The following is a 272,353-nucleotide window of genomic DNA, read 5'->3' as shown; positions in this document are numbered from 1 at the left end:
CTTTTTGCTGGAGGAGGTTTTGGAGACAATTTTCACACCTGGGTTGGTGCCTTTTGCACTTCCAGAGCTGAAATTCCCTCCACCGGTGCTCAGGGCGCTGCTGCCACCCCCGGCATGGCTGTAGCTGCCAGCAGTGCCCAAACCACTCCCTCCTCCAAATCCACCTCCAAGACCACCTCCAGCCCCAAGTCCGAGTCCTCCTCCACTTCCAAAACTGTAGCTTCCTCCTCCTCCTCCTCCACCGCCAGCTCCAAGACCGAAACTGCTCCCGCCGCCTCCTCCAAGGCCAAAGCCATTTCCAACACCTCCTCCGAGACCAAAGCTGCTTCCACCACCTCCTCCAAGGCCAAAACCACTTCCGCCGCCTCCTCCACTCAGGCTCAGTCCACCAAATCCTCCTCCTAAGCCAGCTCCACCAGAAATGCCGGAGGTGGAGCTGATGACCGCTGCAAGGAAAGGCAATCAGAGGGTTGGACATCTGCTTGGCAGCCATGGAATCATGGGATGGGCTGGGCCAGAAGGGACCATAAAAGTCATCCCATCCCTGCCCCTGCCATGTGCAGGGACTCCTTCCATTATCCCAGGTTGCTCCCCCACGCCTGTCCAACCTGGCCTTGGACACTTCCAGGGAAGGGGCAGCTACAGCTTCTCTGGGAAGTCACCCAATTCCAGGAAGCACCACCATCAGGGCCTTGACCCACAGGACTTGAACCCAACTTTTGTCCCCTGCACAAACCCATAATGACAGGGGAGGGCTCCAAAGGTCTTATGTGGGGCAAAATTTCCCTTTCCCCACAGTTTCTCCCAGGCCTTGCTCCCAAAGCCAGACTTTGGGATCCAGAACTGTGGTACTTACAGTAGCTGATGGGGTTCAGTCCCTCCCCACTGAGCCTGTTGGGGGATTAGAGAAGATTAGAGCAAAATTATGGATAGAGGCAGAGGAACTGATCTCTGATGGGAAAAGTGACAGTCACTATTAATCCCCACAAAGATTTTGCTCCCACCTGCTCTCCTCGCCCTCCAGCAGCTTCCTGTAGGTCGCGATCTCAATGTCCAGGGCCAGCTTGACGTTCATGAGCTCCTGGTACTCCCGGAGCTGCCGGGCCATGTCAGCCTTGGCTTTCTGCAGGGCGTCTTCCAGGTCAATCATCTTTGCCTTGGCGTCCTTGAGGGCCATCTCCCCGCGCTCCTCTGAGTCTCCAATGGCCGTTTGCAGGGTGGCACACTGCAAGGGATGGGGGGCCTTGGAAAGCTGCTCTTGGCTTTGGGTGAGAGTCACCCAAGGAAGAAACCCATTCTGGCTGTGATGTTCTTGGAAAATGTTCCAGCTGAGCTAACACGGCTGGAGTTGAAATGCCAGGCTGGCAAGAACGACTCAATAGTTAAATTTTACAGAGTGAAGCCCTTTCCAGGCGGGAATTAACACCTTTAACGAGGCTGGAAAAGTCCCTGATCAGCAAACCTGAGTTGTGGTGTTGAGGGACAACAGAATGGGGCTCTGTTGGCTCCTTTTGCCATTCCTACCTGGTTCCTCGTGTTCTCTATCTCAGAGCGGATCCTCTGGATGAGCCGGTTGAGCTCTGAGATTTCACCCTTCGTGTTGCGCAGGTCATCACCGTGTTTCCCAGCCGTGGCCTGCAGCTCCTCAAACTGAGGTGGGAAGGAAGATGTAACCTGAACCATCTGAGGAGTCTGGCTGGAGGAGACAAGGCTCAAACAGCCCCTCTTAGGGGCAGCAGGGATTTCGTGTGGCAGTGATGGGTCAGCTCACCTTGGTTTGGTACCAAGCCTCGGCCTCGGCGCGGCTCCGGTTGGCGATGTCCTCGTACTGAGCTTTGACGTCGGCAATGATGCTGCTCAGGTCCAGGTCCCGGTTGTTGTCCATGGACAGGATGACAGCAGTGTCGGACACTTGGGCGCTGAGCTGGGCCAGCTCCTGTGGGAAGCACGTGGGAGCTGCACTTACCTCTCCCAACCCTCAGAGTGGTGGCATTCCCCAGCCAAGAACAACGGCAGGGCAGGAGTCGGGGATTTGTCTGTACCGCCTCGTAGAGGGCTCGAAGGAAGTTGAGTTCATCACTCAGGGCGTCCACCTTGGCCTCCAGCTCCACCTTGTTCATGTAAGCAGCATCCACGTCCTGGAAAAGAGCAGCTGTGGGGACACCTGTGGCACCTGGATCCTCTTCTCAGCCAGGAAGAATTTCCTAGCCACAGTCAAGAGACAGCCAAGCCTGGAGACCAGGCTGCCCTTTCCCTGCCGCCTGGTAGAGAAGCTGTGCTTGGCACATCCCACTGGAAGAGCACCAAGACGGCATCTCTTGCCCCAAAAAAGTGCTGTGTGTAATTTGGAAGTGGATAAGGAGGGAGGTCCTGGCTCTTTGGCCTTGGTACCTGGTATTCCCAGGCATGACTGACCCGCTTTGTCCCTACATGGTCTGTTTTGCACCTCTGTGTGTTGTGGGACCAGTGTGGGAGGAGATTTTGCTTCCTTCCTACAAGCCACTCCATTCCTTTCCCACAATACCATGAACAAATGGTGAATAAAAACCCTTCTAAAGGATGAGGATGCAGCTCCATGAGATGTCCCATCCCTCAGGATATTCCCAGTTTGTGCAACGGTTGGGGCTGTCTCAGCATCTGCAGCACCTCCTGTCTCACCCACCTTCTTGAGCACCACAAATTCGTTCTCTGCTGCTGTGCGCCGGTTGATTTCCTCTTCATATCTACAGAGATAAGGGGAAAGAAGTGCTGGATCAGACAGCAAGAAGCAGAACAGGTGTCCAGGTAGGACTGCAAAGTGATTTGGACTGGGGGTGGCATCTCCAAATCAGCCTCCTGGAAATTGTCCAGCTCCAATGTGTGAGATTCCCCTTTCTCAGAAGGCTGAAAGGATATTTTTGACCTAATGCAGATGTAACAAGGAAGGTAAAGCTGGTTTAGAGGATTTTCCTTTGCAAGAGCCATCCCAAGGTGCTGTGTCCTGGCTGAATCTCCATTTTTTGATGGGAAAAATGTCGATGGACCCTTTTTGGTGCTTTTGAGGAAAATGGGTCCTGCAGGGAGAGATAGGGGGTATTGGAGGTGATTAGAGATGTTTTATGTTATGGGTTGGAGCACAAACTGGAGACACTTTTTCCCCTTTCCTAGAGAAATTTCCATTAATATTTCAGTCTGGATGTTTGACTTTCAGAAATTGAAATTTTTGACATGAATCATAAAATCATGGAATTACAGAATCATAGAACCATAGAATCAGCTGAGTTGGAAGGGACCCATGAGGATCCTTGAGTCCAACTCCTGGCCCTGCACAGGACACCCCACCAACCCCACCCTGTGCCTGAGAGCATTGTCCAAACCCTTCTGGAGCTCTGGTAGCCATGGGACCGTGACCATTCCCTGGGGAGCCTGTTCAGTGCCTGACCACCCTCTGGGTGAAAACTCCTGCTGCTCAATGCTCAGCTGAACCATGTACAGCCCATTTCACACTCACTTGTTTTTGAAGTCCTCCACGAGGTCCTGCATGTTCTTCAGCTCCCCGTCCATGCGTCCCCGCTCATTGAGCAGGTTGGCCAGCTGCCGCCGCAGGTTGTTGATGTAGGCCTCGAACAGCGGGTCCAGGTTGCTCTTGCCAGAATTGTTTTTTTGGCCCTGCTCCTGCAGAAGGGTCCATTTGGTCTCCAGCACCTTGTTCTGCTGCTCCAGGAAGCGAACCTGAGCGTTGAGAGGCAGAAGAGGCTTAGGCAGAAGATACCTGTGAGCTGACAGCCAATATTCAACGCTGGCAGTGATGCATGGCAGGAGCCAAGGGATTCCCGAACTAAGAGTTTCCAGACTGAGAATATCCTCTAGATTATCCAGGGCTATGTTAGCCCAACCTGTAGCTGAGCAAATCCACCCTTAGTGGACAGTTCTCTTCAGAGGCAATTTGGTTTAGGAAGCCAACAAGCAATGGTAAGAAAATTTGGGTTCAGGTCTTTCTTCATCAGACTGTGAAGTTCTTCTTTCACACCCTCTGGGGTTTCTTTCTTTGTAAGATACATATCTTTCTTCATTAAAGACAAGGTCTGAGTACTAATGCTAAAATTGCTTAATTGCCCTTCCTTTTGCTCACACTTACAACATATTTATCCAATTAAAAGCTGAGGAAGGACTTGAGTGGTTGAGTCAATTGAGTCAATACAAAAAGGATTTTATCTTGCAGGCAATAAACAACAAAGAGTGAGACATCTGCTGTGATTGCCCAGAGAGTGAGTTGTGTTGAGCCACTAGACCTGGACCCGAAAGTGACTTATGCCATTTCAACTAATCTGTGTTTTTTCTCAGGCACAAAACCTGGATCTAATCCCATTACTACAATTTTCTTGTCTTATTTTCTGCCCTGTCAATGTTCAGAAGGACATTATTGTTTGAGAGACTTAACCAAGACATGCAGAGAGGAAATGTGTGAAAGACTGTAGATTTCTAAAGTCCTATTTTGGTGCCTACTAGATACTCACTCCCCCTCTATCACAGATCAACAGCACCACACAAAGTCTCACCTTGTCAATGAAAGAAGCAAATTTGTTGTTGAGGGTCTTGATCTGCTCCTTCTCATCTTTCCGCACCTGTTGGATGTTTGGATCTATCTCCAGGTTCAGCGGTGCCAGGAGGCTCTGGTTTACGGTCACTTCTTGGATTGTACCCACTCCAGGTGGGCCCCCAGAAAACCCCGGGGGGTTCCTGCCACCTCCCAGCCCTGCAGGGAACCCTCCCAGCCCCCCCAGCCCACCAAAGCCAAACCCTCCACCACCTCCATGACCACCACCATAGCCAAGCCCCCCAGCACCTCCACCAAAGCCAAGTCCACCACCTCCACCACCAAGCCCCAGCCCAAGGCCACTACCAGCCCCACCACCACCAAACCCACCTCCTCCACCACCAAGCCCCAGCCCAAACCCACCCCCACCTCCCAGGCCAGAGCCACCAGCAGCTCCACCTCCAAAAGCAGCTCGGAAGCTGCTTCCAACCCCGATGGAAATTCTCTTGCTACCACCAAGGTTGTAGAGGCTCCTGCTGCCAAAACCTCCACCACCGCCAAAACTGCTGCCACCACCTCCTCCAATGAGCTTCCCAAAGCCTCCTCCTCCTCCTCCTCCTCGTGCCACAGACACAGAGCTGAAGCCAGCCCTGTTGCTGCTTGGAATTATGGCCGAGGCAGCGCTGTAGGATCGGCCTCCCCCTCCTGCCCTCATGCTGAGCGCCCGGTTCATCGCGGCGGCAGAGAAGGGCCCCACACAGCCAGAGAGACTCTGCAGCTCTCTGAGGAAAGGCAATCAGGGTGCCCCTTTTATCCCCCGGGGATCTGGGCTTGGCTGCATGGAAGTCCAGTGATCAATTTAGTGCCTTCATGGTTTTGACGTGCCAGGAGGCAGCTGTCTCCCTGAGACTTGTTAAACCCTGATTGCACCCAAACGCGCCTCCTGGGGCTGGATCTGCTCAGCTGGAAGAGTTATCTAACACCCAGATTTCTATCTCCTCACAGAGATGGGTTATTGCATTTTGTATTATTTGCTTAAGGCTGGAGGTGTCCAAGGCCAGGTTGTGAGGGCTTGGAGCAATCTGGGTTAATGCAAGGTGTCCCTGCCTGTGGGGGGGATGGAATGAGATGGTCTTTGAGATTCCTTCCAACCCAAACCATTCTGGGATTCCATGATTCTATAATTTCCTTTCTGTGAAAAAAAAAAATTAGAATGTTATAAAGCCAGAAATAATGTCTTTGATTCACAATTCTGCTTAAAGGATGCAGCACATCAACACAGAGGTCAGTGGAGAGTCCTCTGGACTAACTCAAGTGAAAGACAGTGAGAACAAAATGGTTAAATCTAAACAAAAATAATTTCTGGGGTTTCTTCACCTGAAGGCAGAAGGTGGCTTGATGTTCATGAAACCTGACACCCCTTTTGGGGCTCTAATTTATCCAGTTTGCTGTTCCTACTCCCTGGGCAGGGACCATCTCTTTGGGATGACTTGACAAAGAGGTCCTGATCAAGTTTTCCTCTTTCTCCTTTCCAGATGTAAATACCACCTCAAATTTGGCCCAATTATATTCATTATTTAGCCTATGGCAGGCTTTCTAGGCTATTTCTCTGGATATTTGCATTTCCAGAGGACAACTCCATTCCATGCAGAGGCTGTGTTGTGATTTCTCCAGTTAGCTGATGATGTGATTGATGCGTTTTCATCTTGGCTAAAAACCTTTTCAAAAAAAGAGGCAGATTTTCTGAAAAACTCTCTGCCCATCTCTGTGGAATGATGTCACTTTCCCACTTTAGGATGTAGTTAGTCCTGAGTTTCTGGCTCTCTCTAGCTCTGATTTCTTTTAAAGACCTTTGAACATTCCATCCAAAATGCTGCCAGAAGCAGATTTAACCAGCATGAAAAATACTCCCACAAATCCTCCTTATTTTACTTCCCGGAGTCCTTGGGAAAAAAGATACATTCAACAGGGTGTGGTGACATTTTCTGGTATCTCAGACTCTGTGGAACTGCAGTGTTGAGAGTATTTTATCCCTTGCATGTCAGAGCTCAGCTGTTCTTTGGCATGAGGCTGCCCTGGTGGCTTTACCTGAATTCTGCAGGACTGGAGCTGAAATATATTTACAGGACAGGACTCTACTTGCCTTTCAAAACACATCCCTGTGCCCCAGAGCTACAAAACCATTAAGGTGCTAAAATCCCACTGGCATCTCTGGAAGAACACTTAAACAGGTGCTACTGAATACAGAAGACCAAATATCTGATTATTCCTGGAGAAATGTTGTTGGGCAGGCTCAAATGGAGAGCTGGGGCACTGAATGAGAATTTCCCTTTGCAGTGAGAAATTATTTCAAGATGGTGCAGGTCAGCTTGTTTCTTTTTGGAAAATGTGGGTCTGAACCTGGAATGTCACTTGAAATTCATGAGCATCCATTGCCTCCGTGATTTGCATAAAATTCAAAGCCAGGGTGCGATGGGAAAATGAGATTTTGTCTTCATGGTTCCTTGACCCCAGTAAAGGCAGCTTGTCCTGAAGCTGAAGAACGGGTTCAGATCAGATGTTGGAGCTGAATGAATGTAATGGGATTAAAGGTGGGGCTGCCAAGAAGAAAGAAGGAATTGTCACTTCAGGCTCCCACACTCTTCTCCCCTCGGCTCGTTATCCACAGGGTATGTGAGAGACACAAAGGCCACCTGAAAAATGCTCCTTTCCCTCCTGGGCTGCTTGGTGGTGTGCAGGAGCCAAGGGCTGGGGCTCCAAACCCAGAGGCAGATGTGGCATTTTCATGTCTGTTTGCACCAACTCTGGCAGGCGCTGGGCTCAAGCCGAGAGAGGGAAAGTCAAAGCTAAATATAGGGAAGAAATTCCTCCCTGTAAGGGCGGGGAGACCCTGCAGTGGATTTCCCAGAGAAGCTCTGGTTGCCCCATCCCTCAAAGGGTCCAAGGCCAGGCTGGCTGAATGGGGCTTGGAGCAACCTGGGATAGTGGAAGTTGTCCCTGGCCGTGGCAGGAGGTGGAAGAAGATGCTTTATAAGATCCTTCTAACCCAACCATTCCATTAATCTATAGTTTTGGACTCTATCAATTTACAAAAGGGTCCGTCCAGATTTACACTGTGCAGGATTTGACCTCCACCCACCCCAAACCCACATTCCTGGCTTTTTTCTCTCCAAAATACCCTGATCTACGTGAGCATCTTCAAGAAGGCAGCAGCAAACATGGCTTTTGCAATAGCTGGGAGTTGAGCACAGGGATGATTAAAGGTTTTTTCCCAGAAACGCAAGAGCTGCCAGACTGCTTTTGCCCCCTGGGGAGCTGGCTGGTGTTTGGTGTTCAGGTATTGCTTTGCAGGGAGATGATCAACATAAATTATGAGCTGCTGGGGCACTGGAAGCTTCTTGTTTTGGGTGTTTCGGCTTGGTATTTACATAGAAATGAGATGGAGCCTGAGTTGTGTTCATGGAGCAGAAAAGCTGAAGACAACATTTCCAAAAACATCTTTAGCAGGGTAAGTTTTGCTTTCTCACCAAGGGCTGACCCACTTGGCTTTCACCACCCCCCAGCCAACTGTGGCATTTATTAAAACAGAATTAGTGCGCTGCTCCCTGTTGATCACATCCAATATACCACAAGGGGAGCCAGAATGCCCCATGGTGGGAGAGCAGCAGAGGCCAGAGCTCATCCCACACTGGGTTCATCCGCATCCCACCCACGAGGACAGAGTCTGGCATTGGGGCTGAGCTCATCCTCCAGCCCTGCAGAAGTCAAGGGGAAGAAGCTGTGAGTCAGCAGGGAGGTCTTGGAAGCAGGGTGGGACATGGGGGGATAAATTCCAGCCCCTGTTTCTTGGTGAGCCTTTCATGGGCACGTGAACCTGCCCGCACCCTGTGCTGCCCCAGGCTGGACACAGGGACTTCTCCAAGGGTGATGCAGAGCTGGCTCAGGGGCTGTTGGCTCTGCCATGGGGAGCTGTGGGAAGGGACGAGCTGCAGGGCTGGTTTGTTTTCCTGTGATTCCAGCTGTCCATCCAGCTGGGCTGAGTTACCACCATGGCAAGGCCCTCCCAGCCAAGTTATAGAGACCCATCAGGGGAACTGGGAGCCCTGCAGAAGTCCAGGAGCATTGGGACAACACTCAAGCATCTGGTGGGACTTTTGGGGTGTCCTGTGCAGGGCCAGGACTGGGATTTGATGATCCTTGTGGGTCCCTTCCCAGCCAGGATATTCCATGATTCTATGAACCTCATGGAGAAAAATGAGAGGATGATGTGATTTCTCCTAAATCCCAGTTTCCTAAAATTGTGAGAGTGGGTTTTCCCTCCCTGGAAGGGATGATGGAGGAGCATGTCTAGCCACATCTCCAGACCCTGCTCTTTGTGTGAATTCACATATTTTAAGGAAGGTGGCAGTTGAGGAAGAAGCCCCTGGTGCTGCATTTTGGGGAACTGCACTTTGCTCTTACCTTCTTCTAAAATCAACCCACTCTTGTGAGAGGGTTTCACAGGTGTGGTATGGGATTGCTTTCCTGTTCCTCCCTGAGCTGGTTCTCAGTCATTTCCTTAAAGAGGGACCTGGCTGCCTTTTTGTTCCATCTCCAGAGATCCCAGACATTGTGAGAGATCCCAAGCAAACTGCATACCCACAGATGGTAAACAGCCTCCTTTCCAGACATCCTTGTGGCCACACTAATCAGTGGATGGAATAAAGGTATGCAAAGGTGCTTCAGGAAAGAGAGCAGACAAAATCTTCTTGAAGCTCCAAACTCCACCCGTTTGGAGACTCAGGTTTGAGGAAATTTCTATGATTTGCAATACGAGGGAGGGAAACAAAGCCCAGGCAGTGCAGCATGAATTATGCATGGAGTTTATTGAAGGTACAGCTGAAAGTCTGGAGTAAGCGAAGGGTAATAACTCTGTTCACTTACACATGAAAAGCTTTAACTCCGTCTATTGCACACAGGAAAAACAACACATGCATTTAACTACAGAAATATAAGGTGCTCGTTGGGGTGTAATTAAAATCTGCTCTACCAAACGAAGTGTAGCAACCTGGACCAATTTGCATAAGCATTCCCAACCCTCTTGTAAACAGGAAAAATTGGATTTTCTGCTGTCATTAAAGAAGTAAATTACAGCTGCAGCTTTGTCTTGGACAATTAAATTGTGGCTTCTCTCTCTGAAGTTGGGATGACCAGATTTTTCATCCTTTCGCAATAGCTGCATTAAAAGTCTCTGCTGGAAAGGGGTCAAGCAAGGCAGGGTGACCGAAAAGCCAAGATGATGAGTGGAGACAGGGATGGTCTCTGAAATTAAAATCTCACCTGGCTGGGGAGACAGGGGGCGCAGGGGGGAGTTTCCCCCAAGAAAGACATCAGGGAGAGGGTGGGTTTTATCAGGCTAAGGGTTCAGGCAGAGCGATGTCCTAGCGCATGGTTGTGTGATCCCTGTGGCTGTCAGAGGGAGGGGGAATACTGTTTTATTGCAGAAATGCTGGTTATTATAAAATCTGCCGTCTCGGGCCCGCCGCTCTCTACCGGCTCGTCCTGACGACGCGCACGGCTGTGCTGAACCTGTTCCCGCAGACCCCCGGCGCCCCGGGGATCAGCACGGCGCCGGGCCCGCACTGCTCCACGCCCGCGCACACCACGCTGCCCAGGTTGCCCAGGTTGCCCAGGTTGCCCATGCCGGCGGCGCACTGCACCCCGTCCACGCCGGTGAGCACCTCCCTCCCCACGCAGCTGACGGCGCTGCGGGCCCCGAATCCCGCCCCGACCTTGGGCACGCAATCCACGCTGCGGGTGCTGAACCCGGCGCTGCCGAAGGACGAGACCATGCCCAGCCCCGCGCCGGCCCCTCCGCTCTTCACGGTGCATTTGCCTCCGATTCCAGACAGGGACCGGCACTCCCCGACCGTGCCCCCGCCGCTGACCACGGCTGCGGGAGAGAAACACGCTCGGTCACGCCCGGAGCAGCCAAAACCCGGCTCAAAAGGAGCGTTGCGAACTTAAAAAGCTTGTAAGGAAATCGAGACGGGGTTCATTAACTCACCTACGCTCACAGGGTTGCCGGTGCATATCCTGTCAAGGAAAGAAACGTGTCAGACATGTATTTAGGGACATATTCCTTAAATTCACAAGCAAACAGAGCCCAGCCACTGCCTCCTTAGAAACCTGACATATCCTCTCTGCTGAGAGATGCTTGCCCACCAAAGCACTGCAGGGTTGAGTCCCTAATTCCATGGTCATACTAATATCCTATCCTCTTTTTGGATGTGTGATCCCCTCTGCACCCGGTGGGAGGGAAATTGAGCCCTGCTCCCCTCTGCAGCCCTGGGTGCAGCATTTCTTTCTCCTCCCGTTGTCTTTTGCTGATCATCCTTACAAGGTGCATCCAGGGCTGCTCCTACCTGCTCTCTTCTCCCTCCAGCAGCGTCCTGTAGGTGGCAATCTCAATGTCCAGGGCCAGCTTGACATTGAGCAGCTCCTGGTAGTCCCTGAGCAGACAGGCCATCTTGTCCTTGGCCTGCTGCAGGGCTGTCTGCAGGTCAACCAGCTTCTGCCGGGCATCCTTGAGGGCGCAGTCTCCTCGTTGCTCAGCATCACAGATGGCTGTCTGCAGGGCTGAGATCTGGGGACAGCCACAGGAGGACATTCCCACAAAGCTTCAGCCAAGTAAGATAAAGCCCATCCAGTCCCACCTCCTGCCATGGGCAGGGACATCCTCCACTAGCCTGGGCTGCTCCAAACCACATCCAGCCTGGCCCTGGGCACTTCCAGGCACAATTCCTCTGGGCAAGAGGGCAGCCAAGGATGATATTAAGGGGTATCTCCACAGTGTTGCTCATATCTTCCTCAGCCAGGAAATGCCAGAGAGACAAGATTTAGGCTGGATTTGTGATGGCGAAGCTATTTGGGATGAAGGGAATGGGATCTGTTGGCTATAGCCTGGTGGGAGCTCACAGCAAACACTTATTCTGGTACTGCCAAACCCATGAACTTCTTATTTGCAAAGTGAGAAGTAAATCTGCTTTTTTGTGTTCATGAGCAGCAGATGAGAAATTAAAATAGACCTAACCTGGGGCAGGGGGTTCTTTGCAGCCCCACAGGGTGGGAGCCAGTAGGACAATGCCCTTTGATGGAGGAGCTGCACTCCCAGGTGGATCCATCCCTTGGTCCTACCTGTTTCTTCACATTGTCCGACTCACACTGCAGCTTCTGGATCATCCTGTTGAGCTCAGCAATCTCACTCTGGTTGTTCTTCAGGTCATCACAGAACTTGCCCCGGCTGCTGTGGAGTTCCTCCAGCTGTTGCACGGGAAGGGGATTATGTCAATGCACCCAAATGCCCCTTCCCAGGCCCCCCACCTTCCCGGGAAGTTGGAAATCTCTGAAGCTGCACCAGGGTCAATGTTCCCTGGACACCACCCAGACATGGCCTCAGCCCGGATCAGGTGAGAGTCTCAGGGGAGTCCTGGACTTGCTGATCTTGGAGGTCTTTTCCAGCCTTAGGGTTCTATGGTTTGCCCTTTGGGAAGTAATGATGCTCCTCAAAGTGCATGAAGGGGACATCTCTAAACACTCTGATCGCTCTGTGTGTACCAAAATGTCTTAAACCACACTTTTAAGGTTGGTTTGTGTTTGGGGTGTTTTTTGATACAACTTTCTTAAGCAAACTGAAGCCAATACAGCGTGAGGTGGGTTAAAGTTGCATCATGGAGGATGGGAATGGTCTCAGGAATGGTCTGTCACAGAAATTTGTGGAATACTCACCCTGGTTTGGTAGAAAGCCTCCACCTCGGCCTTGCTCTTCTGGGCAATCTCCTCATAGCAGCACTCCACGCTTTTGATGATGCCCTCCATGTCCAGGTCCCGGCTGTTGTCCATTTGCACGATGACAGAGGTGTCACACAGCTGACAGTCCAGCTGAGCCCTCTCCTGCAGGACCAGAGCGTCAGTTCCATTCCCTCACCCAGCCACAGCCAGGCCAGCAGCAACCCCAGCAAGGGGGTCTGCTTGGAGGAGGTTCTCCTCTGAACTCCCAGCATGGTGTTTTCCAGTTTTGCAACTTGTGTCCAGCAACACCTGGCAGCTGGGACCTGTTTTGGTGGCACAACAAGGGATGGCTGCATGCAGTTCCCTAAGGGAGGGTGGGGAGTTCTGGTGAAACAAGCCACTTCTGCATTCCTGGCTGTGCCAGTGCTTTCCTGGATTGGGAATCCTCACATTCTTTGAGCCCCACTGACCCCTGCTGAGGGGGTTTAGCTCAAAAAGGTGTCCATGCAAAGAGTCCCCTGTGTGTTTTGTTAAAAATTGTGGAATTATAAACAGAAGTGTTATTTTCATAAAAATATTTTGACTACTGTAAAAAACAAAAAAAAGGGCTAGAAACATTTGGCCAGCCCAGGGATGTTTTGGATTAGAATTTGAGAAGATTTCAGGCAAAAGATCGCTCCCCTTGTGAGCAGCAATGTAGCAACCAAGACTAAATAATGCCTTCCCAAAGTAGGTGTGACAGCGTTGTTGTCAAATATATCTAAAAGACAACAAGTTTTGGGCTGCAATTCTAGGATTTTCAGAAAAGATACTTTTCCCTGCACTCTTGGTGTAAGACTCTGGTGGGGAGGGCAGGAGATGATGCCTCAGCCCAGGGAGCAGATTGGGCCAGGAGCTCTCACCTCGGCATAGATGCACTTCAGGAACTCCAGCTGCTGTCTCAGGAGGCCCACCCTCACCTCCAGCTCCTCCTTGGTCAGGTAGAGACAATCCACATCCTGGAGAGATACAAGGAATTTGGTGAAAAGAGGTGAAGGAATGACTGTGGCAAATCCCATGTTTTCTTTACATTAGGAGAAAACTCCACTATTTCCAGCCCTTAGCACTATGTGGGTTTGGGCTTCACGTGCTGAATAACTCAGGGAGGCCCTCCAGATTCCTTGGGTTGCCTCAATTTTGGGGCATCACGCTGTGCCATGGTGCCAGGACTCCCCACTTCTCCCTCTCACCCCAACCCAGGGTTTGCCCACCCTTATCTGGCCCTGGCTCACCTTCTTGAGCACCACGAACTCGTTCTCTGCTGCCGTGCGCTTGTTGATCTCATCTTCATACCTGCAGGAAAGCAGAGCAGGGGGGTGCTGAGCCCTGGGGGTCCCATCTCCATCACCCAACCATCCACTGCAGACTGTGGGAAATGAGATTTGCACCTCAGTTTTTATCTTTTCTTTTTTTTTTTTTTTTTTGGCTTCATTGCTGTTTTTTACCCCATCACTGGGTTTTACTCAGCAGTTTTAGCCATGCCAGTGCTTTGGGGGCTGGAGTCAGAGGACAGAAAATCCAGCCAAACCACCAGAAATGCAAAGCTGGAGGCTTGGGTTGCTGCTTCCAGCCCTTCTGCTTTGTGAGATGTTTTTCCAGAGCATCCAGGACTGTGCTCAGAGTGTTTATGGAGAGACTGGCCAAAATGCTCCAGGGGAAGTTCAGGAGCTTGAGCAAACTGTGAAACTCCAGGGTGCAGTGGGGAGCACAGTCAGGGCATAATGAATCAGTAATTGGGACCTGCAAGAACTTCCACAAGATGCTGATTCTGTGAGTCGGACCTGCTCAGTAGTGGCTCAGCAAGAAAAAACACCTCAGATGGTGAACTCTGGGGAAAGTTGATCCAGTGACCTCATTTGTGGCTTAGCAGAGCACATGGGGAGATATTAAGGAGCATCTATAGCTTAGATTAAAAAAAAAAAAAAATTCCCACATTCCCTCTGGGAAGAGAGAATGAATCCCAGCATGATGCGGGTAAAAGAGTGGGGTGGAGAAAATTGGCTGAGGGTTTTGTTTGTTTTGTGGGAATGGATGGCACTGGGGAAAACACAGGAACAGGTGGTGGGTGAGATTTGATATGGCAAACCACAGGAAGCAGAGAAAGAGTGGTTTCCAATCCTGCTCCCTAAGGAAACTGGGCTTCAAAACGACTCCCAGTCCATCTCCAGTGCAGGAAATTCACCCACTACTGCAGTGCCTTGCCCTGTGCCCCAGTTTGTTGATCCATCCAGTGCAATTTCCTTAGATTCACACTCAGGGACACCACCCAGGCCAGCAACATCCTCCTCTGCAGCTTCCCTGTGTGTGACTTACTTGCACTTGAACTCCTGCACCAGGTCCCGCAGGCACCGCTCCTCATTCTCCAGCCGCTCTCGCTCCCCCATCACACACTCCAGCTGCTTCCTCAGGTTGCAGATGAAGTTTTCAAACACAGGCTCCAAGTTTCTCCGGGATGCTGGGAGCACATACTGCTGCAGCAGCTCCCACTTGGTGGTCAGCACCTTGTTCTGCTGCTCCAGCAGCCGCACCTGGGCAGGGAAGAGATGGGAGGGTCAGGCTCTCCTGTCCCAGGGTTTCTGTACTTCCCAAGGGGAAAAGTGAAAATCAAATCAGAATTGCAAATGGTCAGGTGCTGCTGTCTCAGGGGGTTGAGTGGCACCAGCATCTTCTCTGAGCTAAACTGGTCCCACCCAGGACTCGAATCTCAGGCTGAGCAACATCAGTGCCTTCATTCTGTGTGGAGGCCAAGCCTGGGTTCAGCCAACGCTTGCTCAGCCAGTCACCTCCACTCCTGCCCCAGAACTGGATCCTCGGCCCAGGGCAGTAACAAGCCTTTCTCAGCACTAAAAACTCCATCCAGGACCTCATTTGGATGTATCTGATTTAAACTCCAATCGTGGATACTTATCATGCCTTTACACTTCTAGATTAAAGGGCTCTCTAGGAGTTTGATGGGTCATGAATAAGTCATTTTACAAATGGGAAGAAGCAGGAGTTGCTGCTCCTGGGTGGGTTCAGTTTTTCCGGTTGCAGAACAACTCTCCAGGAAAATCAAGATCAGATCAGACAGAGCAGATTTTCTTTGCTATTTGAAAAATTCTTTCCCATAACAGCTCTCTAAACAGCCATGAAAACTCTTACATGTAGTCAAGAAAACAATGATAAATTACATCTTTTTAGGAAATCACCTAATAATTTTGTTCATAGAGTGAAGGGACAAAGAAATTAAAATAGTTCCTTCCATTTTAACTAAATTCATCCTTCCACATCACCTTCATGAAACACAAACTATTTTAAGAATGCAGAAGTCCTTTGCAGTTTATAGATTTGTGAGAGCAACATCAGATTATACACTTGAAATAAAATTTCCTATCCTTCAGAGTTTCATCTCATCACTCACAGGTTTGGATTTACTATATCCCTGGAGCTGGTCCTGACCCCTTTAGCAGGTTAGTGACCATCCAAAGGTACAACACTAGTAGTGCTGTCTTGGTGAAAGGCTAAAATCCAGAGGGTGCCCAGGCCAGGACCACCATGGCTCATAAGAAACGTTAAATACCAGGGCACCAGGAGAAATAGCTCCCCATGTTGTCCCTGGGGACACACACGGGGTGGGGAAAGCGGGGTCTCACCTTGTCAATGAAACAGGCAAACTGGTTGTTGAGGTTCTTGATCTGCTCCTTCTCGTGGGTCCGCACTTGGCACTCCTCGGGGTCCACGCCCACGCACAGGGGCTTGAGGAGCTCCGGGTGGATGCTGACGCCGCGAATGCCCTCGGACCTCCCTCCGCCGAGGCCGATGCCGATGCCGCCGCCGTAGCTCCCCATGGCCACGCCATCCCCCAGGCCTCTGTAGCTGCCCAGGCCCCCGAAGCTCGCACAGTTCCCAAAGCCCACGACGGTGCCGAAGCGGCCTCCGCCGTACGCGACGCCGCAGCGCCCGACGCCAGCCCCGCCGTAGACGCCGCTGCGGCAGCTGCCACCGAAGGAAATCCTCTGGCCTCGGCCCAGGTCACAGACGCTGCGGCTGCTGAAGCCACCGATCCCACACCTCCGTCCCACGGGCTGGCAGACGGAGGCCGAGCTGCTGTTGGCCCTGCCCAGGCCGCAGACGGCGGAGGCCGAGGAAAAGCCTCGTCTTCCCAGGATGGAGCCGGAGGTGTAGCACTGTCGGCTCATGGTGGCTGGGGTGGGTGGGCAGTGACGGCGACGCGGAGGAGCAAGAGAGGAGCAGGGCCTGGAAGAAGGAGATCTCCTTTAGCTCCTCTGAGGCAGAGCCCTTCTCCTTATATACATTTCAGGAGGTGCCTCAGATGCAAAAATTTAATTTATCCACTGGGTTTGGTCTGCCTGGCAGCAAGGAATGGCTTCCAACATTTTAAACCCACAGCAAACACTTCTATCTCATATGAAATAATGTGGAAATTAAAATAAACTGCTTTGCTTGCAAGCTTCTGTTTCAGGACTTATATTTTACTTAATTAATCTGCTTCCTTATTGTGTAATTATAGTTTAGCAAAATAATTCAAGGGGTTTTTATTCATGGCTTGTTTACGGTTTGGTTTCACCACAGCGTTTAATTACATTTCAGGACCTCCTGCAGAATGTCGTGGGGATGCCGCCCCTTTCAGGGTCCACGGCCAGCTCCGGGCGGGCTCTTGAGCAATGACCGCTGCTGACAGGGACAGGGAAGGCGGATCCAGCCCGGCTCAGCACTGACGTTGTTGGGAGCGCTCTCGTAAGCATTTATTCCTTCCTCTTGTGGGGATGGCTGTGGCTCTGGGAGGGAATTCGGGTGCTAGCCGTCAGGATGGGGCTGGTGGCTTCCATACGGATGGAGCAGGAGCCGCGTGAGGTGGTGCCGAGGATGAGTTTGGTCATGGGGAGGATGCTCTGGGAGAATGGGGGTTCACAGAATCGTGGAATTATGGACTGATTTGGCTCGGGAGGGACCTTAAACCTCATCTCATTCCACCCTCTGCCCTGAGCAGGGACACCTTCCACTGCCCCAGCTTGTTCCGAGCCTCATCCAACTTGGCCTTGGTCGCTTCCAGGGAAGGGGCAGCCACAGCTTCTCTGGACAACCTTTGCCGCAGCCCAATGGGGCTTCCACTGCCCCTTAGCATACCTGAAATTGAAGATAAGGCATTTCTGGGAAATGAGAGTGATTTGTTACTGAGTTATGTGCCCAGGGAAAGTGCTGAATTTCAAACATGGGACCGGGGCACACGGCAGATTCACTGGAACAGGAGAAGTAACAAAGAAGGGAAGTGTTACAAGCGGGTTGAGAAATGTCAGGTGGAGTGAAGGTTTTGCCTGGTCATCCCTTGACACACCTTTTTGACTTTAAATCCATTCAGTAGTATCTGGTAATGAGAAGGCATCGTCCCATCTTAATTAAAATTCTGAAAAAGATTTTTGAATTTGCTTGGAAACAAAGTTCCTTTTTTGTCTTAAAAAGGGGGTCTAATAACAGAAACAAAAGGAATTGCAGAGCTTGCCCTGAGAAATCTTTACATATTTGCTGGGGCAAAATTAACTGGTCCTGAGAGGATTCGGTGCTATTGTCAATGTGAAATGCACAGGAAGTCAGGAAGAAGAATCAGGATATTTAGAATATTTTTGGAGTATTTCCTGGAAAGCTCTTCTCTTTTTTTTTTTTTTTTTAACAGATCTCATAATGGGTTGAAATGAGAAATTACTATATTTAATTATAATCATGTAGTGGTTCTGTTATAGCTATGTTGGTCTGAGTATACACAGATGCACATCTTGCAATGAGATGTACTTTCATAGAGTCGTGGAATCATGGAATGGTTTGGGTTGGAAGGGACCATAAAACTCATCTCATTCCAACTCCCTGTTGTGGCCAGAAACACCCTTCACTATCCCAGACTACTCTCATTCACAAAGAGCTGGAGAAATCAAATGAGCTTTTGGGCACCACATCCTTCATGTCCCTTCAAGGTAACCCAGGCACTGGGACCTCTTGCATGCAAGTGGAAAGAAAAGAAATATTTTGGAGATGAGTTTTATTTTGAGCCAAAGCATTGGTGCAATACCTGGAGAAGACTCTGGGTGTGTGAAGCCAAACATGGAGCACTGCCTGGGGACAGGGCGTTCACGGGTAGGACAAAGCATCACTGAGCCCTTAGGGAGTCCAGACATGACCTTCATGAACTTTTTTAGGCTGCCACAACCACGGGCAAGCTGAAAAGAGGGAGAAGCCAGGCTCCAGTCCTGCTTTCCATGTGGCTCAGCCCTGCACAGCTGCAGGATCTGGAGCAGCTGCTGCTCCGAGCTCTGCTGCCCAGCAGAACCACAGAGAGACTGCATCTCCTCTTCATGGCCAGAAAGACGTGGCCCTTTTCCCTTGAGGACAACAACTTTCCAGTTTTTCCAGCTGTGAGAAATCTGCATCTGGCTGGGGTCAGGTCCCAGTTATCCCCCATGTCTCTGCTCAGCCAACGTGGAGTGCCTTGTTCCACATGAGTGACACACATTTCAGGACTCTAGACCCTCCAAACCCCTGGTTTTGTTGGAAAACAGGGAAAATGCTGCTCATGGGACAATCATCCTCCACCAGCTGCAAGCCCTGAGATCCCTTCTTGTGTATGAAGAGTTGTTGGGCTGTTCCTCCACAAAAAACCTGATCTTCAACCTCTGGCTCCTGCTCCTGTCCCTAAGAAGTGGCTTTTCCAGGTGCCCAGCCTTGCACATCAGAGGAAGTCAGTCCAGGGCAGCACCTGTGGTTTGCAGCTGCTGAGCTTTCACAAAGCCGGTTCAGAGTCACATGGTGGAGGTTCCACCAACTTCAAAGCAGCAAGGACTCCGATGGGATTTGGGCTTCCCAAGAGAAGGTTTGCAATGGTTTTCATGCACAGGTCATCTTCCTTGAGACCTTTTAATGTGTCCTCACTTTGTCCTGGCTGTTGTGAGATGGTGTTGGACCCAACCTTCCAAGGAGGACATGAAACCGCTTCTCTCAGAGGTTCATCTTGGATTTAAACCTACAGTTTCCACCCAGGTTTACAGGGGAAACCCCTGAGCTGCTTGGCCCTAAACATTCCTTGAGCTGTGGTGGCTTTCATGAGACTTTAGAACCTTTGAGATTTACATGTGCCCAGATAAATTCATTCTGCTTAAGCACCTACTAAACTGGGACCTGCTGAGCCACCCGTGCAGACAGGGAGAGCCTGGGGACATTTCCAACCTGTTGTTGGAATTCTGGATGAAAAAAACATCCAACAGCCTCCTGAGTCTGCTTTGTCCCAGTGAGAAAAGCTCTTTTAAAGACCCTCTCCTTGAAAAACAGGGCTGTCAGGGCTGGTGCTGGTGGTGTGCTCCTTCCCGCCCTGCAGGCTCAGCAGTTTTTGTGGCTCCCTGCAGAAGGGACACAAAGTCACCATTAAAAGGGTTAATGAGGCTCCCAGGACACCTCCCACTGGTTTTGCTGGTCCTGCTCTCCAAAGGTGGCTGTTCCATCTCTTAAGTGCAGCTTGATTCGGTTCCCACATCAAAGCAGACAGGGATTAGTGGGGACAGGGGTAGAGATGATGGTCTGAAACTGGGAACCAGTAACCTTGCTCCACAGCCGCTCCTCGCCCTCAGCCTGGGTCATCCCCGTCCCTTTATGCTGCTTTGGGCAAAGAGATGGAAAAGAATTCCTGAGGTTCCTTCCAGGCTGTTCCATGACTCCTGCCCATATGTACCGCTTGCATTTGAGGTGTTTCCAGGCACAACCTTCCCAGAACTTCACCCTTCCCTCTGCTGGACTGTGGGTGACCCCTGTGGTGCCATCACCAGTGTTGGGGTGTTGTGACAGTCTGCTCAGAGAGCAAGCTGAGGGAATAGGATGCACCTGCCCTCCTGGCAGCCAGGAGGGACACCACCTCCTGGTGGCACCAGGCCCAGCCTAGCCTGGCCAGGCAGGAGGATTGTCCTGCTGTGCTCTGGGCTGAGGCAGCCTCACCTCCATTTGGGGGGCAGATTTGGGTGCCACAATATAAGGAAGAACTGAAGATGTTGGAGAGGGTCCAAAGGAGGGACGTGGGGATGGGGAAGGGTCTGGAGGGGCCACATGAAGTCAGCCTGGAGGAGGCTGAGGGAAGACTCGTCAGGGGCTGCATCTTCATCTCAAGGGGCAACTCTAATCTCTGCTCTCTGTGAGCAGGGACAGGACCCAGGGAACAGCTGGAGCTGTGTCAGGAGGGTCAGGCTGGATACTGGGAAAAGGTTCTACCTGCAGAGGGTGGTCAGGCACTGAACAAGTTCCCTAGGGAATGGTCATGGGCACAAGTCTGCCAGAGCTCCAGGAGCCTTTGGACAGTGCTCTCAGGCACACAATTTTTGGGATTTTTGGCATGTCTTGTACAGGGTCAGGGCTGGACTGATGATTTGGGTGTGTCCTTTCCAACTCAGGATATTCCATGGTTCTATCAAGTGTCCCCACCAAGGTGGTGTCTCGCAGGAGGAACACATGGAGCCTCTTTTGGAAGAGACAAAGAGGTGTCATAGCAGCCACCTTTCTTTGTAACATTCCTCCTTTGCACAGGAATTTATGAGGCATTTTGACATCATTCAGACAATTTGTGCCAGTGCTCAGGGCTGAGGGACCACAAGGGCTCTAAGTAATGGGGTGGGACCAGAGTGGTGGTGTCAGGATGAAAAAAAAACAGCCAGAAAGGAGCCCTGGAGAGAAGGAGCCCCCCAAAGGCAGAAGGTGCCCACTGGAAGAGTTTTTGGGGAAAGGTTGGCAAAAAATCTCCTATGGGGAGTGCGTCAGATGTGGAAGTGGGAAATAGGGCTGTGCTGTTTCACCGGATAGCTGCCTTGTCTCTTCTATGGCACAGGTGGTTTTAATCAGAAAAGCTGTTCCTTCATGCACAGAGCCAGCTGGGGATTCTGGAGGTGCCTTTCAGCAGCTGAGTGAAAGGGAGTGTGGGAGGAGGGAAATTCAACCTCAGAATTTCAACTAGTTCCCATCGATATGTGTGGAAATCTGTCTGTGTGTCACACCAGTATCTGCAGCACCACAGGGAGGAGCTGCTCAGTGCTTGAGGTAACAGAGTTAATATTGCAAACTTTTGTTTTAGAGTTTTCTTTAAAGCAAAAGTGAAGTGGAGACAATGCACAAACATTTCATGCTGTTTGCTGGCAGCAGAGCAGAGAAGGCTGAGAATTTATCAGCAAAATGATCTCTGCTGAATTTAAAAGTGAAGAAGGACAAGGAGAGGTATTGGTTAGAGAACAAAGCCTCTCACAGGCAATACAAAAACAACTCCACAGGTGAGATCACCAATAAATAAAAACAATTCCAGCGTGGGAATCCTTTACCTAAATTCAGATGACTAAAAAACAGGCACCAAGTTGAAGAGAGACACTGTGAATAGCCAATGAGAGAGCTTGGGATCATCAAGGAAAAGATTGTTTTCTAAAGCCACCATTGCAGGAGAACCTGGTGACAGGAGTCAGCAGGGCCCATGGAGGGTGATCCCAGAGCAGAAATTCTTATCTTCCACAGCTGCCTCAGCAAAATAAAGGAACAAATTCGAAGCAGGAGAACTAACAATGGTGTGGTGAGCACCTATTCATTAAACTTCCCAGATGGACACTCAGATTAAGGAGATGACAGAAAGCTGAGCTTCTGGAGGATGTACCTATTACCTTAATGAATGGTTGGAGTCACTTTTGTGATTCATTTTGTCACCAACATGCAGAAAACCTCAGTGTGTCACCCCAGCTCAGTGTGTGTGCTGTGTGTGATGGTTTCTCCACTGAAATAAGCGGAGATAAAGGCAGGATTTGTCCTGGAGGAGTTGGCAACCACCTCCATCACAGCCCTAATACTCAGGAACACCTCCTCCAACGTTCCCTAAAGCCCCAGTGCCCTGGAGCAGCCAGATGGAGCTTTGGGCTCTGCACTCTTTATTTCCCTGGCTCAGCAAAGCCTGCAGGGTTCGAACCTTCATTCCCAGAGATTAACACCCTGAATTGCCACAAAACCACACGTTCCTGGAGATGCAGCAAAGCAGCAGTCCCGGCAGCTCTGGAGTGATGATGGAGTGATGATCCCTCCCCTCACTGAGCAAGGTCGTGGAATCACAGAACCACGGGATGGTTTGGCTGGAGGAGCCCTCAAAGCTCATCTCGTTCTGCCCCCTGCCATAGGCAGGGACACCTTCCACCATCCCAGGTTCCTCCAAGCCTCACCCAGCCTGGCCTTGGACACCTCCAGGGAAGGGACAGCCGCAGCTTCCTTTGGAGGTGCCAAGGCACACTTTGATTTCATTGATTCTGATGGAGATTCCTTCACTGCTTGACCCAGTTTCCTATTTTGGGAAACTCTTCCTTTCATGCCCCATGCTAGCTTTGAAATCCAGCTGGGCCCCATCTATTGGCACCAGGCTTGGGAACCTGGGCTGCAGGAAAACCCAGTACCGAGTGACTGGAAAAGAAAGCCAAGAAACAGCACAGAGAAATGGGAATGGAAAATCCTCCTGTGAATCCTGCCCTGGGCTGAGACCCCATCGTGGGCAGCAGGCAAGGGGGGGCGGTTCTGCCACTGTGCCCTGCTCAGGTGAGACCCCACCTGCAGAGCCCCACGGGCAGGACATGGAGCTGCTGGAGAGAGGCCGCGGAGATGATTAAAGGGATGGAGCAGCTGCTGTGAGGAAAGGCTGAGCGAATTGGGATTGTTCAGCCTGGAGAAGAGAAGGCTCTGGGGTGACCTAATTGTGGCCTTCCAGTGCCTGAAGGAGTCAACAATGAACATACAGAGAGACTATGTGGAGTGCCAGGACAAGGGGGAATGGCTTCCCACTGAAAGAAAGTGGAGATTAGGTATCAGGAAAAAAGTCTTCCCTGTGAGGGTGGGCAGGCCTTGGCACAGGGTGCCCAGAGCAGCTGTGGCTGCCCCTGCATCCCTGGCAGTGCCCAAGGCCAGGCTGGACAGGGCTGGGAGCAGCCTGGGACAGTGGGAGGCGTCCCTGCCATGGCAGGGGTGGCACTGGATGCATGTGTGGGTCAGACTGGAGAAGAAAAGGATCCAGGGAGACCTTGGAGCTCCTTGCAGTACCTAAATGGGCTCCAAGAGAGCAGGAGATGGACTTTGGACAAGGGCCTGGAATGCCAGGACAGGGGAGAATGCCTTCCCACTGGCAGAGGGCAAGGTTTGGGAAGAAATTTCTCCTTGTGAGGGTCCAAGGCCAGGCTGGACAGAGTATGGAGCAGCCTGGCAGAGTGGAAGGCGCCCCTGCCTATGGCAGGGGTAGCATTAGATGATCTTTCAGGTTCCTTCCAAGCCAAACCATTCCATGAATCTCTATTTCCTGCCAACAAGACTCTCTGGCCATGCTCTGTTGGAGGATCAAAGAAAGCACTTTAGGTAAACCTACACTTTTGTGGGCAAACTGTGCTGAGTGGGATCTTAGAAATTCACATTTTCATTTCCAGCTCAGCACCTGGGTGATCCCAAGCTCCCTCTTCCCCCTCGGCTTGGCAGGATAGACACACTGGGGGCATTCACTGGGGGAACTCCAGGGCAATTTCTCAGAGCAGCAAACACACATCAGTGTTTGGCCTTGTTATTCCCTTTGTTCTTGTTATTATGTGGTTGATTTTTCTCCCTTAATATCCCATGGGGAAATCCACCTGCTGGGCACTGCGTGTGATCCCAGGGAGGGTGAAGCACCTGCGTCTCTTGTTCCCCATGCAGAGTGGTTTGCATGTGGAAATCCCAATGATCCAATGCCAGCTTGGTGTTCAAGGCATCCCAATAATTGCACCCCTGGTATTCCAAGCTCCTCCTTGGCTTCACCTGGAAATCATTCCATGTTTTTTTTCCTCCCGGGAGTTTTTGCAATGCTGTCACTGCTCAGCTCGGCCTCCCTGATCCTGTCTGCAGCCAGGCTGCTCCCGAAGCACAGACAGGAGGCTTTACTTTCCCTTTAATTACTGAGCACGACAGCTGTGGCTTCCCCAGCCTCATTTCATTAAGGGCTGACAAACACCTTGGGCTGTCCCCAAAACATCACTGCCACTTTGAGCAGCTCCTTTCAAGTCACTCCAAGAGCTCATGATAAAGGGGACTCGTTACTTCTGAGGTTGCTACTGGGTTTGGCATAAGTGCCTGTCCCCCTGCGGTGTTTAGCACCTCCTTCCCACCCAAACCCTTGTCACTGCCACACACAGAGCTCTTCAGGGCAGCCTGTTGGCCACCACTCTGAGTCCAGAGGTCTTGGATGCACAGTTCACTCCTTTACCCTGAATCCTCATTCTTTGACCCCAAAACTGAACAAGAACCTTGAAATCTGAAAGGTTTTTATCCTTTCCCTTCTTTCCCCTTACTTTATTCACATAGCAATTGCCAATTTAATTTTTTTTCATACAAAACAACCCATTCAAGGCAGCTGGCAGAGGTCTGTTAATTCTTTATCCCAGATCAACATCTGGGCTCCTCCAGAACTGGAAGTGCTCTTGTGCAATAATATTCAGTAGCTGATTCCTCCTTCCTTTATGGTTCCAAGTCTCAAAGCCTGCTCTGGGCTGTGCCCTGTGATTTCTGACAGGGCCTGTATCCCAGAAATTGTCCATTTTCACTGCAATGGAGGCCTCGCAAACCTTGTGCCTAAAGGTTGTAGAAAAGCGGCTGTCCGGAGTGAATCCCCCTCATTTGCATCACTTTTGGGGAAATGCAGAACTGATTATCTAATGGGAGTCTCCCTCCTGCAGCTACAGCCCAGATTGGGGTGATTCAGTGCAGAAGCAACCACCAAAGCCTCCTTTAATCCCAGAAATTAATAAATCTCCCTACTGTGCTGGGCCATGGCCAGTGAGCACTGGGTGGAGACAGAGGATTCCCCACCTGAACCCTGAAGAACATTGGTGGTATTTTTGCTCCCATACAGAGCCAGCCCATAAACTTTGGTGGGGTAACACAGCCCAGCTCTGTCACCACCAAACCAAGCTGTGCTGAACACAAGGATGTTTCAAGAAAAAAAAAAAAAAAAAAGCAAATCCAACCTGGATTTCCCTATGGACAGAAAGGGAGGGATTTCTGCTCCTCAAACCCATCTCAGCAAGCCCAGCTCCTGCCTGCCCCAGGGCTGCCTCCAGCTCCCAGAGCCAGGGCAGGACCGGTGACACTGGTTCATGCTGGGCTGCTTTGCATGGCTGGCTGGGGCATGGGTTCCTCTCCTTTCTTGTGAGCAGATTTGTGGAGGGTGTTGGCTGTGGTCAGGAGCTTCCTCGAGCCACCTCAGTGACACAGACCTGGAAAAAGCAGAGAGGAGGAATCACAGAATATTCTCAGCTGGAAGGGACTCAAAAGGATCGCCAAGTCCAGCTTTTACAGAGATAAATCTGCTTCTCTGTGCTCTGGGAAGAGCAGATTTCCTGAGAAGGTTTCACAGTTGTAGAAAAAAAAACCTGAATCCCTTAAAATTAGGTCAGAATTTACCCAGATGTTTTGTTTGCCCACCGAAGAAATAAGCCCCCCATGTTCCCCATGTTCCAGGGCTGAAGAATCAAAAAAAATTTGGGATTTCCACTGAAACCACCTTAAAGGGAAGCCATGTGAAGCAGAGGAGAAAAAAACCCTGCATGATCCCACTTTGCTTTATCCAAGGAGGTGGAGAATCCTCCCCACGTGCTAAGCCCGAACCACGGGCCTGGAATATCTTTGTCCTGCCCTGATCCACACCTTCACAACTCAGATCTCTGACCAAACCTTCCCCCTCCCTCCCTCCCTCCCGTTAGTAACACTGACCACATCACAGGGAACAACTTGCTTTGGAATAAAGCATGGATTGTGGAGCCACCTGACTGCAAGGGATGAATGTTGGCAGGAGGAACTAATTAGGGACTAATTTCTTACCTATCTATCCAGTCTGCTGTGTTTCAGGTTCTCTGGGTCTTGTTTGTTCCCACCTCCCTGGGGCTGCAGGGCTGAAGATCCAACCTTGGATTTGCCATCAGTGCAGCTATGAGTCCCCCATTTGGCTCTAGCAAAAATAGTGACGGGTGTAGTAAATGGTGTGTTTGGAAATTAATAAAAAACAATGTCTCAGGAGAATAGACATCTCATTTGGGGTCAGAAAGGGGAAACAAAACCACTGGACTTCCCAGGAGCTGGAAACGGACTGAAAATTGGGTAGGGAAAACAAAGAAGCCCAGATTATTCCTGATCATCATTTCCTGGGTAAAAGATGCCATAAATCTGCATCCACTCCACAGAATCCAGAATCACTGAGGCTGGAAAAGCCTTCCAGGATCACCGAGTCCAACCTGTGATTAATCCCACCTTGTCATCCACACCAGAGTTATGAACACCATGTCCAGTCATTCCTTCTACACCTCCAGGAATGGGAACTCACCAGTCACCTTCTGTCCTCCAGGAACAGCTTCTGAGACATTTAAACCTTTTTGTTAACACCTAAAATCAAAAGCTGAAATGGCACAAGTTGATTTGGTTTAAAGTGAGATTATTGCAAACCAAATCACTGTGGTGTGACTGGGAACTTCCCAGTCTTTGTAAGGAATCCACCATCAAGTGGAGTAAAGCAAAAATCCCACTCCTACATTGTCATGAAAGGAGGCAGATTTGCTCCTGAGATTTCTGTATCTCTCTCACAGTCCCAGCTGATTCACCCCAGGATCTTTGCTTTTGCTCCAACTATTTAAGTTTTTTTGCAGAGTGGGAGCAGCTGGGATCACTGTGATCAGGATTCATCCTCCAACTTCTCTGCTGCCAGAACACCAAATCTCTGCACTCCCCAGATTCTGAGATTGTTAAAGCCAAGCCAAAGGCACAAACATCCTCTCCTTGTGTTCCTCTTGCCACCGCCTGATGTGCTCCATCACCACCATCTCCACAGAGGCCAAAGAGGGTTCTTGTTCCTGTAAATCTGATCTAATTTTTGCTGTTGCTGTTGATTCATGAGTTTGGTTTTCCCATTTCTGCTGCTCCTGAGCTAAAAAGCTTGAAAAACTCCTCCTCATCAATGCTAAAGTGCAGAGGTTCAGCATCTTTATCTTATTCCAGGTGAGGAGAGAAGGAGGGGACAGAGAGGCCAGGGAAAGAGCGTGTATAGTGACAGATTTAAGAAAATGTTCTTTATCTTGGATTCCTTATCCAGGCTGGATGGAAGAAATGTCTCTTGAGCCTGCCTGGTTTTGTTTGGCTTGTGATGGTTGGTGTCAGCTTTTGACGTAAAAAAAACATTTTGGTAACTCTTACACACGGGGAATAATGAGCAAGTGGAAAAGCTTAAATGACAGCCTTGGCTCGGAGAATATTTCCTTGTTCCATTCATTCTGCTGGGGTTAATTACCAGCTCAGGTATTTACTGGGATGGGTGTTCTTCCTGCTGTGGCTGTAGTTGTACTCCTGTTCCTGCCTTGTGCTGTAGGGACACGCTGTGGCCAGGACTTCTGAGAGATGATTTTCTGGGAGATGATTTTCTGGGAGATGGTTTTCTGGGAGGTTACTTTCTCTCTGTTCCTGTCAGAGTCCCACCTCTTCCTTCTCTTTCTGCATTCCAGTCTTGGTGCAATCAGTGCAGAGAGATGATGTGGGAGAAGAAGAATCCCACTGAAGGATCTTAAAGCCCATCCCACTGCAGGTTGTTCCAAGCCTTGTCCAACCTGGTCTTGGAACTTCCAGGGATGGGGCAGCCACAGCTTCTCTCAGCAATCTGTGCCAGGCCCAACCCTCACCTTTCTAGTCTATAAATGAAGCTCAGGTTGGGTGGGTTGGTGTCATGAATCTCTCTTGTTTTAAAAATGAATTTATGGCAGAATTTTCCCACCCTGCTCAGGATGGTTGAACTGGAGGATGCTTGTTAGGAAGGGTGGGGAGGGGTCTGATGCAGGAGGAGAGTCTCCCTTCTCCTCATACTGGTCTTCTGGCAGCACACGTTTGTTTTTTGGAGGGGAAATCCTCTGACTTGTCCAAGTGTACCCTGGATGATGGAAGAGACCTGGACCGTGCACTCAGCCTGGATAGATTTGCTTCTCCCCTTTCTCTTCTTCATCTCCTCAACCTTGGTAGGCTTTGGTTCGATGTCCTGGGTTTGGTTGGGATGACATTAATTTTATTAAATTAGTCAACCAAACCCAAGACATTTAATAGAATAAAATTCCTGGAATGGTATTTCTAAGTATTTTTTTCTTGCTAGAAGAACTTCATGAAGACATTGCTCCGGTATCAACATGTTTTCTTTGATTATTTTTAATTGAAATTCCAGTTCCCCAAGTTATAACGAGTGTTTGAACTTGTTGCTATTGAAAAGGAAGGGAAAAATAGGCAAAACATTCCTTAAGACTAAAAAGGAAATAAAAATAATAAAGTTAAAACAATCCCCAAGATTAAAACACAAAATAAATATTGGGAAGACAGGTAGCAATGCCTTGCCAGGAGAGAATTTTGAGCTTGTTTTACAGCTTTAATTAATGGTTTGAAAATCATTTGAGATGAACCCTTTCCCTTTGCTCCCGATATAAATTTTTTAAGAGCTGTAGCCAGAGAGAGAAAAATAAATGCAGCCTTCATTTCCCTCTTTGGTTTGCTAATATACCTCAGAATATTTGGGTGTTGGCTCCAGGAGGAGGAGGAGGAAAGGAGCTGCCCTTGTTTTGGATGAGGCAGGATCACCTCCCTTTCTTCTCTCTGTTATTCAGGCTAGTAAAAGTTAATTATCCTTCTGAAATTAGGCAGTCACCTACTGCTTCCTCAGTCAGGAATGGGAAGAGTCACCCTTGGTAATGCTCCGAATATTTCAGGCTTCTGTCTGAGCTCAGCCCCAGGCCCCACAGGGACAGCCCAGGCTCGAGTCCTCTCTCACCTGGGGCTGCCTCTGTGTCTGACTTTAATGGTCAGGGGGGAAGCTCTGGAAATGCTGGGGCGTGCCAGGCCCCCGCCCCTCTGAGCTGGGAATGCCTTGCAAAGCCAGTTCCTGTTTGTCCAGGCCATAAAGGCAGAAAAGGCAGGGGAAGAGCAATGGGTCAGGTCAGCCAGGAGAGGACCAAAGCCCAGGTCCAGGTAGGGGAAGAGCAATGGGTCAGGTCAGCCAGGAGAGGACCAAAGCCTGGCTCCAGGTAGGGGAAGAGCAATGGGTCAGGTCAACCAGGAGAGGACCAAAGCCCAGCTCCAAAGCAGGGCTTCCTTCCCCTCCTCTTCCTTGAGAAGCCATCTTTTTAGCAAAACCAACAGAAAGGGGCCTTGGCACAAAGCCAAGATGAATCATGCTGGGTATGGATTGAGGAGGGATGGCCAGGCCTCCTCACAGACACAAGACCCAGCTTTGGAGCTTCAGAGTTTCCTGAACACCTGGCCAAGGCTGAGTGACATCTGGACACCACATCATGAATCCATGATGTTCGCACAACTAATGGAAGCTGCCTGGTGGGAGGGACTCCTATTTCTAAATTCCATTTGCAAGTGGTGAATTAAGCAAGCTCAAGTGCAGAATTCGCCACTGAGGTGAGCTCCATCCCATCTACTTGGAGCCAATTAAAACTGAAACTGCTGAACTGGGATTCCTCGTTGGAGAGAGGGCACAGGTGGAGGACAAGCATCCACCTCACCCTACCAGGGTCTGACACGCAGCTGGTCAGAGCCGGATGAAGCATTTTCCACTCTCAGCACAGAAATGACATCCCCTGCCATTCGCCAAAGGTGCTGATCTTATTCCCCACCTCACCCTTTAATTGTCCCCTTTTTTCAGGTTGCAATTAGAATGTTGCCCTGTGAGAGTGGAGAGATTACTGGGGCTGCGTGGCCTGTAATTCTTCCTGGGCTGGAGACAGGAAGAAATTCCCTGTGATAATAACGTCTGCAAGTCCGGCGGGAGAGGCAGGGAGGATTCCTGGGAATTTGCAGGCGCCTGGCATGGGACACCCATGTTTGGGCTAATCCCCCTGCCCGGGGCTGCCTCCCGAGCCAGGACGGATCCCATTGGTGCAGACAGCCTCAAGCTCCATGCATTTCATGCTAAATTATGCACCTGTGTTTGGCTGGATGAATCACCCCGCGGAAATGTCGTTTTTTTCCAAGAAATGAATCCCCAGCAACCCTGCTGAGCTCAACATGGGAGACTCCAAAACCAGGACAAAGTCAATCCCACCTCACCATGGCCAAGACACCTCAGTGATTTTTATGTCACGCAGTTCAAATAACACTTTGTCATCACCAAAGCCACTAAAGCCAAGTTTTTGTGTCTGAAACACGTCTCTGGTCTCACAGCCTTGATCATCAGACCTATGAGCCCAGAAGGGCACTGCTGAATTCATCTTCATTCAACTGCTCTGACTTGAAAGGATCAAACAAATACATTGTTTGGAGGTTGCAATAGGTTGGAAAACACTACCCTGTGGTGCTCAGGATTATTTTGGAGGTTTCTAAAAATCTTTGACATCAATTGTTAACTGATCTATAAAATATCTTACGTGATATGCCATGAGGAGATAAATAAACCACAGTTACCCCAGTGAAACATGAGCCCCACGATGTCCCAAACTGCCCACAGAGAATCCAAAGTTATCTTTGGTTCTTATTCTCCCCAGAGTATTTTTTCATCTATTTTGTAGTTTCTTTAAATACCATCTATGGAAAAATTGAGAGACAAAAGATGTCCTTTCAAAGCAGTTTATTGAGGACTCAGTGAGAAGCTGGGAAGTTTGAGCAGTCAGTGGGAACAGCTCCATTTGTCAACATGTCAACATGGACAATTTATGCACCATTAACTTCCCTTGGCATTCTGGGGGGATGGAAAAGGAAAGGGGGTGATCTGTTCTAAAAATTAGCACTCCTTGACCCAGCCACCCCAACATGCAGAAGCATATATGTTCATCCATGAGCAAATTTCACACACACAAAAAAAAAGCTGATGGCTGCGAAGAGTCAGCAGGTGCTTTGAAAATTGCTTTGTTTTGGATTTAAGCATAAATTTGCAGTGCAGGGTTTTCTTGGACCAAAAAAAGACAAGATAAAAATAGAGGGAGTCTGCTCTTTGCAGCATCTCCTGGGAAGGTTTAAGCAGTTAAATCCTTGCTCTCTTTTCTGAAATGCTTTGGGAGGAGCTGGAAGAAAAAAGAGGGCTCTTGGAGGGGGGAATATTGTTAATTAATCTGCTTGTTATGGGAAAAGACAGAGGGGGAAGCAGTGCAACAAACAAACCCTTAAAGCTGTGATAACCTAAAGTAAGGACTCAGAAATCACACTGTGCTGAGCACCTGCAGGAGAAGTTTCTAGAGGGATCTTTAGGCTTGGAGATTCTGAAAACACAGCTCGGGGGGGGATAAATCTGGGGCTAATAAATGTGGGAGTGGGTTTGGTGACAAATGTTGCTGCTAAGGGGCAGAGGAATCACCCTGCATCGTGCTGGCATGGGGCTGGCGCATCTGAGCGCCGCTGTCCTATGGGACCACACAGGGGTCTCTGACGACCCCAAAATTCCCCACCACGCCGTTGTTGCACCCCATGACCTCAGTGCTGCTGGACACAACGACGGGGGGCCCCGCCAGCTGCCGGATGACGCAGCCCTGGTTCCCAAAGCTGAGCACTTGTCCAGCCTGGCAGGGCCCCATCCTGGCATTCATGCCCGCGCTGCCAGCGCTGACCACGGTGCGGGCTGGGTACCCTCCGCTGCGGGAGCTGAACCCGCCGGCTTTGCAGCTGACCCCTCCAGCCTGGCAGAACACCTCTGGCATGCACTGCTTGGCCACGGAGCTGAGGACTCTCTTGGGGTGGATGCCGGCGCTGCGGGAGCTGAACCCACCGGTCTGGGAGCTGTGGCGCCCGGCCCGCCTGCCCAGGGAGCCGTAGCCACACACGGCCCCGTTGGCCATCATCCCGCAGTCATCAGGGATGTTGTAGCCACTGCTGACCACAGCTGCAACAGAGCCCATGCGAGTCAGTTAGGGAGGAAAATTGGACGACTTCCACAAGGCACGTTGTTTCTTGAGTGACAGAACCAACCAAACCTGATTTCCTCCGGATTTGTCCGATGTGTTTGAGCCCCTGCTCCGTCCTACTCCTCCCCCGTGTCCCAACACATCCCCTCATGCATCCTCCCCCTTCCCATGTTGCTGGTGCTTCCCAGGTTCAGTACAAAACCCATGGTCCCCAGGACATCTCCCTGTTGCCTCCAAGGGTAGAAAAGGGTCTTGAGTTTGACCTCCTCCCCTCACTCCAAAAGCTGGGTTTTTTAAAATTTAAAGGTATTTGAGATCTCTGGGGCTAAACTTTCCAAAACTGGAAAAGGAAGGCAGAGGGACCTGGGGCAGACAGATAATGTTGCTCCCAAAGGTATCTGTCCTAAAACAAGAAACCTTCATGGCTGAAAATGCACAGTTACTTACACACGCTCACAGGGTTCCCCACACATATCCTGTGGGGAGAAAAGAGAAACACACATTACTCACAACTTCCAGCCACAATCCAGACCACTTAGTCCCTTGTTGCAACACGCCTCACTATCCCTGGGACAGGAACTGTTTTTGCTGGCACCCATGTGGCCTTCATGGCCTCCAGGCACCTCTCCAGGTCCACTTTCTGTGAGCCTGGGGAGACCTTGGAGGCAGAATTCACTTGGGAGCTGCCATAGCCCCAGATACACAGGAGGGAAAAGTGCCACCAACCTGCTCTCTTCACCCTCCAGCAGAGTCTTGTAGGTGGCAATCTCGATGTCCAGGGCCAGCTTGACATTGAGCAGCTCCTGATAGTCCCGCAGCATGCAGGCCAGCTCGTCCTTGGCCTTCTGTAGAGCATTCTGCAGCTCAACGTGCTTTTCTCGAGCATCTTTGAGGGCACAATCCCCACGCTGCTCAACATCACAAATGGAAGTTTGCAGGCAGGAGACCTGTCAGGAGAGGACAGCAGTGTTGGTGTCTGCAAAACTTCTTATCCTGCTTTTTGGACACTCTGGTTTTGGATAAATCTGCTCTTCCAATTGCAAACAGGGAAAACCCACCAGCATCCCATCCCTCTCAACCCACTTTGCACTTTCCAGACAGGGCCTAGAGCAGATGTCAAGTCTTCTAAAGATCAATGCATCACCCTGCCCTGTGTCTGAGCTGTCCTACTTCTCTGGAAACATCTCCTACCTGCTTCTTGACGCTCTCCAGCTCACACTGCAGCTTCTGGATCATCCGTGTCAGCTCTGAAATCTCACACTTGTTGCTCTGCAGGTCATGGCAGAATTTCCCTCTCTTATCCTGCAGCTCCTGAAACTGGAACCAAGAAACAGGACAGTTGCCTTTTGGCCTGTGACATTGCCAGGCGCAGACCCAGCTGGCCCCTTACTCACTCTGTTCTGGTAGAAAGCATCAACTTCTTCTTTGCTCTTCTGGGCAATCTCCTGGTACCAGCACTCGACGTTCTTGATGATGCTTTCCATGTCCAGGTCTCGGTTGTTGTCCATCTTGACGATGACCGAGGTGTCGCAGAGCTGGCGATCGACCTGGGCCCTTTCCTGCGGGGTAGGAAGGGCTTTGTCAGCTCTTCTCACCTCTCAAGCTTTGCAGGGAGGGAAGGGCTGGCACATGGAGTGGCTGAGGGATAGAACAAGTCAAGAAATGTCCCTCGGGATGGCTCAGCAGAAAATCCTGCGGCAGGATGAGTTGCCATCTGTGACTGCTGACCTACGTGCTGACCTGCAGCAATTCTGTCCACATCAAGGGCGAGAAATAGGAGTGACTTAACCCTTGGTATCCTCTCATCTCCTTCTGCCTGAGTGATTTAATGACAGGACTGAGCTGGGAGTTGCTTCAGCTCTAATCAGGCAGCTGCAATCCGGAGGAACGAGACGGACTCATCTTTTCTCCAGGGTAGAGTTAGGACACAGCCAATTCCTACCTGGAGCTGCATGAAGGAAGGGGGAACCACCCTATCTCCAGCATAATCATGTTAATTTTTTATCAACCTTGTACTTCCATGCTTTTAGTTATTCAGGGCTTTGCATGAGACACATCCCAGAGGAGTTTCAAGCAGTAGAAATTTGGAGCATCCGAAGGATAAGACAGGACACCGAAGTCCCAGGATGTACCAGAGGAACTCACCTCCTCAAACACACATTTCAGCAGCTCCAGCTGCCTCCTTAACAGATCCACCTTCACCTCCAGCTCTTCCTTGTTTAAGAAGATGCAATCTGCATCCTGCAAGAAGAGAGACACACACATTCCAGCCCAAACCTAGCTGTAAATGTTGGAGAAACACACAGAGGCATCACCAACAAGACAGAAATGTGCCTCAACAAGATTTCAAGAGAAAAAAGGTGTGAGAGGGTGAGTCAGGATAACCTGGTGCCTCCTGAAGGAAAACGAAACCATTCCAACATGACTTACAGGAATTAGTTGATTTATCACTTAGGACGCAGCTACAAACCCACAACTGTCTAATGAGTATTTAAACACAATTTTTAATATTCTTCAAATGATTCCTGCTTTTCTGATGTCCAAGAATAAAGGATGTGGAGAGACAGACAGAAATAACCTGGTGTTCTGGTGTGACCTGTCCTTCTCTGTCCCCCTCCCACACTTCAGGAAGGTTTTTGAGGCAACAAAACTGGTGCTGTAGTGCTGTTAATGTAAACTTTGGGGAGACATTATTTTTACTTTCTACTTGCCTCTTTTCCCAACCCTGTACCTCTTTCTAAGTCTCCCTCCAACTCATCATAATACTTTTGTGATTTTTTTGTTAATAATTAACTATTTCAGCCAATTTTGCCCCCAAAAAACCTACTACAGGTAAAACTATTCGTGTCGTTTGAGCTTCTCACCTTTTTGAGTGCCACAAATTCATTCTCCACAGTTGTGCGCCTGTTGATTTCCTCTTCATACCTGTTGGAAAAGGAGGAAAAAAGGGCTGAGGAACAAAATTGCTCAGACACTCAGACATCAACCATCAGGTATAAATTATAATGACTTCAGGTACAAATGACAATAACCACCAGGTAAAAAAATGACAACTCTTTCTTGCTGGGACCGCCACCAGGCACTGCCAGATCAGTGTCTGGAGACCAACATTAAACCATCTCAAGATCAGAAGCTTCTTCATGAGCAACAACAACATTACCAATGCAAAGAGCTTGCCAGTGAGACAGAAGAATGTGGCACTCCCAGAGGGGACATGCCACAAGTCTAGGAGAAGTTGCCCAAGATGAACCAGAAAAGCAAAACGCCATCAGCTAGAGGAGCTCAGAAGGTCCTTACTTGCACTTGAACTCCTCCACCAGCTGGCTTGTGGCACATTCTTCACTGCCCAATTTCTGCTTTTCACACAGCAAACAGTCCAGGCGCTTTCGCAGGTCACAGATGTAATTCTCGAAGTACAGTTCCAGGTTTTTCCCTTTTTTTGGCAGCACGTATTGCTGCAGGAGGCCCCACTTGGTCTCCAGCACTTTGTTCTGCTGTTCCAGGAATCGAACCTGAAGGCAAAAGATAGCAATTCTTCAAGGAAAGAGGTGAAGGCAGGGACTCAACACCTGTTTAACTCTCTGCTCTTAACCACCAGTGCAGGAATGGGATTTTGAGGAAGTGAGAAATGATACGACACCATGATCTGAAAGTTATCTGCCCTTATTAAGAGATCTTTATGCCACAAGTCTAAATTATTTCAAAATCTGGAATTCAGACATGTAAATTATTTAGAAATCTAAATGTCATGTCTACATTATTCAGAAATCAAAGACTCCCATGTCTGCGTTATTTAGAAATCCAGGAGCCTGGTGTCTAAATCTGCATTTCTTAACAAGTATTAGGAACAAAACTCCAGGTGGTGCCTCTGATGTATTTTAGGATAAAATCAAGTCCCCAGATAGTGAAACTGCTTTGTCTCTGTTTTTTATACAAAGGGATCCTTGGGTGACAGATCAGATTTCATCTCTAACCTTCACATGTCTGGATCAAGATTAACCACCTTTGCCTTTGGGAAAGTTTTTGGAACTGTCACTATATTTAAAGTCAAAGAGAGGAGGGAATTATTTGAATTATTTAACACAGGACAGAAGGATGAACTAATCAAGGCTGTAACTTCCACCTAAGCTGCAGCAAGAAATCAAATTTGAACAAGAGGAAACACCTGCAAGAAAGTCTACTGCAACCATGGCCATGATTCAAAGGCCATGGAATGCCAGAGCAGGGACAGGGCTGAAATGAACTCCATTAAAAAGACCTCAATCTGGATCAACATGCTCTTAAAATTATTATTAGTTATTAAAAATTGTTAGAATTTTCCTAAAACTTTCTGTGGAAAGCTGGACCCCTACGTGGATCCAGCTCGGGGATTCATGGCAGAGCTGGACTGGGGCTTTGGAGGAGGTTGATGGACTCGTGGCACACGATGGGTTTGGGAGGGGTTCGGTCAGGTTTTGTTTTCCTCGAGGGACAGCAATTCTGGAGCAGGACTGCACTCACCTTGTCGATGAAACAGGCAAACTGCGTGTTGAGGGTCTTGATCTGCTCCTTCTCCTGGCAGCGTATCTCGTGTTCCAGCGGGTCCACCCCGACGCAGAGGGGCTTCAGCAGCCGCTCGTCGATGCAGATGCCCTGGATGCCGTCGGCCTTGCGCTCGGGGTACCCCCGCACGATGCTGTATCCGCGGGGGCCGCACAGGCCAACCCTGCCTCCTGCAGCGTTCCCGTAGCCCATGCCGCCGAAGCCCATCTCCCCAAAGCAGGCGGTGCCGCAGCCCCCGTTGACATAGGAGATCCTCCTGCTGCCGCCCAGGTTGCAGACGCTCCTGCTGCTGTAGGCGCCGCAGCGCACCGGCTGGCTGGCCGACGCCGCGTAGCTGCGGCCGCAGATCTCCGAGGCTGAGCTGAAGCCTCTTCGTCCCAGGACAGATCTCACCGTTGGTGCCTGCCTGCTCATTGTGGCTTATTTGAAGGTAGAATAGCAAAGTTACGGGGCTGCTCTGGTGCAGGATAGGAACAGGGATCCCACTGGAGAGATGCAGGGATGCTGTCCCTTATATATATTTTGGGAAGCTGGCCTTGATAGGATCAGGACGGTAATTTAAGTACTTAAGGGTTTGGTTTGCCTGGCAGCAATAAATGCTCCTCAAAATGCAAACCAGCCCAGCAAATAGTAACTACTGAGGAAATAAAAAGGAATCTAAAAGTGCTCTGTTTGCAAGTTGCCTTCGAATACATTATGGTTTGAAGTGCTCCCCTAACTTAGAGCTAATTATAGTTTAGGAACATTTTTTAAGAACTCTTTGTGATTTGTTTGCAGTGTGTCGTTTGGGGTTTTGTGTCTCATAGGGCTGTGTGTGATGGGATGTTTTGCGGACTTGCACTTTGTGGAGGTAATTTCACAATTTTGGGTGCGGAAAAGTAACTCAAAGGAAAAATAAAAGAAGAAAGTCAACTGTAGGAGAACAAACACTGTGGAAGTTGTGTCATAATGGATCATTTCTGTATCTGAAACACCAGTAAATTCACTAAGCTTAAGGTTTGGATTTGTATGCAAGGACTCAAAATATCTCCCAGTTACATAAACAGAATCACAGAATTCTGGGATTTCTGAGAATGTGCAGAAGCCTGGGAATGTGCAACTTTTCACAATGACCTTCCCTGAAACACCAGTGAAGCAGATCAGGTTTTGCCCACGATCTGTGACATATTTCTGTTTGCTCACAGATGTATGTTTCTGTGCCATCAGTGACCATTTTTTCTAGAATTATGCTGGAAGTTCTTATTTGTGACAGTTAATTCTTTGGCTTTCACTATTCTGAAGTTTCTTCCAAGGCTGGGTGTCAGAGCCCTTTTAGACTTGCCTCCTGGAAGTCTCTACGGGGAACAAAAAGGGAACAATAGTCAGTTCCAGCTTGGCAAGATCCGCCCCACTCACCAAGTGACGGCTGAATTTGGGTGACTTTGCCAGACATGTCCTTGAGACTTGGGGAGACAGCTCCAAGGCACGGAGTCCCTGGGGCCGTGCTCGGGGGAATGGGGGCAATTTGCTCTCCGCAGGGGCTGGGCTTTCTGCACCAACAGAGGAAGTCTTAATGAGTAGATTAGGCTGGACAACAAGGAAGGCTCTGACTCACACTGGGGAGATGAATCCCTCTCTCTCCTAATCACCAGCCCAAGGAGGTGAGGCAGGAAACCTCTCCAGGCCTTCTCCAAACTGGCAGTTGGAAAGTCAAAACAAAAGGGCCCTTTCAGCTCATTGCAGAAGAAGTGTTTGGGAGAAAAAAAGGACACTATAGTTCAAACAACTGAACACCCTCAGTCCTTCCTCTCAAAGGGAGCAATGCTTGGAGGAATCTCCATATTATATAATGGGGTGGCAGCTGGAGACCCAGGTCCTATGTTCCCTCATCCTCATTAACCTCCTCCAAAAACATTTTCCGAGAGTCAGGATGACAAAAATTATGCCAAACCTCCTCCAAACACGCAACTTTCTAGTATCAAGTGTTTGAGAAGAAGATGCACATGGAAACTGTGGGATGTGACAGCAGCTCCAGGATCCCCAAAGCCATTAATTGAACCTGTAATTGCAACTTCTGTGAGTTTGAGGGGCTGGTGGTATAAATTAGTTGTGTAAACTGCTACTTTTGCTGTATCCAAAAGGGATAATTCCAGATATTTACAACATTCAGATGACACCTTTGTTTACAGTAGTTCAGGCTTACAGTGTTAACTTGGCTGCCAGCACAGTTGGAAATATCAGATTAAGCAAATATGAGAGGCTTCAAATGCTGCAGTTTGAAACTTCCACAGTCCTTGAAGTTCTAAACAGATTATCAGAAGCAAAATGCAGATTTGACTCCAAAGAAGAGCAGATGTTCAGAACCCTGTGGAGAAACCAGCCTCATCATCAGACTGAAGATGTGCCCCATTCCCACTCTGCACTCCATTATCCCAGTCGGATGTGTGGGAGACACTTGGAATGCAGCATAGGCTGCAATTAAACATCTGTGAAACAGCTGTGCTGCAGCAGCCCCAGTTCCCAAACTCATGAGAGCCACTGGGTTCCTGAGAGGGAAGAGATTTTGGGTAAAGTTGCTCAACATTGGGAGAATGTGTGTGTTGGCCAAATTTCTGTTGTTTCTTCTGGATCCCAGTGGGAAGGCAGCTTCATTTAATGTCTTTTAGGTCTTTCCAAGGAGTAGTAAGTGGTGCATAAGACCTCAAGAATAAGCAATTTGTTTTTCTGAATATGGATGTGGGAAAGGGGAGAGCACTCCGAAGAAAAACCTGCAGCTTTTTGGCTCAAAAGAAAAAAAGACAAAAAAAAAAAAAAAAAAAAAATCAACAGAGGGAAATAAGTGAGGAAATCAAAAAGGAAAATATTTTGATGAGGGATTGGATGAGTCATTTTGACAACTTGCAATCGCTTCCTTTGTCAGCATTTCACTCCCTTGAATGCGCCGCCGAAAAGGGAATTCATTAGAGGAACAGTGGCGTTCACTAATTTGTTTGTTGCCTCTGGAAATGAATCCGGATGAGCTCTCAGAAGGTGTTTTATGCGATAGTCTCAAAGGGCTCTGTTATTATTCTTAGCCATTGAGGGCTCCTCACAGTCAGGTTGGACAATGGCAGGAATCTGCCTGTGCCACAGCCATTTGATCCATGTACGACTGGGTCGGAGCATGGACTTTCACAGTTTCTTGGACTGGGCAGATTCTTGTCCAAGTTATTAATGACATGTTGGAGGATTGATTTGATTAGTGCAGTGTCTTGTATCCTAAAGCCAAAGTTATCCAAGGCAACTCAGTCTGGTCATATGTTTTTGCCTCTCATTAACAATCCACATGTGGAGTCAAAGCTGGGATTTGTCCAGGGATATTCCTCATAAAACTCATCAAACACTGGGCCTGGGTGCACTTTCCTCCTTCCTTCAGCCATCAGCCTGGCCACGGATTCTAATTTCCTCTTTGAGACTCCATCTCTGGCTCATGGAAAGAGACCTGGCATCTCCAGACAGTGATTCATCACCTCCCAAAATAGGCAGTGGAAGCAGGTGGGAGGAATCCACCTCTGCAGCTCCTTCCCTCTGTTCTTCCTGGAGACCAGAGGCCGTCTAGACAACCAGACACCGGCCCCGGCGCCTGCTTGGGGAGGTTGAGGGAGGTGAAATGAGTCCCACCCTTTGGGCATTAAATTTCTTCAGCACCTTTGAAGTCCTAATGAGAGCCCCAACATCCCACGCTCCTGGATCCACTCGTCTCACAGTGCCACGTCGCCCGATCCTGCGATTGGAGGCATCAGAGCTCAGGCTCCCAACAAAGCAAAGGCTTGGTTTGATCTTCCTCCTATTGTGATCTTCCTGCTGTTGTTTTCTTCCTCCTGCAGTGGAAATGAATGTGGGATGTATGGGCATCCTGGGTCAGGATGGTGTCCCACTGCCTGGCACAGCAAAAGTGTTAGAAAAGGTGAGAAAAATACCTCAGTTGTTAAAAGGTTACAGAAATGTCCCTGTAAATCCACAAGATTGCTGATCCCTTCCAGCTGAAGTGGTTTTCCAGTTGAAGAGATTCCCTGAGCCATCCTAGGAGGGAACTGCTTGTGGAAAGTGGGAAGCGTATTCAGCCAGGAGAAAAGCTCTTCCTATGCCAAAAGTCCAGTGCCCAAATAAAGGATTGGATTGGATTGGATTGGATTGGATTGGATTGGATTGGATTGGATTGGATTGGATTGGATTGGACTGGATTGGATTGGTGCAGCTTTGGGAGGTGCTGCAGAATGTCTGATGTTCAGAGAGGCGAGGTTTAAGTTCAGCAGTTGCCAAGTTAGCTTATCACATCTTGAAATTGTGATAGGGGAGTTTGGAGGCAAAGAAATAACCCTAATTCCATGTCATTGCACTGATTTATTCTCCTCTTGTATAAAAAGCGAGAAGATGGTCTGTTTCTAGTGGGAAACCTTTGGCAATCAGAGCCCTCCCAATGAATATTTATACCTGTTTGATTGCTCTTTTCTTGTCAAATCTTTCTTGTGGTTTCCTTCATTAATGATTGAGCCTGAGGTATCTTGTGCTTCTCATATTTGATTGGGAAATAACTTCTTATCACATAAGAATGTGGGGGGAGAGGAAGCTCTTGCAGTTCTGAATCCTGATAATTTTGGTGAGGAAAGACCTTTATTCTCAATTTTGCCTTCGGTAAAATGTATCTGCCCAACCTGAGGTTCATTTCTTTGTTGTGCTCTTTCATCAGTCTAATCACAAAACACTTTAATACTTTTTTTGTCATTGATTTTATGATGATTTATGTTACTCATTTCTGGTTTCTTTTTTAATCTGCTCAACTGTACAATGAAACAAAAAGATCCCCATTTGATCTTTTTGAAAACCTGAATCATGTTCATAGGATCTTAAAAACAATGTTGAAAAACCAACCAAGCACATTACAAGGTTTTTCCCCCCGTAACCTCTTCCAGCAGATTTTGAAGAGCTATTAAAAAGTGTGTTTTGTCATCACATGTCTGCGACAGACACGACATAAAAACACAAAGGCTGACATGATTTCATTCTGAATTTTAGAACACCTATCCAGGTAGGAGTCAAATTTGGTGCAAATCATCTTAAAAGACCTTAAATTTACACCAACCAAGGACTGGATCTACATTATTGGGTCCCCATTGCCGCAGCCATGGAAGTCTCCAAGGCCAGGCTGGAAGGGGCTTGGAGCCATCCGGTCCAGTGGAGTTGTCCCTTCCCATGGCAGGGTGTGGAACTGGATGGGCTTTAAGGTTCCTTCCATCCCAAACCATTCCCTGATTCCATGACTCTCTCCACACTGCTCTGCCTCCTCTGTTTAATTAAGACTTCTAATCATTAGATATGTCTTGTGCAATTAAGGAATGGCCATTTCTGTACTTTTGGTAAGCACCTAAAAGCAAACGGTAACATGTTGGCTCTCCATTAATTTTACTGAAAAAAGGAGCAAAAGGTTTAAAGCCACCCAGGAGAAGTGAGGGTGGTGTAATTTGTGTGTGTCCAAGGAGCACCAGTGGAGTAATTAATCTTTGTTGACTTCAGCAGGTGGAATTCTGAATTAAGATTTTCTTTATGGCTTCTCTGCTTGCACATGCATGACCAATCATTCTCAGGACATCACTAAAATCCTTCCTTCCTCTCTGTGACTCTGTGTGTCCCACCACAAAACTCCACTAAGTCTCCTAAAGCTACATTGGAGAGACTTTATGAGCTCCTTTTTCAGAAACACTTCCCAGAACACTTTAAGGAAAAGATTCTGGACTAAATCACACTGTTTGGCACAGAGATAGCAAAGGTTTAATGAGGAAAAATAAAAGGGAAACAGGAATTGAGTGATAAGTGCCCCTATCACTCAAAATCACACAACCAACAACTCTTTAAAGAAAGAATGGAAATCAAAAGGATTTGGGGGATTTCAATGTTCCAAGTGTTCCTTTTTGATGTGATCCCAGGGGAGGAGCTTTTCTGATGTGGTTTCCTGATGCTCCACTGTTCCCACACCCAGTCTGCCTCTCCCTCAAGTTGAGATGGAGTTGAGGTTACTTTTAGCACTAAAAGTGGAGCAGGACTTTCATTTTTTTGCTTTAGCCCCTAAATCCTGCTTGTCACCACCCTCCCAGCTGAAGTGCAGATCTGGCTGTTCCTGGGACAAGGAGGTCCAGCTGAAATCCTCACCCCTGGTCCACACATCCCTCATGGCTGAGCAGAGCTACCCAAGCTCTTGGCAGCCCGGCAGCTCTTCCCACACCTCCCAAGTGCCCCAGTGTCTGGAAAGGCTGAGCCCCCAGCTCTAGCCCTAAATTCCTCTCTCCTGGGGATGCAGCCAGGAGCACCAGGCATAAATTTCCTCACTTTGGGGCCGGCCACACTTCTGGAGGTAAATCCTCCATGAGGGGCACAAATGTCGTGGGGTGGGGATGCAGCACTGCAGGAGGACTTGAATCCTCTGAGCTGCCCAGGCCCACATCCCAGGTCAGTCCCAGAGCTGATGGAAATCACTGTTGTGGGAAAACATAATGGGAGTCACTCATGGGGAGGACATAGACTTCGTTCTCCTCCTCCTCCTTCTTCTCCTCCCCCTCCAAGCCACAGTGAGATGATTCAATTTTGTAAGGAAATTTGAAAACCTTTATCTTACTTGCGTACTCCTGCTTGGTTCCCAAGGCAGATCCCTGAGGAGAAGAAGGTCACAAGGTTATCCGTAATGCAATGGGCATTTCTAGCACTTTTCACCCTCCTGGGGCTCTGGGGGGACGAGACATCCTGCCTTTTTGTGTCTTCTTTCTCATCATTCCCACCTTTAAAAGAAAAAATCCAGCTTATTTTTTGAGTCTCAAACTGAGGGGGCATCGGGGCTTTTTTTTTTTTAGAAAAGCGAAACATTTCCAAAATCAATAATCAAGTATAAAATACTCCAGGAAGTCTGAACATGTCCCTGCACTGCCAGACTGGTTTGAGTTTTGTTTGGAGGATACCAATACTCTGCCCTAACTGGAACTAATAATTAAGGTTTCCCATTGCTTCCCGTTATAAACTATATAATGAATTAGATGGTCTGGAAATTATACCAGTTTCTACAGGTGCTGAATTACTGGTGAGTCATAATTCTACCCATACGTTGAATGCTTTGAATCCATGTCAGAAGCCAGAATTCCTGCTGAAGCAATTTCAGCAATTTTCTGAGAGCTGTAGCTAATCCCATGATCTAATTTGGTGCAATTAGCTCTTTGCAATAATCAAAAGGATCCGGCAGAAAATAGGCTGGGAGATAATCCTTCTTCCCTGCTTAGCTCTGGGAAGAACTTCCTTAGACCAATGGAGCCAGTGTGAGGCAACTCACTTTGATAAAGATGAAAGAACTTGTGGGATCATGGAATTGTTTGGGTGGGAAAGGGCAGTAAAGCTCATCCAGTCCCACCCCTGCCATGGGCAGGGACACCTCCCACTATCCCAGGGTGCTCCAAGTCCCATCCTACCTGGCCTTGGACACTTCCAGGGGTGGGGCAGCCACAGCTGCTCTGGCATATCCATTCCAAGACCTCATCACCCTCACGGGAAAGAATTTCTTCCTCAAGTCTAATCTAAATCCACCCCTCTCCAGTTTAAAACTATCGCCCCTTGTCCTATTGCCACAGGCCCTGCTAAGAAATTTGTCCCCATTTTTTTATAGATGCCACAAAGGTGTAGAAAACACATCTTGCGATGTGACACATAGGATCCAGACATTAAATCCCATCCTTCCCACATGATCCTTCATGTTTTCCAGGTCACACTGCCTCCTCTAGATCACACAGATCAGCCCTTTCATCTCTTGCTGGTGGGACTTCAGTTTCTTGAAGTGCCTCCACTTCTCCTCCTCAAGCTCTTGGAACTGTTAGTAAGGAAGGAGAGAGCTGGGAGTTGATACTTGTGGTTTACATAGGAGCCTTGAGTCTCTTTCCAGAGTGAATTAAACTCAGTTTAGAGAAGAAGATTTGTGGATCCTGAGAGTGCCAGCAGAAAATGGTTGATTCTCCTATAACTCCCCATTCACACATGCCATCACCTCTGTTCCAGGGGTGTTCTCCCAGCTTCGAGACTCACAGAGTTTATCAGAAGGGGAAATTAGATCCAGAAATCACTTATTGAAGAGAGGAACCAAATCCCACCACTTTTGCACTGTTATTTCTGACAGTGAGAGGCTTAAGAAGCTGTCACCAGACCTACCCTGGTTCAGTACAATGCTTCCAACTGGGATTTGCTTTTCCAAGCTGTACCCTCACACCAGTGCTCCATGCCCCTGAGGATGCCCCCCTGTCCAGGGCTCAGCTGTTGCCCATTTTCACAGTGACAGAGGTATCACAGGCACTTCTCTCCAGCTCACTTTTCCTAGAAGCTGTGCTAGGCAGCCCTAAGTCACCTGAGCATCCCTGTCCCAGGATTTCTCATCTCACACCTCAGTGGAAGTAACGCCACCATGTAGAATCTGACCTGAGCCACAGCCCAGGAGCTGAAACTGGGTTTGGTTTATTTTTTTAAAAACTCAAAATCTTCCTGACTGGGACTCCCAAAAAGAGCTTGATTGGTTAATCTGGCCTAAATTCATATAGACAATGAGTGGATGGGAGGAAGAGCTGCCATGAGGAACAGTTGGGAAAGGAGCGTCCCGACCTGAGCAGAAATACATTTCAGGAACTCCATCTCCTGTTTTAGGGTTTCCATCTTTGCTTCCAGCTCTGCCTTGGTCAGATGGACACACTCCACATTCTGAAAGAGTTTCCAGACATTTAGGAGTAAAAATTATGCCTACACAAGGATCTACAGCAATTCCATTATATTTTTGGAGTAAGAAATTTTGTTTGAGAAACTCAGTTATCTTCTGACCAGCAACAGCTAAGAGGTTCCCAAGAATATATCCAGCATTGAAGAGTTCTTGCTGAAAACCATCATCATTCAAGCATGAGGAGCAAAAAACCACCACTTTAGAATGAAGTATTCTCTCGGTGGCATGTTTTTCCACATCCCACACCTGTCCAAGGACTTCTAAGATTCTCTAGACCTGCCCTTTGCCTTGCAAGGAGTGGATCAGAGGAAACTCCTTGGATCTCTGCACCCAAACCTTCCATTGATCCCAATTCCTTACCTTCTTCAGCAACACCCAGTTGCTCTCAGCAGTAGTGCATCTGTGCACTTCCTGCTCATATCTGGTGGGGAAGAGAGAAGACCAGTGAAGGGGTCATTCCAAGAATGGAGACCTTGTTTGAGTGGATATTGAGGGGACAGAGTGCTTTGGATCTCATCCTTTTGGATCTCAACCTTTTGATCTCAACCTTTTGGATCTCAGGCTCTTGGATCTCAATGTTTCAGGTGTCAGATTTTTGGATCTCAGGTTTTTGGGTGTCATCTTTTGGATCCCAGATTTTTGCACGTCACCCTTTTGGATTTCAGCTGTTTGAGTCGTAGCCCTTTGAATCACAGACTTTGTTATCTCAGTTTTTTGGAAGTCTATTGGTACAGCCCAAGTCAAGAGTCCCCTTAGTGCAGCTGTTGGGTCTCCTGCCCCAAGGGTAGTTTCTCCTCACTCACTGGCACCTGAACTCCTGCACAAACTCCTCAGAGTGGCTCAGCTTGGGCTCCACCTGCTCCTACTGCAGTGAGTCCAGCCACTGCCACCAGCAGCAGGTAATGCTGCCCAAGACATCCTTGATGTCCCTCTGGGCTGGCAGCACCTGCTTTCACAGGACATCCCATCAGGCAGCCAACGCCCTGTTCTGCTGCTCTGGAAGTTTCCCCTGCACTCAGAGAGCAAAGTTCAGGTGGGCCTGTTGGGATCCTACTGGGACCACAGGAGTGGGGGGATACAGGGAATCTGCTCTTCTGGGTCAGAGTCCCCAGGCTCATTGAGCAGGATGAGAGGAAAAAGGGGGTCAATGTGAGCTTCCTAAGCCGACAATCAAGTGGGAGATGTCCCTGCCATGGAAAGGGATTGGAACTAAATGATCCTTGGGGTCCATCTCAACGCAAGTCAAGCCATATATAGTGGGATTGTTGGGGTGTGCTGCATGGGGCCAGGAGCTGGACTCAATGATCCTCATGGGCTGAGCCTTCCAACTTAGCATATTCTGTAGTTCCATGATTCCATGAATCCTAGAGCAAGGGGAGCCTGCTCCTCATCCCCTCTCCAAGGAAGCCCTGGACAGCACAGCCTTTATGGCAGCTAACAAAACACCAAACTTTTAAATAAATCTGCATCAACGGGCTGAAAGTGGAAACCCTCATTCATGGATAGGAGACCATGGAAGAAAGAAGCAACAGTGCCAAAGCCCCTCTGGACACTTTGGATGAACAGCCCCCTCCCACTATTAATAATAAAACCAGATGCAGTTCATCAGAGTATTTAAAAGTATAAATTGGATTAAAAAAACATAACGTGCTCAACCTCTGGTCATGGCACCAGGGTCACACATACCAAAACCAGCTCAAGGCTCATGAACTGCAGTGGAGAGGAAAAGATACCAAAGTTTGGACTGCCAAACTCTTCTCTCAACTCTCACTTTGTCAATCAGAGGCAAATTGGCTGTGGAGGCCCTTCAGCAGCTCCCTCTTCCTGCTTTCAGATCCACTGGATTTCAGGGTTGGCCCTCACATCAAGGGGCTGCAGGAGGTCCCTGTTGACCTGCACAAAGGGAGCAGGTCACCTCCACATTTGCTGACCAACCCACCAGTGCCCCAGCACCCCTGACCTCCCCAGAGCCTAGAACAAACCCATTTCCATCCCTTTTTGTTTCGGAGTCTCTGGCCATGGCTCCAGGTTCCATAGCCTCTCCCAAACAATGCCAGGAGGCAGAAGTGCTGCTTCAGCCAAGGGTCAACCCACTAGAAGCAGAGGATGGTGAGAAGAATCTTGTCCCATGGGAAGCTCACCCAGCTGACAGCTGCTGGCTCATGCTGGAAGGATGTGCTCACCATGGAGGAGAGGACACAACCCAGAAGGATCCCTTTGCCCTGATATGTCTGTGCTCCTCCTTTACACACATTTCAGGAGTGGAGCTTGCTTGACGAAAAGGAATAATTTGGGCTTTTCCTGGAGTTTTCAGTACCTGGTAGAAATTAGGAAGTTTCAATATACAATACAAGTGAACATTTGTGAAATCCAGTGGATTTTCTCTAGGTGTTATGCAGTCAGCTCGGATTCTTTTACTGGGTTAGTTTGTTCTGCTTCCTTACATGAAGGAGAACAAGTGAACACAGGTTAGGAAATGGCCTGGTGTCATGGTTTGACACTGGCACAATGCCAGTGCCCCCATGAAAATACCCTCTCCCTGGTTTCTGCTGTGAGATGTGACCAGGAATAAGCAAAGCAGGCTCCCACTTAGAAATAAAGAAGAATTTATTAACTAAACTACAAGGGAAAGAAAAAAAGAAACACACAAGAAAAATGACAACCTTACAAATACATAACCTCCTCCTCCCACCAAATCTCCAATACAATACATTCTCCAAATCACCAACTCTCAGTCCAGCACCACCCTTTAGAATACTCAGTCTTCAGTTCATCAAGAGGAGGGGAGTCCTTCCTTGTACCATGGTGGCCTGTTCCTTCCATGCCCGGTGCTCTCACCACTGAACACGGACCAGGGCTGCTTCTAGGGTCATCTTTTAAGGATGCCTCGTCCCACTCCAAAAAGGCACAGTCTCTCCTTCGGGACACCTGTCCCCCCATATTTTTTCACCCCCTGGGGCCAAGGGGTACCCACACTGAACCCTCCTGGTTCTGAGGCACTGCCTCCCCCTGGAATGCAGTCTCCACATCACAAGGAAACATGGTTCTGTCCATGGCTACAAAAAGAGTCCAGCAAAAGAGCCATCCCACCATCTCTTCCACCCAAGGTTCTTTTCGCATCTCTCCCTTGCTCAGACCTTCAACACTCACTCAGTTCCCTCTTCATCCTTCACTCCATCTCCCCTCCAGGAAAGGTCAATGCTCTGCAAAGTTTTCATTGTCCACAAAGGGTTACAAGCTCCTACAAGTGGCTGGACTCCTCTTCCCACCACAGGCTGAGCTGTGCCAGCAGCACATGAAGCTCTGCTTTTAACCCCTGTGTGTTCTCAGAGGCATATCCAAATCCCAGTGGTCAAACCAGGTGCCAGTATTAAAATCTGAACACCTATTGGTGACCACAGCATATCCCAGAAAACCTGTTTCCTGTCAAACCACGTCACCTGGAGAGTGTTTCTTTCTTCCAAGGACAGTTTCCTCTGCCATGAGGACAAGGTGGGAGAGCTGAGGGTGTTAGCCTGGAGAACAGAAGGCCCCAGGGAGGCCCTGGAGCCCCTTCCAGTGCCTAAATGGGCTCCAGGAGAGCTGGAGAGGGACTGGAGACAGGGGATGGAGGGACAGGACACAGGGAATGGCATCTAACTGCCAGGGGGCAGGGATAGGTGGGATATTGGGAAGGAATTCCTCCCTGTGAGGGTGGGGAGGCCCTGGAATGGATTTCCCAGAGCAGCTGTGGCTGCCCCATTCCTGGAAGTGTCCCAGGCCAAATTGGATGGGGCTTGGAGCACCCTGGAAGTAAAAGGTGTCCCTGCCCATGGCAGAGGTGGAATTGAACAAGTTTTAAGTTCCCTTCCAATCCGATCCATGATTCTGTGATTCTTGTTAAGTCTTTGGCTTTCCTTGTGTAGAACACCTGGAGAACAAGACTGACATGGAGAAGACAATAAAAAACTTTGAAACTAGGAGGCTCTATCCCAAGTCTGTTAATTGGACGCTGGTTAATTATTTAATTGAGAGCAGTGTTAAGCTGGTTGTGGTGGGGAGAGCATAAAGCAACCTGTATCCTGCAAAATTCCTTATTAATCCATCTGCTACTCCTTGTCACTATCCTTTATATGGGAGCTTGTAATTAAAACCCTTGGGATAGCTCAAGGCAAATAAAAAGGGATTTATTGGAGTGTCTTGACAAGTGGAGAAGAAAAGGCTGAGAAGTTTCACAGAGTTGCTGAGAGCCCGAGAGGTGGAGCCAAGATTCCATCTCTCTGCTCATGGCTTCCTGCCAAAGTCTCTTTCAAAACAAAAAGTGGTGAAGGTTTCATTTCAGATCACCCAGAAGAAATCACTTTCCTCTGCTACTCCACAAGATCAATCCTGAACTTTTTCAATAGTCTCAAACCTTGGTCAATGTTTTTGTGGCCATTAAACATTTAACCATTTCAAATCACCAAGAAATGGGATCATATTTCCCCTGCTAATTTCCCTCCTTGTTTTTTCTGGAATTTTTAAATTTTTAAATTATTTTTTCAGTTCCTGGGCTTGTCAAAGAGGTTTTCACAAGAAAGCTGATGAAAAACCAATCTGGTCACCAGGAACCTTGCTGGAATTCTCTTTCCAAGAGCAGCTGATGCCGAAGGTTTCCTGCCCCTCATTATTTGCAAATGTTCTGTTCTGGAACACTTTGCCCTCAGCCCAGCAAGGGAGATAATTGATAGGATGAGGCAGCTGGAAAGACGAGCAGCTTAATTAGGGGTTCTTGACAGCGCTATCAATTACACCCACACAGGGCAGCAATTGAAGTCTGGAGGTTTCATTTAAACAGAGGCAGCGTCCATGGCATTCCCAGCTGGAAGAGCAGGATTGGAGCCCAGGGGAGGACTTTTGGCCTGGAGCTGCTCTGATTCAGCTTCATTTTTTGCCTTCAGCTTGTCTCTCCTTGGGCTCTGCTGAATCCCCCTCCTGGTACTCCTGAGGTACCTCAAGGGCCCTGAGCAGGGTTCTCACAGCACCTGCCTTGAAAATTTGGAGCTGTTCAAACAAAGAAAGAGTTCACATAGAGTCTTTATTTCCTTCCTGTGGCCAGAGCCAACAGGTTCATGGCTGGGTCCAGGCTGTCCTCCCAGAATAAATTGCAAAAGGTCGTGGATGGTTTAATTGAGTTTTCTTCTACTTTTCTAAGCCAAACTTTTGAATTTGGGTTTTCACAGCCCTGGATGTCACAAAAGATTTATCCATTGGATTCCCCTCTCGTCTGGCTCCCAGCCCACTTGACCCCTAATGACCCCGAGTCCCCAAAAGGTACCTGGGGCCACCTGATGCCACCATTGGGCTGTAGCTTACAGGGCCACAACATCAGCTCTGCCTCCCTCTCCCAGTTCTACCCCATCCCACACAAATTGCTGTAGGAGACAAAATATTTATGCCTCATTGGACAGCCGAAGGTCCCCAAATTTGAAGCACACCAGGCCTTATCCACTTCTCCCACCCAGCTGGTGGAACTCGGTGTGTCTGTGCCAGAGCAGTCACCTTTCTGCAGCTCCCTCCCAGGACATGGAGGGTTGGATGTGGCCTGTGTACCAGGGTAATCACAGCTCACCAGTGCTCTTCTAATCACCAGGAATTTTGGAAAGAGGCCCAGCAATGAGCCCCACAATTTTGATGGTGCTACAATACAGCCATGACTAATTTCATGGCTTTTTGCCAAAGTAAATCAGGAGGGAACGTCTTGTTCTGGTCACATCTGCACAGCAAAGATGTAAAAAACTCCACCAGTCAGACTGGGAGAACTGGGGCAAAGACCAGCTCCAGCCTAGCACAGCACAACCTTTTCCTCCCACTAGATGGTGACATCTCATGCATTTGGGCCCCTGCTTGGCTCCCTGAGGGCGCCAGGAGCATCCTGGAGAACCCTGGAGCACCCAAAGGAGTGCTGTGAGGATGGAGAAGGGTCTGGAGAGGCCACACAAGAGGCAGCTGAGGGTTGGTTTGTCTGGCTGGAAGAGTCTGGGAAGAGACTCCTTGAGTGCTGCAGCTTCATCCCGAGGGACAGCTCCAATCTCTGTTCTGGGGACCAGGGACAGGACTCAGGGAATGGCTGGAGCTGTGCCAGGGGAGCTTTAGGTTGGATATCAGGAAAAGGAAGAGCCCCAGGGAATGGTCGAACACTGCCCAAACTCCCCAGGGAATGGACATGGCCTGGAGGCTACCAGAGCTCCAGGAACATTTGGACAATGCTCTCAGGAGGTGGGATTTTGTAATTAGTGGGACTTTTGGGATGTCGGTGCAGGGCCAGGAGTTGGACTCAAAGGTCCTTGTGGATCCCTCCCAGCTCAGGATATTCCATAGTTCTGTGCTTCCATGGGATGAGCCAGTTCCCTGGAAACACTCAGGAACCTCCCAGGGCACCACAAGCAAGAGTGGGGGGATAATATTTAGGACAGCACTTGGACAACGAGGTCCTCAATCCATGGAAGCTGACGTTGCCCATGGACTCATGCTCCGAGGCTGACTCAGCCTGGGATGTTCTGTACAACACGTGTGAGCCTCTGGCATAAAACCAGCAACGAGACAGAGTCACCACCAGCTCCAAAGAGAACTGACCTTCCTCCAACTCCTCCCTTCTCCCTGTCCTCCCCCCATTCCTGAGATCCTGCTCATCCACCAGCACTCCCAGAGGCTCCTGTTCTGCCTGGGCACACGGTGTCAGCAAACTCCTTCTCTCGGCATTGACAGCTCCGTGGTGATGAAAAACACACACCAAGACATCAGCCGGGGCTCCCTCTTCTTCTCATGGCTTCAGCTCAGCCCCTGAATGCCAAAACTCGACATGTCTGCAGCCTTATGGGGTAAATCTCCTGATATTTTCATGGGTGATCTCAAATTGGCATTTGAAACAGAGGCTGGACTTGGATGATCCTTGTGGGTCCCACCCAGCTCAGGATATATTCTGTTGTTCTGTGAACTTTGGGATGAGCCAGTGAGGAGCCAACAGTTGAAAACATCAACATTGCATCTTTTTTTGATGCTTTCAACACATTTTTCAATATGCTTTGGCACTGGAAAGAAAATAATCTGCTTGATCACCGCTGCTCAAATCTGAATGGTCCAAAGAACTGAATCTCAGCCTTCGTCTTAAATTTCTGTGGTCCATAGACCTAAATGTTGGAGTTGGTCTTAAATTTGTGTGGTCTGAAAACGTGGAATTTGCACTTGGCCTTAGATCTCTGTGGTCCAAACCCCTGGGATTTAGCCTTGGTCTTAAATTTTTATGGTCCAAACACCTTAAATTTGACCTTGATCTCAAACTTGTGTGGTCCAAAGACCTGAATATTGGTGTTGGTCTTAAGCTTTTGTGGTCCCAAGACCTAAAACTTGAATTTAAACTTGTGTCTAAACCCCAGAAATTTGGTCTTATTCTTAAATTCATGTTGTCCAATGACCTAAAACTCGGTGTTAGTCTTAAATCCGTGTGGTCCAAAGTCCTAAAGTGGGTCAGACGCTCTCCTTGCAGAACCAGCAGGAGGCAGATCAAAAGATCACGGAGGAAAGGAACCACCATAAAAAATAAAAAATATGGTATTTTTAGGCGACTCAAATGCCAGATGAGATTTTGCCCTTCTACTCCAACAGGTATAATTGGATATGGAAGGAGGTGCTGGAACACGTCTCCAGAAACTAGGCAGCCCTTGATGGCTCCGCTGATGAGCAGAACAGGCTTGGATATTCCCTCCCAAGCCTCCCCTGCGGTACCTGGGACACTCCCAGTGTGTAAACAGCACTGAACCCCTCGGGGGTTCCCAGCTGCTGCTCTCAGCTCTCCTCGGAACCTCAAAAGTCTGGCGGCACCTGGAGCAGAGGCTGTGTCTGATCCCCAGCAGGTGACTCATCCCCTCCAAGGGAAAGGCATGAATGGGATGCTGCAATTCCTCCAGAGGTGCTCATTTTTTACCCATTTTGTTCCTTTTTGTCCTTTCACACTAAAAAAGGGATCAGTAAAAAACACTCAGGCCTGATCACGGCACTCGTATCTTTACTATCAATAAAATATTTTTACTATTAATCAGATATTTCTATCATAATTCCAATTTTTTTTACTAAGCAGATTTTTTTTGTTGGCAATCCAATATTCTAATTATTAATCTGATACATTTATTATTAGTCTAATGTTAATCAAATATTTAATCCATAATCTAATATTTACATTATTAATCAGATAATTATATTATTGATAGGATAATTATATTAGTCCAATCTTTTTGCATTCAATATTTTATTATATATTATATTCTATTCTATTCAATATTTTTACTATCATACATCTTTATTATCAATAATTTTTTTCAATACTCATTTTCATTGTCAATATAATATTGTGGCATTAATCAGAGTATTTTAAATTAATTACATACTTGTATCATCAATCCTTTTAATTAATAATCCAATATTTTTATTATTTATTAAATATTATTTCTTCTGATTAGAGATGAGAAACATCCTGGCTGCATAATTAATTTATCCATAAAACCAGAGCCCTGTGACCATCCAGACTGTGCAGAATTGCTCCACTTTTTATCCTAAAAGATGAAGATTTGCCTGAATTAAAGCCTAATCCCTTGGATTAAAAACAGAATTGTGATGATGCAGAGTGGCTTTCATTTAGATGCTGAGGTTTCACCTGGATCATGAAGGCTTTAGAGAGCTGTCATGGTTTGAGCTTGGCACAGAGCCAGTGCCCCCCATGAAAATGCCTCACCCTGGTGTCTGCTGTGAGATGTGACCAGGAATAAGCAAAACAGGCTCCAACTTAAACATAAAAAACACTTTATTACTTAAACTACAGGAAAATAGGGAAAGACTATAAGGAAAAGGAAAAAAAGAAATTGAAAACCTTACAAAAAAAAACCATTTTCCTCCTCCCCACCACCTGACTTTCCCAATCCGATACATTCTCCCAAATCAACTGCCCAGCCTTGGCCCCACACTTTAGTATACTCAAACTTCAGTTCATGAAGAGGAAAGGAGTCCTTCTCGTTCCATAGGCTCCTCCTGGAAACACACTGAAACCTCGTGTGCTTCTCTGTCACTTTGGCACCGCCCGGAAAAAAAGTCCTTTTGCCGCTTGTGACATCTTCCTTCCATGCCCAGTGCTCTCACCACTGAGACATGGCCAGAGCTGCTTTTAGGGTTGACTTTCAAGGATGCCTTGTCTCACTCCAAAAAGGCACAGTCTCTGCCTTTGGGACATCTGTCCCCCCCATATTTTTCCAACCCCCTGGGGCCGGGGGGTCCTCACGAAGAACCTTCCTGGTTTTGAGGCACTGCCTCCCCCTAAATGCAGTCTGTGTCACAGGAACAACTGAGTCCATGGCCACAAGAAAAGTCCAGCCAAAAGGCCACTCCAAATCATCTCTCCCCATCCAATCATCTCCACATTCTTCGGGCCAGGTCCTTGTCTCATCTCATCTCTCATCTCCCTTCTTATTCAGCTTCGAGGAGGATTAGCATTTTTGCAAGGCCCCAATCATGCAAGAAAGGGTTAAAAGTTTTCAGTCTCTGTCTGTCCTGGGACGAGATGATACTCCCACACGTGCTGCTGCTGCGGCTGGCCGGGCTGCACCCTTTTCCCCCCTTTCTCTTCCTGGGCGGCTGCTATCACCGCCGACTCTCCCTCCTGGGGGGGGGCTGGCTGCCCGATGTCTCTTGGGGCTCCTCCACCCTTCCATCCTTGAAAGCCCCTCACCCCCTTCTCTGTCCAGGCCCCGGGCCTACCGCATGGCGGCCCCTCCCCCGCCCAGCAGCAGCGGGCCGGGTGGGGGAAGAGATCTGACCTCCTCGCCGCGATGTCCCAAAGAGGGAGTGCCAAGGGCAGTGCCCTGCTTTTAACCCCTGTGTATTCTCGGAGGTGTGTCCAAACCCCACTGGCTACACTAGGTGCCAGTCTCAAACCTAAAACTTTCATTGGTTTGACCACAGCTTCCCAGAATTCCCACTCCTTCCTGGTCAAACCACCACAAGAGCCATGAAGGTGAGGCCAGGTGAGAGCCAGGTGAGAGCCAGTTTTGAACTACAACATCTGGGGCTCCCTCATGCAGATTCCAAAGTGCCTCCAGACTTTGCTGCGAGTTTGGTTTAGCCCTTTGTGGCTCCACATGGAAACATGGAATGCATTGGTGTTGGGGGTTGGGTTTTTTCTTGTTCTTTCTTTACTACCTGTGGAATTTCTTCCCACTAAGCTGCTAAGAAGCACTGATGGCTGGGCTCTTGAGACGGGGAGAAGGAACTCCTCTGGCTTTTGGGAGTTTGTCTGGGGGGAAGGGAGCAGAGATACCATGAGAATGGGGGCAGGTAAAAAGAGACGGGGCTGGGGCAGCCACTCTCTCGCTGCTGGGCTTTGTGGGAGCATGGTTGGATCTGCAGCTTGGGGAAGGGAGTTCACTGCCACCACCATAACCCAGCAGGGATCCTTTCTTCTGCTGCTGGGCCCCTGTGGCATTCACATTCTCTGAACACGATTCCTTCGCCCAGGGGTTTTTCTCCTGGGTAGCTGAAAAGCAGCGAGAGGCCTCAGAGAAAAGAAAGAAAACCAATTCTTATCTCATCTGCTTCTCCTGTGTTGTGCTCATGTGGAATGTGTTTGGAGATTGTTTACCCAAGGTGACTGCTTGATTAGATGCCAGTGTGAGTTGTATGGACTCATTGGCCAATCAGAGCCAAGCTGTGTTGAGACTCTGGAAAGAGTCATAAGTTTTCATTATTATCTTTTTAGCATGCAGTAATTATTTTTTCTGTACTCTTTAGTATAGTGTAGTATTCTTTAATATAATATAGTACAATAAAGTAATAAATTAGCCTTCTGATAACATGGAGTCCTCCTCATCATTCCTTCCTTTGTCGGTTGAAATAAACAGGGCAGAAGATAAATCAGCTCGGGTGGGGAGAACCAAGGGGTTGCACTCACGCCGCCGCTGCTCCCAGGAATGGCACTGAGGAGGAGGAAGAGTGCGGCTGTGTCCGCTGGTCTGCAGGCAGAGCTGGGGCTTCCGTCCTCACGAGAGCACCAGGAGATTCCCAGTTTTTCAATTTGACATTCGAGATCCTCTTTCTAGCCGACATCTTTTTAGGTTAGGGTGAAGGATAAAATCGTCTTAGCAGACACTGGATTCTGTTCTTCATGTCTAGACATCACTTCGATCTCTTAATTCCGTGGTGGCTTGTTGTTTTTAGGGGTTTTTCCTGCTAGATTTGGCGAGGGGTTTCCTCATTTGCATGCTAACCCCGATGTCACCTCCTCCTCACAGTCCCGGGTGCCATCTTCCAGGAAGCAGCACAGTGATACTCGACAAAGGGGGATTTCTAACCATCAAGAAGAGGTAACTAAAGGAAAACTATTAACAACAGGGGATTACAACATGACATTATTAACAACAAATAGTTAGAACTCCAACTTGGCAGCAATTGGTTTAACTTGTGAGCTCTGCAACCCTTAAAAAAATGGACAACTTTTCTAATCATAACATCAGTAGCCCTACATTTACAATAGGCCCTGCATGCCCCTGCCCTGCCAGGGTATCCCGCAGGCTCCAGCTATTATCGTGGAGTTTTGATACATTTCATCCACTGCCCTGGGATTTCTGCTTATCCCTGCCATTGCATCCTGCTGCTCCTGAGAGTCCTGTTGGGAGCAAAGCCTCACCTCCATCCTCCCCGTCTGGGCCCAGCCGCCATTGCCGTGTGCTCCCCGCGCCGCCCCACAGCGCCCCCTGCAGCCCCGCGGGGATCGCTGCACCTGCCCTGCCCGCCGGGACCCAGCAGCGCCCCTGCTGGCCGTGCTGGGAACTGCACCAAACGGAAAGTGCCTGTCCTGGTTTAGGGCAAATTGGGGAGAAAACCTTCAAAGGGGACCCTCCAGCAAGCAAACCCACACAGCCCCTCCCGCAACCGGTTCGGGAAAGATTCCCCGGAGAGAAGTGGAAAGAACCTGCTTATTTAACAAACACCCCCCAACACTCAAAATTAACAATATCAGATGACACCACTCTGTCACCGCTCTGAAAAATATGACAAATTCAGAAAGTCTCTCTTGAGGGTGGTTGCTCTGTTATCAGTCCCTCCTGTGCTGGGGTAGCTGCTGCAGCCGCAAGGTGCAAACTCTTGGTGTTTCCCAGGTCCCAGTCCAGAGCAGGTTTGAGTAGGTCCAAAAAAGGGAAAGGAAAAACAGTCCAGGGAAAAATTTGGACTGCTTAGATAAACTAATGAGCAGAAGCAAAGAGCAAGAGCAAAGCAGGAGCAAAGCAGAAGCAAGAGCAAAGCGAAAAGCAAAGCAAAAAGCAAAAGCAGCACCATGCACTGCCCTGTCTCTGTGTCCTGCCAGCCATGGGGGAGTGGCTGAGAGCAAAACCAAAACAAACCATTCGCTCTTCAGAGCCAGTCTTGAAGGCACAGAACATGATATCCAGCATAAACAGAACACAGGAGTGGGGATACAAGCATCATAAGGTCACCCTAGGACAGTGCCACAGTCCAAAGACTGGGACTGGGTTCGGGTTCTGTTTGGTGTTGGTGCCAGAGTGGTTGTTGTTTGTTTGCTTTATTATACACACCAGTAAAGAACTGTAGCATCCCATGAACTCTCTCCTTTTGGTCAATCCCCAAGCACTCAGCCCTGGAAACATTAACTACTTACCATAGTTAGCCCTCCCAAAGGGAAAAACAGACTCCCCCATGGAGCTGGTGTGGCAACTTCCTCTGGTTTCTCCCTCCTCTGTCACTGGCTTGGCATCCCTGGTGGCCACCCCCCTTCACCTGGAGGCCAGTCCCCTCTGCCCAGCCCTTAGCTCTGCCCCCTACCCCTTCCCCTTTATAAGCTGACTGCTCCACATGGTTCATCCTCTTTCCCTGGGTTTGTCCTTCAACGACTGTATTACCCTGCTGGAATAAAACCTTGCAAAAGAGCCTTTCTTGCCTCTATCACTGAGCCAGCTGCAGTGAGTGTTGAGTGGAGGTTTGACTGTGTTGCCTGAATGTTCACTCAGCTTGCTTTTTCAGAGGAAAGTCTTGCTGGGACAGGGGATAGGCAGCAGCACCTACCATTCTAACCCCGACATTTTTAAAGGATTTTTATTCCTCGCTCTTATCTTTGCCTGAGAGCCCTCTAATTTCAAAATTATAATAATTCAGAAGGAGGGGTGTGCTGGTTTGACCGGAAAATGGGAATTCTGGGATGCTGTAGTCAAACCAGTGGGTGCTCAGATTTTAATATTGGCACCTGATGAGGCCAGTGGGGTTCGGACACACCCCTGAGAACACACAGGGGTTAAAAACCAGAGCTGCACCCCTGGCAAGCTCTCTTGGGACTTCGAGGCAAAGAGGTCGGATCTCCCTCCCCCGTTCGGCTGCTGCTGCTGGACAGGGGAGGGGCAGCCATGTGGTAGGCCTGGGGCTGGACAGAGATGGGGGGTGAGGAGGCCCTTGAGGATGGAAGGGTGGAGGAGCACCAAGAGACATCGGGCAGCCACCTCCCTCCTCCCCAGGAGAGAGAGAGGGAGAGCCGGCTACAGAATGTGATAGCAGCCAGCTGAGGAGGAGAAGGGGGGAGTGCGGCGAGAAGGTGCCAGCAGGGCAGTGTGGGAGTGCCGGAGCTCTGGGACAGGCAGAGACTGAAATTTTTAACCCTTTTCTTGCATGATTGAGACCTTGCAAAAATGCTGATCCTCCTGGAGCTGAATAAGAAGAGAGATAAGAGATGAGATAACAAGGACTAGGCCCAAGGGAAGTGAAGAAGACTGGCTGAGTATGGGGAGAGATGACAGAGTGGCCTTTTGGCTGGACTTTTCTTGTGTGGCCATAGACTGAACCATTTTTTTCCTGTGACACAGAGACTGCATTTAGGGGGAGGCAGTGCCTCAGAACCAGGAGGGTTCAGTGTGGGTATCCCTCGGCCCCAGGGGGTGAGAAAAAATGGGGGGGACAGACAGAAGGAGAGACTGTGCCTTTTTGGAGTGAGACAAGGCACCCTTAAAAGACAACCCTAAAAGCAGCTCTGGTCCATGCACAGTGGTGAGAGCACTGGGCATGGAAGGAAGATGTCACGATGGCAAAGGACTTTCCGGGCGGTGCCAAGTGACATGGAAGCACACAAGGTTTCAGCGTGTTTCCAGAGGAAGCCTATGGTGCAAGAAGGACTCCTCTCATCTTCATGAACTGAAGACTGAGTATTTTAAAGGGTGGTGCTGGACTGAGAGTTGGTGATTTGGGGGAATGCATTGCATTGGGAAATTTGGTGGTGGGGGGAGGAGGAAAATGCTTTTGTAAGGTTTTCATTTTCCTTGTGTTTTTTTTCTTCTTTTCTTGTAGTTTAGTTAATAAAGTTTTCTTTATTTCTAAGCAGGAGCCCGCTTTGCTTATTGCTGGTCACATCTCACAGCAGACACCAGGGAGAGGGTATTCTCATGGGGGCACTGGCATTGTGCCAGGGTTAAACCATGACAAAAGGGTTTACATTCTCCATTCCAAGGGAGGCTTTCCTGTCTTCCCTAGCAGACACCTGTCTTGTAAATCAAGACAATTGGGATGGGAGGGACCTTAAAGCTCATCCTGTTACACTCCCTGCCATGGGCAAGGATATCTTCCACTATCCCAGACTGCTCCAAGCCCCATCCAACCTGGCTCTGGACATTTCCAAGGATGGGGGATCCTTTGGGAAATCCATTCCAGGGCGCCACCACCCTCACAGGGAAGAACTTCTTCCCAATGTCCTGCCTAACCTTCTCCTCTTCTGTTCTCTAACCCACTCCTTGTACCATCACTTCTTTCCAAGTTCCTCTCCAGCTCTCTTGGCACCCCCAATGAAGGAAAATGACCATTAAAGATCACTTCCTATCAAAATAGTTCCATAATTCCATTGTATGCTGTGGTTGTTTTTGTGGCTCTACAGCCCTTTGCAAAAAGGTCTCCACAGTGTATTTCCCAGAAATCTGGGTCTCTCCCCGTCACCCTCCTGCCCCTCCCAGGACTCTTCACAGTTGGAATTCTCTCCAAAAGAGAGAATCTTCCTTCCCTCCAGTTGGGGAAAGGACTTGAATGGGATTGGTATGCTCCAGTAGTCTTAGTGGAGTGTTGCTAAACAAGGGTGACATTATTAAATTGAACTTCTTGAACAAACTTTTGACATAAAATCAGCTGCTCTGTGCTTTGTTAGAACTTTTGATTGGACTTTAAGGAGGTTCTGGGAGAAATTTAGGGAATATCTTGCTTCCTGTTATAAAAACCACCACTGAAGAAGATCACATATCCAGAGTTGGAAGTGGTACACAACAATCATCAAGTCCAACTCAAGACCCTGCACAGGACAGCCCCAAAATCAGATACTGGCCAAGAAATGTTTCCTCAGGTACACCTCATCTCAACTTAACCTGGGACTCCAGAGGAAAACTGAACCAAAAGTGAGATGAGACTTTGTTATTCCCAGACTTTCTGCTCCTTTCTTCATCTGCAGCTGCAGTGACAAAAAAAAACCGCTATACAGAGGATCTGCCCCCAAGTTATTTAATGAGTGACTCCTGGAGAGAATGATGGATCTGAGGTGTAGCTATGAGTCCTGGCTGACTGGCCAGGCCAGACATAAAGGACTTGGCCCTAAACCCTATTTTTACAGCAGACAATCTGCATTTGTAATTCTTTTCCAGCCACTTTCTTCCACTTTTTAACTTTTTCCAGAAGCTTTTTTTCTGTGGTTGGATCAGATTTCCATTTATTCATTTATATAGAAAGTTCTATCAAATGTCTCATCAGAGACATCAGAGTCCTGCCCTACCCAAGACCAAAACAAACACATCAGACAGGGTTTCAAGCTTTTAGTTGCCAAAGATAAAAGTTCCACACAGCCTGAGATTAAAAGCTCTGAGAAAGCCCAAGGAAGGGACACCATCACAGTATCAGCATCCAGCAGAGGAGTGGGATCCCTAGAAGGTCCAGGGATGGTTGTGCAGGGAGAGCTCAGGATGATGCACAGCGTGTCCAGACCACTGGCGACAGCAGGAAAGTCCCATAGGCCCCGACAATGAGGGGGAACAACTTCATCCTGTTCCACTGGTGAGATTTTGAATCCAAGTTTTACTTGTGGGCAGCATCTCCAGCGGAACCTGAGCTGCTTCCATAGCCAGACCAGTAACCTGGGCTTGGAGAAGACCACCCTCCTCCTGACCGGGATTCCTCAGTCTCATCTCTGCAGCTGGGTGTCCCGTATTCACAGGTCCCTCCACCATAACAACTGTCCCCTCTGGAACAAACCCAACCTCCTTCCCCCCCACTGCCAGGGCTGCAAGTGCCAGCAGAGCTCGATCCCCATACTCCAGAGGAGCTTCCTCCTTCTCCTCCAGAGATGGAGCCTCTCCTGCCTGAGCTTCCTCCTCCATACCCTGAACCTCCACCATATCCAGAGACTCCTCCATATCCTGACCCTCCTTCGTACCCTGAGCCCCCTTCTCCTCCACCAATGCAGCCACCACTGCCATAACTGGATCCACCATAGCCTGAGCTTCCTCCTCCTTCCCCACCACCAGAGATGGAGCCTCTCCTGCCAGAGCTTCCTCCTCCGTACCCTGAGCCTCCTTCTCCCCCACAGATGGACCCACCACTACCATAGCTGTATCCTCCATGGCCTGAACTTCCTCCACCTCCAGACATGGAGCCTCTCCTACCAGAGCCACTCCAGCTTCCAGAGCTCATTCCCCCACTGTGGGGGCTGCAGCTACCACTGCCAGAGCCTGATCCGTACCCACCAGAGGTGTGACCACCTCCAGAGATGGAGCCTCTCCTGCCTGAGCTTCCTCCATACCCAGAGCTGATTCCTCCACCAGAACTGCTCCCACTGCTGCCAGAGCCCGATCCCAACCCTCCAGAGCTGTGACCACCTCCAGACATGGAGCCTCTCCTGCCAGAGCCACCTTCATATCCTGAGCTCCCTCCATACCCTGAACCTCCTTCTCCTCCACCAATGCACCCACCACTGCCATAACTGGATCCTCCATAGCCAGAGCTTCCTCTGCCTCCAGACATGGAGCCTCTCCTGCCAGAACTGCTCCAACCTCCAGAGCTCATTCCCCCACTGTGGGGGCTGCAGCTACCAGTGCCTGATCCATATCCACCAGAGCTGTGACCACCTCCAGACATGGAGCCTCTCCTGCCAGAGCCACTCCATGTTCCGGAGCTCATTCCCCCACTGTGGGGACTGCAGCTGCCACTGCCAGAGCCTGATCCGTACCCACCAGAGCTGTGACCACCTGCGGAGATGGAGCCTCTCCTGCCTGAGCTTTCTCCATACCCAGAGCTGATTCCTCCTCCCGAACTGCTCCCACTGCTGCCAGAGCCCGATCCCAGCCCACCAGAGCTGTGACCACCTCCGGAGATTGAGCCTCTCCTGCCAGAGCTTCCTACTCCTCCGTACCCTGAGCCTCCTTCTCCTCCACCAATGCATCCACCACTGCCATAACTGGATCCACCATAGCCTGAGCTTCCTCCTCCTTCCCCACCACCAGAGATGGAGCCTCTCCTACCAGAGCTTCCTCCTCCATACCCTGAGCCTCCTTCTCCCCCACAGATGGACCCACCACTACCATAGCTGGATCGTCCATGACCAGAACTTCCTCCACCTCCAGACATGGAGCCTCTCCTGCCAGAGCCACCTCCATATCCTGAGCTCCCTCCATACCCTGAACCTCCTTCTCCTCCACCAATGCACCCACCACTGCCATAACTGGATCCTCCATAGCCAGAGCTTCCTCCTTCTCCAGACATGGAGCCTCTCCTGCCAGAACTGCTCCAACCTCCAGAGCTCATTCCCCCACTGTGGGGGCTGCAGCTACCAGTGCCTGATCCATATCCACCAGAGCTGTGACCACCTCCAGACATGGAGCCTCTCCTGCCTGAGCTTCCTCCATATCCTGAGCCCCCTTCTCCTCCACCAATGCACCCAGAGCTTGATCCGCCGCTGCCTGAGCTTCCTCCATACCCAGAGCTGATTCCTCCTCCGGAACTGCTCCCACCACTGCCAGAGCCCGATCCCAACCCTCCAGAGCTGTGACCACCTCCAGACATGGAGCCTCTCCTGCCAGAGCCACCTCCATATCCTGAGCTCCCTCCATACCCTGAACCTCCTTCTCCTCCACCAATGCACCCACCACTGCCATAACTGGATCCACCATAGCCTGAGCTTCCTCCACCTCCAGACATGGAGCCTCTCCTGCCAGAGCCACTCCATGTTCCGGAGCTCATTCCCCCACTGTGGGGACTGTAGCTGCCACTGCCAGAGCCTGATCCGTACCCACCAGAGCTGTGACCACCTGCGGAGATGGAGCCTCTCCTGCCTGAGCTTTCTCCATACCCAGAGCTGATTTCACCTTCACCAATGCAGCCACCACTGCCATAACTGGATCCACCATAGCCTGAGCTTCCTCCTCCTTCCCCACCACCAGAGATGGAACCTCTTCTGCCAGAGCTTTCTCCTCCATACACTGAGTCTCCTTCTCCCCCACTGATGGACCCACCACTGCCATAGCTGGATCGTCCATGACCTGAACTTCTTCCACCTCCAGACATGGAGCCTCTCCTGCCAGAGCCACCTCCATATCCTGAGCTCCCTCCATACCCTGAACCTCCTTCTCCTCCACCAATGCACCCACCACTGCCATAACTGGATCCACCATAGCCAGAGCTTCCTCCTTCTCCAGACATGGAGCCTCTCCTGCCAGAACTGCTCCAACCTCCAGAGCTCATTCCCCCACTGTGGGGGCTGCAGCTACCAGTGCCTGATCCATATCCACCAGAGCTGTGACCACCTCCAGACATGGAGCCTCTCCTGCCTGAGCTCCCTCCATACCCAGAGCCCCCTTCTCCTCCACCAATGCACCCAGAGCTTGATCCGCCGCTGCCTGAGCTTCCTCCATACCCAGAGCTGATTCCTCCTCCAGAACTGCTCCCACCACTGCCAGAGCCCGATCCCAACCCTCCAGAGCTGTGACCACCTCCAGACATGGAGCCTCTCCTGCCAGAGCCACCTCCATATCCTGAGCTCCCTCCATACCCTGAACCTCCTTCTCCTCCACCAATGCACCCACCACTGCCATAACTGGATCCACCATAGCCTGAGCTTCCTCCACCTCCAGACATGGAGCCTCTCCTGCCAGAGCCACTCCATGTTCCGGAGCTTATTCCCCCACTGTGGGGGCTGCAGCTGCCACTGCCAGAGCCTGATCCATATCCACCGGAGATGTGACCACCTCCAGACATGGAGCCTCTCCTGCCTGAGCTCCCTCCATACCCTGAGCCTCCTTCTCCTCCACCAATGCAGCCACCACTGCCATAACTGGATCCACCATAACCTGAGCTTCCTCCTCCTTCCCCACCTCCAGATATGGAGCTTCTCCTGCCAGAGCCACTCCAGCTTCCGGAGCTCATCCCTCCACTGTGGGCGCTGCAACTGCCACTGCCAGACCCAGATCCGTGACCACCAGAGCTCTGGCTACCTACAGACATGGAGCCTCCACTGCTAGAGCTTCCTTGTCCTCCACCTCCAGACATGGAGCCTCCACTGCTAGAGCTTCCTTGTCCTCCACCTCCAGACATGGAGCCTCCACTGCTGGAGCTTCCTTGTCCTCCACCTCCAGACATGGAGCCTCTCCTGCCACAGCTGCTCCCACCTCCTGAGCTCATCCCTCCACTGTGGGGGCTGCATCTGCCACTCCCAGAGCCAGATCCATGACCTCCGGAGCTCTGGCCACCTCCAGACATGGAACCTCTCCTGCCACAGCTGCTCCCACCTCCTGAGCTCATCCCTCCACTGTGGGGGCTGCATCTGCCACTCCCAGAGCCAGATCCATGACCACCAGAGCTCTGGCCACCTCCAGACATGGATCCTCCACTGCTAGAGCTTCCTTGTCCTCCACCTCCAGACATGGAGCCTCCACTGCTGGAGCTTCCTTGTCCTCCACCTCCAGACATGGAGCCTCTCCTGCCGCAGCTGCTCCCACCTCCTGAGCTCATCCCTCCACTGTGGGGGCTGCATCTGCCACTCCCAGAGCCAGATCCATGACCTCCGGAGCTCTGGCCACCTCCAGACATGGAGCCTCTCCTGCCACAGCTGCTCCCACCTCCTGAGCTCATCCCCCCACTTTGGGGGCTGCACCTCCCAGAGCTGGACCCCCATCCTCCAGCAGTCTGGCCACCTCCAGACATGGATCCTCCACTGCAAGAGCTTCCTTGTCCTCCACCTCCAGACATGGAGCCTCCCCTACCAGAGCTACTCCCTCCTCCAGAACTCATCCCCCCACTTTGGGGGCTGCATCTGCCACTGCCAGAGCCAGATATGTGACCACCAGAGCTCTGGCCACCTCCAGAGATGGAACCTCTCCTGCCAGAACTGCTACCACCTCCAGAGCTCGTGCCTCCACTTTGGGAGCTGCATCTGCTGCTACTGGAGCCAGATCTCTGACCACCGGAGCTCTGCCCACCTCCGGACATGGAACCACAACTGCCAGAACTTCCTCCTCCAGATCCTGAGCCTTTTCCTCCTCCAGACATGGAACCACCACCGCCAGAGCTGGACCCCCACCCTCCGGAGCTGCTGCCTCCCTTGGACATGGAGCCTCCACCACCTGAACTTCCTCCTCCTCCACAGATGGAGCCTCCACTGCCAGAGCTTCCTCCTCCAGATCCTGAGCCTTTTCCTCCTCCAGACATGGAACCACCCCCGCCAGAGCTGGACCCCCACCCTCCAGAGCTGCTGCCTCCCTTGGACATGGAACCACCACTGCCAGAGCTTCCTCCTCCAGATCCTGAGCCTTTTCCTCCTCCAGACATGGAACCACCACCAGAGCTGGACCCCCACCCTCCTGAGCTGCTGCCTCCCTTGGACATGGAGCCTCCACCACCTGAACTTCCTCCTCCTCCACAGATGGAGCCTCCACTGCCTGAGCTTCCTCCTCCTCCAGATCCTGAGCCTTTTCCTCCTCCAGACATGGAACCACCACCACCACCACAAGAGCTAGACCCCCACCCTCCTGAGCTGGAGCCTCCCTTGGACATGGAGCCTCCACCACCTGAACTTCCTCCTCCTCCACAGATGGAGCCTCCACTGCCTGAGCTTCCTCCTCCTCCAGATCCCGAGCCTTTTCCTCCTCCGGACATGGAAGCACCACCGCCAGAGCTGGACCCCCACCCTCCTGAGCTGCTGCCTCCCTTGGACATGGAACCACCACTGCCAGAGCTTCCTCCTCCAGATCCTGAGCCTTTTCCTCCTCCAGACATGGAACCACCACCAGAGCTGGACCCCCACCCTCCTGAGCTGCTGCCTCCCTTGGACATGGAGCCTCCACCACCTGAACTTCCTCCTCCTCCACAGATGGAACCTCCACTGCCTGAGCTTCCTCCTCCTCCAGATCCCGAGCCTTTTCCTCCTCCGGACATGGAACCACCACCACCAGAGCTGGACCCCCACCCTCCTGAGCTGCTGCCTCCCTTGGATATGGAACCACCACCACCAGAGCTGGACCCCCACCCTCCAGAGCTGCTGCCTCCCTTGGACATGGAGCCTCCACCACCTGAACTTCCTCCTCCTCCACAGATGGAGCCTCCACTGCCTGAGCTTCCTCCTCCTCCAGATCCTGAGCCTTTTCCTCCTCCAGACATGGAACCACCACCACCACCACAAGAGCTAGACCCCCACCCTCCTGAGCTGGAGCCTCCCTTGGACATGGAGCCTCCACCACCTGAACTTCCTCCTCCTCCACAGATGGAGCCTCCACTGCCTGAGCTTCCTCCTCCTCCAGATCCCGAGCCTTTTCCTCCTCCGGACATGGAACCACCACCACCAGAGCTGGACCCCCACCCTCCTGAGCTGCTGCCTCCCTTGGATATGGAACCACCACCACCAGAGCTAGACCCCCACCCTCCAGAGCTGCTGCCACCCTTGGACATGGAGCCTCCACCACCAGAGCTGGACCCCCACCCTCCGGAGCTGCTGCCACCCTTGGACATGGAGCCTCCACTGCCAGAGCTTCTCCCTCCTCCACACCCTGAGCCTTTTCCACCACCAGAGATGGAACCACCTCCACCTAAGCTGGATCCACCCCCTCCAGAGCTTCCACCTTTTCCCCCTCCAGTGACTGGCCCTTTTGTTCTGCTCCCACTGCTACCACCAGAACTCATTATACCCTTCCCACTTTTTATGCCTCCAAAGACTCCAGAAGCTCTGGCATTGTGGTCGATGACACCTGCAAGAAATGGAAAATTACATTCAATTTATTCTTTTTACCCCAAAAAATTCTGAGCAGGGCTGATTTAAGCATCATCCTTCCTACCCTGGTGTTCATGGACTTATCTTTGAAGGGGCCAACAAGAATCTCCCTTAGTAGACATCAACCTATGGAATATTTTCTCATTTTTCTGGGATTTTTAGCTTTTTTTTAAACATCATTTATGTCTTATTTCACCCATGAACACTCAGTGCAGACTATTCTTTACAAAGGCCAAGACTGTGTTTCTCTCTCCTTCAGCTTCCTCAATTTTCCCACAAATTTTAGGACTAGTTTTTAATTCCTTCCCTTCTGCCCTGCATCAAACAGACCTATAGGTTAAATGCAGTGTTTCACATTTCCTCCAAATTTATTAGGAATTAGCCAATAATTCTGAAGCCACTTGTTACATTAATGTGTGTTCACCAACTCCCCTTTGCATCCTTTCCTGAATTAAGATGGGAACTGGGATAGTTTGTTCCAATGGTGTCAAGACCACAAAGTAGGAACAGTTTCCTGTGAAAAGCCCTGAGAAAATCCTTGGGATACTCACATATCGTGGCTGGTGATCCTTCCTGGATCCTGTGGAGGAAAAGCGACATTGAGGTAAGGCAGCCAATAAAATCAGAATTAAAATTCAGGTTAGGCTTTATCAGTGATCTGCAGAAAGGCAACTCCTCCCAGGCGCAGTGCATCCCAGAGATCGCAGTGACAGATGCATGGACATGCTGCTTTGTCTGGGTGTTTCACCCAGGATGGATTTTGCCCCCACCTGTTCTCCTCCTCCTCGAGGAGTGAGCGATACATGGCGATCTCAATGTCCAGGCCCAGCTTCACATTCAGGAGCTCCTGGTAATCACGGACAAGCTGAGAAAGGTCATCCTTGGCCTGTTGGAGGGCATTTTCCAGCTCCTCTAGCTTTTCCTGGCCATCCCTGACGGCTGAGCTCCCACGGTGCTCAGCATCTTTAATGGAGTCCCGAAGGCTGGAATTCTGCAGAAGGAACAAAGGGAACATGATCACGTCCAATCTGTGGGGAGGATTTTATAATAGAATAATGGAATATCCATTGTCAGGAGGGAACCACAGGAATCATCAAGTCCAACTCCTATCCCAGCAGAGGAAAACCCCCAAATCCCACAATTTTCATACCCTCCTGGCATTCCTTGGAAATCAAAAGGTTTTTCTCAGTGACAGAACAGCAAAAATACATTGGACTGGGTAAATAAACACAATTAAACCCCAATATAGGTTCCAAAAATCTAAATCTGCTTCAATTGGAAGAGAAAACTCCATCCCTAAGTTTGTCTCCAAACAACTGGCTGCTACATACTGCACTGAGATCCCATGGAAAAGGGGCTTAAGCCATTTAGTCCTGCTGTAAAGTATCAGCTTTACCCTTTTCCTTGCAATTTCAATTTCTGGTTGGAGTCTTTGGATGTGTCTGGCAAGTTCCTGGATTTCCTGGTGACTGTTCCTCAGCTGCTCTTGTTGACTCACCCACATGTTCTGCAGGTCCTGGTACTGATGGGAAGAGGACACAACACATTTTTGGTTTCTTTTCCAATGAGGAGATTTGTGTTCCTGTTTCCCTGGTGTGCACTCACCCTGCCCCGGTACATGGCATCCACTTCAGCTGTGCTCCTGTGGGCTATCCCCTCGTATTCCCGCCTGACCTCCTCGATGATCCCATCCATGTTCAAGTCCCTGTGGTTGTCCATGGACAGAACAACATCAACGTTCCCAGCAACCGTTTGCAGCTGGGACAGCTCCTGCAGGGAAAACCAGATTAGGGATTTTAACAGTCCTTGTGGTCAGTCCAGGTCTTTATGAGGAAAAAAATGGGACCTTGTGGCAAATTTCCCACTGGAATTTCTCCACCTGCAGCCCCCAGGTACCACTGTACCCCCACCACTTGTAATTTGCAAGGTCTTCTAGCCTTTGGGACACACCAGACCCTTTTTCACTCACAAAAGGCCAAGGATAATTAATTCTCCAAGCCAAAAAATCCCACCCAAGCAAAATTTCTGGGAATCTCCAGAGGGTGCGTCCTTCAAGACCTGAGGGTAAGATTTGAATCACTCACAGCTTCATATAAACACCGGAGGAACTCCAGCTCCTGCCTCAGGATATCCGCTCGGACATCAAACTCCATTTTTCCCATGTAGGCACTATCCAGTTCCTGTAAAAAACCCCAAAAATATTGTAATATATTTGCATGTTGTTGACCCAAATGCTCCACTGAAGCGCAATTCTTGGGGTATTTCCATAAAGCCTCCATTCCTGGGATCAAATAGTGGCCTAGAGATCTCAGATTTCATTTGAAAAGCAAGAGGAACAAAGGGAAAGCATTTAAGATTAAAAAATTGGCTGGGAAATGAGTACTACAGCTGCAGCAATAAATCCGTTCCTGGGGAACATGAGAAATGAGAAAACACAATTTTCATTCATACTTCTAGTAAAAGGTTGTCTAAATTTTCTCTTCACAGATAGTTTTATTTTTCTAAGCCATCTACAGATATTATTTAACTTAATGACAGTATTCCACCTGGATTGGGATTGGGTGAATAGGGAAAAAACAGCACTTTTTAGATATTTGTCCTACAAAGGACTGATTCATTCTCTAGAGGAAATAATCCATCCTCAGTCTTGTTCTGGTTTTCATTTACTTTGGTTAAAATTATACAAAGCTCAATAAAAACTTCAGTTTTTGAGAACTTTGGCAACCATCCAAATATGCTTTTATTTCCATGGCTTTGATTTGCTCAGGATCTCAGGTTAATTCACCTTTTTAAGCTCCACAAACTCCTCCTCCTTGGATGTGCGTTTGTTGATCTCATCCTCGAATCTGGGGGACAGAAGGAAGTAGATTATTATCTATTATCTATTATCTATTATCTATTATCTATTATCTATTATCTATTATCTATTATCTATTATCTATTATTAATTAATATATTTAATTAATCTATCCATTACCTTTAATTTTTGATATTAATTGTTAAGTCAGGTGAACCAGTAAACAACAGAATCAACCAAAGACTGAATGTGTTGAGTTTTCATTTTACTTTAATTGCAATTTCTGGCAAATGGCAGAAATTTTCTCCTCTGCAAAAAGAGGCGCTAAAACAGCCTAAAAAATGGAGTCAGTACAGATCACTTCTAAATTTAGTAATTTTGAGATAAACTTTCCATTTTTCAGAGCTGTGGGTGGACGTAAATTATATAAGCCAGAAAAGGTGACAACTCTTCCCAACTTGACTCCAAGCTCAGCTCTGTCCCTTCCCACCAGAGCCCCATGAGTGGAATCTTGGGTCACTCACTGCTAGGGGGGAGAAAGAAAAGGAAGAGTCTGGGAAGGAAAAAAGATGGGAGAGATCATCACAAACTTTGGTTTTCCTCTCCTTTTTGGGAGTTCAACCCTTACCAAACTCTTCCAGCATCAAAGTCAAGCCCCATAATGCACCTGAAGAAGAGCAGGGCTAACAAACTCCCAACTGCTGCAGACGCAAAGCTGAGCTTTGCCATCCAAGGGCACAATGGGCATCACCTAGGAAAATCCTAGCACCTGTTTTCCCAGATTTGTGACTATTCACCTGTTTTTATAATCCTCAACAAGCTGGAGCATGTTGTAGGCCTCAGGATCCAGCTGCTCCTTCTGGCTCTGGAGCGTCTCGAGCTGCCGCTGCAGGTTGGTGATGTAGGCCTGGAAGAAGCTGTTGATGTTCCTGCTCTCCTCAGGGCCAGAGCTTTGCTGCTGCAGAAGTTCCCACTTGGCCAAGAGTGCTTGATTCTGCCGCTCCAGACATTGAACCTGAGAGGTGAAGCAGATCCAGAGGGGCTGCATGTCTCCAGTGGGCATCTCTGCCATGGAGACAGGCTGGGAGAGCTGGGGGTGCTCACCTGGAGAGGAGAAGGGAAAGGAGACCCTGGAGCCCCTTCCAGTGCCTAAAGGGGCTCCAGGAGAGCTGGAGAGGGACTGAGGACAAGAGCCTGGAGAAAAGAGACAAGAGGGAATGGCTTCCCAATGCCAGAGGGCAGGGATAGATGCAATATTGGGAAGAAATTCCTCCCAGAGAGGGTGGTAAGGCCCTGGAATGGATTTCCCAGAGGATGCTCCATTCCTGGAAGTGTCCAAGGCCAGGTTGGATGGGGCATGGAACACAGGGGTCTACTAGAATGTGTTCCTGCTCATGGCAGGAATTGGATGAGCTTTAAGGTCTCTCTCAACCCAAATCACTCCACAATTTCTATAATATTGACCAGGTGATAACCTGGACACCCAAAAGTTTAGGAGGGAAAGAAGAGTCACAGACATGCTAATTTTTCAGGACTATGGAATCTTGAACCTCCTCAGTGTAACCAACATGTCCTGTCCAGTGAAATAGAAACCCTGAAGTCTCCATATGTAAAAGAGAGAATCTGAGGCAGAGACACCTCCCAGATACCAGCGGGATGGAAGAGCTTTTGTGGTGGGTTTGAGTAGATGCAGAAGAGAAGACAAAACTGTAGAGATGGAAAATAATGAAAAAGCTGAAGATGGACCACCTAGTAGAGGGCAGGGCTTTCAAACCAAGAAGTGATTTGTTTAATAATTCAGAGAAATTTAATTCATTGCAATTTCTGGTAAGTACAAACCCCTGCAAGAAAGGCACTAAAACTGCCTGTTCTTGCAAGGTTTGGCTTTGCTTGAGAAAAAAAAATAATAACTCATCAAGATGTCCAAATCCCTCACCCATTTTTTTTTTTTTTTGGCACCAACAACCTCCAGGCACCGGAATATAGGAATATGTATTCCCAGAAACCCCTTTCCTCAAAAGAGGAGTGAGTCTGTGTGCCGGTGACATCTCGGTAGTTTACTGTCCTGCCACAAAAGACAACTCCAAGATCTTTACCCCAAGGCAAAAAGTGATTCACAGAGCAGGGACCCATTGTGAGTTTCACAGTAGCATTGGGAATTCAGCCAGTGCTGGGATTTTTTGGGGGGAGAAGGTAGAACATGAAGGTGTCCCCATGACTCACTCCTACCTTACACTTCCCCCTTTCCAGATAACAGCACAGAGACCAGGACTCACCTTCTCAATGAATGAAGCAAATTTGTTGTTCAGAGCTTTGATCTGCTCCCTCTCATCCGAGCGCACTCGCTGGAACTCGGGGTCCACCTGGAGCCGTATTGGCCTCAGCAAGTTGGTGTCCACATGGACCTCCTCAATGCCTCGGAGAACTCCAGCCTGTCCCAGTCCCTGCCCAGCCCCTTGTACCCCTATGCCAAGGCCTCCTCCAAGTACCTCCCTGCCTGAACCTCCTCTGTAGGTGCCACCAAGCCCTGTTCCACCACTTTGAAAACCTCCCACAAAATATCCTCTTCCGCCAAAGCCCGTCTCAGGCTGTCTCCAGCCACCAAACCCAAGGCATCTCCCATATCTTACTCCTTCTCCTCCATAGCCTCCATGAGTATAGACATTCCTGAACCCTCCAAGGTTGTGGAGGCTCCTGCTGCCATACCCATGCCCAAACCCTCTGAATCTCCCATCTCCACCACCCAAGGTCCCGCAGTGAGCAGAAGAAGAACTGAAACTCCTGTCCCCATATCCGGAGAAATATCGTCTCATGGCAGCACTTCCAGGTGGGAGAGCTGATGTAGAAGGTGGTAAAACAGGAGGAGAAATGAGAATGAAGGATCCTCAGGTACTCCAGAGGAGTATGGAAGTTCTCCTTTATACGTTCTGGAGGAGCTCATCTCCATTCCGTAGTAATTAGCAGGTCTCTAATGTTGTTATTAGGTTTGGTTCATCAGGCAGCAATTAATGGCTGCCCAGAAAGGTCAGATAAACACCAGCACCAGTGGGGCAGTTGTGAAATACCCCAAATCCCGCCTGACTCATGAGCTTTGCTGACAGATCTCCTTATCTCATTAACCTCCATCCGTAATTACAGTTACCCCCGCTCATCCCCACAGCTCATTCTCTCCCATATTTCCCCACCTCTTTTGGTATTTCAAGGGGCACAAGACCTTGATTGTCCTTGGGGGTGTCTGACCCTTCACTGCATCACCAGGAGCACCTGCTGCACCCTTTGTTTCCAATTCCTGTCCTTCTCTCTTTCTCAGAATATCCCAGGAGCAACTTTTGCTTCTCACCGGGAGGATCCATCCCTCTCCCCATCTCTGTGCCAGACTCCACCTCTCCAGTACTCAGTGGCTATGGGACACATGGAAAAGCATTTGGGAGCCAAACCCCACTGCTGGCAGCACCACTTGGAGGCTCCAGCCTGGGTTAATTTCTTGAAAAGTCAACAAGATGTGGTTCCTACAAAACTACCTCTGGAACCGCATCCCCGCGGGAAGAACCTCCTCTCTGACCCTTACATGACTTAAGGAGGAGCTGGACTTCACCTGGCAGGATTCTCTTCCTCCCAAAGGAACTGGATGAAACCAGGCTGAGAATCCACTACACATAGAGGTTCTGTGGTCAGGGCTGTGCAATCCTGGCTCCATTTGGAAAGTGCCTCATAAACTCCCTAAATTAGGGGGTTGTAGCTGGAGGTTATTAAAACAGCTGGAATATCTCAAGGTGGACAAGACTTTGGATGCTCAGAGACTTTTCTCACCCAGAAACACAGTATTTTCCAGGAAAACAGCTGAGAAATCCACTTTTCCCTACCAAAATCCCCTACCTCACCTTACACCAGGAAAAGCCAAACTGGTATCTCAGATCTTCCTTCTGTGCTAATTTTGTAATTAAATTTTGCTCATTATCAACATTTCCTGAAGAAATTCAACCATATTTCCAGCTGATTTCCCTCTTTTTATAAACCTCTATAAAAATCTGACTTGGATTGAGAATTCTGTCTCCTGCAGGAATTAACTACGATGAACATTAAAAAATGGTGCAATTAGCAGTATTTTTAAAGCCGAGGAGAGGGGAGGGAACTCCTGAAGGAGACTGGAAAGGTTGGAGCCAGGTGGGGTGTGACTCTTTTCCCAGGTTATGAGGGACAGAATGAGAGGAAACGGCCTCAAATGGTGCTAGGTTTAGGTTGGAAACTGGGGGAAATTCCTTCCTGGAAAAGGCTGTCCAGCCCCAGCACAGCTACCCAGGACAGGGGTGGAGTCCTCATCCCTGGAAGTGTCCGAGAAATGTGTAGATGTGGCACTTGGGGACACAGTCCGTGGTGGCCTTGGCAGCGCCAAGGAAATCATTGGACCCAATGATCCCAACCTAAATGATGCTGTGATTCAGAAGGGCTGGTGCTGGCTCCAGTGCGATTCCCCTCTCCACCCCTCCTCTTCCCACTTTGTAAGTGCCTCATTCCAGAGCTGCACTGGCAACACTCCAGGTAATCCCCATGGATCATGGAAGGAAGTGTTGTGACCCCAGAGAGTGGAACACCTGTGAGAGACTGCCCATCCCAAAATCCTGCCGTGTGCAGCAGCTGAAGTGAACCAGGTGTGAATTCTGAGCTCTCTGTAGCAGCTGGAGCCCAGAGCCCGAGCAAAGAGAGCAGCCATCCCACCCCACGTGCCGTAACCCAGAGTGTGGGCAGCTGTTGTGATCGCAGCTGACACCGGATCAGCCTTGGCAGCACATCCCAACCACACCTGGACCTGTCAAGCTGGCTCCAGAAACAGGGATGCATCCCAAGAGGTGTCCACGCATCCTGTGGATGAAAGGGGAGCTTCCTGTCATTCCCTCCTCTTTCTGACACAGCTGGGACAAAGAGATCACAGGTTCATCCATCATCCGTCCCAGGGAGATGGGTTTTCATGGGACCAGGGTGGTACAACCACAGGGTCAACCTGGCTCTTTGTCTTGGGATTTTAAGGATAAGTTTAAATTGCATCCCAAAACTTGATCCATTAAAATTGCCTGCCTGGGCACCTTGTGGAGCTGTTGGAGCAGGGACTGAGGGACCCTGTGTTGTCCTGCCCATCCAAAGCAGTACCTGGGGCAGGTGGGGAAGGTAGGGAAGTTCCTCCCACCTGGAAAAGACTCTGAGATGGTGACACGGGTGTGACCTTTTGTGGACAATGAGGGAACCAGAAGAGCACCAGGATGGACATGTTGGAAACATCTGGGAATTTAAAGACAGACCTAAACTGGAGATTTTTGAGCACAACCTGCCAAACTCCATCAACCTCATCCACTTTTGTCCACCTTCAACTCAAACCCTAAAATGGACTAATAAATCCCAGTTCTCAGGCTGATGCTCAAGGAAACACCTCAACATTCCCACAGGATCATCTAAATCAGCTCAAAATAAGGTCATGGAAAGGTCTGGGTTGGGAGAGACCTTAAAGCTCATCTAGTTGTGCCATGGACAGGGACACTTTCCATTATCCCAAGGAGCTCAAAGCCCTGTCCAACCTGGCCTTGGACACTTCCAGGAATGGAGCATCCTCTGGGAAATCCATTCCAGGGCCTCACCACCCTCTCTGGGAGGAATTTCTTCCCAATATTGCATCTATCCCTGCCCTCTGGCATTGGGAAGCCATTCCCCCTTGTCTTTTCTCTCCAGGCTCTTGTCCTCAGTCCCTCTCCAGCTCTCCTGGAGCCCCTTTAGGCACTGGAAGGGACTCCAGGGTCTCCTTTCCATCAGACCAGATTGCTCCAAGCCCCATCCAACCTGTTCTTGAGCACCTCCAGATGAGGCAGCCATAAACTCTTCAGAAAATAGAAAGAACTAAAAGAAGAAGGGGAAAAAAAGAACTACAGAAAACACAAAACCTAAAATTACTAAAATCCTGAGGGTGTCTTGGAAAACAATATCCTAAATACAAATGAAGGATCTTTGCAAGCCCCACTGGCAGAACAGAGTGAATAAATAAGGATATCAGTGCACTTCTGACTATTCAAGATGAATTCCAGAGCCATACAGTAGCACATGAAGAAATACAGTATTTAAATTTAATAACTGCCCCAATGAAGGAGATAAATGAGCACAAGAGAGATCTTGATCTCCAGCTGCCATAGTTCCTGCATAATTAGGGCCCTCAGTCACTTGGAACTGGGGCTGGGATGACACAGACACACTCATAAAAATGCCTGTAGCCTGCAGACTTTCCTTTTCTCCCCCTCTCCCTCCCTGGAATAACCACAAACTCTCCCTGTGGTCAGCGAAGGACTTGGAGAAGGAAAAAAAAAGGAGAGAAAAATCAAAAAACCTTGTGTTTTTTGCAGAACAAGAAGTGAAACGTTGATACTCTCCCAAAGTTTATCCTATTCTAAGCCTGAGGTTTCCCAGATGCAAGAATATATATATTGTCCTAATGATACAGATAGTCCAAAGTGGATCCCACATTCATCCTTTAGGGGACAGGGAGACCAGATGGAGTTTCCCTCACACAGACCTAGAGCTGGGTGACACTGGATGTTGCTATTAAACCGCAGAGAAAAAAACCACTATCAGGGAATTTTTAGAATTCTATGAATTCTCAACACTTTGTGATAAATAGTGAAGTTTTCTGGTGAGAAAACTAACTGGAGGGGATCTGGGAAGGCTCTAAATGGGAGGGATTTGTCCTGTGCAGACAGGCAGAGCTCAGGTGGTTGGGAATGACTTTGGTGGGGGATACCTTCCTTTGCCTTTGTTGAACAGCAGTGTTTTATGTTGGAATTGTGGGAGCCGGGGCAGGGAGTGCAGGGAGGGAAAGGAGCATCAGAAGCTGCTCCCCAACATGAATGGAAGGAAGCAGCTGGGGGATCACAGAATTCCAGAGCAGGAGGAATGACTCTGCTACCACAGAAGAATTTTATTTGGAGGGGAAGGAGGACATGAGAAGATGAAGTGGAAATCAGGATTCTGCAGCAGCACAGAATAATCTGGTAGAGGTTGGAATCAAGTCCGAGACCCAATGAGAGTGAGGGAAGCAAAGGAGATCGGTGTGGGAAGGGCTGGAAAGCCCTCAAAGAGTAGGAAGAGCTTCCCCAGAGCCAGAAACATCTGTGCAGGGACTGGCCACAACCTCTCCCTGTGCTCAGCAAAGGCAGGAAGGGAAATGCCAAAAACATGGTAATTTTTGCAGGAAAAAAAAGGTGAAATGCCCTGGTGAGAACTTTGAACTGGAATTTTGACTTTGAGAAGGCGAGAGGGGGCTTCCAGAGTGGATTCCACCAAGAGAGGGAAGGGAGGTCATCACCTCCAGGCGCGGACAGTCCTGGTGTTGTCCCTGAGGGAGGGGGTCTCTGGTGAGGCTCATTTAGGGACCAACGACCCAAAACCTGACTTTAATTTGCAATCCTCTTAACAAGGGTCTGATGGCTCTTTTAATCTCTTTTAATAAATGGTTCGTGACTTGCGATGGACAGGAAGGTAAGACAATAATGTCCTCAATAACACCCTTGATATTAAATCACCAATTCAGAAAATAACAACATAATTATGATACCATTTTTATTATATCAGTTAATCTCGTCTTTCCCTGACAATAACGTGAAAGTTTATTAATTAAATTTAATATGATTTGTGAGTACACTGAAGTAATTTTTCTATTGCTGTTATTATTAACAATAGTGGCCAGTGGACAAAGGACAAGCTCATTAATTTTTTTGCTTAACTGGCAAATGCCAAGTATCAGCCTCTGATCCCTGAGATCTCCAGCAGGCTGAGCGTGTCGGGTGCCTCCACACACAGCTGATGCCCTCGGGCTTGGGCGGGAGGTGCTGGAACAAGGCAGAGATAAAATCTCCAAAGGGTTTCAGAAGGAGGAGGTGGAGGAGGAAAGTACAACCTGCAGAGAAAAAAAAATATTAAAATAAGGAAAAAGAAAGAGGAGGAGGAAACTGGGTTGAACTCCAGGTTAAAAACACAGGGAGACATGAGATTTTTTTTTCTATGTGCACATGTTTCTCAGCAGAAGAATAGTCAATGGGCATGGCAGTCATGATATAAATTTATTTTCATTTCTATTAGGGCAGGATTTTGATGAGGATCTCCAGGTGATGCAACAATCAGAGGTCTCAGGAATGGCCTCTCCAGGCATTTGAAACCTCGGGAACCTCTTCACTTGGTCCCCAAGGTAAAGAAGAGTCTGAGAGTGTTCAGCAGCTTCAGAAGCTGCTGTGTGAGTTGAGGATGATTTTAATCACATCCTGTCCCACAGGAAGTTGAAGCAGCTGGAGTTAATTCTGGCAGATGTTCCAAATCCGGTAAACAAGGTGATTACCGACGACCCAGCCAAGTGGGCCCGGTGCTGCTCTGCCATCAGCAGCAGGACAGGAGGGTGACTACACCCAGCTCCACCTGGGCTGGACTCCAAGCTCATAATTAGCCCAATCAAGGTCAGGCTTTGTGATCAATTGAGTAAATCCCTCTATTGATGGGTCCAAATGGCTGCGATTGCCTCTGCAGCAGCAGAAGGAGCGGCCACAGGAACACGAGACAGGTGCAGAAAAGGTAAAGCTGCACAAAAAGCACCAAAACCATGACGGTTCCAGAGGAAATCTCCTGCCTGGGGAGGGAAAGGCCTGAGGGTGGGGTGGGGCAGGCCAGTTTAAGAGCTTCAACAGGTATAGAATCCCAGAATATCTAGAGTTCTGGAAGGGACAGAAAGGGATCATCAAGTCCAACTCCTGGCCTTGATCAGGAGAATCCTAACAATGCCACCATGAGCCTGAGACTGCTGCTCAACACAGGGAGGATGCAGAGATGCTGGAGTGAGTCCAGAGGAGGCCATGGAGAAGCTCCAAAGGCTGGAGCCCCTCTGGAGCCAGGCTGGGAGAGCTGGGGGTGCTCACCTGGAGAGAAGGGAAGGGAGACCTAAAAGAGAGAGCTAAAGGAGCTCCAGGAGAGCTGGAGGGGGCCTGGGGACAAGGCCTGGAGTACCAGAACAAGGGGGAATGGCTTCCCACTGCCAGAGGGCAGGGTTAGGTGGGATATTGGGAAGAAATTCCTCCCTGTGAGGGCAGTAAGGCCCTGGAATGGATTTCCCAGAGGATGCCCCATGGAAAGCAAACCAGGTAAAGGGCTCAACTCCTTGGCTGCCAGCCCAGCCTTTACTCCAGGGAGTCACAAACACCTGCAAATGGAGGAATTTATTCAGTGAGAAGTTTTGTGGGGGTGGAGGGAGGGAGGCAGCCCCAAGGCCCCCCGGGGCCAGCAGGAGGTCCTTGTCCAAGGCTGACACACAGAGCACTTCCCATTTCAGCTGATTCTGGCCCCAAATCAAATCCTGAATGGATCAGACTCAGCAGAGACCCCCCAGCCCAGAGACACCCATCACAAAAATGGGGACAACCCACCTCTTCTCCTGTCACCTTGTCAGCTGGAGTCATGACCTGGAACAGTGGTGGGTTTGTGCCCAACCTGAAATTCCTGTCTCAGCCTGACCCATAACTTATGGGAAAGTCAATTTGTCATCAACCTGGAGGACAGGGACAGGTTCTGGTGTCAGAGCAGCACCTGGAGGTCACTGTCAGGTTCAGCTGTCAGAGCAGGATGGAGGACAGTAACAGATTCAGGGATGTCAGAAGGTCTGGAGGACAATGACAGGTTCAGGGGTCACAGCAGCACCTGGAGGCCACCATCAGATTCAGCTGTGTCAGAGAACTTTCCCTTGCACAGGCTCCAAACCTTCCAGTGACATTTTGTGACATTTTATGGCTGTGTCCACTCCCACCAGACCAGCTGGGTCCCCAGGCCACGGGAGAGGTAGAATTGATTCAACCCCTGCTCCAAGTGAATTGGTCATATAATGTGAGTTTTGGAGTCCCACCTGTAGACCTTGTGGAATATCATTCCACTCCAAGGACAAAACTAGGGGGTGTGGAAGGAAGATGAAGCTCAGGAAGCACCACCATCCCAATGGGTGGGAGGAGGAAGAGGAGGAACGGTCTCTGTCAGCAGCAGGTGTGGATGATGCAGTTGCCATAAGTTGTGCAAATCTGGCTCCACCTGTCCCAGCTGGAGCTGAGACAGCCCTGGATGGAACAGGGAGGGAGCGGGAGGCACCACATTCCCAGGCAGCTCATCCAGGTCATGGGGCTGGGTGGCAGCAGCTGTTTTATTCAGAGGAGCGGGGTCAGCACTCAATAGGGGCCAAGTCCAGCAGGAAAAGTGCTCAGATGTCAGCTCAACCTGTCCAAGCAAAGCTGAGGTGAATATTAATTAGATGAAAGGCCCAAATTTTTCTGCACAGCCACAGATGATGTTCTGGGACACAGATTCCTCTGGATCCCAGCACAAGTCACTCCTGGAGCCTGGCAGTGGATTCACTCACAAGGAATCCAAGGCAGGGTCCAAAGAGCAGGAAAGGAAGTGATAGAGTATTCAGGATTAAACATCAGGAGCCTAGTGTGGAAAGCAAAGGGAAGAGCTTCCCTTAGCTAAATTTCTTCGGAAGTTGCACAGCTCTAGGTACCTTCGTCAATATATTTGCCCACAGGAGTTTTAAACCTCCTCCCGAGCCCAGATTCTCTGTGGCTGTCACTGTTTCCACAAGCTGCTGATTTTGGTCTCTCTTGAGGAGGTTATAGGGTTTCCTAGTGCACATCTGAGCTGGTTTTTAGGCCAGTCGAAATGGAGGGAACAGAACTGGGGGTGTTGCTGTTTGAAGTGCAGAAAGGGGACCAAAGGATGCTGATCCCCAATTTTAACCTCCTTTAACCTCTCTGCTCAATGATTCCTTCCCCTGAATGTCCCATCCTCAAGATCCCAAAGGACTCCAGCTGCTGAGGAGAAGTGTGCCAGGTAAACCCCAGTCTAGAGAATGCAGAGGGTGGTCTCCTCCCAGGTGATAAACCAGTGCTTTTCACAAAAGCAAATATTTCCTGCTCTCCAGCAAGCCCAAACTGGGGGAGTCTCCTACATGTTTGCACAATGACCCACCCAGGGGAAAAAACATGGTGGCTTATGAGGCCCTCCCACCATAAATATGATTAGTAACAATTAAGAACTCATTCCAGCCCTAATTACAGCCAATAAAATCCCACTTGGGTTAACTTCCTAAGGAGCTCATAAAACACGTCACCAATTCAGTTTCTTCCCATGTTCTAATGCAAAAGATCCTGCACAGCCCTGACCCCAGAGGAGCAGTAACTTACCTGGCTCCCTCTTTTCAGGGAGTTCTGGAGAGTGAGAAGGTCTCCCCAAAGCCTCATTTTCTCCAGGCTGAGCCTCCCCAGCTCCCTCAGCTGCTCCTCGGGAGCTCTCCAGTCCCTTCTCCTTGTGCTCCAGCCCTTCCCCAGCTCTGTTCCTGTCTCTGGACTTGCTCCAGCCCTCAGTGTCTTTCATGGCATCCCTGGATGGGATCCAGCAGCTCTCACAGTGCCCCACCAAGCAGGCAAAGGGGATCCCAACCTTTTCATCCCAGCACAATGCACTGGAGCAATTTCCTTCAACTCCCTTTTTCATGAGTCCAGCAGATGGGAATTATAAACCCCAGCACCTCTTGGCTCCTCTCCAGGAAAAACTCAGGGAACTCAGAAAAATCCCGTGGTTTTTGGCAGGATGGCGTCAGCACCTTTGGCTTCCAGGGCTTCAACAGGCTGGAGATCGCTGTCCTCTCTGCCACCTTCTCAAGGGTGTCCCCAGGACACTCCTGGGCTTCGAACCACCTGGGTCCATTTCTGTCTCTGGACTCTTCCCTGGGATGAGGAAGAAGGAGATTATTTCAGACTCTTCCCTGGGATAAAGAAGAGGACTATGACTTTTTTGTCTTTCCCATCCCAATTTATGAATTTTAGAATCAGAAATGTTATTTTTGACTCAAACAGCAGGATAAGACACATTGCAGTCTGGTGTAAACATCCTTCAGAAGTCAGGAGGGTGAACTGGAAGGAAATTTGGGGGTAAATAAGAAAAATAGCAAGAAAGTAACACTGGTTCAAATGAAAGCAATAATTTCATCCTTATTTTGCTCATTTAGGTGATAAGGACCTGACAACATTGATCTTCATTTCCATATTTTTTCTGCGCCAGATCAATCATAGAATCATGGAATGGCTGAAGTAGGAAAGGACCTTAAATCCCATCTGGTCCCACCCCCCATCACACACATTGCTGAGAAGTCAGGGCTGATTCATCTCTTGCTCCTCCCAGAGCTACAGAAGAATCCAGTGAAGCATTAATCAAATTAATTTGGTTGCAGTGGGATGTAATTTGGAGAGGGCTAATGACTAAGCTGGCTGGGCAACCTGGAGCTCTGACGGCAGGTTCTGAGCTCTGGCTTATTCTTTCATGCTGTTGTTTTTTTTTTTTCTTTGTGAGTAATTTGTGTCCACTCAGAGTTGTCAGACCTTCCCACCGCTCACAGGAGCTGGTGTAAGAGCCCAGCCAGACAGGTAGAGGGTGCTGCTCATCCTTGTGCCAGCCCTGGGGAGGATTTATCTTCCTCACCCTGGCTGCAGCCCCCCACTGGAGACTCCTCCATGGCAGGAGCTGGAATGAGATGATCACACAATGTGGGAAGCCCATGCAGCTCCACCCCTGCCATGGGCTGGTGCAGAGTGGCAGGGTGGTGGAAATGCTGCAACGTTTTTTGAGACATCTCCTTCAGAAGCTGCTCTGAGAAAGGCCACACGAACAGCCACTTCCAGTCCATGCACACACGCACACCCCACGGACAGCTCAGGAGAGGAAAGACAGGAAGGGCCATTGCATGATGTATTCCAGAGAAGATTTATTACATCCACCACCCCAAAGGGATCAGAGATGAAGACAAAATAGTGTGGGGTCAGTGACCAATATGGGGTCAGTGACCAGTGACCTGAGGGCGAGCAAAGGGCAGGGCCAAGGGCAGCAACCTGTAGGGGCAATGAGGAATGAATAATTGGGGTGGGCAATGTCAACTGGCCAATGGGGGACGCAATCTCATGTAGATTGGCAGTAGTGCTGCAGAGCACCATGGGCTGAGTCCTCTCTTTCGGTCTAAGTGGGGAAAACTCTATGATATATTCTTCCAAGGCAAGGCCCTGGGGATTTCCCTGAGTGGGAGGATTCAGAGGATTCCACAATGGGCAAGGACACCTTCCATTAGACCAGGTTCCTCCAAGCTCCCACCCACCTCCAGCCAGCCCAAGCCCTAAATGGGAATAATGGATCCTAGTTCTCAGGGTGATGCCCAAGGAAACACCTTGACATTCCCTCAAGATCATCTAAATCAGCTTGAAATAGGATCATGGAAGGGTTTGGGTTGGACAGGATCTTAAAGCTCATGCTGTTCCACCCTCTGCTGTGGGTAGGAACACTTTCCACTGTCCCAGATTGCTCCAAGTCCCATCCAGCCTGGCCTTGGACACTTCCAGGGTTGGGGCAATCTCATGGAAGCCCATTCCAGTACCTCACCCCTCTCACAGGGAGGAGTGTTCCTTCCCAACATCTCATTTGACTCTCCTCTTTTCCATTTTGAAGCCATCAACTCTTGTCGCATCACTGCCTTTCCAAGTCCCTCTCCAGCTCTCCTGGAGCCCCTTGGAAGGGTCTCAAAGGTCTCCTTTCTCTTCTCTGCAGGTGAGCACCCCCAGATCTTCCAGCTTGGCCCCAGAGGAGCTGCAGCCCTCAGAGCCGCTCTGTGGCCTCCTCTGGACTCTCTCCAGTAGCTCCACATCCTTCCACAGGGCTGGAGCAGCTCTGCAGGTGGGGTCTCACCTGAGCAGAGCAGAACAGCCCCTCCCCTGCTGCTCATGTTGGGGTCTCAGCCCAGGCTCTTGGGTCTCTGGGCTGGGGCAGGTCCAGCTCTCACCCACCAGCATCCCCAAGTCCTTCTCTCAGGCCTGCTGTCAATTCTTTCTCAGTTCAGTTTGTGTTTGCCCTGCAATCACCGTGGCCCAGGGCAAGCCCATGTTTCTCCTCTGCTGGGGAGCATAAAGTGATGAGACAACACAAAAATATCTTCATATCTCTGCAGTTTATTGATACAGAATGACCCTGGGGCCAGGGCACCGGCAGGAAGCAGCTGATTCACACGACAGAGGGGGGCAACAGGGCCACACACTCCAGGCAGGAAGGAGAGGAGGGAAAAGGATCTATAAAACATTAAAGCTGCCAAATTACTCCACCCAGGGAAGGTGGACAACTCCAGACACCTGTTTCTCACTCCTAAATTTGACTATGGGGCATCATCTCCTTCCTTCTGTTTATGTGGGCTCCTGACACAGCTGGAGCAGGATGAGGGGGACCCATGAGGGATGCAAGGGAAACACAGGCCTTAAAAAGTGACAGGAAAGAGCAGTTTTCCACTGCTACTCCTCAGCTGATGCAGCAGCGCCGGGGAGCTCTGCGGGGCTGGGGACCCACAAGGGAGGTGTTTCACCCCAGAGGGGCTCAGTGAGAGCCAGGCTGGGCCAGAGGGATGTGTCTTGATTTCAATCTCACTTTGGGGAGATTTCCCCCAGAAACAGTTTCTTTCCTCCTGAACACCGATGGGGATGGAAGAGGCTGTGCTGCTGGCGGGAGGAAGAGGAAGGTGCTGCTTTCCCTGGGAGGACGGACGTGAGGGCTCAGTATTTGACCCCGGAGGATTTGACCGTTGTGGTGGTGACGCATCTCCGCACAGAGGAGGAGCCTCCCCCGGCCATGAAGCTGCCACCTGCAGTGCTGCACATCCTCCCGCTCCCGGAGGAGAAGCCTCCGCTGAGGATCCCTGCTCCCATCCCGCAGCTGCCGCCGATGATGTTCGGGCCACCAACCGTGCACACGCCTCCTGCACTCAGGCCATTGCTGGCTCCAAAGCTGGCAGATCTGCCTCCGCACACGGTGCTTCTGCCCACCACAGCTGCAAGAGAGGGAAAGGCTCGCTGAACACCAGGAAACATCCTGGGAATCTATACAAAACCAAGGATGAAGGTAATTCAGCAGAGAAAACAATGTGCGAATACTTACAGACATTCACATTGGAGGGGTTCTCTAAGCAGAGCCTGTGTAGGGAGAGGAACATCAGTTGTAAATCTGTATACAGTCAGAAGCAAAACTATTCCCCAGATATTCCATTTATGTTGTGTTTCATATAAGATCAATCAAGACCCCTGAGAAGTACCCCCCATGGGAACCATGTTTCTGTTTAGGCTTCAAAATTTGGAGGAAAAAGGAAAGAAATCAAATTTTAATGTTAAATGTGTTGTGAAGGATGTTTAAAGATGAATTTGACCCAAGGGGAGATAGAACCCTGGCCCAGCCAATGCTAGGAGGTCTCACCTGTTCTCCTCTCCCTCCAGGAGCTTCCTGTACATGGCAATCTCAACATCCAGTGCAATCTTGATGTTCAGGAGCTCCTGGTACTCCTTCAGCAGGCGAGCCAGCTCCTCCTTGTCCTTGCTCAGAGCACATTCCAGTTCTTCTAGCTTCCTCCTGGCATCCTTGGTGGCCATCTCACCCCTCTCCTCAGCCTCAGCAATGGCTGACTGCAGATGATGGTTCTGGGGAGAAGAAAGCAAATTTCCTAATTCCCTCTGCCCACCCTCTACTGGAGCATCCTCATGGCACAAACAAGAGGGAAAACAGAACCCGTGAGACACTGGCCAACCCCTACCTGCTTCTTCACGTTCTCAATCTCTGTCCGCAGCCTCTGGACATTCCTGGACAGCTCCTGGATCTCAATCTTGGTGTTGCGGAGGTTGTCCCCATGCCGGCCAGCTGTGCTCTGGAGCTCTTCATACTGGAGGAGTGGGGACAAAGACACCCATCAGGGACACAGCCAACAAAAAGTTCAGGTGGTTCAAACAGCGGGGACTGTCCCAGGAGCCTCGAGCCCTTCCCAACTCACCCGGCTCTGGTACCAGGCCTCAGCCTCAGCCCGGCTGTTCTGAGCGATCTGCTCGTACTGGCGCCGGACCTCCTCGATGATGCTGTCCAGGTCCAGGTGCCGGTTGTTGTCCATGGACACCACCACGGACAGGTCCCGGCTGATCGTCTGCATCTGAGCCAGCTCCTGCAACCAAGACATAAGTCAGAGGCACCATCCACCATCCAGAGGCATAAATCCACCCAGAAACCCCATCCAATTTCAATGTTTGGCCTCCTCATTGCAACACCAGTCCCCCAGGAGAAGAGAGAGCTCCTACCTCCTCGTACATGCACCTCAGGAAGTTGATTTCGTCTGTCAGAGCTCCCACCTTGGCTTCCAACTCAACTTTGGTCATGTAGGCACAGTCCACATCCTAAAGGGAAGACCTCAGAATTAGACCATGGCTTCCTTTCATCGCACAAGAACTGTTGGCTCTTCCCATTGGCTTCTGCCCATCTTGGAGCTGAGTCCTTCCCATGTCTTTACCTCCTGTCCCCCCTCACCCTATCCCTGCTGGTGTCTTCCACACTCACCTTCTTCAGCACCACAAACTCGTTCTCAGCAGCCGTGCGACGGTTGATCTCCTCCTCATACCTGTGGCGAGACAGGACGAGGTGAGACTCTGAGACCCCCTCTGAGACCCCTGGGGGTGCTCCCCTGCAGTGGTCACTCCACCCACGGGGTCTCAGCATCAGCTCCGCTCTCTCCCTCGTCCCTCCCTGTCTGTCCCCGCACTCACTTGGTTTTGAACTCCTCCACGTACTGCCTCATGTTCTGCAGCTCTGATTCCAACTGGCCCCGCTGCCCCAGCAGAGACTCCAGCCTCCTCCGCAGGTTCTGGATGTAGTTCTCAAAGATCACATCCAGGTTCTTCCTGGGCCCCGACGGCCCTTGCTGCTGGAGCAGCTCCCACTTGGTGGAGAGCACCTTGTTCTGCTGCTCCAGGAATCGGACCTACAGCCAACAAAGCGTGTGTGAGACATTCACCAGAGAGACATCCCACTGCTCAAAGCTCCAGGGAGCTTTGGAAGGCCATGGGAATCAATCCCCAAAACCCTTGCCACTGCTTCCGAGGGGAAAATTCCTCCCTTTTTTCTCCTTTTTTTTCCTATTATTGTTAAATTCCTCTTTCCTTCTCCTGTATCTCTTCTCTGTTTTTTTCTTTTTTTTCTTTTTTTTCCTGGAGGTAGCTATTGAAATGTTTCCATTCCAGTCTTACAAATTATTTCCAATATCAGTCAGGATTTTTTGACATTAATTTTCAGGAGCATCAGATCCTTATTGACCTACCAGTGAATGAAATCCCATTGGTCTCCATATTCAAGAACATTCCTCTTATCAGCCACAGAAATTATTCCACATACACATCATATATTTAAAAGACATAGAGCATGCTTATAACCAAAATTCTCCCAGATCAGATTATTTAAAGTGAGCTCATCTGCAGTTAAACTGAAAGAAGAAATGATTGGGAATTTTTTTAAATTTCATTCCTAGATTTTAAGTTCCTTGAGAAAAAAATTATCCCAGAGAAAGAACGGACTTAAATAAGGACTTTGGTCACTGAGCATATCCCCATCCCTTTGGCCTGTCTACACTGAAGTGAAAACCAGTGCGCATCCACCAAACCTGGAGAAAGTTGTTCAGTTTCTCTGTGGATGCTAAATTTTGACACTTCCTCAGGAGGAAACCAGGTGGAATGGAATGGAAACAATTACAGCCCAACACTGAGCTGAGAAGGACAATATTTCCTTCTCCAGAGCACAAGGAATTTCTGCAGTTTTCCCATTCCCAAGCAAATCCAGCTCCAACCTCTCACCTTGTCGATGAAGGAGGCAAACTGGTTGTTCAGAGTCTTGATCTGCTCCTTCTCCTGGCACTTCACTTGCTGGATCTGAGGGTCAATGTCAACGTGGACTGGCCGCAGGAGGGTTGGGTCCACCTGCACCGGCTGGATGCCTCCAGGGAACCCGGGGCCACCTCTGATGGGGCCACAAAAGCCACCCATTCCTCCACCAATGACACCTCCTCCAATGCCACCGAATCCTCCTGGAAATCCTCCACCAAAGCCACCAATTCTACAACCATAGCCACTGCCATATGAGCTGCCCATGGAAATCCTTGTGCTGCCACCCAGGTTGTGGAGGCTCCGGCTGCTGAATCCTGCACAGTGTCCGCCACCTCCAATCCCCCTGGATGTGGAGAACGAGCTGTAGCTGATCCTGCTCCGGCCGCCGCCTCCAAAGCCACCACCAACAGCAGAGCAGGAGCTGAATCCCCTTTTGCTCCCAACTCCAAAGCTTCTGCAGACAGACTGACGAGACATGACTGCTTCTCCTCAAAAGAGCCCGAACTGGAGAAGGTGAGGAGATCCACAGAGCTGAGCTGGGCAGAGAGAAGTGCTCAGAGTCTTCTCTGGCTCCACAGCTCCAGGCATTCCCTTTTATCTGCTCCTGGAGGTGGGCTGGGACAACTTGGGCGTGAAGAGGAAACAAATTTACTGTCTTCATCAGCTTGGTGCGGTTAACAGATTTTTTGCCAAATTGGTGACTCCACCCAGAAATCTGCTTCACCATGCAGAGGGAAAAGCAGGAGCACCAAGGTAGGTCTCTGTGAGTAAGTGGACTCCCATATCTTTATGTCATCAGGAAAAATATATTTTACAGTGATGTTGTCATGTTCTTCCTTCCTCCCACTTCCCTGCCTGCTCCTAAGGTTGTCTGACTCGAGATTATTTTGCCTGACACTCCACACCAGGCAAGGATTTTGGTGAAACCCAGATAGAATGAGTCTTTCACAATTCCCCCAAGCACACACCTCATCGCCTTGTTAAGCAGAAAATTCCCAATGGCTTTACAAGTGGAAAAATGCTGTATCATTAACATTTAACCAGTCAGCATTTCTGCTTTAACCAGAAAGGAGCTGCTTAGTTCCTTCCTAAGAGCGTCAGGTGGATTTTTTCCCTCCAAAATGTGTCCCACAAAGTCTGAGACAATCAGGTCCTGGGATTCTGAGCACCAGAGCAAGGGAACAAGGATGTCCAACTCTTTGCTTGTGCTTTTCCAATGGCCACAGGGGTTGTCAAGCCACAGAGGATGGAAAGCACGCTCCAGGCAGTAGATGTTGTAATGATGACTGACAATAATGTTTCATTTCATGCACCAGCTCCCCGGCAATGGGTTCGGGCACTCACGTGAAGGACATCTTCTAATGTACCTTCTGAGCCTCACTAATCAAATAAATATTTTTGTTACATTTACTGATTTTATTGGTAAAAAACACTAACATTTCCTTCATTCCTATTTCCTTAAAATCATGAATAAAAGTCAAGGGAAATACATATCTTGAAGCACTTCAGCACTCAAAAATTATCCTGGTTTTAAGCTTCTCAGCTGCCTGTGTTGAGTTTTCATCATCATACTGGAGAGATTTGGGCAGGTAAATGTGGTTTGAAAGCATCCCTAGGAATCAGCTGGTGGCCATGGACACAGCAAACACTTTGGAGAATCAGCCCAGGAAAACACTTCCAAAAGCCACAGGAGGAATCAGAAACATGAATTTTATTGATTGTCACAGGGATGATGCTTCTGGAACCACAGACTGTGTAGAATGGGAGGAAGGAGATGACATTACCCTTGACGTGGATTCAAATGTTGGCCAAGATTATCCCACTCTTAGGGACTCAACACTTGCCAGCGGTTATTCAGCAACTGAAGGACACAACAGATCGCCAAGGATTATCCCTCCATTAATGAACTAAACAGTTGGCAAAGGGCTATCCCACTCTTGAGGGACACAAGTCATGGTTGGCCAAAGGTTGCCCAGGTGTGTGTTCCTGCAGCTGGAGAATGGACAGCACCCCCACAGCACGGAGGGGACACCCTCCTTTCCAAGAGCAGCTGCAATCAAGATGGGCTGGTTTCTCCATGGTCAGCCCCCAGATGGACATTTAAGCTCTCCAGACCACCCTGCAGCCCAGCTCACTTGCTCATGACGAGCAGCCGGGGCAGCTGCAGAGTGGTTCGGGTTTAGGTGGAGAAAGCAGGTTGTCCCTTCTCCTGGCCTCCCTCCCAGCTGCCAAACCAGCCCATGGTATGAAGGCACCAGCCCTTCACTGGAATATCCCACGAGGAGGTTCCACAGCAAGGAGGAAGATCTGCAAAGTCAGCCAGATGCCTGGGTGCTGACCACACTCAGCTCCTGCAGATAAGACGCCCAGACTGAGTCACTCTGACGTCTTCAGACAAGATGTGCAGATTATTCCAAACCTGGAGTCACTGGAGTCTCCTCCAGGTAAAACTCGACAGGCAGCTGGGCTCCAGCCATGCCCTCAGATCTCTTGCGCAAGGAGCTGTGCACAGCAGAAACATCAACACCAGGGAAAATGTGAACTCGGCAGAAAACATGGATGAAGACTGAGCCACGCTCCAGCTTCGCATCTAACCCAGCCAGGAGCACGGAGGAGGTGTCGCAATGACTCTTCACAGCAGCGCTACAACGCCGTGTAAAGTTTGTTGTAAAGTTTAGGAGAAACAGGCCCTTAAAATTATACACCGAAACAGGTGATTAAACACCAAAACAGGTGACTCTTGCCCCAAGCCAAACCTCAAAGTGCTCCTGGCACAACACCAGCTTTGCACAGGCATTGCCTACTCAGCATCTTTATTTGGGCCAAACCCAGCCACAATTCCATCTCCAGCACCCTTCAACGTGGGGAGAACCCCTTTTTCCATGAACTCACTGCCTTTCCTGGGCCTCTTCCTCAGTCTGCAGCTTCTTATCCCACTCTGGCAACATCAGCAACTCCCAGAGACTGTTGTGGGACTCCTGAACCACCACTGACAGCATTTTCTGTCTCTTTGATCTCTCCAGGTGGTGGAGAAACCACAGATCAAACACTCTGGACTCTCCTCCCAAGCTCCCATGTAGGAAAGATATTTTTGTGCTGTTCTTTGAGCCAGCAAAGCCTTCCCAAAGATAAGGAAAGCCTTGTGTCTCTCTCAAGGAAGGTACCAAGGCTATCACTATGACAACATGAAGAGAGAAAATCAAAAGTTATGGACTTTAGTTGGCTCACATGGCTCCTTTTCATCTATTGAGAGTTTTGTTTCTTTTTCATGACCAATGGGCAGTGTATGTGTTTGTTAAGCAAATGTAAATATCCTGTAAAACTATAAAGGCAACTTCTTGCTTTAATAAACAGCCTTATACAGCCTTCTGATCTGAGTCTTGGTGCTTGTGCCGTGTCGTGCTCTATAGCAACACCCCCACCTTGAGCTCCTCCAGATCTGTCCTGCTCTTGGAGCAAGGATGAGCTGCTGGGGAATTAATTGGCTTCTCAGGGAGAGGATGGTACCTGAGCTCATGGATGGGGATGAATCACACCTTCCCAGCCCATTGTGTTCCCATGGCTGGTCAGGGATGCTACGTGGCTCTCCGGTGCTCCCCCTACTCTCTGGGTGCCAAGCTGTGCATCCCACCTGGCCATCCCACAGCCCAGGTGTGCACCAGAGGCAGGTGCTTAACCAACATCCTGATTCATTGTGATCCATGTTCACCAGCTCCCCCACCCAAGGGGCTCCTACCCTGCCACGCCCTCATCACAACTCAAAGACCACTCAGAGGCAGAAAACTCAGATGACTCTAATCCAGGGTTGGCTCCCACCTGCTGCTGCTGATTCTCATTATCCATCAGCCCCTGTGGGTCTCTACTGGTCTGGAAACAGGGCACTGGGAATGTTCCTGACCAAATCCCAGGACACAGGTTTTGGCAGACCCTTTGCAGAGCTTCTAAAATCCAAGAGGGATTGAGAAAGTCTATTTCCTAGAGCTTCAGGAATCGGAGTGTTGCCACATCTGGAGAGATGTGACATGGGCACTGAGGCACTGATTGCCTCTGTGTGCCTAAAGCTGAGCCCAAAAAACTGGGGCAGGGCAGCTTGTATTAGCTCAATGACTGGGAAGATACTGGAACTCTTTGTGCTGGAGCTTTCCAGACCCATCAATTGCAGAAATCTGCTGTGGGAGTAACTCTACAGGATTCCAGGGATGAACTGTATGATTCGCTGTGTCAGGAGATGCCTAAGAATTGAGCAGGCTCCTGTATTCCTCAGTTTGGTCTTCTGCTGCCTCAGTTACTGAGTGTTGTGTGAACTGAGCATCCAGCACCCAGCATGCGGATTTGTGCCCTCAGGTGAGAGTCAATCATCACTTGAGCTGTGATGGCTGCCCTGGTCCCTCCCACCTGTTCACCTCCATCAAAGCACAGGTAGACACACTGAGCAAAGAATGACCCTCCCAGCTTCACAACGAGCTGCTTCCCAAAGCATGAACCGCCCTGCCCAGAGTGGCTCCCGAAGCATCAACACAACAACATCATGAATGTTCTCTGCAATTTATTGGGAATGGCAACATCCCAGGGAAGGAGGGCAAGACACACACACAGAGGAAGGGAGCTGGGGACTCAGAACAGGAGGAGAGAGGAGAAAAGAGGAGTTTTATACACATTTGCCAAAAGAAATGTACAACACAGCAAGGAAGGCAGAGCAGCCCCTCCTGTCGGGCAGCTCTCGGGGCCAGCACACCCACGGCATCACCACCAAACCGCCGGGTGGGACCAGGGTCTGGGACAAGCTGGGTGGGAGGGACACAGTTCATCCCATTGCAGGACACCAGAGCTGGGCTTCAGGAGGCTGGGCTGCTGCCAGGGGGAGAGAGGAGGTGCTTCTTTCCTTGTCAACCTTCGGGGCTCAGAATCTCACTCCCGAAGATTTGACCGAGGTGGTGGTGACGCATCTCCGCACAGAGGAGGATCCCCCGCCAGAGCCGCACATCCTTCCGCTTCCAGAGGAGAAGCCACCGGAGTACATTCCTCCCCCCATCCCACAGCTGCCGCCCATGCTGCCTCCTCCAAAGCTGCTGCCTCCTCCGCAGATGCCGCCTCCTCCCATTCCTCCTCCCATGCCGCTGCCGCCTCCAAATCCTCCTCCCATTCCGCAGCTGCCGCCTCCGAATCCTCCTCCCATGCCGCTGCCTCCGAATCCTCCTCCCATGCCTCCTCTGCCTCCAGAGACAGTCGTCTTGCCTACCACAGCTGGAAGAGAAGCACAAGTTACTCACCTGTTGCCCAAAAGAACAAGTTGTACCACTTCTGAAGGACCCCAGGGCAGATACTTACAGACATTGACGTTGGACATACTGTCGTTGCACAGCCTGTGAGGGAAAATGGGACCAGTTATTCCACTGGGAAGTGCACGACTCTTCAGCTGAGAATTTCCTTTTCTTGTACAAGTTTATGTTTCTCAATTATTCTTTAAAAAAATGAGCAACCTATTCAAATTTTTTTCAGAATTTTCCAATTATTCTTTAGAGAAACAAGCAACATTCTTTTAAGATGGAAAACCCACTCAAGTATGTTTAAGCCTAACATAATTAATATATACTTGGGAATTAGAGCGTGAATGGCACAAAATCAATCTTTAGTGTGGGTTCAGAGGTTTTACCCAATTAGGTACCTGTTCTCCTCTCCCTCCAGGAGCTTCCTGTACATGGCAATCTCAACATCCAGTGCAATTTTGGTGTTCAGCAGCTCCTGGTACTCCTTGAGCAGGCGAGCCAGCTCCTCCTTGTCCTTGTTGAGGGCACATTCCAGCTCTTCCAGCTTCCTCCTGGCATCCTTGATGGCCATCTCGCCCCTCTCCTCAGCCTCAGCGATGGCTGCCTGAAGCTGCTGGTTCTGAGGAAGAGAAAACCAGTGTGTGAGATCCCTTTTGCCCACTGTCTACTGGAGCATCTTCATGGCACAAACAAGGGGGAAAACAGACAGACATAATCTATCTTCTCCAAAGGGTTTGAATTTTGATGATTGCTTTCCTTCTCACCCCCCAGCCCCATCTTGACCCAGCACACAGCTGTTACCCAAGGAAGAGCTGATGGTCCCCTACCTGCTTCTTCACATTCTCAATCTCAGCCCGCAGCCTCTGGACATTCCTGGACAGCTCCTGGATCTCCATCTTGGTGTTGCGGAGGTTGTCCCCATGTTTTCCAGCAGTGTTCTGGAGCTCTTCATACTGGAGAAGTGGGGACAAGGACAACCATGAGGAACAAAGCAGACCAAAAGCTCAGGTGGTTCAAACAGTGGGGACTGTCCCAGGAGCCTCGAACTCTTCCCAACTCACCCGGCTCTGGTACCAGGCCTCAGCCTCAGCCCGGCTGCTCTGGGCAATCTGCTCGTACTGGCGCCGGACCTCCTCGATGATGCTGTCCAGGTCCAGGTGCCGGTTGTTGTCCATGGACACCACCACGGACAGGTCCCGGCTGATCGTCTGCATCTGAGCCAGCTCCTGCAACCAAGACATGAGTCAGAGTCACCATCTCTTGAGGGGAGAGAAGAGAGTAGCTCCAGGCAACCTCTCCAGATCAAATCCACAAAGACGCTCAGTCCAACCTCAGTGACTTTGGTCACCACACTCTCATTAAAACTTCACCAAGGGGAAGAGAGAGCTCCTACCTCCTCGTAGATGCACCTCAGGAAGTTGATTTCGTCTGTCAGAGCTCCCACCTTGGCTTCCAACTCAACTTTGGTCATGTAGGCACAGTCCACATCCTAAAGGGAAGACCTCAGAATTAGACCATGGCTTCCTTTCATCGCACAAGAACTGTTGGCTCTTCCCATTGGCTTCTGCCCATCTTGGAGCTGAGTCCTTCCCATGTCTTTACCTCCTGTCCCCCCTCACCCTATCCCTGCTGGTGTCTTCCACACTCACCTTCTTCAGCACCACAAACTCGTTCTCAGCAGCCGTGCGACGGTTGATCTCCTCCTCATACCTGTGGCGAGACAGGACGAGGTGAGACTCTGAGACCCCCTCTGAGACCCCTGGGGGTGCTCCCCTGCAGTGGTCACTCCACCCACGGGGTCTCAGCATCAGCTCCGCTCTCTCCCTCGTCCCTTCCTGTCTGTCCCCGCACTCACTTGGTTTTGAACTCCTCCACGTACTGCCTCATGTTCTGCAGCTCCGATTCCAGCTGGCCCCGCTGCCCCAGGATTGATTCCAGCTGCCTCCGCAGGTTCTGGATGTAGTTCTCAAAGATCACATCCAGGTTCTTCCTGGGCCCCGACGGCCCTTGCTGCTGGAGCAGCTCCCACTTGGTGGAGAGCACCTTGTTCTGCTGCTCCAGGAATCGGACCTACAGCCAACAAAGCGTGTGTGAGACATTCACCAGAGAGACATCCCACTCCTAGGAGATTTGGGAGCCCAGGGAATCATTCTCCATCTATGTCTCATTCAGGCACTCAAGCTCCTGAGGTGCATGAGAAGCGTTATTTAATTTATTTGTTATTAGACAATTAATTTTGAGTCATTCTGAATTTCTCCCCTGGGGACAAAGCAATGTTCCCCGTAAAGACATCATCCCAATTTTCCATAGCATCAGGATTGGACTTTGCCATCATCTTTCCAGCACTGTAGTCAAGAAAGCTGAAATTTTTATTCCCTAACCACCAATGCATTCTCTTGGGAGGAATTTTCTATTTCTTTGGCTTCTATTTGAAATTAAAATAATCCAAGAGTATTGGAAAGGGGTTTAATGCTCTGCAGTTTCTAGAATCAGGCTTTGAGAAGAAAGTTTCATCAAAAAGCAAATCCCAGCAATGAGAACTCTTAGGACAATTAAATTTACAGTCATGACTTTGCCCTGAATCACCCAAAATGAGACTGCAGATGTGCCTTGGCTAGCCAATCCCCGGAATATCCTGCAGATGTTCTCTTTAATCTTCCATTAGCACAAAACCTCCTCTATTGTTTGGTGTTACTTATTAAGTAAACCTGACTAATTACAATTTGATGCTGAGGCATTGGTCTGACAACTCCAACAACTGTTCGTAGGTGAAAAAATTCCCAGTCCATAGCCCAAGGAAGTTTTTTGACATTCCACCTCCAAAAAAACCCCGTCCTAAACTCTCACCTTGTCAATGAAGGAGGCAAACTGGTTGTTCAGGGTCTTGATCTGCTCCTTCTCCTGGTTTTTGACTTGCTGGATCTGGGGGTCGATCTCAACGTGGACCGGACGCAGGAGGGTGGGGTCAACTTGCACCGGCTGGATGCCTCCAGAGAAGCCTGGACCACCAAAGCCACCCATTCCACCCATTCCCCCACTGCCCATACCACCACCAAAGCCACCCATTCCTGCCCCACCACCCATTCCACCACCCATTCCACCACACATTCCACCACCAAAGCCACCCATTCCCATTCCTCCACCACCCATTCCACCACCACCCATGCCTCCACAGCTCATTCCCCCACCAAGGCCACCCATCCTGCCACCATATCCACCACCGCCATAACATCCGCCCATGGCAATCCTTCTGCTGCCCCCCGTGCTATGGAGGCTCCGGCTACTGAACCCCCCACAGTGTCCTCCTCCGCTTCCTCCCCGGGATGAGGAGTACGAGCTGTAGCTGATCTTGCTCCGGCCACCACCGCCTCCAAATCCACCACCGACAGCAGAGCAGGAGCTGAATCCCTTTCTCCCACCGACTCCAAAGCAGACAGACTGACGAGACATGGCTGGTTTCTTCCAAGCAGAATCAAAATCCAGAAGAGCAGAAAGACCAACAGAGTTGATGAGGGCAGAAAGAAGTCTGTAGAGTCTTCTGTGGCTCCAGCAGCTTTGGGCATTCCCTTTTATCCGCTGCTGGAGGTGGGCTGGGACAGCTTGGGCGTGAAGGTGGAAAGCAATTTAGTATTTTCATCAGCACGGGGTTGTTGACAGATTCTCCATGAGCTTTGCCATATTTGGGGCTTCCCAGAAACACACCCTGTAATCTAGAGGTGAATAAAAAAAGAGCTTCGAGACACGTTTCCATGACTAAGTGAACTCTTGTATCTTTATGACATCTTGGAAATCAATTTTATTCATAAACCCCTTTTCTGCAGCCCCTCATTGGCTATCCAGCCCTCATTAGTGACTCCCAATAATTTCAGATAAAGATCTCCCTATCAAAGCTCCACAGAAGACAAAAGTTTTGATGAAATCCCAGCTATAATATGGCTTTCACAATTCCTTACACACACCCTTAATCTCCTTTTTATATGTTAAATTGCATTTGCGTTTCAGGAGATGTTTCCCAATCCTAAATGGGAATTCATGACACCAAAATTTGAGGAGACTCAGCATATTCTCCTGATAGAGGGGAAAAATATCTCCTTGGAGCATGTGGTGTCACTACAGTGGGAGTGTCTTCTGCCTGTAGACTGAATTCCCTCCACTTGCAACTCCGCAAATCTGGGACAACCAGCTGGGGCTTTGGATGATGCTGAAGCAGAGGGAAGAATATGACTGGAATCATCCCACTCTCCTCAATGTTCTGAGGGTGACAGGGAATGACAACTTGAGGAAGAATGAAGTGACACATTGGGAACCCTTTGGCAACAATGTCAGGGACAGACAGACAAACACTATGGAAGAGGAGCGACAGATGAACAATTTGAAATGGTAAGGGGTTCCTGCTACTCTGGTGAATCCCACAACCTCTGAATTACCTTTTTTTCCCCAAAAATGAGATGACTGACGTGGAAAAGCCTGCTGAGAAATGGAGCTGTTACAACCCCCAAGGCACAGTATAACCTTTTGCTTCCAAATATTTTATTGGGAAAGGAATGTAGTTTAGAAATGTATTTTATAAAATGTCTCTGAAATAAACCCTTTTTTTTTGTGTGTGTTACATGTAAATGAAATTTAATTAATTACAGAAAATACAAATAATATCATTGTGTTAAAAAAAAAAGTAGATTTTAGTTTAAAAGGAAGCCAAGTCTGTAAATACTATGTAAGAGGCATTCTAAAGGTTTTATCTACCTGGATATTATCAATTAAATACCTGAATAATTTAATGAATTAAATAGAAAATGAATGTTCACATTTTCCTAGAAAACAGCACAAGTAATGAAAAAATTGCAGAAAATGCACATTCTAGCCCTTGAAACATGAATTTAAGGCCATTCAAAGTACCTGTATATGAACACAGAACTTGAGAAGGAATTTTCAGAGTTCCCAGTGAGATCTAGGCAACTAAATATGGTTTGAAGGTAACAAGAGGCATCAAAAACAGAAATGTCCTTGACTGTCACTGGGACAGGGGTACTGAGCTCCCCAGTCAACCTGGAACAGGGAGAGGAGAACATTCCCCTTGAGGGAGTCAATGGTCAGCCACGGGTTATCCCACCCTTGGGAGACTCAACAGTTGGCCAAGAGTTATCCCACTCCTGGGGGCTCAGTAACACTTGAATGAGAGTTGCCCCACTCCTGGCTCCTGGCTGGTCAAGATTATCCCCCTCTCAATGGATTCAGGTAAGAGTTGGCCAAGGATTGTCCCACCCTTGAGGGACAAGGTTATCCAGATTTGAGGGGGACCAGTGGTTGGCCAAAGGTTGCCCAGGTGTGTGTTCCTGCAGCTGGAGAATGGACAGCACCCCCACAGCACGGAGGGGACACCCTCCTTTCCAAGAGCAGCTGCAATCAAGATGGGCTGGTTTCTCCATGGTCAGCCCCCAGATGGACATTTAAGCTCTCCAGACCACCCTGCAGCCCAGCTCACTTGCTCATGACGAGCAGCCGGGGCAGCTGCAGAGTGGTTCGGGTTTAGGTGGAGAAAGCAGGTTGTCCCTTCTCCTGGCCTCCCTCCCAGCTGCCAAACCAGCCCATGGTATCAAGGCACCAGCACTTCACTGGAATACCCACGAGGAGGTTCCACAGCAAGGAGGAAGATCTGCAAAGTCAGCCAGATGCCTGGGTGCTGACCACACTCAGCTCCTGCAGATAAGACGCCCAGACTGAGTCACTCTGACATCTTCAGACAAGATGTGCAGATTATTCCAAACCTGGAGTCACTTCAGCCTCCTTCAGGTGAGACTCAACACCAAACTGATCCTTCAGATCTCTTACACAAGGAGTTGAACATGGTAAGATCAACACCAGGGAAAATGTGAACTTGGCAGAAAACATGGATGGAGACCAAAGCCACGCTCCAGCTTTGCATCTGACCCAGCCAAGGACTTCCATCATGGATCTTGCACAGAAGAGGTGTTGCAACAACTCCTCACATGGCACTACAATGCTGTGTTCTGGATTTTAAAGCTAAGAAGAAACAAACTGTTAAAATTAAGCACCAAAACAGGTGACTCTTGCCCCAAGCCAAATCTCAAAGTGCTCCTGGCACAACACCAGTCTCTCAGAGCCTTCTCAGCATCTTCTTGTTGGGCCAAACCCAGCCATGTTCCCCAGTCCTGGCACCCTCCTGCTGGGCTTCCAGTGGTATAATTGTCTCTTCCAAGAAGCCTGTAGTCATTCCCTGTTGCCTTTCCTGGACCTCTTCCTCAGTCTGCAGCTTCCTGATCCACTCTGGCACCATCAGCAACTCACAGAGGCTGTTGTGGGATTCCTGAACCACCACTGACAGCATTTTCTGCCTCTTTGATCTCTCCAGGTGGTGGAGGAACCGCAGCACAGCTCAGATCAAACACTCTGGACTCCCCTCCCAGACTCAAACCTTGAGGTCCTCCAAATCTCTCTCCCTCCTGCTCTTGGAGCAAGGATGAGCCGCTGAGGAATTAATTGGCTTCTCAGGGAGAGGATGGTACCTGAGCTCATGGATGGGGATGAATCACACCTTCCCAGCCCATTGTGTTCCCACGCTGGAATCATGGCTCATCCTGGGGCAGATGAGTTTGTGGCTGACTGCAGCCAGTGGCAGGTGCCTCACCAACATCCTGATCCATATTCACCTGCCCTCCCACCACTGCACACAGCAACACTGGTGCCACCTCCTTCACCTAACGCAGGTCAAAGTCTCCTGCACCTGGAGATGATCCCAAAGGAACCTTAGAAGGAGCAACTTAATTTCATTGGTTGGTCCAAGGGGTGCGACACCTTCCATCTAGTGGAAGGTGTCCCTGTTCATGGCAAGGGGTTGGAATTAAATGATCTTTATGGTCCCTTCCAATCCGAACCATTCCATTATTCAATGATTCCAGGTCTCCAACCTGGGGTCTTATTTCTCATTGTTCAGCAGAAGGATCCAGACCTCCACCATTCCAGATATAGGCTTGTGCCTCCAGGGGAGAGTCAAGAACATCATCTGAGCTGGGGCACCTGCCCTGATCCATCCCCACCACTGATCTGCTCCCTCAAAACATAGGGACAGGCAGGGGAAAAACCCCTCTCCCACCCTGCCCAGAGCAGCTCCCAAAGCAACAACGCAACAATCATGAATATTCTCTGCAATTTATTGGGAATGCAAACATCTCGAGGAAGAAGGGCAGCCCACAGAGGAGGGGGGGAGGTGGGGACACTACACTGTGTCATGGGAGCTGGGCGCTGAATGACAGTTTTGTTCTCCTTAGGAATAGTCCAGGTGTGTGTGCGGCATCGCAGGTGTCACTGAGAGCCGGAACTAGTGGAATGGAAGCTGTAGCTCCAGGGAAGGTGTGCTGGCAGCATGCCTGGGGCTCCCAAGCTGCCCAGAAGCTCCACCCTGGGCCAGCTCCTCCCTCCAGCTGCTGCCTGAGATGCCCCCTCCCCAAGGGATGAGTCCCACTTGTCCCACACCCACCCTGACCCCAAAGGCCTGCAAAGGGAACAGCAGGATGGACACACACAGAAGCACCCCAGGGACACAGAACAGGAGGAGAGAGGAGGAAAGAGGAGTTTTATACACATTTGCCAAAAGAAATGTACAACACAGCAAGGAAGGCAGAGCAGCCCCTCCTGTCGGGCAGCTCTCGGGGCCAGCACACCCACGGCATCACCACCAAACCACTGGGTGGGACCAGGGTCTGAGACAAGCTGGGTGGGAGGGACACAGTTCATCCCATTGCAGGACACCAGAGCTGGGCTTCAGGAGGCTGGGCTGCTGCCAGGGGGAGAGAGGAGGTGCTTCTTTCCTTGTCAACCTTCGGGGCTCAGAATCTCACTCCCGAAGATTTGACCGAGGTGGTGGTGACGCATCTCCGCACAGAGGAGGATCCCCCGCCAGAGCCGCACATCCTTCCGCTTCCAGAGGAGAAGCCACCGGAGTACATTCCTCCCCCCATCCCACAGCTGCCGCCCATGCTGCCTCCTCCAAAGCTGCTGCCTCCCATGCCGCAGATGCCGCCTCCTCCCATTCCTCCTCCCATGCCGCTGCCGCCTCCGAATCCTCCTCCCATTCCGCAGCTGCCGCCTCCGAATCCTCCTCCCATGCCGCTGCCTCCGAATCCTCCTCCCATGCCTCCTCTGCCTCCAGAGACAGTCGTCCTGCCTACCACAGCTGGAAGAGAAGCACAGGTTATGTTCCCGTTCCCCAGTTGCAGGCTCTGTCTCTGATAAAACAGTCTGATGCTTTTTCTGAAGGACCCGGGGGCAGATACTTACAGACATTAACGTTGGCCATGCTGTCGTTGCAGAGCCTGTGAAGGAAATTGGACATTTTAATTACCCAATAAAAGAGAGGTTGTAAAAACTTTAAATTGTGTTTTGACTGTCCAATCATTTTCCTGGTTCACCCTCGTAAACCACTTTGGAATCACTGAAAGATTGGAGGACGGAAGGGGTTGGAAATTCCTCTTTACAATGAGGTTTCTCCAGATTTGAGATCCATTAAAAATTCACCAGTGGCTGAGATGGGGCAGCAGCTCTGCCACCGCTAGGGAGCCAGTTAAGGGTCCTGACCCCCAGAATACCCCACAAAGTATCAAGCACAACATTTACCCTTTAGCCCAAATAATTGGTTTGGGATTTCAGTTAATATTCCAGCTGTAGATCACAGCACCCAATGAGAGCTTAGTTGTTTACCTGTTCTCCTCTCCCTCCAGCAGCTTCCTGTACATGGCGATCTCAACGTCCAGTGCAATCTTGACATTCAGCAGCTCCTGGTACTCCTTCAGCAGGCGAGCCAGCTCCTCCTTGTCCTTCTGCAGGGCACTCTCCAGCTCTTCCAGCTTCAACCTGGCATCTTTGAGAGCCATCTCCCCCCTCTCCTCAGCCTCAGCAATGGCTGCCTGCAACTGTTGGTTCTGGGGAGCACAATGGGAGCTTTCTCAGACCTCATTTTGTCCCTAATGATCAGTCCTCAGACCCCCAAGAGGAGAAATCCAGAGGCAAATAAATATATGCATGAAGTGAACTTGGGGTGACAGAAGGTTTCTGCCCCACTCATGGTGTTTTGTGATGCAACCTGCTGCCATCCTCCCCTGAGACACCAACCAGCCCCTTCCTTTCTTCATGTCCTCAAATCTCATCCCTGAGACATCAACCAATCCCTACCTGCTTCTTCACGTTCTCAATCTCAGCCCGCAGCCTCTGGACATTCCTGGTCAGCTCCTGGATCTCAATCTTGGTGTTGCGGAGGTTGTCCCCGTGCCGGCCGGCCGTGCTCTGGAGCTGCTCGTACTGATGGCACCAAGACAGATCGACTCATCAGTGACACGTTCCTGCTGCCTCGGGGAGATTTGTCCCCAGTTTCAAGGCTCAGGTGACACTATGAGGACCCACTGCACTGACGATGGTGGTCAGTGGTCAAGGTGGCTCTGGGACTCAGTCATGGGGTTTGAGCTTTGAATTGGATCTTAGTGACTTGGGCTGGAATTTTCTCATTAGGGTGCATTTTGGGTGATTTTTATCCAGAGGTGCCTTAAGTTTTACTGTTCATATTATCCAGATTCTGTACTGCATTAGTATATAACTCTGAACTTCATATAAAGTGTTAGCAAGTTCTACTCGCAGTTTAGTGAGACAAAACAATCTTTTTCCAGCCCAAAAGCCAAGCTTCAGGCCCAAAAAGCAAAAATAACAGCAAATTGAGCACAATCTGGAAGGATGGGACTTCATAACCTGAAGCTGTAATTGGACAATTAACCTCAATATGTAAATGGACCAAAACCTATAAAAGTGCAAAAACTCATGACCCGTTGTCCATCTTGGGTCCACCTTGGTAGCCCTGGCTGGCTCTTGTACTGACCAAGGTGTATCATTTGAAGGCCTTTTTAATAAATACCTACTTTATTCCTTTAACACTACCTGGCCTCTGTTCTAGGCAGCCTCCCAAGGCATCAGTTTGTGCCACACACCTTGGTGAGTTTGGGACGCATTGGAAACAGTGAGTCAGATCCCTCAAAAGCAGTTCAATCCCTCTGGACATTCCTTGCACCACAAGCTCCAGCCCCGTTAGCTTGAAAAGATGTCTCACCCAGACATAAATTATTGTAAATCTCCCAGCCACACCCAGGAGTCTCGACTGCTCCCTGACTCACCTGGCTCTGGTACCAGGCCTCGGCCTCAGCCCGGCTGCTCTGGGCAATCTGCTCGTACTGGCGCCGGACCTCCTCGATGATGCTGTCCAGGTCCAGGTGCCGGTTGTTGTCCATGGACACCACCACGGACAGGTCCCGGCTGATCGTCTGCATCTGAGCCAGCTCCTGCAACCAAGACATGAGTCAGAGGCACCATCTCAAGCCTAAATCCACCCAGACACAGACACTCCGTCCAGCCTCAGTGTCCTTGGCCACCACACACCTGATGAAAATTTTCAGCCCCCCAGGAGAAGAGAGAGCTCCTACCTCCTCATAGATGCACCTCAGGAAGTTGATTTCATCTGTCAGAGCTCCCACCCTGGCTTCCAGCTCAACTTTGGTCATGTAGGCACTGTCCACATCCTAAAGGAAAGATCCCACAGAAAATAAATTTTTTCCTCTTGGGAATCCTTCAGGCCTGTGGGAATCACCATCTGTGCTGAGAGTTTGATGTTATTCACTGGGACATCATTATGCTTATATATAATTCAGTAACCATATATGTAAATAATTAAAAGTAAATAATGCTATGGTGTCATCCACTTATGCAAATTGACTATAAGGGATTCCGGATATCAGCTGGGACATCTTAAAAACTCCACAATTGCCATTCAAGCACAGGTAAAGCTGTGGGAAATATTGAGGGATTATTTTGTGATTCCCGTGACTCACCTTCTTCAGCACCACAAACTCATTCTCGGCTGTCGTGCGCCGGTTGATCTCTTCCTCATACCTATGGAGAGGAAAAGTGCAAATTGTATTCCTGGACTTTCCTGCCTAAGGCCATTAGAAACAAACTAAAAGGGAAAAAATCACTAAATTAAAATATTTAGGCTGAAAAACTATCTCCACTATCACCATAAAAAACAGTGGGGGAAAATTAAAGTGACCAAAAGGCTGCTTGAGCTGCTCCTGGCTCCGCACTCACTTGGTTTTGTAATCCTCGACGTACTGCTGCATGTTCTGCAGCTCTGATTCCAGCTGGCCCCGCTGCGCCAGGATTGAATCCAGCTGCCTCCGCAGGTTCTGGATGTAGTTCTCAAAGATCACATCCAGGTTCTTCCTGGGCCCCGACGGCCCTTGCTGCTGGAGCAGCTCCCACTTGGTGGAGAGCACCTTGTTCTGCTGCTCCAGGAACCGGACCTACAGCCAAGACATGGAGGACCCACCATCACACAGGAACAGCTCCCACCAAAACATCTCTTGCGTCACTCACAAAGGTTTGTATGGAGATCAGAGAACCAATTAACTCTGTTTTTTTAAACTTTCTGTTGGTGCCTAAGTTGCAAAATCAGGAAAAGAAGGAACTTTCTAATATTTTTCTACTCAAAGGAGTTTTTACACATTGCCCTTACTCCAAGTCTGTCCCCATCACAGGTAGTGTGGAAATCTGATATCCAGCCTAGATTTAAAAGCCTGGAGATTTGAAAGAGAAAAATAAATAAATTAATACTTAAATGGGAGGTTGTTTGGGCAGAGAGTGGTGGAGGAGGGAGAATCTGTGCCCGAAACCTGCGGAGGTTGAAGGTGTTGAACCTGCTTGAGAGCGTAAGCTCAGAGTAGAGCTTGGTGCAACAGGACAGATGAAAGCCCTGGAGACATGGCTTTGATCTTGTGTGGAGGAGAGATTCCCATCTCTTCCCTTAATGAAAAGGCTCTGCTCAAGTTTCTCTGCCTGCTGGGATTTAGCTCCAGAAGGACATTTCTGCGCAACTGTAAAGTTCCTCCTAATTTAGGCCTTAATCAGGCACAATCCTCCCCTCTCACCTTGTCAATGAAGGAGGCAAACTGGTTGTTCAGGGTCTTGATCTGCTCCTTCTCCTGGTTTTTAACTTGCTGGATCTGGGGATCAATCTCAACATGGACCGGGCGCAGGAGGGTCGTGTCAATCTGCACTGGCTGGATCCCAGGGCCACCTCTCCCAGGTCCACCCATGCCAAAGCCTGGGCCACTAAAGCCACCCATTCCTCCACCACCCATCCCACCACCAAAGCCACCCATCCCACCACCAAAGCCACCCATTCCTCCTCCACCCATTCCTCCAAAGCCACACATTCCACCTCCTCCTCCTCCACCCATTCCGCCCCCAAAGCTGCCGAGACCCCCATAGCTCCCACCAAAGCCTCCCATCCTGCTGCCGTACCCACCACCGTAGCACCCGCCCATGGAAATCCTGGCGCTGCCCCCCATGTTGTGGAGGCTCCGGCTGCCGAAGCCCCCGCAGCGTCCTCCACCTCCGAATCCCCTGGACACAGAGTACGAGCTGTAGCTGCTCCTGCTCCGGCCACCGCCTCCAAAGCCGCCGCCAATTGCGGAGCAGGAGCTAAAGCCCCTTCTGCTCCCCCCTCCGAAGCTCCTGCAGACAGACTGACGAGACATGGCTGGTTATCCTCAAAAGAGCCAAGAATGGAGAAGCTGAGGAACTCGACGGGGTTGTGGGTGAGGAGGTGGGTGGAAGAAGGGAAGTCAGTCCCTCTGGCTGGAGGGCAGCGGACGCTCCCTTTTATGTGTTTTTGGAGGTGGGCTGGGTCTGCATGGGCGTGAAGGAGGAGACAGGTCCTGTCTTCATCAGCGTGGCGTGGCTAAAGATTTCCATCTCCAATTTGCCAAACATTGACCCTACCCAGAAACACACCCTCTAATGCAGGAGAAAAAGCAAAAAATATCCAAATGGGGCTCCCAGCACTCCACGACTAAGGAGTCCTACCCCTTGTGGAGAAGCAAGAGCCTCCCTGGGATATACCTGGCATTTTTTTTTCCACCTTTTATCCACTGGGGTTGTTTCCCTGCTTGTATTTATCTTTAAATCTCTCACTCCAAAGCCCCATTGCAGGCAGGCATTGCAGTTCATGCCAAGTTGTAGCCCGGCTTTCACAATTCCCAAAACACACCTAAGTTACACCCTCAGCCTTCTTTTTACTTGGAAAATTGCCTTTGGCTTGGAGAATTGAGTTTCTCAATCTACCGCCAGAGCTCAGCAAATTGCATTTTGATGAGGCTCTGCACCTTTTTGATAAATAAAACCTCACCGGTGACGAGACGCCGGTGCTGGCACTGGAAATTCATTTATTGTTGGACTAAAGCATGTCCCACTGTCTTCATGCCAAGATAAGCTCAGCACTGGTGAGGAAATTCCCTACCTGGGAAACCTGTGTAGGATTTTCTGAAAGCTTCAGGACCATGAGGAGACACCAGGCACCGGTTGCCATGGTGGGACATGCATAAAGATGGAGGGACAGCCCCAGTGCAGTGGGAGGAGGGATCCCAAACCTTGCTTCCCACATCACATGCCCTGGAACAATATAAATGCAATTAATAGAGCTCAACTCATTTATAGAGATGTGAAAATCCGGAGAGCACAGGGCTTGGAGGAATCACCATGCTTTTCAGCTGTTTCACTTATTTTGGTGTTTGTATGTAAATATATCTTTGACAGATGTGGATTTTAGAAAGGCAGGAGTTTGTCAGAATCATCCAGTTCAGATCCCCAACCGAGGGTGGATTCAGACTATGATCCTTCACAGAATCCCAGATTGGTTTGGGTTGAAAAGGACCTTAAAGCCCATCTCATTCCACCTCCTGCCATGGGCAGGGACACCTTCTACTATTCCAGGTGGCTCCAAGCCCTTGTCCAACCTGGCCTTGGACATTTCCAGCATTGGGCATGCACCACCCTTCACAGAATCATGGAGTGATTCAGGCTGACTCTGTAAGTCATTTAATCCAAAAATCCATCACAGATCCACCCTTTTGCCTTGCTTGCCAAACAGCAATTAGTCTCATTTTCTTTTTTTTTGGAAAAAATAGATTTTTTTTTTAATTACTTTTCAACATTTTAAAGCCACCTAGGCCATACTGAAGTCCAAACCCACAGCTCTGGAGACACCTAACTGTGCTGGCAGCCATGTGGTGCAGCTCTCGGAATTCTCACAGGACACATGTTAATTAAGAGCTTCTGGAAAATCCACACCAGCAACTTCTGGTATCATCAGATGTTTAAATACCTCTAAAAATATTGCCCAGACACCCATTTCCAAAAGTGCCTTGGGACCCGGATATGCAGCTAAACTGGCATTTCCACTGGAAAACATGACATTCCCTGTGTTTATCCCACCTCCAGGACCCGTGTGGGTCTGGAAGGACTCAAGGAGATGGATTAGGGGGGTAGATAAGGCTAAGAAAAATCAGGTAATCATAGAATTGTTAAGACTGGAAAAGACTTTCAAGATCTTCAAGCCTTACTTTTGAAAAAATATATAATATCAAAACCTCACTGCAAGAGCAAAGGAAGAGAGGGGTAGTGGGTTGGACAGAGGTTTTTATAGGCAATAAATCAAAAAATTAGACAAGAAATCAATACACAGATAATAAAAATGGGGGCTGGGGCACTGCACAGCCAAGACCCACCATCCTCAGTGTTATCAAACCTCTGGTTACGCTTTCCTGGGGGATTTTTGTTGGGATTTTTTTCTCCTTCTGTGGGCGGGATGACACGATCTGAAAGTTCTCCTGTTCCCAGGGGAAGAGAGTTCCCGAGTCAGCAAACGGCAGAGCCCCGAGCGCCCGTGGAGAGATAACGCAGAGCGTTGAGTCACGGCCCTGGCTCCAGCCAAGCTTAGGAAATCGAACTGGGATTTGGGTATTGATATCACCTCCCGGTTCAGACATGATGGGCAGAGTTGGAATGGCTTGGTGGGAAAAGAGTGGAAAGATCATCCCATCCTACCCCTGTCATGGGCAGGGACTTCTTCCAGCAGACCTCACTGCTCCAAGCCCCATCCAGCCTGGAATTGGGCACTTCCAGGGATGCAGCACGCACAGCTTTTCCAGAAAATCCATTCCAGGCCCTCACCACCCTCACAGGGAGAAATTCCCTATGGATATCCCATCTAATCCTGCCCTCTTCCAGCTGGATGCCATCACCCCTTACCCCACCATTTCAGGTCCTTTCCAAGTCCCTCTACAGCTCTCCTGGAACCCCCATTGCAGGAAAATGACCTTCAGAGGTCACTTCCCACCCAAACTGTTCCATGTTGCTGTGAAAATAAATAGGCCTTGAATAACTGAGAGGAAATCATGAAATCACAGAATCATGGAATGGTTTGGGCTGGAAAGGACCTTAAAGATCATCTTGGTCCATTCCCTGCCATGGGCAGGGACAAACTCTGATGAATCAAATCCTGTTTTCAGACCATGGAAAACATTGTCTCTCCTCCAACCAGAGGCAGAAATTATATCACCTCTGTGTCCAGCCTGGGATAATTTTTCCCTAATTGCTGGTGCAATCCCAGGAACAAAAAGGGAGGGACTTGTAAATATGTTTGTTGTAGCGACAGCCTTTGTGCTCCTGGAGAAGCCCTTTGTCTCTCCTCAGGCAGGAGTCACTGCTGGGAGCGACTTTGGATTGGGGTGACTCCGAGGGATTGGGGTGACTCCGAGGGAAGTCAATGCCTTTTCAACAGCACTTCAGGTCACTTTTACAACTCCCTGAATGTTTAACCACCGCTCAAACCATGTCCCCACCCAAGCAGTGACAAGCCCGTGCTGGCAGCATTGTGACATTCCATTGTGACATTCCGCCTGTCACTGCTGGTACTGGATGTCTTCAGCCTTTACCAGCTCAGAATGGAACATGGGAGAAATGGGATGAGTCACCCCAAGCACAGGCTGTGGTTGGCCAGGGATGTGATTCAAGGTCTCCTGAGCAAGAGGTCAAACGATAGCAGGAGTTTGGGGATCAAAATTTACCCAAATACTCTGCTTTTGGGGAGAGGTGTGGTTTGTTGGAGCAGGGGGGGAAGGTCTCTTCCCATGGTCTCAGTTACCTTTTGGAGATGCCTTAAGAGCAATCCATGGATCCTTGATGAGTGCAGACAGTAGGAAAAGCTGCAGGGCTGGGTCCAAAATAATGTACACCAAGGAATTAACTCCAAATTATTTGGAGGGGTGATGACTGTTCTTCCTTCTCCCACACCAACCATGGTAGGATGCTCCTAAAGCGCCTGGAGTGTGCACAGAGTGTCCTGGGAGCTGTGGCACCCCAAGCTGGGGCCACCTTAGAAGACAGGATGGGCAGTTGTGTGGTCAGGCCCAGTGGCCAGGGAGAGGTGGGATAGCTGGGGAACATCCCAAATCGCCTAACTCCAGCATGGAAAGGGTTTAGGAAGAGAAGAAGGAAGGGAAGAGTCTCCTAAAATCTACAGAGTCTGAAAGTCTGCTCAGACCTGGTGAGGACAATGGTGGAACAATCTCTGCCATGTCTGGGGATCCTGCAGGACACATAGGAGGATCCAGGGGCTGCCTCTCTCTCTGCTAGGAGTAGGCTCGTTCCCAGGGCGGTCACCAATGACACCCCCAACTGTGTCACTGTCATTTTGCACCCAATGTCCCTTCAGCCTCCCCGGTGAGACCCTCCTTGTTCTGCAAAACTCACAAACTCCCCACATTTTTGGAGACAGAGGGGCGAGAGGAGACCCTGTTGCCCCTTCACCTGAGTTCCTTTAAATTCAGACTTCAAAGGGCAGGAGAAAGTCAGGAAATGTTTTCAGATCTCATCAGAAGATGAGACTTGTTACAACATGAAACTCTTTGGTTAGGGAGAAAACCACACCAAGTTTCTGCCTCTTATGTTTATTGGGGGATGGCACATGCCAAGGAGAAAGGCTTAAGCAAACACACGTGATTGTTCCCATGGTTCCAAGGAAAAGGTGAACCCTGAGTAAAAATAAACATTTTACAACAGCACGAGTGAAACTTCTGGGGGAGCAAAGTAAAAAGTCAGTTGGGTGAGAAACATCTTCAGCCAAGGCACCAGGAGGAAATTCCTGTTTTGGAGCTCGAGCTGCGGCTGATGAGTGACACTGATTAAAGTTGCACCACGGCTGGATCCAGCACAAGAGCCTGAGAGAAGCCACGGCTCCCCTGCACACTCAGAGCTGCGCTCGGATCCATCCCCGCTCCTGCCTGTGGTCAGGCACCTCTTGCTTGGAGGGTGCTGGGCTCATCCCAGCCAGGTTTGGGGCTCCCAAGAATGGGCAGGTCCCGCTCCCAAAGGAGAGCTGGGCACCTTGATGTCCAGCACAAGGGATTGAGCTGTTCTTGGCTGCTGTTGGGAATCTCAGTCCTTACCAGGTGGTCACTGGGGGGTCATCGTGCAGTTCGCTCCCTTTCTCCTCCGGCTGCCGCGGTCAGGGGGTTGATCTCTTTCCTATGCCCTCCTGGTGGGGCCACTGTTCTTCAGGATGGAGCCAGATCCCCCCACCACCACCGAGTTAGATCCCCCACCCAGGGAGCAAAATCCACCCCCAGAACCAAATCCACCCCCACCCAGGCTGAAGCATAAACCAGCACCGCCCGTGTTGCAGCTGCCTTTCCCGCTTCCAAAGCCAATTCCTCCTCCTCCAAGGCACAGTCCGCTGCCATATCCACCTCCCACGGAGCTGCTGCCGCCCACCACGGCTGCAGAGAGGAACAAAAGGCACCAGGTTACCTCTGATGCCACAAAGAAGTTTGGGAGCACCAGTCCCAGCCCACCACACTCCTGTGGGGGAACAGTACTTACAGATGCTGACAGAGCTCTGGCATTCTCCAGACATCCTGCAAGGAAATGAGATGGAGTGTCAAATCCAGCCAGAGCATCTGGAGGGGTTCAACTCCATGAAGTCAGGATTGGTCCACTGACACAGCCACAGGACCATGGTCCACGGCTCACAACAACACCATTAATGTTTATGAAGATAATGGTACACATTTTTCCCATTGACTGATCAGGATACACTGGAATTCTTGCTGTATCCCACCTACCTGCACTCCTCGCCCTCCAGCAGCTTCCTGTAGGTCGCAATCTCCACGTCCAGGGCCAGTTTGACGTTCATGAGCTCCTGGTACTCCCGGAGCTGCCGGGCCATGTCAGCCTTGGCTTTCTGCAGGGCTGTCTCCAGCTCGGCCAGTTTATCCCTGGCATCCTTGAGAGCCACCTCCCCGCGCTGCTCTGCATCCGCAATCGACGTCTGAATGGTCTCACACTGCAGGGCAAGGCATGGGGGGGATGAGTAGGGTGGGAGCAGCCAGTGAGAGATGCAGCCATAATCCCAGAGCAGAGAAACATGTAATGGTTTGGGTTAGACAGGATCTTAGAGATGATCTGGAGCATGCACAGGAACAACTTCCACTACCTCACGTTGCTCCAAGCCATGTCCTACCTGGCCTCGGACACTTCCATGGATGGAGCATCCATAACTTCTCTGGGCAACATGAGCCAGAGCCACTCAGGCTCAGCTATTCCCAGGTCCCTCCCACGCCCAACAATTCCCACCACACTTTTTTCCCTTCGGGGAAGTTTCAAAAGGCACGACCAAGAGGTCCTCCCCATTGCTCCAAAAACATAACCCCTACCTGCTTCTTCACACTGTCGATCTCAGCCCGGATCCTCTGGATCATGCGGTTGAGCTCTGAGATCTCGGTCTTGGTGTCCTTGAGGCTGTCTCCATGCTTGCCTGCGGTTGCCTGCAGCTCCTCATACTGGTGGGATGAAGCAGGAGAAGCATGTTGAGTCCATTGTAACGTCACAGCTGCTCCCACATCACCACAGGGAAGCCAAGGAGAGCAAATCTGTGCTGGGTCCACTCTGGATGGGCCAGCAACGCTCCAGATCTTGCCATGGCCTGAGCTGCCACCAGTAGCAGCTCTCCCATCCCCTTGGACACTGGAGAGCCCCAGCAGAGTGTGTGACCCTCACCTTGGATCGGTACCAGGACTCGGCCTCGGCGCGGCTGCGGTTGGCGATCTCCTCGTACTGCGCCTTCACCTCGGCGATGATGCTGTCCAGGTCCAGGCTCCGGTTGTTGTCCATGGACAGCACCACCGAGGTGTCGGACACCGTCTTCTGCATCTGGGCCAGCTCCTGCAGGTGATGCCCAACCCGGATTTAGCCCTTCCAGAGCTTCCTTACGGTGCCACAACTCTCCCCCATCCCAGGGCCCCACAGTACTCACGGCCTCATAAAGACACTTGAGGAAGTTGATCTCATCCGACAGAGAGTCCAGTTTACCCTGGAGTTCCACCTTGGCCATGTAGACTCCATCCACGTCCTGCAGCAGAGATGGGATGAGAAAACCTGCTCAGCACACACCAGTTAATCTAAAATTTCATGGAATCATGGCACAGTCTGGGTTGGAAGGGATTTAAATGCAATTCCACCCCCTTCCATGGACAGGGACACCTTCCACTCTCCCAGGCTGCTCCAAGTCCCTTCCAGCCTGGCCTGGGACACTTCCAAGGGTCAGGCAGCCACAGCTCTCTTGGAAATCCATTCCAGGGCCTCCCCACCCTCACAGGGAAGAATCCTTGTCCAATATCCCATCTATGCTTGTCCTCTGGCAGTGGGAAGCCATTCCCTGTGTCCTGTCACCCCAGGCCATTGTCCAAAGTCCCTCTCCAGCTCTCCTGGAGTCCCTTTAGGTGAAAGCAAGGACTTGACCTTCTTCAGGAGCACAAATTCATTCTCAGCTGCCGTCCTTTTGTTTATCTCTTCCTCGTACCTGTGGATGGGAAGGAGGGAGATGGAATCAGGCTGCTTGTTTTGGCTCCAGCTCAGGCTAATGAACATTGTTGGCCTCAGACTCATAAACCCAGCAAAAATAAATCTGCCATATGGGAGATTTATGGACAGGGAATTGCACTTCGCCTTTCAGGACAAGCCCTGGCTCCTGCACTTCCAGTACCTGGGTGAGGAAAGCCTGGAAAGAGGAATTCTGGCTCTGCTAAAGGGAATCCTGGTGCTTGCAGCCACTCCAAGCTCCTTCTACAAGATCTAAGAACCTTCAGCTCCTCACAGGTATCGTGGAATCTCCTGATTTGGAAGGGACTTACAGGGATCATCGAGTTCAGATCCTGGCCCTGTGCAGGACACCTCAGAATCCCAAATGAACTCAAATTTTCCAGATGCTTGTCTCCATATATAAAGTCAATTTTCACTCAGCAGCCTCTGGTTGATCCCAGGTCTTGTGGATTCCCGTGATTCCCAGACTTCTTTGCCCAATGTTTTTTGTAATTCCTCAAGTGGATTCCTTTCTCCAGTCTTTGTTCTATTTTTTTCAAATTGGACACATTTTATGTTCATATTTACAGACTAAAATAAATTATATATTATAATATCTAACAGCAGGAATTTTTTTTTTTTTTACTTCTTGTCAGCCTTCCACAGAAACCAGAAACCCTCAAATCCTGAATGATATTATGTGAAAGAATCATGAGGAAATCCATAAGGAAATTAGAGCTGGGTTTAGTAACTGATTAATGAATTAAATCACAATGTCATTGATTCTTAAGGAATTCCTTCTTGAAGAAGACAAAGAGTGGAGGATCCTCCTTCAGGAAGAAGCACAATTCAAGCAATATATTGAAAAAATCTGAGAAAAGTTGAGAAATACCTTGAAAAAGCACCACTTTTCATCCAAAGTCACTTTTCCCAAAACATTTTACATTTTCTAACCATCGGGGAAAAAAAGTCAATATTGATAATTATCATCAATATTTCTCCTTTTTTCACTGTTTGAAGTGAGTTTTTCTCTCTGATTATTCACCTCAAGCAACTTACTTTGTCTTGAAGTCCTCCACCATGTCCTGGAAGCTCTTCAGCTCTGTGTCCAGCTGGTGCTTCTCACTGGAGAGACAATCCAGCTGCTTCCTCAGCCCACTGATGTAGGTCTCAAAGAAAGGGTCCAGGTTCCTGCCCCCCGTTCCTGCACCGCCCTGTTCCTGCAGCAGCTTCCACTTGGTCTCCAGGACTCGGTTCTGCTGCTCCAGGAACCGGACCTGAACAGGTGGGGAAAGAGTCAGATTCTCCCTTCAAAACCCCATCTTTTTATTGATTTTTTCCCCCCCCATGTGCTTTCCATATTTTATTCCTGTTTAATGTGTGATAACTCCCCAGTCCTACAGGACAGGTAGGACGGCAGTGAATGGGGCGAGTGGGCAAAAGGGAGTCACATCCCCTTCCCAATTTTGGAGCCTCTAAACAGAAGAAACACAATGAACTTCGTGGCTTCAGCATCTTCTTGTTCAAAATAGCCAAAAAAGTCCCAACACCTTCAAAATAGACCAAAACACCCAAAAAGTCCAATTGTCTCCTTAAAAAAAACCTAAATCACTATGTATGCCATCTTCTCCTTAAAAAGAGTCCAAAACACCCCAAATCCCAACATCTCCATGAAAATATTAAAAAAAAATTGCACCTTCTGCTTTAAAATAGCTCAAGTCACCTAAAGTCACATAATCTTCTTAAAAGAAGCCTAAAGCAGCCAAAATCCCATTAAAAATAGCCCTAAACACCCAAAAACTTTCACCTGCTCCTTCAAAGCAGCCCAATGTTCCCCATAAAATAGCCCTTTTTCCCCTTAAAAACAGCTCTGAACACCTTCAGTTTATGGTGATCTGGGCAACTGCAGCTCTGGGTGCCCCTGGATGAGCATCTCCTGGCCATTCCCACCCTCAAGAGCCCATCCTGGAGTGAAGCCCCTCCAAACCTTGTCAATGAAGGAGGCGAATTTGTCGTTGAGTTTCTTGATCTCCTCCCGCTCCTGTGTCCGAACCTTCTGGATCTCAGGGTCAATCTCGAGATTGAGGGGGGCCAGCAGGCTCTGGTTGATGGTCACCTCCTTGATGCCGCCCGGGGGGCATGGGGGGTAGCCCTGGCCCCCCATCCCACCGTCAAATCCTCCACCAAAGCCACCAAAGCCACTGCCAGGGCCTCCACCAAAGCCCCCTGCACCATAGCCACCCCCAAATCCTGCTCCGGCCCCAAAGCCGAAGCCTCCTTGGCCACCAAAGCCTCTGCAGGCACCCCCAAATCCTCCCAAGGAGGTGCTTTTACTGCCGCCCAGGGAATAGAGGCTCCTGCTGCTGAAGCCACCGGCAGCTCCCCGGCATCCTCCACGGGGCATGGCGCCAAACGTGACCTTGTTCTTGCCCCCGAAGCACACAGAGCTGGAGCTGAACCCCTTGCCAAGAGCGCAGGACTGGCGAGACATGGTGAAGGGTCCCCAAAGTTCTGAGCAAAAAGCAGGCTGGGGCTTGAGAGGCGAGAGAAGCCAAGTCTGTGGGAGCAGCTGCTGGGTGCCCCTTTTTATGGGCACAGGGAGTTGGTCGGTGCCATGGGGGAGTGGAGATGTCACCTTTTGGGGATTGTTTCATTCTCTTCATTGTTTTCAGGTTTGAAAGGACGCCCTCCTCACTTTGGCACAACCATGACCTGCCTGCAAACACTCCCCAGAGTGCAAAGAAAAACAAAAGTATTGTTGGTGTTGGAGGCGAACTCCAACCCAAATTCCCTGGGCCATGGCCAAAGCCCCGTGAACTCTCTGATGTATCACACCCCCGAGGGAAACCCTTGTTTTAGCTAAATCTGTCACTTTCGGCCTGACTCCAGTGGCTGGGTTCACTGAATTCCAACAAAAACCCAGGCTCCCAGGCACACCCTCAGATGCACTCAGTTTCAACCTCCTGCTCCGAGGAGGGGTGCTGTGGGTTGTCCAAAGTGTTTCACAACTGGGAGCATTAGTGTTGGGCAGGGTTCTAAAACTAGTTTTATGTCAATATGTGATTTTAAAACCTTCTTAAACCTTCTGAAGCATTTTGAAGTCATTCTGGATTCCTCTGAGTGACGAGTTGAGCTGGGCGGGACACACTGGGATTTGCAGAGACTGAAATATCCCAACAAATGTGTTGGGCACACCTCAGCAGGATCAAGACTGTTCCCTGACCCACAGCTTTGACAGGGGCTCACATCCCTCCTCTGAGGAACCTTCCAGGGATTTTGTGATGTTTCCTGGGGGTCCCTGTGGATCTCCAGTCCCTCCACAGCACACAGTATTCAGCAAAGCCACTCCCAGCCTACCCCATTGTTAAAACAACACAATTTAATTGCTTAATTGCTTTAAATTTCTATTTAAATTAGGTGTTGAGCTGCGTCCATTGAAGATCCCGGATTATCCCACTGTTAAAACAAATAAAAAGCCTCAAAACTTCCCCCAACCCCACACTGCCAATAAAATCCAGCTCTGGATTATCCCGTCTATTGGGAGGGGTTTGTGGAACCAGTTTCACCTCCAAGACTGTTCACCCCGGCTTTTTTTTCCACTGAAAATATGTAAATCTAGGTGTGGGTGCATGTCCCGGTGTTTCCTCCTGAATCTCACTGGGGATTCCTGAAGCCCCAGAATTTTCAGCCCCAGGGAATTTGCAGTGCAGGGAACGGGGAAGTTGATGCTCCCCTCGAACAATGTGCGTCCTGCATGCCCCAATCCCACCTGGAAACCCCCTCCCACCCTCCGGGGTTCCCCAGCTTTCCAGCTGGAGAAGAGAAGCGGTTTGAACTGGCGGAAGAAGGCGGCGGCTGCTCCTCCTCACCTTACGCAACCGGCAGATCAGCCCCAAAACCGAATGAACCTGTTGGAGCCGGGGCGGAGAGCATTCCTGCCAGGAGTTCCCAGGGTGGCTCCAGCGGCAGCTCCTGGCCCAGCTGCTGCCCTGCGGCCAGCCCAGCACTTGCCCAAGCAGCTGCTGGGCCAGCAAAGCCCTGCCCCACCCTGCCACCAAGGGGTGAAGACACCTCACTGGGACGTGGGATCAGTTCCCAAATCCCTCCTGAACTCTAAGGTGGAGCATCTCAGATGCTCCAGCACTTGCCAGGATAGGAATGCATCAGGAGCAAAGCTGAGGGTCCAAGCTTGGCCACTGTCACCCAACCAGTGCTGGCCACCATCACCCACCCAATTCTGAGCGACATCACCAGCCAACATTGGCCACCATCCACCCACCAGTGTTGGCCACCATCACCCACCTAACACACTGGCACCCATGGAGGGCCATCCCCCACTCAGTGTTGGCCACCATCACCTACCCAAATTGGGCACCATCCTCTGCTCAGTCTTCGCCACCGTCACCCACCCAGCGCCCCAACCTCCCACCTTCCCCGTGTATCCCATGGGACCACCAGCACGGGTGCCCAGCAGTCCCAACCAGGACAATGTGCAGCAGAACCAGAGCTCAAATACAGCTGTTTTCACCCCAGAACCGTGGGGGACTGGGTTCAACTGGGAAAACCTCAGATCCGGAAACTCCTGGCTGCTCCGTTGGCAGCCACCGAGCTGGGAAATTGCAGGGCTGGGAGCAGGAGGGGTGGCGGCTGGAACAACAAGATGGATTCCCGGGAGATCAAAGCAGGTGTTGCAGAAGACGGGCGGCACCTGGCAGTGCCGAGAGCCCCGGGATCCACGGCGGGAGCAGGGCTGGCAGCAGGAGCTCACAGCACCCCCAGTCCCAGCGGTCACAGCCCCCAGGGACGGGCTGGCTCATTGCTGTTGTGGTGCCATTGGGGTCACCTCTCCTGCTGTCCCACTGTCACGGGGGGGATCCCACACCATGCCCAGCCAGAGAGAAAGCTCATCTGAGCCCCAGCGCCGGGAAACAGAGCCCAGGGAAGGAGGATTGGGATCGCTGGGGAGACAGCCCCAGGAAGGAGCACTCGCTTGCAGCCCCCCGTGATCCCCATGAGGGGGTGAGGACCTTTCTGGGGCTCACAGGATGGGGGTGGGACCCAGACAGGGGCAGGGCACACGCTGGGGGTTCCACAGGAACCCACGTGAATATGCCATGGGAATAAAGACCCACTGGATACCCAGGTCCCCCTGTTTCTTCCCACATGTGGGGCAAACAAGGACACCAAAATGGGGTGAATTCAGTGTTAAAAGGGTCGGGACAGGTGCTCAAGGGAGGGGGATCCCGTGTTTTTGAAGGAAAACCATTGGGACTGGGGTGGGGGGTTGAACTCAGTAGGCCCCCAGCTGCAGCATCACCCCATCCCCAAATTCCTGAGGGTGGGAAAGAGGTGGGCTGCCCCCCAGCATCCATCTCTCCCCCACCGTCCCCAGGCCCTGGGGATCCCAAACACAGAACACCCCCTAAAGGGCTGGAGTGCGCCCCAAAGCCCAACCGGGGTCCCAAAAACGAGGCCACACCCCGAGTCACCCCCCCAGGCCCCCTTCCTGGGGTTCCCCAGCTCTGGGGGCACTGCACATCTCCCCCAGTTAAAAAGGCAACGCTGACTCCAGACGTGCTGGGTCTGGGGGTGCAGAGCCTCGGGGGCTGCGGGGGATCGTGGGGAGGGCACGGGAGGAGGTTTGGGGTGCCGGGAGCAGAGGACTGCAGGGGTGTGCGTGTGAAAGTACCGAGAGTTTGGGCGGCTCCTCCTGACGCTAATTACGCAGTTAATTGCCTGACAGGCCCCAGCTTGTCACTGCACCCCAAAACCCCACCCGGGTGGCAGCCAAGGGACCAACCCCCAATACGGGGCAGGGATACCCCACTGTGGGGCAGAGAATCCCCCCAAAAACACTCTGGACACATCTGTGTGAGGAGGTGCCCACCTGAGCACCTGATTTTGGGGGTCCCCTCTGTGGAGAGGTGGGTTTTGGGGTGAAGGAGCCCATTCAGGACGTGAATTTGTGGGGTGTTGAGCTTGGAGGGGTCCCACAAAGACAGAGATGGGGACTGAAGACTCCCTGATCCAGGAACATTTGAGGGGCAGGAAATGTCTGTCTGAGCCCCCAGATTTTGGGGATCCCCTCCATGGGAAGGTGGGGTTGGAGGAGAAGAAGCCCATTCGTGGATTTGGGGAGTCTGAGCTTGGATGGACCCTCAAGGGGGGGAAATGTGGGTTCAGGTTCCCTAGCAGAAAAATCTGGGGGGAAACACAAACCCCCAAGTCCCCCGGGCCTGACCTCATCCTCAGACACAGGGGGACCCCCAAAGGGCAGGAACCCCCACATTTCCTCCATCAGCCCTCATGCGGCCCCAGAACCACTGCCAATGGTTCAGCACCCCCAAACCCCTCACCCCACTCCCCCCATCCCAAGAGGAACCCAGGTGACCCCAGAAGGAGCAGGGACCCCCCAAAACCCAAACACCCTGAGCTCGACTCCAGCCCCAGACACTGGAGGACTCCCATGTCCCCCAGCACCCCTCAAAGGCCCCCAGAATGGGCCCAAAGGGACCCCAGGGTCTGGATCCCCTCTCCCGGCTCCCTCTCAATGCTCAGAAAGGCTCAGGGAGCCCCCACACCAAAGGGGCGCCCCCGGGCGGGTGAGTCACGGCCCCACCCATGGGATGAGCTGGGTCAGATCTCAGCCTGCCCCCCCCAGCCATGGGGGATCCCAAGGTCCTGGGCGTGAACCCCCAGGGTGGGATCGGGGTCAGATCCTGCGGGGGTAGGGATCCCCGCGATGTCCCCGTGCCTCAGTTTCCCTCCCCGGCCACCTCCAGCGCCCGCAGCTCCAGTGCTGGCAGCTTTGGGTGATCGGGGGAATCAAATCCGTCCCCAGGACCCCGTGGGTGCCCCGGGACCCCCGAGGTCCCCCCGCAGTGTCCCAGCGGGGCGGGGTGAGAGCCCTGCCCCAGAGACCGCCCATGGCTGCCCCGTCCCTGACTTGGGGTGCCCCCGCGTGGGGAAGGGGGCGAAGCGAGCAGGGGGTGCTGGCACTGAGGGGGTCACGGGAGGGGCCCTCTCCCACCCCCCGTGGTCCAGATGGCGCCGAGGGTGACAAGGGGTGACATCCCGGGGGTCCCACCGAGCTGGAGGGCTCCAGCTCACCCCACAAACAATCCCTGCCTCAGTTTCCCTGCAGCTCCCCCCAATTTCCAGCCCGGAGGGTCCGTGGGGCTCAACCCCCCCAGAACCACCCAGATCCCCCCACACCCCCGAAGCCCCTGAGACCGCAGTCCCCCCCTCCGCTCGGCTGCACCCCCCACAGCCCCCACAGCCCCCGAACCCCCCATCTACTCCTAGACCACCGCAGACACCCCCAGACCCTCAGACCCTCCCTCCGAACCCCCAGCCTCCCCCAGACCCCGCAGCCCCCAACACCCAAACCCCTCCAGACACCCCCAAACCCACCGCCTGCCCCCCCCGGCACCTCCAGATCCACCCCAGACTCTCCCGGACCCCTCCCGACCCCCCCAAACCCATCAGGCCCCCCCCTAACCCCATCTGCCCCCAGATCCACCCCCGATAACAACCCCCCCCCACCGCCCCCCCAGCCCCCAAATTCCCCGTGGAGCCGGACCCCCCATTCCGGAGCGGGGACCCCCCATTCCTAATGAGGACCCCCCCATTCCCAATGGGGACCCCACATTCCCGACTGACCCCACCCGAAATTGGGGGGGTTCCACCTCCCGGCTCCGCAGCCCCGCCCGCGGCTCCATTCCCGTTCCTCTGCCGCCCTCCAGCGCCCGCGAACCCCAAAATCACCGGGCCGGGCGGGCCGGGGGGACCCTGAGGGCTGCGGGGAGACCCCAAACCCCTCCAACCCCTCCCCGCCCCAAAGAACCCCATAAGCCCCCAAACCAGCCCCCCGCCCCCCCAAAACCGGACATGGGGTCGGGGGGGCAGGAAGGGGGTGCAGGGAGGTGACCCCAATTTAACCCCCCGGGGGGGGGGGCACCGCTGATCGCACCCCTTTTTTAAGGGGGGGCAGTGTCAGCCCCCCCTCGAACCAGCGACCCCCTTCACCCCAAAGGCCCCTCCAGGAGCTGAGGGCCCCCCCGAATCCCAGGGCCTCCGAGAGGACTCCCCAAATTTGAGGGGCTCGCGGTGGCTCTGAGGGAGCCCCCCCAGCTTAGGACCAGCCCTCCCCACCCCCTAAATCGGGGAAGGGTCCCCAAAACCCCTGGGGGGGAACTGGAGAGCCCCGAGGGCTCCGTGCGCTGCGGGACTGCAGCGCCTCCCCACCTCCTTCATTAATTAGATTAATTAATTAACCCTCTGCTGGCACTAATTACGGACACCGCGTGTCACCCCCCGGCCTGCGGATGGAACTGGGAGGGGACACCCCAAAACCTGCAAGGCCGCCGGACCCTGCAGCCACTGCCACCCCCCAAGCCATGGAGGGACCCCCGAATCTGCTGCCAGCCCCAAACCCTCCCTCCGTCCCGGGCACCGAGGGGTTAATGATTGACGGGGGGGATGGGGGTCCCCCTTCGCCCCATGAGGACCCTCCAGGGCGGCTCCGAGCCCCCCAAAACGGCTCTGAGCCCCCCAAAATATGGCCCGTGCCCCCAAAACCTCCACCAGCCCAAACAGCCCAGGGCACCCCCTCGACACCCCCAAACCAAGTGGGGAGGCCCCGGACCCCCAAACGAGGCCGCTGCCCCCCCCCCCGCTGCTCCAGAATGGGGGGTGGGGGGCAGCGAGGGGTTTTGGGGTGCGGTGGCGCCCCGAGAAAAAAGAGCCCCACCCTGGAGGGACACGGGCACCCCAAAACAGACCTTGGTACCCCTCAATGAGCCCAGGAAGGGACCCAGGCACCCCAAAATGGATTGTGATGTCCCAGAGGGGGTCCTGGCACCCCAAAACAAGCCACGGCATAACAAAACAGTCCCAGGCACCCCAAAATGAGCTCTGAGGGCCCAGGGTAGGTACTTGTACCCCCAAACTGACCCAAGTACCCTGGAAATGGTTCTGACACCCCAGAGGGTATCCGGGAACCCCAAAACCTGAGACCTTGGCACCCTGAGATGGGCCCTGGCACCACCTGAGGGAAATGGCCACCCCCAAAAAACCCTGGCACTCCAAGATGGGTCCTGGAACCCCAGAAGGACCCAGGCACCCCAAAACAGGGACTGCTATCCCAAAACAAGTCCTGGCACCCCTGGAAGGGTCCTGATGCCCTAGAAGGGACCCTCGTACCCCCAAACAGATATTGACAGCCCAGGATGGGTCCTGGCACCCCAAAACACAGCCAGACATCCAAAAAGGAACCTGGGCACGTTGGCACGGTCACAGACACCCCAGGAGGGACCCAGGTGCCCCAGGAGGAGTCCTGGTACCCCAAAAGAAACTCGGGCACCCACAGATGGGTTCTGGCACCCCAACACAGACGCGGGCACCCCAAGATAGATCCTGGCAACCCCAAATAGGTATTGGCGCCTTGGGATGGGTCCTGGCACCCCAAAACTGGTCCTGGCACCCCAGGAAGGGAGCCGGCCACCCCAAGATTGGTCCTGGCAGCCACAGATGGGTCCTGGCACTCTAAAACAGATTCTAGAACCCCCAAACAGACCCAGAGACCTCAAAAGTTATCTGGCAACACCAAGACTTCTCCCAGTCCCCCAAGAACGTCTTGGGAACCCCAAAACAACACCAGGCACCCCGAGATATGGATCCCACCACACTCAGATTGATCTAAGCACCCCAATATCGTCCTGGCACTCCAAAACGCCCCAGACAGCCTGGGATGAGCCCTGCTCCACAGCCCACCCCCCTCAGTTATCAACACTCCCGAATTTCCCAGGTTTTATTCCAGCAGCAAGCAGAACAGGGAGGGAGGCCCAGACCCCCCAGTTGCCACCCCCCGTCCCAGAGGGGACAATGGGGGGGTTGGAGCCCCCCGGGGGAGACTGGCACTGGTACTGGCTCAGGTCATCAGCAGAGGGTGCCTGGTGTCCTGTGGGGAGCTGCGGACCCCCAACAAGAGGGCCAGCATGGAGGGGGGACACACCAAGGGCAGGGCTCAGCAGGTCAGGACATGGGGGACCCCCACAGGAACGGAGGGACCCCCCCAGGAAGGGAATGGGCTCAGCTGGCCTGGACAAGGGGGACCCCCCACCAAAGATCCCCCCAGAACATGGACAGGACCCCCCAGGAAAGGGGAATCAGGTAGCCTGGATTGGGCAGGAAAGAAGGGACCTGGGGGGGGCTCAGAATGTCAGGGCATGGGAGACCCTCCCCCCCACCTCGGAAAAGGGGGTTCAGCTTGGGAGGATATGGGGGAGCACCCTGAGAAGGGGAGGCCCAGGGGTCTCAGCTGGGCTGGACAGGAGGGACCCCCAGGAAAGGGGGAGGGCTCAGCTGGGCCGGACATGGAGACCCCCCCTCGGGAAAGGGGGTTCGCTCGGCCAGGACTTAGGGGGACACCCTGGGGGGGGGCAGGGAATGTGGAGGAGCCCCCTGGGAAAGGGGGGCTTCGGTTTGTGTGGGCATGGGGGACGCCCCAGAAAGTGGGGCCCAGGGGGGGCTCAGCAGGTCAGGATTTGGGTTTGCTCAGGAAAGAGGGGGGCTCAGCTCAGCCGGCCAAGCCAAGGCCTGGGGGCTCCCCAGGAAAGGCGCTTCAGCTTTCCAGGACGTCGGAGGACTCGGACACGAGCTTCCCGTCGCGGGTCTCGATCTTCTTGATGACGATGGCCCGGGATTTGAGGGGGGCCGTGCTCTCGGGGGGCGGGGGCGGCACCGAGTACCCTGAGCTGACCACGGCCCCCCCAAAGGCCCCCCCAAATCCCCCCCCAAAACCTCCCCCGAGTCCACCTGTGAGGAAGAGGGAGCAGCTGTGAGGAGGGGCACGGGGGGGGCACCCAAAATCGGGGGGTTCCGGGGACCCTCAAACTCACCCAGGTACCCCGAAGGCTTGGTGTGGATGCTCAGGTTCTGCACAGCAGCCTCCAGCCTGGGGGGTCCCCCAAATAGGATTAGTGATGGGGTGGGGGATAAAGGACATGGCCTGGGGGGAAATCTGGGGGCGGGAAAGGTTGTCCCCCAAAACTTTCCCCTGAAGAGGAGCAGTGATGGGGGGGTTTATTTAAGGGACATGGCCAAAGTGCAGGGGGTGGGAGGGGGATCCCCCAAACTGAGTGGTTTTGGGGGGAGAGGAATAAGGGACATGGTCAGGAGGGGGAGATTTGGGATGTTCATGGGATGTGAGAGATGGGACATGCAATGTCCGTGGGATATGGGATACCCACAGGGTAAGGGACATGGGATATGGGATGTCCATGTGACATGGGACAGCCACAGGATATGGGATGTGGGATATGGGATGTCCATGTAGTATGGGATATGGAACATGGGATGCCCCTGGACTGTGGGGTCCTCGCAGGATACGGGACATGGAGCACAGAATGTTCATGGTATCCAGGATGAAGGGTGCGGTAAAGGGGATGCCCATGGGATATGGGACACCAGGTGTGAGATATGGATGCCCAGAGGTTATGGGATGTGGGATGCAGTGGGTTATGGGATGTGGGATGCCCATGGGATCTGGGATCTGGGATTTGGGACTGGGGCTTCCCACCTGCTCTCCTCGCCCTCCAGCAGCTTCCTGTATGTCGCAATCTCGATGTCCAGGGCCAGCTTGACATTCATGAGCTCCTGGTACTCCCGGAGCTGCCGGGCCAGGTCCTGCTTGGCCTGGGTCAGGGCCCCCTCCAGGTCGGTCAGCTTGGCCCGGGCGTCCCTCAGTGCCAGCTCCCCGCGCTCCTCAGCCTCGGCCACGGCCGCCTCCAGCCCAGAGCGCTGCAGGACAGGACGCTGAGCCCAGCATCCCCCCCGGCCAGTGTCCCCATCACCCAAAATCCCCAGTATCCCAATGTCCCTCGCCCCCTCAGTGTCCCCATGTCCAAGTATACCCAGTGTCCCAGCATTCCATGTCCTGTCATCCTCTGTGGTCCAGTGTTCCTGTGTCCCAGTATGCCTCACCCTCCAGTATCCCTCACATCCCACTATGCCTCACCCCCCTTTTCCCACCAGTATTCCCAGTCCCCAAAATCCCCCACGTCTCTGACCATCGCTCTCTCCTCCCGTTTCCCAGATGACATCCCAAGGGATCCTCAGGAATCCAGTGTGGGGGTTCCCAGGGGGTGCTGGGGGATGTGTGGGGGAGGGGCAGGCCGTATGCTTCCAAATTTCCATCCAAGTTGGACCCCAAACCTGGTTTTTCAGAGCCTCAATCTCTGCCTGGATCCGCTGGATGCGCCGGTTCAGCTCCTGGATCTGGCCGCGCGTCTGGCGCAGGTCGTCCCCCTGCTTCCCAGCTGCTGTCTTCAGCTCTTCGTACTGGAGACACCAGACAGGGGGGGGTGGCAATGTGGGCATCACCCAAACCCACCAGCGCCCCAAAACTGGTAGGAAAAAGCTGGGATGTGGCCAAACTTGGAGGGATAGTCCAGGGTGGGATGTGGTAGGTCTGGATGGCTTTGGGGCTGCGATCTTGGAGGGATGGAGATGGGGGGATCCCCGTTTTTCACCAGCACCCAAAAAAACTGGGATGGAAGAGCTGGGATGCAGTGGAGGCAGGAGGGATGCCCTGACAGGGATGTGGTAGCTTCAGTTGGAATTTGGGGGGTCCAGCTGGATTTGGAATCAAGATCCTGGGGGAATGGAGATTGTAGGGACCCCTCTTTTCCCCCAGCACCCCAAAATTTGGGATGGAAGACCTGGGATTTGCCTGTATGAAGAAGGATGTTCCAACTGGGATCTGGGATCTCAAGGGATAGAGATGAGGGGACCCCTCTGTTCCCCAGCACACCAAAACCAGGGTGGAGAGAGCTGGGATGTGGCCACGCCAGGAGGGATGCTCCAGCTGGGATGCCATGGGTCCGGTTTGGAGTCAGGGTCTTGGTGGGATGGGGAGGGGGGAGCTTAATTTTTCTACCAGCACCCCAAAAATTCAGAGGAAAGAGGCGGGATGCAGCGCTGCTGGGAGGGTTGGTCCAGCTGGGATATGGCAGCTCTCATCGGGATGTGGTGGGTCTGGCTGGGCTTCAATCTGGGATCCCAGTGAGATCAGGCCCCCACTCTGCACCAGCATCCCAAAACGGAGGATGAAAGAGCCTGGGAAATTCTGGCACTGGGATCTGCACCAGGAATGGAGATGGGGGCCCCTCCCTGCCCCGTGGCTCCCCGGCACTGGGGTGAGCCCACGCCAGGGGGAACACTTCAGGCTGGGATGTGGCAGCTCCGGTTGGGTCTCCAGCCAGAATTTCTCCCACGCAGCAGCTGCTCCCTCCAGGGCAGGGAGGAAGATGAGGAGGATGAGGAGGATGAGGAGAAGGAAGATGAGGAGGAGGAAAAGGAGGAGGAGAAGGAGGAGGAAGGATTTGGGGCAGGGAGGAGGAGGAAGAGAAAGATGTTTCAGGAAGCAGGAAGGAGGAGGAGGAGGATGGGGCAGGGAGAATGAGGAAGATGCAGCAAGGAGGAAGAGGAAGGCTCAGGGAACATGGAGGAGGTGACAAGGAGGAAGAAGGATTGAGGCACAGGGAGGAGGGGGATGGGGCAGGGAGGGAGGAGGATGAAGGCTTGAGAACTCGGAGTAGGACTGGGGAGCAAGGAAGAGGATGAAGACTTGAGAAGCAGGGAGGAGGAAAGCTCAGGGCAGGGAGGAAAAGTAGGAATAAGAGAGGATGGGGCAGGGAGGAGGATGAAGGCTCAGGGTGTGGAATAGGAAGAGGAAGTTTTAGGGAGAAAAGAAGAGGAAGATGAAGGTTTGGGGAGCAGGCGGAGAGGAGGAGGATTAGTGGTAAGCAAGGAGGAGGAAGAAGGTTTGGGGAACAAGGAAGAGGAGGAAGAGGAGAAGGAGGAGGAAGATGAAGGCTTGGGCAGCAGCAGGGGTGTGCTCTCCTGACCTTGACCTGGTAGAGGCCTTCAGCCTCAGCGCGGCTGCGGCCGGCGATGTCCTCATACTGCGCCCGCACGTCCGCCAGGACCCCGGCCATGTCCAGCTGGCGGCTGTTGTCCATGGACACCACCACGGCCGTGTCCGACACCTGCGCCCGCAGCTCCTGCAGCTCCTGCGCACACGGGGCACGCCTTTAGCAGGGGGGCACCCCTCAAATCCAGGCACCCCAAATCCCAGGCACCCCCAAACCTCCTCATAGAGCTGCCGCAGGAAGTTTATCTCGTCCGTGAGGCTCTCCAGGCGTGATTCCAGCTCCACCTTGGACATATAGGCTTCATCCACGTCCTGCGGGAACACCCCTGTCACCCCCTGTTCCAGCACCCCCAGGGACCCCCACAGCAACCCCTTGGTCTCAGGGACTCCCCCCATGTCGGGGTCCCCCCTCAGTGTCGGGGCTCCCCCACCTTTTTGAGCAGGACAAACTCGTTCTCCTTCTCTGTGCGGTGGTTGATCTCCTCCTCATACCTGGGCAGGGGGACAGGGGCACATGGAGAAATGGGCATGGGGGATATGGAAATAGGGGGAACCTGGGGATGGGAGCTGGGGGGACATGGGGGACATGGGAACAGGTGGATATGGGAATGGGGGACATGGAGAAATGGGCATGGGGTGACATGGGGACAGGGATATGGAGACAGTAGGGAGGGGACATGGTGACAGGGGGGGCATGGGTCTATGGGGACATTGGGACAGGGAGAGAAATGAGGATGGGTGACATGGGAACATGGGGACACAAGGAGATGGGAGGACATGGGGAAGTAGGGACAGAGGGACAAAGGGACAAGGTGATGGGAGGATGTGGGGACATAGAGAGGACGTAGACTGGGGATGTGGGGACATGAGGATACACAGAGCCCCAGGGACATGGTGAGGGCATCAAGGGCCATGGGGACAGGGGGACACGGGGATGAAGGGACATGGGGGTGAGGGCACACAGGGTGGGGACACAGGGATATGAGGGGGAACACTCGGGGACACAGATGTGCCCTTGAATTCCTCCAGGAGGCTGCAGGCGTGGCCTGGGCGGCATCAGCAGGCACAAGGTGGCATTGAGGGGCTACAGGGTGGCATTGAGGGGCTACAGGGTGGCATTGGGGGGCTGTGGGGGGGTCTGGGGAGACATGGAGGTACCCAGGAGATTTAGGGGACATTTGGGGACACTGACTTGGCCTTGAACTCCTCGACCAGCCCGCGGACGTGGCCGAGCTCTGCACGCAGCCGCTGCCGCTCCTGCCCCAGCGCCTCCAGCTGCCGCCGCAGGGTCCCCGCGTAGCCCTCGAGGAGCCCCCCCAGGCTGCTGCGGGGAGGGGGCTGCGCCCGCAGGAGCCCCCACTTGGTCTCCAGGAGTTTGTTCTGCTGCTCCAGGAACCGCACCTGCGGACAGGGAACAGCACCCCAAAACCAGCCAAAATCACACCTAGGGGAAAGCAGGATCAGCGGCACTCCCATAACCTCAAAATCACCCCAAAGCCACCTCCACCCCCAAATCACAGCTGGAGGAAAGGGGCTCAGGGGCAATGCCACTCCCCAGAATCACCTCAAAATCACTCCACACCCCAAAATTACCCCAAAATCACCCCTGCACCCCAAAATCCCACTTGAGTGAAAGCAGGATCTGGGGCACTCCCATACCTCAAAATCACCCCAAAAACACCTCCACTCCCAATTCATACCTGGGGGGAAAGGGGGAAAAGGGAATCAGAACCCCAAAATTACCCCCAAATCACCCCCGAGGGAATGGGCTGGGCTGGAGGGGGACACGGAGTGGAAGGGAGGGCAGGGGAGAGATTTGGGGTCCTGGAGCAAGCTGAGTGTCCTTAGGTAACTCAGGAGGGGTTCAGTGTGTCCCCAAAAGGGGGTGTCAATGTCTCTGAGGGTCTCAGAAAGTCCCCAGAGGTGCTCAGGAGGTCCCAGCTGATCCAGAGGGTCCCTGAAGGGCACCCAGAAGGGCTTCTCAGTGTCCCCAGGGGTCTCAGGAGGGCCCCAAAGGTGCTTGGGACGTCCCATCTGAGACCCAGGGGGTCCCAGAGAAGGTCTCAAGTCCCCAAGGGTACAGAAGTCCCCAAAGATGTTCAGGAGGTCCCAAGGTGGTCTCAAGGTGTCCCAAGATGTCCCAGGTGCCCCAAGAGGTCCCAGAAGCCAGTCCCCAGGGTGGTCCCACCCCTCCTCGGGGTCCCCCCAGCCCCACCTTGTCGATGAAGGCGGCGAATTTATCATTGAGGGTCTTGATCTGCTCCTTCTCCTCCCGGCGCAGCTCCTGCAGCTCGGGATCCACGGCCACGTCCAGCGGCGTCAGGAGACTCCGGTTGATGGTGACGGCCGTGATGCCCCCGCCCGGCACCCACGAGGGTCCCCCGAGCCCCCCGGAGCCGCCCCGGAGCCCCCCGTAAGGGCCGAGAGCCGGCGCCGTGCTCATCCTCAGCGCCGGAGCCGCCGTGAAGGAGCGGGACGAGAAGGAGCGGCCCGGAACGGCCGAGCTGCTCCGCAGCGGCTGCCGGGGGATGGAGACCGACATCTGAGAGGGGAGAGTGCGAAGAGAGGCTGGAGAGAGCCTGCCAAGGGCTCGGGAGGTGCCAAAGGAGGAGGGCGGCTGGAGGATGGGGAAGGTGGAGAAGACTGGGAGGAGGTTGGAAGTTGGGGAAGGAGATAGGAGGGAGTTTGGAAAGAGGTTGGAAAGTGGGTTGGAGGAGGCTGAGGGGGATGAGGAGGCTGCAGGGAGGATGGAGAAGGGTAGAAGGAGGATGAGGAGGTTGGTGCAAGTTTGGAAGAGGGTTGGAGAAGGTCCTCAGCTGAGAAGGACGAGGACGACTGGAAGAGGCTGAAGACGCTCAGGATGATGAGGACGGCTGGAGCAGGTTGGAGACGGCTGAGGAGGACGAGGCCGAAGGCCGCGCTCGGGGCAGGGAGGCTCCGGCGGCCGCCCCGGCAGGACCGGCCGGACGGGTCGGGGCAGGACGGGCCGGGCCGGGCGGAGCGGCCGGGCGGGTTCCGGGCGCCTTCCCGGTTTGGTTCCCGGGTTGGTTCTCGGGTTTACCCCAGAGCCGGGGGAGGAGAAGCGGGGGGAGGGACCGGAGCTTTAACCCCTTCGGGACGTGCGATTGGCGGGATCACCGGGATCCACCGGCATCGGGACGGGAGGGTACGCGGTGGTGGGCTTACCCCAAAATGCGACCCCTGCGCTCCACACCCGCCTCCGCGCCCCCTCCCGAACTAGGAGATCCACCGGCACTCCCTCGGGAGTGTCCCCAGCCCTTCCCCACCGTGTCCTCACACCTGAGTCTCCTGATCTGAGTCCCTGACTCCATGGCACCAAGTCCTGTCACCCAGTTTGGGCCCCCGACCCCCAACCCCCGTCCGGATCCCCCCAGTCTCAGCCCCCAACCCCTGACCCAATCCCATGTCCCCAGCTTGTCCCCCAGTCTGGGGTTCCAGACCAATGTCACCACCCTGTGTCCCCCAGTCTGCATGCCCAGCACCACATCCCCAATATGTGACCCCAAACTATTCCCCCAACCCCTGACCCCAGCCCCTGTCCCCAAATCACAACATGGGACTCCAGTCACATCACTCCAAATCTAGCCCCAATCCTGTCCCCAGGCCTCACTAGGGCCTGTCCCCAGTGCCAAACTCAGCAGCAAAATAGGGAAAACATCCCCAAAAGGGCATGGGATGGATGGATGGATGGATGGATGGATGGATGGATGGATGGATGGATGGATGGATGGATGGATGTGAGTTCAGGTGTGTGCAGGTGGGTCTGACAGGTGCCAGTGTGTGCAGTGGTGTCTCCAGCCCAGACTTGCCCGGCACGAGGGCGGCACACGCTGGGCACTGGGAGGGCGGCACCCACGGGTTTGGGATCCTGCACTGGGATCTAGAGGGAGCTTCCTTCCTTCCTTCCTTCCTTCCTTCCTTCCTTCCTTCCTTCCTTCCTTCCTTCCTTCCTTCCTTCCTTCCTTCCTTCCTTCCTCCCTTCCTCCCTTCCTCCCTTCCTCCCTTCCTCCCTCCCTCCCTCCTCCCTCCTCCTTCTTCCTTCCTCCTTCCTTCCTTCCTTCCTTCCTTCCTTCCTTCCTTCCTCCCTCCCTCCCTCCCTCCCTTCCCTCCCTTATCCATCCAGATTCCACCGGGGGATGTCAATAGCTCTGAGCAGCCCAGCCCCACAGGGAGGGTCTCAAGCCCCCCCAGACCTGTGACAGCCGGGAGGGGACACGATCTGCTCCCCCCTCCGCCCCCCCAGAGGCTCCCACCACCTCCAGCTCCCTCCCTAAATCCCGCCCTTCTTATCAGGAAGGAATTTCCAGAGATAACCCTGGGAGGGGGGGTAGGGTGGGCCCCAGACCCTGCAGGACACTGCCCCAGACCCCCAAGACCACCCAAGGAGCAGTGGGGACCCCCTAAGTCCTTGACGGCCCCCCCCCCTCCCCATCAGATGGGGACACTGAGGCACGGAGGGACACGGGGGGATGGGGGACCTTATGGGCGTGGGGGGGACTCGGGGGAACACGGGAGGACGCGAGGAGTGGACGCTGGGGGACACCGGGTGACACGGGAGGGACACACCGGGGGGACGTGCGGGGACACCGGGGGCTCACAGGGACACGGGGGACATTTGGGGACCGCGGGACACGGGGGCAAGCGGGAGGGGGGACACGGGTGGGACACGTCACCCACGCGGAACGCCCGGAATGTTCCCGATAAGGCCCAGGGTGGGAGCAGCCCCGACACCCCCGCCCCTGCCCCGCGCCCTTCAGGGGCTCCCAGGGGGTCCCCAAAGAGGGACGAGGCCCCTTGACCCCGGGCGGGACCCCCGGGTCTGGCACGGCGGGGAAAATGGAGAAAAAAGAAGGGAAAGGGGGCAAAAAGGGGGAGAAAGGACAGAGCAGCATAAAATTTGGCATAAGTGGGGGAAAATGGGGAAAAATTGGGCAGGAATGGGGCAAAACGAAGGGAATGGAAGGGGAAGGATTGGGGCAAAGCAGAGGAAAACGTGGGTGAAAAGGAAAATGGGAGAAAAAGGGGAAGGATGAAATGGGCAGAAACGGCTAAAAAATGGGGGGAAACCAGCAAAACTGGACAGAGATGGGGCAAAATCGGGCAAAAAGGGGTAAGTGGGACATGAATGGGATAAAACAGGGCAAGATCACGCAAAAAGGGTTAAAGTGGAACAAGAATGGGCTAAAATTACAAAATAGGGCAAAAAATAGTAAAATGGGACAGGAATGGGGTAAAACAGCAAAATGAGGCAGAACAGCAAAATGGGAAGGTTTTGCATAAATGGAGTAAAATGGAGAAAAAGACAAAAATGACATAAAGAAAGGCAGGGGTGGCTCAAAAGTGGGCAAAAATTAGTGAATGGGATATGAACAGGACAAAATAGGACAAAATGGGGCAAAATGGGGAAAACTGAGCAAAACAGGACAGGAATAGGGTAAAAGAGGGGGTCTCAGATCAGGCAGGGGCTGCAGCAGTGCAAAGATCAGTAGGGTGATCAGGTGGGGCTGGCTATGGTGACCCGAAAATGTGTGGGGCTGACTCTGCCCCACATCCCACAGTTCTGGGGCCAAGTCCTATCCCTTTGTCCCCCACCCCACAGTTATGGGGTCGATCCCATCATTCTGAACACACACCACGAGTTCTGGGTCAGACATCCATCCCTCCAACCCTCATCCTAACAGTTCTGATTTCTTTCCCTCTGCCCCCCACCCCACACTTCTGGGTCATACCCCTTTCCACCCACCCCGCACCCCACAAGTTTTGGGGTTGATTCCCTTTCCCAGTTCTGGGTCAGACTCCCAAACCTCTGCCTCACATCCCACGAGTTTTGGGGCTGATTATTTTCCCTCACACCCCACTGCTCAGGTTTTGGGGCCAGTCCCCGCAGGAACAAAGCCCTGGGGCGGCTCCAGCCGCACCTTCCCTTCCCGGGAGCGAGGCCGTGGGGAGGTGCCGTGGGGCCGCTCCCGGCTATAAATCCCGGCCAGAATTCCCGCCCGGAATTCCATCCGTGCGTCCGTCCGTGCCACTCTCAGGCTCCCGCCGTCGTGCCGCCGACCCCATGAGCTTCTCCCGCCGCACCGTCTATTCCAGCTCCGTCCGCTCCGGCGGCATCGGGACCCTGGGGACCGCCGGGATCGCCCCCGGCCGCCGCCTCGCGCCCCTGGGCAGCGCCGCCAGCGTGTACGCGGGGGCGGGGGGCGCGGGGTCCCGGATCTCCGTCAGCCGCACCCTGAGCAGCGCCGGGGGCGCCTTTGGGGCCGGCTATGGGGCCGGTTATGGGGCCGGCCTGGGGGGCAGCGTCCTCCTGGGGGGCTCCGGGACCGTGGCCAACGAGAAGGAGGCGATGCAGGACCTCAACGACCGCCTGGCCACGTACCTGGAGCAGGTGCGGAGACTGGAGCGGGAGAACCGGCGCCTGGAGACCCAGATCCGGGAGTTTATGGCCAAAAAGGGACCCAGCGCCCACGACTGGAGCCCCCAGTGGGAGCTGATAGAGGAGCTACGGGACAAGGTGGGGGCGCGGGGGGGTCGGGGTTAAACATTAACTGGGGAGGGGGAGGGGGAGGGAAAGAGCTGAACTTTGTTTCTGTGGGAGGGCATAGGGGGGCTTGCGGGAGGTCTGTAAGTCCCGCGGGTGGGGGGCTCGGGGGGGGGTTTTCTCCCCACAGGGGGAGCAAAGGGACGTGACCAAGGCCACGGCGGCGGGGCAGTGTCGAAGGAGCCCCCCCTCCATTCTTACCCCGATTTTTGGGTAAATTAAACCCCCCCTGTCTCCCCAAAGCCCCTCCTGGAGCCTCCTCAAGGTGACCGGCACCCCCCTCCCCCACACACACCTGGGCACCCCCGCCCCGCCCCCACGCTGGGCTATCGCAGCTTTTCCGGGGCGAGGCCCGGCAGGGAAGGGGGGCCGGGGAAGTCATCCTGCCACGGCGGCGGTGACACGTGTCCCTGTGTCCCTGCGTCCCTGTGTGTGTCCCTGTGTGTGTCCCTGTGTCGGCGTGTCCATGTGTCCCACTCACCTGTCCCCCCCATACCCATGTGTTCACCTGTGTCTCCGTGTCTGTATGTGTCCACCCGTGTCCCCTCATGTCCGTGTGTCCCTCCACACATGCCCCATCCGTGCACCCCCACGTCCACGTGTCTCCCCATGTCCCCCTCCACGAGTGCCCATTTCCCCGTGTCCCCTCGTGTCCATGTCCCCATGCCCACGTGTCCATCTGTCCCTGCATGTCCCCATATCTGCGTCCGTGTGCCCCCATGTCCGTGTGTCCCCTGTACCCACGGGTGTCCTCGTGTCCCCATCCCAGATCCTGGAGAGCACGGTGGAGAATGCACGCACCGTGCTGCAGATTGACAACGCTCGGCTGGCGGCCGACGACTTCCGCGTCAAGTGAGGGCGGGATACTGGGAATACTGGGAATACTGGGAGTAATGGGGGTGGGAATGTGGCAGGGGTGACATGGGAATGAGGATGGAGTGGGAATGGGGATGAAAATGGGGGTGGGAATATGATGGAAAAGAGGGTGGAGATGGGGTGGAAATAGGGGTGGAAATGGGGATGGGGTGAAAATGGAGTTGGAAACAAGGTGGGAATGGAGATGGAAATAGGGGTGGGATTGGGTAGGAATGGGGAGGAAGACGGAGGGGGGATGGGGATGAGGATGGGGATGGAGACGAGATGGGGATGAAGACAAGGACAAGGTTGGAAACAGTGGGGATGGGAATGGGGATAAGGATGGTGAGGGTGATGGGATGGAGACCAGCATGGAAACAGGAGTGGGAATGGGTATAGGGTGGAAATGGATGGAGATGGGGATGAGGAATACGGGGAGAAGAGGTGGCAATGGGAGTGAGGATGAGAATGAGATGGAGACTGAATGGGGATGGGTGGGAAGGAGGTACAGGGATTGGAATGGGGTGGAGATGGGACAGGGATGTGCACAAGGAAAAGGGTGGAAATAGGAGTGGGAATGGAGACTGGATGTGGACAGGGACAGGGATGGGCTGAGGATGGAAATCAGGATGAGGACAAGGTCAAAGGTGGAAACAGGAGTGGGAATGGGGATGGGAAATTGGATGGGGACAGGGAAAAGAACAGGGATGGGGACAGCTGTAGGTGAGAGCTGGGATGGGACAGGAATGGAAACATGGATGGAGACAGGGATGGGACAGAACTGGAGATGAGCATGAGGAATAAGATGAGACAGGAATGAGATTGGGAACAGGGCATGAAAACGGGGATGAAGACAAGGAGAAGGATGAGGATGAGAATGGGGACAGGTATAAAGATAGGATGAGTGGAGGTGGCAGAGGAGATGAGACAGGGATAAGAACATGGATGGAGACAGTGATGGGATGAGGTCAGGTGGGGCTGGAGATGGAAATGAGATGAGGGTGGGGATGGAATTGAAAACGGAGATGAGGATGAGGATGGGAAGGGAAACTGAGAAGGAAATGAGGATGAGGATGAGAATGATGGGAATGGGATGGGGATGGGACAGGGATGGGGAAAGGGATGTGATGGGGATGGTAATGGGGATGAAGATGAGGATGATGGGACAGGGATGGGGAGAAGGATGTGTTGGGGATGGAAACAGGGCTGAGGATGATGGGATTGAACGAGGATGAGGAAAAGACTGTGTTGGGCTGAGGATGGAAATGGGGCTGATGATGGTGGTGGGGAACAAGGATACATCAGGGACAGAAACAGGGCCAAGGACAAGGACAAAGTAACGAACGGGCACAAGGCTGGCTCGGCTCCGTGTCCCACCCCGGCCCTCCATTCCCGTGGCGTGCCCAGGTTCGAGGCAGAGCTGGCCATCCGCCTGTCGGTGGACAGCGACATCGCCGGGCTGCGCAAGGTCCTGGACGACACCAACATGACGCGGCTGCAGCTCGAGGGGGACATCGAGGCCCTGCGCGAGGAGCTGATCCTGCTGCGCAAGGACCACGACCAGGTGGGTCCAGAGGACTTGGGGGGCTCGGAGGGGCTGTGGGACCCCAGACTGACCCGTGCTTCCTCCAGGAAGTGCAGGACCTGCGGGCGCAGGCCTCGCAGTCGGCGCTGACGGTAGAGGTGGACGCTCCGCAGTCGCAGGATTTAGGGAAGGTCCTGGGAGAGCTGCGGGCTCAGTATGATGCCCTGGCCCAGAAAAATTTGGAGGACCTGGAGAAGCAGTGGGGGCAGCAGGTAAGGAACCCTAAAAAACCTCAAATCTCACCCAAAACCAGCTCCAAAACGATCCCGGGGGAGCAGAGGACTTGGAGCACCTGGAGAAGCAGAGGGGGTGGGAGTTGGAGACCCCAAACCCCCACCAGTCCACATCCGAGGGTCCCCAATGACGTTCCATAAGGTGTCCCCAATGGGGGGCCACTGGGGGTCCCAAAAAAGGGGAAACCCCTTTTGGGGGTTGTCCCCAGGCTAGCATGGGAGGTCCCCAAAGAAGCCCCACAAAGCCAGGGGGAGGAGGGGTGGCAGACCCAGGGGGGGCCTGGGTGGACACTTGTGGCATTTTCAAGGGGAGTCCTGGGGTGAACTGCTCCAGGAGGTTCCTGGTCCAACCCTGGTGACACTTTTGGGATGGCCTCTGTCCAAGGTGCAAGTTTGGAGCCCCTCCTAGGGCACCCCCACGATGTGGGATCCCCATTAGGGTTCCATGCCTGAGTCTGGCTCTTCTTGGGATGGTCTCACTCCTCCACCCCCCCCTCCAGGACTTGGGGTGTCCGTGGTGGGGCGGGACCAAGGCTGCTGCCCCCCAGACCCCAAGGCTGTCCCCAGGCCCCCCCAGACCCCTCCTTTCCCTCCCAGATCACGGAGACCACCCTGGAGGTGACGCAGAGCACAAAGGACCTGGACGTGGCACGAGGCACTGTTGGGGCCCTGCGTCGCTCACTGCAAACCCTCGAGATCGACCTTGAGGCCCTGCGCAACCAGGTACCCCAAAATTCCCCAAACTCCCCCAGAAACCCCCCCATATCCCTCAATTCACAGCCTCACATTCCCAACTCCCCCTCCAAAAAACCTAGCTCCCCTTAATCCATGGCTCCAGAGCCCCAAAACCCCTCCAATCCCCAACCCATAACTCCAGCCACACAAAGGCCATTTTTGAGGTCTTGATCCCCCCCCTGACCCCAAACCCTCCAAATCCCCCAGAACTCGGGGCTGGAGGTGGCACTGCCTGAGGCTGAGGCTCAGGGCAGGGTGAACCCCCACAAGACTCCCTAATCTTCCCCTGATCCCCCCAGAACACAGGTTTGGGGTCTGCATTGACCAAAGCTCAGGGTGATCCCCCAGGATTTGGGGTGAACCCCTGCAAAACCCATACATTCCCCTGAATGCGGGTCTGGAGTCACTGGCTGAGCCCAAGGTGACAGATCCTCCAATCTTCCCATTTTAGGGGTTCTGGCTCCCCCCAAAACCCCCAATTCTGCCACGAACACCCCATAACACAGATTTAGAGGCTGCCATGATCGAGGCTGAGGCTCAGATCAAAGTGAACCCCCCCAAAAGCGCATTAACCCCCAATCCCTGCAGAACATGGGTCTGGAGGCGGCGCTGGCCGAGGCCGAGGCGCGGGCCGGGGCTCACCTGGCGCAGGTGCAGCTCCAGGTGAGCGCGGCCGAGGCAGAGCTGCGGGACGTGCGGGCGCAGCTCCAGCGGCAGAACGAGCAGCACCGGGAGCTGCTCGGCCTCAAGGACCGCCTCGAGGCCGAGATCGCGACATATCGGCGGCTGCTGGAGGGCGGCGACGATTTCAGGTTAGCGGGGGGAGGGACTGGGGAGGGAATCAGGTACGGGGGGTTCAGCTGGGGGGGATGGAATTCAGATAGCGCCGGGGGGCAAGATCAGGTGAGAGGGGAAGTTCAGGTGATGGGGGGAGTCCAGGTCAGGGAAGGTTCAGGTGAGGGGGAGGAGTTCAGGGAGGTTCAGGTGAGAGGGAAGTTCAGGTAGGAGAGGGTTCAGGGGGGGGGAATTTGATGGAGAGGGAAGGAATCCAGGTATGGGGTGTTAGAAGTTCAGGTGAGGGGGGAATTTGAGGGTATAGTTCAGATATGGGTGCTTTGGGTGAGAAGGGGAAGGAAGGCAGGTACAGGGGGTGGGAGTTCAAATCAGAGAGGAGTTCAGGGACAGGGGGAGAATGTGGAGCAGGCATTCAGGTACAGGGGCTCAGGTGACAGGGGGGAATTCAGGTTTTGGGGGAAGGTGAGCACAGAGAGCTCAGGTGAGGAAGTTTGGGTGTGAGTTCAGATATAAGGGCTCGGGGGGAAAATTCAGAGGGATGGAAATTGAGGTGAGGGGGAAATGGAGACAGAGAGGGGAGTCTGTGGGCTGGGAAGGGGATGGGAAGGGGATGGAAAGGGATAATGCCAGGAACTGAGTGTCCAGGTGCCGTCCCTGGCATGGGGAGGGGACACCCAGAGCAGATGAGACCCCTGTGATGAGGTGTCCAGGTCCCACCAGTTACAAGATTCTGGGGACAGCCAGGGGACAGCAGTGACATCCAGGGAGATGATCCCAGGAGATCACATATCCCAGCTCTGTCCTTCAGGATGGCCTGGGGATGGGGACAACGGTGACATCAGAGGGGATGAATCCCAAGTGTCCCAGTGGCCGGGTCCCAGCAGTTACAAGATTTTTGGGAACAGCCAGGGGACAGGGGGGACACCCCGAGGGGACAATCTCCAGGGTGTTGGGACACCCCAGCCCATCCCACTGGACATGCCATCTCCATCACCTGTTGGGTGACACTGAGGGGGGGACACGACCGGTGTGGAGAGGGGACCTCTGGGTGCCCCCACCCCTAACCCCCCATCCCTGCAGCCTGAGGGATGCCCTGGACAAGGAGACCACGGCCACCACGGCAGGGACAGGGCCCACCCAGCGCGTGATCACCGAGACCAGGGAGGTGAAGATCCGCACATACTGAGGGGGTCACGGGGGATCCCCGGCCCCCAAAACCCGGGGGGGGTCCCCGAGCTCCCCCCAGATCCCAATAAAGTGCTGATTCCCATGAATGGGAGATGGGATGTGTTGGTGTGTCCTTCCGGGGGGGGAAAACAGGGGTGGGGACATGGGGCTGAGACCAGGAGGAAACTGAGGCACGGGGTGTGGGGAGCTGTCAGGGGAGGGATGGATTCCTGTACCCCCTCCTTGTCACCATCCCGACAACGACCCCCGGTCGCCCATGCCCCCCCGGGGCGCCCCTTTTGCCCCCCGCTCATGTCGGGGTCCCTGGGGGCATCGACCTCCCAGAACCAGCCGAGAGGACCCCAAAACGTCCCTGTCCCCGCCGGCCCCGGGATCAGCCCCGAGCTCCGGGCGCCGGCCTGTTCTGAACCGCCCCCGGGGGGACACGGGGGGAGCGGGAGCGGGGGTCCCAGTGCGGTGCTCGGTGGTCCCACTGCGATACCCGAGGGTCCCAGTGCGGTGCTCGGTGGTCCCACTGCGATACCCGAGGGTCCCCGTGCGGTGCTCGGTGGTCGCGGTGCAGTACCCGAGGGTCCCGGTGCGGTGCTCGGGGGTCGCAGGCGTCCTCGTGCCCAGGAGTTCCGGAGTCGGGAGTTCCTCGGGTGTCGGTGCCCGGAGGTACCGGTATCTCGGCGCAGATGTCTGGCAGTGTCAGTGCCCGAGGGTGGCGGTGTCCGGGAGTCCCCGGGGTGTCAGTAGACCGGGGCTGTTGGTGCCCAGAGGGTGACGCGCCCGGAGATGCCGGGATCGGGGATCTCGGGGCGCTGCCACGGGTGTCGGTGTGCGGGGCATCGCGGTGCCGGGGGCTGTCGGTGGCGGTGGGAGGTTGTATGCGGGGCTCCTGCTGTCGGGGATCCCAGTGACCGGGAATCCCGGGGGTGTCAGTGCCCAGGGGTCCCAGTGTCCCGGGCTCCGGGAAGTGACGGGTTCGGCGCGTCTCGGTGTCCGGGGTGTCGGTGCTCGAGAGTTCTGAGCAGCCCGGGTGGTGCCTGGGGCTCCGGGAGCTGTCGGTGTCGGCCGGTGCCCAGGGGTGTCAGTGCTGGGGGTCCCGGGGCTGTCAGTGCCGGGGCTGTCAGTGCCGGGGGTTCCGGGGGTGTCGGCCGGTGCCCGGGGCTGTAAGTGCCGGGGGTCTGGGTCTGTCAGTGCTGGGGGTTACGGGGATACCGGCCGGTGCCCGGGGCTGTCAGTGCCGGAGGTCCCGGGTCTGTCAGCGCCGGGGGTTTCGGGAGTCCCTCCCCCTCCGGCCCCACCCCCGCAGAACCTGCCGGCCCCAGGCCCCGCCCCCGGCCCAGACCACGCCCCCGGGCTTTTGCCCCGCCCCCTGACAGGGCGCGACGCTCGTGGTCACGTGACGCCGCCATCCGGGTCCTTTGCCTTCTCTGCCTCGTCCCAACATGGCGGCCCCAGGTGAGCGCTGCGCCGCGGGCCCGGGCCCCGCCGGCCCGCGTGGAGCTCCGCGGGCACTGATGGCGGCACCGATGGCGGCCGCGGGGCTGCTCCGAGCACCGTCGCTTCCGGAGATGGTGCTGGGGGGGAGACGGTGGCGGGAAAAGCGGGGGAAGCGGCGGGAAAACCGAACCCCCCCCCCTTCCTCCTCCGCCGCGTCCCCTCAGGGCGGGCGCGCGCCCTTCCCCCCCCTCCCGCCGCTTCCCATTGGCGGGGGTGCGCGCGCGGCCTGTGATTGACGTGCGCGCGCCGGGCCCCCCCAACACCCCCCCCGTCTCCCATTGGCGGGGGCGCGCGCGCCCGGCCGGTGATTGACGTGCGTGCGCCCGGCCGGTGATTGACGTGCGCGCGCCGGGCGCGGCCCGGCGCGTGCGCGCGGAAGGGGGGGAGGGGGCGACGCGCCCACGTGGCCGCGAACGGGGGGGGGTCGGAGGGGCCCCGGTACCGGGAGTTCGGGGGGAGAGGTGGGATCAGGTTCCCCCCCTCCATTTGCCCGCGGGGGCTTCACCGGGACCCCCTTCCCAGGCCCGCCGTGCCCTTGAGGCTCCTTGGGGTCAGTTATGGGGGAGGCGGGGCAGGATGTGACCCCTCCCAGCCCCTCCAGGGGTCGGTCCCGCCGTGGGGGGGCACACCAGACACCCCCCAGTTCCAGCCCGGCTCTCCCCTCCATTCCCAATCCCGCAGCATCTCCCGGGATCCCCGGCTCTGCTTGGAGTGGGAGGTGCGTCCCGGTACCGGGGTGAGCACGGGGCGTTGGAAGGTGCCCCCACCCCGCCTGGATCCATCCCTGTCCCGCCTTTCCCTGGGCCTCGGGTGCTGACCGCATTCCCAGCCCTGTCCCAGGCTGGTTTCCTGCGGGAGGTCGGGTCACCCTGGGGCAGCTCTGAGCCGCTCCTGCATCCCAGGCTGGGATTCTCTGAAATCCACAGTGGGGAGGGAATGATGGACTGGGAGGAGATGGAGCCATCCCAGGGGTCTCACACACCACCATCCTCTCCCAGTTCCCTTGGGGAAACACTGCTGGTGGTGGTGCTCTCCATGCTGGATTTCCATGGAATAACACGTTTCCAGGCCATTCTATGAGCAATCCGACCTCCATCCTTTTTATCCTCGTTAAAGCCCTTTGGTTGATTAATTAATTATTGTTATCGCTGGTCAGGGATATCTGACTGGAAGCTCTGGCCATCCAAAAATTCATGATCTCTCCTTTTAAAAAAAAGAGGGGAATGTTTTTCCAAGCTTTTCTCTTTCATGTCCTTGAAACTCATCAGTTTTGCTTCCCCTGGGACCCCTATTGACCTCCCCAAAACCTGATGGGGGAACGAGGTGACTCCACCATTTCTCTGGGGCTCCAACCCCCCTGGCTCCACCCAGAGGGATTTTTCCTGGCAAATGCAGCAATTTTTGCCAGGAAAGGTCCCAGATCCAGCGGCAGAGCCACATGATGGCAGCAGTTCCTCCCAGAGGGAGGGAATTGTGAATCCAAAGCCACCTTCCAGGAAATGCCCCGGTTTTCCAGGAGGGTCACAGCTTGTGCCTGGGTGTGTCCCCACAGGGGGTGGGATGGGGACAATGTTTCCAGTGGTAATAACAAATAAAGGGGCTGGGGGGTGGCTCCTGGGTCCTCCTGTGTCCCCTCCCAGTGACTCCTGTCCAATTGTGGTGTCTCATGTCCAGCTCTTCGTATCCCATCCCATGTCCCATCTTGTGTTCGATCCTGTCACTTCTGTCCCCTCTTGGCTGCTCCTGTGCCGCCTCCTGTCCCATCCCAGTTCCTCATATCCCATCCTGGTGCCCCACATCCGTCCCTGGTTCCTTCTGTCCCGTCCTGGTGGCTCCTGTCCCACCCTGATGCCCTCATGGCCCATCCCAGCACCTCATGTCTCTCAGTGCCATATTCCATGCAAGTGCCTGTGTCAGTACCTCATGTCCCATTTGTGTCCCATCCTGGTGCCTTATGTCCCATCCCACTGGCTGCTGTCACATCTTGGTGGCTTCTGTCCTCTCTCAACTCCTTGTGTCCTATCCTGACACCTCCTGTCTCCTCGTGACTCCTCCTGTCCCCTCCCAGTGGCTGCTGTCCCATCCTGGTGCTCTGCGTTCCATCCTAGCACTTCCTATCTCATCCTGGTGCCTTGTGTCCCATTTCATGTTCCCTCCTGGCACCTCATGTCCCATCCCAGTGGCTCCTGTCCTGTTCCAGCTCATCCCATCCCATCCTCATCAACCCATGTCCCCATCTGTCACCTTGTGTCCCATCCCAGGGCCTCCTGTCCCATTCTGGTGCTTCATGTCCTCCTGTACTGTTTCCTCCTGGCTCCTGCTGTCCTGTCTCATGTCCCTTCCCAGTGGCTCCTGTCCCATCCCAGCTCCTCCCATTCCATCCCAATGTCCCGTGTCCCATCCTGTCACCTTGTGCTCCATCCCGAGGCCTCGTGTCCCACTCTGGTGTCTTCTGTCCCATCCCATTGTCTCATATATCCTGGTGCCTTGTGTTCCATGTCAGCTTCTCGTGTCCCATCCCAGTGTCCCATGTCCCATTCTGGTGTCCCCAGTCCCATCCCAGTGTCCCCAGTCCCATCCCAGTGTCTCGTGTCCTACATCCTGGTGCCTCACGTTCCATGTCAGCTCCTCGTGTCCCATATCCCATCTCTGTGCCCCATGTCCCACCCTGCTGTCCCCAGTCCCCTCTGCCCCCTCTGTTCCTGTCCCTGCTCTCATTCCACCTATTCCCATTCTCCTTCCCTCCCATTCCCACTCTTTTTCTGACCCATTCCTGCTCTCATTCCCTTCTGTCCCAGCTCTCATTCCCACACATTTCTGCTCCCATTCCCGCTCTGATTCCATTCTCATTCCCTCTCTGTCCTGCCATCCCCATTCCCACCATTTCCATTCTCATTCCCTCTCTGTCCTGCCCATCCCCATTCTCATTCCCACCATTTCCATTCTCATTCCCGCTGTCATTCCCACCCTTTCCCCGTTCAGTTCCCCCCTTCCCCACTCGGGTTCCCGCTCTGATCCGTGTCTCCGCTCGCTCCCGCAGCGGCAGCGAAGAAGAAGCCAAAGAAGGGGAAGACGCTGACGCTGACGGATTTCCTGGCTGAGGATGGGGGGGGCGGGGGGGGCCCCACCTACATCCCCAAACCTGTGAGCTGGGCCGACGAGACCGACGACCTGGAAGGTGAGCGTGGCATTCCTGCAGCCAGGAGGGCATTCCCAGCCCTGGGGTTGGCATTCCCAGCCCCCAGTGCCAGGATGGCATTCCTGGAGCCAGGATGGCATTCCCAGCCCCCAGTGCCAGGATGGCATTCCTGGAGCCAGGATGGCATTCCCAGCTCTGGGGTTGGCATTCTCAGCCCCCAGTGCCAGGATGGCATTCCTGGAGCCAGGATGGCATTCCCAGCCCCCAGTGCCAGGATGGCATTCCTGGAGCCAGGATGGCATTCCCAGCTCTGGGGTTGGCATTCCCAGCCCCCAGTGCCAGGATGGCATTCCTGGAGCCTGGATGGCATTCCCAGCCCCCAGAGCCAGGATAGCATTCCCAGCTCTGGGGTTGGCATTCCCAGCCCCCAGTGCCAGGATGGCATTCCTGGAGCCTGGACAGCATTCCCGCCTCTGGGGTTGGCATTCTCAGCCCCCAGAGCAGCATCCCCAGAGCCAGGATGGCATTCCTGGAGCCTGGATGGCATTCCCAGCTCTGGGGTTGGCATTCCTAGCCCCGAGAGCCAGGATGGCATTCCCAGCTCTGGGGTTGGCATTCTCAGCCCCCAGTGCCAGAATGGCATTCCTGGAGCCAGGATGAGAATGGTATTCCTGGAACCAGGATGAGGATGGCATTCCTGGAGCCAGGATGGCATTCCCACATCTGGGATTTACATTCCCAGCCCCCAGAGCAGCATTTCTAGAGCCAGGATAGCATTTTTAGTCTCCAGAGTGGCATTTTCAGCTCTGTGATTAGCGTTCCCAATCCTAGAAGCAGTATTCCCAGAGCTGGAACAGCATTCTCAATCCCTGGGCACCATTCTGAGCTCTGAGGTTGGCATTCTCAGCTTCCAGACTGGCATTCCCAGCTCCTGGAACATAATTCCTGCCTTCCAGATTGGAAGGCTCCAGGATTGGCATTCCTAGCTGCCAGTGGCATCCATAACTGGAAAAATCCAGTGGCTGTTTGGGTTTTGGGAAATAATGAAGCTGGGAGAGCCATGCAAGTTTTTCTTAGGGATGAGACTCAGTGTGCAGCCAAGTGGGGGAGCAGCAGTGGGATATTGAGGCATTGGGGACCGGATTCACCAGAGCTTCCCACTGAGCCAGGCTGGAATCCAAGCTGGAATGAATCCTGAAAAGCCACTCATGAGATTGCCTGTCCCTGCCTTGGGTGCTCTGGATGGCTTCAGGGCACCTTTTCCATGGATTTACCAGTGCTGCCAGCAGTTGCCTCCGGGTGCCTCTGTATGACTCCGGTTTCTTCCCACTGCCTGCAGTTGCTTCCAGCTGCCTCTGTCTGGGTGGGCTGTGGGATGATTGCTGCCTCAAGCTGACCTGGCCAGCTCAGATGGCCCCAGCTGGCTCCGGGCAGCTGCAGCTGGCTCTGGCCGTGTGGCTGTGCCCACATCCCGGCTTTCCCCGCAGTCTCCACCACGTGGCACAGCAATGATGACGACGTTTACCGGGCGCCTCCGATCGACCGCTCCATCCTTCCCACGGCCCCGCGCGCTGCCCGCGAGCCCAACATCGACAGAAGCCGCCTCCCCAAATCCCCTCCGTACACGGCATTCCTGGGAAACCTGCCCTACGATGTCACCGAAGAGTCCATTAAGGATTTCTTTCGAGGACTTAATGTGAGTGACGTTCCAGAGGGCAGAAATGCTGCTCTCTGTCTACCAGGCACCCGTATTCCATTGCCATGTGGGTGTCTGTAGGTTGATCCTGAGAGAATCCCTTGGTTCCCCAGCCATGGATCAGCCATTCCCGCTCTTCCAGTGGGATTGAGGAGCCTCCAGTGGGGGAATTTCCCTGTGGAATCGGTGGAGGTTAGACTGGGGGATGGGGCAGGGTAGGGCAGCTGGTTTGCTCCCAGGTGGAAAGAAAACAGCATCAGGAAGCTCATGGATCACACAGAGGTGTTGAAAACCACAAATTGGGAGAAACCAAGTTTATTCCCATTTGAACCTACCCTGCTTTTCCCTCTCCAGCTCCACATCTGACCTTGGCCTTCCTTATTCCTTTTCTCTATTTCTTGGCATTTGTCATTCTTTAATTCCATGGACGTGTTGTGGATTCTCCTTTGGTCCAAGCAAGATCTTGGCTTTGCAAGAGATTTCCTATCAGGAAATCCATCCCAGGAAAATCTAAGGGATGCTTTGGGGACCCCATGACCACCTAAGATGTCATTTGGGAATGTGGCTCCTGACATATCCCAGGGCTCCGATCAGGAATGAGCAAGGAGCTCCCACATTTTGGGAGCCAGAATTTAGGGAAAGGAGGTTGTGGAACTTGTGCTGGACACATCCAGGGCTGGTTTTCCTCTGGGATGAGCTTTAAGATGGCTCTTGCTTGCTTCCCTGAGCTCACGTAGGAGCCTGCAGAGCATACCCGGCCCTTCCCATTGTTCCCAGTTCAGCTGCCAGAGCTGGGATTCTCTTCCCAGTCCCTCAATCCAAAACTGTTGGAAAGTTCTGCAGTGTTTAGGGCGGGACCCCTGTCTTCCACCTCATGCACGAGGAACCCCCTCAATCCCTCGATATCCATGAGTTGCTCCATCCCAGATCCTGCCACCCTTGCACGTTCCCCTTTGGAAGCCAAGATCCTGAGGTGAGCTTCCCTGCCTTCCCTCCCTTGGCAGATCAGCGCCGTGCGGCTCCCACGGGAACCCACCAATCCCGAGAGGTTGAAAGGTTTCGGATACGCGGAATTCGAGGATATTGATTCCCTGTTCCAGGCCCTGAGCCTCAATGAAGAGGTGAGTCCAGTCCCAGCTTCCAAGAGCACGTCCTAGGGCCTAAAGGGGCTCCAAGGACCTGGAGAAGGGTTTGGACATGGGCCTGGAGTGGTGGGAAAAGGGCAAATGGCTTCCAGCTGGAAGAGGGGAGGGTCAGGTGGGATATGGGGAGGGAATTCCCAGCCCAGCACTCACTTCCCACTGTTGTTCCCAGTCTTTAGGAAACAGAAGGATACGAGTGGATGTGGCAGATCAAGCTCAGGATAAAGGTGAGCGTCCCGCTGAGGACGTGGATCAGGCACGGTGGGGATTCAGGGAGAGTGGCCAAGGGCCCAGCCCTGACCCTGCCCTGTTTCCTTCCTTTCCTTTTAATCTTGATTCCCTTTCCCACTCCTTTTGCCTCTCCTTGTCCCTGTCCGTGTCCTGGCTCCTGGCAGACCGGGATGATCGCTGCTTCGGCAGAGACCGGGATCGCTTCCGGGACTCAGAGCGGTTCGAGAGCGACTGGCGCGCGCGTCCGGCTGCTCCCGACACCTTCGATGACTACCCCCCGCGCCGGGGCGACGATGGATTCGGGGACAGTGAGTGAAGAGAACGGGCCCAGCATTCCAGGCATTCCCTCCTGTGTCCCAAGATCTAGGGACACCTGACACTGCTCAGCCTGAGATTAGGAACCACCTGAGCTCATTCCCACCCCGAGTTTGTTCATTCCCATCTGGTCCTCATTCATTCCCAGAACTCAGTCCCACCCTGAGCTTGTTCATTCCCCATTTGGAGCTCATTTGTTCTCAGCTGTCATTCCAACTCCAAGCTCATTCATTCCCAAAACTCTTCATTCCCACCTGAGCTCATTCCCAGTTTGTAAGGATGAATGGGTCCTCCTTCTTTCCCATATGGAGCAGTATTAGGATTTTCTTCCTTTCTCATGGAATCGGTGCCTATCCCAGTAAAAACCCATCCTGCTTCCAGGATATCGTGATCGCTACGATGACCGGTATCGGGACGGGCCACGGCGGGACATGGATCGTGGTTTTGGGAGCCGGGATCGCTACGACGACCGCAGCAGGGATTATGACCGAGGTGGGAATTCCCAGGGGTTTTCACGGGCCGAGAGAGTGGGATCAACACCCTCCCCCATGGCCAGCGAGTAACTGGGAATCCCCCAAATTCCCAAACTGTTTTCACTGGGAATCTGGGCTGCATTATCCCTAGTGACTCTCTGGTGATCTGTCTCCTTCCCCAGGCTACGATTCCCGAATAGGCAGCGGCCGGAGAGCCTTTGGAAGCGGGTACCGCCGGGACGATGATTACCGTGGCTATGAGGATCGTTATGACCGGCGGGATGACCGGATGGATCGGTGGAATTCCCGGGATGATTACGGCCGGGATGACTTCCGCCGTGAGGACAGAGGTGGGGTGGGACTAGGGCTGTTCCTTTGGGAAAGGTGGGATATGATGGCAGTGATCCCGTGGGAAAGGTGGGAGCAATAGGGAATGGTGAGATATGATGGGAATGATCCCGTGGAAAAGATGGGAGCAATAGGGAGTGGTCCCTTAGTAATGGTGAGATAAGATGGCAATAATCCCATGGAAAAGGAGGGAGCAATAGGGAATGGTCCCTTAGGAATGGTGGGATATGATGGGAATGATCCCTTGGGAAGGATGGGATGTGGGGAGAAGGGTCTCTTGAGAAAGGCAGGATGGTACAGGAATGATCCCCATGGAAAGGTGGGAAGGACATGGAATGGTCCCTCAAGAAAGGTGGGTTAAGATGGAAATGCTCCCATGAAAAAGTGAGAGAGTGGGAACAATCCCTTGGGAAGGGTGAGCTGGGGAAGGAGATGATTCCTTGGGAATGGCAGGATGGGACAGGGATTGTGCTGTCAGTCCCAGCACTGTTGCAGGTGGGATCAATGCTCACCATGATCTCCTGGCTCGTTCCCAGGTCCCACCCAGAGACCGAAGCTCAACCTGAAGCCCCGGAGTGCTCCCAAGGAAGAGGAAACTTCAGCAGCTCCCGCTGCCCAATCCAGCCGGGCTGCTTCCATCTTCGGGGGGGCCAAGCCTGTGGATACAGCGGCTCGGGAGCGGGAGGTGGAGGAGCGGCTCCAGAAGGAGCAGGAAAAACTCCAGCGGCAGCTGGAGGACGACAAGAGGATTGACAGACGGCCCCGGGAAAGGTGGGAACGGTGCCTTGGGAAAGAGGGAATGGGATGGGAATGGTCACTTGGGAAATGTGGGAAGGGCTGGGAGTTGTCTTTTGGGATACATGGGATGGGTAAGGAATAATTGCTTGGTAGTGATGGGATGAACAAAGGATGATCCCACCCAAAAGGTGAGGGGATATGGAATGGTTTCTTGGGAAAGGGGGTACTGGCTAGGAATGATCCAGTGGCAAAGAGGGGAGTGGGCAGGGAATGATCCCTCAGGAAATTCGGGGCTGGTCTCCACAGAGAGATGGGCGGAACAGGGAATGGTCCCCATGGAAAAGCGGGATGGGTGGCAGTGACCCTTGGAAGTGGTTCGGGTCGGATGATGTTCATCCTATGGGAAAGGTGGGGTGGGGCAGCCCTTTCCCAGTCCCCTGATCCTGTTTCCACCCTGTCCCAGGCATCCAAGCTGGCGAAGCGAGGAGAACCAGGAGCGATCCCGGACAGGCAGCGAATCCTCCCAGAGCGGCCCCGCGGGACCCCCGGGAACGTCCACGGGCTCCGGCCCCACCGGCCGGAGTGAGTCGGGGTCCAGGGCAGCCACGGCGCCCAGCCCGGGGCTGCCAGCATCTGCCACACGGCTTTGTGTCCCCCCAGCCACACGGAGGAGGGAGAGCGAGAAATCCCTGGAAAATGAGCCCCTAGGAAAAGAGGAGGAGCCGCCCTCACCGCCCCCCAAGTCCCGGGAGGAGAAGCCGAAGGTGATGCCGGCGCCGCCTCCCAAGGAAAACGCCTGGATGAAGCGGAGCAGCCAGAACCCCCCCGGCAATTCCCAGAGCTCTGACTCGGAGCAAGCCTCCCCAACCAGGTGGGTGTTCCAGGAAGGAGTGGCCTGGGGGGTGCTTTTCCAGCCCAAAGCATTCCATGGCTCTCTGCTTTTCCCTAGTGGAGGACCCCAAGGGCTGGGAGTAGGGGACCCTGACATTCCCAGGGATGATCCTGTAGTGCATCTCAACATTTCTACTGCCTATCCCAACCTTTCTAAGGCCCATCCCAACATCCCTGTATCACAGAGGTGTTCTGTGCACCATCCCAGTGTTCCTGTGGCCCATTCCATGGAGTCACTGGCACATCCCAACATTCCTGTGGCCCGGGGATGCTCCTGCCACACATCCCAATATTACCCATGTTCTGTGGCACATCCCAACACTCCTGCAGCCCATGAAGGCTCTTCTGCTCATCCCAACCTTCCTGGGCTCCATCCCAGCATTCTTGTGCCCAATCCCAATTTTCCTGTGGTTCAGGGACGTTCCTGTGCTCCACCCTAACATTCCCAGGCTCTATCCCAAAATTCCCATGCCCCATTCCTCCATGTCCCTGGAATGGGGCCATTTAAGGGACCCCCCCTGATGCCCCTCCCCCGTTTTCTGTCTCCCCAGTGGGGGCCCCTCCGGCCCCACCCCCCCTGGAGATGATGGGGGCCCCCCCAGGACCCCCCAGAGGAGAGGTGAGAATGGGAGGAGGGGATTGGGAAGGCTCGGGGTTGGTTTTGGGGATTTGGGGAAGTCTTGGGAGCACTTGGGGAGCTCAGAAGGTGTTTAGGGGGGGTTTGGGGGATTTTAGGGGAGCTTGGGGGGGGGCTCGGGGGGAGGTTGGTATCAGGGGATCTGGGAGGGTTGAGGCATTTTGTGGGGGGTTTTAAAGGGGGTTGGAGGGGGTTCCAGGGATGCTGAGGCCTTGCTGGGAGGCTCAGGGGGTTCTGGGAGCTGTGACCCCCCCACCCTTTCCCAGCAGAGGAGCTGAAGCCTGAAGGGGGTCGGGAGAGCAGCTCCAAGGGCCGGAGCTGCAGCCGTGGCCCTGCAGGAATGGGGGACCCTGAGAGGTGAGACCCTCCCCCAAAACCCCCTCAGGAACCGGGAACCCCCCCCGGGCACACAGAATTTTCCAGAAATTGACCTCTGACCTCTGCTCCTTAGGAGGGACCCCCGGAAGGAGCACGAGCCAAAGAAACTGGAGGAGAACCCCCCCTCTGTAAGGATCCAGGGGGACCCCCCCTCAAATCCCGGGTTTGGGGGGTTTGGGGAATTTCACCATAACTGATTCCCCATGCCTCCAGTTACCAGCAGGGGCTGGGACCCCTCTTTGGGGTGAGGGAACCCCCAGGGGACTTCGACCTCTCAAATCTCATTTTTTGGGATATTTTGGGAATTTTCTGCTTTACTGTCCCACTCCCTCTGCCCACCCCCACAGTTCAGCCTTGGACAGTGTGTGAAACCCCTTTTGGGGGTGCATGACTCCCTGGGGGTCTTCACCCCATGCAAATCTTGATTTTTTGGGGGGTCTTGGGAATTTTTTTTCAACAATGACCCCCTCGCCCTCCCAGCTGAACCTCCCCAGCAGTTTTGGATTTCTGTGGTCCCTTTTGGGAGGCTGTGACCCTCTGGTTTTGGGATGTGTGAGCCCCTGGGGAGTTTTATCCCCCTCACATCCCATTTTTGGGAATTTTTCCTGGTTTTTCCTGCAGTTCAGCCATGCCAGCAAATATGCCGCGCTCTCCATGGATGGGGAGGATGAAGGTGATGATGAAGAAGGAGCTGAGTAAAAGCTTCCTCCCCCTCCTCCTCCTCCTCAGCTGCCACGGGAACCTCCGGAGATTCCCAAAAATCCCAACCTTGATCCAGGCGAGACGGAAATAAAGCCTAAAACTCATCAATTCCCTCAGCTACAGCTTCTTAAATCCCGACAAAAAAAACCCCACCATGAACCAATGGGAACCACCCCAAAATCAACACGGGGGGCGGGAGGAGTAATTCCAAGAGTTTTCTTGAAAGAAAAGCCTCCCTCTCTGTGTTTTACATGGAATAAGGGGTGAGGAAGAGCTGGCCTTCCTCCCACCCCCTCCTCACTGGAGCCCCTCCAAAACAGGATTGGGAGGCATCCAATCCCCCCTCCTGGGATCCCCCTCTGCCCCCCATTTTCCTCACCTCTGGAATGTTGATTTCCCCCTGGACACCTTCATCATCCTCCTGCTCACAGGTGTCCCCCCAGTCCCCCACCCAATTTTTGGGATGCAAACCCTGCCCTTTACACAGGAAAACTTGGATTTCCACCCCAGAACCTCAAGATACTCTGAGATTTTGAGATTTGGGGTGGGCTGTAAAAATGTGTAAAAAGAACCTTCCCAGAGGTTTTGGGAGGTCCTGGGGGAGTTTTGGGGTTCTCCCCCAGGCTGGGGGCTGTTTGTTTTCTCCAATAAAATGAGCTGAAAAATATCAGAAAGGCCCCAAATCCTTCTGCCCTTCTCCTCCCCACCTTGGAGGGGAGCGGGCAGTTTCCAAAGCCCCCCAGGGGAATTTCCTGTCCTGACATTGGTCTTCCTTTCTCTGGGCTTCCTTTTCCCTTCTTGCATCCTCTCCCCTCATTCCATCTTTCTTCTTCCTTCCTCATCCTTCTTCATTCCTTCTTTCTTCCTGCCTTCTCTTCGTCCTCCTCCTTCCTTCCATCCTCCCCAGCTCTTCCCCCCTTTCCTCTTCCACTTCCTTACTTATTCCTCCTCTCCATCATTCCATCTCCTGCTTCCCCTTCAACTTCCTCTTTCCACCTCATTTGCTTCCTCCTCTTTCCTTCTTTTCCCTTCTTCCTCCTTCCCTCTGTCCTTCCTCCCATTCTTCCTTCTCCTTCCTCCTTCGCTTTTCTCCTCCTTCCATCTTCTTCCTCCTCATCCCTCTCATCCCTAATTCTTCATCCTCTTCCTCCTCCTTTTTCATTTTTCCTTCTTCACCTTAATCCTGAACCTTCCTTCTTTGCGTCCTTCCATTCCTCCTCCGCCGCCGTTAATTAACGGTGATTAACTGGGGACGCGGGCACAGCACCGAGCCCCGGGATGCCGCCCCCCCCCCCCCCCCGGCCCTTCCTCTTTCCCCGCTCTTCCCAACCGCTGGAATGCTGGAACCGCCTCCCCCACCGCTGGAATGCGGCTCCCCCCCCCCCGGCGGCTCCAGCCCCACAAAGGGGGGTCTGTCCTGGCCGGGATGGGGGCGGGGGGGGGACCCCAAGGGCCGGGAGAAGGGGACCTGAACCGGCCCCTCAATCCCCTCTGCGCCTCGAAAACCTCAAACCCAAATCCTCTTCTTGTACCCCCAAAAGCCCCTCCCCAATTCCCCTCCTGAACCCAAATCCCCTCCCTGCACCCCAACGCCCCCCGCACTCCAAACCGGCCCTGCACCCCAAAAGCCTCTTTGCACCCCAATTCCTCTCCTCCTTCAATAGCCCCCACCCCAACGCCCCCCAAAACCCCTGAACACCAATTCCGCCCCTTGAAAGGAGCTCCCCCCCCCAGGGGCCTCGCACGGGAGAGTTTGGGGTCCCTGCACCCCCTGGGGAGCCCAGCCCGAGACTCTGGGGTCTCTTGAGCATCCCCGAACCAACATCCCCCGGCCCGAGTTTGGGGGTCGCATGGGGCTGAGGATCCCCTTTCCCACCTAATCTGGGGGTTCCTTGTGGGGGTCTCAGCCTCCCCCTTCTCCTTGACTTTGGGGGTCCCCATGGGGTGGGTCCAGCCCCCCTTTCCCCCCGAGTTTGGGGGTTCCCGGGGCCCGCGGGAGCGGTTAACGGGGGGGCGGTGGGAGGAGGAGGAGGAGGATGAAGAGGAGGGGGCGGGGGCAGCTCCAGGAAGGTGCCGGGGGGCTCGGGAGGAAATCTGGGGGATCCTGGAAGTGAGAAAGGGGGAAACTGAGGCACCGTCAGCAGAGGGAGGTGTCACCCCGCGGGTCCCCCGTGTGTCCCCCGTGTGTCCCTCCTCTTGTGTCCCCTGTGATCCTCCCGGTGTCCCGTCCCCGTGTTCCCCCCGTGTCCCCCCGTGTATCTCCTCTGTGTGACTCCCGTGTCCCCTCCTCGACTCCCCTATGTCCCTCCCGGTGTCCCCTCCTCGTGGCCACACGTGTCGTTCCCGTGTCGTCCCCCCCGTGTCCCCCCCGTGTCCGTGTCCCCCCCCGGCACGGGAAGCGGCTCCGGGCTCGCGGAAACGGCCCCTCCCCGCGCGCCTTCGGCCACGGAGCCGCTCGCGGGACCCGCGGGGAGCCCCGAGAGCCCCGGCAGTGCCTGGGACCCCCCGAGGTCCCCGCGGAGCCCCCCATGAAGCCCCCCGGGGCCGTGGGGACGCTGCTGCGCGCGCTCGGCCGCCGCGATGGCCCCGACACGGTAGGAGCGGGGGGAGCCCCCCGTGGGGAGGGGAGGGGGGGGTCCTGCGGAGGGTGGGGACCCCCTCGGCGGGGAAGGGGGGGCTGGGTGCGGGGGGACTCCCCCGTGGCGCCCCCGCTCCAGCCGCCCCCTCCCCACGCGTGACGCTGGGTGACCTCGGGGTGGGGGGGGGGGAAATTCGAGTCTGACCCTCCCCCTCCCCCCGCCGCCCCTCCCCATATTTTCCCACGCTCACCCCTCACCTCCACTTTCCCTTTCCCCCCATTTTCCCCCATTTTCCCACTTTTCCCCACTTTTTGCCGTTTTCCCGACGCCCCTCCCTCCCCGTCCCACGCCCCCCCCGCTGCCGCCTCCCCCCGCACACGCTCCCACGCCCCTCCCCCTCCGTGGGAACGGCGGGGTCGTCCCAGGGGTCGCCGCTTCCTGGGCTGGTCCGGCCCCGCTTCCTGCGGGACGCGCTGTCCGTGGCCCGCGGCCAGAGGGGCCGGGGTGGACACGGGGGGGACACGCGGGACGACACCGGGGGGGGGACACGGGGAAGGAGGCGAGAGGACACTGGGGGACACGGGTGGGACATGAGCGACATGGGGGGGACACGAGAGAGAGCGGGGCTGCCACGGGAGAGGACCGGGAATTCCGGGAGGGACAAGCGGGGACATGGGGGGGCACGGGAGTGACATGTGGGACACGAGGGGCTCACGGAAGGGACATGGGAGACACGGACGTGGCGGGGACAGGAGCGGGATGCGAGAGAGGACACAGGGGAATATTGGGGGGACAAGAGGGGGACATGGTGGGGACACAGGCGGGGACACGTGTGGCGCCATGGAGGGACACGGGTGACACGGAGGAGACGCGGCGCGGTCAGTGGGAAGTCATGGAGGGATCATGGGGGACAGAAGGAGGGACACAGGTGACACCGAGGGGACACGGGGGTGGCACCTGGGGACGCGTGAGGGGTCAGAGGAGGACGGGGGTTATGCAGGGGGCGACACGAGGGGACACGGAGGTGACACGGTGGGAGCTGGGTGGGTCTGGGGGCCGTACACGGGGCGGTCACCGAGGGGACACGGGGAGGACACGGGGGGGTTCACAACAGAGACACAGAGGGTGACAAGGCGGGGGGACATGGAGGGGACACGACAGGTGACATCGGGGGGGACATGGAGACGAGAGGTGACATCAGGGACGACAAAAATGGGATCCGGGGGGGTCATGGGGTGACACGGAATTGACGCGGGAGGTCGTGGCAGTGGCATGGGGAGGACGCGGGGGACAAGCGGTGACGCCCCCGTGTCCCCCCAGCCGAGGCCGTCCCCAGCCGCCCCCCACGCCTTCCGCGAGCGGAGCCTGCGCCGGGGGGCGCCCTGCGGGGGCTGCGGGACCCCCCTGGGACCCCACGGGCTCGTGTGCAGAGGTGACACCCCCGGGATACACCGGGGGGCTGGATGGGATGGTGGGGGGGGGGGTTACTGGGGCCAGTGGAGGCACTGGGCAGTTCCGGGGGGCACCGAGAAGGCACTGGGGGAGCACTGGGAGGGCACTGGGCAGTTACTGGGAGCACTGGGGGGGCAGTGGGAGCACTGGGAGGGCACTGGGCAGTTACTGGGAGCACTGGGGGGCACTGGGAGGGCACTGGGAAGGCACTGGGCAGTTACTGGGAGCACTGGGAGGGCACTGGGCAGTTACTGGGAGCACTGGGGTCTTCCTTGGGTGGTTACTGGGGGTTCACTGCAGGCAGTGGGCGGTTACTGGGGATACTGGGAGCTTACTGGGGCAGCGGGAGGGTGGGGGGGGAGTTACTGGGGGTCCTGGGGGGTCCCTGGGGGGACCCCGGGGGTTCCTGATGTCGCCGTTGTCCCTCCAGTTTGCAAAGTCGCCGCCCACAAGAGATGTGAGAGCAAGGTACGGCGGGGGGCGGGGGGGCCCTTTTGGGGCTGGGGTCCCATTTGGGATAATCTCCGTGTCCTCCTCCAGGTGACGTCACCGTGCCAACCTCTGCCCCCGCCTGAGCTGGTAAGTGGGGGGGGGGGCGCGACCTCCCCAAAGACGCCGGGCAGGACCCCCCGAGACCCCCCAAATCCTCCTCAAGACCCCCGGACCCTTCGGACACGACCCGAACTCCCGAAGCACCCCCGGGCAGGACCCCCCAAACTCCCCAGGCAGGATCAGGGACCCCACGCAAGGGGTGAAACCTCCCCAAGCCCCCCCCGAGCAGGAGACGGGACCGCCCTCGGGAGCCCCAAACACCCGTGTCAGCCCCGGCACCCCGATATTCCCGCTGAACCCCCCGAATCCCCCTCGGGACCCCCGGGCAGGGCGCTGCCCCCTGCCCGGTGCTCGGGCCCCCCCAGACCCCGCTGTGCCCCTGCAGAGGCGGAACACGGCCCCGGTGCGGCGCAGCGAGCGCGTGGTGAGACCCCCGAGACCCCCGGAACCTCCAAACCCCCGAAACACCCAAAGCCCCGGATCCCCGAGATCCCCGGAACCCCAAAACCTCCGGAACCCCCGAGACCCCCGGATCCCCGAAACCCCTGGAACCCCCAAACCCCTGGATCTCCGAGACCCCCGGAACCGCCGAGACCCCTGGAACCCCCGAGACCCCTGGAACCCCAAAACCTCCGGAACCCCAAAGCCCTCGGAACCCCCAAACCCCCTGGACTCCCTGACCCCCCCGTGACCCCGAACCCCTCCCTGTATCCCCAACCCCTCCCCGCGGGACTCCCAACCCCCCCTGACCCTCCCCAGGAGTTGGGGACCCCCGGCCCCCTCCCCCCCCTGCCATCCCCGTGACCCTGCGGTGTTTTGGGGACCCCTCTGACACTCCCTTGCCCCCCCCTTACCCATCTCTGACCCCTCCCGCCCCCCCTCACGTTTTGGGGACCTCCCTGCCCCTCCCCGTGTTATGGGGACACCCCAGGTCCCCCCGCCGCTCCCTTGATTCCCTCGACCCCTCTTTATTTTGGGGACCCCCTCCTTTGCCCCCCCTTCCTCACCCCCGTGTTTGGGGACCGCTCTTGGCTCCCCCCGTGCTTTGGGACCCCCCTGACCCTCCTCGTTTTTGGGGCTCCCCCGGACCCTCCAGGGCTCCTCGCTCGACAGCGCCCCCCAGCGGAGCACCCTGCCCAGGTACGGGGTTTGGGGTGCTGGGGGGGTCTGGAGGAATTTTGGGGCGATCATAAAAGGTTTTGGGGTGCAACGGGGATCTGAGAGAATTTGGGGGGATCCCAAAAGGTTTTGGGGTGCTGGGGGGACGGAATTTGGGGCGATCCCAAGAGGTTTTGGGGTACTGGAGGCGCGCGGGGAATTTGGGGGCGATCCCAAGAGGTTTTGGGGTACTGGGAGGGGTCTCGGGGGAGTCTGGGGGAATCTGGAGGGGATCCCAAGAGATTTTGGGGTGCTGGGGGAATTTGGGGCGATTCCAAAAGGTTTTGGGGTGCTGTGGGGGGGGTCTGGGGGGGATTCCAAGAGGTTTTGGGGTGCTGGGGGGTCCCGGGGAACGTTGGGGTCCTGGGGGGGGATTTGGGGCGCTGAGGGTCAGATCCCCCGGCGGGTTCGGGGGTTCTGGGGGTGCCCCCCACCCCCGTCCTGAGCCGCTGCTCCCCCCCAGGACCCCCCGCGCCCCCAGCCCCGAGGCCGCGCCCGCCCCCGCGCTGGACCTGGCGTTCGTCACCGAGCGGATCCTGAGCGTGGCGCTGCCGGGGGGCGAGGGGGGGCCTGGGGGGCACCTGCGGCACCTGGCGCGGCTGCTGGGGGCGCGGCACGGCCCCAACTACACCGTGAGCCTGCTTGGGGGGGCACCGGGGGGCGCCGGGGGGTACTGAGGGGGCACCTGGGGGGGCACCTGAGGGGCACTGGGGCTGCTGGGGGGCACCGGGGGGGCTGCTGGGGGGCACCTTTGGCTTCTGAGGGGTAACTGAGGCTGCTTGGGGGGCACCTGGGGCTGCTGGGGGGCAACTGGGGGGTACTGGGGCTGCTGGGGGGGCCAACTGAGACTGCTGGGGGGTACTGGGGCTGCTGGGGGGCAGCTGGGGGGGCAGCTGGGGTTTCTGGGGGGTAACTGAGGCTGCTTGGGAGGTACTGGGGCTGCTGGGGGGGCACCTGGGGGGGCACCTGAGGGGCAACTGGGGCTGCTTGGGGGGTACTGGGGCAGCCTGGGGGGGCAACTGGGGGGGCACCTGGGGCTTCTGGGGGGTAGCTGGGGCTGCTGGGGTAACAACTGGAGCAAATGGGGCTGCTGGGGGAGCAACTGAGTAAACGGGGACAACAGCTGGGACATCTGGAGCGGCTCTGGGAGGGCTGTGGGGGCACTGGGGGGGTCGAGAGGGGTGAGGGACGCACTGGGAGCCTGGGGGGAGGGGCGGGGGATGGGGCACGGGGTAGCCGGGGGTGGTGGGGGCTGGGGGGATCTGGGGCTTCCGGGGCAGTTTTGGGGCGCTCCCGGTGGCTCCGAGCTCCCCCCGAGCCCGCGGTGCCCCCGCAGATCTTCAACCTGGCCGAGAAGCGCCGCGACCTCCCGCGCCTGAACCCCAAAGTGAGGGGGGGTCCGGGGGTCCCGCGGGGTTGGGGGACGGGTGGGGGTTCCCTGGGGGGTTGCGGGGTCTCTGGGGGTGGAGTTGGGGTCTCGGGGGCCTCCCGGTGGGTTCGGGGTCCCCCGCGGTGTTCGAGGTGTCCCAGTGGGTTCGGGGTGCCCCCGGTGGGTTTGGGGTGCCCTCGGTGGGTTTGGGGTGCCGGTTCTGAGCCCCCCCGCCCCCCTTCCCCAGGTTCTGGATTTCGGGTGGCCGGAGCTGCTCGCCCCCCCCCTGGAGCTGCTCTGCTCCGTCTGCAAAGCGCTCGAGGGGTGTCTGGGGGGGCACCCCCGCAACGTGGCCGTGCTGCTCTGCAAGGTGGGGCCGGGGCAGGGGCTGGGGGGCATCTCGGGGGGCCCCGGGGGGCTGCGGACAGCGGGGAGGGGGCGGGGAGGGGGCGGGGGAACGGGGAGGGGCAGTGGGAGGCACTGGGGGGGCACTGGGATACGCTCGGGACTGTGGAGGGCGCTGGGCGGGCACAGGGGGGGGGCACTGGGAATGGGCATTGGAGGGCAGGGGGGCACTGGGGGGAGCACTGGGGGTCACTGGGAGGGTCCCTGGTGGTCCCTGGGGAGGGGCATTGTTGACGGGAAGAGAGGAGCACTGGGAGGCACTGGGGGGGCACTGGGAGTCCCTGGGATGCGCTCGGGACTGTGGGGGGCACTAGGGGGATCCCTGGGGAGGGGCACTGGGGGTCACAGGGAGGCACTGGGGGGAACACTGGGGGGGCACTGGGGGAACACTGGGGGTCCCTGGGATGCGCTCGGGACTGGGGAGGCACTGGGGGGGGGGGGGGGGCACTGGAAGCACTAGGAGGGCACTGGGCGGGCACTGGGGGTCATTGGGAGGCAATGGGGGGAACACTGGGGGGGCACTGGGGGGTTCTGGGGGTCCCTGCGATGCCCTCGGGACTGTGGGGGCACTGGGTGGTGCTGGGGAGACTCTGGGAGACATTCGGGGGGCCTTCGGAGCCATGGGGGGGTTACTGGGGGGTACTGAGGCTCCTCACCTGTCCCGTCCCGTCCCCCAGGGCAGCAAGGCCCCGGTCGGGGTGGTCGTGGGGGCGTTTCTGCACTACAGCGACGTGTGGGGCAGGTGAGGGGCGCCGGGGGGGGGGACGGGGGGGCTGGTGGGGGTTTATAGGAGGTAATGGGGGGTTGGGGGGCAGGGCGGGGGTCCCGGGAGGGTTCAGGGGGGAGTGAGGGGTGTCCTGGGGGGGTAAAAGCGCTGTGGGGGGATTGGGGCTGTGGAGAAATCGTGCGGGGTTTGGGGGAGGATTGGGGGTCCCGGGAGGGTCGCGGAGGCTTTGGGGGAACCTCACCCACCTTGTCCTGCCCCCAGCCCCGAACAGGCGCTGAACGCGCTGAGCATGAGGAGATTCTGCGAGGAGAAACTGGGGGGGGTCCTGCAGCCCTCCCAGCGCAGGTGGGGGGGCTGGGGGAGGCCATGGCGGGATTTGGGGCGTTTTTCGATGATTTTGGGTGTTTTAGGGCGTTTTGGGGTGTTTTGGGGATGATTTGGGGTGTTTTGGGGCAATGGTTTTTGGAGTAGTTTTCAGGGGTTTTGGGGGTGTTTTGGGGTAATTTGGGGTGTTTTGGGGCTGTTTTGGGGTGATTTGGGGTGTTATGGGGGTAATTTGGGGCAGTGGTTTTGGGGTAGTTTTGAGGGGTTTTTGGGGGGTGTTTTGGGGGTGATTTTTGGGTGCTTTCAGTTTCTAGGGGTAACTTCTGGTGTGGTTTAGGGTGATTTTTGGGATGGTTTTGGGGTGATTCTTAGGGCTGTTTTGGGGGTGGCTTTGAGGTTATTTTTGGCGTGGTTTCAGTCGGTGTTTGGGCTGGTTTCGAGGGGATTTTTGGCACGGTTTTGGGGCGGTTTTGGGGTTCCACCCGTGCCCCCCCCCGTCCCCCCAGGTACACGGAGGATTTTGGGGCACTGCTCTCGGGGCGGCTCCGCCTGAACAGCTCCCCCCAGTTCCTGCACCACGTCCTGCTGCCCCCCCTGCCCGCCTACGACCCCCCCGACGGTCAGTTTGGGGTGGGGGGGGAGGACCCCGGCAGCCCCCCAGGGCCGCCAATAACCCCCCGTGCCCCCCCCAGGTTGCCGCCCCTTCCTCAAGATCTACCAATCGCTGCAGCTCGTCTACACCTCGGGGGTCTAGTGAGTGACCCCCCCCGCAAAACCTGACCTCCCCTGCACCTCGGGGGGGTCCCGGAGCCCCCCAAACCTCGCCCCCACCCTGCCGTGCCCGTCCCCCTCCCCTCCCATCCTGCACTGTGTCCGTTTGGGGGTCCTGGGGCGCCCCCCAACCTGACCTGCACACCCAACCCACCCCTCCCTCCCCTTTGAGGGGTGCAGGGGCTCCCCCAATTTCCCCCAGTGCTCTGTGGATGCTGAGGTTTCAGGGGGTACCCGCAATCCTGACACACCCCTCAAAATGATTGCCCCAAACGTGCCCCCCCGAACCCCAACCCCCTAATGCTGCCCCAAAATTATAGCCCCAAACGTGCCCCCCTAACCATGCCCCCCCAATGTCCCCCCTTACCCCGCGGCCCCCCCAAACCCTGACCCCCCCCCTCTTTTCCCGCAGCCCCCCCGCCTCGCAGTCTCTCTGTGTCACCCTGGAACCGGCGCTGCTGCTCAAGGGCGATGTGATGGTGAGGAGGGCCCGCGGGGAGGGGGGATCCCCACCCTTTGTGTGCGACTCCCGCCCTCAGTGTGCGACCCCCGCCCTTTGTGTGTGACCCCCGCCCTCTGTGTGCGCCCCCCGCCCTCTGTGTGCGCCCCCCGCTCACCTGTGCGAGCCCCCCGCCCACCTGTGCCACTCCCCTCCAGGTGCGCTGTTACCACCGGCGGCGGGGGGGGCGCGAGGCGGTTTTTGGGGTTCAGTTCCACACGGGGACCCTGCGCGGGCCCCGCCTGAGGCTGCGCCGGGACGAGCTGGACCTGGCCTGGCAAGGTGGGGGCACGGGCCGGGAGAGCCGGGGGGCTGCGGGGCTGGGGGGGCGCGAGAGGACGGGGGGGGTTTGGGGGTGCTCGGGGGGCTCGGGATTAGGGTTAGGGTTGGGTTAGCCTTAGGGTTTAGTCATGGTGTAAGGATTAGGGTTAAGGTTGGGTTAGGGTTAGGGTTTAGTCATTGGGTTAGGATTAGGATTAGGGTTGGGTTAGGGTTAGGTTTAGGGTTAGGTTTAGGGTTTAGTCATTGGGTTAGGATTAGGGTTAGGGTTAGGGTTGGGTTAGGGCTTCGTCATTGGGTTAGGATTAGGGTTATGGTTAAGGTTGGTTTTGGGTTAGGGTTTAGTGTTAGGGTTTAATGAGAGAGTTAGGGTTAGTGTTAGGGTGACTCAGATTTTACCTAGAGGGAGGCATGCATGGATTTGGGGGCACAAATAACAGCAACGCCCCCAGTTCCCCCATGCTCCCCCAGATGACAGCAAGCAGGGCGGTTCTGGGGGAATTGGGGTTAGGGTTAGGGTTAGGTTTAGGGCTGGGTTAGGGTTACGGTTAGGGTTGGGTTAGGGTTTAGTCATTGGGTTAGGGTTATGGTTGGTTTCGGTTTAGGGTTTAGTGTTATCGTTAGGGTTTAGTGGTAGAGTTAGTGTTAGTGTTAGGGTGACTCAGATTTTATCTGGAGGGAGGCATGGGTGTATTTGGGGTCACAAATAACAGCAACGCTCCCAGTTCCCCCATGACCCCCAGATGAAAGCAAGGAGGGGGAATTGGGGTGTGCAGTTCTGGGCCTGAGGGCTGGGAATGCCGCCACCGGGGATTTGGGGGTGCGGGTTAGGAGGACCCTCCCTCTGGTCCCCCCCAAACCCTCCTGCTGATCCCCCCAGACCAGCGCTTCCCCCCCGACGCCACCGTCGAGTTCATCTTCTCCTCAGGCCCTGAGAGGGTCGAAGGTGGGTGTTGGGGTTTTGGGGGGCAGAGAGCAGCGGGGATTCCCCGTTGGCCCCCCCTGACCTCCCAGCCTTGCTGCCCCTCCCCAGGCTGGGTCGCCCCCCGCGGCCCCCCCGCCACCCCCATCGATTACGGGGTGCGGGACCCCGCAGTGCGGCGCGATTCCTTTGAGGAGCCCTGGGACAGCGCCGAGGGTGAGTGGGGGGGCCGGGCGGGAATTGGGGTGCGGGAGGAGGGACCCTGTGATGGGGGTTTGGGGGTGCGGGGGGCTCTCAGGGTGACCTGGAGTGTCAGGGGTGGGTGCTTGGGAGGGTTTGGGGGTGCCGAGGGGACTTTGGGGGTGCAGGGGGGGCTTTGGGGGAGGCCAGGGGCTCACTCCTTCAACCACGCCTGGAGAAAATGCCGATGGGAACTGGGGGTGCCCGTGGGGCTCTGAGGGGCAACATGTGTGTACAGGGGGGGGTCCCCATGGCCTGAAGGGGTGGGGGAGAACACGGGGGTGTTCCGGGGGGCCCCGTGGGGGTTTGGGGGTGCGGGTGGAGGGGGGTTTGACTGCCCTTCTCCCACCCAGAGCCCTCCCACACCTGGGGTCCCCTGGATGGCAGCCCCTACGCCCGCGTGCAGAAGAAGGGGGGTCCCTCCTCCCACGGGGGGGACTCTGACTCCCCGCCCCCCCCCGGAGCCCCCCACGGCCGCCCCCCGCCCCCCACGGCCGCCGAGCGCCGGGAGCTGGAGCAGCTGCTGGGGGGGTTCGGTGTTCGGGGGGGCCGCGAGAGCCCCGGCCCGGGGAAGGAGCCCCCCGACACCCCCGAAGCGCTTGGGACCCCCACAGCCTATGGGAGCCCCGAGGCACTCGGGAGCCCAGCACCCTACGGGAATCCAACACCCTACAGGACCCCGATATCCCACGGGACCCCCCCCTTCCATGAGACCCCCGTATCCCACGGGACCCCCCCGTCCCACGGGACGCCGCTGTCCTATGAGACCCCAGTATCCCATAAGACCCCCCTATCCCACGGGACTCCCCCATTCCATGGGACCCCCACTCCTCACAGCCCCCCTGGGACCCTGACACCCCACGGCTTCCCCACATCCTGTGCAGCCCCCAAACCCCAGGGGTCCCCCACACAATATGACCCCTCAAAGCCCTACGGGACCCTGACACCGCATGGCCCCCCAGCACCCCAGGGGTCCCCAACTTCCTACGGGACCCCGGCGCCCCATGGCCCCCCAGCATCCCCCGGGACCCCAATATCGCACGGGGTCCCCGCGCCATATGGCGCCCCGATATCCCACAGGACCCCATTATGCCGGGGGTCCCCGACATTCCACGGGACCCCACTTTCCCAGGACACCCTGGTGCCCAACAGCACCTTGGGATCCCAGGGGACCTTCACATTCCAGGGCTCGCTGCTGCCCTACAGCCCCCCAGCGTCCCACGGCACCCCAACATCCCTGGAGACCCCGACTCCGTACGGCACCCCAACATCCCAGGGGTCCCCATCGCCCTATGGGACCCCAAAATCCTATGGGACCCCCCCATCTCATGGATCCCCAACACCCCAGGGCCCCCACACTCCCCAGAGCCCCCCCCCAGCCCAGAAGTCCCCAGTGTCCTACAGCCCCCCAATCCCCCACGAGACCCCACTGATCCACGAGACCCTGACACCCTACGGGACCCCGACATCGCAGGAGAGCCCAGCCCCCCACAGCTCCCCGACATCTTACAGCCCCCCAAAACCCCACGGCACCCCGGTATCCCCCGGGCTCCCCATGTCCCACATCACCCCGATATCCGAGGGACTCCCAGCCCCCCCCATGTCCCACGGCCCCCCCGCATCCCTGAGCCCCCCGGGAGCCCACGGGACCCCCTCACTGCACAGCCCCCCCGCACCCCACGGCATCGCAGCGCCCCAGAGCCCCCCCTGTGCCGCTCACGGCCTCCCGGTGTCCCCCACCCCCCCGAGCCCTTGGGCGCCCCCCAGCACCTGGGCCCCCCCGTGCCCCCCCCTGTGCCGCCGGGCCAGCCTGGCCTCCTCCCGGGACCCCCCCAAACGGGGGGTGCAGCGCTCGCTGTCCGAGGGGTTCCCCCCGTGGGGGAGCTACGGGCGCCCCGTGGCGGGGGGGTACCTGCTTTTGGGGGGGCTCCCGCCCCTCTGCCCCTGCCAGGACTGCCAGGGCTGGGGGGGCATCTCCCCGCTGCCCACCCGCCCCATTTACGGCGGCCATGGCTGGGGGGATCCCCCCGCGCCGCCTCCGGAGCCCCCAAATTGCCCCCACTGCGGCCGCCCGGGGCTGGGAGCGGAGCGGGACCCTCCCCCCGGAAAAGGGGGCTACGACCCCCCCGCCGTGGGGGAGCCCCAGGAGCCGACAGGTAACGATGGGGGCGCGAAGGGGTTAATGGGGGGGCTGGGGGGGTATTTGGGGTTTGGAGGGATCGAAAAGGGCTTGGTGGGGGTTATGGGGCATTAAAGGGGAGATTGATGGGGGTCTGAAGGGGCTGGGGGGGTTCTGGGGAGGGGTCGTGGCCACAGAGGGTCTTGGGGGGGGGGGGCTTGGGGGGAGCTGAGGCGTGAACTGAGGGAGGCTGGGGGGATTTGGCAGGGTTAAAGGGGTACCTGGGGGGCCCGGGGGTGTTGGGGAGTGCCGGGGGAAAGGAGCCACCGGGGACAGGTCTGTGGAGACCCCCCCAGAGGGATTTTGGGGGTCTCCTTTCTCTCTGTGCCCCCCATGAGGGTTTTTGGGGGTCTCCCCTCTCTCTCTGCTCCCCCAGGACGGCGGGGCCCCACCGAGGGGACCCCCTGGCCGGGCCCGCCCCGCGCCCCCTCCCCCGCCAGCGGCACCCCCGGTTCCCCCCCGCCGCCGCAGCCGCCCCTGCCCGAGAAGCGGCACCCGCCGGCCCCGGGGGGGCCCCGCGACCCCTCCTCACCCCAGCGCAGCCCGGGGGGGGCCCAGGGAGCCCCCTCGGCGGGGGAGGGGTCGGGCGGGACCCCCCCCGGGGGCACCTTCGTGCAGGACACGAGCAAGTTCTGGTACAAACCGGGCCTGTCCCGGGAGGAAGGTACGGGGGGGAGGGGCGGGGAGGGGGGGGCGCGGGGACCCCCGGGGTGCTGGGGGGGGCATTGGGGCCGGGAACTGCCGGGGGGGTTGGGAGGAAAGGGTTTGGGGGGGTCGAGGGGGGATTGAGGGGCTGGGGGGCTTGGGGGGATCGGGGGAGCACGGGGGAGTCAGTGAAGGGGGTGTCAGTGGGGGGGTCAGTGAGGGGGGGTCAGGGAAGGGGAGTCAGGGGAGTCAGTGGGGGGGGGTCAGTGAGGGGGGGTCAGTTGGAGGGGGTCAGTGGGTGCTGTGGGGGGCTGCGGGGGGGGGTCTGTGTGGGAGCACCGGGGGCTTCGGGAGTGATCTATGGGGGGACTCATGGCTGAGGTCTGTGGATGGCTTCCAGGATTGAACAGGGGGGTCGGTGGGGTCCCCCCCGTGTGCCCCCTCCCCCCGTGTGACCCCCCCGTGTCTCCCCAGCCGTGGCGCTGCTCAAGGCGGCCCCTCCCGGCTCGTTCCTCGTCCGCCGCAGCAGCAGCTTCCCGGGGGCCTTCGGGCTGGCGCTCAGGGTGGGGGTCCCGCCCCCCCGCGCCGCCTCCAGAGCGGGTATGGACCCCGCCGAACCCCACAGACCCCCCCCCCAAATCCACTTCCCCCCTATGGAATACTGGGGGGCTGGGAGGGGGGCTCTGACACCCCCAACACCCCTGAAAATACCCCCAAATTCCCCACCAGCAGTGCCCAAATCCACCCAGAGACCCCCCCCCCTGCAGTTCTGGGGGGCCGTGGGGTGTTTGACACCCCCAGCACCCCCTGAACCCTCCCGGACTCCCCCATGGACACCCCCTGGGGGGGCGGGGGCGATCTCGGGGGTCTCGCTGGCCTCTAACGCCACCGGGCCCCCCAGGGGACCCCCAGGAGCAGCTGGTGCGGCACTTCCTGATCGAGACGGGCCCGAGGGGCGTCAAAATCCGGGGGTGCCCCGAGGAGCCCTACTTTGGTGAGGGGGGCTCGAGGGGGCACTGGGGGGTCGGTGGGAGGGGCTGTGGGGGTCAGTGGGGTCTCAAGGGGAGCTCAGGGGGGCTCAGGGGGGGGGGCTTGGGGGGAATCTGTGGGGGGCTTCGGGCAGTCCATGGGCGTTTTGGGGTGCCCTGACCCCTCTTTCCCTCAGGGAGCCTCCCAGCGCTGGTGCTGCAGCACTCCATCACCCCCATCTCACTGCCCTGCACCCTCCGCATCCCCCACGCAGGTGGGCACCCCAAAACCCTGCAGACACCCCAAAACCCCCACAGGAACCCCCCCTCCAACTGCGGGTACACCTCCCCAACTCGTTCCTGGGACACCCCAAAACCGCCGCGGAGACACCCCCAAACTCCCGGGAAACCCCCAAAAGCTCAGCAGGGAAACTCCCAAAACTCCCCTGGGAAACTTCCAAAACCCACGAGGGAACACCTCAAAAATCGCGAGGACACCCCAAAACCCCCACGTGGACCCCCTGAACATCCACTGGGATGCCCCAAAACCGCGGGAACCGTAAAACCGCAGGAGCCCCTAAAATTGCGGGGACACCCCCAAACAGCGGAGACCCCCCCTCAGAGACTCCTCCAGCCCCAAAATCCCCCAGAGCCCCCCCAGACTCCCCCAGCCCGGACAGTTCCGGGGGGGCCCGGCCGCCCCCCCCACCCTGAGCCTTCCTCCCCAGAGCTGCAGGAGGAGCCCCCGGAGCCGCCGGGACCCCCCAATGTCAGCACGGCCGGAGCCCTCCTGAGGCAGGGCGCAGGTGGGGCTGGGCACGGGGGGCACTGGGGTGGGGGGAGAATGGGGCACTGCAGGCACGGCCAACCTGCAGGGTTGGCATCGGGACAGGGGGCACTGCGGGGGCAGGTCCCGGTTTTGGGGAGGCTAGTCCTGGTTTTATGGTGCTGGTCCCAGTTTTGGGGTGCTGCTCCTGGTTTTGGGTGCTGCTCCTGGTTTTGGGGAGGCTGGTTCCAGTTTTGGGGTGCTGGTCCTGGTTTGAGCAGCTCCCCCCCTTGCCTCTCAGCCTGCTCCGTGCTGTTCCTGGGCTCGGTGGGCACCGAGGCCCTGACTGGGCCCCAGGCCGTGGCCAAGGCCGTGGGGTCCCTCCTGGAGGGGGCTCCGAGCGCGGGGGGGTCCCCGCGCCCCCCCCCCAGCCCCGTGCACTTCAAGGTGTCGGTGCAGGGCATCACCCTGACGGACCGGCAGCGCAAGTGAGGCACCCCCGAACCCCCCCCGAACCCCAAACCCCGACCCCTCTGACCCCCCCACAAACCCCCAAACCCAGACCCCTCTGAGCCCTCCATCCCAAACCTCCGAACCCCCCACACCAGGGCCCCTTCATCCTGAGATCCCCCCAAAACCAGCGACCCCCCCAGACCTCCCAACCCCTGAAACACCGACCTCCAACACCCGAACCACCAATCCCTGGAAACCCCGAATCCCCCAAACCACTGATCCCCCAAACCCCGACACCCCTCGACCCTGCCCTGGTCCCCACGCCCCCCCTCACCCCGTGCCCCCCTTTCCGGTGCCCCCCCAGGCTGTTTTTCCGCCGGCACTACCCCGTGAGCAGCGTCACCCACTGCGGCACTGACCCGCAGGAGCGCCGGTGAGGGGGCACGGGGGGCACGGGGGGATACAGGGGGGGCACGGAGGGCACGAGAGGGCACGGGGGGAATGGGGGGTACAGGGGGCACGGAGGGGGCACAGAGGGCACGAGGAGGGGAAGCGGGGAGGCACGGGGGTTATAGGGGGGCACGGGGGGAGCACAGGAGGGTACAGAGGGGGCACAAGGGGGGCACAAGGAGGGCATGGGGGGGATCCCCCACCTCCCAAACCCTCCCAGACCTCCCAACCCCTCCAACCACCCCCAGGTGGGCAAACCCCGACGGGACCATGGCCAGGTAGGTGGGGAGACCCCCCCAGAACGGGACCCGCGGGAAGGAGAGGGGGGCACGGCTCTGACTCTGGCCTTACCCTCCCCCCCCACCCCGCCGGCTCCCCCAGGATTTTCGGGTTCGTGGCAAAGCAGGCGGGGGCCCCGGGGGGGGGCAATGCGTGCCACGTGTTCGCGGAGCTGGACCCCGAGCAGCCAGCGGGGGCCATCGTCACCTTCGTCACCAAAGTGCTGCTGGGGACGCGGCACTGAGGGACACCGGGGACCGCCCCCGCACCCCAAAAACCACCTGGGGACTCCCAAACCCCCCCGAGGCAGGGGGGGCTCGGGGGCACTCTCCAAACCCAGTGGGACTCCCCTCACCCTTCACGGAGGTCCTGCTGGGGACACGACACTGAGGGACCCCTAAAACACCCTGGAGTCCCCTGTGCCAAGGGGGGGCACAGGGGGACACACATAACCAAACCCCCCTCATCATCACCTTCATCACCACATCTTGAACACCCCCAAACCACCCCCCAGAACCACCCCCGGATCCCCCAAACCCTCCCAGACACCCTCGGTTTGAGGGAGCACAAGGGGATCCCCATAATCGTCCTTCCCACCATCTTAAGCACCAAAGTCCTACTGGGGACCCCCAAACTCCCCCTTAAACCTCTCCCCAGACCCCTCCAAATACTCCCCAGACTCTCCAACTGCCCTTGAAGGCCCCCCCAAAACCTCCGACACCCCCCTGACTGTCTCCTCAAGTGAAGAAGTGGAGGTTGGTAGAAAAGGGGGCACAGGGACACCCCCTGCAATTTGGGGGGTGCTGGAGGAACCCCAATAAATCTACATTTATTTTGGTGTAAGAAATGGGTTTATTCGGTGGGGGGGGGCAGTATGGGGACCCCCGCCCACCATGTGCAAACATCAAAGGGGACCCCAACACCAGCCCAGCCCCCAGCACGGAGCTAGGGATTCTGGGGGTTCCATGGAATTGGAAGGGTCTGGTTACATTCATGATGGGGGACCCCAAATTCTGCCCCTGGAACCTCCCCCAGGAATGGGGAGCGCTGGAAGAGATGAGGGGGTGCAAGTGTGATTTGGGGGCCACTGGGGGTCAGTGGAGTGGGAGGGGTTGGGTGGGCGGGGGAGAGTCAAGGGGGTGATTTGGGGGGCTCTGGGGGGGGGGGCACGAGGGTCACCCATTGTGGGAGGGGCAGGACTGAGACCCCCAAATCCACCTGGGGGTCATTGGGGTAACTGGGGGGAAACAGGACTGAGTCCCCCAAAAATGAGGGGGCCATGGCTGAGACTCCCCAAAAACCATCTAGGGGGGCATGGGTGGGGTACTTTTGAGGGGGGATTCAATGAGGGGAACCCCCCCCACCAAAGAGGCGCCATAAGAGGGACATTATGGGGGTGGGGGCAGGAGTGAACCCCCTAAAAACCACCTTGGGGGGGTCCCCACTGCTGTGGAAACCCCCTAAAGTGCACTGGGAGGGCCCGGAGGGGGCACCAGGAGCACCGCAGGGTTTCAGGTTTTGGGGGGCCCCACGCGGGGCCCCCTTTATCCACTCAGGGGGTGCAGGTCCACCTTGACCTTCTCACCAGTGCTGAGCATCCCCACGGTGGGGAAGAGCCCCCCGGGGGGGACCCCAACCTCCCTGCGCCCCACGACCATCCCGTTCCGTGTGAAGAACACCTGGGGGAGCACAAACCTGGGGGTCACCCCGAGACTGGGGGGCAGCAGAGACCCCCCCACCCCCCAAATAACAGGGGTGAAGGGGGGGAGTAAGGCAAGGAAAGATGACTCAAAATGGGGGTGTAGGGGGATTTTTGGGGTGAGAGGGCACAGACACATGGAGGGGGGTTCAGGGACACACAGCAGAGTCACCCGAAAATGTGAGGGGAGGGCGGGGAGACCCCAATCTCCAATAAAGTGGGGGCAAAGGGGGTGACCCCAGGGTGAGTCACTGTGAAGGGAACCCAAGGGGGCTGCAGGGGGGATTTTTGGTGTGATGGAGGGTCCAGAGGTGCGGCACAAACGTGTGGGGGTCACAGACAAACCAGGGGTCACCCTAAAATATGAGGGGGGTAGGACACCCCAACCCCCCCAAAATCCCCAGATTGATTCCAAAGGATCCCTACGATGGACAAAGGAGAATTTTGGGGTGAAGGAGGAGTTTTTTGGGGACTTTTTTAGGCCACAGAGATTTTTTTTTTTTGGAGGGGTATCCCCACCCTTACCACGACCTTCCTGCCCTCCTGCTCCTGCTCCATGTCCTCCCCATCCTCTTCTTCCTCCTCCTCTTCCTCCTCCTCCTCCTCCTCCTCCTCCAGGTACATCACGTTGCGCACCTTCACCTTCACCTCAGGGGGCTCCGAGGCGTCATCGCTGTCACCTGGGGCGGGGACAGGGGTGAGGGGCCCGCCCCGAGCCCGCCCAGCCTCGGGGGCCGCAGCCCCGCGGTACCTTCGCTGTCCCGGCCGTAGTCCCGAGGGAACATGATCCCACAGCCCATCACGTCGCCCTTGTAGCAGCGGGGGCCAAAGGGATCTCCGACCCCGCTGCCATGGAACAGCTTTCCGTCGTCTGTAGGGGAGACTTCAAATTAGGGGGAAGCCCCCCAGTTCGTGGAAGAAACCCCAAGATAGCCTCCATGGGGGTGCACCCCAAAGAAAGGGGGAGAAATGGGCAGAGAAAGGGGAGGAGGAGGAGAAGGGAAAAGGAGAAGGGGACAACTGGGGATGGGGGTGCACAGAGGGATCCCCAAATCCCGTCATGAGGAGGAGCCCTCCCATGGGGCTGCATCCCAAAAACAGAAGAGAAATAGGCAGGCAGGCAGGCAGGCAGGCAGGCAGGCAGGAAGGAAGGAAGGAAGGAAGGAAGGAAGGAAGAAGAGGGTGAAGCAGATGAAAGGGAAAAGGGGGAGGAAGAGGCCATAGGGCCCCCCCCCACAAGGGGCTGGAAACCACCCCTCAGACCTCCCCATAGAAGTGCACCCCAAAAAAAAGGAGGATACTGGGTTGGGAAAGGAAAAGGATGAAGAGGAAAAAGACAGAGGAAGGAAGAGGGGAAGAGCCATGGGGACCCCTCAAATTAGGGGGGACGCCCGAGGTCATGGGGGAGACCCTCAGACCCTCATTATAGGGGTGCAACCCAAAATAGGGAGGAAAAATGGGAAAGGGGTTTTCAGGAGCAGAGAGAATAGGAGGAGGTTTCACTATTGGGGTCCTGTGTTTGGGGGGTCCCGGCCATTCTGGGGGTTCCCCCCACTTTTGGGGGGCTCACCTGCGTGGTAGGCCACCGAGCCCCTGCTCCAGCCAGGGTGACGATTTTTGGGGTAATCCTGAGGGGGGGTACAGGGGGAGAAGAGAGGTGAAGGCAATGGCAATGTGGGGGGTCAAGCCCCCTCCAACTCATAGACCCCAATTTTCCCTCCCAAACCCTCCTTTTTGACACCCCTCCCCCCACCTTTTGGGGGAGAGGTCCAGCCCCGTACCCCAAACCTGAGCCCCCTCCCCTCCTTCCTTGGCCACTCCCAGCCCTGGAGGAGGCTCCAGCCCCCCTTTACTCCCTCTGTAACCCCCAGACCCCCATTTTTGACCCACATCCCCCCACTTCCCTAGCACCCCCAGCTCCGTAGGTGTCTCCACCCCCGCCAGCCCCCCCGTACCCCAGTTCCGAGCCCCCCGCGCACCTTCCTGGCCACGCCCAGGGCGATGTAGCACTTCTCGCCGGGGTCCAGGATCTCCAGCTCGAAGTAGTGGCTGCGGGGGCTGAGCGGCCGCCGCGCCTGGGCCAGCCCCACATCCACGATGCTCTTCCCCTTCCCCACGTACTCCAACACCTGGGGGGGCGTGGGGAGGCTCAGAGAGGGGGGAAAGGGGGCACCCCCTAACCCGGACCAGCTCCAGATCCACGAAATTCATTCCCTTCCCCACCTAAAAACAGCACCTGGGAGGGTTTGAGGGGTGCTGGGGGAATTGGGGGATCATAGGGGCTGAGGGGGGAGCCATAGAGGGTTGGGGGGGGATGCACAGGGGATTTGAGATGCACCCAAGAACCCCCAGACTCCTGATGTTTCTGCTGGGACCCCCTTATCCCAGCCCCGTGTCACAGCCCCCCTTTTCACCCTCACTAGAATTGGGGACCCTTTTTGTCCCATCCCCAAACTCACAGAGCCCCGTTCTTCTCACCCCATAACCTCAATCTCTGACCTCCCAACCCAGGGATGGGGTCCAATCTCATCCAACCCCATTCCCCTGCACCCTCATTCTGAGCCCCCTCCCCACCTCCCTGGGCCATCCCCAGCCCTGGGGGAGGCTCCAGTCCCCATTTCCCTGCCGGGTTCCCGGGTGCTCACGGAGCCGTAGAGCCGCACGTCGTGGAGCCTCCCCCACTCCTCCTCCAGGCTGTCCACCAGCATGGCCCCCCCTTCATCCTCGGGGGGCCCGGGGGGGGGCAGGTGCAGCCGAACCTCCTCGCCCAGCGAGTGCAGCCCCACGGCTGGGAACAGCCCCGGGGGCGACAGGGGCACCCCCAGACCCCCCACCTGCAATTGAGGGAGTTCAGGACGTGAGGGGGGCTCAGGGGCACCCCCAGGCCCCCATCTGGGATTTAGGGCAACTCCAAAGTAGGAAGTGGGGGGGATCCCCTCACCCTCTGGCCGTTCTTGGTGAAGAAAACCTGGGCTGGGGGGGCTCCGAACGAGCCCCTCTCAACACCACAGCCGATCCGGTCCCCGGAGCTGCACTTGGAGCCGAACTGGCGCCCCTTGGCCCGGCCACTGTAGAGCCTGGGGCACCCCAAAACCGGGGGGACCCCAAAAAGGGGGGGTCAGATTGGGGGGAGTGTCACTAAACGGGGACCTCAAACCTGGAGCAGACCCCAAATATCGTGACAGGCCCCAGTGCCTCCCAACACCTCCCAGTCCTGCTGCCCTCCTGGCTCCCCCCATATCCAACACCCCTAAGGCCCCAAAACTCCCCAACATCCAAAACCCCCAAGATCCCAACACTCCCCAGTATCCAAAACCCCCAAGGTCCCAACACTCCCCAACATCCAAAACCCCCAAGCTCCCAACACTCCCCATATCCAAGACCCCCAATGTCCCAACAGTCCCCAATATGCCGAACACCCCTGCTATCCCAATACCCCTGACATCCCAAATCATTTAATCCTTCATCTCACATCCTGACATCTACCAGCGTCCTGAAATTCCTTACTGTCCCAACACCTGCAATTATCCCATCACTTCTCCGCTAGCTATCGCGAAATCCCCACTCCCCGAACGATCCCCGCCCTCCCGGCCCCGCCCCCCCGCTATCGCGACACTCACTTTCCATCATCGGCGTGGTAGGCGACGGAGCCGGGCCCCCATCCCGGGGGGTGCTCGAGGCTGTGGCAGTGCGGGACCAGCCCTACGGCGATGGTGCCGCGGACGCCGCTGTCCACGATGGACACCTGGGCACGGCCCGGGGGGTCAGGGCTCCGTGTCTGCCGGGACAGACACCGGGACAGACCCCGCGACAGGCACCGGGATAGACACTGGGACAGGCCCCGGGACAGGCACCGGGACGGCCACCGGGACGGCCACCGGGATAGACACGAGGACAGACCCCGGGACAGACACGGGGACAGACCCCGGGACAGACCCCGGGACAAGCCCCAGGACACACACTGGGACAACCCCCGGGACAGACACTGGGACAACCCCTGGGACAATCCCTGCGACAGACACCGGGACAGACACCGGGACAGCCCGCGCAGCCTCGGCTCACCTCGAAGTAGTTGCTGTCGCGGGTCAGCGGCCGCGGGGCCACGTAACAGCCGACCTCACCCGAGGGGCCGCGGTAGCTGCGGGGAGCGGGGTGGGGCTGAGACAGCACCGGGGGCTGAGACAGCCTCGACCCCCCCGGGTACCCTCAGACCCCCCTCAGGTCCGTGCATGCCCCCAGCCCCCTCCCATCCCCCTGGGTGCATCCCCCCACCTTCCTTCCTTCCTTGGGCCCCCCAGCCCCTTTTTGGGGGTGCCCCCAGCCCCTCCTGGGGCTCCCCCAGTACCTGAGGGTGTCCCCGTCCACCAGGATGTGCCGGGCGCGTTCCTGGCAGCGCAGGCCCCGATCTCGGTCCCGATCCCGGTCCCGGTCCCGGTCCCGGCCCTCGCGCACCTCCCGGATCTCCCGGATCCGCCGGCGCCAGTTGAGGAACCTGAAGTGCAGGTTCAGGTCATCCATGGCGGGGGGGCTCCTGCGGGGAGGCAACGCTGGGACCCCCGAAAGGACGGGTGGGACCGACACAGCCGAAAGTGACACCCCAAATCGGCCAGGACCCCCCCGAACCCGAGATCCCCCAAAACCGTCCCCCAAACACACACCTGACACCCCGAACATACACCTGACACCCCAAAACTTCCCCCAAACACACACCTGACACCCCGAAACCGCCCCCAAACACACACCTGACACCCCAAACACACACCTGACACCCCAAAACTCCCTAAACACACCTACACCCCAAACACACCGCACACTCACACCTGACACCCACAAACCCACACCTGACACCCCAAAACACCACCAAACACTGACACCCCAAACACACCCGACCCCCCCCCCAAACACACACCTGACACCCCGAACATACACTTGACACCCCAAAACTGCCCCTAAACACACGCCTGACACCCCAAACACACACCTGGCACACCTAAATCACACCTGACACCTCACCAAACCCACACCTGGCACACCCCAAATCACACCTGACCCCCCCCCAAATCACATCTGGCACACCCCAAATCACACCTGACACCCCGAAACCGACACCTTGCACACCCAAATCACACCTTTCACACCCCGAATCACATCTGGCACACCCAAATCACTTGATCCCCCCCAAATCACACCTGACGCCCCAAAATCACACCTGACACCCCCAAACCCACACCTGACTCCCCCCTCCCCCAAAATCACACCTGACCTCCCCCAAATCACATCTGGCACACCCCAAATCACACCTGGCACACCCAAATCACACCTGACACCTCCAAACCCACATCTGACACCCCCAAACCGACACCTTGCACACCCAAATCACACCTTTCATACCCCAAATCACACCTGACTCCCCCCCCAAATCACACTTGACACCCCCAAACCCACACCTGGCACACCCAAATCACACCTGACCCCCCCTCCAAATCACACCTGGCAGCCCAACCCCGACCCTCGCCCCACACCGAGGTCCCCCCATGCCGGGGGTCTCCCTTCCCCAGCACCCCCCAACCCCCCCGTTCCCCCCGCACCGCGGCCGCCCCCCATCATGCGACCCCCCCGACCTCCCCGGTTCCGCCCAGGACCCCCAAATCGCTGCCGTACCCCCCAGCCCGGGCTCTCCCCGTGCCCCCAGAGCTCCTCAGGACCCCTCCCCATCTCCCCCGGAGCCCCCGGCGCCCCTTACCGGGGGTCCCGCCCCCTCCATGGGCCGCGCTCACATCCGGGTCCCACTCGCTTCCGCCTCCCTGTGCCCGCCCACTGTGCTCCGGGAACCAATCGCCACCCGCTGCGTCCCGACTGACGGCTCCCTCAGCCAATCGGAGGACGAAACGGGCGGAAGGCGGAGCCTAGCGAGGAAAGCGGGGAGCGCGCGTCACGATCACGTTATGTTGCAGGCATGGGGGGCGAGGCGTGAGGGCGCCCCCTGCAGGACGGGGGGACTGGGGGAGACTGGGGGGAACGGTGGGGAATGGAAGGAACTGGGGAGAACTGGGAAGGACTGGGGGGAACTGAGAAGGACTGAGGGGGACTGGGGGAAACCGTGGGGAATGGAGGGAACTGGGGAGAACTGGGGGGGACTGGGGACGACTGGGGACGACTAGAAAGGACTGGGGGGGATTGGGGGGAATGGAGGAAACTGGGGAGACAGGTGGGAACTGGGAGGAAGGGGGGGGTTACTGGGAGGACTGGGGGAACTGGAGGATACCGGGGGCACTGAGGGGCTCAGCTTGGGGACAAAGCAGTGCTGTGCTCGCACTGGAGATGTGGCTGGACTGGGAGTCACTGGTTTGAACTGGGGCCGCTCTGGGGGGGTTTCAGAATCCCCCAGACCCAGGGGGAGGAGCAGGACTTCACAAACACTTCTACTGGGTGGGTTTATTAGAAATTAATTAAGTTATTAATACGCCCCCACCCCCATGCCAGCACACAGGGCTGGTCACAGGCCACAGCTGGTCTGGTGTCCCCAGGTCCCCTCTGCTGTGCTGTGGGGGAGGTGGCACTGTGACTGTCACAGCCCAGGGGTTACCTGGGGGTGCACCAGTGTCCCCATCCCCTCGTTATGGGGGTGACACCGTGATCTGTCCCAGCTCAGTGTCACCTCGGGCTGTCCCCATGTTGCCACCCAGAGCTCATTGGGATGGCATTGGTAATGGGTCACCAGCAGAGCTCTGTGTCACCATCGGGGTGTCCCAGTGTCACTGTCACCTACATTTCATTATGGAGGTGACACTGTGACCTGTCACAGCTTAATATCACCAGTGGGGTGTGCCAGCGTCACTGTTACCCACAGCTCAGCCATGGGGGTGACACCGTGACCTGTCACAGTTCCTTATCACGATCGGAGTGTCCCAGTGTCACTGTCACCCAAAGTCCATCATGGGGTGGCACTGTGAGCCACTGCAGTTCAGTGTCGTCAAGGGGTGTCCCAGCCACCCACAGTCCACTGTGGGGTGACACTGTGACCCCTCACCGCTCAGTGTCCCCATGGGGAGTTTCTGTCACTCACAGCTCAGCACGGGGGTCACATCCCTGTGACCCCACCCCTGCCTGGTGACCCCAAGGGCTTGTTCCGTGTCCCTGACCCTGTCACATTCTGGTGTCCCTGTTGAGCTGCCCCAATGTTCCTGTCCCAGACAGGTGTTACTGTCCTTGCCCCCGTAAAATCCCAGTGCTCCATCAAGCTGTCCCTGTGTCCCTGGTGTCCCCATTGAGCTGTCCCGGTGCTCCTGTCACTGTGACATCCCAGTGTCTCTGCCCTTCTCATATCTCAGTGTCCCTGTCACACCTTGGTGTCCCCACTGAGCTGTCCTGCTGTCCCTGTCACACCCCAGCATTACACCCCTATGTCCCTGTCCCACCCCGGTGTCCCCCTGGAGCTGTCCCAATGTCACTGTCTCTATCCCACCCCAGTGTCCCCATCGAGGTGTCCCAGTGCCCCTATCCCCATGGATATGTCCCAATGTCCCTGTCTCTGTCACAGCCCAGTGTCCCTGTCCCACCCTAGTGTCCCCATTGAGCTGTCCCAGCGTCCCTATCCCCATGGAGCTGTCCTAGTGTCCCTGTCCCACTCCAGTGTCCCCATGGAGCTGTCCCAATGTCCCTGGACCACCCTGGTGTCCCCATGGAGCTGTCCCAGTGTCCCTGGACCACCCCAGTGTCCCCATGGATATGTCCCAATGTCCCTGTCTCTGTCACAGCCCAGTGTCCCTGTCCCACCCTGGTGTCCCTATCGAGCTGTCCCAGTGCCTCTGTCCCCATGGAGCCGTCCCAGTGTCCCTGTCTCAGCTCAGTGTTCCTGTCACACCTTGGTGACCCCCTCAAACTGTCCCAGTGTCTCCATCAGAGCCAGGTGTTGCTGCTGAGCTGTCCCAGTGTCCCTGTCCCAGCACGCCTGTCACTCCCCCGTGTCCCCCTCGAGCAGCCCCTCGTCCCCCACCCTCAGCCCCTCGTCCCCACGGCTGGTGCCCAGGACGCCCCCGGCCGCCCCCAGCGCCACCAGCGCCGCCAAGGCGGCGGCCCCGAGCACGGCGCGCGTTCCCGCGGGGTCCCCGGGCAGCGCCGGCAGCGCCAGCGCCGCCGGCAGCGCCAGCGCCACCGCCAGGCCCAGGGGCAGCCGCAGCCACCGCGCCCCTCCCGCCGCGTCCCCGCCGCGCTCCAGCCGGCGCCGCAGGAACGCCATGGCCGGGAAGTAGATGCCACAGGAGAGCTGCAGCAGCAGCACGGCCAGGAAGTCGCCGGCAGCGTCCAGCGGCAGGGCCAGCAGCACGAGGGCCAGCGCCAGCAGCAGCACGGAGCTGGGCAGGAGCCGCAGCGGCTGCAGCCGGAGCCTCCCGGTGGCGCCGCGCCGGAACAGCGCTGAGCCCGCGGCGCTGGCGGCCGTGAACGCCGAGAAGGCGATTCCTAGCGGGATCCCGTGCGGCTCCAGCACGGGCGTCCAAAGGAAGGCGAAGATGAGCAGGATGCTCTCCACCAGAGCCTGGACCAGCCCCAGGAGCAGCGCCCGGGGCTCGGACACGAGGCCCCGAAGGCCTTCCCCGCAGGCCTTCCCGCAGGGCCGGCTCTTGCCGTAGTTCTCATCCCAGTTTTTCGCAGCGAAGATCCCCGAGAGAGCCAGGAAGGGCAGCGCCGCCAGGAACGGGGCTGCGGGGCCCAGCGGCAGCACCTCGGCCAGCAGCCAGGCCAGCAGGCCGGCTGCCACGGCCAGGCCGCTGTTCCAGAGCGCCACGCGCGAGAAGGTGTCGGGAATCCACTCGGCAGGGAAGTCGTGGCGCTCCAGGTGCTCGTGGAGGTACCAGGACTCAAAGGCCGAGAAGAGCAGCGAGGTGCCGAATCCCGCCAGGACCCGGGCGGCCGCCAGGGCCAGGAAATCGTGCGAGAGCTGCAGCAGGCAGGACACGGAGCACAGCCCCGAGGACAGCACACAGGACTTCTTCCGGCCCAGCCGATCCACAAACACCCCGGACACGAGGCCGAAGGCGACGTTGGAGGCGAAGCCGCAGGAGTAGAGGGCGGCGATCTGGCTGCGCAGGAAGCCGCGGCTGTGCAGCAGCTGGAAGAGCAGCGGGCCCTGCAGCCAGTCGGCGGCCAGCGCCGGCAGATAGCCCAGCAGGAAGCGCCGCTGGAAGCCGCGGAACGCGGGGTTGGAGGGCGGGGGCCGGCGCGGGGCCGGCTCCAGAGCCAGGCAGGTGAGAAGGAGGAGGGCGAGGGCAGAGCAGGGCAGCAGGAACATGGTGGGGAGGGGGCTCAGGAGGGCCTGGGGAAGGGAAGAAGGGAGATCAGCACTAGGAGGAACTGGGAGAGTCCAGAGACACCACCCAGGTGCCCTAAACTCCCCAGACAGCCCAGGGGTTCTCTAGGGACCCCCCACCCCACAGGGACCCCCAGCATCACTGATACGTCACACAGTCCCCACAGCTCCTCCCAAGGCCACCCAGACCGCCCCCCCAGGCCCCACAGAACCCCCACAGACCCCAAACCCCCCCTGTCAGTGTCCCTGTCACACCTTGGTGTCCCCACTGAGCTGTCCTGCTGTCCCTGTCACACCCCAGCATTACACCCACCCCTGTGTCCCTGTCCCACCCCGGTGTCCCCCTGGAGCTGTCCCAATGTCCCTGTCTGTCACAGCCCAGTGTCCCTGTCCCACTCCAGTGTCCCCATGGAGCTGTCCCAATGTCCCTGTCCCACTCTAGTGTCCCCGTGGAGCTGTCCCAGTGTCCCTGTCTCTGTCACAGCCCACAATCCCCCACAGACCCCCATACACCCCACGCTCCAGATTCCCACGGGCCCCACACAGAACCTCCACAGACTCCCCATAAGACCCTCACAGAACCCCCACACCCCCCCTACAGGACTCTCGCACCCCAAATCCTCCTTAAGCCCCCCATATACCCCCTACAGCGCCACACAGAGCCCCCTCCACTTCCATAGCCCCCCCCCCGACCCGAGAGTTGCCCCATAGGATGCCCCCAGACGCCTCTCAGACGCTCCAAAGCCCCTCCATCCCTGCCGGTAACCCCCGGTAATCCCTCAGGGTTCCCCCCATACCCCCGGGCCCCGCCAGCGTCGCAGCTGCTCCGCGGCGCCTCTGCCGAGCCACTTCCGCTTCCGGTCCCATGGGCGCCGCCATGTTGGCCCGTGTCACGTGAACCAGGGCCCCGCCCCCTCACGGGCCCCCCAAGGTGCCCACAGAGACCCCCGGGGACCTGTGGGGACACCCAGACAGCGCACGGGGGATTGCGGAAACCCCTGAGTGTCCCCCACTGTATCCCGCGCGGGGGTTTTGCGGCATCCCAGCCCAAAGAGCCGCCCCCTGGCACGCCGCGGGGGGTTTGTGGGGACCCCCGCCCTCAGAGAGCTCGAGGGAAGAGCCTCGAGCAAACCCCCCCGGTAACCCCCGGTACCTCCGTGTTCCGGTACCGTTGGCTGCCCTGCCCGCCCCTCACTCACCGCCTCCTCCAGGGGTCCGCGGCGCGGCGCGGGGGGGCCGGGCCCCCCTCACTTGAGGCTCAGGCGGGGCCGGGGGGGGGCGCGGCGCGGGGGGGGGCAGCATCGGGGGTGACACGGGGGAGGACAGGCGGAGGGGTGGCACTGGGGACAGGCGGGGGGATAGCACTGGGGACAGGCGGGGTGGGCGCAACAGGGGGGGCGGCAGGGCGGGGGGTGATACTGGAGGCAGCAGGGAGGGGGGTGACACTGGGGGTGGCATGGCAGGGGGGGACACTGGGGACAGCAGGGCAGGGGGTAGCACTGGGAGAAGCACTGGGGTGGGGGGTGACACTGGGGACAGGCGGGTGGGGGGCACCAGGAGGGGTGGCAGGGCAGGGGGCAGCAGGAGGGGGCGCAGCAGGGCGGGGGGTGGCACTGGGGGCAGCAGGGGGGGGGTGAGCAGAAGGGGCAGGGCAGGGAGCAGAGGGGGGGGGCGCAGCAGGACGGGAGGTGACAGGGCGGGGGGCAGCGCGGGGATGTCCCCCCGCGCCGGCGGGGCCGGGGTCGCGGCCAGCCCAGCCCCATGGCCGAGCCGCCCCCCCGCAACCCACTGCCCCCCCCTCCGGGGATTTACCGGGCAAAGCGGCTGAGTGGGGGGAGGGGGGGGGGGGCACGTGGCGGCACCCGTGGGTGAGAGACACGGGGACATGAGGACACCGAGTGGGGCACAGGGGGCATGGGGACACCGGGGACGTGGGGAACACGAGGGTGGGGGGACATGGGGAGGACCTGGGGATAGGGGGAATGCGGGGGGTACAGTGGGGCGGGGGATATGGGAGAGCACCGGGGACACGGGGGGGCACAAGGGATACGGGAGAGCACAGGAGGACACAGGGGATATGGGGGTGCACAGTGAGCACAGGGGGGCACAGGGGATATGGGGGGCACAGGGGACACGGGAGACATGGAGGCAATTGAGGGCAGGGAACATGAGTTTGGGGGCACAGGGACATGGGGGACACACAGGACACGGGGGACGCTCGGGACATGGAGGACGTGGGGATGTGCGGGGACATGGGGAACACAGCTTGGGGGACACAGGGGACATAGGGGTGCACAGGGGACATGGGGGACACGGCTGGGGACACGGGATTATGGAGGCATGGTAGGGCACAGGGGATACCGGGGAGACACGGAGGAAGGGGTTATGGGACACGCGGCAGCATAAGGGACGCTGGGACATGAGGTCGCAGGGGACACGAAAGACATGGAGCAACACGATTGGGTGGTCCCAGAGTTATGGTGACTTGGGGGTCACGGGGATTACGGGGGGGATGCTACCGGGGGGACACAGGTTGGGGACATGTGGGACACGATTGGGGCTCACAGGGAATTCTGGGGGCTGTGGGGAGACGTGGGGGGACAAACGGGAGAGCAAACGGGGGACACGGGGGTTGGCGAGACACACGGGGGGGTCCCAGCGTGGCAAGGGCAGGGCCGGGGCTGCACAAAGGGGCCATTGAGCTGCACTGGGGGAGGGGCGGGGAGAGGAATTTCCACCCAAAACTTTTTCCATGAGCCCATTCCTGCCCCTCCCCCACTCCAGCTCCTCCCCTCCCGTTTTCCCGGCACGGGGCGGGGGGGGGAGAGGCGGGGTGGAGTGGATTACACGCGTGTCCGGGCATGGGGACACGTGTGTGCATGTGTGTAATGTGCAGGGGCACACCCTGCACACGTGTCCTCATGCCCAGACATGTGTGTGGTCACTGGAAGCTGGGTAAAGGTGTGTGACACGTGCAGTGACATGTGACCATCGCATGTACAGGTGTGTGACACGTGCAGTGACATGTGACCATCCCGCGTACAGGTGTGTGACACATGCAGTGACATGTGACAATCGCATGTACAGGTGTGTGACACCCGCAATGACACGTGACCATCCCGTGTACAGGTGTGTGACACGTGCAGTAACATGTGATCATCCCATGTACAGGTGTGTGACATGCCTTTCTTTACATGTGATCAAGCTGTGTGCAGGTGTGTGACACATGCAGTGACCTGTGCAGTGATCCTCTGTACAGGTGTGTGAGCTGTGCAGTGATCCCGTGTGCAGGTGTGTTACTCCTGCAGAGCCCCAGAAATGCAGTCAGGCAGGCGGTGCTGGCACAGCCCTTGCACACCCAGACACAGCTGCACACACTCACGCACACCTTTGCACACCTGGACATGCTGGCACACACCTGTCCACAAACACACACTGGGGGAAGTGACAAGGGGGTTGGAAGAGACTGGGAAGGACCGGGGAGATGGCAGGGGACTGGGACAACTGGTAGGACTGGGAGGGATTGAGGGGTGACAAGGGGACTGGGAGGGACTGGGAAGGGCTGGGGTAGTGACAGGGAACTGGAAAGGACTGGAAGAACTGGGAGGACTGGGGAGACGGGTGATGACATGAGGACTGGAAGTGCACGGCGTGGAATTGGGAGGGACTGGGGAGGGCGTGACGACGCGGGGAGTGGGAGGACTGGGAGGGGCTGGGGGAGACAGGGGGCGGGGCCTGGGTGCCCCCCAGGGAGGGAGGACACACGGAGGGGACAAACACGCCTGATACCGTGTGACATATGTGACACGTGTGTACGCCACACCGCGTGTCCGCGCCCCAGACCGCGCCCTCTGCTCCAATCCCCGCCCATTCCCCATCCAGCCCCGCCCATCAGTTCCGCCCCTCGCTCAGACCACGCCCCCTGAAGCGCCCGGGCCCCGCCTCCGCTCCGCCCATCCCTGAGGCCGCGCCTCGTTCCTGCTCAGCCCGGCCACTCCACGCCCCGCCCCTTCCAGGCCCCTCCATCTCAACCCCGGCCCTGTTCCCAACTTAACCCCGCCCATTTAAGCCCCGCCCATACTCCATCTCTCACATTCCAAACTACCCCGCCCCTCCAGGCCCCGCCCCGTTTCCCCTCGCCGTTCACCACCTCCCACCGAAGCCCCGCCCTCCGCCCAGACCCCGCCCCATTCTCCGCGCGCCTTTCAGCCCCAGCGTGTTCAGGCCCCGCCCCTCGCTCAGGCCCCGCCCCCAGGCCCCGCCCCCGCAGCCGCACCCTCCGGGGCTGCTCGGGGCCGATCGCGACCGGGGCCGATCGCGACCGATCGCGGCGGGGCCGAGGGGCCCGGAGGGGGCCGGGGTCGCCATGTTCGGCTGCGTGGAGGCGGCGGCGGCGCCGCGGCGGCTGCACGACGTGACGAACCGCGGGGGCTGCGCCCTGCGCAGGGTCCCGGTGCCCGCCGGCTGCGGGGGCCCCGCCCGCAGAGGTACCAGGGGGGCCGGGGGCGAGAGGCGAGGGGGATCGAGAGTGCCCGAGGGGTGGGAGGGTTCGCGAGTGGGTGTGCGGCGGGGGGGGCGGGGAAGCGCGGCCAGGTGTGAACTGAGCGTGCAAACGGGTGTGAGAGGGAATGCGGGCGTGCCGTGGGTGCGTGGGGAGTGTTCGCGTCGCGAGTGGGTGCGAGGGGTGCCGGGGAGACCCTCTGGGCGTGCGAGTGCGTGTGCAAATGAGCGTGAGCGTGCTCTGGCCGGGCCCCGCGGGGGTGACTGCGCGGGAGGGGCGGGGGTGCGGCTGCGAGTGGGTGTGGGGACCGTGGGGGGGTCGGGGCCGTGGGGAGGGGTCTCCGAGAGTGAGCCCGAGTGTGCCAGCGAGTGCCCAGAGTGTGCGGGGGCCGGCGTGTCGGGGCGGGCGTGGGGTTGGCCCCGTGTCCCCGGGTGGGTGCGTGGGTGTGTCGGGAGCGGGGCTGCGAGCGCGTCCCGGGGTGTGAAGGCGCGGGAGGGGGGGTGAGAGTGACCCGGGAGTGACGCGCGTGGGTGCCGGAGCGGCCTGGGCGTGTGCGGGAATGACGCGAGGGGGTGGCCAGGGGGCGAGTGAGTAAGGGGGCACATCCCCAAATTCCCCCTAGGAGGGACCCAGGGTGGCGGGGGCACAGGGGCGCGGGGACCGCACTGAGGGAGTCCCTTTGGGGGCTTGAGGGACATGGAGCCTGCTTTTGGGGGAGCTCCGATGTCCCGGAGCCCTTTGGGGAGGCAGAAATGGGGACCCGGTATTGGAGGGGCACAGAGACATGAACCACACAGGACACTTTTGGGGGCGTCGGGGTCCTGGACCCTGCTTTGGAGGGGCTCGGGGGCCCCGAACCTTGTTCTTTTCGGGGGGTCGCCGACCCCTTTGTGAGGGTAGAAAGAGGCACCCGGTTTTGGGGGGCCCACGAGGGAGGTCCTGGGGGCCCCACAGGAACCCTACCGTGTACATCTGGGCACAAACGGGGTGGGAGGGGACAGAGTCCCCTAAAACGCCCCTAATTTCCCCCCTTCCACCTATGCCCGTGGTGCGTTGCCCCCTCCTGTGTCCTCCCCCCTCCCAGTTCCTCGGCCTAACTGGTTCCAGTCGTGGCCGCGCCCGCGTCCCCCCGCGTCCCCCCCGCGCTGCCAATGTGGCACTTTAACCCCTGCGAGGCTGCTCCAAACCCGCCCGAACCCCCCTTGGCGTGGGGACGGGGGCGAGGGGGCTCCTCTCGGCAGGGCGGGGGGGGCGTCACCCCCCGGGCTTTGGGGGGAGCCCCTGTGGCCCCCCCAAATTCCACCCTGGGCGGAGGAACTTCACCCCCCACCTCCCCCCGTTTAAGGCCTGATGGGAGACTGCCCCTTGGAGCGCGGAGACCCCAGAAAACCGGGGGGCCCCACAGAGTCGTGGCCCCCGCCGATGTTTTTGGGGTGCTGGTTTTGGGGGTGTGGATGCTTTAATTTGGGTTCCTCCCCCTTTCAAAAACCAAACTTTAAGAGAGAACACGCACGGTGGGGTCCCCCAAATATGCACCCCGCAAATGAAACCCCCTCCCCACCTCAACCCTCCGCGGGGACTCCCCAGCATTGATGCGGGAAGGGGGTCAGAGCTAGCCCTCTCCAAAGCTGGGGTGCGCCTGGGTGGGTCCCCGTGCCGGGGGCCGGAGCGTGCTCCCCAATTTCGGCCTCGTTTTTAGGGTGGGGTCCTCCCCCCCCCCCCCCCCCCGGGTTATTTTGGGGTGCCCGTGGCACGCGCTGGGCGGGGTCCCCCTCGCTCCCCCTTTCCCCCGCGGTTACAAACGCGCCGCTCGAGGCCGGAATTTCCTCAATTTCAGCAATTTTGGTTTTTTTTTAGCAAAACACACAAAACCTACCCAAAAGAAAAAAATCTGAAACCAGCCAGCCCTCCCCCTCTGCCGACCGGGCTGCGCGTCGGGGGGCTCCTCCCTGCCCCCTGTGTCACCCCCGCACTGCGCGGGGGGATTGGAGGGGGCTGGGGACCCTTCTCCCGCATTTTGGGGTTTGGGGAAGCTGGGTCGGTCCCCACGCCAGGTGTTGGGGATCAGAGGGGAGAGGGTGAACGCTGATATGTCCCCCACCCATGGTGGAGTCCCGGGATTCCAGCCCCGATTTTGGGGATTTGCAATTCAGATTTTAGGGTGGAGGTGACGGCAAGACCCCAAATATCACACTGAAGCCCCCTGTGCCTCAGTTTCCCCCACGCCCCGTTGAAGGCTGGGGTCTCTTTGGAGAGGGGTTGAGAGGGGCTGTTTAACTCCCTCCACCCTTTTGCCCCCCCAGCCCTGGAGCCCTCCCCTGGGCGGGTTTTGGGGGACACGGGCCCCCCCTCGCCACCACCCCCCCCACGCGTGCACAAGCCGTGCTTCGTGTGCAGCGACCGCAGCTCCGGCTACCACTACGGAGTGAGCTCCTGCGAGGGCTGCAAGGTGCGGGGGAGCTGGGGGCACCGGGCAGGGGGACCCCCGAGACACTGAAAACCCTGGGGGGGACACTGGGGACCCCTGAGACAGTGCAAACCCTGGGGGTCGGCATTGGGGACACCCCTGAGACACTGGAAACCCTGGGGGGAGGGGAGCACTGGGGACCCCCAGAGACAGTGGAAACCCTGGGCAGGGGGGGCACCGGGGAGCCCTGAGACACTGGAGGCCCTGGGGGGGGCAGGGGACCCCTGAGACAGTGGAAACCTTGGTGGGGGTACTGGGGACCCCTGAGACACTGGAAACCCTGGGGGAGGATACTGGGGACCCTGTGATGGGAGGGGGGGCAGTGGGGACCCAGCACTTGGAGGAGGGGGGGTCCTGGGGACACTGGGGACCTGCCCCAATAAAAGGGGCTCGCTGCAGGCAGTGGGGATCCACCTGAGGAATGGTGACCCCTTGGGAGAGTGGGAATCCCCCAAGCACTGGGGAGCTGTAATGGGGACACTTGGGGACGTCACGGACGCTGTGGGGTGAGTGGGACCACGCCTGGGCGATGGGGACTCCTTCCTAGGCCAGTGGGCACCCCTGGGGAAGTGGGAGTCCCCCAAGCCCTGTGCCCCACCCTGGGATACTGGGGAGCCTTACTGGGATCCTTGGGGGTGTGATAGTGGTGCCCCCAGTTTGGGGGTGCCCCCTGACCGCCCGTTTTCCCACTGCAGGGCTTTTTCCGGAGAAGCATCCAGAAGAACATGGTGTACACGTGTCACCGGGAGCGCAACTGCCAGATCGACAAGGTCACCCGCAACCGCTGCCAGTTCTGCCGCCTCCAGAAGTGCTTCCAGGTCGGAATGTCCAAGGAAGGTGCGAGGGGGTCTGGGCCGGGGTCCCCGAAGTTGGGGACCCCCCCCAAACATTGCTGAGGGGCCCTGGTGGTGCTGTGGTGGGCCTGCGGATGTTCCTGTTCTTGGGAGGGACTTGGGGAGGATTTGGGGCCGTGGAGGGGACTGTGGGTGTGAGGCTTTCCCTCCTTGGTCCTGCAGAGGAGTTGCCTAAAATTGAGACCCCCTTCCCCAAAGCTTTGCTGAGGGGTCCCAGGGTTCTGGGGATGCTCATAGTGGGGATGTTCCTGTCCCATGGGGGGATTTTTGGGGGAGGAAACCCCACCTGGGAGGGGTCTGAGGGGGCACACCAATGCCCCCAACCCCCAATGCCACCTCCCCAGCCGTGCGGAACGATCGGAACAAGAGGAAAAAGGAGGTGAAGGAGGATTTGGGTGGGGATGAGCTGAGCCCCGAGCTGGCCGAGCTGGTGCGCAGGGTGAGCAGAGCCCACCAGGAGACCTTCCCCTCCCTGGGCCAGCTGGGCAAGTACACCACGGTGAGCAGGGCTGGGGGTCTGGGGGGAGCAAGGGGGGTCCCCATCCCTCCCCCAGCCCTCGGATCTGGGGCAGGGTCGCTGCTCCCTCCTGATCCTCCCAAACATGAGCACTGGGGGCAGCTGGGGTTGGGACATGTTCAGAGGGAGTGGGGCACCAGGTTTCTGTCCCCAGGGGGTTTTGGGGGTCCCTTTGGGGGTGACTCCAACCCCAGCCCTCACGCCTACAGTTGGGTCCCTGTTCCCTCCTGATCCCTCCAAACCATAAGTGCTGAGCACTGAGGGGGCTGGGAACAAGTTCAGGGGCACTGGGACATCACTGGGGGTCGTGGGTGGTGTTTGGGGGGTTACTTATGGGAGGGACTCTAATGCTGGAGCTCAGAGCGGGGTCTCTGCATGTCCTGACGCCTGAAAACTCAACTGCTGAGTAAGGGGGGCAGCTGGACCTGGGGGTCACTGAGTGCCAGCACTTTCCAGGGAGTCCCAGCAGGTCCTGAACCCCCATAACTGAGCTTGTGTCCCTCATAAATTGAGCACTGACCACATGGTGCAGCTGGATCTGGGGGTTACTGAGACTGGGGTCTCAGGTGGTCCCAGTGGTCTCAGGGAGTCCCAATCCACCCTGAACCCCCATAACTGAGCCCATCCCCCCCCAAAACCTGAGTGCTGACCACTGGGTGCAGCTGGACCTGGGGCTGTGGGACAAGTTCAGGGTGCTGGGGTTGGGGTTCCAGGGGGTCCCAGGGGCTCCTGAACACCCCCTAACAGCCATGCCCCCTCCCCGTGCCCCCAGAACTCGAGCGCTGACCACCGGGTGCAGCTGGACCTGGGGCTGTGGGACAAGTTCAGCGAATTGGCCACCAAGTGCATCATCAAGATCGTGGAGTTTGCCAAGAGGCTCCCAGGCTTCACGGGGCTCAGCATGGCTGACCAGATCACCCTGCTCAAGGCTGCCTGCCTCGACATCCTGGTGAGGCTTGGGGGGGCTCCGCAGGGGGGTCAGGGGCTCCTTGAAAGGGCTTGGGGTGGCCCACAATGGTCCTGACCTCGCCACCCCACAGACAGATGTCCTGGAGAGGGGCTGGGAGGGCCTGGCTGGGTTTGAGGATCCCTTGGTGGGAAACTTTGGGGTCCCTTGGGTGCTTTTTGTGACCTTGGGCTATTTTGGGGTGTCCCTGACCCCGACCCCCACCCAGTGCTGTGTCTGTCATGTGGCAGACCCAGAACAGGACATGACAATGCTCCAGGATGGGCAGATCCTGGGTGGATTTTGGGGTCCCTGCCCTGCAGATGCTGTGGATCTGCACCTGCTTCATTCCAGGGCAGGACACAGTGATGGGATGGGCTGACCCTGGGTGGATTTTTGGTGTCCCTGGATGTATTGTGGTACCCCTTGGTGATTTTGGGGTCTCTGCCCCGCAGATGCTGCGGATCTGCACCCGCTACACGCCGGAGCAGGACACGATGACGTTCTCGGACGGGCTGACGCTGACCCGGACCCAGATGCACAATGCGGGGTTTGGGCCCCTCACCGACCTCGTGTTCGCCTTCGCGGGGCAGCTGCTGCCGCTGCAGCTCGATGACACAGAGACCGGGCTGCTCAGTGCCATCTGCCTCATCTGTGGGGGTGGGGACATGGGGGACATTGCAGGGACATTGTGGAGGACAGGGGACTGAGCCAGGGCTGTTCATCTGTGGGGCTGGGGACAGGGGGGACATTGCAGGACATGGTGGGGGACAAGGGACTGAGCCAGGACTGCTCATCTGTGGGGCTGGGGACACATGGGGGACATTGCAGGACATGGGGTGGACGGGGGACTGAGCCAGGGCTGTTCATCTGTGGGGGTGGGGACATCAGGAAATGGGGGGGACACGGGACTGAGCCAGGGCTGCTCAGTGCCATCTGCCTCATCTGTGGGGGTGAGGTTTTGGGGGACATTGCAGAGAGGTTGGGAGCATATCAGGGCTATGGCAGACATTGGGACATGGGACTGAGTTGTGGCCGCTCAACCGCGGAGATGGGGACATGAGGGGATACTGGGGGGACATGGGGATCTCTAGGACAGGAGATGGGCGTGTGGGGACATGGGGACACAGGGATGTGGGAAATGGGGACAATGTCTATGTAGGTGGTGTCTCTCTGTCTCCCCAGACCGGATGGAGCTGGAGCAGCCCCGGCGTGTGGAGCGGCTGCAGGAGCCGCTGCTCGAGGCTCTCCGGGTCTATGCGCGGCGCCGGCGCCCGTGGCAGCCTCAGCGTTTCCCCCGGATGCTGCTCAAAATCACTGACCTGCGCGGCATCAGCACCAAGGGTGAGCAATCCCCGGGACCCCCAGACTGCAGCAACCCTGCCAGGACCCCAGAACCCCCAAACCCCCCTTGGGCATCCCCCTAAACCCCCCTAGCCACAGCAATCTTCCCAAACGCTGTTCAAAGTCACCACCAAAGGGGGCAACCCACAAACCTTCCCCGGACCCCTCCAGGACCCCAAAACCCATTAGGACACCCCCAACCCTGCCCCTGGCACCACAGGATTTGAAACTCTCAGGGAGTCACAGTTGAAGGTCCTGGGGATGTTTCAATGTTTTGGGGGCGGGGGGCGTTTGAAGCTCATTTTGGGGGTGTTCAGGGTATCTGGGGAGGTTCAAGGTTTTGAAGGCGTTGAATCTTTTGCAAGGTTTTGAAAGTTGGGGACTGTTGACATTTGGGAGGGCGTTGAAGTTCATTTTTGGGTGGGATTCAAAGCCTCAGGGAGATTCAATCTCTTGTGCAGCTTGTCAAGGCTTTGCAGCAATTGAAGCTCATTTTGGAGGTGTTCGAGGTCTTGGAGGGGTCCAAGCTTTTGGGGGTTCAGAGTTTTGGGCAGGAGTTGAAATTTGAGAGGGTGCTGAAGCTCATTTTTTGGAAGGGGGTTCCATCTCTCAGGAGGGGCCCAAGGCCTTCAGGGGTGTTGACATTTTGGCTTCCCCAGGGGCAGAACGAGCCATCACCCTGCGCACGGAGATCCCGGGGCCGATGCCCCCCCTGATCCGGGAAATGCTGGAGAACCCCGAAATCTTCACCGAAGTGGGGGGAGATGCACCCCCTCCACCCCCAGACCCTCCTGCCGCCCAGGACAGTCCCCCTGGCCCCCCCACATCCCCATAGCCCCCCCCAGCTCGGGGGGGGATCTCCAAAACCCGTCCCCAGTGGGGTGGGACATTCAGAGCTGCCTTCCAGGGAAGCTGCCTTCCTCCTCCCTTTTGCTCTGGGGAGGGGGAGCTCCCCATAGTGCCCCCCCCTGAATTTGGGGAAGGGGGCAGAGACTGACAGAGCAAAGCTATTGCCTTAAGCTGGGGGCGTCTGGGGGCACCCCTCGAACCTCAGCTTCACGCCAAAGCCCCCTCAGACCCTGCTGCCACCTCCCCTTGTACTGGGGGGGCTGTGAGGGGGGGGAGAGTTGGGGCCCCAGCATCTCCCCACCAAATTAATGCCTGACACTCCCGCGGTGCCCCCCCATGGTTTATTTATTGGACACAGGGTGGATTTGCGAGGGGGTACACACCCCCCTTCTCCCCCAGAACATCCTGCCCCCCAAATCTGGGGGGAAATGTTTATATTGGTGGGGGGCGGCTTGTGGGTTTTGCTTTTTGATGCTGTTGGGGTGAGGTGGAAAACCCCAAAACTGCCCTCCCCTGGTGCCCCCCCCCCAAACACTACAGAGACCAAAGATGGGGGACACAAGGTGACCCCCACAACACCCCCCCAATTTTGGGGCGGGCTCAAGCCATAGGGTGACCCCAAAATCCTGGGGGTCCCCCCAGACCCAACTGCCCTCCCAAATCTCTGTTACCCCCAGCCTGGCTGGATTGTAGGGTCCGGCCTTACTGGCCCCTCTACAACTGCCCCCCTGAATGTGGGGGTGCAGAGCCCTCAGGGGGAGCCTGTTACACTACACAGAAGGTCCCCCCCGGGGGCTGCACTTTCACCCCTATTTATTCCTCTGCGTTTACATCGGGCCCCCTCAGAACAGGGCCCCCCCGCTGCTGCACCCTGCTAATTCCCCCCTTTTTGGGGGGTCCCCCTGCCATGTTTACAGCCCACCCACCCCCTCCCGCGCTCAGGGGGGACACGGGACTTTTCTATTTTTGCAAAATAAAGTTATGGAAATTTTGGGGGGGATCATGAATTTGGGTGGGGGGCTGTAAAGGGGACTTGGGGGGAGAGGGGAACCTTGGGAAGCCCCCTGAGGTGAGGGGGCACCCCTGGGGTATGGGGTGGGGGGGAGGAGGCACCTGGGGTCCCTTCTTACTTAGAGACTCCTCCAGGGACAAAGAGGCTACTTGAGGACCCCTCCCCAACTGGGAGGACCCCCCCAGAATAAGAGGGGGCTCCCCCTAGCTATAAGGAGGGGACACCTCTGTCCCCCTCCCCAGTTTAAATCCCCACAGTCCCAATGTAACCTCCCTTGACTTTGGCATGAGTGGGTTCTGGGGTCCCCCCTCACTCCCCCAAAGGACTTAAATTTGGGGTTAAAAAAAGCAAAAACCCAAGTTTTTATTTAAATAAACCCTAAAGGAGGAGGGAGGACACACAGTGGAGGGGGAAACTGGGGGGACACAGTGGAAAGGGGGGGACACAAAATTTGGGGACCCTTAGAAAAATCTACAGTTTAAAAGTGACCCCCCCCCACCCTCCGCCAGGGCTGCACCCCGCTTCCCCCCCCCCCATAGCAAAATAACTGTATTAAACCCTAAATCCCAACAAAACACCCCAAAAATGAAGCTGGGGGATGAGAGGGGGCTGGGAGCCCTCGCTGGTGGGGGGCCCTGGAGTCATCCCTGTCCCCCCCCTCACCTCTCCCAGCAGAATCCCCCAACCTCCCCCAGCACCCCAACCCTGCCAGAGCCCCCAAACTGCCCCCCCTGGGCCCCACAAATTTGGGGGAATGGGCTCAGCAGAGCCAAAGTCCTTCTTGAAGTGTCATGGGGGGAGGTCCCCAAAGTTTGGGCCCCTCCCAAAACTCCTGCAGGCCCAGGGGGTTCAGGGCATGAAAATGGGGGGGGCAAACTCATCTCTCTTGCCCCTTGGAGCAGTCTGTGATGGGGGGACAGGGACCCCCCCAAAATGGGGGGAAGAGCAGGGCCCACCTCGTGGTCTTTGGGGGCTGCTCCTGCCCCCCTCACCCTGCCCCTGATCCGGGGCTTTTCCTTTCCCTTGGAGCAGGGTTTCCCCAGAAATGGGGTCCCCTTGCTCCCCCTTCCTCGCCCTCACCTAGGGCGCAGACCTCCCAGCATGGGGGGACATAGGCAGCACCCCAAAACTATGTGGAAGTAGGGGAAGCCCCCCCAAAATCTGAAGGAGTTCCAGAGGAAATGGGAAGTGCTGCTGAGTGTCCCACAGGATGCGCTGCTCAAGGTGGGGGGGGCCCAATTCCTTTTTTTTTCCTATTTTCCCAAAAAAAAAAGGGGGTGCACCCCCCCCCAAGCTGAGGCCCCCCCCAACATGTTCAGTTTTCCTCCTTTACCCAAAGAAGAGAGGGATTGATGCTGCTGTTCCCAGTGGGACCCTCCTACCTGTGCACAGGCATCCCAGGATTTCAGGCAGTTTGGGGGTTCCCAGTCTTTCCTAAGAGGGGGAGGGGTGGATTCAGGGCTATAACGATGGCCGGGGGGGCCACTTGAAGATTCCAGGAGGATTTTTGGGATCATAATCCAAGTTTTTAGGCCGGAGGGCAGGAACGATCCAAGTTTTTTCATGCTGGCAGCGCTTGCGTTCTTCCCCATCCTTAGAGGGGTGAGAAATCCAGGTGAGGCAGAGCATGGTGATGTGGGGGGGTGCAGGAAGAAACACCCCCCTCCCGCACCCCCTGAATTTCCCGGCATTCCCAGATTTTCACAGCAGGAGCTGCGAGTCGGGCGGGGTCTTGGTCTGGCAGCCTTGGCACATGCGCTTGTGTCGGAGCAGCCGGTCCGTGCGGGAGAAGCTCTGCGGGGACAAGGCAGGCTCAGGTCAGGCGGTGGCGCTGGGGATGCCCCGCCCGTTCCCACGGGAATTCTCCGGCAATACCTGCATGCAGCGCTCGCACTGGTACGGCTTCTCCCCGCTGTGCACGCGCTTGTGCCGCTCCAGGTGGTACTTCTGGATGAAGCGCATGTCGCACATGTCACACTCGAACGGCTTCTCCCCTGCAATTCCGGCCGGGAATTAGCGAGGGAAGGGCCGGGGGGACTGCTCATTAACGAGAGTTCATTAGCGGTGGAGGGAAGGGGTGGGGGGGCCGCTCATTAACGAGGGCTCATTACCGGTGTGGATGAGGATGTGCCGTTTGAGGTGGTAGCTGCTCCGGAAGGCGCCGAAACAGTGGTCGCAGATGAAGTTCTTGAGCTGGAAGGAGCCGTTTTGCTCGATCACCACCATCTGAAATGGGGGGGATTTGGGGGTTCAGAGCCGGGGGGACCCCCAGCAGCCCCCCCCAAATCCCCCCCCCCGGCCGTCCTGCGCCTGCCGGAGTTTGGGAGATTGTCTTCCTCCTCCTCCTCCTCGTGCGGCGCGGCGGCAAACCTGGGATCCTCGGCGGGAGGAGCTCGGGGGTCCCTCGGCGCCGGGAACCCGCTTGCGGCGCTGCCGGGGGGGCGAGGGGGTGTCAGCGGCCCCCGAGATGGCCCCCGACCCCCCCGGACCCCAAAATCGAGGGGGGACCCCCCGCTGGGGGAGGGAACCTGCCTTTTTCATGGATTTCTTGGGGTTGGAGGCCTCAGGAGCATCATCGTCCTTGCGGGCACGGGGCTTGTCGGGGTCCTGGCGGAGGGACTGGGGGGGCAGGAATTGGGGTGGGGGTTGGAAAGGGGGCAGAAATTGGGAACAGGGCAGGAATTGGAGAGAGGGGATTGGGAAGAGGGGATTGAGGATCCAGGAATTGGCAGGGAGGTGTTTGGGAAGGGGTGATTGAGGGGCAGGAATTGGGATGGGGGGAAGGAATCAGGGGCATTTGGGAAAGGGAGATGGAGGGAGCAGGGTTTGGGAAGGGGGCGGGAATTGGGGAGGATGGATTGGGCAAGCAGGAATTGGGGGACAGGAATAGGGATGGGGGCATTAGGGAGGGTAAATCGGGGCAGGAAATTGGGGAGGGGGGTTCAGGATGAGGAGGGAATGGAGAGGTTGGGGGATAATGGAATTGAAGGGGAAACAATGGAATTAGAGCAGGAAAATCCGAGGCAGGAAAAGACCAAATAAAAGAGGAAAAGACCAAATCAAGGAGAAAAAGTCCAATAAAAGAAAGCAAAGGGCAAGTGAAGAAGGAAGGAAAATCAAGGAAGGGTCGGAAATAGGAAATGAAAGGATGAAAAACTCAATTGAAGCAGAAAAAGGTCAAATGAGAAGTGGGAAAATGAAACTAAAGCAGGAAAACTAAAGGAGGAAAAAGCCAAATAAAGGCAGGAAAAAGCCAAATTAGAAGTGAAAAAGGTCAAGTAAAATATAGAAAAGGATGACTGAAGGGAGAGAACCTCAAATTTGAGGAGAAAAAATTCAGATTCAAGGAGGAAGAGGCAAATTAAAGCTGAAAAATGCCAAATTTGGGGCAGAATAGCCCAAATTAAAGCAGGAAAAAAAAAAAGTTGGAAACCCCCACAAAAAGCCAGAAAATAAGAAATTAAACATAGAAAAAGCAAATTAAAAGTGGAAAGCTCCAGATTAAGTGCAGCAATACCCAAATTAAATGTGGGAAACTCCAAATGAAAGCAGGAAACCCCCAAATCAAAGGTGGGAAAAGCCAAACAAAGTGTGGAAATACAGAAATTAAAGATGGAAACCCCCAAATTAAGTGCAAAAATACCCAAATTAAAGCAGGAAACCCCCAAATCAAAGGTGGGAAAAGCCAGACTGACGGCATAAACCCCCAAATGAAGGGCGAAATGCCCCAGTCAAAGGTGGGATCCCCCATGGAAGCTGCCAGATCCCAGTCCGTACCAGGAGGTCAGGGCTGGAGCCCCGTTCCCGGTTCCCGTCCGGTTTCCCGCCGGATTTGGGCATCATCTTCTTGCTGGCGACGGTGGGGACGAGGCAGACGCCCGAGAGCCCCTCGCAGGCCAGGAGACTCGCCTGGAACAGGGAGGGACCCCCAGGATCAGCCCCCAGCCCCTGAACACCCTGGAGGGATGGGTGGGGCAGCAGCCCCCAATTCTGGGCCCTGATGGGAGCTTTGGGATAATGTAGGGAAACTTTGGGATGATCACGAGGGAAAATTGGGAGAATCCTGGGGAAACTTTGGGATGATCACGAGGGAAAATTGGGAGAATCCTGGGGAAACTTTGGGATGATCACAAGGGAAAACTGGGAGAATCCTGGGGAAACTTTGGGATAATCACAAGAGAAATTTGGAAGAATCCTGGGGAAACTTTGGGACGATCACGAGGGACAATTGGGATGATCGCGAGGGAAGTTCCGGGGAAACTTTGGGATGATGTCAAGGGAAGTTTGAGATAATCTGGGGAAGCTTTGGGGATGATGGCAGGGGAAATTTGGGATGATCCCAGAATAGTTCTGGGAAGATCCCAAAGTGGAACACAAGGGGTTGAACCCTCTTCTTTCAGCCCAATGAGGATTTAAGATCAAATGGGAAAATTCAAGGGAATTATGCAGAAACTTTGGAATAATCCTGTGAAAAGGTGAGATAAACTCATGGCAAAATGGGAAGACCCCAAAATTGGGAATGGAGGAGGATGAACCCCCTTTTTTGAGGCCTGTTGGCACCTAAGAGTTAATGGGAAATAAGGGGATAATCCCAGGGAAAAAAATGGGGAATTATGGGGAAAATCTGGGGTAATTCCTGAATAATTCTGTTAAGAGCCCCAGAGAAGGAGGGTTTGGGGAGGCTGAACCCCAAATTTGAGGCCTGACAGGACCTAAAGGCTACCAGGGAAATTTGGGAAATCCTGGAGAAAACTGGGATAATCACAAGGAAAATTCAGGATAAATATAAGGAAATTTTGAGAGAATACCAAGGATAACTGGGATAATCCTGGGGTAACTCTAGGAAGACCCCAGGGTGTGTTTGGGGTTGGAAAATCTTCTTCCAGCCTAGAGAGGATCTAATGGATAACAGGAAATTTCAAGATAATCCTGGGGAAAATTTGGATTATCCCATGGAAAACTGGGACAATTCCAGCAGAAACTGGGAGAATTCAGGAATAATGCTGGAAAAACCTCAAAAGTGGGGAGGGAAAGGTGGGGGGAGGCAAAACCACCCCCAAACCATCAACTGAATGACTGACCTGCCTTTATTGGGGCCCTAAAGGCTACTGAGGAAATTTGGGAAATTCTGGGGAAAACTGGGATAATCAGGGGAAAAATTTGGGATAATACTGTGGAAGTTTGGGAAGAGTCCACGTGTGGAGGGGCAGCCTGAACCTCCTTTTTTGAGGCCTCGCAGGCCCTCAGGGCGAAGGGAAAAATTCAGGGTATTTCTGGGGAAAATCAGGATAATCTTGAGGAAAACAGGGATAATCCTGTGATATGCCCTGAAGCAGGATGGGGGGATGGGGAGGCACCCCCCACCCTGGCGCAGGGGGAGGGAAGCTCCAGCTCTCTCCCCTCTTCTTTCCCTTTTCCCGTTTTTTGGGGCCGTTGTTCCCCCAAATTCCTGGGCCTGGGGGTGTCAGGATGCAGGGGGTGGGGGCTCATTACCTGAGCCATGCTGTGGGAGCCTTTGGCCTTACTTCTCGCCCAGGTAAAGCTCGTTTGGGGTAAGAAAAGGTGGGATCAGTAAATTTTTATGGATTTTTGGGCGGGCTCCAGTACCCGCCACGGCGCCGCCATTCCTTCTTCTCCTCCTCCTCCTCTTCCTCCTCTTCCTCCTCCTGAAGGGGCCACTGGGGCAGGAAGGGGGGGGAGACAGGGCCGGGCTTGCCCCCAAATTCGGGACCCCCCGAGTTGGGCGGGTGCTGGATCTGCAGGGACGGAGCTGAATCCAGAGGGATCCGCCTGGGGGAACAGCAGGAAAAGGGGTCAGAGGGGGGACAGGGGGGACAGAGGGGAGACAGAGAAAGGCCTGAAGAGGACCTCGGGGTGGGAGCCACGGGGGGAACAGGGACACCCTGCGAGGAATGTGGGTGGGTATCCCAGGTCAGGGTGGCACTGGGGGCGAAATTCCTGAAACAGGGGGCGTTCCAAGGGAAGGGGGAAAATGGGGATCCCTGGGGAGCGGGGGGTGGGCGTGGGGACGGTTCCGGGGGATCCTGAGGGTGTCTGTAACCTGCGGGGGGTGACACAGGAGAGGATCACTAAATCTCGGCGAGGGGAAGGGCACGGAGGGGGTGGGACACACCCGGGAGACCCCAGGGACAGCAGGGCAGAGATACCGGGGGGGGTCATGCCGGGAGGGGCCGCACCGGGGATCGGGGCCGCCTCTCTCGTTAGGGACCTCCCCCCAAACCCTCCCCATCCCCCTCCCCCCCCGAGCCCGTTCCCCTCCCCCCATCCCCCGTGGGAAAGGCCCCCCGGTGCCGGGCGCAGTCCGGGCGGCCCTGAGGGTGCCGGGTAGTCTCGCAGGGGGTGTCACGGGGGGGTCCATCCGTACCTGCCGCGGCCCCTCCGCGCTCCGACCGCCCGAGCCCGGCCCCGCCGCCCCCCCGCCGCCGCCACCCGGAACCGGAAGCCCCCGCCCCCGCCGCCGCTTCCAGGGCGCCCAGAACGCCTGGCGGAAGTGCGGGCTACCGTGCGCATGCGCAGAGCGGCGGCGTGATGGCGAGTACTGCGCCGCCATAATGGGGGAGTCACCATGGCAACGCCGCGGCCTGGACCCCTCCGAGAGCCACCGACCCTGCCCAGGGGACCCACCCGGGGAGGTGATCGACCCCCCGTCGATCCCCCCGACTCACCGCGAGTGTGACCCACTAATGCCCGAACCCCCGGTCGCGGGACCGACTCCTTCCCACCCGCCAATCCTCCGCCGGCGCCACGCCCCGCGGCCCTCACTCGCGACAAACCCTTGGGGACCGCCTACTACAGCCCGGTTTGGGGACCCCCCTCACTCCCACCGCTTCCCTTGGGGTGTCCCCCGTGACTCCTTTTGGGGGCTGGTACGCCCCATTCCCCTGCCCCACTTTTTGCCCCCCCCTCACCCCCTCGGGGGCGGTACCGCCTCTCCCCGTGGCGTCTGGGAAATGAGCGCGATACTGGAAATGGAGCACTGGGATTTGGGGTACACTGGAAATGAAGGGCACCGGGAATGGGTGTGGGGACAACAAACACTGGTGGGGGAACACACTGCAAGTAATGGGGGGACACTAGGGACAGGTGGGCTGTACACTGGGGACAGGGGGGACAATGAGAATAAGTTTGGGGACCCTGGGAATGGGTGGGGGCCAGACTGGGAATGGGTTGTGGGGACACTGGGAGTGGGAGGTCATATGGGGTCACCACTCTTCCCACAGATCCGGGGGCACAGTCCTAACCCTTCCCCCCTGTCCCCAGAACCCTCCGGGGCTCCTTCCTGAGTTCTGGACTTTGCTCCTTGCCCCCGGCGACGTGACCAGAGGAAAATTCCATCCTGGGGAGGGAAGAGAGAGGAGCTGGGAAAGCCTGATCCAGGAGAGCCTGATCCCAGGAAAAGTTTCTTCTGGCAGCACCTAATTCGAGGATCACCTGGTCCCAGGATCATCTAATCCCAGGGGACGCTGTTCCTGGCAGCAGCTGATCTTGGAAAATTGCAGCTGGCAGAGGTGAGAGGAGAGGTGAATCCAGAGAGCCTGATGCCCAGAGAAACCCATCCTGGGAACACCTAAGGTTGTGATCATCCTGTTACAGAACTACCTAATTCCAGAAGAACATCATTCTGGAATCGCCGTATCCCAGGAGAATTTCATCCTGAGAGAGCCTTATTCCAGGAGCACCTCATCGCAGGGGGAAGCTCAGCCTGGGATCACCTTATCCCAGGAGATCCTTGTCCCGGGATCACTTTATCCCAAGATTATCTCCTTCCAGGAGAAGCTCATCCTGGGATCCCCCACTCCTGCCACCTGCTGCCAATTCCAGGGTCCCTCCCGCTGCACTTCGGGGTCTCCCTGTGTTCTCCTGCCATGGCTGAGCCCTCTGGGGCTGGGGACAGCATCCCATTGGAATGTCCTGGCCTGGACACGGCCGCTGGGGAGGAATTCCTGCAGGAAGTGTTCCAGATCCTGCTGGAGGAGGGCGTGCGGAAGAGCACAGATGTGACACAGAAGGTTGGGACACTGGGGCACTCGGGAGGGAGGGTCCCCAGTCCCACTGCATCCTATTCCCGTTTCCAGTACCGTTCTCAATCCCAATCCTGTTCCTGTCCCCACAGGTAGGTGACTGGAAGGAGCCCCCTGGGAGGGGATGGGGTTCCCGATTTGTCCCTATTGCTTGTCCTGTTCCCAGGCATTCCCTGTCCCAGTCCCTATCCCATTCTCATTCCCAGTCATTCCCAATCCTATTCCCAGTCATTCCCAGGCGTGTGACTGGAAGCAGACATAGAAGGGGGTGAGGGTCACAATATTGCTGCTTTCCCAGTCCTATTCCCATTCTGAAACCCAGTTCCAGTCCCATTCCCAATCCTGTTCCTAATACAAGTCCCGCTTCCAGCCCTGTTCCAACAGCTAGTTCCATTCCCAATCCCATTCTCAGTCCCATTCCCAGTCCTGTTCCCATTCCGAGTCCCCTTCCCAATCTTATACTCGGAACAGGACTGGGAGTGGCACTGGGGTTGGGAATGAGAGTAAGTTCCAGTTGCAGTCTCATTCTCATTTCCAGTCTTGTTCCCCATCTTGTTTCCATTTCTAGTCCTATTTGCAGTCCCACTTCCAGCCCCATTGTCATTCCCATTCCCCATTCTGTTTGCAGTTCTGGTGCCAGACCCATTCCCATTCTGATCCCTGGTTCCAGTCCCATTCCCATTCTCAACATCATTCCCAGCCCATTCCCCCTGCGGTTCCCAGTCTCGTTCCCAGTCATTCCCAGTGCTTTCCCAGGTGTGTGAGTGGAAGGAGCCGCAGGAGCTGCGGGACCTGCTGGATCTGGAGCTGCGGAGCGACGGGGAGGGGCGGGAGCGGCTCCTGCAGCGCTGCCGGGATGTGCTGCGCTTCAGCGTCCGCACCGGTGCGCTCCCAGTACACACCAGTGCACACCAGTACAGCCCCAGGGCAGGCCCAGTGCCTCCCAGCTTAGCCCTGCACAAACTGCGTTGGGCACGGCAGCTCTCACTTCGGCCCAGTGGTTCTCAGTGTGGCCCCTGGTGCCTCCCAGTGTCAAACATTGTGGCCCCTGCCATGTTCCCCTCCATGTCCCCCCAATCTTCTGTGTCTCGCATGACTGCCCCCCTGCCCCAATTTCCCCCTGCATCCACTCCCTGACCCTCCCCATGTACCCCTGACTCCCTCCAAGCCCCTTCTGTTCCCTCCCTACCCACCTCCAATCCTTTCTGTCCCCCCATGCTCCATGTCCCTCCTGTGTCTCCCCTGATTCCCCTATATCCCCCCTGCCCACCCATTTCCTCACACCCCCTCATTCTGCCATCCATACCCTCCTCCTGTTCCCCACTCTCCTTCTGACCCTGCCATGACTCCTTTGAACCTCCCAGGTCCTTCCCTTATCTTCCTGTGTCCCACCCTCCACGTGCCATCCCAAACTCACTCATGTTCCCCCCCATTTCCCCCTATCCCCTCCCATATCTCATTCTGTCCCTCACCCATGTCCTCCCCTGACCAACCTCTGTCCCCAACGTGTTCCCCCAGGTCACCCCCGGTTCTTCAACCAGCTTTTCTCAGGGTTGGACCACCACGCCCTGGCTGGCCGGTTCCTCACCGAGACCCTCAACACGAGCCCGTGAGCCCCCGACACTCCCAAAGGGGAGCTGGCGCGTGGGGACACCCCTCAAAAACCTGCCATGACCCTCCCCTGCCCCAGATCCACCTGCAAGGAGCCCCTGGTGCTGATGGAGACGGAGGTGCTGGCAGGAGGATTTTGGGCTGCTCAAGGTTGGAGGGAGGGTTTTGGGTGTGTTGAGGAGCCCAGATGAGAAAGGACCTGCCAAAACCCTGTGCTGACTGCCCTGATCTAGCCCCCAGTGTTGGTGCTGATGGAGGGGGGCTTCTGCGGGGAGGGTTTTGGGGTGCTGAGGCTCTGGGGAAGTTGTTTGGGGTTCTGAGGTTTCAGGAGGAGGGGAGCCCCCCCGACTGCTGCTGGGCCCTTCCAGGTACACATACGAAGTGGCCCCAGTGCTGGTGCTGATGGAGGAGCAGGTCCTGGCCAAGCTCCGGGAGCTCGTGGGGTGGAGCAGCGGCGATGGCATCTTCGCTCCCGGTATTCCGGACCCTTCCCGAGGGGTATCCCTGTCCCCCCTCTGCCCCTGGCAGCCTGTCCATGGTGCCCTGGGGGTGAAACGGAGGTCCTGTCCTGGGCAGGGGGCTCTATGTCCAACATGTTGGCCATGAACGTGGCACGATTCCGGCGTTTCCCGGAGAGCCGCAGCAGAGGGAACTGGGACCTGCCTCGCCTGGGCCTGTTTGCATCCCAGGAGGTGGGACTGGGGGCTCGAGGTCACCCCAAAACCTAATCCTCAGAGTCATCCCAATTCTAATCCATGGGGTCATTCCAAACACTATTCCTGTGGTCACCCCAAAACCTGATTCCTGGAGTCATCCAAATGTGGCCCCCTGAGGTCACACTAAACCTGATTCCCTGGGTCACTCCAAATCTCATCCCTGGGACCGCAAAAAAAACATGATCCAGGGGCTCACCTGGGGTCATCCCAAAACCTGATCCTGGTGTCGCCCCAAAGCTGATCCTTGGAGGTTGCCCTAAACCTGATCCATGGGGTCACTCCAAAACCTGGTGTCACTGAGGTTACCCCAAAACCTGGCCCGTGGGGTCACCCCAAGTCTGGTCCCTGAGATTACCCAAAATCTGGGGTTACCCCAAGTCTGGTCACTGAGGTGACCCCAGATCTGATTCCTGGGGTCCCCCAATCCCGGTCTTGTTTTCCTGCCCAGAGCCATTACTCCATCCTAAAAGGAGCTGCTCTCCTGGGAATTGGCACGGACAATGTTCACCTGGTGCGGACAGATGAGAGGTGAGTGCTGGGAGGTCCTGAGGGACCCCAAGTCAGGGGATTCCTGCATGTATCCATCCCTATCCCTTCCCTTCAGGGGGAAGATGATCCCGGAAGAGCTGGAGAAGGAGATCCAGAGGGTGAAAGCTGAGGTCAGGAGAGGCCGCACACCTCAAAGGCCCTCAAACCCCCAATGCCTCTGCAGTATCCCCAGCGGCCTTCCCAGTGTTCCCAAAGCTCCCTCAAAGTCTGTGTGTCCCCCTCTAAGTCCCCAAAGCCTCTTCAGTGTTCCCAAAGCCATTCCCATGTCCACAAACCACCCTCCATGTCCCCCAATGTCTCCTCAAATCTCCCCAATGTCCCCCCAAAAACCCTGAATGTCTTCCAATGTCCCCCCACTGTCTCTTCAATTCTTCAATGCATCCAATGTCCCCTGTCCTCCCCAGACCTCCTGCCCTCCCTTAAAGTCAGTTGCCTGTCTGCCCCAAATCCCTCTGTAGGCCATTTCCTGCACTCCCAATGTCCCCCTGTATCCTCCAGCCCCCCACAGCTTTCCTCCTGAGCCCCCTCAAAGTCCCCCCAAATGCCCACCCAGGGCTCAGAGCCCCTTGTTTTTCTCTGCCACCAACTTGGCCACCTTTGACTCCCTGCACTACCCTGCCCTCTACCGCCTTCCATGCCCCCAGCACCCTCCAATACCCCCAGACCCCTCCCTAATCCCCCCCAGGGCTCGGAGCCCCTCTTTGTGTGTGCCACGAGTGGCACCACTGTCCTGGGTGCCTTCGACCCGCTGGACGCCATCGCCGACGTCTGTGCCCGCCACGGGCTGTGGCTGCATGTGGACGTGAGTTCGGGGTGCTTGGCTGGGGGGGGCTTGGGGGTCCCCCTGTGCGTGCTGATCCCCCTTTTCCTGCAGGCAGCATGGGGGGGCAGCGCCCTCCTGTCCCCACGACTCCGTCATCTCCTTGCTGGCATCCACAGGTGTGTCCCTCCCCCTACCCCCGCAAAAAACTCCCACCTGCCCTCTGAGCTTTTGGGGATACCCTTTTTCCCCAGAGGGCCCCCCCAAACTCTGCTGTTCCCCCCCACCAGAGCTGACTCAGTGACCTGGAACCCCCACAAGCTGTTGATGGTGGGGTTGCAGTGCTCGGCATTCCTGCTCCGTGACAGCTCCGTAGGTGCCCCCATCCTGAATTTGTGCCCCTAGGATGCCTCCTGGGCCCCCTCATTAATTTTGGTGCCCCCTGCCCATCCCAGGGGCTCCTGCAGCGCTGCCATGGCGTGGGGGCCTCGTACCTGTTCCAGCGGGACAAGTTCTACGACGTGTCCCTGGACACAGGGGACAAGAGCCCCCAGTGTGGCCGCCGCGCCGACGGCCTCAAGCTCTGGATCCTCTGGAAAGCCGTGGGGACCCGGGGGCTGGCACAGCGTGTGGAGCGGGCGTTCGGTGCCTCTCGGTGAGCCCCAGGATCAGGGGGAACCCTCCACCCTCCCAAACTTGGCTTCACCCCTTTGCTCTCCCCAGGTATCTGTTGGAGCAGGTGAAGAGGAGGGAGGGATTCCAGCTGGTGATGGAGGTAAGGGTGATGGTGGAATGGAGGATGGGGGATATGGACACCTAAGAGTCCTGGAGGTTGGAATGCCACAGGTTTAAATCATCCTGGAGCTTTAACTGCCTGGGGGTTAATCCCAAAGGTTTGAATCCCCAAAATTTAAATTCCAGAGTTTTCAATCCCAAAGGCTGAAATCTCAGACGTTTGAATTGCCCCAGAAGTTTAAGTCTTGGAGGTTTAAATCCCTGAGGACAAATCCCAGAGGTTTGAATCCCAGAATCTGAAATCCTGGAGTTTGGAATTCCACAGATTTAAATCATCCCAGGGGTTGAAATCCCAGAGGTTGAAATCCTGGAGTTTTATCATCCTGGAAGTTTCCATTTTGGAGGTTTAATTCCTGGAGGATTAAATCCTGCAGGTTCCGACCCCAGACAATTAAATACACATGGCTGAATTTCTGTAAGTGCAAATCCCTATCAGATTCTGGGAATTGGGTGAATGGTCATGATCTCCTTCCTCTTCCTCTTCCTGCAGCCGGAATTTATCAACCTCTGCTTCTGGTTCATCCCACCCAGCCTGCGGGGCCAGGAGAACTCCCCGCAATTCTGGGACAAACTGGGAAAGGTGAGCCCAGAATTCCAAACTCCCCCCACCACCAACACCTTCCAAATGCCCAGAAATCACCCAAAAAGAAAAACAAAATTCTCCTGAAATGGTGTTTCCCCTAGGTGGCCCCAGCCATCAAGGAAAAGATGATCCGGAGGGGCTCCATGATGGTGGGATACCAACCCCAAGGATCCCACGTCAACTTCTTCCGGCAGATTATCACCAATCCTGCTGTCACCCGCCAGGACCTGGACTTCTTCCTGGATGAGATACAGGAATTGGGATGGGATCTGTGAGCAGTCCCAAAAACCCCAGTGAAAGACCCCAAAACCTTCCCCCCATCCCTGAGGAAGAGGGGCAGAGCCTTGATTTCCTCCCCTCATCCCAAATTGGAAATGACCCCAAAACTCCACACTCATGGAATAAAACTCCATTTAATGGTCTTGATCTGATAGAAATTTGATATAACCCCACCCTCAAAATAGGGTTTGGTGTGTAGGGGGTCTCATAATTCCCCTGGAAGCTCCAGAGGAGGTTGTGGATTCTGGGATCAGCATGTAGTGGCCTTGGGACTCTCCTGACATTCCCATGGCTTCTTGAAGTTCCAGAGGCTGGAATTTGTAGGGAAGAGGATCTCTTAGCACGCAAAAAACTCTTGGGAAAGCACTGCAAAACCTGCTGCATTCATCCATGAGGAAGTGGAGCAGAGCCTGGACTTCCTTCTGGGATCTTTAAATCAGGAGTAAAGATGGATGTTCTCGGCACTTGATCCTAAAACTCAGCACTCATGGAATAAAAGAGCATTTAATGGTCTCAGTTTTATATGAATTTGATATCACACTCCCCACCCCCAGGACGGCAGTTTGGGGGCCCCTCAATTCCCCTGGAGGCTCCGGAGGAAGTTGAGGATTTCAGGATCAAGATGGGCATCCTCAAGGCAGGCTAGGAGCTGGGACGCCGTGGCTTCCTCTCGCTGACGCCGCTGCCAATCCCGCAGCATCTCAAAACTTCTCATAGCGGCATTGTTCGGATTTTCCTCCTGGATCTGGTCCAGCCGGCTCTGCTCCAGCCCTAGATGCAGAATCCCCACCTCCTGCCACTCTTTTCCCAATCTTTTGGCGACTCTCAACAAATCCTTCTCTGTCAAGCGTCGGGGATTCACGGGTGGAGCTGGAATCCCTCCAGGATGCTGTCCTGAAGTGGGATCCCCGGTCCCATTAGGGGTGTCCCTATTAGGTTCCCTGGGGTTTTCCTCCGGGATTTGCTCTTCCAGGGGCAGCTGGAAGCGCTGGATGAGGTCGGAGCGGCCAATCTGCTGCAGGATCCTGGCGATCTCACGCAGGGAATTCCCCGGGAAGCGCTGGAGGAGGATCAGGCACAACTCGGGGCGCGATGCCTGGAGCACAAGCCCGTCAGGAATTTTGCTTCCCAGTAGATACTTCAGCTTCTGGAATTGTTCTTCCGAGAGCGCCTGGTGCACCTCCAGCAGCGTTGCCCGCTCGTCTCTCGCCATCGGGGCAGAAAATCCCACAGGGAAATGGGGTCACTGCTGGGACACAAGGGCTGGGCTAGAGGAATCACCACCAGCCCACAGAGTGGCGGACAAAGGGGCCACCCCTGGGCCCAAAAATTCGGGGTGTGGTTGAAAAGAGGCCACCCTGTGCTCCATAAATTGGGGGTAGATGGGTCACAGCCCACCCCGAGGGCTTTCCTGGTGCCCCCGTTGTCCCCTCTAGGGGGACGCAAAGGGCTGAACCCTGCCAGCGTCCCCCTAGAGCACCCCACCCTGCCCTGGGCCCGAGACCGCCGAGTCTCCCCCCAGTGGCCCCTCAACCCTGGGGCTGGACCCCCAGTGTCACCCAATGGCCCCACTCCTTCCTGGCTCCTCCCGATGTCCCCGCCGTGTGCCAGGTGCCCTTTCTTCCGGGTCCCTACGATCTCGCGGCGCCCTCGGTTCTTCCCTAGCCCGGATTCGCACCATTCTCTCCCTCAAGCCTCTCGTTCTCCCCCCGCCACCGCCCCGCTCTCACCGCGCTCTGTTCCCGCCACAGCCCCGCTGTCACCGCGCTCTGTTCCCGCCACAGCCCCGCTCTCACCGCGTTCTCTTCCCCCCACCTTTGTTCCGTATGCGAGGAGCGGAAGCGTGGCCTCCAGTCCCGCCAGCAGTTGCCGCGGCAACGGAGCGCGGCCGCTTTGAGCGGACGGGGCGCGTCCTGCCCGGGGCGCGTTCTGCCCGGGGGTGGCCTGGGGCCGTCCCGAGCGGAGTCCGCAGCGTCGTTTGGGCGCTCCGGGGCGGTTCAGGGGTGCTGGGAGTGAGTTTTGGACCCAATGTCCAGCCCCCAGTGCCCCAAGTGCTTCCATTATCTTTCAATAATCCTCCATCTCCCCCAGTGCGTCAGTCACTTCCAGTACCACCAGTAACATCCAATCCCTCAAACCCCCAGTATCCTCCAGTTCCCCAGTCTCTCCCGTAAACCCCCAGTCCCCTGGTACGCCCAGACGCCCAAGTCTTTCCAATAGTCCAGTTCCCCCAGTATTCTCCAGCCCCTCCATTCCCCCAGTTCCCCCCAGTAACCCTGAGTAAGCCTTCAGTAGTCCCTGCAATTCCTTAGTCCCTCCAGTATCCCCCAACTCACCCCAGTCCACCGCAGTCCTCCAGCACCCTCCAGTGGTCCCCAGGCGCACTAGTATCCCCCCAATTCCCCATTTTCCCCAGCTCCCCAGTCTGCCCAGTATTCCCCAGTTCCCCCCAGTTCCCACAGAATCCCCCAATTCCCCATTCTCTCCATTATCCCTGACACCGCAGTGTCCGCCAGGCTCCGCAGACACCCCAGTGTATCCCAATCCCCCCAGTCAGTAGCCGCCATATCCCCCTGTATCCCCCACAGCCCCCAGCGCCCCCAGAGTGTCCCCCCAGTGTCTCCCCCAGCCAGGCTGACCCCTGGCCACCCCTCTCCCCAAGTCCATCCGTCCATCCTACCACCTGTGGTAGGAGGGTCCTTATTGTTCCTCCCCCTTTCTTTTTTTTTTTTTTTTTTTTTTTTTTTTTTTTTTTGTGGGGGGCGGGTTCCCTCCCGAGGGCGGGTTTGGTGGGAGTCGCCCTGGGCGGATTTGGGGGTGTCGGAGGCCTCCCTCCCCCCAGCACGCTGCGGCGCTGGCGGCCGCGCGGGAGCGCTTCCCTTCGCCCGGCCTCGTCCGGTGCCCCTGAACCCCCCGTGCTCCCCAACAGCGGTGAGTGCCACCGGGGACATCCCCCCCAAACGGAGAGTGGGCACTTCCCCTCGCCCCCGCCGTGTCCTTTCTTTTTTCCGCTTCCCCTTCCGAGAGCTCACTCGCGATTGCTGAGTTGTGGGAGGAGGGGCGAGAGATACAGCGGTTCCTCCGTGGGGGAATGGGAGGGGCTGTGGGGTGGGACGAGGGCAGTGCCATCATGTCACTGTGTGTGTGACCCCAGCGGCAGGAGGGGCACGGAGGGGCTTCGGGCAGAACGACCCCTCCCTTGGGGGCGGCAGCGGCCCCCCCGTGGGGTGTCCTCGGGTCACCCCAGTTCTCTCCCTGCCCCTCTCTCCCCCCCGGCAGGGTCCTTCCGTCCAGGGGACGGCGGCAATGGACACTGAGGGGGTGGGGGGAGGGCCCCCCTAGACCCCCCCGGCCCCACGGATCCCCGGAAAACCGCACTGCTCGAGGCCCCCCCACAGATGAGACCTCTCCACCTCCTGCCAAAGAGGCCTCTGGCCACGGTAAGAGGTTCTGAGGGGGCCTCCTGGAATGGTGAAGGGGGGTGGGTGCTTTTTCTGGGCTCCCTTAGGGACGTGCATTGGGGGAGACCCTGCCCTTGTGGTACAGGGAGACCTCAAACCTCAGGGAGGGACCCGGGTCTCGGGCGGTCCCAGGGATGGAGGGGGGGTTGTGGTCCCACGGTGTGGAGGGACCCCGATGCCAGAGTATGGAGGTGACCCCATCCCAGGGTAAGGGAATCTTGGGAATGTTGGGGTGGCCCATTCCCATGGCACAGGGGTACCTCAATTCCAGGGTAAGGGGGGACAGAGATGTGACAGTATCCTGCACCCATCCTGTGGGGGTACCCCAGTTCCAAGGTATTCCCCTTTTCCATGCCCCAGGATACAGGGGTGTCACATTCCTGTGGCCTGGGAGTATGCCAGTTCCAGGGTCTGGGAGTGCTCCAGGGATGCAAGGATGTCCCAGTTCCATGGAATGGGGTACCCTGATCCTGGAGTTTGGGGGTTCTCCAATCCCAGGATATGGGAATCTCAGGAATATGGGGTTGGTTTGGGGTGCCCTGTTCCCATGGTATGATGGTGTCCTGATCCCACGGCCCAGGGAGCCACAGTCCTGAGGTGCAGCGATGTCTCATTCCCATGGAATGGGGGTGTCCCAGGGTTGGGGTACAGGGATGTCCTATTCAGATGGAATGGGGTACCCCAATCCCAGGGCATGGGGCTGCCCTGATCCCAGGATATGGCAGGGTTAAAGGTCACACAATCCCAGAGTTAAAGGTCAGTATCACCTGATTTGAGGGTGCAGGGTTCTAATCTCATGGCATGGGAATGCCCTAATATTGGGATGCAGGGATGTCCCAGTCCCATGGGATGGGAGTGTCCTGATTTTGGGGTGTGAGAATGTCCTAGTCTCACATATCGGGATGTCCCAGTGTTGGGGTGCAGGGTTACCCCAAACCCATGGCATGAGGGTGTCCTGATTTTGGGGTACAGGGGATTTTTCTGGGTACCCCAAGTTCATCCCTGTTTTCCAGAGGGATTTTGTCTGTTCCAGTCCCTGTCCCCCCTTGCACCCCAATCCCAGATCCTTGTCTATGTGCAGTGGGGAGCTGGGGGAAGTGAACTCTGGCTTTGGAATACGATAGGGATAGGGATAGGAAAGGGGAGGGAGGAGGTGGCAACCGGGATGGGGAAGAGGGAAAAGGGATGGAGAAGGCTCAGAGGAGATGGAGAAGGGGAAGAGGGGATGGAGAATGTGAAGAGGGGATGCAGCAGATAAGGAAAAGTAAAGGGAAAAGAGGATGGGAAAATGCTCAGAGGAGCTGGAGAAAGGTGAGAAAGAGGATGGGGAAAGGACAGTGGGAATAGAGCAGGTACAAATAGGATGGAGAATGTGGGAAAGGAATGGAAAAGGGGAAGAGAGGATGGAAAATGGAAAGAAGGATGAAGGTACCAGTGGGACCAAGCTGAGACAGAGGGCCTGGAGCAGGTGCCAGTTGGAAAGGGCAGGTGTCCTTGGGATGGAGCAGGCGGCTGGGGGCCCCAGCTCCTGTCCTTGCCCTACCGGTGCCCACCCTCCTCTTACACAGCCCATCCTGGCCTGGCCCGGCAATGTCGGAAGCCCCCCAGGCCCCCTGTGGGGGGACCAAGTCCCCTGAAAGAGCTGCTGAGGCCAGAAGGGGCCGGGCTGCACCCCACTATCTGCGGGGAATGTGGGAAGGGCTTCAGCTGGAGCTCGGGCCTGGCACGGCACGGCATCACCCTCACTGGGGCGCGACCGTTCACCTGCAGCGCCTGCGGGAAGGGCTTCAGCCAGAATTCCAACCTGGCCACGCACCGGTGCATCCACGCCGGGGAGAAGCCCTTTGGCTGCTGGGACTGCGGGAAGCGCTGCGGGGAGAGCTCGGCACTGGTGCAGCACCGGCGGATGCACACCTGGGAGCGGCCGTACACATGCAGGGAATGCAGGAAGAGCTTCAGCGTCAGCTCCAACTTGTGGCAACACTACCGTACCCATGGCCGAGAGCGACTCCACCTCTGCCCTGAGTGCGGGAACTTTCTGGAACCCTGTCCAGCTCTGGAGGCACCGCAGGGGGCATGGGTACAGTGACACCTGGAGGGGCGTCAGGACACCTGGATGGGTTGGGACACATGAATGAGGATAGGGCCATCGTAATGGGGACGCTAGCATGAGGATGGGGCGGAGGGGATGGGATGGGAACAAGGATGGAGATGTGTTGGTTTGGCGCAGCCTGGTTTTTGGCGGGGGGGCGGGTGGTGCCACAGGTGTGGCTTCTCTGAGAAGCGTCTGGAAGCTTCCACCATATCCAATCTGATGGCTGTGAAGATGGACGTGCTGCAGGCCCAATTAGAGAGGTTGGTAACACCTCTGTGATGACATATTTAAGCAGAAAATCAAAACCGTGTTTGCACGTTTTTTTCCTGGGGTGGCAAAGCCCTGCTGCTGGGGCCATCCTCGTGCAGCCTGCAGCGATGCGCTGCAGCCACCGCCATCTCAGCAAGGCCTGCGGCGAGCCTTGCCTGCCTGGCTGCCCCGAGCCAGCTGCACTGCCGGTGGAAAGGGCAGGGACAGTGGCAGCAGCGTCCCCATCCCAGCACCCCGCATGAGGAGAGGCATTAAACAGCGCCAGCACCGCGGCGGCCGCCACTGCCCTGCAATGGCAGCAGGGCTGTATGGCCAGCAGTGGAAGCACAATGAGCAGCTCCCTGATGCAGAACCTAGACCAAATCAACATAGTGCTGCATGATCCTGCAGGAATCTTTGGACTGGTTCAACTTGTCGGCACTGGTACTGGGATTTGGGGTAGACTGGAAATGAAGGGCACTGGGAATGGGTGTGGGGACACAGGACATGGGGGACACCAAACACTGGTGGGGGAACACACTGCAAGTAATGGGGGGACACTAGGGACAGGTGGGCTGTACACTGGGGACAGGGGGGACAATGAGAATAAGTTTGGGGACCCTGGGAATGGGTGGGGGCCAGACTGGGAATGGGTTGTGGGGACACTGGGAGTGGGAGGTCATATGGGGTCACCACTCTTCCCACAGATCCGGGGGCACAGTCCTAACCCTTCCCCCCTGTCCCCAGAACCCTCCGGGGCTCCTTCCTGAGTCCTGGACTTTGCTCCTTGCCCCTGGTGACCTGACCAGAGGGAAAATCCATCATGGGGAGGGAAGAGAGAGGAGCTGGGAAAGCCATAGGAGAGTACCCAGGAAAACTCACATCTAATCCCAGGTATTAACAAGTGTTCCTGGCAGCACCTGATCTTGGAAAATTGTGGCTGGCAGAGGTGAGGTGAGTCCAGAGAGCCTGATGCCGGGAGAAACCCATCCTGGGAACAACTAAAATTGCTATCATCCTGTTACAGAACTACCTCATTCCAGAAGAACATCATTCTGGAATCGCCGTATCCCAGGAGAATTTCATCCTGAGAGAGCCTTATTCCAGGAGCACCTCATCGCAGGGGGAAGCCAGCCTGGGTATCACACTTATCCCTCAGGGTAGATCCTTGTCCCGGGATCACTTTATCCCAAGATTATCTCCTTCCAGGAGAAGCTCATCCTGGGATCCCCCACTCCTGCCACCTGCTGCCAATTCCAGGGTCCCTCCCGCTGCACTTCGGGGTCTCCCTGTGTTCTCTTGCCATGGCTGAGCCCTCTGGGGCTGGGGACAGCATCCCATTGGAATGTCCTGGCCTGGACACGGCCGCTGGGGAGGAATTCCTGCAGGAAGTGTTCCAGATCCTGCTGGAGGAGGGCGTGCGGAAGAGCACAGATGTGACACAGAAGGTTGGGACACTGGGGCACTCGGGAGGGAGGGTCCCCAGTCCCACTGCATCCTATTCCCGTTTACAGTACCGTTCTCAATCCCAATCCTGTTCCTGTCCCCACAGGTAGGTGACTGGAAGGAACCCCCTGGGAGGGGATGGGGTTCCCGATTGGTCCCTATTGTTGTCCTGTTCCAGGCATTCCCTGCCCAGTCCCTATCCCATTCTCATTCCCAGTCATTCCCAATCCTATTCCCAGTCATTCCCAGGCGTGTGACTGGAAGCAGACATAGAAGGGGGTGGGGTCACAATATTGCTCCTTCCCAGTCCTATTCCCATTCTGAAACCCAGTTCCAGTCCATTCCCAATCCTGTTCCTAATACAAGTCCCACTTCCAGTCTGTTCCAACAGCGTAGTTCCCATTCTCATCCCATTCTCAGTCCCATTCCCAGTCCTGTTCCCATTCCGAGTCCCTTCCCAATCTTTATACAGGACTGGGAGTGGCACTGGGGTTGGAATGAGAGTAAGTTCCAGTTGCAGTCTCATTCTCATTTCCAGTCTTATTCCCATCTTGTTTCCATTTCTAGTCCTATTTGGAGTCCCACTTCCAGCCCATTGTCATTCCCATTCCCCATTCGTTCCATTCACCATTCCCATTCTGTTTGTCTATCTGTTCTGGTTTGTTCCAGATCCCATTCCCATTCTGGTTCCTGGTTCCAGTCCCGTTCCCATTCTCAACATCATTCCCAGCCCATTCCCCCTGCGGTTCCCAGTCTCGTTCCCAGTCATTCCCAGTGCTTTCCCAGGTGTGTGAGTGGAAGGAGCCGCAGGAGCTGCAGGACCTGCTGGATCTGGAGCTGCGGAGCGACGGGGAGGGGCGGGAGCGGCTCCTGCAGCGCTGCCGGGATGTGCTGCGCTTCAGCGTCCGCACCGGTGCGCTCCCAGTACACACCAGTGCACACCAGTACAGCCCCAGGGCAGGCCCAGTGCCTCCCAGCTTAGCCCTGCACAAACTGCGTTGGGCACGGCAGCTCTCACTTCGGCCCAGTGGTTCTCAGTGTGGCCCCTGGTGCCTCCCAGTGTCAAACATTGTGGCCCCTGCCATGTTCCCCTCCATGCCCCCCTGTTATAAATGGTGCTCAATTTGTGTTGAATTTGGGCTGGGTTGGAATTGCTGTTTTGGGGTGATTTGATGGGTGTTTGTTGTGGATCCTGGGGAGGGGAGGTCCAGGGTTTGGTGGGGGTGATAATTGAAGGGAAATGGGAGGTGATTGGACAGGCGACTTGACCAATCATTCGATGCCCCAAGAAAATGATTGGTCCAAAATGAATATCAATAAGGACCAATGAGAACACCAGAAAACAACCAATCAACACGTGGATCCTTCTGAGGGACCTACTTTTGGGGGAGAACCCAGCGTGTTTGGGACACGTTTTTATCTTTGGGTTGTTGCATGGGAGTTTGGGCTTATGTCAAACTCCTGTCCTCTGTAGTTTGTTTGTTTGTTTTAATAAACAAGAGCCTTTTTCCTTCTCAAAATCTGGCCTCGTTCGAATTTATAACATCTTTTGGGGACTCGTCAGGGATACCTCATGCCCCAAACTGGTCCGGTGTAGCTCAGGACCTGGGAGATATGTCCAGCCACCTTTTTTGGCTGCCTGAGATTGAACTACGTCGGACTGCAGGAAGGGATTGCTGCCTATACCCAAGGCTGCAGAGGACACAACAATCCAAAAAGGTGAGAGGCCTCCGAGAGGTAGTGGGGGTCACACTGCCTCTGAGTGGTGCAGGTGGGGTTTAAGGTGCGAGGGGGTGCGAAGTGAATGTGTGTGATTGAGGCGGGGCTGCAAGCGCAGACTCCCGAAGCAAGTGTGTGGGGGAAGCGAGTGTTGCAGTCGTTGAGTGCGTGTACCTCCAGGGACCCCTAGAGTAGGGGAGATGAGGAGTACCCTCCTCTAGCCACCCTTGTCTGCTCAGGCTCCCATTCCTCCAGTGAGTGGAGGCTCCAAGGGGTGATCTGGGCCCTTGGCCCTGAGAGGAGGGTGTTAGTGGGCTGGACTGCCCAGAGTAAGGGGCAAAAGCTCTGACCACTAGCCCAAATCACCTGGAGGGTTGTTCCGCAGAGACAGAGCAGGGGAGTCTAGTCTCTGAGGAACTAGGACCTCAGGGGTGGGAGAAAAACTCCTATACAGAGACTGCCAGACAAAGTAGCCACTGTATAGGGGAGTGCCCCTTTCTGAGACAGGGGAAGGGGAGGGTGCCCAACCTAAGCGAGTAAGGGAGCCCTTGAGCTAGGATCCCATTGGGGGGGTTGCAGAGGGGGACAGACTCCGGACCCTGAGCTGGGATCCCATCAGGGGGTCATAGGGGTAACTGAGGGGCCTAAACTTCACAGGTGCAGTGACCCTCAGGGGGCAGGTGGGCCGCCAACTATGGAAGGGCCCTTTCAGCCACTAGGGCTGAAGGGGATGTTAGAACCTGTCTAATCTAGGGAAAAATTCAAGAGGCAGAGCCTCTCCGGTGGAAGCCCTTTGTACATGAGTTGTCAAAATCTCTGCAGAGTGAGGTTTGGAGGTGAGGACAAGCTGAAAGTCCTCCGACTGCTACTCAGGGAGAGCAAGTATAAAACCCCGCTGTGGCCATTTTGTATTTGGTTGAGTGGGTGGTTCGTTTCACTGTTGCCATTTTGTCTTTTGTTGAGCAAGTGGCTCGCTGTGGTCATTTGGTATTCTGGTGAGCAGGTGGTTTGTTTCAGAGTGGCCACTTTGTCTTCTGTTGAGTAAGTGGCTCGCTGTATCTATTTTATATTTGGTTGAGTAAGTGGTTGTAAGTTGCTTCATTTCTTGTAATAGTCAGCTAAGACAATAGCTATTACATTTCTTTTTGGACTTAATTTGGACATTTCACTATTCTTAGGTTATAAATGTTCATTTCAATTGACATTTTTATTCCGAAACTCTTGTTAAACCGCCATATTTATTTTGTTTCCTATACTAAATATTTCTTTGAGTCACCATTTCTTTGTTTTGTTTCCCACCAAAGCCACCACATTTATTTCGTTTCCCATGTCAAACATTTCTTTAAAAGTTGCCATCTTTGTCTTGTCTCTCACGATAAGGAACTTTTTAAAGTAACCGTTATTAATACATTTTCCACAATAATTAATATTTATTTTCTCTTTCTCATTAATAACTAATACTTATCCCTTATTAAAAAAAATAAAATAAATAAATAAATTCAAATAAATAATTAACAAAATAATATTTTTTAAAAAAAATTATAATTGGCTACCAATTGCTAGTTAAAAATGGGACACTGTGCTGGAAAAAGTGCCAGCAGGAAGAGAAAAGGGAAGGAAGTTTTTAAGTAAATATGTCCTAGTAGTCCTTTAAGTGAACTTTTAATAAATTAGGACACTAATGAGGGAATGAAGGATCTAGATAAAATAAAAATTATGAGATACTGTACAGAAATATGGCCTAAAGAGAGTATTGGTGAAGGACCTGTCCTGGTACGGGGCAAAAGAAAGATGGCTATGTACAGCTTTAAACAGATATGTCAATATCTGGGTAGAACCTTGCGAGGAAGAGATTAGTTATGCTAAATGTTGGTTAGAAAGGGAGAAACAGGAAGAGGAAATAAAAGGATATAAAGTATCCAGAGAAGAAGAAAAAGAAGAAACTAAGCTACCAGAAAGGAGGTGGGATCCTTTAGACCATCTTCCTCTGCCTCCCCCTCCTGATCCCTTAGATGACACTCAGAGTATCCATCCATCCCCCTTAGATGACCTCCCGTTACCTCCTCCTCCGTCTCCTCCTACAGACCACCTTCCTCCTCCCCCTCCAACCTTGTACCCCTCAGTACCATCTCACGAGGTGGATGCAATTTCAGTATCTACTCCCACAGGAGTTTTAAAATCACCTCAACCTTTTAATTCAAGTTGTCCTGCTCCCAGCATTCCCTCTTCTGTATCATGTCCTTTCCCAAATATTCCAGAACCTGCCCATTCTAGTACTCCTTCAGTTTTGCAGATTCCCTCCAGTTCCTCAAGTACCCAGACATCGGTCTCTAGTACCACTCAGAGTGTCCATACCCCAGTCTTGGCTCCCAAAACTTTCCAAAATACCCCTCTTTATTTTTCCTCCATATTTCAACCCACAACCCAAAGTACCTCTTCCTCTCTTCTTATTTCTGGAACATAACAAAACATTCCTTTTTATTTATCCCCCATACCTCAACATACTGAGAGTCAAAAGCAGGAGGAAAGTTTGCGAACAAAAGTCAGGGAGTGAAAAGGGCCTGTTGTTGTAAAGATATAGAGGAAAAGAAGTTAATTGAACCAGATAAGCACGTAGCAATTCATCAATATAATACAAGGTTCCAAGCAAAGAAAATTCAAGATGAAGGTGGGAGAATTGAAAAGTTGTTTCCTCTAAGGGAAGTGCCTATGGGGAGGGCCAGAGGTGGTATTAGTTTTGTGAATGCCCCATTCACGGCCTCTGAAGTTAGAAATTTTAAGAAAGAAATTAAACCTTTATTAGAAGATCCCATAGGCATCTCACAGCAACTAGATCAATTTTTAGGACCCAATATTTACACATGGGAAGAATTAAATTCAATTTTAGAAATACTCTTTTCCTCAGAGGAATTACAAATGATTCGTGCAGCAGGAATGAAAATTTGGGAGAGGGAGAATTGAGATGGTCCCAGAGGGGAAGAGAAGATGCCTCTCAATCCACCCAACTGAGACCCGAATCACGAGGAGGGAAGAGCAAGTATGAGACAATACAGAACCCTAATTATAAGAGGCATCAGAGAAGCTGTCCCTAGAACAAATAACACTAAAACCGGCATTTGATAGCCATCAGGAACGGGATGAGTCACCTAGTGTCTGGTTAGACAGATTTAAAAGAAATTTTGAATTGTATTCTAGTGTTGATCCGGACAGTCCAGAAGGACAAGTCCTAGTCAAAATTCAATTTGTACCAAAAGCCTGGGTAGATATCAGGAGAAAATTAGAAAAGCTGGATGATTGGCAAGAAAAAGGAATGAATGCATTACTACGGGAGGCACAAAAAGTATATATAAGGAGGGAGGAAGAAAAGACCTGGACAAAAGCAAAAATCATGGTAGCAGTCGCTAGGGAAAGTGCAGGGTTCAGAAGTAGTGAATCGACAGGAGTGAGAAAAGGCGAGTACGCAGGGCCTCGAGGAGGTGAATTCAAAGTACAACCAAGTAGCAAGAAAGAGCCAAATAGAGATAGCAGAACATCATGGGTGGAAGGAAGACCACCTTGGGCCGATATCATATGTTTTTATTGTGGAGAAAGGGGACACACCAGGAATTTCTGTAGAAAAGAAAGAATAGATGAAGCCATCGCACAAGAGCAGGACACTCTAGGATGGAGGCAAACAGGAGATGACTAGGGGTGTCAGGGGCTCTACGCTCTGAGGGATGATATTGATCATCAAAAGGAGCCTCTGGTAAACTTAGAAATTGGCCCTCAAAGCAAAGAAATTGAATTTCTAGTTGACACTGGGGCAGATCGTTCAAGTGTTTGAAAAATCCCTAAGGATGCAAACTAAGTAACTGAACATGTAAAGTTAGAGGGGCTGAAAACAACTCTTTTGAAGTACCCATCATTGAAGAAGTGTCTATAAAAGGAAGTTTCAGAGAAGGCTCTGCAGACCTGCTATACTTGCCAGAATTAGATTCTAACCTTCTAGGCCGGGATTTACAGATGCAATTAAAGACAGTAGTACCTGAGGGAAAATGTATGGTAGCAAAGATGATGGTTTTGAGGGAGGAAGGTGAAAAGGGCATGAATCCGAGGGTGTGGGCAGAAGAGGGAGGACTGTTAAGTATTCCGCCTACAGAAGTAAAAATGAAACCCGACCTTCCTCCAATAAGAATTAAACAATACCCAATTTCTATGGAAGGGAAACAAGGGCTGACACCTGTCATTAAAAATCTGATTGAAGAAGGAATTCTAGAACCATGTATGTCCCCACATCACACTCCTATATTGCCTCTAAAGAAACCAGATAGTACATATCAGTTAGTCCAAGACCTATGAGAAGTAAATAAGTAAACCATTACCTGATACCCAGTGGTAGCCAACCCATACAATTTATTAAGCAATGTACCATCAACACATGCATGGTTTAGTGTTATAGATCTGAAAGATGCATTTTGGTCCTGCCCACTTGACAAAGAAAGTAGAAAATGGTTTGCATAGGAATGGGAGGATGAGAAAACTGGGAGGAAACAACAGCTGCAATGGACAAGTTTACCTCAGGGATTCACAGAGTCACCAAATTTGTTTGGCCAAACTCTAGAAGAAATCATAAAACAATTTACACCCGAAGGAAATTCCCAGGTTCTATAGTATGTAGATGATTTGTTGATTTCTGGGGAACAAAAAGAGGAGGTACAAGCAACAATGGTTAATCTACTGAACTTCCTGGGGGGAAAAAGGGTTAAAAGTATCCAAAAAGAAGTTACAATTTGTTGAACCTGAAGTAAAATATCTGGGTCACATAACTGGGAAAGGATACAAGAAATTAGGTGCTGATTGATTTCAGGGCATACTATCCTTACCAGCACCTAAAACAAAAACGGATGTAAGGAAATTACTTGGATTAACTGGATACTGTAAATTATGGATAGATGGACACACAAAGTTAGTTAAATTCCTATATAATAAATTGGTTGAATATGAGCCTATAAATTGAAGATGATGAGAAGTAGCTGGAAGAATTAAAGGAAAAATTATCAAATTCCCCAGTGTTAAGTTTACCGGATTTGAATAGACTGTTTGAACTGTTTGGTAATGTAGAAGAAGGAATAGCTTATGGTGTCGTTGTACAAGAATGGTGTGGAGTGCGGAAGCCCATTGCCCTCATCTCAAAATTATTACACTCGGTTGTCAGAGGTTGGCCTATTGTGGAAGAATGGCTGGATAAACAGGGCCATGGGTCCCTTGAAATGTTGTACAAGCAAACCCCATGTTGGCTTGACATAACTAGGCTGCACACCATGATAAGGAAATTGCAAAGTGTGCTGTGTTATGCTGACAAGGTCGAAAGGGCAAGGACAGCAGTAAAAATGAAGAAGAAAAGAGGTTTTGCAATATAAAAATAGAAAGTAAAAGCAACGAGAATGAGGAAGAACCCTGTGTTAGAAACCACAAAGGAAGAGGAATATGTAATGTAACTTTTTGCTTTAAACCAATGAACTAATGATGAGTATGCATAATTACTAGAAACATATAAAAGTACCGTTGTACTCAAAATAAACTGAAGCTTGCTTTACCAATCATATTAGCTGATTGCTTGTCTTCCTTTGCCACTGTCAGCCTACTTGTCTCCAAGCAGTAGCTGCCACTGTAGTTCTCCTAGAAGAAGGTTACAGGTTAACATTAGGTAACAAAATCAAGGTATATACTCCCCATGATTTAAAGAGCATCGTAAGTAGAAGAGCATGTCAGTGGATTTCAGACAGTAGACTTTTAAAGTATGAACTGATTTTAAACAACAGTGAAAATATAGAATTAGCTACAACAAGAATTCAGAACCCTGTGCAGTTCTTATATGGAGAACCAAAGGAAGAATTGGAACATCACTGTCTCAAAACTATAGATTTACAGATAAAAATCAGAGAGGATCTATTAGAACAACCTTTGTCTGAGGGAGAAATACTTTTTATAGATGGTTCATCACAAGTAGTTGATGGGAAAAGAGTATCAGGATACGCCATAGTAGATGGATATACAATGACAGTTGTGGAAAAAGGAAAGCTTCCTGTGAATTGGTCTGCAGAGTGTTGGGAGATTTATGCACTATTAAAAGGACTGAAATGGTTGGACAAAAAGAATGGCACTATATTCACTGATTCTAAATACGCTTATGGGGTAGTACATACCTTTGGGAAAATCTGGGCAGAGAGAGGATTTGTTAACTCAAAAGGAAAAACCTTGATTCATGAAGGCCTCATAAGAGCAGTGCTAGAAGCTGTGAAAGGGCCTAAAGAAATTGCAGTGGTGCATACAAAAGGACACCAAAAAGATGATACTAGAGAAATAAAGGGGAACTTGGCAGATATAGGGCCACAGTGGAGAATTCAGAAAAGATCTTCAAACTAAATGAAATAGGAGATGAGAATGATGATGATGATAGAGGAAAGGAGGAGATCCCTATATTTAATGAAAAAGAACAAGAAGAGTTACTAAAACATGGTGCGGACCAAAATGAAAAAGGAGAATGGAGGATGCCAGAAGGTAGACAAGTATTAAACAAAGCATTAACTAGGAAAATATTAGAGGACCTACATGTCTCAACCCATCGGCGCACTCAGGCATTGTGCGATCATTTTATGAGAACTTATGTATGTATCGGGGTATGGGAAATCGCCAAAATAATAACCAGAGAATGTATGATATGCCAGAAGATAAAGAGAAAAGTAATGAGAAAATTACCTCAAGGGGGAAGCGAGTTAGCAAAAGGACCATTTCAATGTATACAAACAGACTTCATGGAATTACCACAGGTACAAAGGTATAAGTATTTACTAGTAACGATAGACCATCTAACTCATTGGGTGCAGGTATATCCAACAACGAAAGGAACTGCAGAGACTGTAAGCAAAATTTTATTACAACAAATCATACCCCGATATGGAATAATTAATACTATTGACTCCAATAGAGGTCCTCATTTTACAGCTAAGATATTACAACAACTAATGAATCCTCTAAATATCATCTGGAAATTTCATACTCCATGGAGACCCCAAAGTTCTGGGAGGGTAGAAAGAATGAATCACATTCTTAAGATAACTCTTACAAAATTAACAGAAGCAACAAAGAAGAATTGGTTGAAATGTCTCCCTCTGGCACTAATGAGGATAAGGACTAAACCAAGGGCAAATATAGGAGTGTCACCATATGAAATGATGTTTTGTTTACCATTCTTAACAACTTCAGGAAATGTGAGAACATATGAAGAAGGAGAATGGGGTGTGAGAAAATATATCAAGACTACAACCTGCACTTTAGAAGAATTAAGGGATATCTTCCTCAAACTACTCCCACACATTCCAACCTGGTGACTGCGTATTAATCAAGACCTGGAGAGAACAACCATTAATCCCAAAGTGGGAAGGTCCATTCCAAGTTTTACTGATCACCGAAACAGCTATTCGAACACAGGAACAGGATGGACACTTGTCACCAAAGTGAAAGGGCCAGTTTCAGCACCCGAGGGGCTATCTCTGACCTCAGCTAAGTAACACCAAGCTGATTCTAAGGAAGAAGACATCAGAAACATCATAAGAAGACACATAAATTATGAGTTATAATGGAACTTTGTTAGATTTATTGTAAAATAACTAATTGAAAGTTTGTAACTTTTTTTTTCTCTATTTAGAGGGGGTGAAATGATATGAGTTGTCAAGGAAGTGTTTTAATCTTTGGTATTTTTTAATACAGACCCTGAGATCCAGAAAAAGATAGAGCATTCTCCCACGCATCTAGCAATCTGCCCCTAAAAGACGGAAGAAACAGGTTGATACAAAAGGAAAGGTAGACTCCTGCAGCAGTAATTGGTAAGAATCTCACAGAAATAAACAAGAAAAGCAGGGGGCAAGACTGGATCAGGTTATATTCTTACCACAGAGTCGCTGACCCTCTGTGGAGGGGAGACGTGGTTGGGAGAGTAGCCTGTACCGGACCCCCACTGCTGTTTGAGAAATGCCACCATCCTCTGTATGCAGGAGATTCTTGGACTGCTGTCCTTAGAACCCGCACGAATCCAAGTCCCAATTGCTTCAACTTTTTGTCATTCACCACCTCTATAGAAGATGGAAAAACATATTGGCTGTATGAAAATATAGGGAATTTCAAACAGAAGTTAATGGGGGAATGCCCTATGAAAGAAAAATTTCAGGAAGGAGACTGAAGGAAAGATAAGACATGGGGTTTATGAACCATGTTTAATGAAAGAAAGCTGCTACTACAAGAAAATGGAGTGGAAATAGCAGAGAACTCAGAGATTGCCAAGTCAGCCCCTGAGATGCACAAGCAATACCAGAAATTGAGACAACTCTACACCACTGAAGAAGAAACTAATTAAGAAACTGTTGGGCATGCTGATGCGGGCTAAAGCCCGATCAAAGTTTTAGAGGGGGGAGTTGTTATAAATGGTGTTCAAATTGTGTTGAATTGGAATTGCTGTTTTGGGGTGATTTGATGGGTGTTTGTTGTGGGTCCTGGGGAGGGGAGGTCCAGGGTTTGGTGGGGGTGATAGTTGAAGGGGGGCGGGAGGTTATTGGACAGGGGACTTGACCAATCATTCGATGACCCAAGAAAATGATTGGTCCAGAATGAATATTGATATGGACCAATGAGAACACGGGAAAACAATCAATCAACGTGCAGATCCAAAACCCACCAATCCTGGACCAGAGAGAGGTTATAAAGTGAGGGTTTCGGTTGGGCTTGGGATTCTTCTTCTTCTGAGGGACCAACTTCTGGGGGAGAACCCAGCGTGTTTGGGACACGTTATCTTCAGTTTGTTGCATGGGAGTTTGGGCTTATGTCAAACTCCCCGTCCTCTGTAGTTTGTTTTAATAAACAAGAGCCTTTTTCCCTCTCAAAATCTGGCCTTGTTCGAACTCATAATACCCCAGTCTTCTGCATCTCGCTTGACTGCCCCCATGCCCCCCCATTTCCCCCTGCATCCACTCCCTAACCACCCCATGTACCCCCAACCCCTTCCATGTCCCATCTGATCCTTCCCTACCCACCCCCAATCCTTCCTGTCCCCCCATCCTCCATGTCCCTCTTGTGCATCCCCTGATTCCCCTGTATCCCCCCTGCCCACCCATTTTCCCATTTCCTCACACCTCCTCATTTTGCCCTTCATACCCTCCTCCTGTCCCCTAGTCTCCTTCTGACCCTGCCATGACTCCTCTGAACCTCCCAGGTCCTCCCCTTATCTTCCTGTGTCCCACCCTCCACGTGCCATCCCAAACTCACTCATGTTCCCCCCCATTTCCCCCTATCCCCTCCCATATCTCTCCCTGCCTCTCCCAGCCCCCCAGCCGTGTCCTCCCCTGACCACCCTCTGTGCCCTCTCTGTTCCCCCAGGTCACCCCCTGTCGCGCATCCCGGCTGGATGGTGACGGGGGGGGGCAGGCTACAGTCCCCCTCTTTTGGGCTCCGCACTATGCCAGCTACCAGTGGAGGCGCAGCGTGGAACAAAAGGGCCACAGCATGGGCCTGGGGTAGAACTCCAGGTAACGTTTTTAGATGGCAAAATCCCCCTCCCCAAGGTCCCAGGACCGCAAACTGGGGGCAAACAACAGCTTATAAAGGGGGCCAGGTCTCAGGGGAGGATACAATCTCTAGCTAATCAGGAGAATTGGGGGTGCAACACAAGGTGGGGAATACAAGGTATATAAACCAATGAAGGACTTCAAGGGAAGGGAACAGTTTGGGATAGGAGGGGTTAACAACACGATGGGAGGGGACAGGGGTTTGAAACTTGGCCAGAAAATAGCTAAGTAAAAAACAAATAAACCCACATCTGGCTCAATAAAATAACAAAGGCAGATCTCTGTCCCTGAACCCTGAACAAGGGTTCTGAAACCTAGTCGCTAATATCCTCATTCTAACCTTAGTAGGCAGTCAGCCGGTAGAACACCCATTCATCATCATGGGCCAACTAGCCTCATTCACCTACTTCACCCTAAAAACAGGGGGAGAAAAAACCCAAAAGGACCACCAAACCTCAAATGAAGCAGTAAACATGCCAAATAGAAAACATTCTACAACAACCCCCAGTTCTTCAACCAGCTTTTCTCGGGGCTGGACCACCACGTCCTGGCTGGCCGGTTCCTCACCGAAACCCTCAACACGAGCCCGTGAGCCCCCGACACTCCCAAAGTGGGGCTGGTGTGTGGGGACAACCCTCAAAAACCTGCCATGACCCTCCTCTGCCCCAGATCCACCTGCAAGGAGCCCCTGGTGCTGATGGAGGGGGAGGTGCTGGCAGGAGGATTTTGGGCTGCTCAAGGTTGGAGGGAGGGTTTTGGGTGTGTTGAGGAGCCCAGATGAGAAAGGACCTGCCAAAACCCTGTGCTGACTGCCCTGATCTAGCCCCCAGTGTTGGTGCTGATGGAGGGGGGCTTCTGCGGGAGGGTTTTGGGGTGCTGAGGCTCTGGGGAAGTTGTTTGGGGTTCTGAGGTTTCAGGGGGAGGAGAACCCCCCCGACTGCTGCTGGGCCCTTCCAGGTGCACATACGAAGTGGCCCCAGTGCTGGTGCTGATGGAGGAGCAGGTCCTGGCCAAGCTCCGGGAGCTCGTGGGGTGGAGTCCCCTCAAAGTCCCCCCAAAGGCCCACCCAGGGCTCAGAGCCCCTTCTTTTTCTGTGCCACCATCGTGGCCAACTTTGACTCCCTGTGCTCTCCTGCCCTCTACCGCCTTCCATGCCCCAGCACCATCCAATACCCCCAGACCCCTCCCTAATCCCCCCCAGGGCTCGGAGCCCCTCTTTGTGTGTGCCACGAGTGGCACCACTGTCCTGGGTGCCTTCGACCCGCTGGACGCCATCGCCGACGTCTGTGCCCGCCACGGGCTGTGGCTGCATGTGGACGTGAGTTCGGGGTGCTTGGCTGGGGGGGGCTTGGGGGTCCCCCTGTGCGTGCTGATCCCCCTTTTCCTGCAGGCAGCATGGGGGGGCAGCGCCCTCCTGTCCCCACGACTCCGTCATCTCCTTGCCGGCATCCACAGGTGTGTCCCTCCCCCTACCCCTGCAAAAGACTCCCACCTGCCCTCTGAGCTTTTGGGGATACCCTTTTTCCCCAGAGGGCCCCCCCCAAACTCTGCTGTTCCCCCCCACCAGAGCTGACTCAGTGACCTGGAACCCCCACAAGCTGTTGATGGTGGGGTTGCAGTGCTCGGCATTCCTGCTCCGTGACAGCTCCGTAGGTGCCCCCCATCCTGAATTTGTGCCCCTAGGATGCCTCCTGGGCCCCCTCATTAATTTTGGTGCCCCCTGCCCATCCCAGGGGCTCCTGCAGCGCTGCCATGGCGTGGGGGCCTCGTACCTGTTCCAGCGGGACAAGTTCTACGACGTGTCCCTGGACACAGGGGACAAGAGCCCCCAGTGTGGCCGCCGGGCCGACGGCCTCAAGCTCTGGATCCTCTGGAAAGCCGTGGGGACCCGGGGGCTGGCACAGCGTGTGGAGCGGGCGTTCGCTGCCTCTCGGTGAGCCCCAGGATCAGGGGGAACCCTCCACCCTCCCAAACTTGGCTTCACCCCTTTGCTCTCCCCAGGTATCTGTTGGAGCAGGTGAAAAGGAGGGAGGGATTCCAGCTGGTGATGGAGGTAAGGGTGATGGTGGAATGGAGGATGGGGGATATGGACACCTAAGAGTCCTGGAGGTTGGAATGCCACAGGTTTAAATCATCCCAGGGATTGAAATCCCAGAGGTTGAAATCCTGGAGTTTAATCATCCTGGAAGTTTCCATTTTGGAGGTTTAAATCCTGGAGGATTAAATCCTGCAGGTTCCAACCCCAGACAATTAAATACACATGGCTGAATTCCTGGAAGTGCAAATCCCTATCAGATTCTGGGAATTGGGTGAATGGTCATGATCTCCTTCCTCTTCCACTTCCTGCAGCCGGAATTTATCAACCTCTGCTTCTGGTTCATCCCACCCAGCCTGTGGGGCCAGGAGAACTCCCCGCAATTCTGGGACAAACTGGGAATGGTGAGTCCAGAATTCCAAATTCCCCCCACCACCAACACCTTCCAAATGCCCAGAAATCACCCAAAAAGAAAAACAAAATCCTCCTGAAATGGTGTTTCCCCCTAGATGGCCCCAGCCATCAAAGAAAAGATGATCCGGAGGGGCTCCATGATGGTGGGATACCAACCCCAAGGATCCCACGTCAACTTCTTCCGGCAGATTATCACCAATCCTGCTGTCACCCGCCAGGACCTGGACTTCTTCCTGGATGAGATACAGGAATTGGGATGGGATCTGTGAGCAGTCCCAAAAACCCCAGTGAAAGACCCCAAAACCTTCCCCTCATCCCTGAGGAAGTGGAGCAGATCCTTGATTTCCTCCCCTCATCCCAAATTAGAAAAACTCCACACTCCCAAAACTCCACACTCATGGAATAAAACTCCATTTAATGGTCTTGATCTGATAGAAATTTGATATAACCCCACCCTCAAAATAGGGTTTGGTATGTAGGAGGTCCCATAATTCCCCTGGAAGCTCCAGAGGAGGTTGTGGATTCTGGGATCAGCATGTAGTGGCCTTGGGACTCTCCTGACATTCCCATGGATTCTTGAAGTTCCAGAAGCTGGAATTTGTAGGGAAGAGGATCTGTTAGCACGCAAAAAACTCTTGGGAAAGCACTGCAAAACCTGCTGCGTTCATCCATGAGGAAGTGGAGCAGAGCCTGGACTTCCTTCTGGGATCTTTAAATCAGGAGTAAAGATGGATGTTCTCAGCACTTGATCTTAAAAACTCAGCACTCATGGAATAAAAGAGCATTTAATGGTCTCAGTTTTATATGAATTTGATATCACACTTCCCTCCCCCAGAAACGGAGTTTGGGGGCCCCTCAATTCCCCTGGAGGCTCCGGAGGAAGTTGAGGATTTCAGGATCAAGATGGGCATCCTCAAGGCAGGCTAGGAGCTGGGACGCCGTGGCTTCCTCTCGCTGACGCCGCTGCCAATCCCGCAGCATCTCAAAACTCCTCATATTGGAATCATTCGGATTTTCCTCCTGGATCTGCTCCAGTCGGCTCTGCTCCAGCCCTAGATGCAGAATTCCCACCTGCTTCCACTCTCTTCCCAATCTTTTGGCGACTCTCATCAAATCCTTATCTGTCAAGAGTTGGGAATTTATGGGTGGAGCTGGAATCCCTCCAGGATGCTGTCCTGAAGTGGGATCCCCGGTCCCATTAGGGGTGTCCCTATTAGGTTCCCTGGGGTTTCCCTCCGGGATTTGCTCTTCCAGGGGCAGCTGGAAGCGCTGGATGAGGTCGGAGCGGCCAATCTGCTGCAGGATCCTGGCGATCTCACGCAGGGAATTCCCCGGGAAGCGCTGGAGGAGGATCCGGCACAACTCGGGGCGCGATGCCTGGAGCACAAGCCCGTCAGGAATTTTGCTTTCCAGTAGATACTTCAGGTTCTGGAATTGTTCTTCCGAGAGCGCCTGGTGCACCTCCAGCAGCGTTGCCCGCTCGTCTCTCGCCATCGGGGCAGAAAATCCCACAGGGAAATGGGGTCACTGCTGGGACACAAGGGCTGGGCTAGAGGTATCACCACCAGCCCACAGAGTGGCGGACAAAGGGGCCACCCCTGGGCCCAAAAATTCGGGGTGTGGTTGAAAAGGGGCCACGCTCTGCTCCATAAATTGGGGGTAGATGAGTCACCGCCCACCCCGAGGGCTTTCCTGGTGCCCCCGTTGTCCCCTCTAGGGGGACGCTAGGGGCTGAACCCTGCCAGCGTCCCCCTAGAGCACCCCACCCTGCCCTGGGCCCGAGACCGCCGAGTCTCCCCCCAGTGGCCCCTCAACCCTGGGGCTGGACCCCCAGTGTCACCCAATGGCCCCACTCCTTCCTGGCTCCTCCCGATGTCCCCGCCGTGTGCCAGGTGCCCTTTCTTCCGGGTCCCTACGATCTCGCGGCGCCCTCGGTACTTCCCTAGCCCGGATTCGCACCGTTCTCTCCCTCAAGCCTCTCGTTCTCCCCCCGCCACGGCCCCGCTCTCACCGCGCTCTGTTCCCGCCACCGCCCCGCTCTCACCGCGCTCTGTTCCCGCCACAGCCCCGCTCTCACCGCGCTCTGTTCCCGCCACCGCGATTCCGCGTCTGACGAGCGGGGGCGCGGCTTCCTCTCCCGCCCCAACGGAGCGCGGCCGCTTTGAGCGGACGGGGCGCGTCCTGCCCGGGGCGCGTCCTGCCCTAGGGGCGGCCTGGGGCCGTCCCGAGCGGAGTCCCGAGGTGGTTTCGGGGCACCGGGGCGATTCGGGGGTGCGGGGAATGAGTTTTGAGCCCAGTGTCCAGCCCCGAACGGCGGCCGCCCTTCCCTTCTCCCCGCCTCGTCCGGTGCCCCTGTGAGATGCAAAGCTGTGTTTCGTGTCAGGTACAAACAAGCGACGTGTGTATTTGTGAATGCGAAATGTGTGGACCCCGACAATGGGAGAGCTGTGAATTTTAATAATAACTGAGGAAAATAAAGCATGGAACAAGGCCTTTGAACCTATCTTTTGTTTGTAATTAACCGTAATTGATTTAGGAGCATTGGAATTAAGGTGTTAAAGATGTTGCTTTTTGCTTGCATTTAATCCATGAAAAGCTCTGCAATAATAACCTTTTGGTGTATAATTTCAGAATATTACTTGTATCCTTGAAACTATAGCTTTGGAATATATATAAAGGAAATATATTTATCTCACGCCTTATTGAAGCAGAGAAAAACAGCTTGAGAAAGAAAGATGAACATCACCTCAAGGATTTATGGTTTCGACCAAAGGGAAGCTGGACATCACCGTTATGAGATTTACAGTCTCTGCAATTAAAAGATGAGCACACATCTGGGGAGTCGGACCCCACCAGATGGGAGTCGTCTTTCTTCTTTTGGAAACTGGACCGTCACCATCTGGGGATACTCCTTTGAGGTACATCCTGAAAAATTTAAATCACAACAGCGTATAGAATTGTGATGTAATAATTTGGAATGAAAATTGCTGATGAGTAAAAGATTAGAAATAGAAACTGCTGAAAAAAACTGATGAGTACCTCTATAAATACTTCTAACCATCAATTATCGGTGTGCAGTTGGAGGGAAAACTTCCCCCACTGTACCCAGCGCTATATTGCTATACTTTACCATATTAAAAAATAAATTGATTGCTGCTTGAATATTGGCCTAGTCAAGCTTCTCATTCAGAACAAATTTGGTGCGTTGGCCGGGAATTTCCAAATCCATTGAGGGAGACTCCTGATCTAGGGGAGGCTCCCCACCTTGGAGGCTTCTGCCTCCGGTGGCCCTGAGTGACGGGGGAATCTCTCAAGGAAGAGGAAATCCTGAAGGTAAATTATGAGCAATGAATTTTGCGCTCCCGGAGAAGACTGCAGTAAATTCACCTGTAATAAACTCGTGCACAAAGACCCAGGTGAGAAAAGGAGGCTGTAAGTATTGCTTGGTTTGGTGGGTGTAGGTGTGTAAGAGTGTGAATGATGTGTGTATGAGACGTGACCTAGTCACAACACAGGTGAGGAGTTCTTCTAACCTCAGCTTTGCTTCCCCATGATGGGGGCGGCAGGTGAAGGAACAAAGCATGTGGAAGAGGATTTTCTGTATATAAAAGGTTGGGGGGGTGAGATACGACAATAGTTACGGAGAGGAATTTGTTTTCTTTTCCTCGTAGAGAATCAGAGGCAAGAGGTGTTAGAAGGGACTTGTTATTAAGGAAAATCCTGACAAGAAGGACTAAGGTCTGAACAAGTGAGGTCAAAGAGAGTGAGGGAACACCTGTTCGGGGAAAAAAAATGGGTAAATGCCAGAGCAAATACCCAGGAGGTGGTATAAACCAGCAGAAAAATAAAGGTACTGAAAGTACTGGAAAAAGTGGGAGCATTTTGCCAGATATACCCCAGGACAGGCCCCTTGGGGTAATGTTAAAAGTATAGGACAAATGTGAATCCAGGAGAGGAAAAAGTAAAGAGAAAATGATACAATATTGTATGGTAGAATGGACTAAGGAAATGATACGACCTGATAATTTATACTAGCCAATGTACGGGTCATCTGAAGGGTGAATCTGTAAGGCCTTGAATGTCTATGTAAATAAAAAGAACCCTATTAACCAAGAAGAAAGCAATTATGCTGCTTTATAGCATGGGTCCTGGCCTACTCCCCTGTATGCATTAAAAACCAAAAAGGAAAAGAATCAGTGAGATCCCTTAGATAACCTTCCCCCTCCCCCTTATCTACCACAGCCAGCTGCACTGGCAGAGGTGCCTCATCCAGCACCTAACCTGGCACATTTTGCACCCATTCCAGCACCCCTTGCACCACAAGCCCTGGTGCCTCCACTCCCGCTGCCACTGCCACAAGCCCCGGTGGCTCCACTCCCACTGCCACAAGCCCCGGTGGTTCCACTGCCACTGCCACAAGGCCCGGTGGCTCCGCTCCAAGTACTTGATTCACCACCAGCACACAGAACGAGAAGCCAGGAAAGGTCACGAGCAGAAAGCAGCGGGGATAGCAATAAAGAAAGGGGGCAGCTGTACCCATTGAGGGAAGTACCATTAGTAGAAAATCAAGGGAGACCAGTCATTGGGTATGTGTCAGCACCCCTGAACACCAGGGATGTAAGGGTGTTTAAAAAAAAAGAAATGGGAAGATTACTTGAAGATCCTCTAGGGGTGTCTGAAAGGTTAGATCAGTTTCTAGGATCCAGTATTTACACCTGGACAGAGATTCAGTCAATTTTAAGTATTTTATTTACAGCAGAGGAGAGGCAGCTGATAAGATAGGTTAGCATGAGAATTTGGGATAGGGACCACCAGGAGGGACCTTTAGGAAAAATGAAATGGCCCCTGGCAGCCCCTAACTGGGACCGTAACAACCACCAAGACAGGCAGAATATGGTGGATCTCAGGAATATAATTATTCAGGGAATCTAAGAAGCAATCCCCAGAGGGCAAGATATTAGCAAGGCCCTGAATGAATGTCAGGGGAAAGACGAGTCACCCATAGATTGGTTAGAAAGAGTAAGGAAAGGTATACAATTGTATTCGAGATTAGATCCTGATACAGCAGTGTGGGAAGCATTAATCAAAACTCAGTTTGTGGCTAAGTACTGTGAGGATATTAGAGGGAAACTTAGAAAGTTGGACAGCTGGCAGGAAAGAGTTTTGCAAGAATTGTTACGAGAAGCACAGAGAAAAAGTATTTTATCGATGGCTCGTCAAGGGTGATAGAAGGGAAAAAAATTCAGGATAAGCAATTGTAGAAGGAGAAAATATGTCTGTAATAGAACGAGGAAAAATAAGTTCTAGCTGGTCAGCTCAGGCTTGTGAATTATAACGAGCTTTAGAACTTTTAAAAGATAAGGTGGGGACTATTTACACAGACTCAAAATATGTTTTTAGAATTGTACACACATTTGGAAAAATCTGGATAGAAAGAGGTTTGATAAACACTCAAGGGAAGAAACTGATCCATCAGGAATTAATAATCAGAGTGCTTGAAGCCCTGAAAGGACCTAAGAGAACAGCAGTAGTACATGTAAGAGGTCATCAATGGAGGTCAAGCTACTTAGTGAAAGGAAACAACACAGCTGACGAAGCTGCAAAGGAGGCAGCATGTAAATTAAAAGAAACTATCCAGCTGAACACTATAGCGGAAATTCAACAGGAGCTGCCAAAAAGTTATAGTACTCAAGGGGAGAATGCTATAAAAAGATTAGAAGCTAAGAAAGAGCTGGGAAAATGGGTACTATCAGATGGGAGAGAGATTTTACCTAAGGCTTATGCTAGAAGGATTTTAAGCCAGTTGCACCAACATACTCATCGGGGAACAAGAGCCTTATGTGATCATTTTTTTAAATATTATGGATGTATTGGACTTTTTGAGATAGCAAAACAAGTAACACAGGGGTGTTTGACATGTCAAAAAGTTAGCAAAAAGGTAATGAGACAAACTCCAACTGGCAGTAGAAAAATAGCCTACTGACCATTTGAAAGGGTTCAGGTAAATTATACTGAATTACCAAGGGTGGGCAGATGGAAATACTTGTTAGTGTTAGTAGATCAATTGACTCATTGGGTAGAGGCCTACCCGGCTGCCTGAGCCACAGCGAAGTTTGTGGTTAAAATATTGTTGGAACAAATCATTCCTCAATTTAGGGTTATCAGGGCCAATGATTCTGATCAGGGCTCCTACTTTACTTCCAGCATCATAAAAGGAGTAACACAAGCTATGGGGATTTCCTGGGAATATCACACCCCTTGGCACCCTCAGAGCTCTGGGACAGTGAAAAGAATGAACCAAACTATTAAACAGCAGTTAACAAAATTAATGATTGAGACCCAAATGTCATGGGCAACGTGTTTATCTTTAGGATTGCTTAATATAAGGACACTTCCAAATGCAGATACGGGACTTTCTGTATGTGAGATGCTTTATGGAATGCCTTATTCCCAAGAAGTACCCCAAACATCAGTAATCATAGCCGATATGACTATTCAAAAATACATCCAGAAGATGAGACATGTCCTAGAACTAAGGGAGAAAGGAGTAATTGCTCAATCAGCCCCTCTCGGATTTAGCAGACATCAAATAAAACCAGGTGACTGGGTGCTGATTAAAAGCTGGAAAGAAGAAAGTTTGTCTCCTAGGTAGGAAGGTCCATATTTACAGATGTCCGAACTGCAGAAAAAGGCTGGATCCACGCGTCGTGGGTCAAAGGACCAGCAGAACCACCGACAGAGACGGAACCACTGACAGAGACACCTGCTGAATCCCAGTGGAGAATTGCATCTACCCCTGGAGAACTGAAAATCAAGTTAAAAAGAGACTGATGTATGTCACAAAAATGCTCCTACCTTAAGCTGCAAAACCAATTGCACTCACAAGAGGTAGAATGTACTACTCCAAACTGTAAGTGTTATCCATGGGGTTGTTTTAAGTGTATAGAGTGTGAAGAATTTTGGTATACAAACCTACCAAGGGGACAGATCCCTAATGCTCTCTGCTGTAATTGTATGAAAGAAATAGAGAAAGAAACGGATAAAACTTTGTGGGCTGCAGTAAGGAAAAAATATATTAAAACAGGTGATAAAGATTGGTAGAGAACTTGGGTACACAGAACAAGAGCAGGAATTCACAGAACAAGAGCAGGAATTGATTTGCAAGAAGTACCAAAGGCCAAATTAGAAAAAATTGAGCGTGACAAGAGCAATTGGATACCAAACAAATATCAAATTAAAGCAAAAGAGTGGCAGGAAGCCAAGTATCGCTGTGTTTTGTGGAGAAAAGAAGAAACCTCACAACTTTGTAAAAGTTGTAAAGCTTGGTATGTTTATTACAGCGCTGTACGCATGCGGAGATGGTTCTCCTCAAAAAAGGCATGCGTGCTTCTGAGAACTTCAGATCTCCTTTTATCTCTCTCTCAAATACATATGCATACAGTTTCACAATAGGTTAATACATATTCATTTTTATGGGTTTCGTGTGACTTTTACCACTAGTTCCTTTTTATCAGAAAGAATTCCGAGGCTGACTTGCCCTTACAGCAGTCCCTGTCTCTCTCTGTCATCTTCTGTCTCCTCCCCTTTATCTCTGTCCTTCGCTGAAGTAACTTCACTGAGCTTAGGCCTTGCAGTCTATCTAAATAACTATGGTTTCTAACCAGAACTCAACTCAAAAATGTACATTTCACCTAAATTAAAATGGATTTCTATCCTAGAAAATTTTCACTTTGCCTCATTCCCCCCTTTCCTAAAAGGAGGAAGTAAATTCTTTTACTTTGTACAAATTCTTATGACAACAAGTGTACTTCAGTGCTTTACCATGTACATTTGATAAAGAGGTTAATACAGCTATTCGTTGTAGTATTCTCCAATTCCAAATTAGCAATATAATAGATAATCCTAAGCTTATCCCAATTAATATTAACAAAACTACAATGGGATGACACAACTTATTAAAGCTTCTATTTGCAGTTGGCAACCACCTAAAGACCACATCCCACCAGTGATGATCTGCATTTTGTTCTATTCTTTGCAGAATTCTAGTTATTTCTTTTGTATCATGTTGGACAGTAATTAAGGTTTTCTTTCCACTTTCTTGGATTTCCTTCAAGATTTCCAGTAGGTCTTGGTGCTTAATTAATTGTTTTACCAATGTAAGGTCCATCCCAATAGGGGTAGGTGATAATTTGTGTTACATTGTGTAATTGGTTTTAACCAGCTGGTGGGATGTCACTGCAGCTGAGTACAAAAATCACACCCGATAATCTTAACAAAATTATAAATACAGAAATTAGAATGATTTCTACTTGACAGAATAACATCATTGCTATCAATTTTTACAGCAGCACAGGCAGTTCTCAGGCATACACACCCTTTTCCAGTATATATGAGCACCGTTTTCTGGTCAGTGACTGGATGAATTTCAAAGTGACAAATACTCTGTTCAGTGTCTAGACACACACCTTGGGCATTAATAATATTGCTTTCACAAATTAATCCTACTTGTTCTCTAGTAATGCAGGATTCTAAGTTTACTGTCTGCCAATTTTCATTCATCTTTCATGCCCACACTCTATGTTCTGAAGGGTAGAGTATTGTTTTTTCATGGTTTAATCTTAGGGCAATGATTGGATGGATGACATAAACAGTGCCAGAAAGGCAGTGGCCACATTAGAAGCAGAATCATAAGTGAAATTGGCCATAGTCCACCAGGATTGAAACTTCCTTTCAAAATCTGTTGCATTATCCCAAACAATTCTCCAAATTTCAGCTGGAAAATTACCTTCACCCATTTCCCGTATGATCAGAGCTGCTGTTGCCTGCATCCATAACTGTGCTTGTATACAACTGAAAGCTAAAGACACATTATCTTGAACTGTACTAAGTGCTTCTACTATCAACTTGTGGTCTTGGTCCCTGGCCTTTTCATACTTCCTTACTTTGGCAGTACTTTTGAAATCTGCCACTGGCTAGTTCCTAATGCCAACAGAGATAACTGTAAAGACTGCTTCAATTTTGTTAGGCTACCTGCTGCAGTGGCCAGTTTATTCATCAGTATTTCTGAGTCAATTCTATTTAAAACTCCTAATCTTGTCTCTAATATGCCAGTTAGATCCTTTCTTATTCTGCTCCTGAGATATGTCTGTCTTTGTAACCACGTTGTCCAGCCCTCAAAGGAAGTTTTTAGGAAGGAGGAGCAGGCTGGTTGGATTTTTGAGATGTTAATTTGCTTTATCAACTCCACAAGTTTGAGAGACCATTCTGGATTGAATAATAGTTGTTGTTCACCCACATTCTTTACTATGTAGGGGCCTATTTCATACACCTCAGGTTCAAGTTTGGGTAGAGTCTGAACTATTTGAGTCTTAGTATGGGTTGTATAAGGCCCTGCTGTTGTAAAAAGTGCAGTGTCTACTTTGAATTTAAATGAAAGTCTGATAGCAACTCGAACTCAAAGGCAGGTCACTTCTACAGGCTGTATCAAGGTGAAATTACACCAACAGTCTGATTCATTTAGGCTATCACAGACTTCCTGGTGTTGATATACACCCGGGGAGGTTCAGACACTAATTGCATCTGGTCTCTCATAAGCCGTCCTATTGATGACCTGGCACTCTACTTTGATTTCTTCTCCTCTGATTCTTTGAAGTGCCCACAGTTCTCATTCCTGCCATTCTTGCTTCTCATATACCCGATTCCCTTGGATTACTACAGTAGATACGTTTAAATCTTTTATCTCAGAAGGCTCTCCCATGGATCTAGTGTACTGATTAAAAGCCTGGGACCAGGCCATTCAGCATTGGTTTGGATAGAGGTACTCTTTAGTTCTGAAACTTCAGTTACAATTACATACAAAACAATTCTGTAAACTAAAGTATGAACTACTCCCGACCGCAATATACTCATTTTGCCCGAGTAAGTTTTAGTCTCAGTTCATTGTCTTCTGTTGTCACTCTCCAAGGGACTTCTAGGGCTTTCTTCACTCGAGAATGATGGATCCAGGCATTCTGCTCCTTGATTTTGATTGCAGTGAAGGTGGTGAGAAGTACTTGCAGTGGTCTCTCCCACTATGGTTCCAAAGTCTTCTCTGTAAGAGACTTAACATATACATCATCCCCAGGCTATCTAACTCCTTGCTCCAAGTTCCAGCCACATGTTTCTCAGTTTCTCTGAGGTGTTTGCTTAAAGCCACCATGTAGGTGGACATTTTGGACATTCCCTTTGTATTCTATATGGTCTTCTATAAGGCATTCCAAAAGGATTCAGCATTCCTTTAGCTCAAGGTTTAGTTTGAATTTGCAATAGCGCTAGTGGAAGAGCTTGGGCTAGGGTAGATTAACTTCTTGCCCCAGTCTTACAATCTGCTGCTTAATCAAATGATCCATTTTCTCTACCTGGCTGTTTGATTGGGGCAGTATGGAGTGTGAAGTTCCTAATCTATGCCCAGGTGGCTACTGATCTGTTGCACTGCTCTGGAAATGGAATATTGTTGTGGTGTGTTGCAATGTCTTGTTTTACCTTCTCCCTTCTCCCTCGCCCCTCGCTGAGTGTGCCCTGTCAATCAGGCTAACATACCAGCAAGGCGTCGTGTGATAGGTGTCCCTAGTCCCTTGAGACCCTGCCCCTTCACCTGGTTGGTGGCTCACCTGTCCCCTCCCCTTCCCCTGCCCTGAGCTTAAAAGGTTAATGAGACCATGTGGCTTTATTCTGTTGGAGGAATTTCCCCAGTGCAGACCTCTGCACCCATGGAATAAACATCTGGATATAACCCTCTGGCAGAATCCACTCCTTCCTTCTCTTCACCATAGCCAGAAGCTCTCCCCTGAGGTAAACGGAGTCCTGACAAGCTTGGACTTGCGCCTGTGCCCCGCTGCACTCTCAGCCAAGGTATCTCTGGGGTAAAACACCACAGTGCTGCCTTTGGCCCAGCAGCGAGGGTCAGAACTGGCCCAGGCACCATCTAACTGGTTATATTGGGATTCATATTCCAATATATTGGCGTCCCTGTGGGTGGGCAAAGCGACTTCGCAGCCCTAGAACGGACTCGCAGTTCCTCAGAGAAGCTTCTGCCAGCCGTGCATCCAGCTGAAAGGAGCCTGGCTTCAAGACTCCCAGCTGGAGACTTTAGGAATATTCCCAGAAAAAGTTTCGTGGACTGTTCGGCGCCTTCTGGAAAGCCCAGCTTCATTGTGGTGAGCAGATTTTCCAGAGGAAGAAAAGGGTAGCTTCTCTTGCACCCAGAGAGAGGTCCTTTTCCGGTGGAGACCTGCCTGCCTAGACCCAGCCACTTACAGCTTCCATTTCATGTGAGTATATCTGCTTTCGGTAGAGCAGAAGCTCAAAAACAGACTCTGCCGTGAGTTATGTTCCTTTTTGCCTTTCCATTTTTGGCTGCGCAGCCCCACAGACGAGAATTCATTGCATTCTAGCTTTAATTTCTGCCGCGTGTTTCACTGTCTTTTTAGAATTCGCGCCGGAGCGGGATCGCTTTCTGCCCTTCCCCCCCGGCTCAGCAGCACGCTCAGACACGTGTTAGGAGACTCTCTTTCTCTTTCTCTTTGCGGGGGAGGGGGGGGCTCTCTTTCCACGTGGCCGGGGGACCTGCGGGGTCGGGAGCGCTCTGCACACGCGGCGGGGGGGGGGGGGGGCGTCCCGGTTTCGGCTGCCACGTGGAGTGGCTGCTCTCTCTGCTCCGCGGGGGGGCTGCATTCCACGGCGGGGGAGGCTTTGTTTCTGCCTCGGCTCGGCAGGGCGTGCCCTGCTGCTGCTGCCCGGGAATTTTAAAAGCAGTATATACAGCTGCATTGTGAAGCTTTTGTCTGCTCGTTATCGCTTTCTATCTGTGGTTTTTTTTAGAAATTGGTAGCTGATTTTAGCTTTGCTTTTGGTCAGGCGGGATTAAGTACTTTGCTTTTTACATCTAACATGGGTTCCAAACTTAGCATTGTACAAAGGGGAGTGTATTATAATATTGTTAGCATTTAAGTCAAGAGTAATGTGAAATTCTCTAAAAGAAAATTGAAACAGTTTATAAGAGGGCTTTTTCTGCAGTTTCCAAACATTTCCCCTGAAGAAATCCACAATATTCAATTCTGGGATAAAGTTGGGAATGAATTGATAATCTTAGGACAATCTGGCAAATCACCCTCAGCTAAATTTGTGTTCTGGAGTTTACAAATTCGAACAGCATTGCTCAAACAAAAGGAAATGGAGAAAAAGCCAAATGTAAAGCCATGTACCTCTGCTCTCCCTGTTCCTCCCTGCCCTAAAACCCCTAAACCTCTTTCCCCAAAACTTGGTATTTTTTTAAAGAGTGCAAACTCATTGGGAAGTCGGCTCCCAGAGTGTGCAAGAATACCTGAGTTGTTTTGTTCACAAAGCCCTGGCCAGGCTGCGTGGCTTTCCCAACCCCCTGTATCCCCTCCTCTAAAACCCAGAGCACGTGTTAGCTTTCCGGAGAGCAGTGATGTCCAAAATGGCCCCCAGTCCCTAGGGGGTCCACAAGATGGTGGATGCCACGTGGCATCTTCCCAAACCTGGTCTTCTTCTTCCCAAAATCCTCTTAAGCATCCAAAAATTCCATCCCCATCCCCCTCTCCTCTTGTTCCTCGTGACACCTCCCCCCCCCCCTCCCTTTCCTGCAGTACCCTCAGCTCCGCCCCTCTACTCCTCCCAGGGGGCGTCTGCTGACGTGATGTCACCAGGTGACCCCGCCCCCTGTTCCCACGGTATCCCCGCCCCCTGCCAGCCCCTTGACCCCGCCCCTTGTTCCCACAGTTTCCCCGCCCCTTGCCGGCTCCCTTTCCCCGCCCCCTCCCCGGGTTCCCACGGTGGGGACACACCCACTGCCTGTCCCCAAACCTGTAGCTGTGATCCCAATGCTTCTGATTCTGGGGATACAGAGCAGGGGAAAGCAGACCCAATGCATGGTGCCATGTTGTCACTGGCTCCTGTTACGTTTCAGCCTGCAGGTCAGGGAGGAGCAGCCCCTACTGCCAATTGGAGCTCCTTTGGACGACAATTGATTAAAGAGATCTGTAAATCTCATAAAGAATATGGTCCACACAGTCCATATTTCCGTGGCCTTTTAAATTCTGAATTAAGTAGGACTGTTGTGGTTCCACATGATTTAAAACAGCTTTTTTCATGTCTCATGACATCCACGGAATTCAAATTATGGGAATCAGCATTGAAACAACTGCTAAAAGATGCTCTCCCAGGCTTACAGGCTGATCCAAACACAGCAAAGGACAACAATGGTAACCCTATCACCATTGAGCACCTCTGCGGTGAGGGTCAGTGGTCTTCTCCCTCAGTCCAAGCTGCTGCAATTCCTGCAGAAACACTTGAGAAAGTAAAAGAAGCAGCTGAAAAAGCATTCTTTTCCCTCCAACCTGAGGGGCCTTTTGAGCCCTATAGTAAAATCAAACAACTACCATCAGAGCCTTTTTTGAAATTTGTAGAAAGGCTAACTAGAGCCATTGAAATACAGGTTAAAAAGGAAAATGCTAGGGAAGCAATTTTAGAAGAAATAGCGTTTACAAATGCAAATGAACAGTGTCAAGCGGCAATCCTGAGCCTTCCTATGGAACCTTCCCCTACATTAAAAGATATGCTTCTAGTCTGTAACAGGAAAGTGCCTCTGATGACTGTGGCTGAAGACACCAGACCAAGGCTGCTGCCAAGACCACTTCAGCGTGTTGCTGTTGCCAGCCCTGCACCTTCTCCCTCAGCACAGCAGTACCCTGGGCAGCAGCGGAGACCGGCAATGGTTGAGCCCACTAAACCATGCCTGCTTTGTAACAACCTAGGGCACTGGAGTAACCAGTGCCCCCTGAAAAAGGAATTTGATGAATTTAAAAATAGCAGGGGAGGAGAACTACAAGCCCTCCCTGGGGGTCAACAACAAAAAAACGAAGAATAAAGCGCCAGCCTGCCAGGCGTGCAGACATAAAAGGAGCAGGCCAAGAGAATAAGGGTAGCAAAACAAATCAAGCGCGCGATAATATTAACATTTGTGTAAGTGAAGCAGGTGCTTCAAAGACCAAGTCTGCTAGTCCCCTGTTGAAAGTGAAACAAAATAACCTTTGTTGTGATTTAAGTGATTCTGTATTAACCGCATCTTCTGTCAATGAGCCTTACAGGTTGCAGCTGACAGAGTCACTCCACCTGAAGGACACTGACTGGCATTTTGTCTCTGTAAATCCTGAACAGAAGGGTACTTGGAACCAAATTCGTTGTAAGTACATCATCACTGGGGACAAAAACACACCACAAGAGATTGAAATTGCTCCCGGAATGACAACATCAGATCCCAAGCAATTTGTTCTCAACCTGCACTGTTTCCACCCACCCCTGTTTCTTCCCAAGGGACAAATTGTTGCTCAAGCTATCCCTGTGCCATCTTTACCTGAAAATGTCGAAAAACAGGGGCCCACAGTCGCCCGGGTCCAAGTTATTGGGACAGATAAACCCAAATTGTGGTGCAATGTCAGTGGGGGTGGGGAGTCTAAACGCATTGAGATGCTTGTAGACACAGGTGCAGACTGCACAGTGATTCCAGTACAAGACTGGCCAGCACACTGGCCTTTACAAAATGTTGCTGGTCACCTTCGAGGTGTAGGAGGTCTGCAATTGGCAAGGCAATCCAAAAGCATTATTCAATTCGAGGGTCCAAACGGACAATTGGCAAATATCCGTCCATTTGTGTTAGATTATTCGGAACCTTTGTTAGGGAGAGATTTAATGGCCCAGTGGGGTGTCACAATTGATATTCCAGACTCTCCACAGCATTTTTGTGCAGCAGTCATTGAACAACAGCGCCCCACCCAAAAACTGAAGTGGAAAACAGACGAACCAGTTGTTGTGAAACAGTGGCTACTCAGTAAAAAAAAAAATAAAGGTGCTTGAGGAACTAGTACAAGAGCAACTAAGAAAGGGCCACATTGTGGAGACCATGTCCCCATGGAACTCTCCAGTGTTTGTCATCCAAAAAGCTGACAAAAAGAGGTGGCGACTCCTCTGTGACCTCCGACAAATTAATAATGTAATTGAAGATATGGGTTCTCCCCAACCTGGTATGCCATCCCCAACAATGCTTCCCCAAGATTGGAAATTAGCTGTTATTGATATTAAAGATTGTTTTTTCCAAATCCCATTGCACCCTGACGATGCACCGCGTTTTGCATTCTCAGTCCCTTCTATCAATTTAGAAGCTCCTATGAAAAGGTACCATTGGACCGTTCTTCCTCAGGGATTAAAGGTATCTCCAGCTATCTGCCAGTGGTATGTCTCCTCCCTGCTTTCCCCAGTGCGTGCAGCTGCAGAGAAGGCCATCATCTATCATTATATGGATGATATCCTTGTGTGTGCCCCCAATGATGATTTACTAACACATGCGCTTGACCTAACGATCGATGCATTGATTGTTGCAGGGTTCGAGCTCCAGGAACAGAAAATTCAAAAGATGCCACCTTGAAGTATTTGGGCTTAGAAATTGGAAATAGGACCATTGTTCCTCAAAAACTAGAAATCAATCCAAGGATCAGGACCCTTGCGGATGTCCCCAAGTTGTGTGGGTCTTTGAATTGGGTAAGACCATGGCTTGGTCTGACTAATGAAGTCCTTGCCCCTCTTTTCAATTTATTGAAAGGGGGAGAGGACCCAGGTGCTCCTAGGTCTATTACCCCAGAGGCACGGAAAGCTCTAGAAAAGGTTCAGATTGCAATGTCCACAAGACAGGCCCACCGATGCCGGCCTGACCTGCCATTCAAATTTATCATCCTAGGTAAGTTGCCACACCTCCATGGAATTATTTTCCAGTGGGAGGAAAAACAAACACCTAAGGCAAAGGACACACCAAAAAAAGACCGGGACCAGAGGGACTCTCTCTTGATCATAGAATGGGTTTTCCTCAGTCACAAAAGGTCCAAGAGACTGACAAAGCCTCAGGAACTGGTAGCAGAACTGATCCGGAAAGCAAGGACCCGGATCAGGGAGTTAGCAGGATGTGATTTTAAGTGCATTCACATTCCAGTTGAGTTAAAATCAGGTCAAAATACTATGAAAATACTGGAACAATTGTTTCAAGAAAATGAAGTGTTGCAGTTTGCTCTGGATTCCTACTCAGGACAATTTTCGGTAGCACGGCCCGCTTGCAAATTGTTTGAACAAGATGTTCAATTTACTTTAAAATTAAGAACTGCTCTAAGTAAGAGACCTTTGATAAGGGCTCTAACTGTCTTTACAGATGCGTCCGGGAGGTCACACAAGTCCGTTATGACTTGGAAAGATCCTCAAACCCAGCAGTGGGAGATGGACATTGCTGAGGTGGAAGGTTCACCTCAGGTTGCTGAATTGTCTGCGGTTGTTAGGGCTTTTGAAAGGTTCTCAGAACCATTTAATCTGATTACAGACTCTGCATACGTGGCAGGAGTAGTATCCAGAGCAGATCAAGCAATACTGCAAGATGTATCTAACATCGCACTTTTTGAATTGCTTTCCAAACTGGTAAAGTTAGTCACTCACCGAGAGCAACCCTTTTATGTAATGCATGTCAGGTCACACACTGACTTGCCAGGGTTTATCGCTGAAGGCAACAGAAGGGCAGATGCTCTTGCTGCACCTGCAGTGATGGCCACTCTCCCAAATGTTTTTGAACAGGCAAAAATCAGCCACCAGCTTTTCCACCAAAATGCACCTGGCCTGGTTCGCCAGTTTAACATCACTCGAGAACAGGCCAAAGCGATTGTGGCCACGTGCCCAAATTGCCAACAACATGCACTCCCTACAGTGAGTACGGGAGCAAACCCAAGGGGACTGAACAGTTGTGAACTGTGGCAAACAGATGTAACACACATACAGGCTTTTGGACGGCAGAAATATGTTCATGTTAGTGTAGATACCTTTTCTGGAGCGGTCTATGCTTCTGCCCACACAGGAGAATCATCTATTGATGCTATTAAGCACCTCTTACAGGCTTTTTCTTTCATGGGCATCCCCAAGGAGTTGAAAACTGATAATGGGCCCGCTTATAAATCCAAGGAATTCAGGAGCTTCCTGCAGCAATGGGGAGTAGAGCACAAAACTGGCATCCCCTACTACCCTACAGGTCAAGCCATTGTAGAAAGAACTCACCGTGATATTAAAAGGGTCCTGGACCAGCAACAACAGGTTCTGAAGGTAGAACCTCCCCACATCCAGTTATCCAGGGCACTATTCACAATCAATTTTCTGAATTGTTCTTTTGACAGCCTGAACCCACCCATCCTACGCCACTTTGGGGGGAGCAGTCACAGGCTGATGAAAGAAAAACCTCCGGTTTTAGTAAAGGACCCTGAGACTTGGAAAATGGTGGGACCTTACAAATTGGTTACTTGGGGATGTGGATATGCCTGTGTGTCCACCCCCTCTGGTTTAAGGTGGGTTCCTTCCAAATGGGTAAAGCCCTATGTTCCCAAAGTCTCAGAGAAATCTGCAGAAGCACCCCAGGTTGCTCACGCTGCCTGGAGAAGAAAACGCCGCACGCGTTCTCTGGAGGAAATTCCATTTAAGCCTCCTATCTGGAATAGTTTGTAATATATGTTTGTCTCAAGTTTCCTTTTACCAGTTTAGATCCTGCTGTTTGTGTGCAGTCTTGAGACGCCATGAGACGGAGCCTGTTTCTCGTCCTACTTGCGATCATTTCTCCAGCGATCTCCTGGTTAGTCCCTCAGCCCAAAGCAAATGTATGGACCACTCTGGCCAGAGCCCTTGGACAAGATCACATTTGCCTCTCCACCGCGACAGCCTCTGACCCCCTGTCAACTTGCCTGGTGGGAGTTCCTTTTAAATCTTCAGAATTCCCGAATGAAATGTGGAGTGCTTTAAATGAAGTTAACTTACTCGCACCTTCCCCTGGCCGTTACCCTGCTGACAATCCTTTGCTGTTTTGACAGGAGTGGGCGAGAAAGTTACCAGTGTCAAAAACGGAGCCACAAGAGTTCCATCTCTTAGGCTCCTTGAATACAACCTTTTGCATTCACTTTAAATTCAATTCCCGCTTACCATATCATGAAGCTAAACCAAACACCTATCCTAACCCTAGCAAGCCACTCTACACAGACAAGAACTGGTGTGAAAATTCAGTCTTAGTTATACCCTCATCAGGTGGTGATTACAAGCCTCATGAACTCCCAAAAGGTGTGTTTTTAATATGTGGAGACAGAGCATGGGCAGCTCTCCCTCCTCGTCTGCTCGGAGGTCCGTGTACATTTGGCAAGCTGAGCCTGTTAACACCAAATCAAACAAACCTAATACACTGGCAAACTAAAAACAACACACATACATTGGCTATCAAAAAAAGAGACCTAAGGCAATTAGACCCTGACTGTAATTCAGAAATTGTTCACTGCTCCAGACTAAAGGCCACAGCAATTACAGTCCTTCTGCCGTGGATCTCGGCAGCAAAAACTATGGGAGAATTAGGCCGATTGGAATGTTGGGTTGCAAAACAGGCAAACCTCACTTCTATTGCCCTGAGTGACCTCTTATCAGATGAGGAAATTACCAGGCAAGCCACCATTCAAAATAGGGCAGCCATAGACTATCTGCTCCTTCTGCACAACCATCGCTGTGAAGAATTTGAAGGACTCTGCTGTCTCGACTTGTCATCAAAGGCAGAGAATGTCCATGCCACAATTGACAAGATGAAAACTATGGTGAACAACATCAAGAGAGAAACTGACGACTGGCTGAGTGGACTTTTCAATGGCTGGAGAATCTCAGGCTGGTTGGGATCTATTCTGAAAACTGTATTTTTAGTGCTGTTTATTTTAGTTATAGTTATTGTAGTTTTTAGCATTGTTTTTGGACTAATCAAACGCATGGTTCTCAAGTTAATCTCAAGCTCATCTCCCCCTCCTGAGGTCTACCATTTGGAAGCCCTCAGTGCTCCAGTGGATGACCTAGAGGCCTCAGTGGAAAACACTGACCCTCCTGTAGAAGAAGAACCGATTTACCAACCATGGTTTGGCAATCATTCTGCACCATAAACACAGTCCTCTTCTTTTTAAACAAAACTAGGGGGAGTCCTGTTGCGGTGTGTTGCAATGTCCTGTTTTACCTTCTCCCTTCCCCCTCGTCCCTCGCTGAGTGTGCCCTGTCAATCAGGCTAACATACCAGCAAGGCGTCGTGTGATAGGTGTCCCTAGTCCCTTGAGACCCTGCCCCTTCACCTGGTTGGTGGCTCACCTGTCCCCTCCCCTTCCCCTGTCCTGAGCTTAAAATGTTACTGAGACCATGCGGCCTTATTCTGTTGGAGGAATTGTCCCAGTGCAGACCTCTGCACCCATGGAATAAACATCTGGATATAACCCTCTGGCAGAATCCACTCCTTCCTTCTCTTCACCATCGCCAGAAGCTCTCTCCTGAGGTAAACGGAGTCCTGACAAGCCTGGACTTGCGTCTTGTGCCCCGCTGCACTCTCAGCCAAGGTATCTCTGGGGTAAAACACCACAGTGCTGCCTTTGGCCCAGCAGCGAGGGTCAGAACTGGCCCAGGCACCATCTAACTGGTTATATTGGGATTCATATTCCAATAGAATATGATTCTTTATCTGAGGATATTGTGGCTGGAACTCTGAAGCGTGGTATTATTTCTTGTAATAATGCTCTGGTCACCTCTTGAGCTTTGACAGTTCTGGTGGGGAATGTTTCTGGCCACCCTGAAAATGTATCTATCAATACCAGTAAATACTGATACCCCCCTTTCCTTGGGAGTTCTGAAAAGTTAATTTGCCACTGCTGTACAGGCCCATGGCCTCTCCCAGTCTGACCAAGTTTTGGCCTGGGAGTATTTTTTGGGGTTAGTCTGGAGGCAAGGATCACATTCTTGGCTTACCTGAGTGATAGTGGCACATATATTCCTGACAATGATTCTTTCAATCAAATGTATGTTCTAGAAAGCCTGTGGAAATTACTACTTCAAAGTCAACACTTCATTTCAATGCACTCTGTCTCACTCTCAGCCTTGGTCATTTCAAGAAAGGAGCCACACTCTATAAAAAAGCTTTTAAGTAATTAGGCCATAGTGTGTTTTCTAGTGCTCTTCTTTCGTTAGTAACCATGAAAATGGGAAGGGATTACTAGCTCTCTTTCAATGGTAGCCCACCCCTTGTAGTTGTATGTCTCTTTTGATTAATATTATTGTATTATGGCTTACCTTTGAGGAAGATCTGTACTTCACCCTTTGCTGCTTTCTTTGCCTCTCCATCCACCAGCTCATTTCTTTCCTCCAATTCTAAGCTCACTCTCTGGTGTGCCTTAATGTGCTTTTTCAGGTAGGCTGAACTGCTTCCAGCAGCCGGATTGTCTCTTCTTCTCTTGCGAGGTTAGCAGTCCCCACTCCTTCCAGATGGCTCCATGTGCATGCACAACTCTGAATGCCTTTTGCTCTTTCTATGGCATGGGTCAATGCATTTATCTCGGCCTTCTGTGCAGAGGTACCTGTTGGTAAGGGTCCAGACTCTATTACCTCTCTGCAGGTAGTCACTGTGTACTTTGCAATGTCGCTTTCCACTGGCAATGTAGCTGCTCCTGTCAGTGAACCAGGTCTCTGCATTGTCCAGAGGAGTGCCCTTTAAGTCTGGGCGACTGGAGTAGGTAGCTTCAATGGTCTCTAGGCAATCGTGGTGTACTGCTTCTCCTTGATTCCACTGAGAAAAGAAGCTGGGTTGACAATATTAGTCACCACTATCTCTACATCATCTTGCTCTACCATGATACCCTGGTATTTCAGAAACCTCTGTGGTGAAAGCCAGTGGGCACCCTTTACTTCCAGTACTGCGGACACTGTGTGGGACACTAGCACAGTCATTTTTGTCCCAGGGTAAACTTGCGTGCCTCTTGAATATTCAGCACAACTGCTGCTACAGCTCTGAGGCAACCTGGCCATCTTTTGGCTGTTGCATCTAGCTGCTTAGAGAAGTAAGCCCTTCAGTATGGATCCAAGTCCTGAGCCAGTATTCCCACAGCAATTCCTTGCATGGAAAAATAGAAAGAATGGTTTACTTACATCTCGAAGTTTCAAAGCTGGAGCCAACATGAGGGCACTCTCTAGCTGATGGAAGGCCCACGTGGCATATATTGTCCACTGGAGATCTCTGTTTCCATTGGCAATAAGAGCATAGAGGGGTCTGATGAGCAGTCCATAATTATAAACCGACAGCTGGCACCACCCTGCCATGCCTAAGGAGGTTTGGAGTTCCTTTGTTGTCTGGGGTTTGGCATATGGCTTCCCTGCCTTTAAGTCTGCTGCTCAGCACTCACTTCTTACCCAAGGTAGATTACCTTCTGTTTCACTACCTGTGCCTTTTTCTTTGAGACTCTGCATCCTTGGAGTCCTAGGAAATTCAAAAGGCTTACCGTCCAGGCTTCCCTTGTCCGAGTGGCTACAAGAAGATCATCCACATACTGCAACAGCCTCCTTTCCTCTTGTGGAACTTCCTGGGACTCTGGGTCTTTGCAAGCTCTTCTCCAGTCAGAGTGGGGAATTTTGAAGCCTTCAGGCACATGGACTATGTGAGCTTGTGTTTGAATGCAAAACTTTTCTGGCTGGCTTCGTGGATAGGGAGGCAAAAGAAGGCATCTCTTAGGCCTAAAACAGTGAACCAGGTTAGCTCAGGTGTTAAACAAGTTAGTAAAGTATATAGTTTTGCTACCACAGGATATAAATTCTGTGTTATCTTACTGACCGCCCTCAATCTAGCACTATCAATTATTGGGCTGATTCCTTCCCTATCTTCCTTTTGAAGGTACTACTCAGTTCTCACTGGTTGTGTTCCTTCCTTAAAATTGATTACCATGGGGGGCATTTTTCACTCTTCCTGGTACAGCAGAGGCCCATACCCTTGAAAACACTTATTTACTTATTCTAATATCTCCTTACTAATGTTTTTCTTAATTTCAGTGTCTGTTAATGTTAAGCCTAACATCTTTATATCATTTGCCTCCAGAGTAACCTTTCCCATTTGAGAATGTTTAGCGAATTGAGCAAATTGTACAAAAGCTTCCAAGTACACATAGTACACATGTTACTTTAAAGGTTTACAAAAGTATGCCTTCTCAGACTGGCCAGTTGTTCAGTTGTTCCCCACACTACAACATAAACATTCTCCACAGGTACTAAAGCTTTATTTAAAATGGAATATATGGCCCTTGTGTCGACTAAAATTCTTCCCTTTTGGGGAGGTCATCTTTATCCTTCCTCCCTTACCTCAGGAGGAGCCTTTAACAAATCACATGTACTCATTTTGCGAACTGTAATAGCTTTGTGTTTCAGCATTATAATCTTTGCTTGACTTCATACGTTGCTATCTTATGCTGCATGCCGAACAACACATTTGATTTGCTTTCTCTTTGCCTTGTTTTCCTTTTCAAGGGCCAAGACCAGAGGGCGGTCTGAGCTCACAGTCTCTTTGCCCTTCTGGGTGGTTTCTTAAAACAAAAAGACATCAGCATACAAAACCCCATCCCATTTACCTTCCTATATTAAAAGAGTATTAACTGCAATGAAGTATTATAAATCTTTTTATTTTCTGAGCTGCTCTTACTGGCAGCCTTCTCCCAGTGAGTCCCTCCTAAAAGGGGCTAATTCATGAACCTCTTTGCTCTGGTCAGTTCTCATTATCTCTTTCTCCTTGCCCTATCTCGCTTCCACCCAAACCTCTTTTCACAGACCTTCACAGCAGTTTCTCAGTCTTCCTCCTACACACACACAGCTCCAGGTGGCAGGTATCAGATGTGATTTCTAACACATGAGCCTTAAGATCTTAGGTTCTGAATCAGCTTGATCAGAAACCTTTAATTTACACTCAGGGCATGTGCCCTGACGCTTATTAGAACAGCAATACCAGCATTTCTCACAAACACCGCACTGCAATAATACCTGCACATCCAGCTTTTGCCCACAGGTCATTCCCATGTTCCTTGGGGAGACAGGGCAGCCAGAGCTGTCCCTGTGCTCAGGGGACAGCCACTGTCACCTCACGCAGCGTGCCAGCCTCTTGATGCACCAAAGGCACCCCGAAATTGCCCGCAAAGGCAGGCTATTCTCTTTGTTACTGAGAACTCTAAATCCCTACAGCAGGCTGCTCCTAGTCCAGACTTACTACAGTACCAGCTGAAGTCTCATAAATCTCATAAGTCTCATTCATCTCTTCTATCTAAACTCTGTTTTACAAAATATCAGTCTTTTCTAGTTCTTATCTTGCTCAATCTAATTAAGCACTGTGTCTACTTACACTTGTTTTACTGCCTTGCAAAACGGCTGTCCTTTTCACAGCAGAAACTCTGATATGCCCACAGACACAGACACATGCACACCCCTCTTTATCTCAAATTCATTAGAGCCAAGGCTTGAATTGCTGTGGGGGGGAGAATAGAATTCTTGGAATTCCTTTAATTCGCTTTATTGTGGTTAAGCATAAATCACCATACCATAGTTCTCCTGTGTAAAATGCTACTCTTGTTGCAAACAAAATCTTAAAATCTCCACAGTCACTACTATACAATCTGAGAATCAAATTACCACAATGCAGCGGAAGAAAATCACCACACAAAATCACTGTGAAAGGGCATATCTCTCAAAGTGCCCGCTTTTCTCAACACAACACAGCATACCATAATTCAGCATTTACTCACATCAGTTTTTCCTGGACACAATCAAAATAACAGCACACAGTCTAGAGATCTACTCCAAACATCCAGGGCAAAGGAACTCTCTGAGCTCATACTCACAGTTAAAATGTACCAAATCTACACAAATCACTACATTTAAACACAATAAATACCATCACTGATGTTCCTCCACTCACTTCTCTGTGGGGCACTTCTCTCCCTGCCCCCACAGCCTGCTGCAGCCTCAGGCCTCACTTGGCTGCTTCAAACACGGGTAGTACTCACCCCTGTGCACTGTAGGGCACTGTAGATCTACTCTCTTTTATACACCATACACTTAGACACTTGCACGATTACAAACACAGTGCACTGACCACACAATGCATTAACCATACAGCGACACAGTGTCCGGACACAACACACACACACACACACACACACAAACATTCTTCGACCCACCCCTAGGGTTGCTAGCGGCTGCTCTATCAGACAATGAACCCCCGATACAGTATCTGGACACTACACGCACACACACATAGAGGTCCATTCGACCCACCCCTATGGTCGCTAGTGGTCAGCCCTATCAGGACGATGAATCCCCATCTCTAATATAGCTGCTCCATCAGCTACACCCAGACGTCGCTGAGTGATTTACTCCCTAGCTCTCTTTTTCCCCGGGGGCCCTTCAGTACATACCATGTCTTCCGCCGCAGCCAGCAGGTCCTTGTCTGTCCTTGCAGGAGGAAAGTCGAGACCAGTGGAGCCACCCCAGGAAAAAAATCCTAGGGTGCACGTTGGAGGTCCGTCTATCCCCCATGCCCCTGTGGGGACAGAGAACTCCTGGCTGGCTTGCATAATGTTTTGCGGAGCAAAGCAGGAAACCCCACAACTTTGTAAAAGTTGTAAAGCCGGTATGTTTATTACAGCGCTAGTCGCATGCGGAGATTGCTCTCCTAAAAAAAGGCATGTGTACCTGTGAGAACTTCACGTCTCTTTTTATCTCTCCCTCAAATACATATGCATACAGTTTCACAATAGGTTCATACATATTCATTCTTATGGACCGGGTGTTAAATCTATCACCAGTTCCTCTTTATCAGAAAGAATTCCTGGGCTAGAGTGGCCTGCCCTTGAATTGTTTCTGGTTTTTTTTTTTCTCGGTCCCCCTCTGTCTCCTCACTATGTCTGTCCTGCAGTTTTCCCTTCAGCTTTGGCCTTACAGACTGTTCACCATTCCTAGACATTTCACCTAATTCAAAATGGAATTCTATCCTGGAAAATTTTAACTTTACCTCAGCACCAGTTGCAACTTGGGCTGGTTTGACAGTGCCAAGTAGCTCCCGCAATCTGCCATCAAGAACCGGGGACAGCGAGTTATTTTGCCAGGGAAAAGAGCCGAGGTATGTGTTTGGGGTCTATGGCCCTAGAGGCCATGTGGCTCCTGAAATTCCGCGTTACACAGGATGGTTCCCAGACCCAAGCTGGAACCAGTGCCAAATCAGGCTGGTTGACAGTGCCAAGTGGCTCCTGCTATAGCCATCATGATCCAGGGCAGAGGACTTTTCTTTTCAAAGAAAAATGCTGGAGGTTTGACTGCAGGGGCCTGTGGCTGAAAGTGGCCGAAGGCTCCTGAAATTCCACAATATGCAGGATGGTTCCGAGACCCATGCTGGCACCAGTGCCAAGTCGGGCTGGTTTGACAGTGCCAAGTGGCTCCTGCAATCTGCCATCCAGAAGCGGGGATGGTTAGTTTTGTTTGCCAGGGAAAAGGAGCAGAGGTTTGTGTTCAGGGCCTATGGCTGGAGTGGCTGGCTGGCTGGCTCTTGAAATTACACAATACGAAGGATGGTTCCGGGATCAACCTGGCACCAGTTGTAACTCGGGCTGTTTTGACAGTGCCAAGAGGCTCCTGCAATCTGCCTTTAAGAACTGGGGATGGTGAGTTAAGTTTCCCAGGGAAAGTGGGCCGGCATTTCTGTTTGGGGGCTGTGGCCGGAGCGGCCGGTTGGCTCCTGAAATTCCGCAATACACAGGATGGTGACCAGACCCAAGCTGGCACCAGTGCCAAGTTGGGCTGGTTTGAGAGTGCCAACTGACTCCTGCAATAGCCGTCAAAATCCGGGGCAGGTGAGTTTTCTTTTCAAAGGAAAATGGTGGAGGTGTAAGTTCAGTGGACTGTGGCGGGGAGTGGCTGGCTGGCTCCTGAAATTCCGCCATACACAGTATGGTTCCAAGACCCAAGCTGGCACCTCTTGCAACTCAGGCTGGTTTCACAGTGCCAATCGATCCTGCAATCTGCCATCAAGAACCGGGGATGGTTAGTTAGGTTATCCTCTTAAAATGAGTGACGATTTTTATTCGGTGGCCTGTGGCCGGAATGGCAAGCTGGCTCCTGGAATTCCACAATATGCAGGATGCTTCCCGGACCCAAGCTGGCACCAGTGCCATGTGGGGCTGGATTGACATTGCCAAGTGGCTCCTGCAATCGGTCATCAAGAACCGGGGCAGGTGAGTTTTCTTTTCAAAGAAAAATGGCTGAGGTTTGAGTTCAGGGTCCTGTGGCGGAGAGTGGCCGGCTGGCTCCTGAAATTCTGCAATTCGCTCGATGGTTCCCACACCCAATCTGGCACCAGTGCCAACTCGCTCTGGTTTGAGAGTGCCAAGTGGTTCCTGCAATCTGCCATCCAGAAGCGGGGCAGGTGAGTTTTGTTTGCCAGGAAAAAGGAGTGAGGTTTTTAGTTGGGGTCCTGTGGCAGGAGTAGCCAGCTGGCTCATGAAATTCCAAAGTACGCAGGATGGTTCCCAGACCCAAGCTGGCACCAGTGCCAAGTTGGGCTGGTTTGAGAGTGCCAAGTGGCTCCTGCAATCAGCCATCCAGATCCGGGCAGGTGGGTTTTTTTGCCAGTGAAAAAGGGTCAGAATTTCTGTTTGGGAGACTCCTGCTGGCGTGGTCATCTGGCTCCTAAAATTCCACAAAAGGCAGGATGGTTCCCAGACCTAAGCTGGCGCCAGTTGTATTTCGGGCTGGTTTGACAGTGCCAAGTGGCTCCTGAATTCAGTCATCAAGAACTGGGGCAGGTGAGTTCTTTTTGCCAGGGAAAATGGGCCAGCATTTCTGTTTGGGGGCCTGTGGCTGAGAGTGGCAGGCAGGCTCCTGAAATTCTGTAATAGATAGGATGGTTTCCAGTTGCACCAGTTGTAACTCAGGCTGGTTTGATGGTGCCAAGTGGCTCCTTCAATCTGCCAACAAGATCCAGGGCAGGTGTGTTTTCCTTTCAAAGGAAAATATCGGATGTTTGAGTTCAGAGGCTGAGAGTGGCCGACAGGATCCTGAAATTCTGCAATACGCAGGATGGTTCCCACTCCCAAACTGGCACCAGTGCCAAGTCGGGCTGTTTTGACAGTGACAAGCAGCTCCTGCAATCTGACAACAAAAAGCGGGGATGATAAGTTTGGTTTGCTAGGGAAAATGGGCCAGCATGTCTGTTGGGAGACCTGTGGCTGGAGTGGCTATCTGGCTCTCGAAATTCCGCAATAGGCAGGATGATTTCCAGACCCAAGCTAGCACTAGGGCCAGGTTGGTCTGGTTGGACAGTGCCATGTGGCTCCTGCAATCTGCCATCAAGATCCGGGACGGATGAGTTTTCTTACCAAAGGAAAATTGCGGAGGTTTTAGTTCCACAGCCTGTGGCCAGAGAGGCTGGCTGGCTCCTGAAATTCCACAATGCACCCGATGCCTCCCAGACTCAAGCTTGCACCAGTTTTAACTCGGGCGGATTTGACAGTGCCAAGTGGCTCCTGCAATCGGCCATCAAGAACCAGGGCAGGTGAGTTTTGTTCACAAGGGAAAATGGGCCTGCATTTCTGTTTCGGGGCTTGTGTCCGGAGTGCCCGGCTGGTTCATGAAATTCCGCAATACGCAGGATGCTTCCCAGACCCAAGCTGGCACCAGTGCCAAGTCGGGCTGGTTTGACAGTCCCCATTGTCTCTTGCTATTTGCCATAGAGGAGAAGGGAGGGTGAGTTTTGTTTGCCTGGAAAAAGGACAGAGACTTTTATTCGGGGGCCTGTGGGCGGAGTTGCCAGCTGGCGCCGTGAATTCCAAAGTATGCAGGATGGTTCCCAGACCCAAGCTGGCACCAGTGCCAAGTCGGGGTAGTTTGACAGTGCCAAGTGACTCCTGCAATCAGCCATCAAGAACCACAGAGGGTGAGTTTTGTTTGCCAGGAAAAATGAGTGAGGTTTTTATTCCGGGGCCTGTGGCTGGTGTGGCCGGCTGGCTCCTGAAAGTCCACATTATGCAGGATGGTTCCCAGACCCAAGATGGCACGAGTGCCAAGTCGGGGTAGTTTGACAGTGGCAAGTGACTCCTGCAATCTTCCATCAAGAAACAGGGGAAGGTGAGTTTTGATTGCAGAAAAAAGGACAGAGGTTTTCATTCAGTGCCTATTACAGGAGTGGCAGGCTGGCTCCTGAAATTCCACATTACGCAGGATGGTAGAAGGATCAACCTGGCACCAGTTGAAACTCGGGCCGTTTTGACAGTGCCAAGTGGCTGCTGCAATCTTCCATCCAGAACCAGGGGAAGGTGAGTTTTTTTTGCCAGGGAAAATGGGCCAGCATCTCTGTTTGTGGGCCTGTGGCCAGAGTGGCTGTCTGGCTCCTGAATTCTACATTACGCAGATTTGTTCCAAGATCAAAGCTGGCACCAGTTGTAACTCGGGCTGGTTTGACAGTGCCTAGTGGCTCCTACAATCTACCATGAAGAGGCAGGGATGTAAAAATTCCTTACAAAGGAAAATGGCCCAGGTTTTTATTCCGGGGCCTGCGGCCGCAATGTCCAGCTGGCTCCTGAAATTCCACAAGATGCAAGATGGTTCCAAAACCCAAGCTGGCACTAGTCCCAAGTCAGACTGGTTTGACAATGCCAAGCGGCCCTTGTTATCCAGCATCATGAACTGGGGAAGGTGAGTGTTGTGTGCCAGGGAAAAGGGACCATCATTGCTATTTGGAGGTCTGTGCCCAGAGTGACCGTCTGGCTCCTGAAATGCCACAAGACGCAGGATGGTCCCCAGAAGGAAGGTGGCACCATTGCATGTCGGGCTTGTTTGACAGTGCCAAGTGGTCCTGCAATCTTCCATCAAGAACCGGAGAGTGTGCGTTTGGAAGGGGCTAGCATCGGGTCTGTTAGCTAAAGCAGTGAGAAGTAAGAAGAAGAAGAAACTGATAAGGAGCTTTCTCCAAGGCCGTAAACAAGGAGATCGAGAGAAGGAAGATAAGAGCATTCTGCAGCTGGATGAAGCATTTTTAGAAAGCTAGATGGAGTCAGAATAACTTTTAACCGATGGCATGGTATTGAATTATTGTGGCCAATAGCTTAGGTAGAAGAAGGGTAAACAACTGGAAAGTGTATAAAAGGTCAGCCATTTTCATTATTAAACTGTTGCCAAGTGTAACCAACTGAGACTGCTTGTGGTCTCTGCCTTATGTCGTGACTGCCTCGACTGCGACATTTTGGTGATCCCCGACATGATAAGAACATAGTCGGTGGGGGCCCATACGGTATCCTAGCAATTGTCAACCGTGACCCACTGGGATGTAGTGGGGGAGGCGGCATTGGTGCAGCTGAGAGTGGCAGGTGGAAGCCACAGGGAGGTCCGAACCTGATTCCCTCCAATCAAGACACCTGTAAGTAGGTGAGCCACCAACTAGTAATAATGGGACAAAATTTATCTAAAGAGGAAGAAAGTGTTCTGTCTACATGGAAAGTTTTGCTAAGAAATAAGGGAATTAATACGTCACACTATGAGCTTCGTAATATATTGCTGTTGGCTAAATCACAGAATTTTGGCACTGATCCCGACACAGCATTTAGTGTTAAGGCATGGAAGAAAGTCGGGGACAGACTTTGGCAAGTTATTTGAGCGGGAGATAAAACAGCTGTTGATTTAGCAGTAACCTGGAACTCGCTCTTTGAGGCTTTAAAGGAATGGAAAATAGAGAGAGAAATGGAGCAAGATGTGGACGAAGAGTCGGGGCTGATAACAGAACCTGACGGGGGGGCTGAGGCAGAGGGGGCCTCTGAGGTAGAAGGGGGCTCTGATGGGGAACTTGGTGAACAAAGTTTGGATGCCACGGGAGTTACCTGGCACGCTGCCAGAGCTTCTGGGAAAGCTGCCAAGGCTTCTGGGAAAGCTGCCAAAATTTGTGGGCAACCTGCCCTAGCCTCTTCTTATCAGACCCCTAAGCCTCCATATCTCACACCTGCGCAGCAGCTCGCGATGATGCCTGTATATACTACACCACTACCCCAGTTAGCTGAAATGTCTCTAGCAGAGAGAGAAACCCAGCCATCTGCCCCCCCGCTTCCCTCCTCTCTGGTCCAGCTGTCTGCCTCCCCGCTCCCCTCTGAGATGCTTGAACAACCTGCAAGGCCGTATCCTCCTTTACCTGACAGTGACAGCAACAGCGAATCAAGTGATGAGTCGTCCGCAGTAACACCTGTGTTGGGGCAAGGAGCTCTGGTCCCTTCATCTCCTAAGAGCTCTAGCCTTACTGCCCCATGGACTTTGCCTCCATGCCAAGTCACTGTGCTCCCTCGACACCCTCAGGAGTTTTGGGAATTTGTTAGGAGGAAAGCAGTTGAAGAAAAGAATTGGGACATCATAGAAAGGTTAGGTGTTCCAAGAGTACCTCAGGAGAACAGTGCCGTTGCAAATGTTGCTTGTGATAACCCTATGGCTTTTCCAGTTTTCAAAGCAGCTCCTGGAACAGGACAGAATGACAGTCATCATGTCTTCGCCTGGAGGGTTGTACAAGACCTCCAATTGAAAGTAGCTCAATATGATATTAATTCCTCAGAGGTAATGCAATTAATACGTGTGATTAACACAGATTTGCTTGCACCTTATGACATCACTCATCTTTCTACAATTCTATTCCAGCCAGTACAATATGGTGTATTTCAAGAAACTTGGAGGCGAGTGGCTGAGTGCATGGCTTTAACAAATATGCAGTTGCCTCAACACGACACTCGTCATGCTGTGGGTGTTGATGCCCTACTGGGCTCTGGGCTTTTTGCTAATCCAGATTTACAGGCAAGGTGGGATCCTTCAATTTTGGCACAAGTTCAGCAAATTGGCATGAGTGCCTTAACTAAAACAATGGAAATGGCAGCTCCAAAACAGAAATATGTTACTATACAACAAGGGACGAGAGAACCATTTTTGCAGTTTGCAGAAAAACTTGCTGCCGCTATTGAGAAACAGGTAGATGATGAAACTTTGCGAGAGAAATTGTGTGTACAATTGGCTAAAGAAAATGCAAACCCAGACTGCAGAAAGATTATTGACACTTTGCCTGGGGAACCCACCTTGTCTGAAATGGTTACTGCTTGCTCGAAAGTTGCTTCAGTTGAGCATAAAATGACAGCTCTTGCTGCAGTGTTAAGACCTTCAGCGAAGTGTTATAATTGTGGACAACAAGGGCATGTAAAGTCACAGTGTACTGTCCGGAAAACAACATTTAGGCCAAGTGCAAGCAGTTATGTTGTATGCAACCGTTGTGCTAAATCTGGGCACTATGCTAAGCAATGCAGGAGCAAATATCATGCAAATGGTCAGCTATTGCCGGGAAACCCAAAGAAGAGCACGAAGGGGCGCGTGGGGAAACAAATACCCCAACAACCACAACAGCAAATGCGGGCCTTCCCAGCCCTGCAAAGCTACCCATTTGTGAACAATTCTCAGGGGCAACAAGCGGGTCCGCAGGGATTGATATACCCACCTTTGACACAGTAACCATTTTAACAAAAGAAATATGTAAAGTGCCTCTTGATGCCTATGGTCCGATAGGACGGGTATTGAGTGCGTTTTTGATAGGGAGATCAAGTACTATACTTAGAGGTATTCATGTGCATCTAGGGCTTATTGATGCTGATTATTTAGGGCAGATTCATGCTGTGGTATCCATTGATGACCCTCCTGTCACTATTCAGAAAGGAACTTGCATTGCTCAACTTGTACCTTTTGTGAGTTCTGTTCCAAATACAGGGGACTTAAGTCGCGGCACAGGAAGCTTTGGATCGACAGGAGTACCTCAAGTGTTTTGGACTGAGAAAGTAACAGAGAGCCGTCCAGAAAAGACATGCACTCTCTCTGTCATCCAGGAACTATATCAGTAACAGGTTTGATTGACACTGGAGCAGATGTCACAATAAAGTGCGGGAGCAATTTAAAAACTGCTACTGCTATCATTACATGGATGACATCTTGTTGGCATCTGACAACAAACAACAGTTGTCAGCTCTTAAACAATGTGCTGTGACAAATTTGAAAGGCTAGGTATGTTGGTGACCAACACTCAAGTTATGCCTCAACCTATAAAGTTAGACGTTGATGTTAAAGTGCTACTGATGTACAGAAATTGGTTGGTTTAATAGGTTGGATTCGATCATATTTAGGCATAACTAATCATCAGATGCAGCCATTGTTTGATTGGTTTTCAGGCATCACTTCCTCAACTGATGAGAGGCAATTGACCTCAGCGGCAAAAAAGATCCTAGAAGAAGTTGAATTAGCCCTAGCACACAAATTTGTTAAGAGGATAGATCCCTCTGTTGGTGTTCAATTGTTTATTTTGAAAGACCATGAAATACCATGTGGAATACTGTGTCAATGGAATGATAATTGGGAAGATCAATTGCATATTCTGAAATGGATATTTTTATCTTTCAGATCTCGGAAAACAGCTCCAGGACTTTATGAGCTTTTTGCAGATATTATCATCAAGGGTCGCAGGCATTGTCATGAGATTCTGGGACAGGACCCTGTGACCATTGTGATACCTGTACAACAGTGGTATTTTGAATGGTGCTTTCAAAATAATCATGAATTGCAATCTGCCTTATCTTGTTTTACAGGCCAAATCTCGTATCATTTGCCTTCTCATCCTGTTCTAACACTGACTAAAGAGATCCCTTTTGAAGGTAAGCAAATTTGTTCTCCTGTTCCAGTGGAAGGTATAACAGTTTTTACAGATGGGTCCGGGAAAACCGGAAAAGCAGCTGTGGCTTGGAGAAAGGATGATCACTGGGAATATCAGACAGTGATTCAGCAGGGATCTCCTCAACTGGTTGAACTTTCTGCTGTTCTTTTGGCTTTTGCTTTGTTTCCTGGTTCTGTAAGCATAGTTACTGATTCAGTTTATGTTGCCAATTTGGTTAAGCATTTAGATCAAGCAGTGTTGTATAATATTCAAAAGAAACCATTGTTTACCATATTAGTGAAATTGTGGACAGTTATTGGTGCTCGAAAACATTCTTACTTTATCATGCACATTCGTAGCCATACATCATTACCAGGATTTTTGCTGAAGGCAATGCCTATGTAGACTCTTTAGTAGCTGCTACTGCAATCAAAACTGTACCCAGTGTGTTACAGCAGGCAATTTTATCCCATCAATTTTTTCATCAGAGTGCTCAAGCTTTACAGCAGCAATTCAATTTGTCTACTGCTGAAGAAAAATCTATTCTTTTCTCTTGTCCCGAATGTCATATGACTCATGTCACTCAGTATTATGGTACCAACCCTAGAGGTCTTTCTGTGTTAGAAGAATGGCAAACTGATGTTACAAAAATGCCAGAATTTGGTCGCTTTAAGTATGTTCATGTTACAGTTGATACTTTTTCTCACGCAATGATTGCTTCAGCATTCACAGGAGAAAAAACTTGAGATGCTATTTGTCATTTTTATCATGCCTTTTCTATTCTAGGTGTTCCATGTCAAGTAGAAACAGATAACGGCCCAGCATATGCTTAGCAGAAAATGCAAGCATTCTTTCATGCTTGGGGCATTGAGCATTCAACAGGTATTCCACATGTCCCCATGGGCCAAGCAATTATTGAAAGAGCTCACGGACATCTTAAACGTGAGGTTCAAAAACAAAAAGGGGGAATGCAACAGGAGTCACCTCAAGTGAGATTAGATAAAGCTGTTTATGTGCTAAACTTCTTGCGTCCCCTACCTGACTCACAGTTATCTCCAATCTTTTGCCATTTTTCTTCTTTGAATTCTAAGCAACCAAATTTCTATAGAAATGTCAAGGTATGGGTCAAGGATTTGATTACTGGTATATGGTCTGGTCTAGTGGAACTGATAAACTGGGGGAGGGGTTATGCTTGTGTTTTGACAGATAATGGTCCTCGATGGGTTCCTGCTTACTGTGTCAAACCTTACCTAGAGCGTAGGGGAAAGGACAGGATCGATGTTTCCGCAGCTGAAGCAAAAAGTGCGGATGACACTGGCCAAGACCATATATCAGTACTTAAAAATAGATGAAGGACAGGAACGATTGTATTAGAATGGGAATTTTGTTGATGGTTGTGATTGTGATTTTGTGTGTCCCCTCTCTGCTTGGGTTTTTGCAAAGGGCCCTGCAAAAATCCACAGCAGCTGTATTTACAGTTAAAAAACAAAAAGGGGGAATTGTGGCAGGGGCTAGCATTGGGCCTGTTAGCTAAAGGAGTGAGAAGTAAGAAGAAGAAGAAGCTGATAAGGAGCTTTCTCCAAGGCCGTAAACAAGGAGATCGAGAGAAGGAAGATAAGAGCATTCTGCAGCTGGATGAAGCATTTTTAGAAAGTTAGGTGGAGTCAGAGTAACTTTACACCAATGGCATGGTATTGAATTATGGTGGACAATAGCTAAGGTAGAAGAAGGGTAAACAACTGGAAAGTGTATAAAAGGTCAGCCATTTTCATTATTAAACTGTTGCCAAGTGTAACCAACTGAGACTGCTTGTGGTCTCTGCCTTATGTCGTGACTGCCTTGACTGCGACAGGTGAGTTTTGTTTGCCAGGAAAAATCAGCGCGGTTTTTATTCCGGGGCCTGTGGCTGGTGTGGCCGGCTGGCTCCTTAAATTCCACAATATGCAGGATGGTTCCAAAACCCAAGCTGGCACCAGTCCCAAGTCAGACTGGTTTGACAATGCCAAGCGGCCCTTGTTATCCAGCATCATGAACCGGGGAAGGTGAGTGTTGTTTGCCAGGAAAAACGGACCATCATTGCTATTTGGAGGTCTGTGGCAAGAGTGGCCGTCTGGCTCCTGAAATGCCACAAGATGCAGGATTGTTCCCAGAAGGAAGGTGGCACCATTGCATGTCGGGCTGGTTTGACAGTGCCAAGTGGCTCCTGCAATCTGCCATCAAGAAGCGCAGAGGGTGAGTTTTGTTTGCCAGGAAAAATGAGCGAGGTTTTTATTCCAGGGCCTGTGGCTGGTGGCCAGCTGGCTGGCTCCTGAAATTCTGCAATAGGCAGGAGGGTTCCCAGACCCAGCTGGAACAAGTGCCAAGACGGGCTGCTTGGACAGTTCCATGTGGCTCCTGCAATCAGCCGCCAAGAACTGGGGCAGGTAGGTTTTGTTTACCAGGGAAAAGGATAGAGGTTTGTAGTCATCGCCTATGGCAGGAGTGGCCGGCTGGCTGCTGAAATTCCACAATACGCAGGATGGTTCCCAGACCCAAGCTGGCACCACTGCCAAGTCGGACTGCTTTGACAGTGCCAAGTGACTCCTGCAATCGGCCATCAAGAACCGGGGAAGTGGGTTGTGTTTGCCAATTAAAACGAGCGAGGTTTTCATTCGAGGGCATGTTGCTTGTGTGACCGGCTGGCTCCTGAAATTCCACAATATGCAGGATGGTTCCCAGACCCAAGCTGGCACCAGTGCCAAGTCCGGGTAGTTTGACCGTGCCAAGTCACTCCTCCAATCTTCCATCAAGAACTGGGGAAGGTGAGTTTTGTTTGCAGAAAAAAGGACAGAGGTTTTCATTCGGCACCTATTACAGGAGTGGCAGGCTGGCTCCTGAAATTCCACATTACGCAGGATGGTAGAAGGATCAACCTGGCACCAGTTGTAACTCGGGCCGTTTTGACAGTGCCAAGTGGCTGCTGCAATCTTCTATCCAGAACCAGGGGAAGGTGAGTTTTGTTTTCAGAAAAAAGGTGTGATGTTTGTGTTCGGTGCCTATGGTTGGAGTTCGGTTGGCTCCTGAAATTCCACATTAAGCAGGATGGTTCCCAGACTCAAGCTTGGCACAGTGCCAAGTTGGGCTGGTTTGACAGTGCCAAGTGGCTCCAGCAATCGACCTTCAAGAACCAGGGTACGTAAGCTTAGTTTTCCAGGGAAAATGGGACAGGATTTCTGTTGGGGGTCTCTGGCCAGGAGCGGCCCGCTGGCTCCTGAAATTCCACATTACGGAGGGTGGTTCCCAGACCCAAGCTGTCACCAGTGTGCAGTCGGGCTGGTTTGACTTCCAGCTGGGACCAGCCATAGCTCTCAAGGCTTTGGGCAGAGTTTGAGCTTTCCCCCGCCATGTCCAGATGCCCAAGGGCAGGATGGTCAGAGCAGCACAGCCTGCCAGAAGGAATTCCTGTGGCAAAGGTAAAGGGACAGAACACTGGCTCAGGGCTGCAGCTGTACATTGATTTCACTTGGCTGTGCTGGCACAGCCAGGCAAGACACAACTGAAGCATCCCACAGTGTTCCCTACTGTACCAGGACGGCCTCCAGCAACAGGAGTACGGCACAAAGGGCTGGGGAGGCGCTCTGCAGATTCACAGCACTGCTGGACAACAGGGGCAGGGAGAGCAGGGACACCAGGGCAATGCCAGCCTTAACACAGTCCCAGTGGGTACTTACAGTAAAAGACTTCAGTCCTTCCCTGGAGAAAAGATAAGGTGTTGTGGTCTTTTCTGGGAATCCAGATGCCATTTCCAAGGGACGATGTCGCAGGTGAGTGACAATGCCTCAATAAAACTGGAAGGAGCAACAATGGAACTCTGAAAATCCAGAACCCAATTCATGGCAGATTCAAGGCATATACTGGTGCTAAAAATGTTCTATTATTTGAAAATTGCTAAGTGCTTGTTTGGTGTAAGTAGCTAGTGTATTTGGGCCTCTAGTTGGACTTTATTTGAACTCTATGGCTACCTTGTGCAATTCAAAGATGGATCATACTGAAATTTGGAGCTCAAAAGCTGAACATTAATAAGAGTTGGAACAGACAAAGTTGTAGCTTAAATACTACTTTAAAATAGGTAGATTGGACCTCCTCTTCTTTAGGCTAAAGCACCCCTGCTCTCTCAGCTTGCTCCTCACAGCTGAGAGACTTGTGAGAGACTGGAATGGCTAATGGCTTAAATGTCATTATAAAGGACTTTCTGCCCATTGTGACAAAACTGTATAAAGAAGCTGTGACCACCCAAGCCCACCCTTCCCTGAAAATGCCTTCTGACTGGAACTTGGCACTGAGTTAAGCTGCCTAAGGGAACTTCAGACAAGATCAAGGTGATTCTATTGTCCCATTAGCTCAGGTCTGGGGAGAAGTAAACAAGGCTGAGGAGAAAACCTACCACAACAAAGCCAAACCCAGCAGCTGTCCTGAAAATCAGCTCTGTCTGGGTTCAGGCTGGGGAAGTCATAGCCAGTGACTCTTCTGCTGAGGCCAGGTTTGCACACAAACTTCCCAGCAAAGACCTCCACAGTGCCTCCAGACCCATTCCTGAAGCTTTGCACCAGACGACTGCAGGGCATGCAAAGTAACACAACAAATCTGAAAATCCAGAACCCAACTCATGGCAGACTCAAAGGATATAAGGGTGCTAAAGATTTTGTAATATTTGGCAATAGCAAGAGACAGAGTCAAACTTGCCCCACCCCAGGGAGGTACCTGGGCAGTCCCACCTTGCCCAAATCTGCATTAATCCATTGGAGTCTTACATTTTGCCAGACCTCATCACAGAGAAGACCAGAAGAGGATTTAATGGTATGCTGATGGCATCGATGGAACGGTGATATTTTCTACTAAATCTGTCACTGTCACTCTCTTTCTCCCCCACTTCCCAACCCCCATCCCCCTCCCACTTTTTCTTTTCTTTCTCTCTCTTTCTTCCTCACATTTACAGTTCCATAAAATCCAGACTATTGACTTTGGCATATGGTTTCATCTGCACCTCAATACAGAGGCATCTCCCCAATAATTTTAATCACCAGATGATAAAATCCCACTGAAACTTGAACAGAACTCATTCACCTTTAAGCAGTTTAAGCAGTTACTATAGGAAAAAAAATGTATATATCAGAAGATGTTGCATTTCTTCAGTGAAAAAAAAGCACAATCAGTAGACCATTTATTTTTCATCCTCTCAGGTGTACATGGCACCGAACTACTGCACCAGAAGACTGGCATGATCACATCCTCTATTTCCCTTTGGCATTCTCTTTCAGAGCACAGATGGAACAAAACCAAAAAGTTCAACTTTAGTCAGTCTTTACCCTCAAATGAAATTCAGGACTCCCTAGCAGAAACTGATGCTCTGCGCGCTGAGGAACTTTTCGCAGAGGCCAATGCTCTGCACCTTTAGGAATTCTCTGCGCAGAGCAATGCTCCGCGAACAATTCCCCTGGCAAATGGCCCGGTGCATCCTCCTGCAGGAGCCCAGGCTGTGCACACCCAGCCAGGGCCGTGCTCTCACACGGCTGAGGCCGCGCCGCTGTCACAGGCGCTGAGGGCCCGGGCGCGGTTACTGGGCAACCGCGGCACCGAGTGCCGGGCCGGGCGGGGCCGGGCCGGGCCGGGCTGCAGGGATTTGTAAAGGAGATTGTCACTGTGAAAAATGCCAACCACTTGTTTTTAAAATTTATAGAAGTTTAATAGCAATAAAATGGTTATAAAAATAGTAACACAATTAGAGTAATTATAATTTGTGAACTAAGCAGGACCAGGAAACTCCTTCTCCTTTTTAATGCCTTTATTAAAAGTGATCAGCTCAGGATTGGGCGGCTCGGCAGCGCTGCAGTCCCCATCGTGTCTCCCAGGGCGACTCACAGGAGGAGGATATGCGCAGCTCTGTCCACTAGAGGCAGAGCTGGGGGATCCAGTCCTCGCGGGAGCTTTTAAGGCGTGGTGTCCCCGTCCGATGTTGCTTTCCCTGGCTCGGTCTCGTCTGGTCCCGGCGTTGGGACCACTCCCTGCTCAGGGCGAGAGGGGCTCCGAAGGTGTTCAGCATCTCTGCAGGCTCAGCACTTGGCACCTCACGTCCAAACATCACTCCAGTCTCTCAACTCTTATTTGGCTCGTTGTTTTTGGGGTTTTCTCTGTGCGTTTGGAGTCGGGGTCCCAAAAAGCATGCTGGTCCTGGAGTAACTTTGCATAACCCCACCCTCTCAGGTGTCTTCACTATGCTGGGAAAAGTACACCTTAGCCTAGGGGAAGGGCCATTACCTCGCCCTAGCCAGGGCTTTTACTAATACAACAACAACCATTAACTACAACGACCTGTAATTACCATAACACAGGCAGCAGCCCAGCAGTAGAGGTAACAGAAAAAAATCAACTGAATTTTTGCTCATAACAATTTAGACAAATTGAATTAAGACAATATGAGACAATAAAAACAAAGAGTTACAGATGTCCAGGTACCTTTTTCTGGGCATCACGAGCCCGAAAAAGGACCCCTGTTAACAAAGGATTAACCCTTAAGAACAATAGCTTGTTGCATATTCATACACTTTATACATGATGCATAAAATCCATTCAAACACAGGATTCTGTCTGGTCAGTGCCAGCTTCTTCCTCCTAATCCTAACAGCGCCTCCAAGGCAGGAAGAAGTTAATTTCTTCTGATAAGAAGGCAATAAATTCCCTTTCTCTGAAAGATTTAGGTATCCTGTGGCTGCTATCTCGCTGCAAGCCCTTTCTGTTAAACAAAGCATCTTACATAGCATAGTTTCTGTTTGAACAATTTTTATAACCTAAAATGAAATAAACAGGGCCAGGAGACTTCTTCTCCTTTATAATGCCTTTATTAAAAGTGATCAGCTCAGGATTGGGCGGCTCGGCAGGGTTGCAGTCCCCGTCGCGTCTCCCAGGGCGACTCAGAGAAGGAAAATATGCGCAGTTCTGTGCACTAGGGGCAGAGCCGGGGATCCAGCCCTCATGGGAGCTTTATAGGGCTCGATGTCCCTGTCAGATGTTGCTTTCCCTGGCTCGGTCTCGTCTGGTCCCGGCATTGGGACCACTCCCTGCTCAGGGCGAGAGGGGCTCCGAAGGTGTTCAGCATCTCTGCAGGCTCAGCACTCGGCTCCTCACGTCCAGACATCACTTTAGTCTCTCAATTCTTATTTGGCTCGTTGTTTTTGGGGTTTTCTCGTTGCATCTCGAGTCGGGGTCCCACAAAGCATTCTGGACTTTGGAGTCACTTTGCATAACCCCCCCCACCCTCTCAGGTGTCTTCCCTATGCTGGAAGGGCGCACTGCCTCGGGGAAGGGCCATTTCCCCACCCAGCCAGGCTTTTTACTAATACAAAAGAAGGAGATAAGCCTTAACGACCCGGTATTACAATAACAAAGCACTAAGAATCCTGGCAGTGCCTTAGACCTGGCTGCCCCCCTGCAACTCTTTCTCACAAAAAAAAATATTAACTGAATTTTTGTTCATAACAGTCCCCCCTCTTTTTCTTTGATCAAGCTTAAATTCTTAAGCTCGCATCAACTCACAATTTTTTGTTTTGAATCTACTATAAATCTCTTGTGCACTTTGGTAATCATGGTTACTTAACCTTGTTACTTTTCTTGGTTTCTCCAGGTTGGTTTGTACAGCTAATACTGTTTTACTAAAACAGACAAATAAGCATAGTAAAAAGAGCAATCCTCCAAGTACACACACAGCGAGAAAAACCACTTTTTCCCATACATATTTTCTGAAAATCTCTAAATTCTCCCACCCACTGGGATCAAGTGTAGGAGTTTGATCTTGATTATTTACACATGCCAATCTTTTTATTTCGTTTGAAATGTCCCTAATAATTGAATTCTTTATTTTTAATATTGCCTGGAGCCGGATGACTTTGTTCAACACAGATTTTGGGATCCGAACTTGGCTTTTACAATTTTGGATTTTCCCAATTTCTATTTCACTTTCCCGGTTTTGTTTAATTTCTCCCAAATCATTATATATAGGAACTCCCAAACTTGATCCAGTTTCTTTGGGTAATAAGAAAATTGGTTTTATCACTCTAGCAATGCAGTTGCCAGATGAGATCAAACTTAGGGGTTTAGAGCTCCCCTGAAATGTGTTCCAAAAGGGGTTTATCTCTTTTCTAGTACACTCATCTAAATACTTGTAACAAACAATTTTTCTTACTATTTTCACCATTTCTTTGCTTTTTACTAGATCTGCTGAGCTTGTTTCAGCAGCATCACATTCAAAGCAAAACCAGGCTTCCTCTATAGGGCACTCTCCTAGGAGTGGCTGCCTAAAAGTGGCAGTATTCTGGGCTATCCAATACACTCTCTTATTTTTCTCATAAAGGACCAATTGGGAGAGGTTAACACCATCAGGGTTAGAACTGATGTGGACTCTCGACAAGGAGCTCACTTCCTCCTCATAGAGGGGTTGGTAGCACTCTCTGCACGGCTCAGCTGGGCTCCCCTGAGCACCACCAGCAATCAGAGCCATCAGTACCACCCTTCCCAAGAGTCCGGTATGGGTCATCTTGCACAGCCTGCCCACCCGGCCTTGCCTCTTGGGGAATTTTTTTCTGAGGAGAAGCTTCCAAGCTCTTTAGAGTCCCTTCTACCCGCTTCTCTGGTTAAGCCTCTCTTGGTCTGTTCCCTACAAATTTTAGTTTCCCCCCCCAGGGGAGTGTTCTGTAGAGGATTAACCTGGAGTCTTTGGAAATATATATATTGGGGAACTTAAACTAGAATTACTTATTTACAGCCTTAAACTTTTTACCAACATAATTTACACAAAACAGTTTTGAAACATTTTAAGCAATATTAGAACTCTGATACCAATTTTTCCCATACAGTTCAGTCTTTTTGACTCTTCCTCCTGAGAGTCAACTTTAAATCTCAGTATACCCAGGTGAATTAACTTGTGATGTGGATGAATCCTTATCCAGTGCCCAGAGGTGAGTGGTGTGGACTCTGGCTCAATGCCAGAGGGGAAAACTGGGAGTCTGGCCCAATGCCAGAAGGAGACAGGGGTGGAGTCTGGTCCAATACCAGAATGCCAGAGGGAAAAACTTGGTGTTGAATCCTGGTCCAATACCAGGGGTGAGAGTGATGTGAGTCCAACCGTCTTAGTAATGAAGAATACCTGAAACGGGCTTTCAAACACAGGCATTAATGGTCTACTGTTAATTATTTTATCCTAGCTTGTATGTTTCTCTCATCAACTTCTACATACTCTGTATTTTGCAAGGAGTTGTATTTCTCAGCTAACTTAACTCTCAAAGTACTTTTATTCTCCTATTTTTCTGTGTATTTAATTCACTAGTTTTCTGTTCTATTTTTCAAGATCTTATTTATCTATCTCTTGCTTCTGTTTCATACTTTCACTTACAGCTTAAATATTTCTTTCAACCCCTTACACCTAAATTTTTTCCTTACACCATTCTTTTACACAATACACTTCCCTCTAAGGAGATGTGGTAAAACTTGTAATGCACAATCTACATTACTTCTATTCTAACTCATCTATTTTCACTCTCTCATTTCTCATTCACTTTCACACATTCCTCCACACCTTTAAGACACAAACTTATTGCTAGAGAATCACGGGTCCCCATAGCCCCCCCCCCCCTTTCACCTTGGGGTTGGCCCACAGGTCTCAGTATCTCTGGGCCTCCTGGAAGGGCCCAGACTCTGGTTGCCCCTGGTGCACATTCACCTGTGAGGCTGCCTGCGTGTCACTCGCACTCTTACAGCTACAGCTCCCTCACACATCTGGGGAGCCCTAGTCTGGTTTGCAGGTCACACACACACACACACGCTTTGGTCACAGCCCCCACCCGCCCGGGGGACACAAGCCTGGTTTGCAGGTCACACACACACTTCCACTGCCCCCCTTCCCACCTGCCCGGGAAGTTGAGGCTGACTTTGCTTGTGACTCACTCTCACACACACAACAAGACAACAATAAGGTACCTTTTACTTTCGCACCACTTATTACAAGTTTAGTCTTACTGGCCAGTTTTGGTGCTATTGGATATCCTTTCTGCCTAGCTGGTTTTTTGTCTAACTTCAGATGTTACTTTGTTGAGACAGGACTTATCTGCTCCTGTATCAACCAAAAATTCAAATTCTTCATTTAGGGGTCCCACCTCAAAGTTTACCAAGGCCTCTTCTAGATGTTGCATCAGGTCCCCTAAAGTGTAAAGCCCCTGACCCTCTACTCGTCACCTCTAAGGATCGTCCCTAAATTATCTTGTTCCCTGGCTATTGCCACATCGAGACTGAGCTTTCTACAAAACCTCCTGGTGTGTCCTGGCTCTCCACAGTAATAGCAATATCGTCCTCTCAAAGGGACTTGAGGTGTCTCTATCCCTTTTGCACCTGACAGTACAAGAGGCCTGTCCTTGCCTCCTCCTGGTGGTGGACCCGCCCACCCTGCACTTTCTCTAGCTACAGCAACCATGATCTTAGCCTTGGCCTTTGCTTTTTCTTCCTCCCTCCTTAAATACACCTTCAATGCCTCTCTTAATAACTCATTAATGTCCTTCTCTTGCCAATCTTCCATCTTTTCCAGTTTTCTCCTTATATCAGGCCAAGATTTGGTAACAAATTGGACTTTTAGTAGCATTTGACCTTCTGGGGTGTCTGGGTCTATTCTAGAGTACAACTGGAAGTTCCGCCTTAGGCGATTAAGCCAGGCAGCAGGAGCTTCCTCTTTCTCCTGCATGCCCTCAAATGCCAATTGGGTGTTAGTTCCTTTGGGAACTGACTCTTTGATCCCCCGTATTATCAAAGATCTATATTCCATCATGGCCTTCCTCCCCTCCTCCTGGTTAGGGTTCCAGCTGGGATCCGTTAGTGGCAATTTCTGTTCACCTGATGGCACCTGGGGTCCTGGATGGTTATCTTTCTCCCAGATTCTTATACTAGCATCTCTAATCATCTGGATTTCTTCTGGAGAAAATAATATACTCAGGATAGAATTCATCTCCCCCCAAGTGTAGATATTTGGACCTAGAAATTGATCCACTTTGTTAGCTATGCCCACTGGGTCCTCAACTAAATGCCCCAACTCTTTCTTGAATCCTCTCACCTCAGAAGCAGTTAGGGGGAACATTCACAAAGCCAACACCTCCCATTACTCCTCCCATAGGAACCTCTCTGAGGGGAAAGAGTCTCTCTGCCTTGGAGGTCTTGGATCTGGTGCTACAGTACGGCCCATCTTCAGATGCCAAACTACTTTGAGGGATATCTGGGTTACCCTGAACTTTCTGCCCATCAGCAGGTGTATTTGCTGATAGCTGTTTATCGGGCGAGGAGACATTTGTGTCCCAACTAGGAGGAGGTAAAGGGACAGCAATAGGAGGGGGAGAAGAGCCTGAGTGAATATTAAGTGCAGCTGGAGAAGGGGTGGAGAATGAAGCAGGTGGAGTAGGCACTTGTGGTGGTGCAGAGGGAACTGGAGGGGATACTGGGTTTATCATAGCGGAAGCTGAAGAGGTAGAAGGAGGAGTCTGAGCAGGTGGTAATGAGATGGCAGCCGGGGGAAGAACCGGACCTGCCATTTGAGGTGCTTGAAGAAGAGGATTATAAGGTGGAGGGGCAGAAGGAGGCAAATAATCCAGGGGATCCCATCTTTTACTAGTCCTATCATCCCCTCCTTCATTCCCCTCTTTCTTCCTCTGTAACTTACAAATTTGCACCCCTTCATCCCCAACAGTGCTCTTTAACCAGCAAGCTACATACAATAATTGCTCAGGATCAGTATCTCCTCGAGCTGTCAGATAATTATTTAATAGCTGGCACATCCACTTATCCTTTGTCCCACACCAAGGCCATCCTCCTTGTATCTCTAATTCTGGCCACACTTCCATACAATAATGGATCATTTTCGCTTTATCTAATCCCTCCGTGGCCTCTATAGAATCCCATTTTACTAACAGTTCTCCTAAGGGACTATTGGGATGTATATACCTCAGTCTCTTACCGGTCTTTCTACTATTACACCCTCCCATTTTACAGGTCTTAACAGTAAAAAATCCTAAAGGTGCCTTTACTGACCGGTAATTTCAAAAAAGAACCTTCTTTGAGGAGCTTCAGCCTCCTCCACTGAAACTTCAAATTTCTGCCTGATGCTCAGGACTTTATACTGAAACAACTGCCCGATCTCTTGATTGCCTAACTTTCCCCACGTCAGGTCTTACATCTATCGGGACTTGAACACACAAAGCCTCGGCCTAAGAATCCGGGTCGTGCCTGACTCCCTCAGTCAGGAAAAACAACTGCCTGATTTTTAGTTTGCCTAACCCGCCAATTTTTAGGCTTCACCGTATCAGGACTTAAAAGCAAACCACAGCCTCCTTCGCTGGGGTTTTTGCCTGGTTCCTGTGCCAGGACTTACTTTTGCCTGCAGGGCTTATGAGCTACCCGAATCCTTCTCGGGACTGACAAAATCTTACGCGAATCCTTCTCGAGACTTACAAATGCTACCCGAATCCTTCTCGGGACTGACAAAATCTGCCTGACTTCCCTCTGTCAGGGCCTATTTTGGGTGCGTGCCACTCATACAAATATTCCCTCCGCACGCCCGGAGGGGGGGGCCCTTTATTCCCCCTTGGGAGACGACTCACTCACGCTAATTCCAAGCTCCGCCCCCTGTTCCCGGCCGGATCCTTCGCAGGAGTCCGGAACCGCGGTACTGAGAGGTCCGCTCTCACTTCGAAGGTCCGGCTGCCGGCCTTCGTCTCATTCACACACACATGCGCACGTCTCCCGCTCCCGCCACCGGCTTTCTCACCAATCCGGTGTTCCGGTGCTCCTCTGCATCGCTGCTCCTGAGCCGATCCCTCTGGTCCTGGTAGCCAGCTGTCCTGAAGTTCAAGATGGCCAGTCTTGAGTCTTCTTGCGGCGTGGCTATGCCGGACGAGCGCCCCCAGCTGAAATAAACAGGGCCAGGAGACTTCTTCTCCTTTATAATGCCTTTATTAAAAGTGATCAGCTCAGGATTGGGCGGCTCGGCAGGGCTGCAGTCCCCGTCGCGGCTCCCAGGGCGACTCAGAGGAGTAGGATATGCGCAGCTCCGTCCACCAGGGGCAGAGTCGGGGATCCAGTCCTCATGGGAGCTTTTTAGGGCTTGATGTCCCCGTCAGATGTTGCTTTCCCTGGCTCGGTCTCGTCTGGTCCCGGCGTTGGGACCACTCCCTGCTCAGGGCGAGAGGGGCTCCGAAGGTGTTCAGCATCTCTGCAGGCTCAGCACTCGGCTCCTCACGTCCAGACATCACTTTAGTCTCTCAATTCTTATTTGGCTCGTTGTTTTTGGGGTTTTCTCGTTGCATCTCGAGTCGGGGTCCCACAA

The 272,353-nt window shown here is 53.5% G+C and overlaps 19 protein-coding genes and 2 long non-coding RNA genes across 38 annotated transcripts in view; 7 read left to right on the top strand and 14 right to left on the bottom strand.

Moving 5' to 3' along the window:
• LOC135459094 (keratin, type II cytoskeletal 5-like) overlaps positions 1-5,357 on the bottom strand; it is a 5,402-nt gene extending 45 nt beyond the window's left edge. The window contains 9 exon segments of the mRNA XM_064734733.1: positions 1-446; positions 857-891; positions 1,005-1,225; positions 1,525-1,650; positions 1,772-1,936; positions 2,043-2,138; positions 2,663-2,723; positions 3,491-3,711; positions 4,539-5,357. The exon segment at positions 1-446 is cut by the window's left edge and continues 45 nt beyond it. Of these exon segments, the coding sequence (XP_064590803.1) occupies positions 1-446; positions 857-891; positions 1,005-1,225; positions 1,525-1,650; positions 1,772-1,936; positions 2,043-2,138; positions 2,663-2,723; positions 3,491-3,711; positions 4,539-5,357 (2,190 nt within the window).
• A 4,687-nt stretch (positions 5,358-10,044) lies between these two features.
• Positions 10,045-16,503, bottom strand: LOC135459176 (keratin, type II cytoskeletal 4-like). Its single transcript, XM_064734887.1, has 9 exons — positions 15,958-16,503; positions 14,639-14,853; positions 13,558-13,618; positions 13,189-13,284; positions 12,284-12,448; positions 11,693-11,818; positions 10,921-11,141; positions 10,563-10,591; positions 10,045-10,448 (listed from the first exon to the last, which is right to left on the bottom strand). The coding sequence occupies exons 1-9, from the start codon at positions 16,501-16,503 to the stop codon at positions 10,045-10,047; spliced, it is 1,863 nt and encodes a 620-aa protein (XP_064590957.1).
• Positions 16,504-25,346: 8,843 nt separating this feature from the next.
• Positions 25,347-26,769, bottom strand: LOC135459179 (uncharacterized). Its single transcript, XR_010442983.1, has 3 exons — positions 26,700-26,769; positions 26,201-26,327; positions 25,347-25,596 (listed from the first exon to the last, which is right to left on the bottom strand). It is a non-coding gene; the product is annotated as an uncharacterized LOC135459179 (long non-coding RNA).
• Positions 26,770-31,740: 4,971 nt separating this feature from the next.
• LOC135459178 (keratin, type II cytoskeletal 7-like) lies at positions 31,741-37,216 on the bottom strand. The gene is made up of 9 exons (XM_064734889.1): positions 36,739-37,216; positions 35,536-35,750; positions 35,103-35,163; positions 34,384-34,479; positions 33,633-33,797; positions 33,430-33,555; positions 32,965-33,185; positions 32,686-32,714; positions 31,741-32,216 (listed from the first exon to the last, which is right to left on the bottom strand). The coding sequence occupies exons 1-9, from the start codon at positions 37,192-37,194 to the stop codon at positions 31,741-31,743; spliced, it is 1,845 nt and encodes a 614-aa protein (XP_064590959.1). The 5' UTR covers positions 37,195-37,216.
• A 28,622-nt stretch (positions 37,217-65,838) lies between these two features.
• On the bottom strand, positions 65,839-74,146 carry LOC135459040 (neurofilament light polypeptide-like). Its single transcript, XM_064734643.1, has 11 exons — positions 74,133-74,146; positions 73,074-73,119; positions 72,888-73,043; positions 71,409-71,626; positions 70,600-70,660; positions 69,899-69,994; positions 69,420-69,584; positions 69,211-69,336; positions 68,563-68,805; positions 68,366-68,394; positions 65,839-67,426 (listed from the first exon to the last, which is right to left on the bottom strand). The coding sequence occupies exons 1-11, from the start codon at positions 74,144-74,146 to the stop codon at positions 65,839-65,841; spliced, it is 2,742 nt and encodes a 913-aa protein (XP_064590713.1).
• Positions 74,147-85,247: 11,101 nt separating this feature from the next.
• On the bottom strand, positions 85,248-88,856 carry LOC135459177 (keratin, type II cytoskeletal 6B-like). The gene is made up of 9 exons (XM_064734888.1): positions 88,350-88,856; positions 87,270-87,484; positions 87,064-87,124; positions 86,808-86,903; positions 86,510-86,674; positions 86,276-86,401; positions 85,942-86,162; positions 85,630-85,664; positions 85,248-85,522 (listed from the first exon to the last, which is right to left on the bottom strand). Exons 1-9 carry the CDS (start codon positions 88,854-88,856, stop codon positions 85,248-85,250), a joined length of 1,701 nt encoding a protein of 566 aa, XP_064590958.1.
• A 4,154-nt stretch (positions 88,857-93,010) lies between these two features.
• Positions 93,011-97,096, bottom strand: LOC135459175 (keratin, type II cytoskeletal 3-like). The gene is made up of 9 exons (XM_064734886.1): positions 96,494-97,096; positions 95,502-95,716; positions 95,296-95,356; positions 95,040-95,135; positions 94,708-94,872; positions 94,474-94,599; positions 94,045-94,265; positions 93,708-93,742; positions 93,011-93,623 (listed from the first exon to the last, which is right to left on the bottom strand). The coding sequence occupies exons 1-9, from the start codon at positions 97,094-97,096 to the stop codon at positions 93,280-93,282; spliced, it is 1,866 nt and encodes a 621-aa protein (XP_064590956.1). The 3' UTR covers positions 93,011-93,279.
• A 4,394-nt stretch (positions 97,097-101,490) lies between these two features.
• On the bottom strand, positions 101,491-106,236 carry LOC135459174 (keratin, type II cytoskeletal 6C-like). The gene is made up of 9 exons (XM_064734885.1): positions 105,625-106,236; positions 104,786-105,000; positions 104,530-104,590; positions 104,125-104,220; positions 103,819-103,983; positions 102,833-102,958; positions 102,362-102,582; positions 101,942-101,976; positions 101,491-101,837 (listed from the first exon to the last, which is right to left on the bottom strand). Exons 1-9 carry the CDS (start codon positions 106,234-106,236, stop codon positions 101,491-101,493), a joined length of 1,878 nt encoding a protein of 625 aa, XP_064590955.1.
• Positions 106,237-111,656: 5,420 nt separating this feature from the next.
• Positions 111,657-115,611, bottom strand: LOC135459253 (keratin, type II cytoskeletal 5-like). The gene is made up of 7 exons (XM_064735030.1): positions 115,383-115,611; positions 114,455-114,672; positions 113,336-113,396; positions 112,851-112,946; positions 112,595-112,759; positions 112,252-112,377; positions 111,657-111,881 (listed from the first exon to the last, which is right to left on the bottom strand). Exons 1-7 carry the CDS (start codon positions 115,557-115,559, stop codon positions 111,657-111,659), a joined length of 1,068 nt encoding a protein of 355 aa, XP_064591100.1. The 5' UTR covers positions 115,560-115,611.
• Positions 115,612-123,204: 7,593 nt separating this feature from the next.
• On the bottom strand, positions 123,205-136,440 carry KRT8 (keratin 8). 2 transcript variants are annotated; one of them, XM_064735025.1, is made up of 11 exons: positions 136,366-136,440; positions 136,094-136,219; positions 129,547-129,873; positions 128,524-128,732; positions 127,763-127,823; positions 127,548-127,643; positions 127,306-127,470; positions 125,612-125,737; positions 124,977-125,197; positions 124,297-124,352; positions 123,205-124,213 (listed from the first exon to the last, which is right to left on the bottom strand). In XM_064735025.1, exons 2-11 carry the CDS (start codon positions 136,136-136,138, stop codon positions 124,020-124,022), a joined length of 1,500 nt encoding a protein of 499 aa, XP_064591095.1. In that variant the 5' UTR covers positions 136,139-136,219; positions 136,366-136,440; the 3' UTR covers positions 123,205-124,019. The 2 variants fall into 2 exon arrangements, with proteins under 2 accessions (XP_064591095.1, XP_064591094.1); XM_064735024.1 differs by lacking the exons at positions 136,094-136,219; positions 136,366-136,440 and adding an exon at positions 133,271-133,401 and having other exon boundaries at positions 129,547-129,849.
• Positions 133,414-139,353, top strand: KRT18 (keratin 18). The gene is made up of 7 exons (XM_064735028.1): positions 133,414-133,866; positions 134,663-134,745; positions 136,156-136,312; positions 136,381-136,545; positions 137,164-137,289; positions 137,890-138,113; positions 139,177-139,353. Exons 1-7 carry the CDS (start codon positions 133,414-133,416, stop codon positions 139,280-139,282), a joined length of 1,314 nt encoding a protein of 437 aa, XP_064591098.1. The 3' UTR covers positions 139,283-139,353.
• A 1,298-nt stretch (positions 139,354-140,651) lies between these two features.
• On the top strand, positions 140,652-151,570 carry EIF4B (eukaryotic translation initiation factor 4B). Of its 2 annotated transcripts, none has more exons than XM_064734883.1 (15): positions 140,652-140,730; positions 143,813-143,950; positions 145,399-145,607; positions 146,612-146,728; positions 146,922-146,976; positions 147,145-147,288; positions 147,677-147,787; positions 147,951-148,118; positions 148,653-148,887; positions 149,318-149,436; positions 149,515-149,725; positions 150,297-150,364; positions 150,652-150,739; positions 150,834-150,888; positions 151,382-151,570. In XM_064734883.1, exons 1-15 carry the CDS (start codon positions 140,718-140,720, stop codon positions 151,457-151,459), a joined length of 1,809 nt encoding a protein of 602 aa, XP_064590953.1. In that variant the 5' UTR covers positions 140,652-140,717; the 3' UTR covers positions 151,460-151,570. The 2 variants fall into 2 exon arrangements, with proteins under 2 accessions (XP_064590953.1, XP_064590952.1); XM_064734882.1 differs by having other exon boundaries at positions 150,649-150,739.
• Positions 151,571-153,549: 1,979 nt separating this feature from the next.
• TNS2 (tensin 2) lies at positions 153,550-169,190 on the top strand. The gene is made up of 27 exons (XM_064735023.1): positions 153,550-154,056; positions 155,362-155,473; positions 155,924-155,961; positions 156,034-156,072; positions 156,431-156,469; positions 157,142-157,185; positions 157,667-157,835; positions 158,540-158,590; positions 158,820-158,942; positions 159,655-159,719; positions 159,966-160,049; positions 160,535-160,647; positions 160,721-160,781; positions 161,212-161,278; positions 161,457-161,580; positions 162,458-162,523; positions 162,611-162,715; positions 163,093-164,895; positions 165,295-165,582; positions 166,038-166,163; positions 166,465-166,557; positions 166,729-166,806; positions 167,260-167,337; positions 167,599-167,785; positions 168,115-168,183; positions 168,449-168,478; positions 168,582-169,190. The coding sequence occupies exons 1-27, from the start codon at positions 153,991-153,993 to the stop codon at positions 168,721-168,723; spliced, it is 4,260 nt and encodes a 1,419-aa protein (XP_064591093.1). The 5' UTR covers positions 153,550-153,990; the 3' UTR covers positions 168,724-169,190.
• Positions 169,191-169,307: 117 nt separating this feature from the next.
• Positions 169,308-176,251, bottom strand: SPRYD3 (SPRY domain containing 3). 2 transcript variants are annotated; one of them, XM_064735026.1, is made up of 11 exons: positions 175,922-176,251; positions 174,524-174,709; positions 174,241-174,316; positions 173,799-173,923; positions 173,120-173,255; positions 172,824-173,012; positions 172,158-172,307; positions 171,749-171,806; positions 170,930-171,049; positions 170,704-170,858; positions 169,308-170,158 (listed from the first exon to the last, which is right to left on the bottom strand). In XM_064735026.1, the coding sequence occupies exons 2-11, from the start codon at positions 174,694-174,696 to the stop codon at positions 170,024-170,026; spliced, it is 1,317 nt and encodes a 438-aa protein (XP_064591096.1). In that variant the 5' UTR covers positions 174,697-174,709; positions 175,922-176,251; the 3' UTR covers positions 169,308-170,023. The 2 variants fall into 2 exon arrangements, with proteins under 2 accessions (XP_064591096.1, XP_064591097.1); XM_064735027.1 differs by lacking the exon at positions 175,922-176,251 and adding an exon at positions 175,840-175,896.
• A 342-nt stretch (positions 176,252-176,593) lies between these two features.
• Positions 176,594-180,749, bottom strand: MFSD5 (major facilitator superfamily domain containing 5). Of its 2 annotated transcripts, none has more exons than XM_064734831.1 (2): positions 180,685-180,749; positions 176,594-179,491 (listed from the first exon to the last, which is right to left on the bottom strand). In XM_064734831.1, exon 2 carries the CDS (start codon positions 179,465-179,467, stop codon positions 178,133-178,135), a length of 1,335 nt encoding a protein of 444 aa, XP_064590901.1. In that variant the 5' UTR covers positions 179,468-179,491; positions 180,685-180,749; the 3' UTR covers positions 176,594-178,132. The 2 variants fall into 2 exon arrangements, with proteins under 2 accessions (XP_064590901.1, XP_064590900.1); XM_064734830.1 differs by lacking the exon at positions 180,685-180,749 and adding an exon at positions 180,283-180,389.
• Positions 180,750-183,751: 3,002 nt separating this feature from the next.
• Positions 183,752-191,955, top strand: RARG (retinoic acid receptor gamma). The gene is made up of 8 exons (XM_064734832.1): positions 183,752-183,972; positions 186,290-186,435; positions 187,149-187,290; positions 187,652-187,806; positions 188,597-188,773; positions 189,226-189,430; positions 189,956-190,114; positions 190,774-191,955. The coding sequence occupies exons 1-8, from the start codon at positions 183,852-183,854 to the stop codon at positions 190,947-190,949; spliced, it is 1,281 nt and encodes a 426-aa protein (XP_064590902.1). The 5' UTR covers positions 183,752-183,851; the 3' UTR covers positions 190,950-191,955.
• A 1,559-nt stretch (positions 191,956-193,514) lies between these two features.
• ZNF740 (zinc finger protein 740) lies at positions 193,515-198,592 on the bottom strand. Of its 3 annotated transcripts, none has more exons than XM_064734833.1 (8): positions 198,361-198,592; positions 197,583-197,765; positions 195,753-195,884; positions 194,508-194,594; positions 194,286-194,405; positions 194,087-194,201; positions 193,851-193,969; positions 193,515-193,769 (listed from the first exon to the last, which is right to left on the bottom strand). In XM_064734833.1, exons 1-8 carry the CDS (start codon positions 198,544-198,546, stop codon positions 193,677-193,679), a joined length of 1,035 nt encoding a protein of 344 aa, XP_064590903.1. In that variant the 5' UTR covers positions 198,547-198,592; the 3' UTR covers positions 193,515-193,676. The 3 variants fall into 3 exon arrangements, with proteins under 3 accessions (XP_064590903.1, XP_064590904.1, XP_064590905.1); XM_064734834.1 differs by having other exon boundaries at positions 194,346-194,405; positions 198,361-198,587; XM_064734835.1 differs by lacking the exon at positions 194,286-194,405 and having other exon boundaries at positions 198,361-198,589.
• CSAD (cysteine sulfinic acid decarboxylase) lies at positions 198,493-205,457 on the top strand. Of its 6 annotated transcripts, none has more exons than XM_064734825.1 (16): positions 198,493-198,628; positions 199,257-199,504; positions 199,590-200,005; positions 200,774-200,900; positions 201,536-201,626; positions 201,997-202,103; positions 202,205-202,320; positions 202,793-202,872; positions 202,949-203,003; positions 203,579-203,695; positions 203,768-203,832; positions 203,944-204,025; positions 204,109-204,308; positions 204,377-204,428; positions 204,939-205,028; positions 205,133-205,457. In XM_064734825.1, exons 3-16 carry the CDS (start codon positions 199,862-199,864, stop codon positions 205,304-205,306), a joined length of 1,500 nt encoding a protein of 499 aa, XP_064590895.1. In that variant the 5' UTR covers positions 198,493-198,628; positions 199,257-199,504; positions 199,590-199,861; the 3' UTR covers positions 205,307-205,457. The 6 variants fall into 6 exon arrangements, with proteins under 6 accessions (XP_064590895.1, XP_064590897.1, XP_064590893.1 ...); XM_064734827.1 differs by having other exon boundaries at positions 198,509-198,795; XM_064734823.1 differs by having other exon boundaries at positions 198,509-198,862.
• Positions 205,426-207,847, bottom strand: LOC135459147 (uncharacterized). Of its 6 annotated transcripts, none has more exons than XM_064734837.1 (2): positions 207,041-207,847; positions 205,426-206,556 (listed from the first exon to the last, which is right to left on the bottom strand). In XM_064734837.1, exon 2 carries the CDS (start codon positions 206,521-206,523, stop codon positions 205,885-205,887), a length of 639 nt encoding a protein of 212 aa, XP_064590907.1. In that variant the 5' UTR covers positions 206,524-206,556; positions 207,041-207,847; the 3' UTR covers positions 205,426-205,884. The 6 variants fall into 6 exon arrangements, with proteins under 6 accessions (XP_064590907.1, XP_064590909.1, XP_064590906.1 ...); XM_064734839.1 differs by having other exon boundaries at positions 205,426-206,559; positions 207,126-207,847; XM_064734836.1 differs by having other exon boundaries at positions 207,126-207,847.
• A 300-nt stretch (positions 207,848-208,147) lies between these two features.
• Positions 208,148-211,961, top strand: LOC135459149 (uncharacterized). 2 transcript variants are annotated; one of them, XR_010442980.1, is made up of 4 exons: positions 208,148-208,241; positions 208,590-208,750; positions 210,542-211,559; positions 211,863-211,961. It is a non-coding gene; the product is annotated as an uncharacterized LOC135459149 (long non-coding RNA). The 2 variants fall into 2 exon arrangements; XR_010442979.1 differs by lacking the exon at positions 211,863-211,961 and having other exon boundaries at positions 210,542-211,856.
• A 322-nt stretch (positions 211,962-212,283) lies between these two features.
• Positions 212,284-226,688, top strand: LOC135459039 (cysteine sulfinic acid decarboxylase-like). Its single transcript, XM_064734642.1, has 12 exons — positions 212,284-212,563; positions 213,348-213,474; positions 214,461-214,471; positions 224,385-224,464; positions 224,834-224,924; positions 225,078-225,194; positions 225,267-225,331; positions 225,444-225,525; positions 225,610-225,809; positions 225,878-225,929; positions 226,226-226,315; positions 226,421-226,688. The coding sequence occupies exons 1-12, from the start codon at positions 212,420-212,422 to the stop codon at positions 226,592-226,594; spliced, it is 1,233 nt and encodes a 410-aa protein (XP_064590712.1). The 5' UTR covers positions 212,284-212,419; the 3' UTR covers positions 226,595-226,688.
• The last annotated feature ends 45,665 nt before the right edge of the window (positions 226,689-272,353 follow it).

The sequence above is a fragment of the Zonotrichia leucophrys genome, chromosome 29, assembly GCF_028769735.1.
Source record: "Zonotrichia leucophrys gambelii isolate GWCS_2022_RI chromosome 29, RI_Zleu_2.0, whole genome shotgun sequence".
NCBI lineage: Eukaryota > Metazoa > Chordata > Aves > Passeriformes > Passerellidae > Zonotrichia > Zonotrichia leucophrys.
Note: the sequence above shows the minus strand (reverse complement) of the source record. Positions and strands in the feature narration are given on the sequence as shown.

What these genes read in the sequence shown, in the direction of transcription:
- LOC135459176 (XM_064734887.1), bottom strand. Translation starts at nt 16,503, where the DNA reads ATGAGCCGACAGTGCTACACCTCCGGCTCCATCCTGGGAAGACGAGGC. An exon ending in AGTTCGTGGTGCTCAAGAAG is followed by an intron (nt 13,285 to 13,557) that starts GTGAGCCAGGGC and finishes GTATCTCTCCAG; the next exon opens with GATGTGGATTGTCTCTACCT. An exon ending in CGGCAACCCTGTGAGCGTAG is followed by an intron (nt 10,449 to 10,562) that starts GTGAGTTAATGA and finishes TCTCTCCCGCAG; the next exon opens with CCGTGGTCAGCGGCGGGGGC.
- LOC135459178 (XM_064734889.1), bottom strand. Translation starts at nt 37,194, where the DNA reads ATGAGCAGGCAGGCACCAACGGTGAGATCTGTCCTGGGACGAAGAGGC. An exon ending in TTGCCTGTTTCATCGACAAG is followed by an intron (nt 35,751 to 36,738) that starts GTGAGTGCAGTC and finishes TTTTGCCTTCAG; the next exon opens with GTTCGATTCCTGGAACAGCA. An exon ending in GGGGAACCCTGTGAGCGTGT is followed by an intron (nt 32,217 to 32,685) that starts GTAAGTAACTGT and finishes GCTCTGTTGCAG; the next exon opens with CTGTGGTCAGCAGTGGCTAC.
- LOC135459040 (XM_064734643.1), bottom strand. An exon ending in TTGCTTCATTCATTGAGAAG is followed by an intron (nt 71,627 to 72,887) that starts GTGAGTCCTGGT and finishes TTCACCTCTCAG; the next exon opens with GTTCAATGTCTGGAGCGGCA. An exon ending in AGTTTGTGGAGCTTAAAAAG is followed by an intron (nt 69,995 to 70,599) that starts GTGAATTAACCT and finishes GGTTTTTTACAG; the next exon opens with GAACTGGATAGTGCCTACAT.
- LOC135459177 (XM_064734888.1), bottom strand. Translation starts at nt 88,856, where the DNA reads ATGTCTCGTCAGTCTGTCTGCAGAAGCTTTGGAGTTGGGAGCAAAAGG. An exon ending in TTGCCTCCTTCATCGACAAG is followed by an intron (nt 87,485 to 88,349) that starts GTGAGAGGTTGG and finishes TGTTGGCTGTAG; the next exon opens with GTCCGATTCCTGGAGCAGCA. An exon ending in AGTTTGTGGTGCTGAAGAAG is followed by an intron (nt 86,904 to 87,063) that starts GTGAGTGTGGAA and finishes TCTTCCCTTTAG; the next exon opens with GATGTGGACTGTGCCTACAT.
- LOC135459175 (XM_064734886.1), bottom strand. Translation starts at nt 97,096, where the DNA reads ATGTCTCGTCAGTCTGTCTGCTTTGGAGTCGGTGGGAGAAAGGGATTC. An exon ending in GTGGAGGAGTTCAAAACCAA is followed by an intron (nt 95,357 to 95,501) that starts GTGAGTGCGGGG and finishes GTCTCGCCACAG; the next exon opens with GTATGAGGAGGAGATCAACC. An exon ending in CTGGAGGGAGAGGAGAACAG is followed by an intron (nt 93,743 to 94,044) that starts GTACCTAATTGG and finishes TTTCCCTCACAG; the next exon opens with GCTGTGCAACGACAGTATGT.
- LOC135459174 (XM_064734885.1), bottom strand. Translation starts at nt 106,236, where the DNA reads ATGTCTCGTCAGTCTGTCTGCAGGAGCTTCGGAGGGGGGAGCAGAAGG. An exon ending in GTCGAGGATTACAAAACCAA is followed by an intron (nt 104,591 to 104,785) that starts GTGAGTGCGGAG and finishes TCCTCTCCATAG; the next exon opens with GTATGAGGAAGAGATCAACC. An exon ending in CATGGCCAACGTTAATGTCT is followed by an intron (nt 101,838 to 101,941) that starts GTAAGTATCTGC and finishes CTTCTCTTCCAG; the next exon opens with CTGTGGTAGGCAGGACGACT.
- LOC135459253 (XM_064735030.1), bottom strand. Translation starts at nt 115,559, where the DNA reads ATGGGGGGCCAGGGCTACCCCCCATGCCCCCCGGGCGGCATCAAGGAG. An exon ending in TCAAGTGTCTTTATGAGGCC is followed by an intron (nt 112,760 to 112,850) that starts GTGAGTACTGTG and finishes CATCACCTGCAG; the next exon opens with GAGCTGGCCCAGATGCAGAA. An exon ending in TCGACAGTGTGAAGAAGCAG is followed by an intron (nt 111,882 to 112,251) that starts GTAGGGGTTATG and finishes CTTGCCCTGCAG; the next exon opens with TGTGAGACCATTCAGACGTC.
- KRT8 (XM_064735024.1), bottom strand. Translation starts at nt 133,360, where the DNA reads ATGGAATTCCGGGCGGGAATTCTGGCCGGGATTTATAGCCGGGAGCGG. An exon ending in TCGCCGCCTTCATCGACAAG is followed by an intron (nt 128,733 to 129,546) that starts GTGGGGCTGGGG and finishes CCCTGTCCGCAG; the next exon opens with GTGCGGTTCCTGGAGCAGCA. An exon ending in AGTTTGTCCTGCTCAAAAAG is followed by an intron (nt 127,644 to 127,762) that starts GTGGGGGAGCCC and finishes GTGTTCCCGCAG; the next exon opens with GACGTGGATGAAGCCTATAT.
- KRT18 (XM_064735028.1), top strand. Translation starts at nt 133,414, where the DNA reads ATGAGCTTCTCCCGCCGCACCGTCTATTCCAGCTCCGTCCGCTCCGGC. An exon ending in TGCGCAAGGACCACGACCAG is followed by an intron (nt 136,313 to 136,380) that starts GTGGGTCCAGAG and finishes TGCTTCCTCCAG; the next exon opens with GAAGTGCAGGACCTGCGGGC. An exon ending in TTGAGGCCCTGCGCAACCAG is followed by an intron (nt 137,290 to 137,889) that starts GTACCCCAAAAT and finishes CAATCCCTGCAG; the next exon opens with AACATGGGTCTGGAGGCGGC.
- EIF4B (XM_064734882.1), top strand. An exon ending in CGACGATGGATTCGGGGACA is followed by an intron (nt 147,289 to 147,676) that starts GTGAGTGAAGAG and finishes TCCTGCTTCCAG; the next exon opens with GATATCGTGATCGCTACGAT. An exon ending in GAGCAAGCCTCCCCAACCAG is followed by an intron (nt 149,726 to 150,296) that starts GTGGGTGTTCCA and finishes CTGTCTCCCCAG; the next exon opens with TGGGGGCCCCTCCGGCCCCA.
- TNS2 (XM_064735023.1), top strand. Translation starts at nt 153,991, where the DNA reads ATGAAGCCCCCCGGGGCCGTGGGGACGCTGCTGCGCGCGCTCGGCCGC. An exon ending in TGCTCAAGGGCGATGTGATG is followed by an intron (nt 161,279 to 161,456) that starts GTGAGGAGGGCC and finishes ACTCCCCTCCAG; the next exon opens with GTGCGCTGTTACCACCGGCG. An exon ending in GGGCCTGTCCCGGGAGGAAG is followed by an intron (nt 165,583 to 166,037) that starts GTACGGGGGGGA and finishes GTGTCTCCCCAG; the next exon opens with CCGTGGCGCTGCTCAAGGCG.
- SPRYD3 (XM_064735026.1), bottom strand. Translation starts at nt 174,696, where the DNA reads ATGGATGACCTGAACCTGCACTTCAGGTTCCTCAACTGGCGCCGGCGG. An exon ending in GCGACAGCAACTACTTCGAG is followed by an intron (nt 173,924 to 174,240) that starts GTGAGCCGAGGC and finishes GGCCGTGCCCAG; the next exon opens with GTGTCCATCGTGGACAGCGG. An exon ending in ACGTGCGGCTCTACGGCTCC is followed by an intron (nt 172,308 to 172,823) that starts GTGAGCACCCGG and finishes ACGCCCCCCCAG; the next exon opens with GTGTTGGAGTACGTGGGGAA.
- MFSD5 (XM_064734831.1), bottom strand. Translation starts at nt 179,467, where the DNA reads ATGTTCCTGCTGCCCTGCTCTGCCCTCGCCCTCCTCCTTCTCACCTGC.
- RARG (XM_064734832.1), top strand. Translation starts at nt 183,852, where the DNA reads ATGTTCGGCTGCGTGGAGGCGGCGGCGGCGCCGCGGCGGCTGCACGAC. An exon ending in CGGGGGCCCCGCCCGCAGAG is followed by an intron (nt 183,973 to 186,289) that starts GTACCAGGGGGG and finishes TTGCCCCCCCAG; the next exon opens with CCCTGGAGCCCTCCCCTGGG. An exon ending in GCGCGGCATCAGCACCAAGG is followed by an intron (nt 190,115 to 190,773) that starts GTGAGCAATCCC and finishes TGGCTTCCCCAG; the next exon opens with GGGCAGAACGAGCCATCACC.
- ZNF740 (XM_064734833.1), bottom strand. Translation starts at nt 198,546, where the DNA reads ATGGCGGCGCAGTACTCGCCATCACGCCGCCGCTCTGCGCATGCGCAC. An exon ending in GCTCCAGCCCTGACCTCCTG is followed by an intron (nt 194,595 to 195,752) that starts GTACGGACTGGG and finishes CTGCCCCCCCAG; the next exon opens with TCCCTCCGCCAGGACCCCGA. An exon ending in GCACATCCTCATCCACACCG is followed by an intron (nt 193,970 to 194,086) that starts GTAATGAGCCCT and finishes CCGGAATTGCAG; the next exon opens with GGGAGAAGCCGTTCGAGTGT.
- CSAD (XM_064734825.1), top strand. Translation starts at nt 199,862, where the DNA reads ATGGCTGAGCCCTCTGGGGCTGGGGACAGCATCCCATTGGAATGTCCT. An exon ending in CGATGGCATCTTCGCTCCCG is followed by an intron (nt 202,104 to 202,204) that starts GTATTCCGGACC and finishes TGTCCTGGGCAG; the next exon opens with GGGGCTCTATGTCCAACATG. An exon ending in CTGGTGCGGACAGATGAGAG is followed by an intron (nt 202,873 to 202,948) that starts GTGAGTGCTGGG and finishes CCTTCCCTTCAG; the next exon opens with GGGGAAGATGATCCCGGAAG.
- LOC135459147 (XM_064734837.1), bottom strand. Translation starts at nt 206,523, where the DNA reads ATGGCGAGAGACGAGCGGGCAACGCTGCTGGAGGTGCACCAGGCGCTC.
- LOC135459039 (XM_064734642.1), top strand. Translation starts at nt 212,420, where the DNA reads ATGGCTGAGCCCTCTGGGGCTGGGGACAGCATCCCATTGGAATGTCCT. An exon ending in TCCTGCTCCGTGACAGCTCC is followed by an intron (nt 225,526 to 225,609) that starts GTAGGTGCCCCC and finishes TGCCCATCCCAG; the next exon opens with GGGCTCCTGCAGCGCTGCCA. An exon ending in CGGGCGTTCGCTGCCTCTCG is followed by an intron (nt 225,810 to 225,877) that starts GTGAGCCCCAGG and finishes TGCTCTCCCCAG; the next exon opens with GTATCTGTTGGAGCAGGTGA.